Here is a 212,394-nt window from a genome sequence, read left to right as displayed (position 1 = left end):
GCCGGGTGGCGCTGCCTGTCCTGCTTAGCAGCCGACTTGTCCTGGGCCCGCAGTGCGCATAGGAATTTGTTCATAGTTTTTTTTTTAAACTATAGTCCGGCCCTACAATGGTCTGAGGGACAGTGAACTGGCCCCCTGTTTAAAAAGTTTGAGGACCCCTGGTAGAGTCATAAAAATCCTTGGGCAGACTTCCATGCACAATGCTGTTGGGAGATGTCGTCAGGACCCACAGAAGCCGTAGGTGCATGATATCAATATTGGCATGTGCCCTCCACCAGCCTGAGTTACACAGTGAACCCACGTCTGCACTTAGCCCCCCTGTCCTGCAGCCTCAGTGCCTTCTGGTGAGAGAAGCCTTCCATCTCTCCTCTTTCTTGGGCCCTGCAGGGGATGAGTAAGAGTCTCTCCAAGACCCCTTCTTTGAGGACAGGCCGCCTGGCCCACTGGAGTGGATTTTCCAGGTATACACTGCTCTTTGGAAAATTGAGCTGAGATTTCAGGACTGAGAAAGGGAAAATGCAAAATAAGCCAGGACCAGTTATGGTGCCAGAAAGAAAGGAAGTGCTCAAAAAATGTTGGGGACATGTCCCGAGATCACAGGAGCCAACTTGAAAGAGCTCTCAGCAGCCAAAAGAGGGGGCGGGATTTGAGCAACAACATAAATAACAATAACAGTGAATCATGACCCGTAGAGTAAAATGAATATTTTACTACGAAAGGAGCCAGATCCCCAAAGCTACATAGTGCATGAATGCACTTACTAGTATAGGACATGCTGGAGAAGGCAAAACTACAGGGATGGAAAGCAGATCAGTGGTTGTCAGAAGCAGGGGGTGTGGGGAGGGCTTGATCACAAAGGGGCAGCAGAGGGAATTGTGGGGGCCATGTGACTGTTCAGTTTCATGGCTGTGGTGGTAGATACATTTGTCAAACCCTTAGAATTACAGACTCTGAAGAGTGAATTGTACCATGTGTAAATTTAAAAAATTTAAGCAGGATATGTATTCCCCAAATAGAATACAAGTTTTTGCAAATGAACCCAATACAGATGAATAACATCACACTGAAGGGGTGGGGAAGAAAAGAATTAACCTAAGTATCTCTGGAAAATTGGGATTTTTCACTTGACACTGTAAGGCTAAAGGCAAAAAGAATGTACACCAATACTGTACTCCTGGTAAATTTGCTGCTCACAGGGGCATGGGTTAGCAGTTCTGAAATGACTTTATGTGTATATAGTACAAAGGCTGAACCAACAAGTAAATATATTCATTCCTGGCCTTGGGCAGGGAAAATACAAGAAGAGCATAGAGCATCCTGAGGTTCCAGAAAGTAAGGAAGTGCTCAAAACAGGTGGGAAGAGCTCTAGCCAGTTTGGCTCATTGGATAAAGTGTCAGCCTGCGGACCAAAGGGTTCGATTCTGGCCAAGGGCCCCTACCACTGGGCCCTGGTTGAGGTCAGGGCTCATGCAGGAGGCAACCAATCCTTGTGTTTCTCTCACATCAATGTTTCTCTCTGTCTTTCTCTCTCTTCTACTCTCTCTAAAAATTAATGGAAAAATATCCTTTTTTTTGTTGTTACTCCTGGGGTGAGGATTAATAACAACAAAAAAACAAAAACAAAAGCAAACGAACAAAGAAAAACAACAGGTGGGAACATGTTAAAAGGGCATGGGCACCAACCTGAAAGTGCTCCCAATGGCCAAAGCCGGAACAATTTGTGTAACAAAATAAATAATAAGCCCTAGCTGGATTGGCTCAGTGGATAGAGTGTGGGCCTGCAGACTGAAGGGTCCCCGGTTCGATTCCAGTCAAGGGCACATGCTTGGGTTCTGGGCTCGATCCCCAGTGGGAGTCGTGCAGGAGGCAGCCAATCAATGATTCTCTCTCATCATTGATGTTTCTCTCTCTCTCCCTCTCACTTCCTCTCTGAAATCAATAAAAATATATTTAAAATAAATAAATAATAATAGCATTGGATTATAATTCACAGAATAAAAAAGTATATATAAGTTCATACTCATATAAACAAACAAATGGGTAAATAACTCTTCTGTACAGAGAATTTAAATTACTTAATATATGAGGGATTTGCATAAAATTGATTAATTAATTAATGAGGGGAACAAAAAAAGTCACCGTTAGACAAACATCACAGTAAACGTTATTGCTGACACCATCCACTAATGGATGTTAAAATTAATGGGCAACATTTGAGGTAAAACAGGATATTTTTCTTTTTGTATTTAAATTTTTTTTATTTATTGGTTTATTAGAGAGAGAGAGAGATTTATTTGTTGCTCCGCTTATATATGTATTTATTGTATGTGCTCTGACCCGGGATTGGACTTGCACCCTTGGCATATCAGGACGATGTTCTAACCAACTCAGCAGCCCAGCCAGGGTGGAACAGGATATTTCCTATAGCTTCAAAGTAGCTCCCCCAAGATATTTATTAACTACAAAATGAAAAATAGTAACTTTGTAGTGGAGATATCCAGCAGACACCATTTAAGCACGTGATCAAGTTTAACATCATAATAAGACATTACAGCATAAAATTCCCCTGACCTGATGCACTGAGGGCTCTTTTCCTTTGTGCTATTCTTGGCAAAAATGCATCACCCAAAATGAGGATAGTCTACATAATAACTGACCAGTACTCTTCAAAAGTGTCAAAATCATGAAAGTTAGTTCTGGCGTAAGAGCGTCATCCCCGTATGCCAAAGTTGTGGGTTTGATCTCCAGTCAGGGCATATATAAGAAGCAACCAATGAATATATATATTGGAGAGAGAGAGAGCATGCACAACTTATTTATTCATTCATCCATTAGTGGACAATTAAGTTGTTTCCTTACCTTGGCTATTATAAATTACTAGAGGCCCGGTGCATGAAAATTCATGCACTGGAGGGGGGTACCTCAGCCCAGCCTGCCCCCTCTCACAGGCTGGGAGCCCTCAGGGATGGGAGGCAACCCTCTGATCAGGGGAAGGTGATGCCCCATCACACCTCTGCTGCTGCGACTGCTGGCAGCACAAGCCTCAGCCAGCCCTGGTTACCTGAGCCTCGGGCAGCCCTGGGTGGCTGGGCAGCTGCCATCCGAGGATTGCCTGTGCCTTGGGCCGGCCCTGGGCAGCTGGGGGGCTAAGGGGACTGAGGGACTCCTGAGGCAGGCACATGGAGCAACTGGGTCTGCCTGGGGACGGGCCTGGCCTTGCCGCGTGCCTGCTGCCCCAGCGGGGCTGAGGGGACTGGGCGCCACCATCTTGTGGCTGTGGGTGCTGCCATCTTTGAGGGTATGGCAGTCAATTAGCATATTCCCTCCTTATTGGCTGTGGGCACCGCCATCTTTGCAATGGTGTGAGGGTCAATTAGCATATTCCCTCTTTATTAGATAGGATGTTGCAATGAATGTGGGAATACAGCTATCTCTTTGAATCCTGATTTCATTTCCTTTAAATATATACCCATAAATGGGATTGCTAGAAAATAACGGTAGTTCTATTTTTAATTTTTTGAGGAATCTCCATACTGTTTTTCAGAATAACAGTGGCTGCACCAATTAACATTTCCACCAACAGTGCATTCTAAAGGTGTGAGGTGATAATTAACTCATTGTGGCTTTGATTTTTGTTTCCCTGATGACTACTGATGTTAAGCACCTTTTCATGTAACTGTTGGCCATCTGTATGTCTTCTTTGGAAAAATGTCCATTCAGGTCCTCTGTCCATTTTTAATTGGATTGTTACAATTTTTTTCCTTTTTTCTTTTTCCTTTTTCTTTTTTTGCTACTGAGTTGTATGAGTTCCTCATATATTTCGGATATTAACCCCTTATCAGATATATGGTCTGCAAATATTTCATCCCATTCTGTAGGCTGTCTTTTCATTTTGTTAATAGTTCCTTTTGTGTACAGAAGCTTTTTAGTTTGATGTAGCCCTACTATTGATTTTTGCTTTTATTGCTTGTGATGTTGGTGTCATATCCAAAAAATAATTGCCAAGACCAATGCCAAGGAGCGTTATCCATATGTTTTCTTCTAGGCACTTTATGATTTCAGATTTTACATTCAAGCCTTTAATCCATTTCAAATTAATTTTTGTGAGTGATGTGGAGTCCATTTTTATTCTTCTGCATGTGGTTATTCAATTTCCCGAAAACTGTCCTTTCCCAAGGAGTATTCTTCAATTCCTCATCAAATATTAGTTATGAATTAAGATATCAAATGTTGTCCTGTTCTTGTTTCATAGCTTACTCTTCTTGTGTTAGGACTACCACCCCTCATTTTCTACTGAGGGTTTTAAGAATACATAGTATATGCATTTTAATTCTTTCATAATGGTATCTACATTCCCACCAGCATGGTATCTACATTCCCACTCTCTCTCATAGCATAGGACTGAGTCATATGATGTCCTTTTGTCCGAGAGCTCTGTTTGCAGGAGAGTTTTCCTCTTCACTGGTGGGTGACTTCCTGTTTGCACATTCTTTAAGTCTGATCTTTGGTTAATGCCCAACGGTCCTGTCTGGTCAGAGACTAAGTTCTGGCTATTGGGTGTGAGTGAATCTCCAGTCGTGCAAATGCCCCTGTATCGTTCTCCTGGGGTTAGAACCAGGAGTATTTCTGGTTCTAACTCTAAGCAAGTTCTATGAGTCCCTGTTCCTGCACAGAGAGCATGGGCTCCAGCCCTGGTTCCATGCCCAGGGCTCCCAGTGTAAGCTGGCACCGCCCTGCGTGAGGTACACAGGCTCTAACTCTCAAGCAGTACAGGAGTCTCCCCCAGCTCATAGCGGACCTCAGCTCTCCGCGAGTTCTCAGCGGCAGCATCAGCGACAGGTTTCCATTCTATCTGGGCGCTTTTACTTTTCATTTATTTCTGTGTTTGTATCGGTTTCGGTCTGAGCTCACTCGGCCGCCTTCACTTAGCAGATCCGAGTTACTTTTATAATGAAAAACAAACCTGCTTTCTAAAATAAACACTATGTATGAAAGAGCGGGCTCCACAGGCATGGGCCGTATCACAGTGAGTGAACACACAGGTTCTGGAGTCGGACAGATCTGGGTTTGAATCCTGGCCCTGCCACTTGCTGGTTGTGCAACCTCAGGAAAATTATATAATCTCCGTATTCCACTTTCCGCCTCCCGCAGCGGGCACATCGCCTGGGCCAGCGTCGTGAGCAATGAGACAATAATGCGTAGCAAGCCCCAGCACAGTGTCTGGCACATAGAGGCTCCTCCCTCCTCCACTTCCCAGGTCTACACGGATTAAAACAGTTATCAGAACTGGGCAGAAGAGGTCACTCGGCATTTTTACTACTGGTGGAGTTGTTGGAGAACAATGGGAATATTTTGTAACGGGTGCCTTTCCAGAAAGTGATGCCTCACATCATCATTAATTGCACTTTCAACAAATTGTGTTATAATATCCAGGTCTATAGACAATAAATCCTCACTTATCATCGACAGGTTCTGTGGCTTTAATGGAAACAACATATAATGTAACCAAATTTACCATAGGCTAGTTTATATAAACAAAAGTTAAATTCCTACAGCACCTCATCAGTGTTATAACAAAACGACGTTATTCGAGCACCTGCTATAATTTTTTACCACATGCATTGTTGCTGCTTCCCCAATAATTCATTGAATTAGAAAAAATGTCATAATATGTTGGTAGCTTTTGGAAAATTTTGTAAGATGTGTTTGCTGTTTGCTTGTGTGGATTTTTTCTCCTGGCTGTGGGCCCTGTGAATGGGACCAGGTAAGACCAGGAAAATTTTGTAAGATGTGTTTGCTGTTTGCTTATGTGGATTTTTTCTCCTGGCTGTGGGCCCTGTGAATGGTAGGGACCAGGTAAGACTGGAGGAAAGCCTGTCTAGGGGGGACTTACACAAGATGTTAAGTGTTATGTGACTTTGTGAATTTCTTCTCCCTCCCCGCCTCCACGGGGCTGGACCACAGAAACAAACTTTTATTGCAAAACAGGGACCTTTGAGTCACCAGGCCAACAGGTCTGGTCTCTTCCCTGACACTGGGAGTTGGAATCTGGCCCCTACTTGGTCCTCTAGCCCCTCCCCCCATTTCCACCTGGGACTTTGAGTAGGGTCGGTGGGTCAGTGTGTGTTGAGGGGGCAGAAGAGGCTTTCAACATGGTTATATAACCTGGTCCAAGGGTCCCCATGTGTCCTAGTTTACTTGGTTCCCAGCTCTGTGTGCATAACTGCACAATGGGGGTATATCTGCATTTGGGAGAATTTGGGGATCAGGGTGCTTGGAAAGGGTCCTTGAAGGCTGAAGGTGCAAAGGCCAGGGTGTGACTGTCTCTGCAGGAAGATATCCGGGAGTCAGGACGAGCCACGTGTGCGCTGGCTGTGTGGTCCAGTGGTTGGGAGCGTGTGGCTGGTGAGTCACGTACTTGCATAAGGTGTGGTCCCTCGAGGGCTGAGGACAGTCTCTCTGCGAGGTGACATGATCCAGGAAGGTGCATGCTCCCTGCCCTAGGCTCCCAGAGACGGTGGTACTGTTAAGTGTGATGAGTGAAGAGGGCCTGTGGGCCGAGAATGCGGTGGCTGTTTTGGTGGCAGCTGAACTCCCACACATGGGTTGTGCGTCCAGGGGACTTATGTTGAATGCACGTTGGTGGGTTATCTGGGCATGTGGCTATGATCCCAGAAAGACTGAGTTTATGTCTATAGAAAGCTTGTGTGGCTGAGTTACCTTGTGGTTGTGTATGGGTGTGTGGTTCCGTGAGTGTGGCCCTGTGGACGAGTATCTGTGTGACTGACTCTCAAAAACAACTACATGTGTGTGAATGTGGTTTCCTGTGGTGTAGACTTATGGCTCTGGACACAGCCATGTCCAGGCCCACGGTCGAGGCTGCTACCTCCCAATACCCTATCCTTCATTTGTTCCACACGATGGGGTGGGTGGAGGTCAGCGGGGCCGAACTTGCAGCTGGAAGGTTGGGGGATGTTGAAAAGGCCACTGACAGCTGGCTGGAGACTCACGGCACCCCCTGGGCACAGCTCTTCAGGGAGAAGTTGTGAATTTCTTTTCTTAACACAGATAATTAACTTGTAATGTCTTATAAAGTAAGACCCAGACTCAAATTTTGTCCATTCCTTGGTGCCTGTATTAGCCACCGACTTAAACATGTACCGATGCTCATAGTTTAGATTTCCATCAGCCAGAACACAACCAGAAAACTCTTTTTAAATAAATAGAAATCATCTCCTCTTTTCTTTTTTGCCACACACACACAAACACACACACACACGATCAAAACCACAAACACATGGTTTTTGTGGTGCCCCCCCCCACCCCCCGCAGTGATCTGGACCCAGGGTCTCTTTATTCTGTTTAATTGTGGTAAAAGCTACAAACATACAATTTACCATTGTTCACTTTTTTTTTTTTTACCATTGTTCACTATTTTTAAGTGTACAGTTCAGAGGCATTAAGTACGTTCACATTGTTGTTCAACCATCGCCAACATCCAGCTCCAGAAAAATTTAACTAAACTACAGCTTTGGAAGCTATTAATTTTATTAAGGATCGCTCATTCAAATAGTAACAGTTGAAGAAAGAAATGTAGCCTGGGCTACATCTGCTGCTCTCAGCTGCTGTGTTTCAGAAGTAATAAAGTGTCCCCTTTTGAAAAATCTCTTCCTATTTTATCATTCCTTGCAAATCCCTAGTAATGTTGCTTTATGAAAACAAAATTTAAAACAGAAAACAAATACTTTGTCCCCTGCTGGTATAGAAGAACCAAAGTTTATAACAAGGTAACTATGTTATAGCCCTCCAAGCTCATTAAAACTACACACTTCCTGCTGTGTTCTATCTTTTGGACAGGTATGTAATGAAGATGGATGGTGTGTGATCCTAAGAGCTCCCTTACCAGAGAATATTCTGACCAAATTCTGTTTGTTACATTTTAATGTTATTTTATATGTTCCTTTGCATCATACTTCTCAGCTGTCTACATAACATCAAATGTAGGTCACCTTCCTTCCCCAAATGCTTTAACCATTGTTAGATCATTAAGGAAGTTATAATTATTCTGAGATGTCTGAATTTTATTGCTGACTGCATAGATCTCTTCCTGGTATTAAGTGTGAGTATTAAGGCCCTGAAACATAAATCAAACTATGTTGGTGGGAGTTCTTGTCCCATCTTCTATACTTTCTAAAAATTTGGTAATGCTACACAAGTATGCCTGGTCATGAGATCGAGGTGCCCAGAGCTCTGTTCTCCTTCTTGGGGCTTAAGAATATTGTTAAGTGGGAATGCATTGCCCAGGATCCGGAGAAAGGGCATTTGCAAAGTCTCTGGCAGGAATGGGCATCCCCCTCCGGGGTGGTCACCAGGCAAAAGGCTGACTTCAGAGGGAGGGAAGAGAGAGACCCCTGGCATGTTCGGGGCAGGCTGGCATGGAGCTGCCTCCCTCCGTGGTGCTCCCTTAAGTCCTCACAGTATTTTTTTTAAGTTCTTAGTTTATTTAGTTTATTAATCCCCTCATGAAAAACTTGCACACTCACCACAGATAAAATCACTGAAGGTCTTCACTCCTTTTTGCAACACCAACATTGGCCTTTGCATTCCGTCCGCCTTTCCTCATCCTGCTCTTGCTTTTCTTTTGTGGTTTCTTGAGGCCTTCTCAGACAGGCCATGTCCTACAGGTCTACGTTTAAGTTCGTTTTTCCTTGCGTAAGCCAAGGAATCATAAACCATGCGGGAGCCAGTGGTCTTGCCACCACCAAAACGGGTTCCGAATCCAAACACAAAGATGACATCTGCTGTGATCTCGTACTTTTTGGCTAGTTTCCCCCAAATTTGTGTCTTGGGTACCATTTCCATCCCAAGGTGAAGGACGTCAATGACCATTTGCTTCCGCTGGAGTAGCCTGTAGGTCATGAGCTTCCTGGTCCAGGGAGTTACAGTGGCGTTCATGATGGTGGCCATGCTTCAAGCAGCCGGGGAGGAAAAGCCTTTTCTAGTTCCCCAGAATAAATCCCACACTTTGCCCCACATTTCCCAAACGTTTGGGTCTAGGCCTAGAGACCCACCCCCAAGTCCAAGGCCTTTGATACAACCTGTCGGAGATTCCTTTCTTTTCTGCTGTCCACCCTGTCCCTCTTGCCTCAAGGTTACAAGCAAACAGCAGGGGCTTGAAAAGGAGCCGAGAGCAGGAAGGCGGCGAGGGGGGGGGGGGGGCAGGGACTTTTGGTTAATACTTTGAAACATTGTCCCTATGGGGATGGGAAGAGGGGATTTTCTCCAATAGGATACAGTCACCCTTGGAAAGCTGATCTGTAGAACAGTGGTCCCTTTCCAGGCTCAGGATAGTCTCCTTAAAAAAAATGCAGTAAGAGGATTTGCTATTGGAAAACTTAAGATCTTATGAGAAATATATTATTAGAGCAGATCACAATCTCAGCTGCACGTTAGAATCGCCTGGGAGAACTTCTAAAACACCAATCGCAGGACACCAGGGCCCACCTGTAGACACTATGATTTAATTGCCTGGAGGGGGATGACAAGCAGAGCTAGTTTTCAAAGTTTCCTAAGTATTCAGTGCAGGGCTGGAAGCCCTCAGCATATAAACAGGACTGACTCACCCATTAGAGTCCAGCCGTGGGCAAACTACGGCCCGCGGGCCGGATCCGGCTGTTCTATCCGGTTCTCTTGCTCTCCCCTCCGCTCCTTTACTTTGAATTTATATTAGTTCACACAAACACTCCATCCATGCTTTTGATCCGGCCCTCCGGTCCAGTTTAAGAACCCATTGTGGCCCTCGAGTCAAAAAGTTTGCCCACCCCTGCATTAGACTCAGCACAGAGCCTGCACCCACAATTCTTTCAGGGGCCCACAAAAATGTATAATTTATTTTAAAAGTAGAGGGGAAAATGAATACTTAGGTGGAAGAGCATGTTTTACTATATATTTACTCCACAAATATATATTTATGCTGATGTACTTGTAAAACATAATTTTTAATATATTTGTATGGAGGAAGGAACCCACCGCACAGAAGCGCTCGGGGGCCCACAGAAGTCACCATGCAGTGTGAGAGGGACCCGTGTAAGAGTGTCTCTGAATGTCGCCACTATAATGACTCTGTTCACTTTAAGAGAGCACACTGAGTTACATCAGCGATGTCTACACCTGCATCGGCAATCACGATGCCCACATTTACTTCCCCTTAGCGTGCCTGTTCATGTCAGGTGTTTTGGAGTGGTCTCTACTCCCTTTCAGTGAGCTGCCTGGAGGTTCTGCTGTGCTGCATGTGACGGCCTGAGAGGCATTTTGAGTGTTTGGTCTTCTAGTTAAAGATCCAGTGCCACCTTTGACTTGGAGCTGCTGATCCAGTTCCTGAGGTTTCAGAGACAGCGTGGATTGAAGGCCTCGGAGGAAAGCAGCGTTGGCCCTGAGCGAGAGGCCCCGCCAACGTGGGGTTGTCTGCCTGGCCATGCAGGCCTCTGACGCTCAGCTCGGCTCCTGCCGGCCCCTCCTGAGGGCAGAGATTCCTAAGGCTGAGTTACATAAACCTTTGCTTTCTTTCCTAACCCATATCCATAATTTAAAAGGCATTTTCCCCATGCTGGCACAGACTCTGGAATTCTCATGGTGAGGGAAAGGTCTAGGGGCAACCATCGCCGTGTCCTTGAATTTCGCTGAGGGCACTGGGGGCTGGGAGGGACTGACGTGAGGGAAGGGAAGTTAGGAAGAATCATCCCTGATGCCTTTCAGTTTGCCATCCTGTGCTTCCCCGGCAAAGCTCTGGCTCCCACAGACGCCGGAGCAGTGGAGACTGCTCCCACCTATCCATAAAGGATTGGGTCTTGGACAAGTTGTGTGGCTTTTCTGAGCCTCAACTCCCTTATATGTAAGATGGAGTTAAGAACATCAACCTCCTGGGTTGTTTTGAAAATTAAAGCATTGAATGTGGCTCAGTTGGTTGGAGTTTACACCAAAATGCTGCGGTTCGGTTCCTGGACAGGGCACCTACCTAGGTTGTGGGTTTGATCCAGTCGGGTGCTTACGTGAGGCAGCTGATCGATGTTTCTCTGTGTCTCTCTCCCCTCCTCTCTCTCTGAAAACTCAATAAAAACATATCCTTGGGTGAGGATTGAAAAAACTACAAACAAAGCATTGAATGTGAAGTTCCTCAAATTGCCCACGAAATCCACATTCCTGCTATAATCGCTGGCACCTTGACCCTAGGCCTGAAGGCAGAGGGAATCGCCAGTCTGAAGACCTCAACCTGCTCTTGAGTAGACCAGCTCCCAAGCCTTAAGTTTTAGGGATATAAATTGTATCCACTTCTACAAGATAAACTAAATTCTCATTCTCATTATTTCACCGAATAGTCCCAGTGTGCTACTTTTGCTTTAGACATATCCAAGAAAAATGTGTTCTGGAAGGAGAAAGCCCTCGTTAGAAGATTCTGGCAGTCCTAAATGAACAAAAATGCAGCATTTAAAACATTCGATCTGGGTGTCAGGTCTCATCCATGGCCCATTTGGTCTGAATACAGTCTGAGAATGTGGCCCTCAAGATAGCTTAGATCATCTATGAGCAAATAATCCAACCCCCAAAATGGTTAATTAATTTGCTACAGAGAAAATGTAGACCCCAGAGTCAAAATTTAAAAAATTTAAAAAAAGGTTTTGTTTTTAATCTTGGAATTTGAGCTATCCTGACTTTGGCCAAAGATGATAGAAAAGGCTTTTATATCCTGGAGTTGTTTCAACATAACTAGGGACACTTTGGGGATAATATTTAACAAATGCATCTTTGTTGAATTAGTATCAGTTGGAGGTTTGGGGATGACTGAGGAGACAGGGATTGTAAACTTGTGCTGTTTCTAGAAAATTCCTCCCTCGGCCGTTTGGCTGAGCATTGCCATTTCTCCTCTTGTTTTTCAGCCTCCAGACAGACAGGCCAAGCTTCCAGGAAGTCCAGCCCTGCTTGCATCCAACTGGCCCACAGAAGGTGCATAAAAGGCCTTTGACTCTGCTGGATCCCTCCAACGCTGCTCTTCACTCTTCCTGGTTTTTTAATCTAGTGTGCAGGTGAAACACTGGTGGGGAAGTCGGTGGGCCCTCATGCCTCACAGCAAATCCTGGGAGGGCAGCATGGAGTCAGTGTCAAGTTTTGATTGCTTTTTTTCCCCACTGAGAAACTTCACTCCTGTTTCAACATTCCCAACGACATGATAGGGATGCCCTATCTATCAAGCAAAGAGAAAATAAAGTAAGGGGCCCTGGCTGGGTAGCTCAGTTGGTTAGAGGATGCTCTACCAACGTGGCAGGTTCAATCCCTAATCAAGGCACATGCAAGAATCAACCAGTGGATGCGTGAATAAGTGGAACAACAAATGGGTGTGTCCTTCTCTCAAATCAACAAGTAGAACTTTAAAAAAATAATGAAGTGGTAGTGTCTCTAATTTCCTGTCTCCCACAGAATAAGAATGTTAATGGTACACTTGGCTTCATTACCTTCCTCCACACTAGACACAAGCACATTTGTTTTTCCAAAGGCTACTGAGGACCTTTACATAGTAATTAGGCTCCACCTCTTCCCTGTGGGATGCATGATTATCACCTCCCTTTCCAGACCCTGGGATCCAGGCCACGGGGAGCTTAGGTTACTAGTCCAAGGCCTTGGGCAAGTCTTTGGAATAGGTTGAGCCATTCCCTGCCCTGGACACAAGACTGGAGCTCAGAACCTGTTCTCAGTGGCATGTTCTGATAACGCCTGTGTGCACTGATGAGTATGTGTTTGTTCATTCATTCATCAAACATTTGCTGACCTCCGGCTCTGTGCTAGTGGCTAGAGGAGCTGCCAGCTGTCATATGCTGTAGAAGGCAGGGCCTCGGGGAGCCTTATGCACTGTGAGCCTGGGCAATGGACAAGTTGTAGCTGCCAGGACAGTTCCATGCAAACTCAGCATCGTTTGGTGCTGACAGCTTCCCAGCTCGGGGGAGCACTGTGGCCCCAGGGAGCTCTCTCCGCATGGAAGCTGGGGTGGGGAGTGTAACTGCAGGGGCCTCCATGCTGGATGGAGCCTTGGGGAAATCCTCCGGCCCTGTCCTGTATGTTGTCAGTCCTGGGGAGCGTCTGGCAGCTTCTCAAGAGGCCCCTGTGCACAGAGCGGCAATCTCAGTGACACACCCTAATCATGGCTTCCTTCTTCCCTGTCTCACGCTCCCTGTTCCCTCTCCTGCTTCCAGGGATTCCCCAGCTACATGCGCCACCTGCACCGAGTCCCCTCTCAGGCTCTACCGTCCGAGCAACCCCAACTAAGGCAGCCTCTTCCAAAGGCTCCAACCAACAGACCTCTTTCCAGGGGCCCTTCCCAACCCCATATTTCTCCCCAAGCCCACTTCTCCACTTCAACCAGGTAAAGCACAGTACTCTTTTTGGCTTTGTTCACTACCTCCTGGTTCCTGTCTTGTGTGTCTGACTACACCTTCCCTGAATGCCCTTCTGCTCCATCAGTTACCTGTGGTCACTGCAGCCTCACAGTGTGAGCCACAGGAAGTGCCCACGGCGCAGCTTCCCCTCTGTGGCCCCTGCTGTGTTCTGCACCCCGCGATGGCTTGTATGTCATGGACGCCACAGCATTTCTCTGAGTTTTTCTGCATCATGTATTCCATGCACACAAAATCTGGTGAAGAAAAGAGGTGATATATTTTTCTCTACTCTTCCTCCTGAAAATTTATCTTCTGGCAAGTTGTTGTAATTGACAAAAAAAGTAATAAGTAAAAAATCTTCCTACAGGCTCAGTAACAGCAGCCAAGAGAGAAAAACTGATATTGAATAAAAATAAAAAAGAAATGTGTTTCAAAATTTTAGAAGCTTTGCCTGGGGTGGGGGAATGTTTACTTTAGGTCCAGGCTGAAGCAGCTTGAGCATGCATTTTGATAATAACAGCATCAAAAGCAGTTTCGCTGATAAACCCTCTGCTCTCTTCTTGCCCCCAAAGACTCTCCTTATTTATTTTTAAAATATGTTTTTATTGATTTAAGGAAGAGGGATAGGGAGAGAGATATATATAGAGAAATATCGATCGGCTGCCTCCTGCACACCCCACACTGGGGATCAAGCCCTCAACCTGGCCATGCGCCCTGACCAGGAATCCAACTGGTGACCTCTTGGTTCATGGGTTGATGCTCAACCACTGAGCCACACCGGTCGGGCAAGACTTCCCTTATTTTTGTTATCAGCACAATATCTGCCTGGAAGTGGAGGCAATTGCTGATTAAATGCTTTTTAGACAGTTAACAAATATTTACCAAGTGAATACTTCCTTTTTTTAAAAAAATATTTTTATTGATTTCAGAGAGGAAGGGAGAGGGAGAGATAGAAACATCAATGATGAGAGAGAATCATTGATCAGCTGCCTCCTCTACGCCCCACAATGGGGATCGAGCCCACAACCTGGGCATGTGCCCTGACTGGGAATCCAACCGTGACCTTCAGGTTCATAGGTCAATGCTCAACCACTGAGCCACGTCAGCCAGGCCCAAGTGAATACTTTCTATAGCTCCTTGTGTGAGGGTCTAAGGGAGAAGTAGATTGGTGATGTTGGGCCTTCCTGGGCCTTCCTGCTGCCTCTCCCAGACCCTACTCCTCTCTCAGCTGGTGCCCTCTGCTTCCTCCGCCCAAAGTGCGCACACTTCCCTCTGCTCTGCTCTTCTGGCACCTGGTCCAGCCCTTGTGCTCCTTGGCCTAGGCCTGGATGCTGCCCACATCTGGCCCTCCACGGCCCTGTCCGCCTCCCCCTCCCCCCTGCATATCCACTGAAAATGCCATCATTACCTCACATTCCTTCAGCAGCTCTCATAACAAATCATCCCAGGCCATCTGCCTGGACACCTCAGCTGCGTCCTTACCCTCTCCAGTCCCTCACTGCACACATTGGGTCCTCAAGTCCTAGGGGAACTTTTTGGAAATTTCTTACTTCCCTGTCCTTCTCTGCTGCAATCTCCCTCATCAGTTTGCTGGCTCCTGGCGTAGGTTTCTGCTATTCCAGGTCTCCAGGGCCCTTAAGTGCCCTCTGTAAGATGCAGGTGCCATTCCGACCATTTTGAGGTGTCCAAGTGTTACTGTTTGGTTAATTTGAGCACCCTCACTTTAGTATTAGATTCCTTTTCCACCATCTGGTCCCATCCCCCTTTCTAGTATGCACCCCATGACCCCCTCCAGGCAGCCTCCATTCAGGAAAGACCATTCTTTCAACACTGTCTCTGTTAGGGTCACCTAAGGAGGAACACACAAGGCCAAAAGTGGTAAAGGTTTATAAATTTACTAGAGGCCCGGTGCACAAAATTCGTGCATTAACCAGGGGCGGGGGGGGGGGTGTCGCTCAGCCTGGCCTGCTACCTCTTGCAGTCTGGGAGCTGTCAGTCAGACATCCTTAGTGCTGCCATCAAGGCAGGAGAGGCTCCTGCCACCACCTCTGTGCTCACCAGCTGTGAGCCCAGCTTCTGGCTGAGTGGCGCTCCTCCTGTGGGAGTGCACGGATTACCAGGGGGCAGCTCCTGTGTTGAGCGTCTGCCCCCTGGTGGTCAGTGCACGTCATAGTGGCCAGTTGTTCCACAGTTCAGTTAATTTGCATATTAGCCTTTTATTATATAGGATTAGGTTATCTGCATACCAGATGGGTTGAGCCCCAAAATGGCACCAGCTCCCAGGGATGGGGAATCCGAGGTTTTAAAGGACTCTAGGTGGGCTTTTTCAGCGAGGAACTCTCTGGGTGGGTCTGGATCTTGGGAAGGTCCAGAGGGGAAATGGTCTTAGCAAGTGGAATGTGGTCTAAGCGAAAGGGAATGCAGGTTGTGAAGTGGTCTAAAGGTCAGTTCCCAGGGGAAGGGAGGTTATCAATTCAATTATTATTATTATTTTTAAATATATTTTTATTGATTTCACAGAGGAAGGGAGAGGGAGAGAGATAGAAGCATCAATGATGAGAGAGAATCATTGATTGGCTGCCTCCTGCACACCCCCTACTGGAGATTGAGTCGCATCCCGGGCATGTGCCCTTGACCGGAATAGAACCCGGGACCTTTCAGTCTGCAAGCCAAACCAGCTAGGGCTTGATTCAATTATTTAACAGACCTAATAGTCACCTTAAATGTCCCCCTGGACACACCAGCACCTACATCCAATATTTCTAGAATAGTTTGTCCACTTCCTCTAAAAAGACTCCTTTGACCATTACTGCCTCCCTTGGATTCTTAAGTAGTATCCTCCCCCCTCACCCCCATCACTATTCCTTTAAAAAATTTGCTTGTTTATTTATTTGTTTATTATTGAGGTATAATTGACATATAAGTTTCAGGTGTACAACATAATGATCCAATATTTGTATATATTGTAAAACGATCCCCACAGTTAGCATCCATTACAAAGATCTTTTGTTTCTTGTGATGAGAACTTTTCAGTTCTCTCTTAACAACTCTCAAATATGCAATAAAGCATTATTAACTATGGTCACCATGCTGTACATTACATTCTCATGACTTATTTATTTTAAAACTGGAAGTTTGTACTTTTTGACCTCCTTCACCCATTTCTCCTACCCCCATCCTTACCTCTGGCAGCTGCTAATCTGTTCTCTGTATTGATGAGCTTTTATCGTTTGTTTTTTAGATTCCACATATAAATGAGATCATATGGTATTTGTCTTTCTCTGTCTGACTTATTTCACTTATCATAATACTCTCAATGTCTATGCATGTCTCAAATGGCAAGATTTCCCTTTTTTTAAATGGCTGAATAATATTCCATTATACATATTCCATTTTTTATCCATTCATCCACTGGTGGACACTCAGGTTGCTTCCTTATCTTGGCTATTGTAAGTAATGCTGCAATGAACATGGGGGTGCACACATATTTTTGAGTTAGTGTTTTGCTTTCTTTGGATAAATATCCAGAAGTGGAATTGCTGGATCATACGATAGTTCTATTTTTAATGTTTTTAGGAAACTCCATACTGTTTTTCATAGTGACTGCACCAATTTACATTCCCACCAACAGTGCACAAGGGCTCCCTTTTCTTTGCAGCCTCCCTAACACTTGTTACTTTTCCGGTCTTTTGGTAATAGCCATTCTAATAGGTGTGAGGTGATATCTCACTGTGGTTTTCATTTGCACTTCCCTGATGATTAGTGATGTTTAGCACCTTTTCATGTACTTGTTGGCCATCTTTGGAAACTATCCATTCCAGTCCTATGCCCATTTTTAAGTTGGAGCATTTGTTTTTTTGACATTGAGTTGTATGAGTTCTTTATATAATTTGTATATTAATCCTTCTTCAGATATGTGATTTGCAAATATTTTCTCCCTTTCACTATTATGTTTTAAAGTCTTTACATTGTTATTTTAAATTATTGAATTTTCAAATGTCTATTTCATTCACTCATTTGGCAAACATTTACTTATTAAGTACAGGTTATGTGACTTTTTTTTTTTTTCCAGGCAATCTTCACAACATGGTGGGGTAGGTATCCTGCTCTCCATTTCACAAATGAAAAGAAAACGTTTTTTACTGCACCAGCTCTGACAGCGGGTCAGCGGTATCCCGCAGTTTCTATTGCAATGGGCCTAACCCAGATACCAGGAATCTGGCTTCTACTCCCAGCTCCCACTACCATCAGCGGTGTGGCCTTGGGCCCCTCACTCCCTGCCTTCCTAACAGGCACAGGCATTTATTACCATTAGATTGTAGGTGGCGACTATAATTTTGGAGCTCTCCACCAGTGTCTAGACATAGTAGGTGCTCAATAAATATTTGCAGATTTAATTGCGGTAGAAGAAAAGTTATACCTTAAGTTTCTCACTAGTTGGGGAGAAAAAGTCTGCACGGAAGGGTAAGGCAAAAATTGGGCTCAGAGGCTGTGGGGGTGGGGTGCGCAATAGGGAAGGCCTCCCGGAGATGGGGAATTTGGCAAGGCCGGCTTGGGGGAGAAAAACACCCGCTGATGGCGGGGAGGGGTCGGTGGAGGACATTCCGATCTGGGGAAGGGTGAGGACAAAGCGGTGCTGGAGAGGAGTGTGAGGCCTGAGTGTTGGGGGGGAGAGGTGCTGGCGAGGGGCGGAGGGAGGGCGCGCGCGGTCCAGCCCAGGAGGGTCGGTGGAAGGTGCCCGAGGGGCGCAGGGCGGGGGGTGGTGCGAGGGGAGCGGCGGCCAGGGGAGGGCCGGGCGGGCGGCAGGAAGGCGTGGGGCGGCCTGCCCGGGAAGGGGCGTCGGGCGCCTCACTACCCTGCTTGGGCCGCGAGGCCGGCGGCCGCTGGGGAGGGTCTGGCCCCGCCCGGCCCCCTGCCCCTCCTCCCCGGGGCGGGCGGCGGGGGCGTGGCCGGCTGCCCGGGCCTCCAGGCGGCGCGGCGGCCCCTGCACTCGGCCGGGCTGTGCTGGCTGCGGCGGGAGCGGGACCCGGTGGTGGAGGCGGCGGCGGCGGCGGTAAGTGAGCCAACGCGGGAGCCGGGCTGGGTGGGTGCGCCCACCGGGGCCCGAGGGGCGAGGTGTCTCCGAGGGCCGCGGCGCCTGGAGAGGCTCGGGCTGTGCCAGGTGCGCCGCACTCAGCCCGCGTCTCACCGAGCAGCGCCGCGCCCGCCGCAGGCGCGGGTCCCCGGCTGGAAGGTGCGCTCCTGGCGCCCGCCGCGCCCCGCCGGGAGGCGTGCGGAACACATGGCGGGGGTTCGGGGGGCACCGCGGTGGGGCTGGGGGTAGGAGGAGGCTCTCAGCACCTCTCTCCAGTGCAGAGGGATTGGCAGCCTTCGCACCCCTACCTGGACCCTCGGGCCCGAGTGACAGCTAAGAGGAAGCTGCGGTTCCTCAGGGATCCACACGGAGCGCCCAGTCCCTGTCGTGCCCTGTTTTATTTAATTTTCCGGGGTGCTCGTCCAGACCGTCCCTGAAAAAGAAAGGGGACCCCTTTCCCTGGCCTTCCCTGCCCCGGCAGGTAAACCCCGAGCGCCCCGCCTCACTTGCAGCAATATCCTAGCTTTCCAAGGGACTTTTCCAAGTTGCATCACTGTTTGGCCTGTAGACAGGTGCTTGGCTGTCATATTGGAGTTAGTTACACGGAATTTTAAAAACCTTTGTACATATGTGTGTACCTCCTCACCCCAAGGAAGCATCGCCTTTCCGACTCCGCTCAAACACGTTGTGGATTCCTTTGGGGCATCGGTTCTCAGACTTGGCTGCACATCTGGTGCGTTCTTACAGATACTGGTGTCTAGGTCCCACCTCTAGAAGTCGGACTCAGGTGGGCTGGGGTGCAGCCCGGGCAATGGAGTTCACTCAGCCAGGTGATTGTAAGGCGCCGCCACCTTTGAGCAGCTCTGCCCCGGGGCTTGCTCCCACAGCCACTTCCTGAACTGCTAGGTTAGTCCCAATGCAGGACTCATCACGGGCACTTCTCTCTTTTCCTTCCTTCAGACTTGCTCCCTGATCAGGCATCCTGGCTCTGTCAGGCACTGGACAGCCTGGTGGCTGGTGCCTTCCAACCTTAGACCGCAGACCCTGCTGGCCCCTGGAGTTCCCTTTGTTTCTACTCTCTGTTTACAGTAAACATACGCCTGGGCACTGTCTGCCCGGGAGGCAGGCGGGAGTGTGGGGATTGAAGCCATGAAGTCCTTGGGAGGGCCAAGGTTATCGCACGGGGTTGTCTTATTCAGAGAAAACCAAGAGTTTGACTTGTCCTATTTGGAAAGGATTTCAGATTAAAAAGGAGGAAATACACTTCAGGAATCCAGCTTTTGGAGACAGATAATGATTTTGCATAAATGTGGAGAATTTTCTTTCAAGAAAACAAGTTAACAAGGTTCATGAGGTTGATATTGTGTTAAGGTGTGTGCATTTGTGGCTAAGCTTTATTCCCAATGTGTGATCACACCCAGCAGATACAACACAGCGTGTGTTTCTTATTGATAGACTAACTTGAGCTTGGGACTTAGTGCCTCACAGTAAGTAGTATGGCACATCTGAGGTGAGACTTCAGCCACTTTTCAGATGATCTCAAAAATGGTGGTGAAATAAGATTAAGAAAAAATGGAGCACACACACACACGTATATAATTTGATTATATATTTTATTAAGAAACTGTGTTTTCAGTGTCAGTGTGATTATTGTGACAGTCTCTTGGGATTTTGGTTAGTTTACTGTTGTGCCCAAGTATGATGTTTGTATTAGATTCCCACCTGGGTGTTGCCACCTGGCCACAAATCGCTGGATTTAACTTTTTCTTCGGTGCTGGCCCTCCATTTTGCATTGTTATTAGTAAGTGCGATGAAATACTTTCAAAAGAACGCCCTCCAAAGGGGAGGAACATTTGTGTTCATTTCTAGTTCCTAACATGAGTCAAAAGAATATTTATTTTTTCTTGAAAAATAAAAATTGTGGAGTTGGTTTTTCTCTTTTCCCAGCTTCCGCTGCCGTGCCCTGCTCCTATGGCTGTATCCAGTTGCTGGGAGTGGGGCCACTGCAGGAGCCCTCTTAATTGTCTTGGCTTGAGAATGGAGGTTATGTGGAGTGCATGCTCTCACAGGGTGGCCCCTGACCTCAGCCCTCAACCTTTGGGGAACAAGACCATATGGAAAGTGTTTTCCTGCGTTCCCTCCTCCCCGCAAGGCCAACGAAATGAAACTGTTATTGAATAGTTTGTTAACTTGCTAATCTTGTCTCCTTTTGGAGGGGAAATGTTTATTTGAGGATGCTATTGAACTCTTCGGTGTCTGAAAAGCTGCACCCGAACAGCAATGGTCACACTATGAATATAATAGTACATTTTGTAAAGAAAGAAAGAAAAAGTGTAAGTAACTATGGACCTAAAAAGATTTGTTGGAACATTTCTCTCTTTGGGGTAGCAGCTCTACTAGTAAACTTCTAAAGTGATTAGACGAATGTAAGTGAAGAAAAAAAAAGTGAGGGTCTCTCCATAGAGGAAGGGAAGACAGCACTCAGAAGAGTGAGCTTTGATTCCTGTTAAGAATAGACTGTCCTATGGCTTCCTTTTTTTTCTTCCAGTAGACAGTTAATATGTTGTACCAATGGGCGGTTCAAGAAATTTAATGGCCTCCTTAACTCCTTCTCCCCTTGAAAACCATTTATTTAAGAGATGCTATTGACCTTTTAAAAACACACACACAACTGATATTGTGCTTTTTCTTTCTATTCCTCTTCTGACCCTGCCACTAAAGGGCATTGAAATGGCTGAGAGGTTGGCATCACAGGAGAAAAACAAAGTTCAAGGGCAATTGAAAATTGAGTAATTTTCCCTGAATGACCAAGCGCTTACTTTATTCTGTCATGTGACATTGCTCTTATCAAGAAACAAGTTGTGACATGAAAACCCTGAAAATGTGGGGTACGTGGGGGGGATGGGAATAGCACCAGGGTCGTTTTGCTTTCACGTAGGGTAAGCTCATTGGAGTTTTCAGTCCAACACCCAGGTTCCCCCTTACCATCTTTCTTAGCGCACTGTTATCCCCCAAACCGCTATCCCTGGGAGAGAGAGCTTCCTTTGAAATCCACACTAAAGTTTTTGTTGTTTCATTTTTTTATTCACTCGTTTAGCAAATTCTTACAAAGTCCCCACTCCTACCAGAGCTCTGTATTCCTCCAGGACTTCATGGAAAACAGGGTAACAGTCCCTGACCTCCTGAGCTTGCAGTTGGGTGGGTTACAGTACGTTGGGAACTCTTAGAATAAAGATGAACACAGAGAGCTGTGCGGGTAACCAGGTACCACCTGGCTAGCCTCCCCTGGATAGATACCTACTCAGTTCCTTGGTGCAAGAAAAACTTCACTCCAGTTTTAAGTTAGAATTTATTTTAAGTCCCACCAAGTTTTACATGACTGATTTCAGATACTTTTCTGACAGAGGAGAGGGGAGGGTGTGGGCACAGATCACTCCAAGAAGTGGGGAGTGAAGAAAGATTCAGGCAGATGCATTTTGCTCAAGGGGTATGTACTTAACCAAGTTGTGCAAGGGTATATTCCCCGGGGGTGGCCAACTGGTGGAGAATGTGGCTGGACCTATTTTTGGCAAATGGTAACTGGCAAAATAAGTTTATTAGTTAGCAGGGACGGACATTCGCTCTCTATCCTACTGTTGTCACTTCAGCTCAGGTTTCCTTGGAAAGACTGAAAACTGGACTTCACACTGTTTTTCCCTTGGGAAGGTGGTTTCCAAATAGCTAAGCCATAGGGCTAATAACCCCAGGGTTAGAAGAGTCGTTACCCTTTGTTCATTGACTGCCTTCCAAGTGCCAGGTAGTATGCTCAGCGCCTGTTTTCTGTTCTCTGAATCCGAGTGCTCCTGAGAGGCAGGTGGCAGTGGCCTCACTTTACAGATGAGGAAACTGAGGCTCAAAGACAAACTAGATCTTGTGGCAGCTCACAGCTCAGAAGTGGCAGGGTTGAGGGTCAAGAGAGCTTGGGTTGTCTGAATGAAAAGCTGAGTTCTCCCACTGCTCCTTATTCCTCTTCAGCAGAGTTGATTGAGAAATTGAATTTTCAGTGCCTTAGGTCTGGGTTCACTTACTGTTTTCCTCCACTTGAGGATGTGGGCTTGTCATCCCAAGGGAAATTTTATGAAATCCCACTTTTCTTTTTTTATTTAATTTATTTATTTTTCTTTATTTCAGAGAGGAAGGGAGAGGGAGATAGAAATACCAATGATGAAAGAGAATCATTGATCAGCTGCCTCCTGCTCGCCCCACACTGGGGATCTAGCCCATAGCCTGGGCATGTGCCCTTGACTGGAACTGAACCTGGACCCTTCAGTCTGCAGGCTGATGCTCTATTCACTAAGCCAAACAGGCTAGGGCTGTTTTTTTTTTTTTTTTTTTAATAGGTAGTAAGCTGTTCAGAAAGGCTCTGAATAGATCCCAAATCCTAGGTTAGAGAGACATTAGCCCCATATTTCTTCAAGCTCTGCAAACCTCTGAGTTTCTGTAGGTAATTGGTTGTTGGGTAAGTGATTAAAAACAGAATTCACTGTTGAGCATGGTGGAGCAAAACCACGCTGTGCACCTCCAGTTCCTATTTATGGGGTACCTGAGACAAAAACAAAACTGCGCTGCATAGTAATTACCTCAAGCTCTTAAAATTACAGGTGGGAAGGGCTCCCAGGCGGAGTGGAACTGTAATTAGCCAGGATGAGTCCAAGACAGGCTCACTGAGTGTGTGTTCCTTACTACGGTGGGCTCAGCTCACCTGAGGAGGATCAGTGCCAGGGAACGTTTCCACGGGACTCCGTGGAGGGTCGTCATGGAGTTGGAGTGTTTGGGATTAGAGCACCGGGCGTATGTCCTGAATGGGGACTGTCTGCCAGTTTCTTTGTTCATAGGGTGGTGTGTATTCCCAGCCACCCAATCACAGGGGTCCCTGCTTGCCTTAGGTAGAGTCCATAATGGTTAGGGCTGTGGATTTTTAGTTTAGTTTTTTTGTGTGTGTCTATAAAGGCCCTTTATTATTAACAATCTTTCACTGTTGCTTATCTCTTTGCTGGAGGATTGAGACAAGATGACCAAGACTTTCTGGTTTTGACTTCAATAATTTTCTTGGCTTTTACATCTAACTTCCCCTGACTCTCTCTCCTTGTATTTGATATCATTTGAAACAACATTCTCTTTTCCTTTGAAAATTTGTGGTCCATTCAGGGAAGAGGACCTACTGTGTCCATGACCCCTCCCGGGGATCCCGTGGCACGGCAGTGGTGTAAGTCTGGTTTTCCAGGTGGGGACCCTGGTGAGGTTTCAGCCCAGACTAAGTGGGAGTTTGGGAATTCCAGCTCAGAGTTTCAGACTCTAAATAGCTGCTGTCTTTTGATTTTATTACAAAGGAAAAAGAAATGACCTAGTTTTGAAGTCACAAAGAGGTTCTAGTATATCTTATGAGCTATCGTTGAGCTTCATTGTAGCTGAATTAATCGTTTAAAAAATAATATTTGATTCGTCACCATTTTTGCCTATGTGACTTTTATTCTCCTTATTAAAAACAGTGGCTTAATATAAGCCTAATCAATGGACACAGACCACAGGGGGGTGGGGGCATGAATGGGAGTGGAGGGTAATGGGGGAATAAGGACACATCTGTAATACCTTAATCAATAAAGAAATAAAAAACAAACAAACAGTGGCTTACTCAGCATTGCACAGCGGCAGCTGAAAAGTTGGTCAGCTTCTCTCCTGGCCCTAATCACATATCAAAAACCTGGAAACTTTGCTGAGAGTGGTGATTACAGTGAAAGCTTTAGGAGCTGGGGAGGAACTGATAGAGAAAGAATGAAGGGAGAGATAACAGAGAGAATAGTTTGCAAAGGGACTGCAGGGTGGAGTTTACCAAACTTAAGATTTCTTTGACTTGTGAGTTTCAGGTTTGGGGCTGGAGTACCTTTGTTCCAGTTGCAGCCAGTTCAGCTCAGCTCTGTCTGCACTGCCCTGGGCCACCTGCAAGGTTTTTAATTTTTTATTTATTTATTTTTTGGTGGAGGGTAGGGGGATGGGTGAGTGGGTGGTTGGTGGGGTGGGGTGTAGGGTGGGAGAGAGGAAATAGAGCGTGTGGGGGATTAGAGCTACTGCTTACCTGGTTCTTCATGTTCATTCTGCTCAGGGCATGGCCACCTGGCCTACAGGTCTGGGCACCTGCAATGAGTCCAGCTTTCTGGGGGTGAGGCAGCTGGGTGGCGTACAAAACACGAGAGCGAGGGTCACAAATCCTCTAGGGCAGTGGTTGGCAAACTCATTAGTCAACAGAGCGGCAAACCGTGGCTCTCGAGCCGCATGTGGCTCGTGAGCCTCAGTTTGCCGACCACTGCTCTAGGGCACTTACCTCCAGCCCTGCTGAGAGTGTTACCCTAGCAACTGTAAGTACCATCATGAACCCATAAGTACCATCATGAACCCATTTTACAGGCGTGGGAAACAAGGCCGTGAGAACATTGGGTAGCTTGTCAAAGTGGTGCAGCTACCAAGTGGTAGGATCCAGGGTTCAAACTTGTCTGGCCCGGAGCTGTGCTGGTAACGACTTAGCTGGCTCTCTGCACCTGGAGCTCTGGTGCTGCGCTGGCTCTTCCTTCATTCTCTCAGTTCACCCACTCATTCATTTCTTCCACAGATTATTGACTGCTTGTCAGTGCCTTTGTCTCAGCAATTAGAACCCCATGGGTGCCCTTTGGTACAGGCCTGGACTCCCCCACACCTACAAACCTAGCAAGGGGACCGAGCTCTCCACTGACCTTGCTTCCCTGGGTCTAGCAGAAAGGAGGTGCTCAGCAAAGCTTTGTGGAAGGAAGGATGGAAGTCAGCGGGCCTTTTGAAACTGGACATGCTTGTATTTCGTCTAGCTGTCTCTCTCTGGCTGCCACAGAGATTTCTAAACAGCAAAATGATGAGTGCTAGGAAGGCCGACGGTGGGGGGAATGTTTCACAAAAACAGAGAATTCTTGATAAAAGCATGTTTTCAAAAGTGTATTTCAAGTTCTCCTGGCCAGTGTGTGTTTGTGTTTAATGCGTTTATTATGTGAAGGGCTCGCAGACCCCCAGCCTGCAGATTATTGAGGAAAGGAGTCCTTTCAGACTTCCAAGCATTGTGGGGCCTGTTTTTGCCAGCAGAGCCAGCAGGGCATGCTTTCTTTGGAGTTAAGGACCACATGTCATCGGAAGGTTCAAGTACCTGCCATCCATTTTCCTAGGGCCAGGTGCCATGTAACTTTGAAATACACCAATTGGTGTCCTAACCAGTTTGGCTCAGTGGATAGAGCGTCGGCCTGCAGACTGAAGGGTCCCAGGTTTGATTCCGGTCAAGGGCATGTACCTTGGTTGTGGGCACATCCCCAGTAAGGGGGTGTGCAGGAGGCAGCTGATCGATGTTTCTCTCTCATCGATGTTTCTAGCTCTCTATCCCTCTCCCTTCCTCTCTGTGAAAAATCAATAAAATATATTAAATAAATAAATAAACTATTTAAAAAAAGAAATACACCAGTTGGTAGAAACTAGTAGTTCTCTCTTGTTCTCATTCTTTCTTCACGCCATGGGGTAAGAGTGTTGGGGTCTCAACTACTTGGATTGGAAGCCACATTTGCCCAGCACTAGAATGGGGTGATTTGGGCAGGTTCCTCTTCCATTTCGGGTTTGTTTCCTCATCTGTAAAATGGGGATTAGTGCTTATTATAGAGTATTGGGGCAACACCTCTGACATAGTATAGTGGCTCTCATTGGGGGACACATTCTTGGTTGTCATGACTGAGGGTGGTGGTGGCTACTGGCATCTCGTTGGTGGAGGCCAGGAAAGCTGCTTACCGTGTGCAGGGCAGCCCCACAGAAAACAGTCTAGCCCTAGATGCCAATAGTGCCAAGGCCAAGGGCCCCCGCAGTGGGACCTGGAACAGGGCTGGCTGTTTTATTTTTAAAATGTATTTTATTGATTTTTTACAGAGAGGAAGGGAGAGGGATAGAGAGTTAGAAACATCGATGAGAGAGAAACATCAATCAGTTGCCTCCTGCACACCCCCTATTGGGGATGTGCCCGCAATCAAGGTACATTCCCTTGACCGGAATTGAACCTGGGACCCTTCAGTCCTCAGGCCAACGCTCTAGCCCAGCCGTGGGCAAACTACGGCCCGCGGGCCAGATCTGGCCCGTTCGGCTGTTCTATCCGGCCTGCGGAGCCGAAAGAGCGGAGGGTTCTCTTGCTCTCCCCTCCGCTCCTTTACTTTGAATTTATATTAGTTCACACAAACACTCCATCCATGCTTTTGTTCCGGCCCTCCGGTCCAGTTTAAGAACCCATTGTGGCCCTCGAGTCAAAAAGTTTGCCCACCCCTGGTCTAGCCACTGAGCCAAACTGGTTAGGGCATTAGTGCTGGCTGTTTTTAACATCTTTCATCTAATGGAGCTGTTGGCCAGTGACAAAGGGCCCTCCTTTCTTAAGTAGGGTCTGTGTATGTGTGTGTGTGTGTGTGTGTGTGTGTGTGTGTGTGTGTGTGTGTGTAAGGAATTTAACTTTTTATTGATGCTTCTGGGTTACCCCACAGGTGTTCCTGCTGCTGCAGAGAAGAGCTACTTTCCTCTCTCCTCTCTGGGAAAGCTCCTTAACTTCATTTGTAATTGCTTGCATCTATTTACATATAACTAGCACATGTAATTTACATATAAATAACTTATATGCTAAACAAATCCCTTAACATCTCCTGGTATTCAAACCTGACTCCTCAGGCCGAAGGCGGAGTGGGGCCCTGGAGTAGAAGCCTGGGGCTGGTTACAGACTGTGAAGCTTGCTTCTCTCCTGGGTAAAAGGACAAGTAATCACATCACCCTCCTATCTGATCATGTTGTTCCCAGGACTAACTACAACAAAGCTGCCCACGCGAAATTAACTCTGTACGCATGAGGACAGCTCTACGCACGTGAAGGGGTAGTGTGATTCCTAAGGTGTGTCTTTTGAACGTGTGTTTTAGAGACGCCTGTTCATAAGTGGCCACATACTGAATGCCACTGAAGGAGGATCAGTGCTCAGCGACAAAGGGCATCCTCTTGTGGGCAGAGCAGTAAACTGGCCCAGAGGACACTCCTGCTGCAGCGTGTGCTTGGAGGCAGCGTGGGTGTAGCCACCGGGCCACCCTACCTCTGGCTGTCCCTTTGTGGGTGACCCTGGGCAGGCTCCTTGACCTCTCCGCACTTTTGCTTTCTCACCTGTGGAATGAGGCTAATGGTGACAGTACCGCCTCCCTGAGGACAGGTGTGGGGCAAGTGATGTGTCCTTGGGAAGCACACGGTGCCCATGGGAAACTCAGCTTAATCAAGGAGTTGTTATTAGTAAAATAATATTATTTACTGCTTTGGCCTACAGCATATATATTTTTACTCAGGTGAGGAAGGGATTGCCCCTGAGTTAGGGGCTGAGAAAGGATTTTTCTGGAGTTCCTGGTATCAGAAAAAATGTGTTTAAAATATAGATGACATAAAGTTGGCCAGTTTAACCAATTTGAAGTGTACAGTTCAGTGGTATTAAGTACATTCACTGCATTGTACAACCACCATCACTATCCAATTCCAGAACCCTTCATCATCCCAGAGGAAGCCTGCACCCATTCCACGGTCACTTCACATCCCTCCCTCTCCTGGGCCCTGGCACCCACGGGTCTCCTTTCTGTCTCTGGAATGGACGGATCTGGATATTTTACATAAAATGGAATCACACAGTATGTTCCCTTTTGTGTCTGGCTTCCTTCACAGGGTAATGTTTTCCAGATTCATCCCTGTGTTATAACAGGTACCAGCACCATTCACCCAAGCCTCAGCTTCCTCTGGCCTGTGGTCCCATGTTATGTCTTGTTTTCAGGTTTGAAAATGCCTTCATTTATTTTGGTCCTTTGTGGCTGGCCTTATTTTTTCCATTTTTCCCATCCAGTGATTCTACTGACCCTTGAGATAAATATTGGAATGAAGCTCTCACGCCAGGTTCTGGGTGCTGCTGGGGAGTGGGTCTTACTCAGTGTTTTATTTCTGCTGAAGAATTAGCGGCAGGATCACATGCAGGGGCCTTGAGTTGCGCTTCATTTCCCCGGGACAGTGTGGCAGGTTTTAAAAACAAGTGTCTGGAAAACACCCACAGGCCCCTCATTTCTCGGTTTAAAAGCTTTCCATGATGAGAAGTGGCCCTCAATTAAGTCGTTTAATAAAAACCTCCCTCTGTTTTAAAGCATTCTTGGGAAGTGTTTACATTTAATGCCACCGCGGGCTTCTAAATGAGGAGCTGTGGAGTGAGTGATCCTTAACCTGTGACTTTAATAAGATGCTTTGCTTTGGATTTCCAGGTGGAGGCCTGGGCCAGATTTGTAGCTTGTCATTGACCCAGACAATCTTGACTCTCCCCTCTCCCCTCCCCCAGCCACCCCTGGTAGAAGATTCAGAGAGGCCCAAAGCCCTTAGAGATGCAAAACTAACTAGCTGTGTGGGGAGAGACTACTGAAAGAGGTGATGCCTCCCTCCCTAGCAGCTCCCCCTCATTCTGGCCTTAGTAACAGGGTGGGGGCCTTGGTAAGAAGAGACTGAAGCATTTAGGAGAGCAGCGTGGGCTTCTGAGCTGCTGGGTCCTTCTGAAGGCCAGGCCTGAGCTTTCACCAGGGTTTGGAACTTGCTTATGCTCTGGAGGCCGAGGGCCCTGATAGGTGAGGAGGCTCTACTTTTGCTGTGATTTTGGAGGTGAGTAGGCCCCACAAGAGGAAGCAGGATGCTGGCAGCTTAACGGGGTTTGCTGAGGGAAACGGCAGGCTTTGTTGTAGAAAGGCTGAGTCTTGAAATAAAGGATGCGGCAGGACGGCCTTCCTTTGTGCCGCTTTCCTGGGGATCCTGAGCGAGGAACGGAGGGCGGGAAGGAAGCCCAGAGTCGCTGGCATGGTTGGGATTTACAGAGAGGCTGCAGGGCCTGGCTGTTCTGGGTCCAAGTCCTGGCTCCCTGAAGGGGCAGCAGTTACCCAGGGCATGTCCTCTAATGTTGTAGTTCATACTAGAGACCCAATGCATGAAATTCGTGCAAGAGTAGGCCTTCCTTCCCCCGGCTGCTAGCACCAGCTTCCCTCTGGCACCCGGGACCCGGGCTTCCCTTGCAGAGGGAGGCCCTGCCCACCTGCCACAGCCCACCGGTCTGTGGCCTGGGCCTCTCTCTGTGGGCCGATCCTGGGGCAATGGCCGGACCCCCGACCAATTACATCGCACCCGCCTTGACTGGCCTGGCGCCAGTGGGTGTCATAGCGTTGTCCTAGATAGTCATCCGGCTGATTGTCTGGATGGTTGTTCTGCTGTTTGGCTGTTCCGTCGATTTGTATATTACGCTTTTATCATATAGGATGTCTAAAGTGCTTACAACAATGTCTGCATGGGAAGGTGTATATGTGTGCCATCTTATTATTCTGACACTTCCCTTTTGTGAATTCCCAGCCGGAATCATTAGAACCGCTCCTTGTTTTCAGAGCTAATCCACATCTATACTCTGTAGGTTTGGGAAAGGCTGATATCACTGGACCCTTAAAAATACATGACACATAGATGGAGAAGTCATATTTGATGAGTCTATTAATGTTCTCTGAGGGAGAAGATAAATGTGGTAAGAAGGGCAAACCAGTGGATATAATTTGTTTAGACTTTTAAAAGACCTTTGCAAAGACTTTGTGCCAAAGGCCATTAAGTGTTTGAGCATCCAACAACTCTCTGTGTGGGGGTGAGCGTAAGAAGGAATATGGCCGAAATCCATCTTCTGAATTGTCTCAAAAGTTCTTTCTATCTTTTAAAAAATAACTTCTGGTTCCTAACTGTCTTTTAAGTAAATAGTGCATTTGTAGAAGGATGTAGATTCCACCACCAGTCAGTATAATTCCACCATCAGTCAATACCTGTAGAGATGCTGAATTTCATCCCTTTTGTGATTTGACCCAGGACAATAAATGAATGAATGAATGAATGAAACAAATGGAAGCTCTGTTGGCACAGCTCTCTCTCCCCCAGTAGGATTTAGGAAGCTTGGAGTTTTGCTGGAGTAAAAGACACATGCAGGAGTAGGCTGCCTTTGTAGCTTTCGTTTTGCTCAGCTCCCTGTGGACCTCGCATGGTGTCTCATGTAGGAGTGCTCTATGTGTATTTCTTTTTTTTTTTTTTTTCTATGTGTATTTCAACGATGAATGAATTATGAGCTCTTTAAAATAGGCATGAATATTTTATTATTGCATGTCTCTTATGTGCCAGGCAAACTTACCTTTATATTTGCTCTTACGACGTTTGCATTATTTTTTTGCTGTATAATATTACTGGGTAACAAATAATCCCAGATCTCATTGCTTAACAACTATTTATTTTCCCACTTGCTCATCTGTTGGTTGGGGATGGTTAGGTTGACTTAGGCTGGGCCAGGCTAGACTACAGGCTTCTGTTTGGCTTCCGGTCGGTCCCCCATGTGCTTATCCGGGGACCCAGGCTGAAGGGGCATCAGTTACCTAGGGCATGCTCATCTCCTGGCAGATCACAGTAGCATAGGAGGGCAAAACCTCGTAAGGCTTTAGCTCATAACTGCTGTATTGTCATTTCTGCAGACATTCCATCGGCCAACGGGCATCACATGGCCAACCTCTATCAGTGAGGTGGGGGAGTATAGTTGGGCCATTCTAGTGGGAGGGACTGTAAAGTCACATGGCAAAGAAGGTGGACATATAACCCCATTATAGGGGTCTGAGGCCCTGGGAACAGTGCTTCGATCCACCACAGTGGTAGAGAATGAATGAGAGAAAAGAGGGAAGTGTGGGCCAAACCAGCCTTTGGGAGCTTGCTAAACCTAGGCCATCTGGTAGGGCCTAGACTTGGGTAGGACTATAAATTAGCCTGGCATGTGCTGACCCTTGGCTGGCTGAATGTCCTGTGTATTTATTCACTGTGATGGTGTTCCTGGGGGGCCATTCATTGGCGAGAGGAGCAGAGTGATGGGTTGGGTTTTCTTCTGGTTAGCAGCTGTGACCTGACATGCTGCCCTCTGTGGTGGCAGGAGAGTGAGAGGCAGAGAGCAGAGAGGACAAAGTGTCCAGGGAGGCCAAGGGCTTGGCTAACTTTTCACATGGTCACCTCTTAGGATAGGTCTTTGGGAAGTCGGTCTCAATCTCACCTTTAATAGTCAGTGACAGTTTAATCGTCAGTCACAGCTTTATCTTTCAAAATCAAGATAATAGTCAGTGACAGTTTATCAGGACCATCACGCACCATGTCCCCATCTTTATAAGGACCCTGGGCCTGAGTTTCCAGAGCTCTGCTGTCATATCTGAAGAAACAGGCCTTGGGAAGGTCATGACTTCTCTTCAGCCACCCGTCTCAGATCCTAACTAGGTCGCCCAGTTCCCAGGGCTTGTTTTTCCACGCGTTCCTCCTCAGCCCAGGCAGCGTGTGACTGAAGGCATCCCAGGGTATCTCAGCCCTGTGAGGACGGGCCTCTCCCTGAAGGAGCCAAGTGAGCCTTGGGCCGCACTGTGGTGCCTCAGGGGAAGCAGAAGGTGCCTCTCTGCAATGTGCCCTTTTAGTGAAGGGCCGCTAGACTCCGAGGAAGAGAAGGCTCTGGCCCGTAAGGGAAAATGCACTGAAAATAGATGGAGACTAAGCCCCATGAAGCTGAGAGTGGGAGGGAGGAGCAGACACTCTCACATGCTGGGGAGGCAGGGGGGAGTGATTATACATCCCCTGGACTTCTTTTTGGAGAGCAGTTTGGCAGTGGGGATATTTCACCTGCAGATAACCAAAACCCAGTTAAAAGTGATTTAAGTAGCAAGGACATTTATTATCTCATGTAAACCAGAGTCCAGAGTTGGGGCAGTTTGGGGGTTAATGAATGGAATACTACATGCTTTTCCTCGTAGCTCTTCGCCAGGCTCAGTGTTTGATGTCAGTGCTCAAGCTCGTCTCATGGTGCTAAGGTGGTTGCAGCTTCTCCAACTCATATCCTCACTCCCAGTGATGACCAGAGGCAGGAAAAGAGGCAGGCAGAGAAACCTTGACTAGGAGTGCCTGGAGAACTTTCATGCCCTTTAGGCAAATATGGGTCTGATACCCACACCTAGACCAATGACTGGCATGGGGAGATGGGGCTTCTGTAGCTCACTTAGGTCAATCTTGGGCCTAGATAAGGGCCCAGCCTTCCCTGAAGCGCGTGGGCACTGGGAGGAGGGGCCAATCCTGGAGCTTTGCTGGCTGGGGAAACGGGCAGCTGCTATAGGTAGCCACTGGTGTGTCAGTCACAGCTTTATCTTTCAAAATCAAGAATGTACATAACTCAGCCCTTCCATAGTTAGGAAGTTATCTTACAAATACACCTGTACAAGTGTGCTGGCTCACACACGAAGGTGTTTATTGCAGCATTATAATAGCAAACTACTGGCAATAACCTAAATTTCTCTCAGCAGGGAGTAGTTAAGTAAATTAAGGTATAAGCATAATGTGGAATTGGGCAAATCTGTAAATATTGATAAAGAAAAAATTTAAAATTATAACATTGTTTTTTTTTAAAGCAAAGTACAAATCAGTACATATTCTGAGATCTCATTTTTATTCAAAAAAATGTTTTAATTCTTGATTGCAAATATAAATTTCTGGAAGATGTCCCAAGAAATGTGGTTATTTGGGCTATGGGGATTGGTGATGTGGTTGGAAGGGATGTTTCCTTTTTCACTTCATGCCCTTTTGACTGTTTACATTTTATATGAATCACGGTATGTATTACCTTTATGATAAAAAGAAAACAAAAGATATTTTATTAGTGTGTGTGCAGGGGCTTAAGGAGAGGGCACCGGGCCCTGTGTGTGCATTCTCAGAAACATGGTTGGAAGGGGATGGGAGTGCCATTGGCTGTGTGACGTCCACTTAGGGGAGGCTGTGGAAGGAAAAGCGTCCAGGAGTGAAATAAGGTCAAGGCCATTCTCTATCTCTTGGCACACGACACCGTGTCTTACACATAATGGAGTCAAATATACATTTGAGGAATGAATGGCTGGATCAATCAAGATCCAGAGGAACTTTATGAAGTGCGCAAACCAAACCAAGCAGCTCAAGTCTGCAAGAAAGTAGGTTCTGTTGGAAATTTATGCTGCAAATAAAATATGGCTGCTGTTTCCTACTTTTTCCTTGAGCTCCCAGAATCTCATTATTGCTAGGAATCAGTGCAGTATGCAATTTTCTATTCATCATCCATCTCACACCGAAGGCTACTGTGCCAGGTTCTGGATCATAAATCTGAACAAGGTTATACAACTCAGGGTAAGAGCAAAGACAGGAGCCACCATCATGTGTTAGCTGTTTTTGCATGTGACTTCAAGGGAGAGGTATCTAGAAGCCCAGAAGTCCTAAAGCTGTTAAGGATAGAATGAGCAAGTGTTTTTTTGTGTGTTTTTTTTTCTTAGCAAAATAAGGTTCTTTGATACCTGGACTAATCAGAAAATTGTTCTTAATTATGCCACTCTGATAATAGGGAAAAACCACGGTTAACAGTAGTGAGTAGGGATTTTTGGCCAGTGTTGGTAGAAGAGTATGAATCTGCAGATTGGCAAAAAGAATTTTATGTAGTAGTATTTTCAAACATAATTCTCTTCCACATAGAAAAGCAAAGGCATCTGAGTAGTAAAAAGCCTTTTTATTAGAGAGGGTGGGGAGGGACAGGAGGATGCTGCCCTTGTGCTGTACTGATATTCTTCATAATCCCTTTGCTTGAGGGCTCTCTCTCTCTGAGTTTGATTCTTGTAAATCAAAGAGAGAATGTTGTGACTGACATTTCCATTGAGTCGCTTTAACTTTCATACCCTTGGGTTTTAGCATTTAGCCCTTATGTAATGGCTACCGGATGCCCACTCTGTTCAGACGATGATATTGTTGAGCTAATGGTAAGATCATTTCCTTTGGAACAAAATGAAAAGCTTTTTGTGCCCACAATTGGAGGAAAATATAAAATTTTAGTAGGCCTCCTTTGCAGGTTGAAAAGAGTCCATGTTTGAACACCACCCACTTTGCGGCTCAATTGTGCCGGGGAAAGGCTCCAACGTGTTTTTGAAATACAAAAATCCAATGTACCTTTTCACTGTGTTTTCACAATGGGCCCTTAGGAATATTTTAAAGAAGAGTAATAGGTCATTGATACATTATGCTCTAGAGCAGGGGTGGGCGAACTTTTTGAATCGAGGGCCACAATGGGTTCTTAAACTGGACCGGAGGGCCGGAACAAAAGCATGGATGGAGTGTTTGTGTGAACTAATATAAATTCAAAGTAAAGGAGCGGAGGGGAGAGCAAGAGAACCGGATAGAACAGCCGGATCCGGCCCGCGGGCCGTAGTTTGCCCACGGCTGCTCTAGAGTGATTTAAATTATGAGAGAGAGAGAGAAAGAAGAAGGAGGAGGAGGAGGAGAGAGGGAGGGAAGGAAGGAGGGAGCGTTTGTGTGTGTGCATGTGTATACATACATACATAAAACTAAATATTCATGTTCATGTGACATAATCTTAGTACACATCCTCCTCTGGTTTTTAGGTACTCTCTCCTGTATCTGCAAAATATGTGATCAAATATTATAATTTTAGACATATTCTGCATCTACATCAGAAAATATAATAAAGATGGATAATAACACTAATATAGTACTCAATAGTGCTTAGTACTGTTTTAAGCACTTAATATTTATTAACTCATTAGTCCTTATAATACCCCTATTACTATCCCAATTATCAATTGAGGAAACCGAGACATAGAGAGATTAAGTAACTTGCCCAGGATGATATAGCTAGTAAGTGTTGGGTCTATGTTCAAGTCCAGGCAGTCTGTCTTTCTTTAGTTGAAAGCAAATTAAAATTTAATTGAAACAAAAATTTATGAGACATGCGTCATTCCTAAATCTGCAGTTTAATCTTGGAAATTGGGGATTATTCTATCAGTGTGTATAGTATGTCATGTAACTGAAATAATTTTATATAACCTGAATTCCTTATTTTGTGACCAATCTTCTAAATTGCTTTCCATAGCAAGCATATACATTAAAAATTATTTTAGATGTAAATCTGAAATACATTAAAGGGCAGTCAATTTAGCTAGCCCACATGAAAAACTTTTAACAGAGATTTTCTTGTCTCCTCTCTTTCCTTAGGGAAGAAAGATGAGCTCTTTCAGTTCCCAAATGACTCCTCAATTTAAAATGAATTATTCCACCAGAATAAAATATTCTTTCTTCTCTTGCAGCAAAAGCAGCTACTGCTTTCAAAAGCTAACATCATTTTTCTTTTCAATAGTCTGTGATTAATCCTGATGCCTGACTCTTGCCAGTTTCCTTTCTTTGAAAACTCAGCAGCAACAAAATAGTGATTCACCCTTCTCCTTGAAATAAGTGCTGTGGTTGGTGTTCTGCAGACTTCTGCGTGCCCAGGTCACAGCCAGCGCCCAGGTCACAGCCAGCGCTTCCGGCCTTGAGAGATAGATAACAGCAAGAACTGGGGGAGAAAGCTCAGAGTGAGTACTCACTGCCTGGCACCCAGGAAGACCTCAGGAGATGCCCGCCCCCCTCTGCTGCTGCTGTTATGCATTGTGCTTTTGCCTTGTGCTGGGTTTTGTGTTCAACACTGCCTGCATTGCCTGATTTAATTCTTATCACATTTCCATCAAGCCAGTGATGTTTTTGTTTTTATCCCCATTTACAGGTGTAGTAAAGGGAAGCTTAGAGAGGTTAAGAAATTTGCCCAAGGCCATATAGCTAGTAAGTTGTTAGAGCTATTGTGCAAACCCAGCTTTTTTTTTTAAAGTAGAAAGGTGAAGAAATTATAAGTGTGCAGAATCTTTCAGAAGTTTTTTGTGTTTCCTCTCAGCAAAGATAACCACCATCCTTTTTCTATCACCATAGGTGAATTTTGACTGTTCTCGAACTTCATTAAATAATCGAATCATATTCATATAGAACATACCCTTTAGCATCAGGTTTTTTTTTTTTCTTCCATTCAACGTTATGTCTGAAATTCATCTATTGATATGTGTGTAGCAGTAACTTGTTCTTTCTCATTGCTAAATATGTTGCTACATTTATTATTGTCTATTTTATAAGTATACCTTGCTAATAGAGTAACTACTATTGATGGACTTTTGGATTGTTTGTAGTTCTTGGCTGTTATTTATAGTGATACATTCTTGTATATGCATGTAAATTCTTTGGGTATATATCTAGGAGCAGAAGTGCCTGGGTATTTATATATGTGGAGTTGTGGTCAATACTGTGAAACAGTTTTCTAGAGTGGTGTGTGAGTTTCAGTGGTTCCAGTGTCAACATTTGGTATTGTGTGTCATCTTCATTTAGTTATTCTAGTGAGTGTATAGTGGAACTGTGTTGTATCAAACTTGATTTGACTCAACAGCTGTTTATTGTAAAACATTTGGAAAATACAGGAAGTGTAAAATGAAAATTAGAAACTGTTTTCAATTCTGTGATCAAGATATACAGTCATATGCCACATCATGTTTTGGTCAATGACGGACCACATATACAATGGTGATCCCATAAGATTATAATGGAACTGAAAAATTCCTGTAACCTAGTGACATCGTAGCCGTGGTAATATGGTAGTGCAATGCGTTACTCTGTGTTTGTAGTGATGCTGGTGTATACTGTGCAGCCAGCTGTACAAAAGTAGAGCATATGCAATTATACCTTCTATATATATAAAAGCCTAAGTGACCATTACAATGGAAGGACCGGAACGACTGGTTGCTGTGATGTACACTGACCACCAGAGGGCAGATGCTCAATGCAGAAGCTGTCCCCAGCCTGCAGGCCCCGATCGCCAATGAGGACTGCCAGCCAACCACCCAGTCCCTATCCGCGGCCAGGCCCCCGGGCTGGGACGGGGAGCCAGGGGTGGGTGGCGGTGGACGCAGGCAGTGAGGGAAGGATGCGGGGAACCACGTGGTGGTGGTGCGTGGGCGGTGAGGGAAGGCGGGGAACCTGATTGGCCCTGATCATGGTGGCAGTTGGCCCCTCCCCGCAGCCAGCAGGCCCCGATTGCTGGCCAGGCCTAGGGACCCCACCCGTGCACAGATTTTGTGCACTGGACCTCTAGTGTAGTACATAATACTTGATAATGATAATAACTGACTATGTTACTGGTTTATGTATTTACTATACTATGCCTGTTATTATTTAGAGTGTACTCTTTCTACTTATAAAAAAAGTTTGCTATAAACAGTATGCCATTTTATGCCAGCAGCAGCTTCATACATACATCTCATGTTTACTGCATCTCTTGATTGCATTATTTCTCTTGTGCTTGATTTAATCTCATGTTGTTTTGTACAGAAACATGCTGTACAGACACAGAGCCTAGGAGCAATGGGCCAAACCATATAGCCTAGGTGTGGAGCAGGCTATACTATCTAGGTTTGGGTTAGTACACACTGTGATGTTCACAGAACGACAAAATCGCCTATTGATGCATTTTTCTGAATGTATCCCTGTTGTTAAGTGGCTCATGACTTTATAGCTGTTAATATTTGGGTGTATTTCCTTTCCTCACAGCATGTATGTATGTATGTATATATATGCTAAATACAAAATTGGAGTTGTTTCATGCAAGAAAGATACTGTTAAAGGGGGTATTTTGGGTGCCCATATAATGACATAGGAAAGCAATGAGTGGAATGCCCAGGATTAGTCTTAGTGATACTATATGTGTGCATTATATTGCTATTTTCCTATTACATTTGGAGGAAGAAGGAAAGAGGAAAGGAAGCCAGCGTTTATGTGCTGCTGCCATGCCCGGGCACTGTGGTGCTGGGAAGTGATATACCCTTCCGGAGTAGACTGGAGCACTGTGTGAAAGTGTAGCCTACATGGCAGCCAGATATGTGCAGCATGTTTGAAAAATAACTCTGTTTCATACCTAGTGACCGAGCCTGTTGGAAAGCTGGGCTTGCATCATAGTGTAAATTGAGTTTCATTAAACTGGCAGTTGTTTGCCCAGGTATGAGGGCACACATTCCTCTATTGTTTCAACCCACTTGAACATTAACACTTTGAATGGAGAATACTTCATTACTTAGTGCACAAGCTTCACATTTTAAAACAATGCCCTGTTTCCTTCAAATGCATTCAATCCAATTGCTGGTTGTTCAACATTGATTTTAATCTCAAAATCCTAGGTATAGTCTATATTTGAGTACTTTGCATTATTGGCTGAATCTTCATGACAATCAGTAGAGATCTCTTGGTTTTCTCTTAAGAGCAGAGAGTATGGGATCTTTGTATTGAGGATTGTTGACCTAGGTAAAGTTCTCTCATGAATATAAGTTAATTTTGTGTGTGTGTGTGCATTACTTTTAAGAATAATGAATATTAAGTCTAATGGCTTTTAAAAAGAAAAACCAGAATTCATAAAACCTAATTCGGTAAACACAACCTAAGTAAAAACAATAGCTTAGTTATATAACATGTTGGGCAGTTGGATATTTCATATTAGTTCATTTTTTTCTGATTTCTGAAATTTCTTCAGGTGGTAAGATATATGTATGCATTCTACTTTTATATAACTGGCTATGCAGTGGGTAGGGACACATTTCCTAGACACTGAATAAAATTGACCATTTTCATTCTTACTGATCTTACTTGTCACGTGGAGATAGTATCTTTAGAGGCTCTAGGTGTGCACATCCCCTTGTTCCTCGTGAAGTAGTTGAGGAAATTGCTGTGCATCTTATTCTTGTGGCTGCTTTCTGTGGTTCTTCTGTCAGCGGCTCCCACAGCAGCTCTCACACTCTGTGTCATTGCTTCTACTTTGCTTTGGGTTAGGAATTGTGACTTCCGGCTGTGTGGGTTGTGGGTAAGAAGAAAAGGAAGAAGGAAGCTGATGTAGAATTGTGTTGGGTGCTGGGTTTGAGACAGCCTGCTGCCTAAAAAGGAAACCATGGGCTTCCCAGCATCGCTGTTTTACATGGTCAATGGCCATTTCAGCCTCCATTGATTTTTTTTCTATTATAATAATAACTTGTTTATAATCAAAATTGAAGCACTATGGAAATGTGTGCCGTAAGTTGAAAGCACCCTATTTTATCACCTCCAGTCATACTTACTCTTCAAGAATTTGGTAAATTTTTTTTTTTTTTAGATTTTTATAAGTAACTGTAGAAACGAGACTACACAATAACTACATACATTATTATGATACTTAAAAAAAAAGTATCTTGATACTTTCCATGGTCGTGTGTATATAAATCTTATTTTTTAAATGGCTTCCTGGTTTTCCACAACGTGGTTTTATCATAATTTAAATAGCCTCTTATTAATGGACATTCGAGTTATTATAAACTAGTGGCCCGGTGCATGAAATTTGTGCACATTAAAGGGGGATTAATTAGAGGAAATAATTTAATATTGCTATTTGCCCTTTCTCTATAGTAGAAGTGTCAGAGATGAAAGAAAATTAGTAAAATGTATATGAAAACCTTCCTCCTGTCAGAGTCTGGGGCACACCACGGGATCCAGTCAAGTCCCCGCCCACCCACATGCGCCTCAAAATCGCGCGAGACCCAGACCCGGCCACGCCCCCCCCCTCATTGGGATAGATCCAGACCTGGCTAGTCCCACCCTTGTCAAGCCACGCCCGGCAGGGAATGTAGCCTCAGGTCCCCTGGCCCGGCACCAGGATGGGGGATGTGGCCTGAGGTCCCCCAGCCCAGACCGGGGTTACGGGGGCATGCTTTGAGGTCCCCTGTCAAGCCCCACCAGGTGTGGGACACGGCCTGAGATCCCCTGTCAAGCCCCGGTGGGTGGGGGGCATGGCCTTAGGTCCCCCGTCAAGCCCCGCCAGGCGGGGAGGGGACCGCAGCCTCAGGTCCCCCAGCCCAGCACCGGGAGGGGGGAACAGCCTCAGGTCCCCTGTCAAGCCCCATTGGCAGGGGGGTGCAGCCTCAGGTCCCCCCAGGTGGGGGGCACGGCCTGAGTTCCCCCGACCCAGCACTGGGGGTGCACCTTGAGGTCCCCTGTCAAGCCCCACAGGGGCGGGGGAGGGCGTAGCCTCAGGTCCCTGCTGATTGCTTGTTAAGGCTCCTTATGGGAACTTGGTCTCAGCTGTGGGTGCAGCCATCTTTGTGATGGAGTGATGGTTAATTAGCATATTCCCTCTTTATTAGATAGGATACTTTGGATGTAGTATTTAATGCTCTTAGCAGTGTATTTGTATAATTCTTCTGTTTATGGTTAATTATTAGAATTAAACTGCTGGGTTAGATGGTGTGTACATTTAAAATTTTATATTGTCTGCAATAAACATGCCAAGTTCACTTTTGTTCTCCACCCTTATAAAGGCCATTTCTCCGTATTTCCTGGTGTTTTCAAAGCACAAACTGGGAGTCAGAAGTGTCAGATGAGGCATTTTGGAGCTTCAGTTTTTAGTCAAATAAGAGAATTTTATTTTCTGGGTGTAAGAGGCAAGAAAGAGGAGAAATGGGTTCATCTTTGTCAAGAAGAGAGACATTCAGGGCCCAGAGAAGAAGTAGAATGAATAGAAAGAAGAAGACAGCAGGGAAAATGCTGGTCTTCTACCAGAAGCCATCCCTCCGTGCCCTTTGGTCTGGGCATGAGGCAGGTTCTGGCCTGGTCCCGGAGTCTTCCTTAACTCTTGCCTTCCTTCTCACCATTTCAGGATAACCTGCATGAGTAACCCCGGGGAACAGGAACCCTCCTATTTCCATGGAGATATCAATCACTGTTCTTAATTTTTAGCAACAGAAACTAACCCTGGCAGATCTAAGTGGAGAGAATATACTGTGAAGACATTGTGAGGCTCACAGGATTTCTGGGAAGGTGGGAGCCAGGCTGTGGCAATGGGCCGGAACAGAGAGAAGTGGGGTAGTCCCACCTCAGGCATGCTCTGATTAGGCCATGCCACCAGGGGCCAGGCTGCAGCTGGCACTCGGGTCCACTCCCTGAGATCTTAAAGGAGGGGAGATAGATGTAGAGATACACCTACAGATCCATGCACACTTACACATTTGTTTTAAAATCACCCCTTAAGCACCCCACTTTAGGTGGCTTTGCAGCACCCAGAAGCACACTGTCTGAAGGTGTTGGGTCTAACTGCTGGGTTTGGGATTCTGCAGGCGGTGGTACCGTGTGTGCTGGTGGTGAGGTGAGTATAATTTACTTGGAGATTGGATCTAGCCTGGAGACTAAGACTCTTCTGCAGGAAGAACTGGGTAGGATGATTGGATGGTCTGATTATTTGTGTTTGGGAATCTGCAAGCCCAAATTCAGATTTCCCAGAGAGGTGATTTCAGGAAAGAGAGGCCTGGATTATGGGTGAAATGACCTGGGTTCTCGTTCTAGTTTCACCTAACCACGAATAGGGACCCTGGACAAGTCCCATGACTGTCACTGTTTCCCCATACTTTAAATGAGAGTTTGGGTGAAGTCACTGTTTTTGAACCAGGTCATCCATCAGAAGAATTACCTGGGTTGCGTGTGTGTGTGTGTGTGTGTGTGTGTGTGTGCGCGCGCGCGCGCGCGTGCGGAATTTTAGGCCTCACCCCTAAACCATCTATCAAATTTCCAAAGTGGGTCTTAGGGATTTGTATTTTTAAAAAACTCCCAGGTGATCCCAGCAGAGCCACAGTCCTAAGGAGGCCTAAGAAATGTTACCAGCTTTGTTTCATGAAATATGTTCAACTCAAAGGTGGATAGTTTGGGAAAATTGGTATTTTAACTTATTCAAAACACCTTCAACTTAATGAAGTTTTTAGTTGTCTCTGAAGAATACTGTCATTTGAGCCTTCATCCTCAATACTTCCCCCCCCCCCCCCCTACTAGCAGCTCTTCTGATCTTAGGGAGAGCTCCAAATTGGCTCATCCTCAAATTGTCCTTCATGCATTCTGTTGGCAAGATTGCTAATTTCATATTCCTTCCTATCTTCTCCGTCAGTAACCAAAAGCCTGATTTTTTTTTTTTTTTTTTTTTTTTGAGGCTGTAGCAATGGGCAAAGATAAGCAACTCTATATCTCAACCTCTCTTTCACCTGGATAGGGGCCAGTGACTTAAGCTCTAGTCAATGAAAGGTGAGTGTTTAGTGTGGGTTTATGGGAACATCCCAGGGACTGACTTGTATGGACAATGCACCCCTTTGCTTTTGCTCTGTCTCCTACCTACTGCTTGGAACATGGACATGATGGCTGAGACCCAGCAGCCATCTAGGTCATGAGGTAACCGTGAAGATGGAAGTCATGCTCTAAGCAAGTGGAGCACAAAGCAGGAGCCTGGATCCCCAGTGGCCATGGAGCCACGATACCAGCCCTCCACTGCTTACCTCCATACTTCCTTCTTATTGTTGGAGCCAGAGTTATTTTGTGTTTTCCAACATCTGCAGCTGAACTTAACCTAACCGATACCCTTACTGTGTTTTCCACCCCATCTTGAAGGTGGCTTGTCCATAGTAGGTGCTTGGTAAGTGTTTGACAAGTTCAATGCCCAAGGGCATTGAGGTGGGGTGTTTAAAGCCTCCAACTGCTCTGACCTCTGTCCTTCCTGCCTTAGATTACATTTCTCATAGGGACCTTTTGTCTTTCCTATTCCAACTGCCAGGAAGGTATTTCTTACTCCTTTGTTCGGGCTTGAAAGCTACAGGCGCAAATATTTTACAAGGCAAGTGGGCAGTAGGCCTTTAAGATTCCAGCTGCATGCACACACTATTTCAAATGAAAATCTAAGGGCAGGGCACTTTTTCTGAATCTTCTCAAGAAATTGGAGGTGGAGGTTCGAATGATGTCAGACAAGCCCACTATGGAATCCTTTGCTTTCATGTGGAGGCTGTACTTTCCACAGTACCTGCCAGCAACTTGATGTCAGGGGAGTCTTTGGAAAGTTAAGGAGCCTTGGTTGCCAGCTATTGACAAGGGGTCTGCCTTCTCAGTGGCAACCTCGGAGGTGGTCTTGGCCAGACCCGCCTGTCCCTGACTCATGCTGAGCCCAGTCGGCCAGGCTGACACGCCCCTCTTTGGGGCCCAGGACAACATGCTGGTTTCCTGGAAGCATTTAGGCTAAGATTCTGCCGCTAAGAAAATGATATTGTTTTTGCAAGTATGCACTAATGGGAGTGTGTTTAAAACTCTTTTTCTCCATTAAGAGTAAGCCCTTTTCAAGAGAAGACGGGGTTAAAGAAAAGCCACCCCAAACAAAAAGCAAAACCTGGGAGGTGAATTAACTCTTCACTGATGCCAAGGAGTTTATTTCAAAACGAGGCCTGGTGCACAAAAATTTGTGCACTCGGGGCGGAGGGGGGGGTGTTCCTCAGTCTGGCCTGCACCCTCTCACAATCTGGGATCCCTTGGATAGGGACCCTAGGCTTGGCCTGAGATCAGGGCCTATCGGGGCTTTCCTTCCCCCTGGCTGTAGGCAGCTGGCCCCACCCCTGCCACGGCCACTGCTTGCCTTCTGTGCAGCGCTGCCCCCGCCCCCCCCCCCACCCCCCCACCGGTGGCCTTCCACTGCAAACGACAGGTGTGTAGTGCAATGGCTTGCCTGGCCTGGGCCTCCCTCTGTGGGGCAATTACTGGCCGCGCACACCTGCCACAGAGTCACTGCTGGTGGCCTGGGCTTCCCTCTTTCTTTGCTGGGGGGCGGGGCCAGCCCTGTGAGGGCCATCTGCCTACGTGATCGCCCCTAACCACTCGCCTACCTACCTGATCGCCCCTAGCCACTTGCCTGCCTACCTGATCACCCTTAACTGCTTGCTGGGGGCCATCTGCCTACCTGATCGCCCCTAACCGCTGGCTTGCCTACCTGATTGCTCCTAACCACTCTGCCTGCCTGATCACCCCTAACCACTTGCTGGGGGTGGGGCCAGCCCTGCGAGGGGCCGTCTGCCTACCTGATCATCCCTAACTGCTGGCCTGCCTATCTGATTGCCCTTAACCACTTGCCTGCCTACCTGATCACCCCTAACCACTGGTCTGCCTACCTGATCATCCCTAACCACTCTGCCTGACTATCTGATCACCCCTATCCACTTGCCTGCCTATCTGATCACCCCTAATGGCTGGTCTGCCTACCTGATCACCCCTAACCACTGGTCTGCCTACCTGATCACACCTAACCACTCTGCATACCTGCCTGATTGCCCCTAACTGCTTTCTTGGGGGTGGGGCCAGCCCAGCGAGGGGCTGTCTGCCTACCTGATTGCCCCTACCAACTGGGCTGCCTACCTGATCACCCCTAACCACTTTCCTGCCTACCTGATCACCCCTAACGGCTGGTCTGCCTACCTGATCACCCCTAACCACTTGCCTGCCTGCCTGATTGCCCCTAACTGCTTGCTTGGGGGTGGGGCCAGCCATGCGAGGGGCTGCCTGCCTACCTGATTGCCCCTACCAACTGGCCTGCCTACCTGATCACCCCTAACCACTTTCCTGCCTACCTGATCACCCCTAACGGCTGGTCTGCCTACCTGATCACCCCTAACCACTTGCCTGCCTGCCTGATTGCCCCTAACTGCTTGCTTGGGGGTGGGGCCAGCCATGCGAGGGGCTGCCTGCCTACCTGATTGCCCCTACCAACTGGCCTGCCTACCTGATCACCCCTAACCACTTTCCTGCCTACCTGATCACCCCTAACGGCTGGTCTGCCTACCTGATCACCCCTAACCACTCTGCCTGACTATCTGATCACCCCTAACCACTTGCCTGCCTACCTGATCACCCCTAATGGCTATTCTGCCTACCTGATCACCCCTAACCACTCTGTCTGCCTGCCTGATCTCCCCTAACCGCTTGCTTGGGGGCAAGGCCAGCCAGGCGAGAGGCCGAGGTGGGGTCTCTGGTTGTTACGCTTATGGTGGCTGGCCTTTTATTATATAGGATAGGTTTCATTGACTGCAGGGCTTTGGATGGCCCACCCCTGTGTGCACTCTAAAAGCAGGGGGCAGCGGTGGACCCACACCCCATTGTGGGAAAAAATGAATTCCATAGAAAACCCCAGTGGCTCCAGAGCGTTTGCTTGTCCTGGAAATAATTACAGAAATACGCAATCCTTGAAAGGTAACATCTGGCTGCACGGAGACAAGCTGGCACATACTCAATCTAAATAGATGGAGGTGACGTTGTGCAGAAGGAAAGGAGAGGCCTGAGAAAAGGGCCAGTGAGTTTTAGTGCCCACGTCCAGAGAGACACCCCTGCCCTGTCCGGGGCTTGACTTTTCTCCTGCGGTTACTCTTGTCTTTGTACTGCACGGATGCCCAGCCCAGAGCCCAGTTACCTGCCGCCTCCCGTTCCGAGGCTTCCGTGGAGGAAACGGGACCTCCCACAGCACCGGTGGGAGCCCAGAGCCAGGCTGTGCTTGCTGTCCAAGGAGTGTCCTGGGCCAGTGCTGGGCGGTCAGCCTGGACTTGCCATCTGGTTTCAGTGCAGTTCCAGGTGTTGGTTTAGACCGGTGAAATGTCTCTGCCCCTCAGTGCCTGCTCAAGGCAGCCGTGTGCTTCTTACTCACCCCGCCCAGACCTGGTGCTCCCGGCACTGCCAGGCAGTAGCTTTTCTTTCCCTTCTCCCTGCCCAGGGAGGAGCGCCCAGCTTTGGGCCTCAAGACCCCAGGGCAAATCCCTTTTTCTCATCTGCAACTTTGCATCTGGTCACAAAAGCAGAACAGCATGCTCATGGATTTATGACTGTGGAGGTTTTGTTTTTTGTTTTTTCTTTTTTTCATAGCATGCGAGACATTTTCAAGCGGAGAATGCAGTTCTGATAAATCCAGTGAACCTGTCATGGGTTTTCGGAAATCCAGGTTCTATGAAAAGCTATGGCAATAACATTGTGAAGGAACTTACTGAACACATGGGCCTTTACAGCAAGTTTTCACAGAGGATGCATTTCATATGAAATGCTTTCCCAGGCAGTTCTGCTCAGGTATTTTGCAGCCTCTGGCTGTGCCTTTGCAGAGCCCCGAGGCAACATTTTTAAAGGCTGGAGTTTGGCTTCCCTTTGGTCTCCTCAGCGTGTGAGCACTCCAGGAAGACCAAATTTCTTCTCACGTCAAGAGGTCATAGGTAAATCCCTGGAGGGATTCAGGAGGAGCACCTGCTTTTGAATAAATAGTCGTTAGCACAACATGGACAAAGTCCTGTTAACCACACTGGGTGGGCACTCACGTTGGCGCTCCCTCGCTCCTTGGGATGTGAAGGGTTGGTTAAAAGAGCGAGAGCCCTTGGAGCCCTCGGTCCCCTGAAGTTCCACTTGCGTGCTGTGCAGTCTTGGACAAAAAAATGCCTTGACCTCTCTGAGCCTCAGTTTCCTTACCTGTAACATTATGCCGCCCACCGCAGTGACGTTTTATGTGAGTCAGTAAAGGCACGTGGTGTTGATGCTTTCTAACCAGCTGGCATGCCTCAGTGGTTGTGCTTGGACCTATGAACCAGGAGGTCACCGTTCGATTCCTGGTCAGGGCACATGCCCGGGTGGTGGGCTCAATCCCCAGTAGGGGGTGTGCAGGAGGCAGCAGATCAATGATTCTGTCTCATCATTGATGTTTCTATCCCTCTCTCCATTCCTCTCTGAAACCAATAAAAATATATTAAAAAAATAAAAAGGATTTTCTTTAAAAAAAGCTGTAAAGTGCTTTGAAATATTAGTTATCAAGACGATGGTCCTTTTTTCACTATCACATTCCACTGCCTCCATTGACAGAGGTGACATCACCATCACTGCTCCCCCATCCCTGGCGTGGACATCGTCTTTCTCACACGCGTGCGGTGTGTCTTGTCCTTCCTGTGCCGCTTTCTGTACTGGCCCTGATTTGGCAGCTGGGATCTTTACTCTTCCTGCTCTCGGGTCATTTTTCTCTTTCCATATCTTTCTATTCTGACTCTGTCTAGGCTCCTGTTTTCTGTAGCATTCTTTGACTTGTCATTTGCAATCTTCAGCTCTTTCCTATGTTTTAAGGGAGTGTGGGGGAGGGGGCGACTCTGTTCTGCTGATGAAGGGCTGGGAACCCCTGAGAAAGTGACCCATTAGCCTGACTTTTTCTGTGCTCCCTCCACGTTCCCCTCTCCCCCAGGGTTCTGAGAAGATAGGAAAGCTCTTAGAAGGTGTTGACCATTTTTAACACTGTGGGGCTACAATTCACATTTAATACAAATGCGTTTTATTCATAAATTCATTAAATACAGATCTTTACCAAGTGCCCACTCTGCCAGGCCCTACATTAACCCTAAGGATATGGCAGTATTCTTAGAGGAAGGATAGCAAAGCAAAGGTCCCACTCGTGGCAGCTTGCACTGCAGTGGGGAGACCTAGTGGAGGAGATGCCAGTAAACACACCAAGGCATGTCAGTGGGTGATAAGAGCTCAGGGTAGATAACGGTGGATTGTGAAGGTTGGTGAGGATGGTAGAGAATCCTGCTGTATGGGGAAGGTCTTTCCTATGAGATGGTCAACAAGTTGAGACCTGAAGGAAAGTTTGGAGTATGGCTCCCTGGGGGAAGGGCATTGGGGAAAAGGGCCCCGCCCCAAGGCACTAGGTATAAGGGCAGGAGGATGTTTTGGGGACAGCAACAAGGCCAGTGTAGCTGGAGGGGCGTTAAGGGAGAGGTCTAAGCGGGGGTGGTGGTGGTGGGGCAGAGCATGCTGGCTTTTGCAGGCCATCTTAAGGATTTTATTGTGGTGGGAGTGGGAGGCCAGTTAAGGGTGTTGAGAAGGGAGGAGGCAGGCAGCCCAGTTAGGAGCCTGGTGCAGTAGCCAGGCCTTTCAGTGCATTTGTGCTGCAGTCATTACAGGTGGCCCAGGCTCAGTGCTGTGGAAGAGCAGGGTCTGTGGAGGCCAGGCCCTGAGGGCGGGAGCGCAGAGCCGGAGCGAGCACCTCAGGAATCCAGACGCCTGCCTGGTCCAGATGGTCCTCATTTAAAAATGTCACTTATAAAGCTGATTTTGGCTCAGCTTCTATATGGAGTTTCTTTCTTTTTTTTAATTAAACTCACATGAAAATGCTTTGTAAATCCAAAACATTATTAGAATGCGTACTGACCTACTGGCCAGAGTCACCCATAGTTCTGGGCTCGAAACACATTCTGAAACAAATATTTTTTCTTGCATTCGTTTATTTATCAAAACATTAACTGAGTGCTTACCAAATAGTAACCTAATTCTTACTGTACTGGGTGATACTAGAATTTATGCCTGGTCAGTTCACAGGCCACTTGGGAGGTTGGGTCATCTGTCTCTTTGGAATGAGTTTTCCTGTTATCTGACGTGGGTAGAATTGGTAACTGTTGAATCACTTGGTTGTTGCTGGCAGAGCCCGGTCATTAGCCGCTGCTCTTGGGAGTGGACTTCCAAGTGGCTCTCTGTGTACGTGAGGAGTGTCAGGGCAGCTGCCATGGCCGCCAGCACTGCATTTTAGTGCTCACAGGAGGTCTTGAGTCACTTGCTGTAACTTTCCTGATGGGTGTGTCTATTCTTTTTTTCTTTGTTTTTTTTTGGAAAATATGATGAAAAACAAAAAGATTCTTCATCCCCTTTATTTACTGAATTGCTTCTAGTCTTACCATCCCCCCAAAATCTTTAAAGAAATAACTGAAAAGTAGGCCTAGTGTGGGTGAGATTTCTTATCAGAAGCTCATTAGGATAACGTGGGGTCTTTTTGCTCCTGAAAACAAAAGGTCTACTTTTGATGATATTTAAATTGAGTTCAGAAAAGGGGTTATGTCATTTTGTTCCATGCCTGAAAGTATTATCCTGTTTAGTATCTTCAAAGACATGGGGTGAGAGGGTGGGGTGGAAGTTAAGGGAGTTAGGTGACCTGGTGAAATTAAATTTCTGCATCCTGTTCTGTTGAAACCTTTCAGCATGGGGGATGCTCAGAAAGAAGAGAGTCCATCCCAAGAAGCGGCTCCCAAAAGCAACTGAGAACACACCCTCCTGCATGTTTATTTTGGTAAAGGGAAAATAGAGTTCAGTTTCCTGGGGCCGAGCATCAGGGCTGATGACCACAGACATTCATAAGGTGAAATCATTTCCTTTGATAGCGACCTTTGCCCAGCGTGCCTCCTCCGAGGCGAAGCTTTTCTCGAATGTGCATGGCCCAGTTGTTCCCTTTGGACTCACAGAACCGATTATTGAGACAAGGTTTGGGCAGTCTTCCCAAGCCAACCCTCTGGAGAATATGCACTTTTCCAGGCTCCGAGTCTCCTTTAGAATTTGAGCTTATCTTCTTTTTTTAAAAAAAACATATTTGTATTGATTTCAGAGAGGAGAGAGAGAGAGAAACATCAATGATGAGACAGAATCATCAATTGGCTGCCTCCTGCACATCTCCCACTGGGGATTGAGCTGCAACCTGGGCATGTGCCCTGACCAGAATCAAACCGTGACCTCCTGGTTCAAAGGTTGACGCTCAACCACTGAGCCACACCAGCCCAGCTGAGCTTATCTTCTCCCAGAACCAGGAGATGTGACTCGTCAAAGCTGCCAAGAGGCTGTCCTCAGCCTCAGACTCCCTCTCTGCTGGCTCTGCGTTCATTCATGCATTCTTTATTAGACCAGCGTGCTCTCACCAGAGAGCCAAGACGAGATCTGGGTGTCCTTGCCCTCAGGGACCTTACAGTTTAGCTATTCTGACCTTTCTGCCATGTACTGTTCAGCTCTCACTGCTTTTCTCCATTCTCTGATTTAACATGGATAATTTCATTGAGTTTTGACTCAGTTTCTAAATGGAGTTTCTTTTTAAAAATAATAATTTTGTTTCTTACTTATTGTTTTTAAAGAGAGAGAGGAAGGGAGAAAGAGAAGTATCAATTTATTGTTCCACTTATTGATGCATTCATTGGTTGATTCTTGTGTGTGCCCTGACCAGGGATTGAACCAGCAACCTTGGCATATTGGGACAATGCTCTCACCAACTGAGCTACCCAGGCAGGGCTATATGGCACTTCTTAAAATCTTGTAACACCTCCACCTCTTTCCTTGTCTTGAACTGTTATATATTTTAAACCATGAGTATCAAGTCCTCCTTGGAAAATTCCATCATGGCTCATACTTTCCGAGTTCACTGTCAGTTGCCCCACTAGTGTTCACAGCCTTTTCATTGCCATCCCCAGTTTCCTTTGGGAAGGGTTTGGGTTCACTTCCTTCCTCTGCCATGAGGGCAACCAGCCAATGGCGGTTTTGAGTTTATATTGGGATCAGCCTGATGGCAGGGATGTGCCTGAAGTACTTCTCCAGACTCTCATTCATTTCTGGTCCCCGCGGGAGTCCCATAGGCAGTGGATGTCAGCAGGTGGACCGGACATCCTCATGCCTGAGGCAGGTTAGAACTGCCTCGCTCAATGGAGAGACTTTAGTGTTCTGTACAGAGAAAAACGAAGGAGATGATCTGGAGAAACTTTGTCCTTTGGTTGTTCTTTATCCTTTTCCTTCCTAAAGACTCTTCCTGGTCCTTCTCACCTCCATGTGTCTTATCTTTGGTGTGGTTATCTTTATGTTTTTTCTCTGTATGTAAATGGATGATTGTTACCAAGTAAATATGAGATGGAATCTGATGCTCAGATTTGGAAGAACCTGCCTTTATTGAGGGGCTGACACTGGAGTTTCTTCTCAAACCTGCCCCCAAATGGGCAGCCCCTCTCACCCCAGTGTTCCTCCACTGATGGGGAACTCACTGTCTTATGAAACAACCCAGTTTATCTTCAGGTATCGCTAAGTGTTAGGACACCCTCGCGCCCGCCCCCCCCCCTCCCCCGCCAACCCAGTTTCCAGCCCTTATTGAACTGGAATTTGTCTCCCTGGCACATCTACTCATTGTTCCTTGTTCTAACCTTTGGAGCCACACAGAGCAAAATTGATCCCCTTTTCACATGACAGCCCTTCTGGTATTTATACTTGATGACAGTTCATCGTGTTCTTAGCCCCATTCCTCTCCTTCTGTACCCGCTGCCTTCTCTTAGCTTCTCAGGCCTCAAACCATCCTGGTCACTCTTTTCTTAAACCAGGCTCTTGCTGATCAGCCCCAGCAAAGGGGGTTCCCTAAACCACCAGGGAGGGAGCCTGAGAGCACCAAACAGCAGGACTTATTTGGTTAATGTGGCTGCTGGGCTGGTGGCCCCTTTGTTCTCAGGACTCCCAGTATGCTCCCCCGAGGCTGTGTGCTTAGGTAAAAAGACACACTTCTGAAATAGTTGGGGGAGTTGTTCTTGATTTCAGGGGAGTCTACAGTATGGCTCACTGCCCTGCCTGCTGACTGAATCTGGAGATATAATTTCCAGAAGTCACGGTGGTCTTAGACAAATATCTCATAGTGAACTTGTCATCAACAGTGATCCCCAAGCCTTAAAAAAAAAAAGAAAAAAGGGTTTACTTCTGTGCCTCACCCATCCTTCAGTCAAACAATGCATTCTCCAGGGCCTTTGTTTTCCCTATTAAACTTCATTTTGTTAGACTTGATCCATCGATCCAGTCTGCTGATCTGTTCGGCTCCTTAATTCTCCCACAATGCACTGTTTCCAGTTGGTTCAGGGCACCAGCATTAAGGTGAAAGAGACATGGGTATAAGTCCCACATGGGGAATAGTGAAGTGTCTTCTGGGACGGTTGACAGAGCAGAAGAGTGGTGTCTCAGGAGACCCCAGGGCAGGTGGCAGCAGCCTCAGGAAATCAGAATGGGGAAGCTGAAAAATGACGGCACCTCATCTCTGCTTCTCTGAACATTTAAAACTTCTTTCTTTTCTGTTGACTGACTTCCCCTGTCTCCTTATGGGGTAGGCAGAATAATGCCCTCCCCTCACTCCCCAAATTAGATGTCCATACTCTAGTTCTGCAGCTTGTGAGCACGTCACCTTACACGGCAAAAGGGATGTGATTAAATGAGGACCTCGCGATGAGCAGGTTCTCCTGGGTTACCAGGTGGGTCCAGTGTCATCAAGGTCCTTACAAGGGAGGAAGGAGGCAGGATTTGGAGTCAGGGAGGGAGCTTGAGGATGGAAACAAAAGCAAAGAAGGTGGTACACTGACTTTGGAAATCAGAGGCTTGGGCCAAGAGCTAAGAAATGCAGGCAGCCTTTGGGAGGGGGGGGGGGGGGGAAATGGCCCCTGAGGCCTCCAGAGGGAACTCAGTCTTGTCACCTCCTTGATTTTAGCCTACTGAGACTTGAGATTTCCATTACAGTAAAAATCAATGTGTTGCTTTAAGCCACTAAGTTGCGAATGCCTCTCGGCCTTAACCTTCTTCCACACGGCGACCCTTCTGCAGTAATGAGCTCCCAGCCTCCTGTCCTGCCCCACTCTGGAGGCCCTGTGGTTTGTCCCTGCTTTCCCACTCCCCTTAGCATCATGGTCTGCCTTGGGGCCTGACACAGGGTGGACACTTGGTAAATCTGTGGAGCCAAGGAGCCCAAAAGAAAGCTGATGATGCCTCTCGGAAACCCAGCTGTGCGATTGTGGTCCTTTGGCCCCCCAGCTCAGCAGCCCTGCCAGGAAAGGAAAAGGGCCAGTGCCTCAAGATTTCCTTTCCGTGCACAGGCCTGTTTTTTCACCACTTTCGGAATCACTGCTCTGTGGCCTCTGTGTGGTGAACCTACCCACTTTTGGGGACTGAAATATAGCCATTTTTATACTCTTCAAATATCAGAGGTTAAATTAACCCCCCCCCCCAAATGTTTTGATGCCTTCTATTTCTTTAATGACTATAGTTGATGAAAAAGTGCTTCCACCTTCACAATCTCATTTATTCCCCACAGTGGTCCCATGAAGTTTCCCTGCGAGGATGGGAGTGGTGATGTCCAAGCTCTTGACTTGTTGGGCTGGACACCGGCCATCCCTTTTCATGGGTCAGAGTTCAGGGTGGAGACTCGCCCAGTCTCGCTTGTGTAGCTAGAAGACAGTTCTGTTCTCAGGGCTGTTTGGAACCACAGCTCACCACTTCTTCAAAGTTGTCAAGAACATTCTCACGTTCCCTTTACAACTCCGGACAGCTTCTTGAGTTTTGTTCTCCTTCTCATTAAGATAGCATCCTCTCATGACCTCCTCTGTCCCCGCTCTTAACATCATCTCTTCACTGCCCAGGCCTGTAGCCATCTTCCTTCTGGTTTGAATTGGAGATACTCCAGAAAGGCCTCCCAGATCAGCACCTGCTCTCAGAGGCACCTGCTGTCAGGTGTTCTGGGGCCCCCATCTCATGTCTCCTGCTGGGGTGCACATTGAGGTGCTCAGTTACTGCTGGCTGGGTGCTGTCTTGGCAGTCATGTCCTCAGCCTTCTTTCTCCTCGTAATCCTCTGCAGGTGGGCTCCAAACTACAAACCAGATGAGTTCTAAAAGTTTATTTTGCAATTTGTTGATTGTTTGGAGGTAGTATATACCTTCCTGGGGATTCAGTGCGTAAATGGTGGTTATGCTCCAGGTCCCCAACTAACACCTGTTGCACTTGTTATGCAGCCAACTCTTGGGTCATGAAGAGCATGGGCTTGGAGTCAGATAGGCCTTGGTGACTTCTGGCTCTGCCACAGCTATGGGGTGACCTTGGGCAAGTGATTCAAACCCCCAAAGCCTCAGTCGCCTACAAAATGGTGGTAAGAAATACCTACCTGGTAGGATTGCTGAATAATATAAAAAAGTGCTTAGCTTTTTAAGTGATTGGTATTAGTTATTATTAATACTAACAGTGATTGGTATTTGTTATTACTATACTATTAATTATGTATCTAGTCTGTTTAATAGCACCAGATGCTTAATCATTATTTATACTGCCATTTCTGTGGCTAAACTGATTCCAAGGTCAAACTCTATTAGTCATTCATTCAAATGTCTTTTTTTTCCCTTCAGGTGTTCTCAGATTGCTGGGGGTTACAGGGGAGGAGTCTCTTTCCTTCCTTTATTCAGTTCATAAATAATTGCATTATTTCAGGCATTCTCTGGGGCACTGGGGGCAAAATGGTGAGAAGACCAATATTGTCTCTGTTCTCATGGATCTTATAATCTGGTGCGGAAGACAGACATTAATTAAAATAAAAAATCATGGAAATGTGAAAATACAGCTGCTTCGAGGAGTGGTACTGGTAGGGGGCGTAGGGAGGTGCTGCCCAGGATTTGATGGGCTTCTGGGTTGGATCTGTGCTGTTGGCGGCAGACACTGTCTTCAGCTGGGTGACTTAAGGCTTGGGCAGCAGTGGGTTCAGATCAGAGCAGGAGTGGTGGTAGCTTGGGCTTCCGCAGGGGACAGTCCAAGGTGTCTAAAGACATTGGAGACACGAGCATTTGTAAGAGAGGAGCAGCTGGGAAGAGCGCTGCCGGGGAAGAAAGGAGACTTTCTACTTTCTATTCAGTGAGCTGAATCTCAGGTGGTGCTTATTAAGGAATGTTTCAAGTGGGACGTTAACTTGGCCACTCCTTATATTCAACCCAAATAACAGGCCCCCCCCCCCCCCCCCCGCCCCACGCTTCCTAAGGCCAAGCAAGGTTAATTAATATCTTTCTCCCTCTAAATGCCTCCATCTCATATCTCGTTTTTCACTCCTTTCTTGCTCTCATCTCTTTGTATTTCTCTGTGTTTCTCCTGTTTGATCTCTCCCATTCTACTCTGCAACTAACTCAGTTCTTTTGTCTTTCATCCAGTTAATGTTTCTCTTTTGGAGAAGCATTTTCTGTGACTCTGAGATGGAGGAGGAAGGGGGCAGAGTTCTGTCTTACCTAAGCAACATTGGAGAATCGGTTTTGTTTTAAGTTCCCATTTAAATTGTGCTCCGATGTTACCTTCTCAGGCAAAGGTGTATCTTGTATTTTCCCTACTCTCTGCTTGCTCTGCTTCCACAAGGTGCTGTTTGCAAATGTTTTAGTCATTTAGTTCTACTCTTTGGCTCGCGGGGAAACTGTGCACAGCTCATAAATTGTCACCACGTGGATCATATTCACACCTTGTGCAGTACTTGGAGCTCGGGAACTGGCTGGACGTCTCCTTAGGTACCAGTGATGTGATGCTGTGCGGTCTTTGGTTCCAGGAAGACTGTTCACCCTGTTCTTCTTGGCAGAGGTATAATCCATGAAACCCAGGAAAAGTGCTTAGAGCTAATCTAACAGGACGGTTTGCCCTGTGATCTGTTGAAGAACATGAGGATCTCCATTCTGGCTGCCCAACAGAGGGGTAGGATGGGTCAGAAATGGCAAGTGTTGGCTCTTCAGTGACCACACTGACCACAGTAGTGGGTTTGACTGTCTGCTGGCCTTTTATAACAGTTACTTAAAAAGACTTTATTTTAGAATAGTTTTAGATTTATGAGAAAATTGTGAATAGTTCAGAGAGCTTCCATAAACCCGCACCTAGTTTCCTCTATTATTAACGTCATATGTTTGGTTTGTCAAGCTTATGGCACAGATGTGGCAAATTATTTTTAGCTGGAGTCCATACTTTCCTCAGGTTTGCTTCGTTGTTATCTAAGGCCCTTTGCCTGGTCCAGCCTTCTCTCCAGGAGACCCCCTCACCTTTAGGCGTTGTGTCAGCTTAGGCTCCTCGTGGCTGTGACAGTGTCTGAGACTTTTCTTATTTTTGATGATTTTGGCTCATCAGGTGTTTTACAGGATACCCCTCTTTTGGGATTTGTCTGATGTTTCTCTCATGATTAGGCTGGGGTTAGAGGGCTTGGGGAGGAAGATCACAGAGGTAAAGTGCCATTTCCACCACAGTATATACTATCAGTATGACTTCTCCCTGTTGATGTTGATCTTGGTAAAGTATGGCCTGGTCATGCTGTCAGGTGTCTTCACTGTAAGGTTCTTCTTTTCCCCCCTTTTGATACTGTCTTCCTGGGGAGGAAGTCACTGCACGCCGCCTACACTTAGGGGGTGAGGAGTTACGCTCCCTTCCCTTCCTTAAGGGCAGACTATCTGAACCCAGTATTTGGAATTCTTCTGTAAAGTAGGTTTGTGTGTTCTTCCCATTTGTGTATTTATTTAGTTATTTGCTCATATCGGTATGCACTCATGGATTTGTATTTTTATACTTTGGGTTCTAATCCAATGCTTCTTTACTTTGTTGCTCAGAGTATTCCAGCTTTGGTCATCAGGAGATCCGTGTCTCTGACATATCTCCATTACTGTGGGCCTTTCTTTCTCTCGCTCCCTTTCTTTCTTTCTTTTTCTTTCTTTCTTTCTTTCTTTCTTTCTTTCTTTCTTTCTTTCTTTCTTTCTTTCTTTCTTTCTTCCTTCCTTCCTTCCTTCCTTCCTTCCTTCCTTCCTTCCTTCCTTCCTTCCTTCCTTTCTTCCTTTCTCTCTTTCTCTCTTTCTCTCTTCCTCTCTTCCTCTCTTCTTTCTCTCTTTCTTCCTTTTTTTTTTTTTTTTCTTTCAGGCATTTCCTTACTTTCTAATACTACAAGATGCTCCAGGCTCATCTTGTATATTTCCTGCCCCAGTCTGAGAATCAACCATTTTTTTTCAAGTGGCCCTAGTTCCTTTAATTAGAGAATTTATTGGAATTAGGAACCAAGATCTGGGCACTAGGTGTGCTCATTGCTACTGGGGTATTGTTGCTACTAAGCTCTCTGGATGACAGAGCAAGGAAAAAAGTGTATACTGTATATGTATAAATATTTAATCATATGTATTTATATTAAGCTAAACATGAATTTATACTGATGTCTCCAACTCTAATCTATCATCATATGAATCATTCTAGCCTTCCTCGTTTGCATATCTATAACCTCCCACTCCAACAGACTCCTGCCATCCATTTACTTATTTAATTCCAGTGTACATATCTGGTGGTTTCAGAGTTGTTAACTGATCCCTATGAAAAGCATTTTTATCAACTACAGTAAAACACTTAGGTATAGTTCCTTTTGCTCTGTTCTTACAGACGCTACTGATTTCCAGCGTTACTTGATTATTACCTTTGTCTCTCACCCACTTCAGTTAGGTTGCTTCGTATATTTGTAATGCAGTTAGATTCTTTTGGTCTGGTGGCTCTTTAAAAGAGAGAAATGGGAAGACGAAGACTCAGCCATCAGGGGAATGAGTTAGAAAAGCTGCAAACAATTAATTTTCTTATATCTACCAAGTGTTGGTGGCTCTGTGCTGCTATATGACAGGATTCTTGTCATCGTTTCTTCCTCTGCTTACTTTTTTTATTTTTCTGAATACTTTTGTTCCTACCCATTTGCTATGGTCTGAATGTTTATGTCCCCCTCTCCCCCCGCAAATGCAAATGCTGAAGTCCCAACCCTCATGTGATGGTATTTGGAGATGGGGCCTTTGGGAGGTAAGTAGGATTAGATTAGGTCATGAGGGTGGTGTTTTCATGATGAGATTAGTGGCTTTAGAAGAAGGAGAGCTCCTACATGCACATGCACCGAGAAAAGGCCATGTGAGGACATAGTCAGAAGTCTGCCATCTGCAAACCAGGAAGAGAGCTCTCACCAGGCACTGAATCAGGCAGCCCCTTGTTCTTGGATGGCCCAGCCTCCCGAACTGTGAGGAATTCCTGTTGTTGAAGCCATCCAGTCCATGTGTTTTATTGTGGCCGCCTGAGCTGTCTCAGACACCATTATATGTGGAAACAGAATAGGTACCCTGAGCTGTTGAGGAGCCCTTTCTTAAACCAAATCCCTCAATTCCCTTTCTACCTTTAAACAACAAAGGAATCTCTCTTTCCTCCAAAGCAGCTGGGGTAGGAGATGGGTCCAGGCGATGTTCTTAGTGGTGCATTTAGATATGAGAGCTCCAGGGTAAGGCCTCTCCTGGAATTATCTGAAGGTATCTGATGGGACGCTTTGGGCAAAAATAAATGTTAGGATCGAGGAAACGTGTCTCAGTGGAAAGGTTATAATCACCTACTTGAAGAAAAACATAACCACTTTCCTCAAACATCCTGAGCCTCTGTGAGAGCAGGAGGGCCTGGTTTTGAAAGCAGGCAGCAAGCTGAGAAGGGTCACAGAGCACACTCATGGTTGGAGCTGGATTCGAGTCCTGGCCCTCAGTGCCGTTGGCTGGATAGCAGCGTGTGCTCTGTGTGGACCGGGGCCCATATTAGGATCCTGCCCGAGATCGTGGATGTGGAAGCATTTTATAAACCATAACCTCACACTGTAGAAGTGAGTGATGGTTCAAAGGCCAGTAAAAGGCAGTGGCTTTCTTGATGCAGGTTTTCTCTTAGATGCTGATTGTGAGTTTTTAATGTTTCTCTTGTCATTGTTTAGTGTTTTCAGTTTTCTTAAGTCATGGTGTCTTCACCCTACATCTGGCTGCTCACTTCCTGCAAGGAGAGAGATCCTAGGCACCATCACTGATGTAGGAAAAGAAGCCTGAAGTTTGAGAGAAATGTGTGGCCCTTGATTAAAAAAAAAAAAAAAAATCCCTTAACTTCCAGGGAGGGACTTCCTTTCATTGTCTCCCTTTTATGTTTCTTCCTTTTCCTTTTCAGTTTTTTCTCTTTTCTTTGTAGTGATTTTTTTTTCATGCTCAGGGTTGTTGTTTTTTTTTCTTTTTCTTTTTTAAGAAAATTATTTTATTGCCAATTTCATTTCACAACTGGGCACCTGCTTTGATAGGACTGTCTGCTTCCTGCCGCCTGGGGACAGTCAGAGAGTGCGGGGTAAATTTGTCCAGGGCTTCAACAGCGATTTCCATGGCTCTGACCAGAGGAGGCTCCCATTGGAAAGGCCTACCCAGGAAAACAAATTGCTCTTTGGTTTTTAATATAAGATCTTTTCAAATTGAGCCCCTGGGAGAAAACAAGATATTTAAGTATTCTGTCTTTTTTTGCAATTTTTTTCTATGTGGTCATCAGTTAACCATCCCACTTAAAGTGTATGTGTTAATGTTCAACATTAGGCTAATGTCCAGAGGTTAGGTTGAACATTACAGTTCAGAGTAGGTTAATATTCAATATACAAGCACTTAGAAGACTACTTGGTACATAGTACCTGTATTTAAGAGTTAATTACATTGCTATTATTATTGCAAATGAAAGAACTGCTCCATGTTGCTTGTTGTGGGATGGTAAGACAAAGATGTGGGGCCTAATGCCAGTTTTTGGTGTAGGTGCAGAAAAGTTAACTGGAATTGTTGTTTTGTTACTACTACAGGAGAAATAGTGATGGGGGTAGGAATGGATCCCAGAGCTGAGGTTTGGCTCTGAAAACTTGAAACTTAGAGAGCTCGAAAGTGGCTCATCTTACAGAAGTCAGGGATGGCTTAGAGGGTCTCTGAAAGCCTTTCTACCTTTAGAAGGTGATTCTCTGTAGGTTCCCTTCTACCTAGAGTAGGAGGGAACCTACAGAGTAGGGGTGAGCATGAATAGATCAAGGGGTTCTGTAGAGGAGAAGGAAAGGAGTGAGTTTTTTTTTTTTTTTTTTTTTTTTTTAAAGAAAATTGATTACTTGAGAGACAGGGAGAGAGGGAGAAAGGGAGGGAGGGCAGGAGGGAGGGAGCGAGAGACACACATACACACATCGGTTTGTTGTTCCACTCACTTATGCATTCATTGGTTACTTCTTGTATGTGCCCTGACCCGGGATCGAACCTACAACCTTGGCATATTGGGATGATGCTCTAACCAACTGAGCTACTTGGCCAGGGAGTTCTTTTTTTCTGACTTGGATTCTTTTGCCAGTGTCCTTTCTGTTTTTCACATAGAAAAAAAGGTATTTCCGTGTGCTTCTGCAAGTGGCCTTAATTAAACATAGGCCATACCTCTTCAGCTGCTCTTGGTACACCCTTAGAGGCTCAGGTGCAATTCAGGACAATAGGCAACTGCCAGAGAGAGAGAGAAAAGTAAGATTCCATAAAATTAGGTAGGGTCTGGCTCACAATGCTTTAAGCATGAATACCAGGTTATGCATTTTCATTTGTACCTTCCCTATCCCCACCCCCACCCCTGCAAACACATCCCTGGGAAGAGGAGAACATACAGCAGAGATTTAGGGTGCAGGTGGGATCTAAGTTCTCCATGACTGCCTTTATTTTAATGTTTTAATTTCTGTGATAATTAAAATTCCTTGAAAGTTGCTTTCCTTCCGTGTGTTTTTTTTAAAAATATTTTTTATTTATTTCAGAGAGGAAGGGCGAGAGATAGAGAGATAGGTGAGAATCATTGATTGGCTGCATCCTATATGCCCCCTACTGTGGGGGAGGGGATGGAGCCCTCAACCTGAGCATGTGCCCATGGCCGGAATTGAGCCTGGGACCCTCTAGTCCGCAGGCCGCTGCTCTATCCATTGAGCCAAACCGGCTAGGGCTCTTCTGTTCTTTGGTTAGCCCACTCTGGTTGGAATCCATGCCTTCCACTCCAGTGACAAAGTTCTTGTCAAGGTCACCTTTGATCACCGTCCTTCCTAATACAATGGTCTCTCCCTAGTCTTCATCTGCTTGGAAGCTGTGTTTGGCTTATTTGACCACTCTTTCCTTCCTTTTTAAAACACCAGCTTTTCTTGGCTTCTAGGCAACCACCACACTCCTGGTTCCTCCCATCCCACTAGCTGCTCCTTCCCAGTTGTCTCTGCCTGCTTCTTCTCTTGTTGACTTCTCAGTGTTAGAGTACTAGGTTTCAGACCCTCCTGGGGGCCTTGTGAATGCAAGTAATGATTCAGAGGGTCTGGGTGGGGCCTAAGGTTTTGCATTTCTATCAAGCTTCCAGGTGATGCTGTTTTGCTGGTCCATGGAGCACACTGCGCAGCAAGGCGCTGGAGCTCCGTCCTCAACTTCTCTATCTACATTACTTCCTGCTTTAAATAACCTCTTGACTTTTATTGGTGACTTCCCAGCCCACTTGGGATAAGACCCAGAGTCCTTATGTTACCGGAAAGGGGACCTGGCACTGAGTGGGTCTGCCTAGGGCTAGCTGGTAGTGTGGGGGTTCTTGACTTCATGTGGGGAAAGATTTCACAAGTCTAGGTAACTGAGAGTATGTTTATTAAAGCTGGGGACAGTGAAACAAGGAAGGGCTTAGGATAGAAGAAGCAACAGGAGAGGGACTAGGTGGGGAAATGAGCCTAGGCTGGGCTGCTTTGGCTCACTGGGAAGTCAGGGAAAAGGGGGTCTTGGGGACAGGTTCGGGGGTGTTAGGCCGGGATGAGCTAGCACTGCCCATTGCTCCCTGGTTGCAAGTCTCCTAAGGTCCCTTAGAGTTAGGGATGTGTGCCTGTCGGGGAAGGGAAGGGGGAAAGGAAAGGCAAAGCGTTCTCCTGGGAGGGAGAGTTCGCGCTGGGACCTTAATTTTGAGTTATATTTTTTAAGTTGGGAGTTTAGGGGAGGTTTAGGGAAGGATGGCAGCACAGTATTCATTAGTTTTATGCTGATGTACCAAAGTGAGATTTATTCCCTTAACTTCATTGCCCTGGGGTGTGGTTGGCACAAATGGCACTAATTGGATTTCTGCTATCTGTCTCCCTGAGTCGGGTGACTTGAAGCTATTTACCTTCTGGTTGGGGAGGAGAGGTGTAAACCATTCACTCTCAAGTGTCCTTGGCTTAGGGAAGATGGAATTTTTAGATGGCTGCAAACTGCTTGGCCATTTAACTCTCTGTCTCGGTTTCCCTCTTCCACTTGTCCTGGCTTTCTAGCCTGTCTCACTGAGGTCCACAGGCTCCATGCTTTGGTTCCTGCCCACGGCTCTGCCCTCCCGTCCTCCCCTGCTTCTCTCCCACTTGTTCTGGCCGAGTTGGGTTTCTCGCTGACTCTCCAACTTGCCTAGCACATTCCTTTCTCAGGAGCTCCAGACTTGCTGTTCTCTTTATCTGGTGCACAGCTTGCAATGATCTCATCATCTCTTTCACACCGAACGCTCCCTTCTCAGAGGCCTTCCTTGACCACCGTATCTAACACAGACCTCCACCACCACCTCCACCTGGTTCTCTCCTTACCCTGCTTCATTTTCTTTAGAGCAGTCGTCACTGTGGGGGTTACTTGTTTGTAATCTTTCTCTCCCTACTGGAGTGTCCGTTCCGTGGGAGCAGGCCTATGTAACTGCCGAAGAAGAGGGCCTGGAATGGCGGTAGGCTCTCAGTAAGAACTGGTTAAGTGGTTAAATAAAGCATTAGTATCAGCATATCCCGAGTGAGCCGGATGACCGCTAGTCACTGCCACTCATTTCCAATGGCACGTTTAAATGGTTTGGGTTTCAGGTTATATTGCAGTATTTTAATTTTCATGAACTATTGGAGAAGAACTGAGGTGGATTGGACACATAAGTGAGACCATCACACCATGTGAAGACCCAGCATTTTTAGGGCAGACTGCACGCATGAAGGTATTGTAGTTGATTGAATAAAAAAGGCTGCAGAAAATTGCACGAGGTATTTGGGCGCAATGAACTTAGGATCTGCACTGTTGCGGTAGGTGTCTTCCTGTTCACACCGTGTATGGTGACTTAATTCAGCAAACGTAACATCCTGCATGTTAACTTCGTGTTGTGAATTTGATTTGTATTGGATTTGTAATTGTATCTGCATTTAATGTGCAGATTTGTTTTGGCTTTATGGTACCATAAAACTATAATAGCTTTATATTTGTACATTAAGTGAACGCTAATGGTCTTTGAAAATTTTTTTCTTTAAAGGCACCTGTACATTATACAAACTTGTGTGAAAACTAAAATAGCAATTGAAGATACGGCTGAGGACAGGGACACCTAGGACTAGGTCTTAATTTCTCAAAGGGCTCGTGAAAAGCTATTTCTAACAAAATAAGAAGAGTATAGGCTCTGAGTGGGCTATTACATTTTAGTATGCTTTCAAGACACTAAAATTTTTAAATGTCTGTATTCATCTACATACTAAAAGGCTAATATGCTAAGTGTCCGACCATCCAACCGGTCACTATGACATGCACTGACCACCAGGGGGCAGACACTCAATGCAGGAGCTGCCATGATGCGCACTGGTCATTTACTAGTACAGAGAAACAGCACTGCTGACCTGGTGTCCACAAAGCAACACTCAGCTTCCCCCAAGTGAGACACAGGCCCCACCACCACCCTGGAGCAACAGCCCACCAAATCGCAGCCGACACTGCCGAGACCCCATGGTGCAAAATGCGGCCCACAGCCCAGCCCAGCCCGGAAATGGTGGCTCTGGGCGCTGGGTAATGATGTCACGTAGCAATGCCCGACTTCCTCTCCCTAGCGACAACTAGCCTCCTTGCAGTTTCTTCAGCCCAGGAACATGACTTGCTTTATAGACAGGTGCAAACATTTCACACTTTAACCAAATGTCTGTGAAGCGTTTTCCCGTGTCTCATCTCATTTTATCCTCACAGAAGTCCTAGAGTAGATAGATAGGAGACTCGATGGAATCCTATTTTCTTTTGATTAGCCAGAAAATGGAGATTTAGAAAGCTTAGAAACTTGACTCAACTGAAAAGAAGTAAGAAATGGTGGACCTTGAAAATGACTTCAGGTTTTCTCACTGCACAGAATATAGTCAAACACTGCTGCAGTTAAATATTTTACCCTTTGTTTTTTCTGCATGATCTACAATAATAATCTGCTTCATGTTTATATTTACTGCTGTGTTGCTGACAATTACCTGAAAGAGATGTTGGGGTGCTTCATTGGGCTGGAAAAATTTTAGCTAAATCAGAAAGCAGGTCTAATTAAGCAAGTTTACCTATATATATATAAAGCTCTTGCTGGCACCAATCACATGTGTGTGTTTCGATCTGTCATTGTAGATTGTGAATTTGGTTGACACTTCTGTTATAGAGAAAGGGCAAATAGGGATATTAAAATATTTCTTCTAATTAATTTCCTTTCAATGTGCACGAATCTGTGCACTGGGCCACTAGTTTGAATATAAAAGAATATATTGACAAACTCTAAAAAGCTGAAATACTTTTGTTTGTTTACATAACTGAAACTTTTTCTGATTACTGACTCAACTTCTGATTATTGAAAAACATCATGAATTGTGAAATTTTCTTTTTTTTTTTTTTAAATATATTTTATTGATTTTTTACAGAGAGGAAGAGAGAGGGATAGAAAGTTAGAAACATCGATGAGAGAGAGACATCGATCAGCTGCCTCCTGCACGCCCCCTACTGGGGATGTGCCCGCAACCCAGGTACATGCCCTTGACCGGAATCGAACCTGGGACCCTTTAGTCCGTAGGCCGACGCTCTATCCACTGAGCCAAACCAGTTAGGGCATTGTGAAACTTTCTTACTGGAGAAATCTGTGTAAAATAACGATATTTAAATATAAAATAAAGATAATGGAGTTGATGGTCTTTACCCATCACCAGGGCCAGGTTAGAGGGAGGTATGCAGGCGGAAGCTTCCAATCTGACTTTTGTCCCAGGCCCTTCTGCTGAACTCTGGCCCTTGGGGACCAACGGGGAAGGGATTCTGCTTTTGGGAAATGGGGCCTGAGATGGAGATAAGTTCTGGCTTTGAAGGAAGATTTGAATGGTTGTTCCTCACACTTTTCATTTGAACATATGTATTAGTTTACATCCTGTTCACTTCTGTCATAGTCTCTTTGGGCTTCTCTAACAAAATACCACGGACTGGGTGGCTTACAAACAACATAAGCTAATTTCTCACAGTTCCAGAGGCTGAAAGTTCAAGGTCAAGGCACCGGCATGTGGTGTCCTGGTGAGGCCCTTTTCCTGGTTCATAGTGGTGCCTTCTCAGTGTATCCTCACATTGCGGGAGAGACTAGGGATCCCTGTGCAGTCTCTTGTTTAAGAGCACTGATCCTATTCCTGAGGACTCCACCTTCATGACCTGCACAGCTCCCAAAGCCACCTCCTAATATTATTATCTTTGGGAGCTATGAATTTTGGGGAATCAAACATTCAGAAGGCTAGCAACTTCCAAGTATAATTTTAAGCTCTAATACTAATGAGCCCAACTATGTGGAAGTGTGAAACCAGGAAGACTGGGACTGAAGACAGGAGCAGCTGTGAAGGTAGGGTTGTGTTGTAGAGATTTAAGAAAGGAGAAAGGAACCCAGGGATATCAGGAATACTTAGATTATCTGGCCCTGGCCAGGTAGCTCAGTTCCTTAGAGGGTTGTCCTGATACATCAAGGTTGTGGGTTTGATCCCAAGTCAGGGCACATATAAGAATCAACCAATGAATGCATGAGGTAGGTGGAACAACAGATCTATGTTTTTCTCTCTCAAATCTTAGTAAGTAAAAATTAAAAAAAAAAAAAAAAAAGAAATGCTTGGATAATTTAAAAGTATGTGTAAGGTTCGAGGCGCAGGAAACGGGAGTCGGAGACCAAGGCATGTTAAAGAGGAGGTTTATTCCGCACTAACGAGCAAGATTCATTACGGAGGAGGGTAGAAAGACCAGGATTAGAGGAAGGGGAGGAGGATAAGGAGGGACCCAGCCGGGCTGACTCACAGACTGGGAGAGCAGCAACACGTGCAGCGGTGAACACGCCTTTTGAGGGGAGGAACAGGAAGGGGTTGGCCCCAGGGCGGAACAGGAAGGGGTGGGGCCCAGGGCACTCGGCATGCGCTGATTGGTGGTTCAATGTCTCGGGGATGTCCAGGTGGCAGACGCCGGTTATGTCGTATGTCATACTCTGCCCACCAGTTGGGGGAAGGGAGGATCTATCAGTATGATCCTTTCTTCAATTACCTGAGCTCCTGGCAACAACAAGATGCAACATGTTTGGTGTGACTTTGGGGTTGGGATTGTCCCCTTTCCTCTGCTGTCCACCCAGAATTCTGGGTTGGAAGATTGAAGTGGGGAATAAGGGCCCTGGTGTCATCCAACTTTGGGGATAACTGTCCTGAACATGAATTTACATATGTGGGAATCTGCTAGGTTTCTATTTTAGGATGTTAGATTAAAAATTTTTTTTGCGGGTGAGTGACACCGCAGCATTATTTTCTGCCCTTTTTTTTTTTTTTTTTAACAGTTACACTGTATGATTTCAGTAGGTTTCTGTGGATGGTTCCAGGTGCCTGTCATTTATAGCACAGTCTTTCTGGATGTCATGCAAAGAGCTGAGACATTTCTGAGAGTTGGTTGATTGTGAATTGATGTCTGCAGGGAGGTGGGTAGGCTGCACAGCAGCACAGAGCCTGCCCAACGGCTCTGGATTTGGCCAGCTTTGCTCATAACACTCACGCCTGCAGTCTTGTCCCTGATAAAGACAAAAACAGACAGGTTTCCCTGGTTTGATCTTGTTTTCAGTGACTAAGAAGAGATGTTTCACAGAAGGCATAACATATTCCAGAGGAGGATGTTTAGCTCTGGCGTTCACTTTGCAGAAATCCTCTTTGAGGAGGTGCTGGGAATGCACCACTGGCATTGTTGGGATTCCACAGTTTCCCTTTCCTCCCCTTAGGACTGATAACCTGGGGCCTGTTTTCTGCTTTTGGAACACACACATCTTGTGAACGTGGTGCTGGAGGTGGGAAGAAAAGCCACCATGGAAAAAATATCCTTGGGTGAGGATTAAAAGTAAATAAATAAATACATAAATAAATAAATAAACACATACACACACACACACACACACACACACACGCCACAATGATGCTGACGGTCAGGTTCCAGTGTCCTAACACTGATCCATATTTCTACTGGAGGGTGGGCAGAGATTTGTTATGAAAACGCTTGACTTTAAAACTTATGATTTTTACTTTCATTTAAGATAATGTATTTTTTTCTTATTTTGGGATTTCACAAACATAATTTTTTGCAGCTTCAGTTGTTTCAATGTGTAGATCTTAGACCTGCTTTTATGTTGAGCAGGAAACTCTTTGTTGCGTTCAAATTGTTAAAACCAAGGAGATCCCCTCACACCGCCATTCCTCTGATGTCACTCTTTTGAAAAAAAAAAAAATATATTGGTTTCAAAGAGGAAGGGAGAGGGAGAGAGAGATAGAAACATCAATGACGAGAGAGAATCATTGATCAGCCGCCTTCTGCATGGCCCACACTGGGGATCGAGCCCACAACCTGAACATATGCCCTGACTGGGAATTGAACAGTGACCTCCTGGTTCATAGGTCGACACTCAATCACTGAGCCACTTCGACTGGACTGACCTTTCTTTAATTCAAATTTTAAAAGGGGATTCAGAGAGCTATGTGCCTAGAACATAGTTTATGAGTTCATTCATTCACTCAGTCATTCACTCAGCGCCTGTGGGTGCAGGACACTTCTGGGTGGTGGAACATGATGAGGAGTGACAGTCCGCTGAGACCTGACAGAGCTGCTTTGCTGGCTAGCCAGTGCAGTGGGACACGGTGACGTGTTTTGGTCCCAGCTCTCCCAGTGAACATGCCAGGTTAACTGTACCGGATACTGTGAAAGCAGAAAAATGAAAACATGGTCCCTGCTCAAGAAGGAACTTGGGTCTTAGGGACAGAAAGTCTGCCTCTGACTCCTGGTGCCGCCCGAGCCTGCTGAGACCTTGGGGAAAACTGACACCACTCAGAGTTCACACATCTGTAAAGGGGAGCAAATAGGATCCCTCATGCAGGGGGCTGCGAGTATCCTACCAGCCCTGGGGATATAGAGAAAGCACCCCCTCGTTGCACTGTGGAGGGACAATGTACATGTCTGACTCAGGATCAGTTGAAAAAACTTAAAATGTGGCTATTGGGACAAAACTGGAAAGCTATGCTGTATAGAGCTAACTGTTTACTGGAATGCCAAAGCCAGAGACTGCTGGAGGAGGTGAGCCTGGAAGAAAGAACAGGATTTCTGCAACTGAAGGGAGATCGTTTTATTACTGGGGGAAAAAGTTGAAAGTAGGGGTCATAAAAACAGTGTGAAGACAGAAGCTTCTCTTACCAGTAAGCTGCAAAATGTTCTCATCCATGCCCTGGTGGATGTTGCTCAGGAATTAGAGCATCGACCTGTGCCCTGAAGGGTTGCAGGTTAGATTCCTGGTCAAGGGCAGGGACCTGGGTTGCAGGTTCAATTCCCAGCCGCTATTGGAACACATGCAGGAGGCAACCAATTGATGTGTCTCTCTCACATTGATATTTCTCTCTTGCCCCTCCTTCCTTCCCTTCCACTCTCTTTAAAAATCAATGGAAAAAATATCCTCGGGTGAGGATTAACAACAACAAAATATTCCCTTCCTCTTGGTGGCCTGATAGAATTGTGCTAATGTCAATAGTGAGAATGTGAGCATAAGATATGCCCTGAGTTTGAAGGGTTTTTCAGTGCTCAGAGTGGACTGTAACATAATGAATGACAAAACTCAGAGAAGACCCCACTGGTTTTAGGACGCAATTTACTTTCTTGGCCATTTTGGCTTCAGCACAGGTAGGGTTAGGTGAGTATCATGATGCATATCAGGGATGCAAGCAGGTTTCATTTTGTGTCTGATTGGGACTGAATGCAAAGGTGCCATGTTGACGATTCTGAAACTAGGTTGGGCTTAGGGAGAAAGTGCAGTGATAAAATAAGCCTGTGTTGATATGTTTAGGGCTTAGACTCCATAGAGGAAACTACAGCACAAATGCCATGAATCTGTTATGTCTGGTTAAGATATCTTTCTGGGTACCTGGCAACATAGACACTCATGTATTTGGTCAACAATTATTTATTAAATTTCCGCTGGACACAGCACTGTACTTTAACTTTAGACGCTTAGCCCTCTGGTTTCTTAATTAGTTAATAAGCTATTTCAGGATGTTGATAGTTAATGTAGTTTGGTTAACCACTGGGGTTTTTTGCCTCTGTCTCAGAAGTATTTGAAAACATTTTATGATCAAAGTCAGCTTTCTTGTGGCATTAAATAACACATTGAATCTTTTTCATTTATCATTTCCTGCTTTTTATTTAGCAGATGATATATACATGATTTAATTTTCCCAAGTACCTTTTGAAGTCATCATTAATAATCTGACTTTTGTGCTAGGAAAATACTGAGAAATTAAGGAACAATGTGCCTGATTAGACCCCAGTCGAATGGCAGGCGTGTTTCTCGTCCCTGCGCCTGGTTGTGTGCTCCATCACTTGTCTGCAGGACTGCAGACTTCTGTGTCTCAGCTCTGCAATAAGTTCTGGTGGGAGAACTTTCAGAAGTCATTGCAGGGGCAACAGGTGAAAAAGGATGGATCACATTTTCTAAACATTTTGTGGACCTGAATTCTGTACTTTTTCAGAGACCATGTGGAATATAAAATATCAGTCACTGAATTTTAAAATTAAAGTTGGGAATATAGTAACACCAGTAAAAAAATAAAAATAAAAAAGAGGAGTGGGATCAAAACCAGCAAAAGTGGAACAGAGACTGATGTGGTGAGAGACCCTCTATGGGGATCGGAGGGGGTGCACTTCCAGAGGTGAGGTGGTCGCTCCAGTATGCCTGACCCTGATCTTCACACCCTTGGTTGGTTCTCCATGGATTCCAACCACCGTGTGGAAGGAACCTTTCTGCACACCCTCCTTTTCTCTTTGCCATCCTCCTTTTTGTATGAGTGGGGTTGAGGGGGGAGTAGCACTCAATATTAACATTTTCCCCCCCAAATTGTGGTCATTATACTCATTTAAAGAGAGTCAAACCATACAGAACTGTGTAAAGGAGACAGCAACTTTGCCGTCATTTTCAAACCTCAATGTTTATTTTTGAAATTGTTTCCCAGGAAGTTGTGAAGGCTTGACTGTGTGTGACGATATTTCCTTTTAAAAGTTTGATCAGTTTCCTTTGTTTGCACTGTAGAGCTGATAGGTAGGTAGATAGGTAGATACTTAGGAAGAAAGGAAGGAGAAAGGAAGAAAAGGAAGGAAGGAAGAAAAGGAAGGAAGGAAGGAAGGAAGGAAGGAAGGAAGGAAGGAAGAAAGAAAGAAAGAAAGAAAGAAAGAAAGAAAGAGAGAAAGAGAAAAGGAGGAAGGAAGCAAGGAAGGAGGGAAATAAGGCTTCATTTAGGTAAGGCTGTGTCTTTCTGTATTTTAGGAATACATTAAAAAACCGGTAAGCATTTTGCTAACCTTTCCAGTCTGATTTTTCACTTTTATCTAGTTGAGGTTCTTTTTCTAAATTAAATTTACTGGGTGACATTGTTTGATAAGACAAGTTTCAAGAGTACAATTCTATAGTACATCATCTGTATATTCCATTGTGAGCTCACTACCCAAATTTTAGTTTCCTCCCATCACTGTGTATCAGACTGGTTGAGGCTCTAATGTGGATATTCCCATACAAAATTCATGTCTTTCTACCAGTCCTACAAGCAAGCCCTTTAGGAGTGAATGATTTGCTCACTCTAGAGGTGTTAACTTGTGTGTATCATCTGACCTGCAGTGACTCCTCTCTGACCAAGACAGTCAACGAATCCCACTCTGGGGAAATTAATTCTTGGTTGATGGCTCCCTTCTTATTTCCTGGAATTAAGCTCAAGGCTGTACTGAGGCTCATTAGCTCCCCATTTCTGCTTAGATGCTCTTTTAAACGACGTGTGTGATAAACTAGAACTATTCATTCCAAGCCGAGAACATGCATGGAGACCCTCCCCTGTGCCAGGTGCCTTGCTGGTGCCGGAGCCGGCCTGCCTGGCAGGTGGGACTGTTGTCCTCAGGAGGGAGAGCAAGCCATGGAGGAATGGTTTCCAATTGCCTGGGTGCGTATCCGTAGTAGCCATGAGGGCCTCTGGAATTGCTGGGGAACATGCTTCCAGGTCTTGGAGGTGCCACTGAGAACCAGAGTGGATGTGTAGCCCAATATTGTGACTAATCTCCCTGCTCCGCTGATAATGAGTGATGCCCAGAGAGAGGCTGTGTTTCTATCCAAGAGCTAAGCTCTTTGTTCTTTCTCACAAACACACTCATTGATCTCACTAACTAAAGCAATTATCTTCATTTAGTGGTCTTTTCCAAAAGCATTATTTCCACTCCAAAACACCACTTTTATTTGCCAAGTGCCACAGTGTTACATCCTGGCAATGGGTCAGCATGTAATGCCAAATTATGTAAGCCCTTGGTTGGGTTTCCAAGTGTGTCTGGGGAGTGTGAGCTGGTGAGGTGACCCTGTGTCTGAAAACAGAGAACAGCTGTCCTTACCTTCATTCATTAGCTCAGTGTTTACACTGTGATTGGGCAGGAAATCCACGTTTGCTTAAGACACCAGTCCCCAGCTGAGAAATGTCATACTGTGAAAATGTTGGATTGAGGTTTGTTGTCAAGGAAATGTAAACTGTGGACATTTCATGAAATTCAAACATGCGGATTAATTTGCTAATAGGGAGCTAAGATTGCAGTAAGCCACACTGGCCTTATTCAAAGATTGAAATGTAATTAGTGTTGACTGTAGTAGCAGCAGCTAATGAAAAGGACTATAAAACCCTAGAAAAGAATTTTATTAATAAATATTAGAAGAACTATTTTCATAGAAAAGTCAGCCCCACCATAAGAGGAGATTATTGGTAAAATGACCTCATTTAGTAAATATCATTAAAAAAAGACATCACAGGGAATACATTTGTTTGTATAGACGCTCTTCTGTTAAAGAACATTTTTTTGGTAAACTTTTATGAATGCAAACACTTCTGGAGACCCAGAATGAAACATGCCCACATGGCTGGGAAACGGGATCAGGACCCACCAGTCCCTTGTTTGGTCCGTCATGCATTGCTTCTTCGGTCCAAGGCACCCCCGCTGCTCTTGTTCTAGTATCGAAGTGTGTCATAAATATTATTAGCCTCGTCAAGCTAAATGTTAGCTCTCTCCTTTTCAAATATCCCACTCAAAAGATAGTAAAGGGATAAAAGCTAAACCTACAAAGACAAAGAATGGCGGTGGAGACTTAGCAGAGGAGAGCTCCGAGGCATATGGAGGAGTTGTGGGTTGATTAGCGGAGTGATAGATGCCTCAGCCTACAGGCCCGCAGTGGAGCGGTGAGGGAGTTGGCCTGCAGAACCGCTGAGAGGCTGCGAAGGGAAGGCACCGGCTGCTGTAGAAGGCAGGGGGAGGGGCCAACACTCAGGAACTTAAGAGACACAGAACTGGAGCAGTGCCTCCTCTCCACCCTAGATGTCTGGCTTCCACCTCCCCCACCCCCTCCCACCCCAGAGCAGACTGGAGGTGTGTTTTCTGGAGAAACTGAACTGGAATAATTTTGGAAGGGGGTGTGAATGACTGAAAACGGGAGGGAGAGCTGGAACCTCTATGCTTGTCTCCTGCCCTGTTCCATTATGCCAGCAGCCAGGCCTGTGTACCCCCAACAAGGGATGGGAACCCTCTTTTCTTGACAAATTGAACAATTCTGGAAATAAATGCCCCAGATAACTGAAATGTATGGGCCCCTCAGTGAACAGCTTGGCACCTTTTTCTTATATTACTTGAAGCTCACCATGCATAACTCCTCCATGCATATAGATGCAGGGGTCCTAAAACTTTTTAAACAGGGGGCCAGTTCACTGTCCCTCAGACAGTTGGAGGGCCGGACTATAGTTTAAAAAACAAACAAACTATGAACAAATTCCTATGCGCACTGCGGGCCCGGGACGAGTCGGCTGCTAAGCAGGACAGGCAGCGGCACCCGGCGGGCCGGATAAATGTCCTCGGGGGCCACAGTTTGAGGATGCCTGATATAGAGCCTCCAATTTGCTTTTAGTACTTGCTCTTAAATAGGACCAGCGGCTAAGGATCTGAATCATATTAGGGAGGCCTCAACATGAAAGACATAGACCAAAACAAACCAGAAAAGAGAAACTTTGTAGAAAATGGAGATGGTGCAGACAGCAGAGAAAATGTGTTTTGAAAAGAGTTATAGCAGAAAGAGAAAAGCGTTTTAATGTCTAACATGAGAATAGTACTTATGAAAGAGAATTAGTGATAGTGGAAGTAACATTAAATACTTGAATTAAAGAAAACACAGTTGAATATATATTTCTCCAAAAGGAGAACAAAAATTGGAGTTGAAAAGTAGATGAGATAGAAATGCAAAAAGTTGAAATTCAGTCTATTGACTAATACATTAGATGCAAAGATAAAAACAAAATAAATGGTTCTCTGAACATCATCATAGAAATAATACAAGAACATTTCATAAAACTAAAGACTAGTAAGTATCTAACAGTTGTGATGCAGCTGATGAAAGGATCTAAGGATGGATATACAGAAAATAAGACAAGTAAAAATAGCAATGACTTATTAAGTCTAGAAAAGTTAAAGTTTTATAAGAAAGAAAAGATGACCAGAGTCTACAATGTGGATCTCTGGTGATCAATATTTATGTAGTCATGATACTATAAAGAGTTGGCTCTTTGTTTTATTATTGGGAAGCTAGCAGAATGAGAAATTCATATGTATGTTGTATTATTTACCGCATGTAAAACTGGTAAATTAAGAAAGAGGCACAGTACCTAGCAACATGGATGTAAGTACTACAAGAAACAGCTGTAATTTGCAATTGGTTTCCTCTGGAGAATGTGGTTGGGATGGGGGGAAGTGGAGAGTAAAGGTTTTCATTATATTTCATTTTGCTGTGATTACAAAATAAAATTATTTTCAAATGTAACTGATAACGGATGAAAATGAAAGTAGACATAATGAAATAATTGGAATCTGTGAGATAATGATACATTTTACAGGTGAAGGTACCTCTCGAAGGCATTCCTATCTGTAAAATAGGTGATGATGTCTAATATGTTTTACATTTAAAAGGATAATCGCCAAGCAAAACGGGCAGCATCATACTAGTAGTAGGAGACACATGTAGCCAGGAGGACCCAAGACAAATCAGAAAGACAAAATAAGTAAGGATGTGCCGTAGCTAAATTAAATAATTGGTAAGGTTGTATTAATGGATATATTTTGAATGCCATGCCTTAAAAAAGAGACTATACCCAGCACCCATTTGACACTGATAAAAATTAGCCATATGTGTGCTTACAAAGGAAACTTTAATACATTTTTTTTTTTTTTTTGTTAATCCTCACCCGAGGATACTTTTTGTATTGATTTTAAAGAGAGTGGAAGGAAGGGAGGGAGGTGATGGGGGGGGGGGGGGGGAGGGAGAGAGAGAGAGAGAGAGAGAGAGAGAGAGAGAGAGAGAGAGAGAAACATTGATGTGAGAGACACATCCATTAGTTGCCTCCCACATGTGCCCCAACCAGGGCCGGGGGTCAACACTCTAACCACTGTGCCACGCCAGCCAGTGCAGTTTAATACATTTTAAAAGAAAGAAATAATGGACATTATTTTCTGACTACAGTGCAAGTGGAAATGCACAACATATAGAAATAAAGACCCTCCAAGCCAAAACAACACAACAAAGTGCTGGATATGAAAAAACTTTCTCAAAAACAACTATTGTGTCAAAGAAGAAATCAAAACCACAAATTGAAACCATCTAGAAAATAATAATAGAAACATTACTCTGGTGGAAAGCTGCTTTGCCAATGTCCATTCTTTTCTCTCTTCTTACTAACAGAATATTGATTTTGTTGAGAGTGTCACTGACCAGCTAAAAACCCTATTCACAGGCCTCCCTTTAGTCAGTGGAGCTTGGGGGGAGGAGGTGGCTATATGATTAAGTTCTCACCAATAAGATGCAAGGGATTACAGATGGGTGGGGCTTCTAGCAGAGCTTAAAATGAAGGTTGATGGAGCTGTCTAATAAGCCTTTGGCAAATGTGATACTGGATTAGTCATTTTATAATCAGAAGGTGTCCATGCATACTAAGGGTAGATGAGTGGAAAGATAAAAGTGTTCCTCCAAAATATCCAGGGATCCATTCATTCCAGCCCTGGACTTCCTACCTCTTGGGGAAAAAAATCCAAACTCTTAAGTCACTATTTTGGGTCTCTTTGTTAGTAAGAACCAACAATTTTCCTGACACACTCACATATCACAATTTATGGAATGTAATTAAAGAATGAAAAGAAACAAATGAAGCATGCAAATCTATAAATTGGGAACAAAAACAACAAAATAAAGCAGAAAGAAATGACGCTCAAGTGGAACTCGATAAATTAGAAAATGAAAAAAAAAAGGCTAAATATAAGTGCTAGTTCTTTAGGGAAAACAATAATTTAAAAGATGTAGACATATTATATTTACCTGCATAATCAAGAAATAGGTGAAGAAAGCACAAGTAAACAAAACTAGATCATGAGAAATAGATATGGAGATGAAATGATTTATACTTTGCAAAACTGTGCAAATAACTTTGAAAATGTGGATCAAATAGGCGATTTTCTTGGTAAACATGCTATGAGATTGACTCCACTATATAAAGAGACTTAAAGAGACTAGTAACATTGAAATGAGACAGCCTTGACCTGAGACCAGTTCTTACCGCTCTACTGGCATCTCCTTTGCTGTTGGATTTTTCAGTGCGAGGGAAGTGAATTTCATGTGAGAACCTCCGGGTATGGCATGCTGGTGATCGGGGTGCAGCCTCTGACAAGGGTGGCCACACACCAGATAGGTGAAGGCAGTGGTTCTTGGTATTAGGACCCATCCCAAAATAAAGAGCTCTTGAGTCTTCAGTTTTTTTATGACATTTTCCAGATCAATATGCTACTCGATCTTTCTTAGTAAGAAAAAAAGAATTGAAATTGTTTTTAATCATTTACTCTCACTGTTGGACTCACAAACAGCTGATTCCTTAAAGTTTCAAATGTTTCAAACAGTATATCCAAATAAATAGTGATAAAGATTTCAAAGCAGGATTATGCATTGAAAAGGTGGAAAGGGTTGTTTTGACAGAAAACTAACGGTATAGGAAGAAAGAAAAGCGGTGAGCATCAGAACACCCTTAATTAAGTTCATGGAAAAATACCTTGTTGTCATATGCTGGTGACTGGAATATCCCTACTGGTTAAAAATAAATAGCATGAAGTGTGAGGAAACCATTTAAGGGGGGAAAAATGAAGCAACCAGAACAGCCGGTCATCTAGAAACAGAATCACGAAGTTATGCCAAAGGCTTCAGATCATTACACCAAGTCATCCACCCGGCGGCCAGGGTTTAAGCCCTGTGTTGACAAACACCATGGTCATGTGACCCCAGGGGCATCCAGAAAGGCCTGCTTGGACAAGCATTTGGTTCTGAAAGTTTCCTTGCTGTTTAAAGTGTTCTGTTTTCTTTGAACTTTGAAGTTTCCCCACATAATCTTCACTAATTCTAACGTAATGTCCTCTTTTACCCCATCTTTCCCTGGTAGCGGGAACAGTGAACCATGGAGCTGTACTTTGGTGAATATCAACACGTGCAGCAGGAATACGGTGTCCACCTGAGACTCTCAAGTGATGAAACCAAAAAGTTGAGGAATTCCCAGCACCCTAAGGCAGGCTCCTACGGGGTCAGTATTCGGGTACAGGGAATCGATGGCCACCCCTACATAGTCCTGAATAACACAGAGCACTGTCTGCCAGGCACATCTTTTTCTGAAAACGGGCCATCATTTCCACCTCCAGTGATAAATGACCTGCCTGTGCATCCCAGCAACGGGGCTGGGCTAGAGGAGGACAGTGCCGACGACCTGCCGTTTCCAGAAAACCCGTATGCCCCACCCAGCTCAGGGAGAACCCCAAAGCAACCCTCTCTCTTTGAGGGCAAGCATGGAGCTCTAGAATGCAAAGAGGGCCCCGGGAAGCCATCCCAGGTGCTGAACTTTCAGAGGCATCCAGAGCTTTTGCAGCCTTACGACCCTGAGAAGAATGAGTTGAACTTACACCAGCACCAACCTCCTCAGGGTCACTGGCTAAAAACCCTCTCAGAAGAAGGAACCAACAGTAAGAAGGGTTGGACTTACTTTTCCAAACCTAGTCGTTCCCAGCCCGCCAGCCCTCCTCTGGAAGAGCCGGCCAAGTCCAACGTGACGGCCATTCGCTTGTGCAGCTCGGTGGTCATCGAGGACCCCAAGAAGCAGACCTCCGTGTGCGTGAATGTGCAGAGCTGCGCCAAGCAGGGGCCGGCGGAGGAGGCCCTCTCCCCGGGCGGGAGGCTCCTCCCTGCCCTCGGCCCGCACCCCCACTCCGAAGCCAAGAAAACCAGGCCGGACGTGCTCCCCTTCCGGCGCCAAGATTCAGCGGGTGCCGTCCTGGATGGAGCCCGCTCTCGGAGGTCCTCCTCCACGTCGACGACGCCCACCTCGGCCAGCTCCTTGTACCGCTTCTTACTTGACGACCAGGAATGTGCCCTCCACGCGGACAACGTGAATCGTCATGAAAACAGAAGGTATATCCCCTTCTTGCCAGGAACTGGGCGGGATATCGATACAGGATCGATGCCTGGCGTGGATCAGTTAATTGAAAAATTTGACCAAAAACCTGGGCTGCAGAGAAGGGGGAGGTCTGGGAGGCGAAACAGAATCAACCCAGAAGACAGGAAGAGGTCCCGCAGCGTGGACAGCGCCTTCCCCTTTGGTCTGCAGGGGAACTCGGAGTACCTCACCGAGTTCAGCAGGAACCTGGGCAAGTCCAGCGAGCACCTCCTGCGCCCCTCGCAGGTGTGTCCGCAGCGGCCGCAGGCCCTGGAGCACCGTGGGAAACAGAGCTCGGGGCACGCCTCCGCCAAGCTGCAGGGGGCCCACCCCAGGCCTCCCCAGCAGAGCAGAGATGGGAAAGTTCTAGAAAGCAAAGGTGGTCTGGAAAGTACAACGGCGCGTGCATCCTCCCTCCCAGCACAGAAGAAGGAGGAGGAAATCAAAACAGCCACTGCTACGCTGATGTTACAGAACCGCGGGCGAGCGGCTTCGCCCGACTCTGGTGCCAAGAAGATTTCTGTGAAGACATTTGCTTCCACCTCAAATACCCAGGTAATACTAGGGTGTCTTCCCCCCTGCTTTTCTAATTCCTGCAGCCTCATGCTACCGGAGGCTATAGCCATATATACCTGCATCTGGAGTGGGCGATTGCACATAGATTTTTTAAAAAAGATTTTGTATTGATTATTTTTTAGAGAGAGAAAGGGAGAGGGGGAGAGAGTGAGAGAAACATCGATGTGATAGGAAACCTGGCCATGTGCCCTGACCGGGAATGGATCAGGCAACCTTTCAGTGCATGGGTGGAGGACCAATCAGCGGAGCCACACGGGCCAGGGCACACATGGATTTTTATTTTTATTTTTATTTTTTTTCATAGAAACATAAGTTTATTTTGTTTTTTGTTTTTTGTTTTTTTTTTTAAATAAATCTTTATTCAGATTATTACAATTATTTCTCCTTTTTTCCCCCATAGCTCCCCTCCAGCCATTTCCCACCCCACCTTCTGCCCTTATCTACCCCCCACTGTCCTCATCCATAGGTGTATGATTTTTGTCCAGTCTCTTCATGAACCCCCCCATACCCCTTTCCCCCTGAGGATTGTCAGTCCACTCCCTTTCTATGCCCCTGATTCTATTATATTCACCAGATTATTCTGTTCCTCAGGTTTTTAATTCACTTGATTTTTAGGTTCACTTGTTGATAGATATGTATTTGTTGTTCACAATTTTTATCTTTACTTTTTTCTTCTTCCTCTTCTTTAAGAATACCTTTCAGCATTTCATATAGTACTGGTTTGGTGGTGATGAACTCCTTTAGCTTTTTCTTGTCTGTGAAACTCTTTATCTGCCCTTCAATTCTGAATGATAGCTTTGCTGGGTAGAGTAATCTTGGTTGTAGGTTCTTGCTATTCATCACATTGAAAATTTCTTGCCACTCCCGTCTGGCCTGCATAGTTTCTGTTGAAAAGTCAGCTGACAGTCGTATGGGTGCTCCCTTGTAGGTAACTAACTGTTTTTCTCTTGCTGCTTTTAATATTCTCTCTTTGTCTTTTGCTCTTGGCATTTTAATTATGATGTGTCTTGGTGTAGTCCTCTTTGGATTCCTTTTGTTTGGGGTTCTGTGGGCTTCCTGGACTTGTAAGTCCATTTCTTTCACCAGGTGGGGGAAGTTTTCGGTCATTATTTCTTCAAATAGGTTTTCAGTATTTTGCTCTCTCTCTTCTTCTGGCACCCCCATAATTCTGATGTTGGTACGCTTGAAGTTGTCCCAGAGTCTTCTTACATTATCTTCAACTTTTTGGATTTTTTTTTTTGCTTTTTGCTTTTTCGGTTGAGTGTTTTTTGCTTCTTTGTATTTCAATTCTTTGACTTGATTTTTGTGTTCTTCTTGTCTGTTTTTGGGTCTCTATAATATTTTTTATTTCAGTCAGTGTATGTTTAATTTCTAGTTGGTCCTTTTTCATCTCTTCGAGGGTCTCGTTATATTTATCGGCCTTTTCTAGGATATTCTTAAAAAGCCTTATAACCGTGGTTTTGAATTCTATATCCAGTCGTTTGTTTTCCTCCATTTCTTTCGTTTGTGATCTGATTCTTAGACGCCGCATTTTCACTGCTTCCCTGAGTTGGTAGATTTGTGTGCTAGGTTTCCAATTTGGCCCAGTGGTTCTGCCTCCCCAGTTAACCTGAGGTGGACACTCTTGGTTCACACCTTTGTGGACTGTGTGTACAGCCTTGTTGTAATTAAGTCTTTATTGTTGTTGGTATCACTGGGAAGAATTGACCTCCAGGCCAGTTGGCTGTAAGGATCAGCTGTGTCTATGCTGGGAGAAGTCCGGTGCTGGAGACAGCCTTATAGGATTAGACTTGCCAAATTGCAATAGCCTCTGTGCTCAGCTTGGATGGGGTGGAGTCTCAGTCTTGGCTTCCCATCAGCCTTGCCCTTGCTAGCACGTGTGTGCCTTCAGTCCTCTGCCTTCCCGGCTCCCGATTCTCCGCCCGAGAGTCCAGACTCCCCCCACAAGAGCGTGGGTCTCCGGGGGCTCGCCTGGAACTGGGGTTCACTGCAGTCAGAACTGGGGCTCACTTCAGTCAGAACTGGTGTTCAGTGCCGTCAGAAGCCTCTGACTCCCTTCTGTTAGGGAAAGCCTGTGGCAGCCCCCGCAGCCTTTGTGCGCACTGGCGCGAGCGGACTTTCAGTCTTCCGCCTTCCCCGGCTCCCGAGTCTCCGCCCGAGAGTCCAGACTCCCCCCACAAGAGCGTGGGTCCCCGGGGGCTCGCCTGGAACTGGGGTTCACTGCAGTCAGAACTGGGGCTCACTTCAGTCAGAACTGGGGTTTTGTGCCGTCAGAAGCCTCTCACTCCCTTCCGCTAGGGAAAGCCTGCGGCAGCCCCCGCAGCCTTTGTGCGCACTGGCGCGAGCGGACTTTCAGTCTTCCGCCTTCCCCGGCTCCCGAGTCTCCGCCCGAGAGTCCAGACTCCCCCCACAAGAGCGTGGGTCCCCGGGGGCTCGCCTGGAACTGGGGTTCACTGCAGTCAGAACTGGGGCTCACTTCAGTCAGAACTGGGGTTTTGTGCCATCAGGAGCCTCTCACTCCCTTCCGCTAGGGAAAGCCTGCGGCAGCCCCCGCAGCCTTTGTGCGCACTGGCGCGAGCGGACTTTCAGTCTTCCGCCTTCCCCGGCTCCCGAGTCTCCGCCCGAGAGTCCAGACTCCCCCCACAAGAGCGTGGGTCTCCAGGGGCTCGCCTGGAACTGGGGTTCACTGCAGTCAGAACTGGGGCTCACTTCAGTCAGAACTGGTGTTCGGTGCCGTCAGGAGCCTCTCACTCCCTTCTGCTAGGGAAAGCCTGTGGCAGCCCCCGCAGCCTTTGTGCGCACTGGCGCGAGCGGACTTTCAGTCTTCCGCCTTCCCCGGCTCCCGAGTCTCCGCCCGAGAGTCCAGACTCCCCCCACAAGAGCGTGGGTCCCCGGGGGCTCGCCTGGAACTGGGGTTCACTGCAGTCAGAACTGGGGTTCAATGCGGTCGGGGGCTCCCTTCCCCCTTCCGCCAGAGAAAGCCAGCCAGGCACTCCGCCGCCCTTCCTCTCTGCGCGCACAAAGACCCTTTGCCGTACCTCCAATTCTCTGTGAGCTTTTCTCTTTCCTTCTAGTTGTAGAATTTTCACTCAGTCAGCTTTCCTGCGGTTCTGGATGGTGTCCGTTCTGTCTTTTAGTTGTAGTTTTGAAATTGTTGTGCGAGGCAGCAGTTTAGGTGTTTACCTATGCCGCCATCTTGGTTTCTCCCACACATGGATTTTTAAAAAGTTTTTCCTAAATATATGTCCTACTGCTGATTGTATGGTTTTCTAAGTTAATTAAAGTACAGTTAGATTTCCACTGGGGTCTTGTCTATAAAGTAATGTGTCAAACACCATAGAGAGGTTCGACTTCACTTTTTGTATGGATGTGAGATCAGGAAGTACGTGGAATGTGTTTCCACACAGAGGGTGGGTGCTTAGGTTTGTGTAGATGTGTTAATTATCCTCATGAACTTGAGTGACTGGGCTAATTTCTGGCCTGAGAAAGTAGGTTAATCCTAATTTAAGCTTAACCCTAGTGATGGAATTTATTTAAGTGGTACATTTAGTGTTTTGCTAGACACAATAAAACATTAATGATAATGATAAAAATGACAATAAGGTTAGTAAGTGTCAGGCATTATTTGTTATATGTTATAGGATGGGCACCAACCCTGTGAAGGTAAGTCCTATTAACCTCAATTTACAGGTGAGAAAATTGAAGTGAGGAAGTTAAGTAACTTGCTCAAGGTTACAGAGCTACTAACCACGTGGTAGAGGCAGTTGTAATGAGGATCCTTATCGGAGGAATCACTTTTGGAAAGTAGGAATGTGTTTGGAAGCTCCTGCGTCCGGGTTTCGCCTCCTGCCTGGAAACACCGTCTCCAGTCCCCAGTGATCTAACCACGCCCTCTGTTCCAGGCCACGCCGGACCTGCTAAAAGGCCAGCAGCAGCTCACTCAGCAAACCAACGAGGAGACGGCCAAGCAGATCCTCTACAATTACCTCAGGGAAGGGTCAGTGCTTTTCCTTAAAGGAGCAAGATATTGTCATTTCTGTGGGCCTCTTCATTTCCTTTCCTGAGACCTTGTGCTTTGCCCTCCCTCGCCACCCGGTGTGAGCCACTGGAGGGTTAAGATTCAATGGCTGGAGTTTTCACAACAGCATTTAAATCTTGGGTGGTGGGGAGTGAAGAGCAGGAGAGGGGAGTATAGGGAATGATATTGTACTTTAAAAATTAAAAATGAATGTATTTTAAAAAATGACTTTTGTTGTTAAAAACAAAAGACAGGAAGGATGTCTGTTGTCCAGTCTTGAATGAAGTCTGCTGTCACCTTAGTTCCAATCACCCTTTATTAGAAGTTACAAATAAAAACACCTCCTTCCCTCCCCAGAGTTGACATTGGCCAGGAGCCCTGCTTCCAGTATTTTTAAAGCACGTATGAGTCACTTAAAAGCAGTGCTTGCCACACACTTATCTTGGAGGTTGAGTGTGCATAATCTGGTTTCAGTCCTTACTTAGATACTGATGGCGCTGGAATTCTAGGTCAGGAATTCGAGGTTCCTGTTTCAGTTCTCTCATCAGATGTGATTAAAAAGAGAAAAAGCGTTACACAGTCTGACATGACTGGAAGTCACGTGGCAAATACTCACTGGTATCAAAACACTGTGTGTTTTTTTGTATTGACCCTTACAATTATTTGTCAGTAATAGTAGACCTGACAAAGTGGTCAGGTTCAAACTATAAGATAAGGGCTCTTTTGGAAATAAAAAACAACAGTAACCAAAGAGATACTTTTATTCTTCTAGCTAAGAACTAGTTATTAGTGCCTCTCTGTGAAGGGTTTTACCGTGTTAAGGTTAAAGTAGAAGAACTTTTGATTTTTAAAATTCTCCTTTTTTTGGGGGGGGGGGGTTCATGAGTTGAGACAGACTTTAGTGGGAGGCACCTATTTAAGGAAACTTATTAAAAAACTATTTTTCCCCCCTAATTGTCAGGTATGTGTGATAGAAGATGTGGTTGAGGTTAATAAGACTTCAGCCAATCATTACCTGTCAAAGTCTAGACAGAGGGCTGCTGTGTTGACAGTCTTGGCTTGGGGATTTGTTTTTTTAGACATAGGCTGACCAAGTTCAGATCACTGCAAATCATTCTTAAGCATAAGATTTAAAAATAAAAATGTATGTGCATGTGAGACACACACAGAGGAGAAATCCCTTGTTGGAATGAATATAATTCATTTGAATCAAACAGCAAATTACTACATTTTCACTGGATGTGTTCTCCAAGCTCATTTAGAATCTTGCTGTGTCTCTTTCACGTTTGAAAGTGGGAACCCCTGTCTCAAATTGAGTGGTAACATAGGACAGTTTATTTGCTGAAAAAATACACCATCCACCCTGCTCTTTTAACACTGGTTTTGTAAAAAAAAAAAAAAATCATGCCTCTTGCAATTTGTCTTCTTAAAGGGCTTGTCTGTGTGTCAGGGCACATAAAATATTCTGGGGCCAGTGGTTTCCCCTCACTGTTGTTTTTCCTTTGCCTCTTTTCCAGAAGTACCGATAATGATGATGCCACTAAAAGGAAAGTCAATCTGGTCTTTGAGAAAATCCAGACTTTAAAGTCTCGAGCAGCAGGGAGTGCACAAGGGAATCACCAAGTAAGTTGAAGTTTTGTATCTTGCAGAGGGCATTTAACATGGGATGTGGCAGACAAATTGCTGTTTCTTCAGTCTGTACAATTGATTATGGCATCGAATGGGAAGTTTCCTGAGTAGTGAGCTAGACCTGAGATGGGAGGTCTCATTTTACATGTTATGAATTTATACTCTGCCTCTTTTTTTCAGAAAGGTTTTTAAGATATTTTATTAAAAAAACAACAACACACAAACATAATAGGAACAAATTCAGAAAGAGGAAATAAGAATAGAAAAAATTAAGCTAATGGATAGATTTCGTAGGCAGATTTGGAAGGTTGGTGTGAACTGGCTTGGCCCCAAACTTTGGAACTTCAGAGAGTAAGAAATAAGAGAATAAGAATAAGAAACTAGGGAATAGAGACAGGTGAAGCCAACCAGCATCGGTGGAAGGGAAAGGAAGGAGTGGAGGGGTGCCAAACTCTTTTAAAAAACTGTCTGTTTAACTGATTGTACTGAATTCGAGTTGGGACTTGGAGATTGCTTTTGTTAAAAAAAGGATCCGTCTTATAATTGATGAACATCTGCTATATGTCGCACACGCCTTGTACCCTGAAAAGAAGTAGCATTTAAGGGAGACGACTGAACACTTGTTCCTCCTTCCTATGCCACCATGCACTGGGACCCATTTCTTGCTTGTGCGTCTTTACTTTCTCCTGGAAGGGGAATTCTGCAAAGGCAGGAAAGAGAGGATACCCAGAGGCAGGTAACAGGAAGTTTGTCTATAGCTTCTTTTCAATGTTGGAAAAATGGGATAGAGGACATTTTTAGGCATCAACTACCACCTTTTCTCTACTGCTCAGTGTTCCCCTAGCACTCAGCTAACCCATGACTGCAGCTCTCCCTCCATCAAATAGAGATATGTATGTATATGTGTATGTATGTGTGTATTTATGTGTATGTATGTATGTGTGTGTGCATATATATACACATACATATACATGTGTATATATACACATATACACACACATACATACACACATACACACAGGGGTGGGCAAAAGTCAGTTTACAATTGTTTGTATGGAAAATACAATTAATAAAACAAATAATAATATAAGAATAAACTGTTGTATACTCACAACTATAAACCCACTTTTGCCCACCCCTGTATATAATATTTATTGTAGTACAAATATATTAACTGTTCCCACTGGAGAATTTTTAGATTATACACTTTGCTTCAAGAGTGCTACGTAGTTCTTAAAATTAGCTTAGGATTTTTTTTGCTAAAAGTCTTAAATCTAAATTATCACTCTGACTCTTGCTTTTCATTTACCTGAATATTCTTAAGGGGACTATATCCTTTGGTCTTTTTTTTTTTTTTACATGCTTTGGTCTTTTTTTTTTTTTTTTTTTAAATATATTTTATTTATTTCTTACAGAGAGGAAAGGGAGAGGATAGATAGTTAGAAACATCGATGAGAGAGAAACATCGATCAGCTGCCTCCTGCACACCTCCCATTGGGGATGTGCCTGCAACCCAGGTACATGCCCTTAACCGGAATCGAACCCGGGACCCTTCAGTCCGCAGGCCGACGCTCTATCCACTGAGCCAAACCGGTCAGGGCTTTACATGCTTTGGTCTTGATGTTAAGATTTTCATTGTGGTTCACAGACTAGTAGGGGTATCAGGGTAGCCCTTCTGGAGTCACTAACACTAATGGTGTCTCAAAAGATTATAGAATTCTCTGAAAGAAGGGAAGGCAGGGCGTTGTAGGTAGAGGGAATGACACAAGCAAATATAAAATGTAAAGAGGCATGTATTAGCTATGTGTAGGGGATGGAGGTAATGTTGTGTAGCTGGAGCAGAGAGCACGTGGGGACAAAGCACCAGGTAGGAAAGACCTCAGAAATTGCATGAGAAGTTTCCATTTCAGACTGAAGGTGATGGGCCACCACTGATGGGCTTTAAACAGGAACGAATAGCGCCATATTCCTAAGAATTCATTCCTGTTGTAGCTTTCTAAAGAGGTGAGGTTAGAGGAGGGGAGACCAGCTAAGAAGCACTGGGAATCAAGTGCGAGGTGGTGAGAAGGTGAACTAAGGCCCTTAGACTTCTGGCTCCGATCACAGTGCCCTGATGGCTTAATTGCCCATGTGTTCCTACTCCCTCTACCTCCCTCTTATTTTCTGAGTCTGATTATTTGCTGGCAAAGGCCAGTTAAGTGATTTTCTGCGAGGGAATGGAAGGACCCTCTCCCGTGTGGGACTGAGACCATATTGGGAAAGGGCAACAAAGCAGGCAGGGGCTTTGCTTGGGAAGGAGCGTGTGCAAGTTCCCTCGTGGCACGGGTTTAGATTTCTAAAATGGATTGTTCTCATTTTGTCTGAGAGAATTGGGAGTCCTGTGTTTTTGTTGACTGGGGGCTCTGGTTAACTTCACAGGGGTAAGTGAGGAAATGCCTCATTCCAGGCTCATCAGGCACAACTCACACCTGGATTCAGATGCACGAGGGCCAAGTCACTGCCTTTTCCAGCTTTGATTCCTGCTTTTATCCCCCGTCCCCGCCATGTAGTTTTCTAACCACTTTGCTCTAGCTTTTTAGCCAAATCCTTTTGAGAACATCATCCTATTATTACATCCATGGAAGAAAAAAAAATGATATCCATTAATATTCATACGCAATCAGAGATGCTTCCTAATAGACTCTCTTTAATCAGATCCCTCTTCATTCTATCTCTCTCTACTATGGAGATGTGACATCTAAAAGAAGACAGCCAATTTAGCCAGCTTACAGTTATTTACTGCTTGCATCCAGGCATATACAGAGTGAGGGATAAAAATATCATTGATGGTTATGGAGCAGTAATTCCCAATCTAATGAAAAGTTTGTAATAGATTTTTACACAGAGCGCCTTGGGAACATAGAGACATGGGCTTTGGGTATTACTTTATGCAATAGATGAATCTTCACAAATACTTATTTTTATCTTCTTACATTGTTTTATTGGGTATAACTTACAGTAAATTGCATAAATCTTAACTGCATGGTTCAAATGCAAGCACCACCCAGATCGAGATAAAGGGCACTCCCATCACCCCAGAAGGCTTTCTCGTGCCCCTTCTCTATAGGGATCTACATGGGAATCTTAAGGTTTTAGAGTTAATGCTCTGATTATATTTTGGGGGAAAGAGAATTAAAATAAAACATCACCTTGAACATTTCAATGCATATATCTTTGCAATTAACTGTAGGCTTCTAACTCTTCATCTGAAGTCAAAGATCTGTTGGAACAGAAAACCAAGTTGACCACAGAAGTGGCTGAACTTCAGAGACAGCTTCAACTGGAAGTCAAGGTATCTGATTTTTCCTCAGTTATTTTTTTTTTAATTTCCTTCTTGATTGGTAAAGAATATTTTAAGTACCTTGGGATGCCCAAGTGAATTGAAAGCCAATTTTCCCCCCTCAAAAAGAAACATTCCTCTCATCACAGAAGTAAATTCCTGTATATTTGGCTCCTACTGACCAAAGAACTTAAAAAACAACAACAACAACAAACAACCTAAAGCATATAGAGACTATTTGCTTTGAACAGAGTAAAAGAAACACTGTTGGATTCAGTCAGGCCAATAGGAAACTAAATGCTTATAAAATACTAGAGGCCCATTGCAGGAAGATTCCAGCAAGAATAGGGCTTCCTGCGGCGGTCTCTGCCGCCCTGCCTGCCTGCTTCCCTCCATTCTCCGCTGCCCCGCCTGCTTCCCTCCCTTTTCCCCCACCCCGCCTGCTTCTCTCCTATCTCCCCCACCCCGCCTGCTTCCCTCCCTTCTCCACCACCCCGCTTGCTTGCTTCTCCGCAGCTTTGCTCCCTTCTGCAGCGCTTGGCTTCCTTCTACATTGTCTTCAGTCTTCGCTCTGCGCCTGGGTATGCAAATTAACCGCCATCTTGGTTGGGTTAATTTGCATACTTGCTCCTGATTGGCTGGTGAGCATGGCTTGTGGGTGTAGCGGAGGTACGGTCAATTTGCATGTTTCTCTTTTATTAGATAGGATTGGCACTGAGTAATTAAAATAGTACAATGAGGTTTAGCTGTGTTTGTTTCTCTTTTAAAAGTATTACAATTCATTAAATATGTAATATTGTTTCTAGTTACACACAACTATGCCTTAATTAAGTAGTTTGATTAAAAATTAATGATATCACTAATAATTAATACTGTTAAGTGCAAAGACATGGAGTCCATCAGATTTTAGAAGGATGTCTTGTAAAGTTTCAGTGTAACATAAATGTACGGCGGAGGTACTCTAAAATCACATTTATTCCTATTAGAATCAACAGAACATCAAAGAAGAGAGAGAGAGAATGAAAGCAAACTTAGAAGAGCTCCAGAGCCAACATGACCACAAGGAGAAAGAGAACTCTGTGCTGCAGCGGCGGCTAGAAGAGAGTGAGGGGGAGCTCCGGAAAAGCCTGGAGGAGTAAGTCCAGGTGCACGAGCACCTGTCCTTCCTGGTTCTTCATCTGATGTGGCCAGAACCTTTTTGTCCATTTAGTACTACCTGGTCTTCCAAATATTTACAGCAGCTGCTCCCTTTTCCTTTTCTCCCTGGTAAACAGAAAGGTTAATGATTTTAAAATTGTTCGTACACCTTAAAGGATGTCTTGTACAGTTTCAGCCCTGAGAGTGGCTCTATAGTAGGTAAGTGAGAAGCAGGGAATGCAGAGTGGTGATATCTAACTGAGATTTCAAGGGTCCTGTGCCCAGCCTCCAAAAAGCACGTCACAAGACCTCCATAATCTCCTGGTTTGTGGATTCTATCCTGGATGGTGCTGGACTCTGTGACCTGTGCTTATATTTCTGTTGTATCTGCAGAGATGGAAAGTCAAGCCTGGTGGCCGTGTCATTGTGGCCGTGTCTTAAAATCTGTGCACAAGAGATCTGAAATTAAGGTCGGAAAGGGTGCAGTGCTAAGAAGCCCTGTGGACATAATGGAAACTTTAAGTGAAGGTTAGAGCAGGAGTGAAATCTGGAGGGAAATTCAAGGAAAATAGGACATTATGTAGTAAAAGCCTTTAATTGCCTTGGCAATTTTGATGGTGTAGTTGTTGCTTTTAAAACATTCTTAGAGGTTAATTTTAGAAAAGAAGTTGGTAAGAAAACAATCAGAAAGTTTAGGGGGTAGTAAAGACTTTACAGAATAACAAGGTAGAATAGTTGTGAATTTGATTTAGAGCAGAGGTTGGCAAACTTTTGTCAGATAGTAAATACTTTACAGTTTATGGGCCATATGGTCTTTGTTGGAACCACTCAATTCTGCCATTGTATTGTGCAAATGACTGTAAGCAATACATAAAAGAATGAGTATGGCTGTGTTCCAATAAAACTTTATTTACAAAAATGGGCAGTGGGCCAGATTGGCCCATAGGTCATAATTTGCGGACTCTTCTGGTCTACAGTCCTGGTTGGGGGGTGACGGGGGGAGAGGGAGTGTGGGAGGCTTCTTGGGGTTTTAGATGAGTCTGCTTGAGCATCTGGAGGTCTGCAGTCAGATGGGATGAGCATCAGCATAGCCCGAGGTCTGTCTGAGGGACTCCTTCCTGTCAGGCTGTTTCAGGTAAAGATGGAGCGGGAACAGCACCAGACGGAGATCAGGGATCTCCAGGACCAGCTCTCGGAAATGCATGATGAACTGGACAGCGCCAAACGATCCGAGGACAGGGAGAAGGGGGCTCTGATTGAGGTAAGGGGCCTGTGGGGTCAGGTGACAAGATAGGCCCCATCTGCCTGAAGAGGGTGAGATGGTGGAGGTGGGATGGGGGCTGAGTACCCTGAGCCATATTCTGTTTTGTGCATTTACTACACCTGTGCCTGTGGTTAGATTCTGTAAGAGCATCATATGTAATAGTTTTTTTTTTTTAATATTTATTGTTCAGATTATTACAGGTGTTCCTCTTTTTTCCCCCCCATAGCTCCCCTCCACCTGATTCCCCACCCCACCCCATGTCCTTACCCCCTGCCACTGTCTTCATCCATAGGTGTAAGATTTTTGTCCAATCTCTTCCCCCTGAGAATTGTCAGTCCACTCCCTTTCTATGTCCCTGATTCTATTATATTCACCAGTCCATTCTGTTCTTCAGATTTTTTATTCACTTGATTTTTAGATTCACTTGTTGGTAGGTATGTATTTGATGTCATTTTGTTGTTCATAATTTTTATCTTTACCTTTTTCTTCTTCTTCCCCTTCTTAAAGAATACCCTTCAGCATTTCATGTAATCCTGGTTTGGTGGTGATGAACTCCTTTAGCTTTTTCTTGTCTGTGAAGCTCTTTATCTGACCTTCAACACTGAATGATAGCTTTGCTGGGTAGAGTAATCTTGGTTGTAGATTCTTGCTGTTCATCACTTTGAGTATTTCTTGCCACTCCCTTCTGGCCTGCATAGTTTCTGCCGAGAAATCAGCTGACAGTCGTGTGGGTACTCCCTTGTAGGTAACTAACCGTTTTTCTCTTGCTGCTTTCAAGATTTTTCTCTTTGTCTTTTGCCCTTGGCATTTTAATTATGATGTATCTTGGTGTGGTCCTCTTTGGATTCCTCTTGTATAGGGTTCTGTGTGCTTCCTGAACTTGTAAGTCTATTTCTTTCACCAGGTAGGGAAAGTTTTCTGTCATTATTTCTTCTAATAGGTTTTCAATATTTTGCTCTCTTTCTTCTTCTGGCACCCCAAAAATTCGGATGTTGGTACGCTTAAAGTTGTCCCAGAAGCTCCTTACACTGTCTTCATATTTTTGGATCCTTTTTTCTTTTTGTTTTTCTGGTTGGGTGTTTTTTATTTCCTCATATTTCAGATCTTTGGTTTGATTCTTGGGGTACGTTGATCTACAGTTGAGTTTCTGTATATTCTTTATTTCAGACAGTGTATGCTTAATTTCTGACTGGTCCTTTTCCATTTTTTTGTCATTCTCATTAAGATCCTTAAAGGTCTCACTGAGTTCCTCAGAGGTTTTTAGAAGATTCTTGAGTAACCTTATAAATGTGGTTCTGAACTCTATGTCATCCAGTAGTTTGCTTTCCTCCATTTCTTTCATTCGTGACATGTTTCTTTGTCTCTGCATTTTGGCTGCTTCCCTGTGTTGATGGAGTGGCTTTGTGTGGTAGGTGACCTATAGGGGCCAGTAGCTCAGCCTCCCCAATCACCTGAGGTGGACGTTCTTGGTACACCCCTTTGTGGGCTGAGTGCAAAGTCTTGGTGTAGTTAAGCCTTGATTGCTGTTGGTACACTGGGAGGAATTGACCTCCAGGCCAATTGGCTGTGAGGACCCGCTGTGTCTATAATGGAAGAACTGCTGCGCTAGAGACACGCTTATGGTGCAGGACTTGTTTCAGTGGGGCTTTGGTGCTTACTGACTCTGCCTCTTGAATGTGTCACTTATGGATGTGAGGAGTTGAAATCTGGTGTCTCACACTGACCACTAGGTACACTGGCTTCTGGATCTCCAATGGGGTGCAGGTCAGCTACTGTCTGAGGCCACCCAGCAGGAGCTACAGCGAGAACTACAGTTTTGTCCTCTTTGCTTGGGGTTTGGAGGTTTTGGAGCTGTCTGACCTGGGCTGCAAGTTTGCTAGGTTAAGCTGTGATAGGGCAGGCCATTCATATGCTAAAGCCGCTGCTTGGAGCTTGGTGGGTTTGTAGGTTGTGCGGAGCGGGGTCTCAGGGCGTCACTAGGCTAGGGCGTGGCAAACAGCAATGGCTGCCAGTTAGCCGGCTCTGTGTCTCCGACCGTGTCCCCGTGTCCTGCGCCCCAGCGCAGTAAACAATTATTCCTGCGCGCAGCTCTGCAAGCAAGCCACCCTCACTTTCCGACCTGATGGCAGACAGTTCAGCTTCTCCCCGTAGGAGTTTGGGTCCCCCGTGTCTCCGCAGAAACTGGATTTCAGAGTAATCGGGGGCTTGTCTTCCTTCGGGTTGACAAAAGCAACACCTGCCGCCAGCCTGGATCGCGTGCCTCTGTACCTCAGCTTTTCAGCGCTTGTGCATGTCTCAATGCTCTTTTCTCTTTCCTTCTAGTTGTAGAACTTCCACTCAGCCAGCTTTCCCGTGGTTCTGGGTGATAGACATTTTGTCTTTTAGTTGTAGTTTTGAAATGGTTGTGCGAGGCAGCAGTTTAGGTGTTTACCTACGCCGCCATCTTGGATCCTCTGTAATCGTTTTTAAACATTGTCTTAGGAAAACTTCCAACATACAGAAAAGTAGACAGGGTACTGTAGTAACTTCCACAGAGCTCCAACCCAGATCCAATAGTTGTCAATATTTTGTGATATTAACTCCACTTATTCATCTGTCCATCTATTCATTCTTCTATTTTTTTCATGTGTCAATTTATCCATCTTTGCTGAACTATTTCAAAGCAAATTATAGATAACACCATGCCTCATGCCTAAATTCTCAAGCACACATCTTTGAAAATTAAGGAATTTTCTTACAAACACAGTACTATTATAATACCTAAAAATTTAATAATTCCTATAATATATATAATATAACAAGAATTCTAATACCTGGGCCCTCACTCGAAATTTTCCACTTGTCCTCCAGGTATATTTTATGGTTGTATTCCCCCCACCTCCCAGCCAGGATCCAATCAAGAACCCCACGTTGCTTTCACTGTTTTCATTTATCCCAGTATAGCACCCTTCCCCCTCATTCCCTACTGCCTGCTTTTCTCCTCCCATCCCATCCATCTTCTGACGAGATTAGTCCAATGCCCCTCTGATTTGTCTGATTATTTCCTTATGGTGTCCATTATGGTGTTCCACTATCCCCTGTATTCTAGTAAATTTGTATTTAGATCTCTACAGTAATAGATTTAGATTAAACTTTGGGCAAAAATACTTTGTAAGTAATGCTATTTATGGGAAAGCATTGAAAATACATTGATGCCCATACAACACTTAGCACAGGTTAAGTTTTTGTTTAAGGCCCCACAAGACTGTAAGCTCCAGGAGGGCAGGGTTGGTGATGGCTGGCTCAGCATTTTATCCCAGTGCTTGGGACATATAGCACTCAGTAAATATTTGGGGGTTGGTTGGATGGATCAGTTATGAGTTAGTAAGTGAATGACTGAATGAATCTGTTTGCTGTGACACAGGCTGCACATCTGGCCTCTGCCCATATTAGTATACCCCCTATTAAATATTTAGCTCTTATCAATCAGTGAGCAAGTGGATAAGATTTACTCTTTCCTCTGCTTAGTATTTGTTAATTATTATGGGATTTTACAAAGACAATTATTATTTTTCCCCCTGAATTAGATTACCATCTTGTTGAGGTGTTAGATACACATAAAAGTAATTAGAGAGCAAGAATAGGTTTTGAACATCTACATTTTTGGGGGGGAGTGGGTCTAATTGAGAGTCACAAAAATACACAAGTGCCCGTTTAGATATTTTGATATTTGCTATAACATTATCATCTGCATTTTTGGCATAGTTTTGAAATTTATTTCCATAATAATCTTTGTTTTGTAGGAACAGTTCAAAAAATAAATGACACAATTTAGAACAAAGGAAACAAAAAATGAAATAAGTAAGGTACCTTGTTGGTACTGAATTTTTATTTTCTATTGCTTTCCCCCTAAGGGCTGAGTCTTTGACCCTTTCTTGGGGTTAAAAGCTGCTGGCTCTTTAGTTCCTTGTTAAGTCTCCTCTGTCAATTGTTTTCTCACCCCTTCCTTGTTTGGTTTTGAAGTAATTCCCCCGGAAGGATTTTAGGTCCTGCCCTTTAGAAGTAAGCCTCCCTCTTCCCCATGACTTGGCAGAGCTGAGTGCCGTGACCACACAGCACAGGGGTTCTCGTGAATGCGTTTTTCACATGGTTACAGAGGGAAATAATTTCTCTTCTCCCCACACGACCATCTCCCTCTCTCTCTGTTCAGACCTTTTCTCCTGAGAAGGCGTTAGTCTTCTTTCCTACCACCTGGTATTTCTCTTTTCATCCAAGGATTTCTTAAAAACCACCATATTCATGGTATTATACTGCTAATCATGGCTCTGTCTTTTTCTCAGGGCTCAGAGTTACAAAGTCAAGGGTATTAGAATGCAGCTTTGAACAAGTGTGAATTTATCACTGAAATATTAAAACCACAAAATGAAATTTTAAAACGGGGGTGGGTGGGTTGGTGGAAAAACACTTATTTTCCTAACATCTTAACAACGATTTTTATTTCTACATTTTCTGTTTGCCTCCCTACCCATTGGTGGGTTTCATCTACCTGCCTATAATGTAGGGACAATTATAGTGGCCCTACAGTTTTGGTATCTGCTTTTAAAAGTTAATGTCAGAAACATTTTTCCTTGTTATACCTTAAAGTCTTTATATTTCATTTTAAAGGAGATAAACCACAATATATTTAAATATTATCCTATGCTTAAATTATTTTTTTTAAAAAAATTATGAGAAAATATGGTGAACACTTTTTACATGTATCCTTGTACTTTTTGGAAAAATATCCTAAGGATAATTTCCCAGAAATGATGTCATTGTACAGTTTCTGGCTTTCAATAAAAATGTAGCTTCATGCCCTAACCGGTTTGGCTCAGTGGATAGAGTGTTGGCCTGTGGACTCAAGGGTCCCAGGTTCGATTCCGGTCAAGGGCATGTACCTTGGTTGCAGGCACATACCCAGTAGGGAGTGTGCAGGAGGCAGCTGATCAATGTTTCTCTCTCATCGATGTTTCTAACTCTCTATCCCTCTCCCTTCCTCTCTGTAAAAAATCAATAAAATATATTTTAAAAAATGTAGCTTCTCAAACAAATTTAAATAGAAGGTAAGACTTTGCCTTATTTCATGATTCCTTGTGTGGACATTTGAGTGATTTGAAAAGGGAAAGATGTTATCTTAGCTATAGGGAAGTCCCTTAAGTTGCTGAATTTTCCCAGTAACTGAAACCTATAATTATTATTTTCCCTTTTTCATAATACCCTCTATCCTTTTAAATTCTTTATTTTAGCACATTTGACCTTGTCCTATTTTTGTATCTTTCTTCTAGACAGCTGAGTCAATACCATTTTGTCTTTGCATCTTCCCCCATTTCATGCCAAGCAACAGAGCAAATGAATAAAGTGATTTCAGTATCAAAATTATTTTTAAAATGTTACCATTTTAGCCTAGCCAGCGTGGTTCAGTGGTTGAACATTGATCAATGACCAGGTTCGGTTCCCGGTCGGGGCACATGCCCAGGTTGTGGGCTCAATCCTCAGTGTGGGGCGTACAGGAGGTAGCCAATCAATGATTCTTTCTCATCATTGATGTTTCTATTTCTCTCTCCCTCTCCCTTCCTCTCTGAAATCAATAAAAATATATTTTAAAAAATGTTACCATTTTAAAAAAGGAATATTTTTGAAATGAGCTATCTGCTTCCTTGCCTCTTCATCAAGGGATATGATTTAATTAATTACATAGTTTACTGGTGAATTTGCAGTGGTAACCAGGAGGAGGCTATGCACCTCAGTTTGGGTGATGTGTTTTCAGGCCGAGGCCGGTAATGAGAGAACGGGAAAAGGAAACAGAGCACATCTTCTCTTAAAAATGTTCCTGAGGTTGCTGGCTTTCTGGTTGCGCCTTTCCTGTAATAGGAGATATATCCTCTACTGCAACCCTTCTGCAAGATTAGTGATGGCACAGTTGGCTTCTGAACGCCAAAGTGGGGCTCTTTCCCTCTGGAAAACCATCCTCACTGTTTTAAATGAGTTTCCTTTGGGCTTGTCAGTGACGTTTAAAACATGATCATAAAATAGACTCTCCTTGTCACTTTCAATTTCTTCTTCATCTCTTAATCAGAAGTGGCCTGGGAAATCTGATAACAGATTACCGTTGGGGCCAAGTTTTCTATGGCATTTGGCTTAGAACAGACTCTTAAACACAATGAACATGAAACACATTGTGGTATTGAATGTTTGAAAGAGGCTGAGGGCCCTGTGTTTCGTGAGATGCCCAATGCACAAGAACTTACATGAAATCTCTTCTAATACGACTTGCCGTTTTGTTAAATAACATTGGGCCCCGATGTGGAACCAGTAAAGTAACATTAAGGAAGAATACAGTAGCTATTAGTTTTTTTAAAGGAAGAAAGAAAGAGAGGAAAATAATCCTGTTTTCTCTGGATAAGCCATACAGTTGACCAACAATAGGATGACTTTTTTTATTCTTAAACAACTGATGGTTTTGAAATTTGGTTTTTAACTCAAGTTACAAAAAATGATCATAGAACAAATTTTCAGCCGCTTCTTTGTCCAAAAATGTGTTTTCCTCTATTCCGGGGGAAATGGGTACACATGCGCTGTCTTTCTAAGCGCCAGGGCAGTGGAATTTTCTAATTACTGACCATCATCTTTGATGGGAGCCGGCGGTGCTGACAGCTGGGCCTCCCTCCAGCAGCCACGTGTTTCATCCCCGGCCTTTGCCAGCATGCAAGTCCTTTACGTACCAGTAAAATGTGCTGGCTATGAAATTGTATTGATCTGGGGATAGGCTGTTCTCAGAAATATTACTGAGCATTGTAGGAATTTTAATAAAACAACTAAAAAAAATTCATGTTTCTCACCAACCCTGTTACATTTTATAGGCCATCATTCTGGAAAAAATTGCGTAATTTTCTGTCAGCTACAGTCTTGATATAAAACCATTTACTCACCCTTTAATTGAACATGGGCCAGAGATAGGGATCTTATAGAACCTTTGGGAAGCATTTATGCAGAAGAGGGTTTAGGTCAGTATTTTTCTCATTTTGCCACAGAATCCCTATGAATATGGCGTGTGAGATAGAGCCTGCTGTGGGCAAGTAAGTTACTGCATTGGGCATTCTGGTGTGGGTGTCTTCCTGCACCTGTTGTCAGGACAGCCAGTCCAGGAGCGTTCTTCCTTTTTCTCTCAATTTTCCTTCCTTCTTGTCTTTTTGGAAGTGCATGTTTCTTTGCTTTAGTTTGGAAACGTTTAGCATAAGTCTTATTATGTAGTAAGTACTACACACAGCCAACTTTTATAGCCTATGGCACCTGCACACACACATATATACATGGTTTTCATCTCCTGGCTGCTTTACTGTGCGCACTTGGCCTAGGTTTAGAATGCACTGATGCTGAGTGGCCAGTGTCTTCCCTTGTTTTCTTTGATTGGAGTCTGTAGAGAGGCATGTTCAGTTCTAATGGGTGTTGACTTACATTTTGAAGTTTACATATTATCTCTCCATTCTTTGGCTTGATAGAATTGTCAGTCAAGCCACCGAGGCGATGAAGTGATGTTTTTGAAATCTCCTGTGCTCTTTGGTCTCTGCCCTGGAAAACGTCAAGTGCTCTAAGTGCTATGGTGAGGTGTAATCTGATTGGTTTCGTGCAGCACAGTCCACTTAAGCAGCAGCCAGGCGCAGATAGCAGCTTGTTGGTGTAGCATAGACCATGAAGCCGTGGTTCTTAGCCTGCATTGGCGGCAGTGCACAAAAGGCAACTCAGAAACACAGATACATCCCGGAAAAGATAAGTGTGGGAAGAGGAACTGCCTTATCTCGAAAACAATTGAGAAATGTGTGAGAGTAAGAGCAGGAAACAGGTTCGATTCACAGGAGCTAGGGTGAAGAGGCTGGTGGGAGGCCCCAGGAAGACCTGACGGGAGCCAACAGCAACAGTGATGATGGAGTCTCTGCTGCTCCCTGAGGAGGGGTGGGCGGTGGCAGCAGCAGGACTTGCCCTTTGATAAATATCAGGACCAGAACGGCTTATATTTTCATAAGATTTGCTTCTGCTCTGTGTTTGGTGCTTTAGAAGAGCCAGAGTTACCTTAGCTACCTGGATGAATCCCTTGATGTTTCATCTGAGCTTATCAATGCCTGTAGCTAGATTCCTGAAGGGCTACATCTTGCTCTGTGCAATGCAGTTCTACCCTGAGACTGCAGAGGTTCCCTTGGTTCAATGGAGGTGCATGTCCTAAAGAAAAGGAAAGAGATTCCATTGGCAGTTATACTTAAGTCAATAGGAGTACTTTTGCCCCCTCATCATTGACACTTATTGAATGGAAAGTAGCTTTTCTCTGAGGTCTCAGGTCCCCAGTACCAACCATTCTGGTATCTCTAGACTCCGGCTGTACTATACATGTTAATTTATTTATATCCAGAACAAACACATTCTCGATATCATTGATCCATGCGTCTAAGATATAGTAAATCAGATGCTGAATGTCTAACAGGAGATAAGAAAATAAATATGTGGACTGCAAAGTAAAAGTTTTAAGTGCTGTGGTAAGTACAGCCAAAGTGAGATGGATATTCAGGGAGGGCATTGAAGGAAGACTTCTTGGAAGAGATCAATATTGTATGAGTCTTCAGAGATTTTTCTGAAAGGCAGAGGGAGGTGGGACTGAGAAGGGCACTTCAGAAAGAGGAAGCCTTGTGGCTAATGTCATGGAGGCCACAGGTGAGAGACTGGATGTGGGGAGCAGTTGGTTGGCTATTGCAAACCACCTGGGTAGGAGGTAATGAGAGTCTAAATCAGGGAGGTGAGGGAAAGGATCAAAGATGTTACAGAACTAACTTTTTGTTTATGAGGGACAAGGATGAGGTTGGTCAGGTTGCTGCCAAGCTTCTGAGCAGGTGGTGCCTTCGCAAGAATAATGAGCAAAGAAAGTGGAAAGGAAGGAATATGATAAAAAAACACAAACCTATTGAATCTGAGGTGCTCTTGGGACAATCTAGCAGGTTATTGGAAGTACAGATCTTAATTCAGATTATGAATTGAAGGTAAAGCTTTGGGAGTTATTTACATAGACTTAATAGTTGGAGAAAAATAGATGAACTTGCCAAAAAAAAAAAAAAAAAAAAAGAATGCAAAGGTGCATTCTTAGGGATCATCTTAGCTTTGGGGAAGAGAGAGAGAATAGCCAGAAAAGACTGTCAAAAAAAAAAAAAAAAATGACCTGAGGGAAGAAAACGGAGAATATAGTGTCTTTGAACTGCAAGGCATACGAAATTTTAAGGAGACAGGTGGGGAGGATCAAAGAAGGTCAAGAAAAGTGAGGACTGAGAAGGAGCCATTGGATGTGGTGATTAAGAGGTCCCTAGGACCTTGGAGGGGGCAGTCTGAGTAGGGTAGGAACAAAAGCCATAGCAAGAGATTAAGGAGTGACTAGTAGTAGGTGGTCAAGAAGTAGAGGCAGTGAACAGAAATTATACTTTCAAAAAGTTTGGTGGTAGTCCTGGCTGGTGTGGCTCAGTTTGTTGGAGTGGTGTCCCATACCCTGAGAGGTCATGGTTCAATTCCCCATCAGGACACATACCCAGGTTGCTGGTTCAGTCTTTGTCAGGGTGCATGCAGGAGGCAACTGATCAGTTTCACTCTCACGTTGATGTTTCTCTCTCTCTCTCTCTTCCCCTCTCCCTTCTCTTTCTAAAATTAAAAGAAGAAAAAAAATATTTGGTGGTAAAACTTTCACATTTTTGTTTTTGTTTCTTTGCCCTTGACTCAGAAGATTCTTGTGCCCTGAGGGAAAGGACATAGATGCCCAGAAACAGAAAGGAACAAAATGATGGCGGGGTTGGGGTGGGGGAGAGGGGGTGGGAAAGATAGCTGATAAAGGACTTGGAGCTGGCTGGCAAGGGATAGCTCACTGCGAAGTGGCTTTGTGTTGGGGAGAAGCTTGAAGTTCAAGAACTGGGGAAGTGGAAGCTGAGGTGGTCATGCCCAAGTCCCGCTGTGGTTGAAGGAAGGGAGCCTGCAGGAGAGGGTGGGTTCTGAGCTTGAGGAGAGCCGAGCAGGTCTGGGGTGAAGATGGCAATGCAGAAGGAATGGCTGCTGAGCTTTTGGCAGAACACACTTGGGTGTAGGTAATGCGATTTGTAGTGGAACTTGTTGCCCCAGTTTTGTGACTCCTTAGGAACTCTGAGCAGCTTAGAGAAATGTGAGTCCTTTGCCCTGCTCAGGTGGAAGGAGACTGGGGCAGGACTGGGATCCTGGGTTAAAGGTTCCAGTGGGGTGTGGAGTCTGTGAGGGCAGCAAGCCATTAGCAAGGGCCACAGACCATGGCCCAGTCATGAAGTGAGATGGAAAAGTCAGACACGTCCCCTCAAAGCAATGACAGTTAAGTCTGCTTCCCTTTCTGCCTCAAATCTCAAGAAAGCTGAGCTTTCATCAAATTAAGGGGAAATGATGGCCTCTGAGGAGTGGAAGGGAGGGGGGAGAAGGTCCAGTTGGTGTGCGGTGTGAGGAAGGCGAGTGGGGAGGGACAGTGGGATGGTGGCTGCTCCTCTGAGTGGCCGAGCTAGAGGAGAGAAGCGGGGCCGCTGGACAGAATGGCTCATCTTCACCTCCTGTTCACGTTTCCTCTCTTTAGGAGCTCTTACAGGCAAAACAGGACCTTCAAGATCTGCTAATCGCCAAAGAGGAGCAGGAAGATCTCCTGAGGAAGCGGGAGCGGGAACTCACCGCCCTGAAGGGAGCCCTGAAAGAAGAGGTTTCCAGTCACGACCAGGAGATGGAGAAGCTGAAGGAGCAGTATGACGCCGAGCTGCAGGCCCTGAGGGAGAGCGTGGAGGAAGCCACCCAGGTGAGTCCGCCCCACTGGCAGGTCAGCCGTAGTGGGTGTCAAGATGGGCAAGAAAATGTGCCTTGGGAACAGATAACAGGGCACCAGTGCCAATGGTCTTGCCTCCTATTCGTTACAGAGTGAACTTTCATCATGGAAATAGAGCTTACTCCCAGAATAAGTTCAGCAGTGCTGCTGTTGACTACATTAAGGCTATAAACTTAAACATTGTTGAGGTCATTGTTTCAACGCTATTGTACCAGGTGAGACTTGCGTGGTACAGTTCTGGAGCCCCTTGCAGAGCAGAGATCTGCACCCTCTAACTGTGCCTGGCGGTCACAGCGTGAGGGTGGTTTTGCTAATGGCACAGCATGGCAGGAAGCACCCAGGTTTCTGGAATCCCTCACCCTGCCCTTGCCTGTGCCTTCTGACTGGGAAGCCTTTTGTTAGCCATTTCAGTTCTTTTCTCAGCCCAGTTATGAGAGGGTTAATTGACTGAATTGCCCAGACCCTGGCGAGATATTTTTTCTCCTAATTGAATTCTTGGCTCCTATAAATAGATTCTCCTAAATTATGTTGAAGTTTTCTGGTGGGGACCTCATGTTGGCTGTTGAAGAAGAGAAAAAGCAAAGTTTTGAAGGGGAAAATGCTCTGAAATAACATGCCATCTTTAGGGAAAGGGGAATTACAGAGTATGGTTTCGTTTAGAGTCTCTGCAACGTATAGGTCAGAGGTGATGAAGAAAGAACTCCCCATATGGTTTGTGCATTGTGTGATGATTACAGTGACAGCTCAGAGCTGGTAGGCCCTCCCTCACTAAGCTCCATAGTGATTCACTGATTTTCAATTATGGCATGGTAATCGCTAATGACAAGAAGTGAAAGATGGGTTTGTTTGTTATAACAATAAAAGTCTGGGAAATAGTCTGTTTGGGGTTATTATAACTGAGGCAGTTTCCAAAAAAAAGAAGCCTCTTGTTGATTTGCCTATCTTAGATTCTTTGGTGATACGGATTAGTTTGAGGGAGAAAAGCGAAACTGATTGAATTTTCATTGCTTTGAGGTATTTATGTTTTCCACCTCATTTTGCTTATGTGCAACAGCCTGGTGTCCTTGCTAGTGGCCTTCATGTGCTGCTTCCTGGGGGACAGGCCCATAGGCTACTGAGTAAAATGACTCTCCTTTGAGCCCATCTTGTCCGTATCATCTTCAGACATTACATCAAAGCTTGAGTTATCAAGGTGTGTTCATCACAGGGCAGGGAGCCGGCGTTTAGGCATGTTTGTAGTGATTTTACTACGAGGAAAATTAAACTGGCACCACACATGCGCCTCTCCCAGACATTATAAACGGGGACAGAAACATGGCAGGTGAAAGAGGATGTCCTTTTTGTACGGAGTTGAGATAATCTGTAGAGACTTAGGCTATCGCATTTTGACCTTTTTGAAGGTCAACATTGTTCATGGCACTTGCATTATGCCAGTTTAAGAGGGGTAACTGCACTGAACCACATCAGTCTGTGAAAGAAACAACAGGTGAGTTAGTCAAGGTGTATGCCATTGGCAGATAATGTAGGATTTCAGAGAAGCAGGAAGCAAACGCAAAGGGGTTCCCCTTAGCATCCAGTGGGGTGCGTGCCAGCAAGGCTCTTTGCCCCAGGTCATACTCTGCACTGCTGCCAGCATCCTTCCCTGAAAGAACAAATCCGGTCATGTCAGCCTCTGCTTTAAACTGCCTTGGCTCACATTGCCCCAGACTTAAGTTCAAACTTGTGAGCATGGTAGGCAAGAATAGAAGTCCCTTCTCTTCTTCGTCTCCAGAAAGTTCCATATCCTTCTAGTCCTCTCACCTTCCACTTTTCAACATGAGCAACCTCTCCTCATCCTTTCAAGACCCTCCCCAAATGTCCTCTCTTCTCTGAAGGTGCCCCAGATACCTCTGCTCCCTTTGGTGGAGTCAGGTACACCTTCCTTAGGATTTCTGTTGCATCCTGGCTATTCCTTTACCATGAATTATTAGTTTGTATCACACCATGTTGTAATTTATCATCTTGTCTGCTGCCTCTATGAGACTCTTAGTTTTTTAAGCACAGGGGGCTCTTTAAATTTACTTTTTAAATCCTCACTTGAGTATATTTTTCCCATTGTTTTTTTAGGGAGAGTAGAAGGGAGGAAGGGGGAGGGAGAGAGACTAAGAGAGAGAGAGTGAAACATCGATGTGAGAGAGACACATCGACTGATTGCCTCCCACACTCACCCCAACAACCCAGGTTCGTGCCCTTGACTGGGAATCGAACCTGTGACCCTGCAGTGCGAGGGACAACACTCTAGCCCAGCCGTGGGCAAACTACGGCCCTCGAGTCAAAAAGTTTGTCCACCCCTGCTCTAGCCACTGAGAACACCAGCCAGGGCACAGGGGCCATTTTTAATACACTTTATTTTTTTCTTAGACCAGAAGTGGCAAACTCAAGTACCTCAGCATCCAGAGAGGGACACAAATGAGTGAAGCTCTGGGATTGTTGTTGGGGTGACAGTAGGGCACCGTGGGGACTGTGGCAGGCTGGAAAGTGTGTCCTTTGCTGTGGGGTCAGTTACTTTTCTCCTACAGCTCAGAATTGCCAGTGAAGGAATGTGGGGCCCATGTTGCTAGATCTCACAATTTTTAAAGAGAAGCTGGATAGCTGGATATTGATGTGAGATCTCCTGACTTTTAAGCAGGGCTTCAAATTAAAAACAAACAAAAAAAAAGGTCACATAAAACACACACACACACACAAAAACACAACCCATCTGGCAGATCGACAGCATGTGCTCTTTGTCTCTGGAGCTTAGCACAGCGCCCGGCCTATGGTCACATCTGTGCAACGTCTGACGAGTGAAAGTAAGTGGAGGACCGATTCCCCTGTAACCGGGTGTCGGGCCTGGTTGTGGTTCCTGCTGAATCCTCTCTGATGATGATGTGGGAGGACTTCTAGGAAATCTGCTATTGCTCTGAGAATTTCTGTGCCTTGCTTTTGAGTTTCCCTGTAGTTTTTTTTAGAGAGGACTATGATTATGTTTTTATACTTTAGTTTTTGCTTCTGAAGGTGGTTGCTGAACAACTGTGCCCGAAGCATATTTAATGGAGAAAGTTATGTTAATTTAGTGGACAGATGCTGCCTTTTTGTTACATTATTGACATGCGAGTATTCTACAATAGAATTTTAAGATTATTCTATTAACTTCTTGGAGGAGAGTGAATTGAATATACTTTGTTAACTTGGTAAAGAGTTATTTCTTAAATCTGCACTAGCTTTACCCTTTTCCATCCCTGGGGAAGTACGTGCCCACTCACCACTGACTAAAAGCCGACATTGCATTGCAAAGTTTATTTCCTTGGTCGTCCATTTTTTTAATTTTGCAGCTGTTCCAGGCCTAAAAACCCTAAAGTGCTATTTTATTATCGTCAGATAACAAACATTTCATCCTGGCCTGAGCTTGAGCACTAAAAGTTTTAAATTACTACAACAGTTGGTGAAGACTGTCAAGGTCTATTAAGAACATTTTACAGGGATTCCGAGCAGGTCCTCTGTAAAAGTGGTTCTTGTAGACCCAAATGGCCTCACGGTTTTAAGAACAGACTGATGGCTCACCAGAGAAGTCCTGAGTGCCTGGGCTGTCGGCTTCCTGGTGTAGCAGAATGCGTGGAATCTCCGCAGGCGGGGTGGGGTGCTCATCAGGTGGCCACTTCCATCCCTTCCCAAGGAGATAAGGCAGCGGCTGGAGCCCATGTGCAGAAATGGACCGTCAGGAGGGATGTGAGTGACTGCGGTCTGTGAGTATAATGAAGACTGTCCACAGCTGTTGGCTTCTCTTTTTCACCCCCACCCCATCCAGTCTCAAACTCTTGTACAAAAGAGAAGCACATACTGCTTAGTGTTTTCAGGTTTCTCTGAGTAGGGTAAGTTCAAATTCCAGCTCCTCCAGGAACTTCCCTGGTTCCCTCTTGGGCCTTATAATTGCTGGATCTGGAATTGCTGGGAATTTTGTTCTTGGTTTTCCCTTCCCTGTCATATTAAGGACTGTCATCATTTTTTCCACCAGGCATCCCCAATGTGCTTGACACTGAATAGGTGCTCAGAAAATGTTTGTGGATTAGAGGAATGACGCCTTTGAGTCCCCACAATCCCAAGGCCAGGCATTAGACTGTTTTGGGGGTCTCATTTATGAGTTAAAATTGTTTCTCATGAAAATGAACAAATCTTGTCTATTGGGATCATAATGTTAATGTTGATCTTGGAAGGACTACTTTTGTGTCTAAAAGAAGCAGGTATTTTGAGGACGATAAATAAAAAAGCCACTCTATTTCTGTGTTGGGTAATATGACTTCTGGGCCATGAGGTACTTTCAGAGTGCCCGCCATATAGCAGTTAAGCAACAAATATCTCTTCAGCGAATGGATGAAGGGGAAGAGGAGGTAGGATGTGTGAGAGACAGCATTTACCAATTTACTTACTGAACAGTTGCCAAGTGCATAGTATTGTGCTAAGTCATGTGAGGGTCAGAAAGAGAAATCAGAATAATCTGCCTCCCAGGAGACAAGGGGAGATCGGCAACAGTCGAGCTGTTACAGAGGAGGAAAGAGCAACTGCCCCGAGTGCAGTGGGAGGGAGTGCGGAGGGGGTGGCTGTGCTCAGGAAGGAGGTGGTGGCAGTCAAGAAGGTTTCATGGAGGGGCAGGGCTGGGTTGGGCTGAGAAAGGTGAGTGGTATTTGGACCTGTGAACATGGACACTGAGGACATTTTGGGTGCGAGCAGCGCCCGGTAGTTGGGAAAGGGAGGTGTGTGTCTGGGCTGGAGCCTGGTGAAGCAACAGCAATTCAAGTGGTTCCACAGTCAGAGGCAGGGACCCAGATCCAAGGCATGGCCCGTGTTTGGATCCCAATTACACAAACCAGCTGTAAAAAACAAGACATACTTGAAATCATTGAGGTCCTTTAAATATTTTTATTGATTTGAGAGAGGAATGGAGAGGGAGAGAGAGATAGAAACATCAATGATGAGAGAGAATGCACGTCCCCTACTGGATCGAGCCCGCAACCCAGGCATGTGCCCTTGACTGGAATCAAACCTGGGACCCTTCAGTCCATAGGCCGACGCTCTATCCACTGAGCAAACTGGCTAGAGAAGAGCACTGTGCTCGCCTGAATTAATGAAATATTTGAGAAGCACCTAATAGCAGCCTGTGTTTACATTGTGTGTTTACATACTGAGTCTCTGTACTTGTATCTTGTTTTGCTTTTCATAGTGCACATTCTTTCTAGCACATGTTTTATGTGCTATTACCTTTGTAGGAATTTTATTCAAATTCAATAATGTTGAAACTCCCCCCCCCCCCTAGAACTATTCAAATTATGGCTGATTGTGTTTCACCCAGCAATTTGGAAATGTCCCTCAATCTTATAAGCATGGATATGTGCTTGGGTGTTCCTTTCCCATATCGCTTCTAGGTTTTTCCTTCCCTCTTTCCTGCCAACCTGTGAATGGCTTCTTCCAAAGCGTAAGGTCAGCAAAGGGTCAAGTGAAACCAGTGCTAATCTCAGGATCAATGGAATTGACTCCCTAACTACAAGGCTAATTCAGTGTAAAATCTCATTTCTGTCTTCTCTGAGGGAGCCAGGTTAGCGAGGGAACCTGTTTAAAAAAAAAAAAAATCCTAATTTCCTCAGCTTTCTATAGCTTCATATAATCGATTTACTGTGAATGACAACTGTTGCGAGCGGGCGGAGCGGCCGAGTGTGCAGTGCAGGGCCCAGGAAAGGAAAACCCCCTTCTCCGCAGACTCAGGTGTGCCGAGAGGGGCACAGCGTTTTCTGTTGGCAGAAGTAAAATGAGGAAGATTCCACTTAAAAAAGGTCCCCTTTTATTTTTTCTCTCTCACCCCCTCCCAATGGCTGTCTTAATAATTGCAGCTTTTAATGTATCTTTTAATAATTGTATCACTCTTCTGCATTTTGTATTGATTTCAAGTAGCAAAATAAGAGGCGTAGTGCGATGTCCTTGGGTGTTCCTTTTGAACCCTCCACCTAAGCCAGGGGTGGGGAACCTTTTTTCTGCCAAGGGCTATATGGATATTTATAACATAATTCATGGGCCATACAAAATTATCAAATTAAAAATTATCCTGCTTTGGAGAAACCAAGATGGCGGCATAGGTAAGCACCTAAACTGCTGCCTCGCACAACAATTTCAAAACTACAACTAAAAGACAGAACGGACACCATCCAGAACCACAGGAAAGCTGGCTGAGTGAAAATTCTACAACTAGAAGGAAAGAGAAAAGCTCACAGAGAATTGGAGGTACGGCAAAGGGTCTTTGTGCGCGCAGAGAGGAAGGGCGGCTGAGAGCCTGGCTGACTTTCTCTGGCGGAAGGGGGAAGGAAGCCCCCGACCGCACTGAACCCCAGTTCTGACTGCACTGAACCCCAGTTCCGGGCGAGCCCCTGGGGACCCACGCTATTACGGGGGGGTTTGGACTCTCGGGCGGAGACTCGGGAGCCAGGGAAGGCAGAGGTCTGAAGGAGCGCGCATGCCAGTGCGCACAAAGGCTGCGGAGGTTGCCATAGGCTTTCCCTAGTGGAAGGGAGTTGGAGGCTCCTGACTGCACTGGGCCCCAGTTCTGACTGCACTGAACCCCGGTTCCAGGCGAGCCCCTGGGGACCCACGCTCTTGTGGGGGGAGTCTGGACTCTCGGGCGGAGACTCAGTAGCCGGGGAAGGCAGAGGTCTGCGCGTGCGCGCAAGGGCAAGGCTGCCAAGAAGCCAAGACTGTCTGCTCCGCCCTGAGACTCCACCCCATCCAAGCCGAGCACAGAGGCTATTGCAATTTGGCAAGTCTAATCCTATAAGGCTGTCTCCAGCACCGCACTTCTCCCAGCATAGACGCAGCTGATCCTTACAGCCAACTGGCCTGGAGGTCAATTCCTCCCAGTGATACCAACAACAATCAAGACTTAATTAAAACAAGGCTGTACACACAGTCCACAAAGGGGTGCACCAAGAGTGTCCACCTCAGGTTAACTGGGGAGGCCGTCCCACTGGGCCATATAGGAAACCTAGCACACAAATCTACCCTACCAACTCAGGGAAGCAGTGAAAATGCGGCGTCAAAGAAACAGATCACAAACGAAAGAAATGGAGGAAAACAAACGACTGGATATAGAATTCAAAACCACGGTTATAAGGCTTTTCAAGAATATCCTAGAAAAGGCCGATAAATATAACGAGACCCTCGAAGATATGAAAAAGGACCAACTAGAAATTAAACATACACTGACTGAAATAAAAAATATTATACAGAGACCCAAAAACAGACTAGAGGAACACAAGAATCAAGTCAAAGAATTGAAATACAAAGAAGCAAAAAACACTCAACCAAAAAAGCAAAAAGCAAAAAAAAAAATCCAAAAAGTTGAAGGTAGTGTAAGAAGACTCTGGGACAACTTCAAGCGTACCAACATCAGAATTATGGGGGTGCCAGAAGAAGAGAGAGAGCAAGATACTGAAAACCTATTTGAAGAAATAATGACCGAAAACTTCCCCCACCTGGTGAAAGAAATAGACTTACAAGTCCAGGAAGCGCACAGAACCCCAAACAAAAGGAATCCAAAGAGGACCACACCAAGACACATCATAATTAAAATGCCAAGAGCAAAAGACAAAGAATATTAAAAGCAGCAAGAGAAAAACAGTTAATTACCTACAAGGGAGCACCCATACGATTATCAGCTGATTTCTCAACAGAAACTATGCAGGCCAGACGGGAGTGGCAAGAAATTTTCAATGTGATGAATAGCAAGAACCTACAACCAAGATTACTCTACCCAGCAAAGCTATCATTCAGAATTGAAGGGCAGATAAAGAGCTTCACAGATAAGAAAAAGCTGAAGGAGTTCATCACCACCAAACCAGTATTATATGAAATGCTGAAAGGTATTCTTAAAGAAGAGGAAGAAGAAAAAAGTAAAGATAAAAATTATGAACAACAAGTACATATCTATCAACAAGTGAACATAAAAATCAAGTGAATTAAAAACCTGAGGAACAGAATAATCTGGTGAATATAATAGAATCAGGGGCATAGAAAGGGAGTGGACTGATAACTCTCAGGGGTAAAGGGGTATGGGGGGTTCATGAAGAGACTGGACAAAAATCATACACCTATGGATGAGGACAGTGGGGGGAGGTAAGGGCAGAAGGTGGGGTGGGAACCGGGTGGAGGGGAGCTATGGGGGGAAAAAGGAGAAACAATTGTAATAATCTGAATAAAGATTTATTTTAAAAATTTATCCTGCTTTATTTGGTCAAGCATTTAATTAATTCACCCCTCATGCCTTGGCAGGGCCAGACTAAATGACTTCCTAGGCCTTATATGACCCTTGGGTCGGACCCACCCCGGATCTAAGCTCTCTATGTGCCCTAATCAGCCTCTTCAGGGGCCGGGTGAACACTAAACAGCACATGGGATTTCACCTGAGCTGCCAAAGTCACTTGCTGTGGGTTGTAGAAGACAGAGCAAGAGTCCCAGACATGCCCATTCATTTTTCATCAGGTGTTTGAGTGTGGACTCTAGCTTTGAGGCTCTTTTACGATCTTGTGGGGAGAAATGCGCAAATATCAGGACGATAAAGTTGAAGGCGCTGTGGTTCAGGCATGTTTGGGGTAGAAGACCAGAAAAGGCTGGCTGCTTCAGAAGACAACATTCAGGAGAGAAAGCACATCAGCTCTGTAACGACACCCGACGTGTCTTTTATGTGCCAAAATACTGAAGAATTAGAAATGTGAAAGATACTTACTTTTCCCAGAACCGCTTGAGAGTTTCTGGATTAGCAAACCTTGAACTTGCTGCCTTTGTATCCAACTCCTTTTAGTAAATTCAGAGTTAATTAGAATTGCTAGAAAGTTTATATAGTCTAAGAGGCAAGACAAAGAAAGAATGTTGGCTTGAGGGACGAGGTAAAATACATTTCATTTATTCAGAAAACCTATTGGATTCCAGTTACAGTTAGGGTTTCCGGTGGGTAGTACCTCATAAAATGAAATATTTACGAGGAGGGACTCTCCTTTCCCAATTACGACTTTGAAAGTGCTCTCCCTGGGTCTGCTCTTGTGACTTTAGGTGCATAGATTTAGCTGCAGCTCTTCTGGGGAGAGCATCACAGGGCAGGAGGAAGCGCTGATGACAAATTGCTTTAGGAAGATTCCTCACGTAGGGGTAGGCAGGTGGGACATTTGACAGTTTTTTTAAAAAAAGTTTTAATTGAATTTAGAGCAGTGATTGCCAGCCTTTCGGACCTCACAGGCCACCAGTGGTCCACAGACCACCCGTTGGTGACTGCTGATTTAGAGAGAGAGGAAGGGAGAGGGATAGATAGAAACATCGATGAGAGAGAAACATAAATCAGCTGCCTCCTGCACACCGCCTACTAGGGATTGAACCCACAACCCAGGCATGTGTCCTGACCAGGAATTGGACCATGACCTCCTGGTTCATGGGTCCATGCTCAACCACTGAGCCACACCAGGCACATTTGACAGTTTTGAGTGACAGTACCTTCAAGCCTCATGAGCATGGCTAAGCAGGAGGGCATTTTCCTGCAGGTCCAACAGGAGGGGTGATAGAGAGAGGGCTTTCAGGATACCCAGGCCACTCAGATGATGCAGAAGGTCACCACGAATTCACATGCAGTATGAAGAGGAAGTGGTGGAAGTTCACTGAGTGGAGAAGGAAATAAAAATCCTTGTCCTGGTGCCAGGAAGAGCAACAGAGCAGCCTGGTCTAAAAGTCACGTTTTCTGTGCCTCCCCTGACACAGGCTCTCCACCTGCTGGGAGGAGGGAGGACAGTGCTTGCCCGTTTCCCCCTGGAATGAGGAATGGCCAGGGGGCGAGGCTTAATAACTCAGGAGATTTGACGTTCACTAGTCGGCATCAACTCCTAGTTGCTAGGAATGGATTCTTGAGGCAGTTTTTGGAATCTCCATCCTTGACTAGGTCATTTATAGTCATTCATTAATTAGGCAAATATCAATTGAGCATTTAATCTATGCCAGGCACTGTGCTGGGTTGTTGGAATAAATGCATCAACGGGGTAAGACAGACATTATTCAGTTAATCACATGTATAGCTGTGTCAGTTGTGATAGGAGGGAGGGAAGCTAGTTGAGGAAAACGATGCTGGGAATCTGAAGGATGAATAGGAAATGACTAGATTTAAATGAAACCTCACAGAATGTTTCCTGCAGAAGCAACAGCATGTGCAAAGGGCTTGTGGCAGGAAGGATTCTGGTCTCTTCAAGATGTTGCATGGATGTCAATAAGGCTGGTCTGTGAAGGGCAATGGTGTGAGATGAAGTAGAGAGGAAAGCAGGGACCAGCTCATGCAGGCCTGTTTGTACATCTTAGGGATTTTGTTCTTTTTTCTAAGAGCAATGGAAGTCATGAAAGACTTTTAAATGGTGTGTGTGTGTGTGTGTGTGTGTGTGTGTGTGTGTGTGTGTGTGAGAGACACGAGCAGATTTCTTCTGTGGAAAGTAATCTGCTCGCAAGTAGGATGGAACGCCCTGGGATGGTTTGTTCATGTTGCCGGTTAGGATGGAGGCGCGGGTCCTCTGAGGTCTTTTCAGCAATCCAGTTTCCTTTTTAAAGGGGTTGTTACTTGCCCCTCTGTGGAAGGGCAGAGAGGGAAGAGAGGGTCATGGGAGGTCCCATTTTGTTCTTGAGGTTTTGCTCTTTGCTGAGGGCTGGAAACACCTTTAACAAATTTTGTAGAAGTTGAGAGAATAACCTAGTGGGGTACTTGCCTATCTCCCCAAATGGAATAAATGTTCTGAGATCTCACTGGATACCACTCAGAATCCAAGAGTGTGAGCAAGGCAGGAGCGATGGCATGCACTGAGGGCCAGTAACCTCATGCATGTCCAGGTGTGGGTATAGTCGACCCACAAAACTGGGCAGTGGAATAAGAATGAGAGGGATTATTTGAAATAGCTGAGGTCAATCGCGGTCACTATAACATTGTAAATGGTTGGATCCTTAACATACGGAAGGAAAATTTAATTTTATTATCAGACATCCTGTTCAATCTGTGTTATATTTTCTCTGACCCTCTATACTCTCTCTGACCCTCTAAACACTGCCTGGTGACTATTTTTCTAAAGACTTGCCAAGGTCGTTAAGTAGATTTCGACTTGGTGGGAAAAATCTGGCACTATTATGTGATCACTTAAAGCGGAAAATGGAACATGTCATAAGCTCTAAATCCATTAGATAAGAAGCAGTGTGGAAACAGAAGTATCTACAATGTCAAAGCAAAGTCAAGGTGGATATATAGGCATTTACGGGAGCCAGCCTCTGAGATGGCCCCAGTGACCCACTTCCTGGCACTCTTGCTCCTTTGTAGTTCCTTCCCACGTTGAATAGGGTTGATCTGTGTGACCAATAGGAACTGGAGTGTGACTTCCAAGCCTAGGTCATAAAAGACATGTGGCTTCCTCCTTGTTTCCCTGCTCAGAATTGTGTTCCCTGTCCCCCATGCTTGCCACCTCTGGACCTTTGCTGTATACCCCTCCAATCTGGAATCCGGTGTGGTGCTACAAAGCAGAGGCTTGCCCTCAGAAGATAGGGGACTGTTTCCATTGCTTACTAGCAGGGAGGACCTTTTGGGGGAGAACTGTATTTTATTTTTATTTATTTATATATCTGTTTATCCATCCATCGATTTTTAGAGAGAGTCAAAGGGAGGGAGGGGAGAAGGAGGGGAAGAGAGAGAGAAACATTGATGTGAAAGAGGCAACAATCGATTGTTTGCCTCTGCATGCAGGATTGAACCTGCAACCCAGGTACACACCCTTGACCGGGAATTGAACCTGAGACCCTTTGGTCTGTGGGCCGACTCTCTAACCATGGAGCCACATTGACCAGGGCTGGAACTGTATTTTATTTTATTTTGTGGAGTAATATTGCACATAATTTTTTAAAACTTTAATTCTGTGCATCAGTCACCAAAATACCCCCAATTCTCTCGCCTCTTTTCAATCCCAGCAACTCCCTTGTGTGTTTTTTGGCAGATCCTCTGTCGGTGATTCTCAGCTGGGAGTGATTCTGCCCACTCACTCTGGGAGACATTTGGCCATGTGTGGAGACATTTTACGTTGCCACAACTGGAGGAGAGGGATGGCATCTAGTGGGTGGAAGCCAAGGATGCTGCCAAACATCCTACAATGCACAGGACACCCCCCTCCCCCCGTTCTCCCCCAATGTTGCAAAACTGGGATCTATGTATACAACTGTGTGTGTGTGTGTGTGTATTCCTTCCTTTTTACACAAATGACTGCTATCTGACTTTAAACATAGTTGGTGAGCTGTAGATACAATGACTGAATAATTTTGGCAAACCACACCTGTGATTCCAGAATCCTCTTTTCTCAGTTGGGAAAATGACACCCATAGTACCTGTCTCCCAGGGTTGTATATACTCTGGCCTCATCTGTCTTTTCTGACTTGCTCTCCTGTGTCCTCTTCCTGGACTTCTCTCTTCGTGTGGTCCAGCAGTTGCTGTACTTTCTCCTTAAGATCCTCAGAGCCTTTTGCCCCTCCCATAGCATTTATTGTGTTTGGCTTTGCCTATAGGAGTTGTTTACGCAGCATATGAAACACTGTGTGAGCCTGAGGTGCAGAGACGGACAGGCTGGTCTCTGCTCTCCCACTGCCTCGTCCCGAGACAGGCAGGACAGTTGATGCTGCTGGTTGGCACGCTGAGTGATGGCATCCAGGCTTGGAGAGGCTATTATACGGCATGGGAAGCAGAAATGCAAAAAGGGATGCCTTTGTTCCATGTAGGCAGGTCAGGAAAAGTTCCTAAGAGGGGAGGAGGCTTGGATTGAGTCTTGGGAGCAGTGAGAGTTAGTGAGGTGACCTAGGGGTGGGAAAGGACATTCTAGATGAAGAACTTCAGAAGTCAGAGCATGAGACATTTTGGATTATTCTCTTCAGAGACTTTAGGGTGGCCATTTTCCTTATTCATTTTTGTATCCTTCATAGTCTTACTCTAGGCAGTGAATAGATTTGTATGTTCATGTCCTTATTCATTCAACAAATATTTTTTAGTGCTTTCCATATTTGTGGTACTGAAGTGATAATGTAAGTGGATTTAGGCACATTGTTGGTGGCATATGGATTGTAACCAAAACCTTGAGAGTAGCCCTGGCCGGTGTGGCTCAGCTGTTTGGAGTGTCGTCCTATACACTGAAAGGTGGCAGGCTTGATTCTCTCTGTCTCCCTTACTCTCTCTAAAAAAAAAAAAAAAATCAATTCAAAAAAGCATTAAAAAAACAACCTCCATTAGAATAGTAGGTGGCTTCCACAGTGATCAGGTGTGGTTTAGTGATGTTTGAGCTACAGATTAAGTCTTGTGAGTTGTGTGCACATGGAAGGGTTCTGGAAATGCGTGTAAGAAGAAGTCAGAAACTCTTCCTGCCTCAGTGACCACTAGGGAACGGAACTCGTTTGAGCCGACATTATTAGGTTGGTTTCGAGAAGGATAAAATAAAGGGCAAGAGGTTTGCTCTGCAGGCCGATTACAGCAGTGCTCACAACAATGAATACAATGATAGGAGTTGGGTGGGAGAGGTTTGTTCCTTTTCTAGGAAATTCCAGAGTCATGGATTGACCTTATCCTTGGGGACTTCCAGACGAAGAGGAGAATACGGCCAAGTGCACATATTTCTCCTTTTAACACTTCCCTTTTTGTTCTTTCTTTGTTTTATTTGTTAAATTTCTGCACATGTTTCTCAAGTGTGTGGTCCAGAGAGAAGAAATACTGGCTGAGTCTGAATTTAGGAAACTCTGAGTCCACTTTAGCAAAAAGGTCTGGACGGGCTTCAAAGCCCTTTTGGAACAAGACTGGGAGGTGGCATTCGCGATGGGTCCAAACATCTGAGCAGATGTGGCACCGGAGGCTGTGAAAACTCTGTCTTTTCCATCTCCGAATTGTCCAGGAGCCTGAAGACGTCTGTTCTGCACCAGGGGACATGTTGGCTCCGTGACAGCACAGGGAAGACTTAGGTGCCAATTTAGTTGGAAAACACAGAGTTCTTCGTGGCTTTGGAGCGAGAGCCAAGGCATTAAGAAGCCCTGGAAAATAGTCCGCGGGGCTGTCCTGTCAAGTCCATGTGGAGAGGTTTTTTGAGCCAGTTGGGTGTATAAATGTGACACTGCACTTGAGTTCAAGTTCAAGCCCACAGGGTTCTCCCCGCCTGGTCAGGCATTTGTCTTCTCAGTCTCCAAGCCCTTGTGTGACCTTGTGTGAGAAGATTCCACTGCTGCTTCGGTACTTGGTTTCTGAGACCTCAGGGCGCCAGGCACCTACCCTGCCTGTTGGGCTTCCTCCTACCCATCCTGCTGTGAACAGTGTCCGTGCAGCCACAGCCTCTGCCATTTCAGTGTCTGTCTTAGTGGCCCTTCAAGGCAGAAGCAGACGCTTGTGCTGTGTACCGTGAACTTCCCGCTGCTGAGCTGGGGAGCAAACGTGGCTGGCAGGCGGCGAACTCTGTGGCTGATTTGGGCCCAGCTGAGAACCAGGGTTAATAATTTACTGTACCTCTGGGCGCTCACCAGTGCTGACCTTGACAAAACTCTGGTAGAAATTAGTCAAGCCTGGCCTGGCATTTAGCTAACAGGATAATACGGCACAAAAATAACTTCTTGTTGAGAGGTTAATCTCGTCTCCGAGTTTACAGTTGACGTTTGGATACATTTGGTGCTATTCGCATCCAGTAGTGGGGACCTGTTAGCTTATCGTATTCACAGTGTTCCTGAGACCGCAATGTCACACAAGGTCAGGGGTCTGAGAACAAAAGCCACATTGATGGAGAAGCCTGTAGGGGAGGCAGGAGAACAGCCTTTGGGCTTGTGAGTGTGGCAGGTGCAGAGGCCTCCCCCAGGCTCTTTAATTTTAAATTCATAGCTCTTTTTCTTGAGCAGTTCTGAATCTTTTACCCCTGGTGCTTAAGAGAAGGTTAAACTGCTTAAACTTCCCAGTAAAGTCAACAGCACTGCTGCTTTAGAAGTCCCTTTCATATCGGAGAGGCCCACTCACTACAAAATGTGCTCTCTCTTTTCCCTGAAATGAAACCAGCCCCAGGGCAATGAAGAAATCCAGATTGGAGATCTGGTTAACTGTTGGATAAGCCTAGACTGCCCACAAGGGTGAGCCAAAGGTAGATGCTTACTTATGAGGGAGGATCTAGATGACTGTGTGTTAGGAACCAGTGCTCTCTGAAGTCGGAATGCAGTTACATCCCTGTCAGGAGCTGTGAAGCCTAGCAGCTCCCTCCCTCCCCCAGCCAGGTGCAGTGACTTGGCCAGAGATGGTTCTCACATAGAGATTTTGGGTTCCTGGTTAGTGCTTTTTCCAGTACACGGGCCATCACTGTGATCCAACCAACAAATACATGCTCTGTACATACAGGTGTGCTTTTGGGAAAGGCCACTGGCTCAAGATGGGAGGGTGTAGAGGATGGGACCATAACACAGAGTAAGCCAGAAAAAAAGAGAGGCAGAGAGGAAGGACAGGAGCTGGGAGGGAGAGGGCTGGGGACTGGAACCAGTGCTCTGACACAGAAAAACAACAGCATCCAAAACAGGCAAGAGGGACAGTGGCAGATGGAAGTGTGGTGGGCCTGGTGAGGTACACTGGAGGCAGGAGGAGAGGGTGGAAGGTGGTGTGGATAGGAAGCGGTGAAGCTGGAAGCATCAGATAAAATACAGAGAAGTCAGGAATTTGAGCCAAAGATCTAGAGGGTAGAGGAAGAAAAGATGGCCCTGAGGGGCAGCAGAGATGGGGAGTAAGCCGTGGGCTAGAAGTAATGCCAGGTGTGAGATCTGCTCCTGGCATATCGACCCACACTTATCCCAGATAAAGAGCAGCCAGTGTTGGTTTTATTGCAACATTAGAAATACATGGTTACTAAATAAATGACTTTTTAAATAAAATGTGAAGTGTGAGAAACTGAAAGAAAAGAGCATAAATGCACCTTTTATCACCTGATCTGGGTATTCTTTATACCTTCTATTCCTAGGAATTCTCTGTTAATAGCTTTCAGCATGGGTATGAAAATATGCATTGAATTCAATGCTTAAAACTGTTACCCACTTATTTGTCTGTGGGAAATAGGACCATCCTATCTAATAAAGAGGGAATATGCTAATTGACCATCATACCCTCACAAAGATGGCGGTGCCCATAGCCAATAAGGAGTGAATATGCTAATTGTCTGCCACGCCCTCAAAAATGGTGGGCCCAGCCACTCTGCGCACCTGCCTCAGCAGTCCCCCAGTCTCCTCAGCCCCCTAGCTTCCCAGGGCCAACCCGAGAAGCAGGCAAGCCTCGGATAGTGGCTGCCCAGTCACCCAGGGCTGGCCCGAGGCTCAAGTAACTAGGACGAGCCGAGGCTTGAGCTGCCAGCAGTGGTAGCAGCAGAGGTGTGATGGGGGCATCACCTTCCCCTGATCGCCGGGTCACCTCCTGCCCCTGAGGGCTCCCGAACTGTGAGAGGGGGCAGGCTGGGCTGAGGGAACCCCCCTCCAATGCATAAATTTTCATGCACTGGGCCTCTAGTAGTTCAATAAGACTCTTCTGGTCTTTGGGTAGGAGTTGGAAGAAACACCATTGGAAATAACATCAAAAGAATGATTTCAACTACCTTTCAGACCTCATGGACCACCAGTGGTCCACAGACCACCGGGTTGGTGACCGCTGATTTAAATAACTCGGGAATGAAACTAATATTCACTTAAAAAATGTATACTCTAGCCGAGAATTTGTGTAACCTTCTGAGAGGAGATGGACACACTCTTGGTTGCCAGTGATCCATCTGTGAGCTGTGGACTCTGTGGGTCCAGGACCTGGGATCTCCTACCCGCTGGCTTGGCGCCATCTCCCTTCCTCTTGAAACCAACTTTCTTTGATATGTCTTTGGAATTTTTCTATTACTCCCTCCAAATCATTACTTGATAAACAGTATCTAGACACCAGATAAGCCAATATAATACGTTATTAGTTCTAATTTTTAAAAATTTCTTGGAATTTTCTTCATAGTCAACCATGTCTTCTACAAATTGGGATAGTATTATTTTTTCCCTTTTTGATCTGTATGTCTTTTACTCTTTTTCCTACCTTTTGCTGGCTAGAACTCCCAGTACTTTATTGACTAAGAATGGTGAGAATTGACATCTTTGCCTTATTCCTGATACTTGGGGGAAAGCATTCAATTTTTCATCCTCAAATATACTGTTAGTTGTAAATCTTTTGTTGGCGCTCTTTATTCAATTGAAGATGTCTTCCTCTAATTATGGTTTACTGGGAGGTTTTGTGTGTGTTTTTTAAAAATCATGAACAAGTGTTGACTTTTGTCAAATGCTTTTTCTGTATCTATTGATATGATCATGTAATTTTTCTTCTAATTTTCAAATATTGAACCAGCCTCTTGCATCCATAAAATAAACTCTGCTTGCTCATAGTATATAATTCTTTTTACATATTGCTAAATTCTACTTACTAATATTTTGTTAAGAATTTTCATGCCTATATTTATGAGAGATATTGGTCTTTTTTTGGTATTGTGTTTGTCTGGTTTGGGTATCAGGGAAATATTGACCTCATTAAATGAATTGAGAAATATATCTTCCTCTTCTCTCTGGGAGAGATTGTGTAGGATTGATGTTTAGTCTTTAAACGCCTGGTAGAACTCTCCATCTAAGCCTGGAGATTTCATTTACAAAATTTAAAAATAGGAATTCAGTCTCCTTCATTGTTATGGGACTATTTAAATTATTTGTTTCATGTTGGTAAGTTGTGGAGGATTGTGCTTTTTGAAGAATTGGTTCGTGCCATTTTAGTTGTCAGATTTACATATGTAGAGTAGTTGGCAACATTCCCTCATTCTTTTGATGTTTGCAGGGCTTTTGGTGATATCCCTGTTTCATTCCTGATAGTGATAGTTTGAATTTTGTATTTTCTTTTTCTTCAGTTTTGTCAGAATTTTGTCAATCTTATTGATCTTTTAGACTAATCAGCTTTTGAAAAATTTAAAAAAACTTAAAGCAGTTTTTTGCTTCATCAATTTTTTTTTCTTTTCTTATGTTTTCAGTTTCATTGATTTCTGCTCTTTATTATTTCCTTCCTTCTGCTTGCTTTGAGTTTATAAGGTTCTTCCTTTCCCAGGTTATTAAGATGGCAGCTTAGATGATTGAACTCAGACTTTGCTCTTTTTAATGGAGATAGTGCTATAAATTTCCCTCAGCACTATTTAGCCATGTTTCACAAATTTTGATATGTGGTATTTTAAAATTGATTTTAGAGAGAGAAACATTGATGTGAGAAACATCCATTGGCTGCCTCCTGCATGCCCTTTACTGGGGATCGAGCCCGCAACCCAGGCATGTGCCCTTGACTGGAATCAACCGAGAACCTTCAGGCCAACACTCTATCTATCCACTGAACCAAACCAGCTAAGTCAAGTCTTTTTGGTGCATGGGACAATGCTCAACCAACTGAGACATATGTTGTATTTTCATTTTCATTTGGATAAATGTATTTTTTAAATATATTTTATTGATTTTTTATAGAGAGGAAGGGAGAGGGAGAGAGAGTTAGAAACATTGATGAGAGAGAAACATCAATCAGCTGCCTCCTGCACACCCCCTACTGGGGACGTGCCCGCAACCAAGGTACATGCCCTTGACCGGAATCGAACCCGGGACCCTTGAGTCCGCAGGCCGACTGAGCCAAACCGGTTAGGGTGGTAAATGTATTTTTTATTTTCCTTGAGGATTCCTTTTTTTGACCAATGGATTATTTAGAAGTGTATTGTTTCATTTTTAAAGGTTTGGAGATTTTAAAAATGTATTTCTAGTTTGATTCCATTGTGATCAGAGAGTACACTCTGTATGATTTCAATTCTTTTAAATTTATTGAGGTTTCTTTTATGGCCCAGGATTTGGTTTATCTTGGTATATATTCAGTGAGTTCTTGGAAATAATGTATATTTTACTAGAAAAGGGTTTTTAAATAGCAAATACCAAAAAAAGTTAATCTCAGAGGTAAAAGAAATATTTTTTTTTCCCTTGGGCAGTAGAAAGATTGTTACTAGTCATTTAACCACTCCCAGCCTTAGTTATACAAAATGAGCATGTATCCTTTTTTAATGCTTTACAAATCCGACTATATTTGCATGCTAAGAATGAGTGGTTGAGGATATGTGAAGTATCCTATTATTTGCCATTGAGAGTTTTTCTCCCATTCAAATTATGATTTCGTGGACGTTTACTGTTTAACTATAAGATAGGAAAAGAAATATATTGGATCATACTTTTGACAACACATTATGCCTCTCTCACAATATAGTTGGAAGACTATCTTTTTAGGTGAGTATGTATAGAATGTCCCCATATTCTTTAATGGCAGGAGCACAGCCCACTAGACAATGACTTAATAGTGTTTAGCTCCCTGCTATCTCTTCTGGTGCTTCCCTTGCTGAGCTCTCCTAATAGTTTGGCATTCTCCTTCTAGAGAAGGAAAGAGCCTGCCAAGGTAAGTCGGCAAACCAGGTCAGAGCCGGGAGGACCAGGAACTCAGAGTTCATGAGCAGCTGACTCAGGGGACTGGAATCAAAAGTGGGTGTGAGTCAGGACCAGGCAGGCCAGGGTGGTGACCTTGTTGAATCTGCTGCCTTCCTGATGCTCCTGGGCAGGGTTAGGCTCAACTGTGGTGAAACTTCATCTCCCGTAGACATGGCCAAGGAATGTGGCCCAGGCCAAGCTTCCCCACCTCTCCTGTATTAAGTTCCCTGCCAGAAAAATGTAAACCAAACTTTAGGGTCCCGTGACTCTGTTTCTGTCTGTGAAAATGGGAATAACATCATTGCAAAAACTCAGGGAAAAGGTAGTGAAGGGTAAGGAAGAAGGAGGTGCCTAACAGTGAAGAGGAGAGAAACATAGAGGATCAGAAAGCAAGTCAGACATTGGGCTCTTCTGCAAGTAAGCAAGTCTTGTCACGGTCTGATTGATTATACCTCTCAGGTAAGTCTGCCCACTCCTCTACCTCACTTCTACTATCTAAGTTCTTAAATGGGAGTGCCTGCTCATAGCCATGGTTTGATTGAATGGGTGAGAACAGGTTGTCAAGAGTGACCTTCTGATATTTACACTAAGTGACTGGATGTATTTGAGGCATTGAGAAATCCAGAGGAGGGCCACGTCTTGGTAGAGTGTTGGGTGGGTTGAGGACTTACATTTTTTTCATATTGTTTTGAGTGGGAGGGGCCTTTGGGACATCCAAGGAGAGGTGTTTGGCCCAACAGAGAGGCTGGGCCACAGCTACCAATTTTGGTTGGCTGCAGTGGGCGCCTACAATAATTAAGTGATCCTAAGGAAGAGGCTCTTTGAAATCTGCCCTAGTTTCATAGTATTCCCATTGGGAGGGTATGTTCTAGAACTTCCTACTGATGGCACAGCAATTGCAGGTCTGGCCTGGCCAGCCATACTTGAGATACTGGGGAGGTAATACACTTCTTTGTTTTTCCACCCCAGTTCAACTATTTGCTGATACAGGCCTAGATTTTAATGAAGGGAAGTTTTTCAGTGGACAAGCAGACTTAAAAGCCTTTCTACCAGCACAACCACACTAAACTCTAATTGCATAGCAGTTAGAAAAAAACCAAGATCAAACTCTATTGTATGTGTGTAATTTGGGGTTGAGTATTTGCAAATTCATATTTAGTATAAGATCAGGATGGCTTTTCTTTGGGGATGAGCTTCTCCAAGATGGTAAGTGGGTTTCAAAGAACAATGTTTTTTTCTTGAGTTTATTTGGCTTCTTTATTTTGCCTTAAGCCAACATTACTTATTTTCAGGTGAGCAGAGCCAAAAAAAAAGTTATTAAAGAGAAGTGTTGGTTTATTTTTGTTTTTCTGGACAGAAATGATACTTACTAGGAACATTTGGCCAGGACTGGCATACTGGGTTAGAATACATTATTTTTCCACAAGTGATTTCAGGAATTTTAAGGCGTTGGTGTTCTCTGATACTGGTAATAATATAAATGTCATTGGTTTTTGCCAAATAAATCTATATACTCAGATTTTCTTTTTGCTCAGGTTATTTTATGTTTTTTTAACAAGGCCCAAATTGAGGCAGGTATCTCCATGGGACTGGATGGTTAGAACTGTGTTTAGTTGCTAGTTTTGTAGATATTGCTGTTATTGAGAATCTTGCCTTTACTGGTTTCTTTATTTCTCATAACAAGCAGGTCTAGAAATAGAGCTCATGTATTCTGACTAGATGAAGTAGATTTGGGTGCAAGTTTAGATGCTGCCAGGTATGCTATGTAGAAAAAAAAAAGCTTTAAGATAGATTTTCTTGAAAAGAGTCTGCAGTATGCTAGTCTCTGGATATAGTTTCAGGGTATATGAAGTGTACACATTTCTGTGTGGACAGATGTTTTCACTTATTTAGGGTATGAATCTGGGAGTAGACTCTCTGAACCATTAGGTTACTCTGTGATGAACTATATGAAGAATTGCACAACTGAATTTCAAAGTGGCTGCACCATTTTACATTCCTATCAGGAATGTATGAGGGTTCCAGTTTCTTTACATTCTCCCCAACACTTGTTATTTCCTTTTTAATGACAGCCATCCTCTGGGTGTCAAATGGCATTTCATTGTGGTTTTGATTTGCATTTCCCTGACAGCTAATGATATTAAGCATCTTTTTATGTGCTTATTGGCTATTAGTATACTAGAGGCCCGGTGCACGACATTCGTGCACTGCGGCGGTGGTGGGGTGTCCCTCAGCCCGGCCTGTGCCCTCTCACAGTCCGGGACCCCTCAGGGTATGTCTGCCTGCAGGAGCAGGCCTAAGCTGGCAGGCGGACATGGCTCCCGCCACTGCTGCTGCTCTTGACAGCCGTGAGCCCGGCTTCTGGCTGAGCGGCGCACCCCCTATGGGAGCGCACTGACCACCAGGGGGCAGCTCCTGCGTTGAGCGTCTGCCCCCTGGTGGCCAGTGTGTGTCATAGCGACCGGTCATTCCTCCGTTCGGTCAATTTGCATATTAGCTTTTATTATATAGGATATTTGTTGGAGAAATGTCTGTTCGGATCCTTTGCCCATTTTTTAAATAGGGTTCTTATTATTATTGAGTTGTATTGGTTCTTCATATATACTAGAACTAGTGTCTTATCACACTTAATTTGCAAAAGATTTCTTCCCATTCTGTGGATTGTCTTTTTACTTTCTTTATGCTGTTCTTGGAAGCACAAATACTTTTTATTTCTATGATTTCCTGTTTATATATATACTAGTATTTACTTGTGTTGTATCTAAGAAACCATTGCCTAAACCAGCTTACTCTTCTTCTAAGAGTTTAAGTTTAGCTCTTACATTTAAGTCTAAGATCCATTCTGAGTCCATTTTTGAGTATGGTGTGAGGCTGGGGTCCATCTTTCTTTTGCATGTAGATGTCAGTTGTCCCAGGACCATTTCTTGAGACCATTCTTTCCCCATCGAATGGCCTTAGCACTGTTCTGGCCCTGTTAATGTGTTCTGTCCACATTACCATCCACACTGTTCCCCAGAGAGGATTGAAATAGTGCTAACTGCTAAATTCAAATTAGGGTTGCTGCCATCTCAGGCGAGTGAGGGATTGTGAGGAAAATTAGACGAGTTTTAGGAAAAAGAGTGCTATCTTCCCTGAATATCTGCAGGTAGCATAAGCACATTTTTTACCCTGTTCTGTATGCAACCTTACTGAGGTCACTTGGTCACTTGGAGAAATTTAGTGATGGACATAATTTCTCACTGGGCTTTCTTTCACAAAAGGGGAATAGTAGAAAGTTGCAATAGTGAAAAAAAGGAGATGAGCTTAAGCAGTGGAAAGCACGGGTTCCTGAGTGTAATGGCTCTATTATTAAAAAGCGGTGTGACCCCAGGTACACTGCTTCAGCTTCACTCTCAGTGTTCTCCCCTGTCAAAGGGGGACGCTGGGTTAACAACTCCGGCAGTCCTCTGTGTTAAAGCTCTTTGATGCTGGTGTGTTTGAAGAGGCTGTCAACATGTTCAGGCTTTGCTGTTTAGAAACCATGCTATAAAAACATACTTAATGCCAGAAAGTAAGGAAGCACTCAAAGGAAACACACACACACACACACACACACACACACACACACACACACTCAGTCACACACCTGATGCAGGTATAGTAAACTAACACAGGAGCCAACAGAAAGAGCTCCTGGCAGCCAAATCTGGAACAATTTGAACAATAAAAGTAGCATTGGGTTATAACCCAAAATATAAAATAAATACCCATGGATCCATACTGATATAAGCAAATTATTGAATACATAAATAAATGGGGTGGTATAGACAAATATCCCTTAAGAAGAATTCCAACAATTCCTATAGGCACTTTGTTTTCAAGGAGGTAGAGCTTAACTCTCCACTCCTTACCCATGTGCTGCACACAGTGACTTCATTCTACAGTACACAGTTTGGAAAGGGAATAAAGAGTGACTTTTTTTTTTTTTGTCAGTGGAGAAACCTGACAAACACTACCTTAGCCAGGTTATCAAGGTGAATATCAACAGTGATGAACCACATTGATAGCATATATCCTTAATACAATGTGGTGAGAATGACACTTTACCTCTAGGCCTTCTTCTCAAAGCCCTTGACTGCAGTTTAATCATGAGAAAAACATCAGATAAATCCCAATTGAGGGGAATTCTATAAAATATCTGACCAATATTCTTCAAATGATCATGGTCACCAAAACCAAGGAGAGTCTGAGGAGCTGTCACAGCCGAGAGGAGCTTGAGGAGGCAGGGTGACTAAATATCGTGTGGGATCCTAGATGGAATCCTGGAACAGAAAAAGGACTTTAGGTAAAAACTAAGGAAAGCTAGATGTAGTATGGACTTAAAAAAATAAGAATGGATCAGCATTGATTGATTAATTATGCCAAATGTACCAAACTAATGCAGGAAGAAAATAACAGAGGAGATTGAGTGTGGGGTATATAGGGATTTTATATTAGCTTAGTAATTTTTCTATGATCTAAAACTGTTCTAAAAAATACATTTTATTTAAACACCCCTTGTCCCTCCCAAGAAAAAAACACACCAAAGAACCCTGTGTGGTGAAATGAAACCTTCTGATAGCCAATTTGGTACCTCTTCTGTCAAGTCATCCCTGAGCAACCCGCCCCAATGGCACCGCGCTCCATGCACACCTCCTGCATCTGTTACATCACGTGCACACCGTATTGCAGTTAATTTCCTCTTCTGTCCTCCCTGCAACACGCTGAGCTCCTCGTTCATCTTTATGCACAGCCTCTGGCACACACTCACATGTTTGTTAACTGATAAAAGAATGAGCACAAGAACAAATATTTCATGAATCTACCGCGTGTCTGATCTTTCGCTGTCTTGGTTCCTGTGCTCCAAGATGCTCACATTATAACTAAGAAACAGCATAGTAATGGGATAATGATGCTGTGATGCAGCAAGAAAAGTAAGTGCCTGCTCTATCTGCTTTAGATTACAGCATAGGGTCTCAATGAGATGATGGCAGTAAAAATGCTCTAAAAATGCATTTATCCCATGTGGGATTCAAATGGCACTGGTGGGACCAACTTCCCAGGCCCCTTAGTTAGGGACTTTATTTCTTCACTTAAGACGTTTACTCTTTGAAATCCTCATGTATGCGGACTAATCTGGAGGAGCCCACTTTAGCAACAGTGCAGTGCCTAAGGGTTGCTAGGCTGTCAGTTGAAGGGGAATTTCTGTGAGCAATAGGTTTGCAACTTTGTTTATACCCTGGCATTTTTTTTAATAGGATGAATTTGTGGCTACTCACAAAAGCACCTACAGTAAAGTAAAAATATATAGCCCAGCCGAGTGTGGCTCAGCAATTGAACATCGACCCAAGAACCAAGAGATCACTGGTTTGATTCACAATCAGGGCATATGCCCGGATTGTGGGCTCAATCCCCAAGTAGGGGGCATGCAGTAGGCAGCCAATCGATGATTCTCTATCATCACTGATGTTTCTATCCCTTGCTCCCTTTCCCTTCCTCTCTGAAATCAATAAAAATATATTTAAAAAATAATAAAGTAAAAATATATATTTATAAAAGATCATGGGAAATATAAATCCAACTAATCAATACTGGGGGTAGTGGGAACAAAATAGAGGCCAACCATGGAGCCCAAAGATCCTGAAGGTGAATTAGAAACGTGGCCCTGAGACTCCTGGCAGTCAAAGGGAAGAAAGAAACATGTTCAACATCATAACATTTCCTGTCTATGAGGAAACTAAAAGCTATTTCCTCAGGGGAAGTAAAGCTTCTCTTCACATATAATTTTAAAAATTGTACTCAGGTTTCTTAACTAGTCTAGGAGTATGGGGACTCCATGGGCAGAGAGAGGAGGTAGATGTGAAGACCCAGACATTCCACTGTCACTGAGAGAGACAAGCCATTGGCCTGGAGTCCTCACCAGCCTCTTGGGTATGGGCGTTTTAGCTCCAGATTTTACTTCCTTATAGAGCAGTGGTTCTCAACCTTTCTAATGCTGCGACCCTTCAATACAGTTCCTCATGTTGTGGTGACCCCCAACCATAAAATTATTTTCGTTGCTACTTCATAACTGTAATTTTGCTACTGTGAATGAATCGTAATGTAAATATCTGTGTTTTCCGATGGTCTTAGGTGACCACAGGTTGAGAACTGCTGCTATAGAGCCTAAGACCATCGGAAAACACAGATATTTACATTATGATTCATTCACAGTAGCAAAATTACAGTTATGAAGTAGCAACGAAAATAATTTTATGGTTGGGGGTCACCACAACATGTGGAACTGTATTAAAGGGTCGCGGCATTAGAAAGATTGAGGACCATTGTTAGAGAGAATTGTGTGAGTGCAGCTGTCCTTTAGCCTCGGTGGGAAAAGGGACGACCCTGGCAGCTGTAGATAGGTATATGAGTAGTCATGATTCTGAGATCTGGTTTGACACCAGGAATAAACAAGGTGAGGAAAGTAAGTATATGAGACCAGGACTAATGCTTTTAATAGTGAGTTCATGATTTCAGATTTGCAGGAAAGTCAGTGACGGTAGTATCCAATCACACTGATTTCCTTGTTCTTCTTCTGAAAGTATTAAAAGTTCAAGTAAGAGCTGAAGAAAGGGATGATCCCAGGAAGTTAGCAAAAGCTCACTTAGAATCATTCAAACCAGGTTGTCTTTCTTTAGACAGGGTCATTAGGCAAGGAGATTGGGTGGCAGACAGATTTGGAAGGAGTGTTCTAGCAGCGGATGGCCCTGTCCTGTCAACTTGTTTTCCGTGACATCAAGACAGAGAAAACATACTTACTAAGTCTGTGGGTGACCCTCACCAGGCAGAGGGAATCCCCCTACTGTGTGATAGACACAAGATTCAAAGTGGTCTCTACAGGCAGAAGCAGTGGATTAAAAATCAACTTGATTCAACTGAAAAGAGATAAGTGACAGCTCTTGTTTCTTTCCCCCTCATTTTTAGGGGCTAAGAATAGAATGGAGGGTCCAAGGCTTAGTAGGACCAGAAACTCCATTGCATGAACCTCAACAGGCCCTCAGCTATGGTCACGTGCAAATGAACATGCGAACAAACTTTAGGATCCTCCGAAGAACCATCTCGTGGATTCAGTGAGATTGCAAACTCCTGAATTCTACTTTTTCCACCTGCTGTGGTTTTAATAAGCACTTGGTAACTTTCATCACTCAGGGCTATTAAGCAAGTAGCAAATTTTTATTGAGCTCCAATTATGTGTATGACCCTGGTCCAGGCACTGTAGCTAAGAAGTGAGACATGGTCTCCATTCCCAAGAAATTTAGGGTTCACTCTTTTTTAAAAAAAAAAATAAATATATATTTTATTGATTTTTACAGACAGGAAGGGAGAGGGATAGAAAGTTAGAAACATTGATGAGAGAGAAACATTGATCAGCTGCCTCCTGCACACCCCCTACTGGGGATGTGCCCCCAACCAAGGTACATGCCCTTGACCGGAATCGAACCTGGGGCCCTTCAGTCCGCAGGCCAACGCTCTATCCACTGAGCCAAACCAGCTAGAGTCAGGGTTCACTCTTAAATATGTGTGGCTGAGGGATAAAGCCAAATGCCACTGCTGTACCCCACAGTGCTCAGAAGAATCAGATAAGCAGTAGTCACTCAGAGGGAGATTCGAGAATACTGACTGGGGATATCAACCTGAATCTCATTTAAAAATTAAATCTCCCAAGCCAAGGAAGTGTAGGCTCCAAAGACCATCATTTTTATATCCTTTGCTCTTGCCGTTTAAAAATTTAACATTTATAGGCTCATTTAGTGACTTAGTGTTTTAAAGGCGTAGCCATCATATGAACATTTGTAACTGGATAGTGTATGAGTGAGAAGGAGGGGTTGAGAAGGATCTGTGTTCTGGAGGCCAAAAAGCTTTATTTATGATGGAAATACAAATGATTCTCTTTCTTCTTTATTTATCTTTAGGTCCCTGCTGTGGTTCTGTTGAAATCCAGGGTGTGAAAGAACCCACTTCTGCCACCGCCCTTCTCAGTCCTTTTTTCCCCACTGCACCTGGATTTAGCAGTTAACACCCTTCCCTTGTGAGCGGCTTATAATAAATTACTCATCTACGATTAGGCTTTTAAAAATAGAAATAGAAAATTAAAAAGCATTAGGAAGGATGGATTTTGTTTGGGGAATGGACCCAATGCCATGAACTTTCTGTTCTTTCTCTTTGGGGTTAAATGGTCCTGATTGTTCACGTTAGAGTAATTGCACACTGATGCCTATTACATTTTCCATCCCAGAACAACTGGATTATATCTTTCTCTGTTCATTCCTGAACCCCAGCCATTTGTGATGGTGCACAGCGTCCAGCTGGTATCCCGTCCAGCAGATTTGGCCAAGGGTGTTCCCTGGAAACTCGAGCGTCTAGGCATGAGCTCAGACACTGGCACGCTTGCTGTCCTCCAAATAGCTCCATGTGCTTCTTATAAAAAACCGACTGTAAGGCCAGAAGGTAGCTCCTCTCCTCCTCTGGATGCAATAGCTTTCCCTTCGCTTTTCTCTGAGGGATTTATCACCCCTTTTTGGTATGGCAGGAGCTGTGAAGATGGCTGTCATCACCTCGAAACTCTTCCAAGGCAGGGCCTTTATTTTTCTTTACATCTTTCTGGGGGCTTCCTAGGTTAGAGGATCAGTTCATGTAACTTGGTCATACCCTGTGGGTCTTTAAACCACCAACCTTCCCTATGGTTTCTATAGGAAGCCTTTCCTGCGAAGTCACTGAAATACTTGCATATGCAACCCAGAAACCAGCTGTCAGCAGCTCGTTTGCATTGTATCATCAGGACCCTTCTTGCTTTCTCAGTCAGCTCATCACCGCCAGGCCATCCTTGTGTTGGTCTCATTACCAGCCTCCTCGCCGACTGTGAGATGCAGGGGCTGTGAAACCTCTGCCAGTTCTCACACCTCGAGGATGCTCTGACCTGTCCTGGTAGAGGGCCTCCCTTCCATGTCAGGAATCCTCCTGTGTTACCTGCAGGTTTCTTTAAAAATCCAACGTAGGGTAAGACCTGCGATGCTCTCAGCAGCAGCCTCCTTTGCCTTTTGACCTAGGAACACCACTAAGGAGAGAAAGGAAGGATGATGATAAACATCAGCCTGAGGGACTGTCTGACTGCCTGGGATAATACAAAGGTGTGGCCACCCTCCTATTTTGGGTTTCTGTAGAGTGGAGCATTGATGAACAGTCTGGGGAGGTGCTGACAAACACCGAGAAAGAGTTAGCCGTCTTCGTGTGATTTGGATGAAGACCAGCATTATTTCCCTAATGTGGATCGACTTTAATAAAACACATGTTGGACCATGTCCGGGTAGCTCAGCTGGTGAGAGCATCACCCCACTAGGCCAAGGGTACAGGTTTGATCCCCAGTCAGGGTACATATAAGAAGCAACGAATGAATACGTAAATAAGTGAAATAACAAATCTATCTCCCTCTCTCTCCCTCTCTCTCCCTCTCTCTCCCTCCCTCCCTCTCTCTCTCTCTCTCTCTCCCTCCCTCTCTCCCTCTCTCTCCCTCTCTCTCCCTCTCTCTCCCTCTCTCTCCCTCTTTCCCTTACTCCTTTTTCTCCTTCCTCTCTCTCTCTCTCAAAATCAATAATAAATAAATAAATAAATAAATAAATAAATAAATAAATAAATAAAAAAAACATGTGTTGCAGTTCCACTGTAGCCTCGGTTAAAGCCAAGTGAAGGGTGAGGGAATTAGGAAGGCATCTATATTCATAAAAAAACATTACTTTGGAAGCATAGAAAGTGACTAATTTTCTAGAAGGCCAAGAATGTCTTAGCAATCCAGATACATGTTGCTCGTAAAAGCAAAAGTGATAACTAGGAGTGTCTGCGGAATGGAGCCTCAGAGCTCTGGGGAGTGGAGATAAGATAAACGAGTGAAAGACAAGAGGAGGGAAGTGTATTTTCAGGGGAAACATTCACAGGGTTGTTATGAAGTACAATTGGATGTGCTCACAAAGGCAGCTGATACCTTCAGAAGTCAAAACAAAACCCAAACTGCCTCGTGTCCTTCTTTGTTGGCTCTTAAAACCAAAATGTGACTGTTTCCAAGAAATCTGTTCTAATTATCAACAGACTTGTCTGCTGAACAGCTTGGGAGTCGCTGGACCTGGTATTTGGGTGGAGGACAGCCTTCCCCTCCTTACAAGTGTGCTTTGTAAGGGGATTTTCAAGGCCCTCAAGAGAGAGGTCCCAGGCTTGTGCTTGGGTCAAACAGTTCCATGTTGAAGCCTGGCCCTGTGATTTGGGGCATGTCATCTAACTAGTGGAGCCCCAGGTCCCCTTCAGTAAAATGAGTTTAATAACAGAGCCACGTTACTGTGAGGGTGAACCGAGCGTGTTGGCAGCACAGTCCCAGCACGCTGTGGCTGTGCCAGGCTATGCTCTCGGGCAGGGAGGAGAGGGGAGAGGGACTGGGCCTGACGACGCTCTCACATTCTGGAGGATGCACGTTTCGAGTGATCACAGAGAGGCAGACATCCTGGCCCCGCATCCTACTGAGTTGGGTGGTGTGAGGGTGGCAATGGAAATGAAGGCCAGGAGTGACAGTCCCAGCGGCTGCAGGTCCCTGGGGTGCCTGGCGCATCTGGTGACTTCTTACCAAGGGTCACGGTGACCTTGTCACCCAACAGGAAAGGAAAGTCCTGGGCAAGAAGGCCTCTTTGTTTGCTCCTGTGTGTGTGCACCTCGTCTCCCTGACAGGCGGAACTAGCTGTTTGTTTTGTGGGACAAAGAACAGGCTTGGTTAGGTTGGGGTGAGAACAGGGGTGGGAAGGGGCAGGGGTGGTTCCCGGCAGGATTCCTCTTGGTTAAAACAAACTCTAGGAGCAGCGTCTGGTCTGCGTCTCCCTGTCACAGACGGGGAATAAAATAAAGTGAGACGCGCACGCTTAAACTTTGATCCAGCGATGTCAAAGCACACAGAGAAGGGTCCTGAGTGACCTGACCCTCTTCATCTGGGCTTCTTACTCAGCATCAATAGGAGCATTACTGGGAATCGGTGCTAACCAGGGTGGGATTAAATAAAGAGGGGCCTAGAGTTAGAAACGGGGCCAGTTCCACAGGAGTGGAGGGTGAGGGTAGGCCAGGCACAAGGGCAGGCCCTGCAGAATCTGCAAGTAGCGGCTTTAACGTCAAGGCGATGGCGAGCCGAGCGTGTGTGCTGGGCGGCAAAGATGTGGGCCTGTGTACATGCACATGGGAGCCTGTCCATAGAGCTGGAGATGTTCACGTCTCATATCAGTGGATGCTCATGTGCTTCCAGTGCCCTTGGTTTCCTGCTGGAGAGGGGAGTGGAAAGAGCTCCCCTTCCCTTCCCTGGAGGATTCCAGATGGGGATGGTCCAGATGTAAAGCAGAATCAACCAGGAGGCGACTGGCCCAGGCAAGCTTCCGTACCTTGACATGTGCTGTTCTTCCGTATCGGCACTGCCTTGCCCTTCCCCTCTCTTTCGGCTCAGTGTTAGCCATCACTCCCCTCAGATAGGGTTAAGGCTCCGCTTATCTCCTCTCCCATGGTATTTGGTTTATATCTCCATTATGGAATATACTAGAGCAGTGGTCGGCAACCGGTGGTCTGTGAGGTCCAAAAGGTTGGCGGCCGCTATACTAGAGGCCTGGTGCACAAATTCGTGCATGGGTGGGGTCCGGCCAGCCTGCCCTGAAGGGGGCCCTTAGAGCTAGGCTGGTGGGGGGGAGGGGCTGCAGGCGGTTGGCCAGCTGGCCCCGCCCCCGACCAGGGTGTTGGAGGCTGGTCAGGGCCAGGCTGTCCGGGGTTGGGGGGCAATTGGGCCCCAGATCAGGCTGGTTGGCTGCCGCAGTGCACGTCATAGCCACTTGTCATTCTGGTCATTCCGCTGTTCTGGTCACTGGGCTTTTATATATAAATTGTAGTATACTTTCTTTTTTTATACTTTAGATTGGTTGGTTCAACAATTTGTGACTATTTTCTTTGGGTCAGGTACTGTATTAAACTTAGTGAGCAAGCTCAGCCTGCGTGGCTCAGTGGTTGAGTATTGACCTATGAACCAGGAGGTCACAGTTCAATTCCAGGTCAAGGGCACATGCCTGGGTTGCAGGCTCAATCCCCAGTTGGGTGCATGTAGGAGGCAGCTGATCAATGATTCTCTGTCATCATTGATATTTCTATCTCTCTCTTCCTCTCCCTTCCTCTCTGAAATCAATAAAACGATATTAAAACAAAACAAAAACCTAGTGAGCAACAATAGACACATGCTTCTTGTCCTCAGAAAGCTGACAATCTAGTGGGAGAGAGTACAGGGGAAAATCATACAGCAAAATCTAATTGCAGCTTTGACAAGGCTCATGGAAGAGAGGGGCTAGATTTGACCTCGTCTGGGAGGTCAGGGGCCATTTCCTTGAGGAGGTGATGATTGGGCTGAGCAGAAGCTAATGGTGTAGAGGCGCAGAGGAAGAGCCTTCCAGACAGATGTGCAAAGGCCCTGGAGTGGGAGGGAACATGGTACAGGAGGGAACGTAACAACAAAAGGCCAGTGAAAGGATGGGGTGGAGAGAGGCGTGTGGTATGTGATGGGGCCGGGAAGGTTAGGCAGACTGCGTAAGCCCTGTAGACCGAATTAAGAAGTTTTGTTGGTTTTTGCCTTTATCCTTAAGAGCACAGTTAGACCATAGAAACGTTTAAGCAGCGGGTGACGTGATCTGATTTGAGATCCAGAATCTTCTCTCCTGCCCCAGTATGTGGGGCATGGATTGGAGAAAGCATAAGAGGGGATGTGGGTAGACATGCTGGAGGCCCTTGCTGTTGTCCAGGAAGGAAATGATGGCAGCTTGGACTGGTGTGGTGTCAGGGAGAGGGAGAAAGGAAGGTAAATCTGAGATAAATTTAGGAACTCCTGTGATAAAATTAGATGGCTTTTCTTATTACAGGACTTCTCAGAGCCTTTAATCTGTAGGTTATGATTCTCTAAGAAAAGACTCAACTGTAAGGATTTCTCAGAAACATGTAACCTCAAAACTCTTTTTACATAATTTCTCTTTGGGGTTACTTTCCACAGAGACTTCTGGCAATTTTTGGGAATGAACCTGAAACACACAGAGAGGAATTAGTTTGACACAGTTTGAAGACGTGGGCAAGATCAGAGCGACTAGGTAGGCGAAGTCCATGTCGAAAGGTTGTGGAGGCCAGGCTGCGAGGAGTTTGGATTCAGTCTGTTTTGTGCCGGGAGTCATTCTGGACTCTGAGCAGAGCTGTGTCATGGTGAAGGTGTCATTTTGGCAAGACCATTCTGGGAGACACACTGTCCGTGAGCTGAGTGGTGAGGTGTGTATTAGAATTGGGGGTCCTCGCTTTCTAGAAGCGAGTAGACGAGAGCCTGGGTGTAGATGAGAAATGCATCTTTCAGGTTGAGAAAGAAATGTAAGACATTTCCCTTCCCAGCCTGTCCCCTTGGCAGGTGGCCACTGTCAGCCACAGGAGGCTAAACGACAGCTTCTTCCGTGTTTCTGAGGCCAGGTAAGTGCAGGACTTCCTCGGGGCCTTGGTTCCCGGCCGGCGTGAGAAGAGAAGATGCATGTTCAGAACAGCATTGTCATTGCTGGGGAGCAAGAGGGGGATTACTCAGTTTAACAGATAATGCGAAGGAGGGAGAGACATTGAAGTCCAGCAGGTTCCTACCACAGCTGCCATTTCACTGTGTGACTTTGAACACGTGGCCTCACCTCTCCAGGCCCCGGTTTGCTCATTCGGAAGATGAGTGGCGAGAACAGCTGTCAGGCTCCGCCCACGCTGAACATTCCAGCCCTATCTCAGGGAACTAAAATGTCATGAATTAGTGCAGTCATTTATCAGGTCAAGCAAGACCCCGTGCCTCTCAGAGAACCATAACTTTGTGAAAATTTGAGTTGAGAATGGGGCCTTTGTAAAAAATGTGAGGAGTGTCCAATTTCACACATTCCTTTGGAACTCAGACATCTGTTCTGAGGCAGAGCTGCGCAAAGTGAGGCAGATTCGGTCAGGACAGACTTCTTAGTGATGCAAAGCTTAACTGCACCCTAGTGAGGGCATCTGCTAGTTGGGGGACTCAGTGTAGGGAAGGAAGGTGCTAAGACTTATTTTCATGTCGGCTGTTTGGAAGTTGAAGGAATTTTCTCATGGAGACATTGTTATACATTGGGGTTAGGTTCTCAGGCTGGGTAGCAAAAGTTGATCTAGCTCATGACATAGCAGAAATAATGTGTTGACTGTGAAAAAGTAATAACCAACGTGCAATGTGGCAGTCTGTATGTGTGGGGATTGTCACTGGATATATTAATATATAGGCACTTAAAAACACATAGAGAGCCAGTTAGTTCACTGGACTCGGGTTGTGAGCACCCTGCGCGCCAGGCACTGGGCTGGGCCCGGAGTGAGAGGCAGGCCCTGCCTGTGAAGAGCTCACTGTCTAGTTTCCAGCCTGTCAGGTTCTCAAGTCAGGCCGCCTGGGGTCGTATCCTGGCTCTGCTGCTCACTAGCCTTGAGACCTTCAGCAGGTTACCCTCTCAGTGCCTCTGTTTCCTCACGGCAAAGGATAGAAATCTCCTCCCCGAGGCGGTAACTTAAGAATTAAGTGAGATGCCCACGGAAGTCAGCGCTATGTCCAGAGAGAGCGGGCTCTCTGACGCTGTTGTTATGCCTGCCTGGCTCAGAGACTTGTCCTTGGGGATGTGACCAGGAGCTTACCTGGGGCCAGAAGTGAATTGGGCCCCTGGCCCAGGTACCCAGGCGAAGCCCCTGAATGAGATGGAGTGGAGCTCATTGGCCATAGAGGGAGAGACGTGTGGGAGGGAAAGGAGGCTAAGGGAAAAGGATGCTGTCTCCTTTTCCCCAGAGGAGTTAAGGAATAACTTACCAGCAAAGAGAGTGGCGTTGGGGTGACAGGCTGAGCTCCCGGGAGCTGTCTGAGAAATGCATGCCAGCCAGAGTGATGTCAGAGTTACCTGGATTGGGAGGGAGGGAGGGGGAAGGAACTGGCAGCCGAAGGAGGGATGCGAGCAAGATTAGGACCCCGGCAGTGGTGCCCCATTGGTCCCTGCAGTATTGCTCTCAAAGAGGGTGAGGGTCTAGGAAGCACTAATGGATGTCTGTGAGTCTCTGGGTGGACTTGTCTGTGGCCTCTATGCAGGCACGTGACTCTGAGAGATCTATTTTAGTTACTGGGAGACTGTCTTGGGAGCCGGGGTGGTTGGGAATCAGGATGATGACAGACCAGATTCACATTTCATTGACCAAAGTTACTCATATGGCCACACCCAACTTCAAGGGTGTGTGTGTGGGGGCACGCAGGTACCATCCTACATGTGCTTGGAGGGGAAAAGACTGAAATAATGGGTGAGCAGCATTAGTGACCACCATGGGGGTTTGTGGGGACCTCTATGGTGGGTGCCCACATGGCCCCAAGCAGTTGTGGGGCAGGTCTTTGATTAGACATGGTTACTCCATCCCTCCCCCTCTGTCTCTCCCAGAAATTCCGAGGCGGAAGGTGGCATTTTGTCTTTCCTTCATTCAGGAACAGAGGGACTGTGTGAGACTTGTGCCAGCAGCCACGCTGGGAAACAGTTGGTCCACGGGGACTAAACCAGAAAGTTGCCGCGCCTCCTTCAAGCCCCTGTCTAGGAGGAACTCTGTGATTTATGTTCCGCAGCTTCTGGGTGGTTCATGCTAATTCCTTCCTGCATACTGTTTGCATAGTGACGAGTGTTTTGACACTTGGCACTATTATCTTTCATTTTTCTTGACCCGTGCAGTGAATGGATCCATAACATTGCCCGTTTTTAAGGAAACCAGACTGCGATTTAGAGAAATTGTTACTCTGAGGGCGCAGGTGACTACACCTGGGTTAGGACGTTCCTATTGCTGGCCTTGCGCCCTTGGCTCATCAGTGGGACCTGGCTGCTGGCCCTGCAGGCTGCCCCGCGAGGAGGAAGCCAGAGACCAGGGGCTTTGCAGGAGCCCGGTCTGCTCACCTCTGTCTCTGTCCCAGGGAACAGCCAACATTTTAAAAGAGGAAATACATAAAGGTCACCCTTGTATGTCTTAACTCTGGGGACTGTGGGAACCAGCTTCAAAGCAGGTGAGAGTATTTTCCCAGCCTTTTGCCGCCCAACCCTGTGATGTCAGTTCCACTTTTCTTTCTCCAGATCCTGTGGCCAGAGGAAGGGGAACAAAGGAAAGAGTTGACAATTTTCTGCATGGGAATTGGGTCTAGTTTAGAGGTGTGAAGAGGCCCAAATGGGAATGGGTATTGGAATGAGAGCTCTTGACCTGAGCATTTTCATTGGATTTTTAAATGGCATGGTTTCTACAGCGTAGGGTTGATTTCATCATTTACGGAAACAAGGGCAGCAAAATGGGAACGTTGAAAGGTTTACTTTCAACAATAACAAGCTTTCTGGGAAGGGAGCAATATGGCACTGTGGGCACGCTTAGGAGCTGCGGGCTTCCAGGTCCAGCCGTCGGTTTATCTTGGAGGGGTCCCCACAGCTAGGCAGTGCTTCGGGAACTGCTTGTTTATGGTCTGTCTTCAAAAATCCTGTCCAACCTGTTGGACACGTGTGTGCTGACAGCAGCCCATTTTAACCATTTGTAAAGCCGTCTGGTCTGTCAGTGACAAAGTGAGTCTAACTGGGTGTCTGACTCCTGCTTTCCTGCCACGCCCCCCCGCCCCCCCGACCCCGAGTTTTCCTGGTGACGCAGAGCTGGTCTCACGGCCGGCAGGGTGGGTCCCTTCCTCCAGCCAGCAGATGCTTGAAGGGCTAACTGCACCGAGGAAGATGTTGGGTCCTAGAAAGAGAACTTTTACTTGTTGGTCAGAAGATTAGCTTATTAGACTGTGGCCATGATGGTGAAGGAGGTGGTGCCTTACAAATACAAATGAGGCTCTTTTTATCTGCTGGGAACTGAGAGGATCCAGGGAAACTGGGAAAATTTTTGTGAGAATTTTTTTAAAGAGTGGTGTTAAAAAAAAAAAAAAAGGCAAAAACATAATTAAAAGCGTGTAACCCAGGGCTCTGTTTCAGAGAAGTTGCTGAAATGCTGTTTTTATGATATACTGCATATTCCCGCCCACCCCAAATCAGGGTGTGTGGATGTGGCTAACGGCCCTAGTTGGCAGGTGTGGCTCTTCATTTTTCCTTCTCTGGTGGGGATTTGTCCCTGAAGATGCTGTCCCACTTGGGAGAACATAGTAGCCAGTGGCAGAGGCACAGGCAGGGAGTCAGAAAGCTGGTGCAAGTCCTAGTTGTGCAGCTCTTGGCTACCTGTGTGACTGAAACATTGCTACACACTTATAGCATGTTTCTATTCATTTATGGATATGGAGTTCTTGACTGCGTGACTGAAACATTGCTACACACTTATAGCATGTTTCTATTCATTTATGGAGCTCTTGACTGCATGACTGAAACATTGCTACACACTTATAGCATGATTCCATTCATATATCAGAACAAGGGTAAAACCAAGGCTTAGCAAGAAACAAGTAGGCTGGGGGTTGAGGGCATGTGTGTGTGTGTGTGTGTGTGTGTGTGTGTGTGTGTTGGCGTTGGAGCGGGGGAGGTCAATGGGGAAAAAGGAGACATATGTAATACTAGTGTAATACTTTAAACAATAAAATAAAACCTAAGAAGAAATAAGTAGGGCCAGTCTGAGTTGGGTCACTCCAAGGCCTAGATTCTTTTTCTTTTCTTTTTTTTTAATTGGGATAATATTCACATAACATAAAATTCACCATTTTAAATATAATTTACTGGTTTGTATAATTCACAGTGTTGGGCAACCATTACCACTGTCCAAAATCCAAAAAATGCCATCACCCTCAAATGAAATCCCTTACATTTGATTCTCCCTCTTCCCCGACCCCTGGCATCTACTAGCCTTTTTTTCTTTTCCTTTCTCTATGGATCTACCTGCTGTGGACGTTTCAGGGCAATGGAATAATTCCATATGTCAAGGCCTAAACTGTTAAGCATGTTGCCTCTTGGGAAGAAACACTTGACCTATTTAGGTGCAGAGTATTTTTAAAATAGTTATTTTTATCCTCAGCGTGAGTATTTCTATACATTTGTGTGGCTTAAATGAGCACCTATGTCAAACGCATTCTGTGAGCAAGTGTGAGGCATTTTATTAGCATAACTTGTGTCTGAATTACAGGCCACTCAGAGAGCAAAGCTTGCTGGTTTTCAACTATTTAAAGGGATGTATAGCGACTTATTTCACGAGGAGGTTGTGAAGAAAGTCAATCACATTTTTAATCTATGTGATCACCGATTTATAAGTCTGAGTAAAAGGGAGCATCTTTTAGGTGGTTTTATAAGCAGGAAAATCACCACTTGGGCAATGAAAACAAAAAACAAAAAAACAAAACAGAATGTGAACAGAATCTTCATTAAGTGTGACACGTTTATACTTGGTGAGTTATGGCAAGTTATTGACGGTGGGGAAGAGAATGAGCTGAGCACACTCTGCTCCATGGCAGGAAGTGACTATCTTTAGACATGGTCCTCAGCTTGAGAGGCGGTGGCAGGGACATGGGTAAAAGTGATCTGAGTTGAGTTGACAGCATTTGAAGAGGAAATGGAAGCTTGCTGTTTGAGTAGAACTTTTGGAATTCTTAGTTTAATTCCATGATTGCCTAATATTGCCCCGTTTCTTCAAGTTCATCCTGGAATTCCGGACTTTAGATCTGGCAGAGACCTTGAAATTAGAAAGGCTGACCACTTCAAGTTCCAGAGGAGGAAACTGAAGGCAGATGGAGGTCAAATGACTTGCCTACAGTGCTCATGCCGTAAATTATTAGCAGAGTCTAGTCCAGAATCCACATCTTCTAACAAAAGGAAACGAATATTGACCTCTACTCTTCTTGGCTTTGGAATCACCTCTTCCTTGAAATGCTTGGGTGTTGGTCATGAGTATCACCTTCTTCTTTGCCACAGTGATTCCCATCTCTTTCATGCACGGCTCCTTTGTCTAAAACAAACACACAAACACAAACAGACAAATAGAAAGAGCGTATCCAGCTGTTGAACCAGTGCAGTTCTGAACTCAAATATGTGAGGAAGGAATGGTGTTGGCACCGGGGAAATGTAGTGAGGGAATTTTTGGAAACTGACGTCATTCTCAGAATAGGGGTTTGGAAATGATGTTTTTCAATGCTCGCTCCCCCTATTGGACCAGTCAGTAGGCAGAGTCAAAAAGGAGGAAGGAAACATCGCTGTTCATTCATGTAGTGAGTTCAGCTTTTCAAGTGTTTATGTCTCACCTTTCTTTTGGATTTTCTGGCCCATTTAGAGCAAGTATTACCCATTACACTTTCTTTAAGGATGTGAATTGAGCTCAGAGGGGTCAGGGGCTTACAGAGGTCACGGTGTGGGCTGCCTGGAAAGCCTGCAGTAGCACCTGCGTTGCCTGACTCCCAGTCCCCGGCACTGGAGTCATTCGGAGAAGCGGAAAGGACTCCGCCGTTGGCCCTGCGGTCTGAGCAGCCTCTCAGCCCAGACCTCACTCCTCAAAGTGGGAGCCACAGACCAGCATCGTTGACACCACCTGGGAACCCATTAGAACTACAGGGTCCGGGCCCTGCCCCATCCTTCCTGGGTCAGAATGAGAGTTTATTTAACGAGATCCCCAGGTGAGGCCTATGCTTATTAAAATGCGATAAGTCATGGCTTAGAGGCCTGAAGCTATGAAATTCACAGACAACCAGGGAAAGAGATGAAGTGAGTGACTTATGACTAAAATATATGTTGTTTCTATTCCACAATAGTTTACTGTTGCTCAGATGAGGGGGAAGTTGAAGACACAGTACAGGGGACCTGGTTCTTCACACTTCAGAGTGAGAAAGGGTCTCATTATGTTTGTGAGACGGGTCCTCATTGTGGGAATGAAAGCGGACGTCCGCAGTTGTGATGGTGACAAGGTGGTCACCCCCCAGCAGATGACCTGACCCAGCGTCCTCTGTGGGTACCCATCAGCTGAGCTCCTGCAGCCTTAATGCCGGAGTGTGGGGTGGCCAGTGACACGGAACCGACAAACCCACATTCCATTCCCTGGCCTCCATGCCTCAGATATTTTCACTCATTCAGCAAAAAAGGGAGACAGAAGGGAAACAAAAGCTGGCTGAGGCAGAGGCCTTGTTAATTAGTAAGACCTGATGTGTCTGTGTTGCGTCTGCATGAGGACAAGCCCGGGGCGCCTTGTCCCATGAGGTTACTTGTTATCCATCAGGAGCAAATCTGTGTGAGGTCAGGTCTGTGCTCCTGTAGGAAAAGCTACCAGACGCTCAGATGTGCCACGCATGGTGCCATGGGAGTTTCCTACTTGTCGTGGATAAGTTTCCCTTGGCCCCAAGGGATGCTGCGAGCATTTCTAAATGTGGGTCGTAACTCATGAACATGTGCCTGCTTGTAAGCAGGTCATTATTTGCAGTGAATGGTGGTACTTGGCAAAGACTGGGACTTTGGTTATTTGTGTGTGTGATATAATTATATGTTCTTTCCCCACCCCCCTTAAATCAGTAATTGGAGCACATGGTTAAAAAATCACCTATTTCCTAAGTTGCAGAAATTTAGCTATTCAGCACGTTGAAACATGCTGTTTGTCTGTTTTGGGGGAATATTTTTAGTTGCCATTAGTTTACCAGCCCATCCTTGACTAGGTTATGGGGCTACATTTTAAAAACATATATGTTTGTATTGGTGTTTTTAAAGAGAGAGGAAGGGAGAAGGAGAGAGAGAGGGAGAGGGGGGGGGGAGAGAGAGAGAGAGAGAGAGAGAGAGAGAGAGAGAGAGAGAGAGAGAACATTAACATTAATGTGTGAGAGAAACATTGATCAGTTGCCTCCTATATGCACCTTGACCAGGTAGCGAACCCACAACCTGGACATGTGCCCTGACCGGGAATCAAACCAGTGACCTTTCAGTGCATGGGACAATGCCCAACCAACTGAGCCACACCAGGCAGGGTGGAGCTACATTTTTAATGGATTAGCCAACGAAGAAACCTCACTTGCCCTTGAAATAAGAAGGGGTCATCTAATTTGTGTGGTACAATTGTCCTGGAGAGACCGTTCAAAGATTTCAGTCTCTTTTTGAGAAACCTAGGCTTGATGTTTACCTGGTAAAGATGTGCACTTTGCTATATGAGGCCAAGTTTGAGGATGCGGGTGAGCCGTGCAAAGCCCTGCCCTTTTGGGAAATGCATGTGGGTTTCATTGGCCTGGTGGTAAAACAGGGGCCACTGTATGAGCCACCACCTCATCTAACTAGATATTTCCAATAGCTTCAAGTCAGGTAGCTTCATCCCCCTTTTGCAAATGAGGAAACTAAGGCTCTGTGAGACCAGGCCGGCTGAGAGGCCCCAGAACCAGAATCGAGGCACAGCCTGAAGGAGAGACTGCTTTTCCTTCTACACTGTTAGATATGCATTTGTAGGATTAAAACTGAGAATCCCATTCTTGGGATGATTCATGTCTGTGTTACTAGGACTGGGAGGTGTGCATGTGTGCTGGGTGGCCAGGGAGGAGAGTGCTTGGCAATGCTCCAGAGTAGAAGTGGCACATTTTCCCGGAACACCAATGGCATGGTATCGTAATATAAAAAGAGACACGGAGTGGAATGAAAAATGGTATGGTGTCGAGCGCTACATGTACGTGTATTTTTTATGGAAAACCCAGGCCTTGAAGACAGCTCTCTGCAGTCCGTGGATGTCTCTCATCGCCCCACATTTACTTCTCTGCCTCAGGGTTGCTGGATGGAAGTTTGGAGCAGCACTCGCATAAGTGCAAGTCCGGGGCCATCTGGGCCTTTCCCCTCTCCCAGCTATATGTGGTGAAAAGGAATTTCTTAACTATGTCAGCCAGCGTGGGAGAGTTGGCGCCACGCTCTGTTTGTACAGCTGCTCCCTGGGCCCGGGGCTGCTATCTTTCAGGCCCCGCGTATCTGTGAATGTGCCGGGAAGGGCTTCTGGGGGCTGGAGGAGGTGAGCATGGGGCAGGGGAGGTGGTTGTCCTCCAAGTACATGCCTGTGGCCATGGATAGTCACATTTTTCAAAGAAAACAATATATTTTTTTTAAAAAATTGATATCTGTTGCATTTCCATAGTTCAAAATTTAAAAGTCATAAGAGGTTTTGCAATGGAATCCTTGCCTCTACTTCTTTCCATAACCTCAATCCCTCCCTCACACCAGTCAGTCAGTGTTACTTGTGAGCCAAGTACATACATCTTTATCCCCCTTACCTCCTTATACAAACAGGAGTATGCCGTGTGTCATAGTCCGTTTCTTGCATTTTCTTCACTTTCTTTTCCTTTTTCTTTAATCACAGTAATATAACATGTAACTAGTGCCTGATTAATTGGCATTTAGTTGTTTTCAATCTTTTGCTCTTTTAGTGCTGCAATTAATACCTTTTTTATATGTCCTTTTGCACACATGTGGATGAGTGCTAGAGGAAACGTTGCTGGGTCTGAGAGAATGCACATTGTCGTTTTGATGGATGCTAACAACTTGCCCTCTGGGAGCGCGTACGAGTTCCTGTCCCCATAGCAGGGCATGAGAGAACCTGCCTCCTTACACCACCCACACACTGTTACCCAGCCTTTGGTTTGGCTGTCGGGTGGCTGCAGAAATGATTTCAGTGCAGTTGTAGGGGATGGTCTGACCTTGAAAAACATCTGCCGCTTTTGCCTTCACGGTGCGGACCCAGGGAGGCACCTTCAGCCTTTTGGAATGAGTGGCATAGGCACTGAAGTTCCTGTTTCTTAACTACTTATGACTGCATAATAGTTAAAATGTTAAAAAGCAAATCAATGTAATCCTCTTGAAAATAGGTGTCACATAGGTCACATGACACGCGAAATGAGTCGTTAGAAACTGTGTGCTCCTCATGATGGAACCTCCTCTCTAGTCTCAGGACAGGCAGGACTGAAGATCAAAGACTCCCTGAAGTGCAGCGCCAGCAGCTTAAGTGAGGTCAGCGGTTGTCCCCAGTGACCTCCTGTCCGAGCGGACCTCCTGTCCTTGGTGGCCTTCCGCTGCCTTTGCCACATTCATGAGACACATTGTAAGCATTTGGAAGAGATGACACGTAGACCATAGTTCCAAGTTGCAAGGGCTTTTGGAGATCCTCTCAGCCAGTTTTCTTTTCATTGGGAAGTCATGGAGTAGAATTGCATGGTGGACTTGCCTTGAACAAAGGGGTATGGTTTTGAGGTTTTCAGATTCCAGGACTGCTGCAGGTGAGTCAGGTATGGTTTCAGAAAGAGGAAGTTTGTCCTCTGGGCTTTATATAAAATAGTGGATGGGGTGCATGTAGCAGGGTGGGGACAGGGAAGGGGTTCGGGAAAGGACTGTCAACAGAGGCTTAAGTTAATTTATTTGTAAACATAATGTGGTCTACCACACTATGAAGACACAAAGAAAAACGTGTTACAAACAGTCAAAACAGCATCTGAACACACACAGGCTCCTGCTTGCTCGCCCTGGGGAGCTGGGAGCTGGGAGCTGGGGCTGGAGCTGACCCCTGTTGGGCACACTGAGTGATCTGCTTGCCTGCTCAGTCCTCTCAGGATCAGAATGTGTCCCACAACTTTCAAACCGAAAATACCAAGTTCTAAACATCAAACCACAGCATGAACTCCTTTGTCTAGTGTGTCAGGGTGCCAGTTAGGCCCCAATCCAGATTAAACCAGATCCGGTTTTGTGTCCTTGTCCTGTTCTCTTAGTTTTAGATCTGTGTTCTTGTACATTTAGGTCTGTGGTCCATTTTGAGTTAGTTTTTGTGTATGGTGTAAGGAAGGGGTCTGATTTCTTTCTTTTGCACATGGATATATATATATCCATTTGTCCTAGCAGCATTTGTTGAAGAGTGAAGACTGTTTTTCCCCATTGAATTGTCTTAGCCCCTTTGTTGAAAATCAGTTGATGTGAGGATGAATTTTTGGGTTCCCAATTCTATCCCATTGATCTATATGTGTATCCTTTTGCCAGTACTACCCTGTCTTGATAACTGTAGCTTTGTAGTGTCTTATCTTCTAACTAGAGGGCGGTGCACAGATTCGTGCACTGGTGGGGTTCCTTGGCCTGGCCTGCACCCTCTCGCAATCCAGGACCCCTTGGGGGATGTCAGAGAGCCAGTTTTGGCCCGATTCCCGCAGGCCAGGCCAAGGGATTCTAGTCTGCATATAAGATCTTTTGTTAATCAGTTCCCGCCCTCCCCCCTCCCCTCTTCCCTCTGAGATTGTTTCATCAGTCTGTTCCATGTTCCCATGCCTGTAGTTTCTGCTCCTGCGTTGAGCCTCTGCCCCCTGGTGGTCACTCTGCATCATAGCTATTGGACAGTCAGATGGTCGCTTAGGCTTTTATATATATATAGATGGGAAAGTTAGGGCAGGAATGGGCAATCTGACTTTTTCTTTCCCTGGTCTGACCAGTTATTGGATTCTTTAGATCCCTCTTCAAGCTTTCAGCCACACGTTACTTCTCCTCGTTCATCTTGTTGGTTTAAGTAGGAGATGATATCCAAGAAGTGCTAAAAAATCTTAGCTGCTGGGCCCCTGAGTCTCCTCGCCATGTCAGCTAACTGTGTTCTGACTCAGTAGAATGTATAGAATTGAACATTTGGGTTGTGTAAAGATGCGCTGGTTTCTGAAACTCTCCACTTGGTTAAGTTCAGGATAATACAGCTTACTGTACTGCTACAAGATTTAAAGATCTTTCTGAATGGCTATGCAAGCAAGCAAACAATCTGGCAGCTAGCTCTCCCAGGTGGGCTGTGTCATAGCCTTTGAATTGAACCTCGCCCTCCCTGGGCCTTCCTTTCTTTGCGGGCATCTGCATCGCTGTTGCGTGAGCATTCGGTTTGCTAATCTGGGCATCATTGTCATAGTGGAGGAATGGAAGGTGAGAGATCTGCCGGGAGAGGTGGAATTCTGGACAAGGCCACTTATCATCACTTCAAGTTACTGAACCAAAAAAAGGATAAGTCCATGAGACATCTGGGACTAATAAGAACCATCCTGCTATTGCCGTTCCTTCTGTTAGGACTTGTGTGCAGCACAGGCTCATTTTCAGGTGATAGAGCTTGCACTAGGAGCTATATTGTAATTAAAGCACATTTTAATTTCTCAATTGGTGTTGGACATTAAAGAACATCTATACACAGAAACTATCCTTCATCAAGAGCTTCTATTAAGGGGCCCTGCATATGATGAGGGGTCAGGGAAGTGACCTCACCAGGAGGCAGTGGTCACAGGTTATGGAACAGTTTGCAGATTCACTCTGCCTGCATGCATTTCCTCCTGAGTGAATGTGGACAAGTCCCTTAATCCACCCAAGTCTCAGCATCTTGTCTTTAAAATGACGATAAGAACAGTGCTCACCTCCTAGAGCTGTTCAAGGTTGAAGACCTGTGTGAGCCCTCAGTGTTTACCTGAGCATCGCCTAGCTCACTCTCCGGGGCCCTTCTGGCTTCTTTTCCTTCCTTTCTCGTGCACAGGAGGGCCTCCTCTAGACATCAAGCACTTACACAGGCAAGGGTTAAAACTTTCTGTAAGGAGCCAAATTAGTAAGTTCGTTGGGCGTTGTGACACCACAGGCCTTGTGGTCTCGGCCACGACTCCTCACTCTGCTGTGGTAGCAGGAAGGCAGCCATCGGCAGTGTGTCTGTGTGTGGTGGGTTCCAGTAACACCGCATTTTCCTCAGCAGGTGGCGGGCTGGACTTGGCCAGCGGGCTGCAGTGTGCCAGCCCCTGGCTTATGGAATCGAACCCGTGACCCTTCAGTCCGAGGGCTGAAGCTCTAATAACTGAGGCAAACCGACCAGGGAACGTCATGGTTTTTTAATAAATGCCAGCTATCCTCCGAGCTGGGGACTACCCCTTGACACTGGTTTACGTGTTTTGCACAGAATGTTGAGGTCCTGGCCAGTCGGAGCACCTCACAGCAGACCCAGGTGGGGGCTGAGCTGCGCGTGCAGGCCCTGGAGGAGGAGAATGAGAGGCTGCGGGGCAGCCTGGGCGAACTGGAGCAGAGCGTGGCTCGACTTCAGAGGCAGGCTGCTGACCTTCAAGGCGACGAAGCCAAAGCCAAGGACACCCTCAGGAAGTACGAGGTGAGTGAGGCTCATGGCGCTGGGCAGCGGCGGATCAGCCTTCCTGTGTGAGCGGTTTCAGGAGCGGGAAGGGATGTATTGCCAGGATGTATTGACAGGAAAAGAGGGGACAAAGACATGTAAAGGGAGATGTGCTCCAACAGAGGTCCCCTAGAGTCAGAATCACCTGGAAGCCTTTTCCAAGACTCTGGGTACCGGAGTCGGTTCCCTCAGTACCTGCTCCAGGGGCGAGGCTGGATATTGGTGTTTTCCAAAATCCATCCCAGGTGATTCAGGTGTTCACGTCTGTCTGAGCACGGAACTGCAGACAGTCACACACATCCAGGAGCAAGGCTGTTGTGTGCCACCTTGGCCCAGGACACTCGGGCTGTGGCTGTGTCTCCTTCACTCCCCTCCTGCACCGAGCCAGCCGCATAGCCGCGGCACACATCTGAGCACACCTTGACCCCATGTTTTGTCGTAGGGGGAAATCCGACAGTTAGAGGAGGCCCTCGTGTGTGCAAGAAAGGAAGAAAAGGAAGCCACAGCAGCCAAAAGGGCCCTGCAGAGTGAGCTGGAAGATGCTCAGGTAAACACGGCGCCTGTCATCTTTATTCCTCACACAGGGAGCCCGGGAAGCAGTCGGAGGGATGTGGACAGATTGCCATTGGTCCTCGCCTCCCGGGTAGCTCCTTTGTAGTAACCGCTGACCTCAGAGTGTCCACCCAGACCAGTGGGTCTTCACTGGAGGACATTTGGCGGTGTCTGGAGAAAGTTTTGATTCTCACATTAGGTGAGATACTGCTGGCATCTAGTGGGTAAAGGCCAGGCATGCTGCTGCACATCTTATAGTGCACTTAGACAGCCCCCAGCAATGAAGTGTCTGGCCCCAAATGTCAGTAGTACTGGGGTTGAAAAATCCTGCCCAGCCGGCATGGCTCAACCTATGAACCAGGAGGTCCACCTATGAACCAGGAGATCATGGTTTGATGATTCCTGGTCGGAGTTGTAGGCTCCATCCCTGTGGGGCATGCAAGAGGCAGCCGATCAATGATTCTCTCTGATCTCCCTCTCCCTTCCTCTCTGAAAGCAATAAAAATATATTAAGCCAAAACCGGTTTGGCTCAGTGGATAGAGCGTCGGCCTGCGGACTGAAAGGTCCCAGGTTTGATTCCGGTCAAGGGCACGTAACTTGGTTGCGGGCACATCCCCAGTGGGAGGTATGCAGGAGGCAGCTGAATCGATGTTTCTCTCTCATCGATGTTTCTAACTCTCTATCCCTCTTCCTTCCTCTCTGTAAAAAATCAATAAAATATATTTAAAATATATATATATATTAAAAAAGAAAAACCCTGATCTCGACGTTAAAGAGCTTGACAGCTTTCCCGGTATAAATGTGACCTGTGTAAGAAGGCCGGCGGGGCTGTCCCCAAGACCCTGTGGCATTGGTTCTCTGGCAGAAGCCAAGTTTCTCTCTCCTCAGACTCCAGCGAGTGCAGACCCTGAAGATGGCTTTGACAGGAGCTGGAGGAAGTCATTTCCTTGACACTAGATAGCTATCTCCATCAAAATCAGTAGGTTCTTAGAAAATTAGCTTTTCCCACCGGAAGGATAGAAAGCTTGATTGAAGTGCATTCTAAAAAAAAAAGTCTGCCCTGAAGTTATAAGTTGACTTTGCACAGTGACCTCCATGTGACCCAGGTGTCTCTCTCCTCCCTGCTCTTGGTTTTAAAGAACCAACACCGAGCATCCCTCAGGTGAGTTCCTGAGAAGGTGAAAGCCCGGGGTTTTTGAGCAGTTAGTTGTCTGGGAGGAGGTTGTTAAGGTTTTCCATTAGGAGCTCGAGGGCAGGTGGGGGAGGGGCCCTGAGAAGTGGTGAGCGCTGCCCGCAGGCAGCGTCCAGATTTGTAGGCCTCATGGCAGCTTTCCTTTCCGCCCCAGCTTTATCCCTTTGGGGTGGAGGAGAGGAGCCAGGTACTAGGATTCTCTCAGGTCCCCGTAACTCAGGGCCCTCAGCCCGTCAGCAGTCTCCACCTTCTTTTTGGCTTTGACAGAGACCTTGACTTTATCTATAGTAAAACCCTGTTTGTTTTCTCCCCTGACTTTGGTCATCTGAATGTCCTTGCTTTGGATCTCTCTCTCTCTCTCTCTCTCTCTCTCTCTCTCTCTCTCTGTCCCTCCCTCCCTCCCTCTCTCCATCCCTCCCTGTGTGGATGGACATTTCCCTGTGCTCCTGTTTAAGCCTTGTGATGGCTGCAGCCCAGCTGCCAAAATGTGGGGTTTCAGTCTGTGAGCCAGTTGGGGACAGAAAGAGGAGAAATGTTTGTCCTCTACAGGGACAGAGATCTGCACCTCGTGTCACACCCACAGGAGCACTGGACGCAGCTGTTACAGGCCCTGGATCTCCATCGTCCTTTGGTGTTTCACACGAAAGGAAGTCATTCACCAGCAGTGAGTCCAGGCTCCTAGTCAATCCAGGGGAGAGGATAGACGGCCTCCAGGCCTCCAGATAATGCAGCCCCTTCTCCCCGCTCCTCTGGATCTCTGCCATGCCTGGGCAGTTATCGGAAGTTATCCCTCACCTGTTACTTTTGTTTGGGCCTTGCTTTCCCAGGCGGGGAGATGGTGCGGATGCTTCGTGCAGCGTGTGGCTATCCTCACACAATCCAGCAGGGATTTCAGAAGGGCCCAGCCGCCTTATCATTGTTAACCTGAATTATCTGGTCTCAAAAGTTAGTGCTGTGAGAAGGTAGTGCACCATCACCCTAAAACACTACGTTTTCTCTGAAATCTGGAAGCAGACAGGCAGTGCCTCTTTCTGCATGCCTCTTCCCAAGGCTGGCCACTGAAGGGGGCTTAGCCCTGGGGGAAGCGTTTTACATTTCAAAATCTCCTTGCCTTTAGCGATCTGTTGCCCCTTTATGAATGATAAGTTTATCAAGTTGATAAATTTCCCCCAAGTTTAGACCCTAGTATTAGTCAAGGGGCTTGTATTGCTGGTCTTAGAGATATAGTCACGGTAGCTACAGAGCATTGCACTCCTAACTGCTAAATGCAAAGTTGCCATTTGGGACATGTTTCATGTGAATTTGGGACATGTTTTCTCAGCAGTGATGTATCGGAACATTATTTCTTAAATAACCAAAGAGGAAAAGCTGGAGAGATGTGCTAAACAACATCTCTCCACTTCAGAGTATATTATAATTACCTGGGTCACTTTCAAGTGCAAATTTGTGGGCCCCACTCCAAGAAAAATTGTGGATGCCATCAGAAAGGGCCAGAATCTGCATTTTAAGGAAGGAGGACTGCACCCTTGCCTGATGACTCAGGTATAAGAAGTCTTTAGGTCATTTTTGGGAATAGATATTAATTTTCAACCAATGAGTTTTATTATGTGCCTAACAGTGAGTCTGGGTTATGAGATATACCCAGATAGAAAATTGATTCCTTGATTTTACAGATCTTAATACCCTGCAAGAAAGGCAAGCATACAAGAAATATTTTAAAAATAATTTAGCAAAAACTATTCTTCCAAGAAAATGTGTGTGTGTTGAGGGGGTGGGTGTTGGCCGGGTTCCAGCCCCACAGTGTGTGAGCCTTGGTCTCCAGTGGGGCAGGAGAGCAGAATTGGGTGGGTTGAGCCAGGGGTGGAGCCGAGATGCACCCATCACATGAAGTTGAATAGAGTGGGGCCTGGCTTGTCTGCTGACCTGGAGCCCTGGGATTGGGATCCAGGAGGAAGAAAAGGAGAGGCTGGGGGGACCTGTAGGTGCAGGGGTTGAGTTGGATCCTGAAGGTTCTATGGAAAGCCGTTGATTGCCCTCTGTATTGGTACTGTTATTTTTCAAGAATTTATATCTTGAGATACATGTTTCTGAGCGTTTTCTCCCACACAGTGGAACCATACACCGCTTACCTTACCCTGTATGCACCCCTTGGCCCTAACACCACTGACTCAGCCGCAGGCAGACCCAGGCACTGACCCCGTCTCTGGTGTGTGCCCAGCTGGGCTGTGGTGGGAAGCACTCCTGCTAATGGTCCCACACTGAACTTCTGATTACCTTTTCTTAGCACCTTCGTTGCCCCCACCCACTTTTGTTGACTTTGGATCCCCACAGCAATTAACTCAAGCAGCCATCTGGGTTGGCTGATTTTTTGCATGTAGCCAGAGGGGCAAGGACGCCTCCACAGGTGGCTGTTGGCCCCAGGGCAGGAGGTTGGCCAGCAGAGCTGTTCACATGGCCTGCAAGCCAGGAGTGCCTGAAGTGATTTGGGAGTGTTTTCAAGATGCCTTAGTTATTGCACGTGACAACAGCTTGTAAACTGTGAAGCACTGTAAACATATAAACCATTGGTGTGCAGCCTCTGCAGGGACACAGACTGAGCAGGTCCTCAGCGGTACCTGTACTAACCCACACTCAGCCCTCAGCACCTCCTGACATTCTCCGGATGATCCCGCCCATGTGTGGGTCCTGCTGCCCCATCCTGAGCTGTGTCTCTTCTTGACATCCTCACACCAGTGGTCTCAGCCCTCAGCCATTTACAGAAGCCACTGTGACCTTCCCAAGATACCTTAGGATTTTGTTTTAGAACTGCATGTTTTTTATATAAGGGCTTCAGTGTATGTGAGGTTGTGAGATGAGAGATCCAGGGAAACCTAGGGGAAATGTCGCCCCCAAGATGGTTGCATTTTAACTACTAGTATTTGGTGCTGAGTCACTAGGTAACCACGCGTGCACTTTTCCTGACTGGTGCCTCTCCCATGTAACACCTCCTACTTATCAAGTCATCACCCTGTGGATTGCCAAGTTCTTTTTCTGCTGGGGATGAGTCCAATCCTGGATTCTGATGATTACAGCTCCCTGTACCCAGGTGGACTCTTGGCCTATGGACAGTGTTCTCTGTCCTCATAGATTCATTGTTAGCTGCAACGGTCATCTGCACAGCAGAGCAAATTCAAGAATGTTAGGTGCAACGTTGTATATCGCAACATGTAAATTGCCACGTAGGTTTAGGTTGGCCTCATGTATAACCTTTTTTAAAAATATGTTTTTTTAATTGATTTTTAGAGAGAGAGGCAAGGAGAGGCAGAGGGAGAGAAACATCAATATGAGAGAGAAACATCTATCAGTTTCCTCCCATATGCACCCCGACTGGGGATTGAACCCGCAACCTGGGTATGTGCCCTATCCGAGAATCAAACCGGTGACCTTTTGGTGCACGGGCAACATTCAGCCAACTGAGCTGCACCAGCCAGAACTCATATATAACTTTACCTCACTTTTCAAGCGTGAGCAATCAAGTTTTCAGACACTACCCTGAATTGCCACCCGCAGCAGCCTCGGCCGTTTTGCATCCTTTGTCTGCCTCTACATGCTTTTGGCCAAGGCAGCTTGGCCCCTGAACTTCAGAAGCAGCAGTATCCGTGTGTCTCTCAGAGGGCTTTACTTTGATCCCTTTCCTTATCACCGATGTAACGGGTCTGATTGCTTTGTGGTGTGTGTGGTTCCTGTGCCTGACCTGGTGGGTTGATGACAACACTGCCCTTTCCCTGCCATCTATCTGCAGGGAAGTCTGAGTCGGGCCACCCAGGAGCAGAAGCAGTTGTCCGAGAAGCTAAGAGAAGAGGCTGAGCAGAAGGAGCAGTTAAGGAGAATGAAGAACGAAATGGAGAATGAGCGCTGGCACCTTGACAAGACCATTGAGAAACTGCAGAAGGAGGTGAGGGAGCAGGAAGAGGTGAGAGAGTGGAGAGAGGGAGCAGGGGGAGGAGAGGGTGTGGGATCCAGCCCCTCTGGGGGCCTGATGAAAGCTAAGGAACCTGCAGTTATGTGAAAGCACAAACGCAGATCCCCTGGAACAGTTCATTGGACTTGTTGAGAATCCCAGATACAGACAAATAGGTTTAGACCAGCCGTGGGCAAACTATGGCCCGCGGGCCGGATCCGGCCCATTCAGCTGTTCTATCCGGCCCGCGGAGCCGAAAGAGCGGAGGGTTCTCTTGCTCTCCCCTCCGCTCCTTCACCAGCAGCAGTGTTAACATGGTAATGTCGGGAAACACCGCCGCAGCTCCTTCTTCTGAGTGGGCGGATTTATATCCGCCCATTCAGTAGAAGGAACAACCTCTCAATCTTCCAGAGGCTCCTTGTAATGCCCGCGGACGAGTCCCCCGACATCACCCTGGGAATGCGTAGACACGTTATCGTGGTGATGTAGGGAGACACGCCCCTGGAGAGCACAGTATCAGAGCATTAGCTAAAAAGGAGACCAACAACACTGTTCCCACTGAAGTTGATGTTTTAAAGACCAAAAACCTTTCAACCCAGTCTACATTGCCATCTACATCTACGTCCCGGGCATAATTTGGAAGTTGCACTAAAGAAAATGTTTAATTTACTGTTTACACATTTTGTTCTTTTCTATTTGTTTTAGTTTTAAATTATTTTATTATATTTAAGTTTAATTTGAAAGGCTTTTGTACCTTTCCTTTGTTAGGCAATTTTATTTTGCCTTTGCCATCTTCAATATAAGGTATGTTATTGTGCTATGATTCCTCCATTTTTTGATGTTTCAAATTATAATAATTAGTGTTCACATTCTTCTTGTTAAAATGTTTGAAATGAATAAAACTATTGAAATAATAAAAAAAAAAGACCGTACCCTTTTATGTAATGATGTTTACTTTGAATTTATATTAGTTCACACAAACACTCCATCCATGCTTTTGTTCCGGCCCTCCGGTCCAGTTTAAGAACCCATTGTGGCCCTCGAGTCAAAAAGTTTGCCCACCCCTGGTTTAGACTGTGCCAGCCCCTCTGGATTCTGGGCCTAGCTGCTTCCCAGTGAGAGGTGGCTACACCTGGACAGCCCATACTAGGTGCTTTGCAAAGTCTTTGGAGAGGCTGTAGAGGAAAGAGGAGGAGATGCGACCTGTTCATGGGCCCCAAAGCTAGCTCCCTGGCCCCAGATGGAGCATGCAGGTGGGCTCACCCTGTGTCACTTCTTCCAGATGGCTGACATTGTCGAGGTGTCCCGCACATCAACGCTGGAGCTCCAGAACCAGCTGGATGACTACAAGGAGAAAAATCGCAGGGAGCTTGCAGAAATGCAAAGGCAGTTGAAGGAGAAAACCCTAGAGGCAGAAAAGTCCCGTCTGACTGCCTCAAAAATGCAGGAGGAGGTAACGCCAGGCCAGACCAGCTCCTGGTTCTACCTTTATTCAGAGTACCCTTCCAGGCTGCACTTCTTCTAGGAAGACTGGGGGTGGATTCTTAAGACAACATCCATGCTTGATTCCTCCGTCTTAAAGCTCTGGATGGCTACATGGGGTAAATGGCTTTCTAAGGCACAACGCACCCAGGGCCTCTGAGGTGAAATTGACAAGACTGTAACTTGACCATTTCCTTGATGACTCCAAGATTTTCTGCCTAAAAAGATCAGCTGCCATTTATGGAGCACCAGTGGTGTGCCCAGCGGTGTCCAAATCATTTATATGTATTAATGCCTTAATTTAGTCCTAGAACAGGGATTATAGTAACCATGGTGTTCTTTTTTCTGCCATTCTTAGAAAATACAGACTTTTATTGGAGTGGGAGTGGTAGACAAGAGTTTCAGAATAACAATAATGGAGACAAAAAGAAATCTTCAGGAGTTTATGAGTATTGGAATTATTAAAACATATTTTGGTTTTATAGTGAAGAATAATAGAACAAAGTAACCCAAATGTTAGTTCCCTTAAGTCTTGACTTCTAAAGGACTGAGAAACATAAAGGGAATGGTTCTGATTATTTCAATGGAAAGCTAAAGGCTCCGAAATGCACATACAGTGAATGCTGATTGCTATCTATGCTTCTCACCAGCTGCATGACCTTGAGCACATTACCCCAGTTTTCTGAGTTTCTGTTTGTTGTTCCCTCTTTAAAAATATACAAAATAGTAATGATTTAATAATTAACATGCAGGGCTATATAGCAAAAAGTCTGTATATCCTGAATACTAACATTATTTTTATTTATTTATTTTAAGTCTTACTTTTTTTCATAAGCAGTTCCAAGAGCACTAAGATTTCACAGGAAAACATGTTTTTCTTTAAAAAACAAACTTTTAACATCTTTGGTGATCAAAGAAAAGTTGCCCATGAGTCAGTGTTAAGTGTGTGGAAGAACAATGGATACTTATTACAGACTTCTAGAACACGCCTGAAAGGATCCTGGGAGCACGTCCCCCTGACGCAGGGTCATAGGATACAGGAATCCAAGGAAAAACTGAAATTAGCTTATTGACATCACAGTTCTCTTTGGCATTAAAAACTCATTCCATTCTATAGCAGGTGGGTGGAAGACTCGGATATTCACCAGGATAACAACAAACACCTGGTGTGCAGTTTTTTAAAAAATTAAATATATTTTATTGATTTTTTACAGAGAGGAAGGGAGAGGGAGAGAGAGTTAGAAACATTGATGAGAGAGAAACATCAATCAGCTGCCTCATGCACACCCTCTACTGGTACATGCCCTTGACTGGAATCGAACCTGGGACCCTTGAGTCCACAGGCCGACACTCTATCCACTGACCCAAACCGGTTAGGGCTGGTCTGCAGTTTTGATTTTAGAAAACCATAGTATCAGAGTGACCCTTGCAAACTGCTTCTGTTGCCCTTCCTTCCCTTCTTCCTTCCTCCTTTCCTTTCTTCCTTCCTCTCTTCCTTCCTTTCTTTAAAAAAAAAAATTTTTTTTTTATTGAAGAAGGGAGAGGGAGAGAGAAACAGAAACATCAATGATGAGAATCATTGATTGGCTGCCTCCTGCATGCCCTGCACTGGGGATCAAGCCCATACCCGGGCATGTACCCTGACCAGGAATTGAACTGTGACCTCCTGGTTCATGGATGGTGCTCAATCACTGGGCCACACTGGCCAGGCCCTTCTGTTGCCTTTTCTACGACAGTTCTTCTACTGGAATCTTCAGATTGGAAGGAGTCTTAGTGATCTCCTAGTTAGATAAGGAAACTGAGGTCCAGAGAGGGTAGTTAAGGTCAGATGGAGACCAATCCTAGCTAATAAAAGAGTAATATGCAAATCAACCATCACTCCGCTACACCCACAAGCCACGCCCACCAGCCAATCAGGAGCGAATATGCAAATAAACCCAACAAAGATGGCTATGGCCACAGAGAGCAGGAGGGAGGCTTGGGTTTCCCTGGCAATGGAGGAAGCCAAGCTTCTGCAGCCCTGGCCGGCCCAGGCCTCTGCTTAAGGCTACAAAGTTTCAATTATAGAAGATACATAAATCCCAACAGAAATGGCTGCCACCATGGAGCAAGCAGAAGGCTTGGCTCTGCTCCAGGCTACAAAGTTTCAATTGTAGAAGATAAATAAACCCCAGATACCAGGGCCTCCGCTTTGGTCGCCAGGGGGCATGGCCAGCCTGCAAACCACCACAGGCCCCTCACCCAGGCCGCCCCATGCCCCAAGGGAACCCCACACTGATCCGGGACACCCTTCAGGGCAAACCAGCTGGCCTCTTGCACCAGGCCTCTATACTATCTAATAAAAGAATAATATGCAGAATGACCATCACTCCAACACACCAGGCCTCTATCCTATCTAATAAAAGAGTAATATGCAGATTGACCATCACTCCAACTCACAAGATGGCTGCCCCCATGTGGTCAAAGATCCTGCCCCCATGTGGACACAAGATGGCCACCACAAGATGGCCAGCAAGGGGGTGATCAGACTGGCTGGCAGAAGCGGTTAGGGGCAATCAGGAAGGCAGGCAGGCGAGCAGTTGGGAGCCAGCGGTCCTGGATTGTGAGAGGGATGTCTGACTGCCCGTTTAGACATATAAACGGGCAGTCGGACATCCTTCGAGGGGTCCCAGATTGGAGAGGGTGCAGGCTGGGCTGAGGGACACCCCCCACCCCATGCACAAATTTTGTGCACCGGGCCTCTAGTGTTGTCTATAAAAGGGCCCTAATGAAAAAAGGGATTCCTCGTGATGAAAACAAGATGGTAGATTTTCTCAGGGGTGAAGCCCTGTGAGACTGTTTGCATTTGAATGGCAGAAACAGACATCTCATCCTTCTGGAAGGAAATGACAGATACCTCCTGGGTCAAGCTGCTGAGCTCATGGAGTTAAGACAAAAGTGAATTAACAAGTGAAGATCACTCTGGATCCTTAAAAACCCAAACTAAACTCTGTTCACTACCCCCCCCCCCCATCCTAAGTTAAACCCCACAAAAGCCACAGGGTTCACCCCAGATGCAGTCATACCGCCTTTGTTTTTAGGGAAAAAGACGTTTTACCAATTTTGCCTTAGGTCTGCAGCTAGGGAAGTTCTGATGCAGGTAATCTTTAGAGAATTAAGAGAGAATGTATTATTGTTCAGTTTATCTTCTAAATCTCACTGAACAAAAGGCAGTTTTAACTCTGTGAAGACAGCCGGAGTAGGTTCAACAGTCATTTGCTTACTTGTGATTCCAGAAGCTATACACATGCTCTTGTGCATGTGCTGATTAAGTGCTCTCAGTATGCCAGAGCCCTCTAGATGTCCCAGGCACATCCTGGTCGGGTGGAGGGATGTACTGGGTGGTGGGATGCAGGGCTGCGCTGGGCATCTCGAAGGATAGCAGCCAGGAAACACAGCCTGTCAGTCTTTCTGACTCTCAAACCTGTGTTTTTTTTTCTGGGATTATTTTATTTGATTCTCATAACAGCTCTAGGTTGGTTTTAAAATTGTTTCAGTGTTGCAAATTAGGACACTGAGGTATGGAGAGATTATATTTTTAAGCTGTTTTTGGAGAGATTTTGAATGTTCTGGAGTAACCCTGACCCTAACCCTAACTCTAACCCTAATCTTAACTCTAACCCTAACCCTGATCCATCATCCCTTTTTCATGGGACGATGTTCCCTTGTGTTTTCACTCACAGTTTCATTTCACAGTCGTCTTTTCACTCAGTTTCCACCAAAACCAGACCAGGGTTTTTACCAGGGGAGGTCTTCATAGAAATGCCCAGTGATCCATCAGCCACCAAGAGAGGAACACATATATGAAAGTTTTCCCACTGGCCTTCCTAAACTAGTCTAACCTATTGGGTCCCCTGACCCTCCCAAGACCATCGTTGGGGCTTTTCCAACTTTTCTGTGAAAATCTCCCCTGAGCAATAGTATTCTTTCATGGAGTTTGTCACTTACCCTCATATACTCCCTGAAGGAAATAGCCCCATGGTGTGTAGTCTTCCTAAGACTGCTTTCAACCTTCTCCAGAAGGGTAGGAAGTTGAGAACAAAATGGACAGCCTTGCGCTTCACCGAATCTGTCCACACAGATGTTTCAATAATACCTAGCGTGTGCGGAGGTGGCTGGTCCCTTCCGGGAGATTCGAGAGAAGTGGAAAACCAGGACCATCCCTGTGAATCAAACTCCCTTGTCTGTTGCAGCCTTCAAAGCTGTTAGCTCAGTGCCACCTTGTGGATGAAAGGAGCACTGTTAGTTATGACCACTGATTTTTCTTCCAGAGAACAATGATTTTCACCTCACTGGCATGTTTATATTATTAGATTTTGTGCATGCAGGTTGCTTTGCGGGGGTCATTATTTTTGTTTTTATTTCCCCCTAACTTTAAACCTCTATTGAAATGATGCTGACCCAGGTGGGCAATCAGTTATCCGCTGGAAGCCCTTACCTAGCTCAGTGGCTTTTAGAGTTTCTGATCATGACTGAAGGGGAAGAATACCTCTTGCATTGCAACCAGTAATACATTCCTACAGATATGTGAATATTTAATGTAAGAGTTTCACAAAACATTATTTGCTTGTACTCTACTCTGAGTATTCTTTTATATTTAATTTTAAAATCCTGGTCAACATCTACTATATTTATAACCCAATGGGTTGCTACCTGTAGCTGGAAAAGGTCCCCCCCTTTTATTATAGAAGAGGAAACTGAGGCCCCAAAGGCGGTGGCACTCACTAAGGCCTGCTGACCTCAGTAGTGGGGCCCACCTGCCTTCCTCAGGCTCCGCTTGCTCACTGTCAAGGACTCTGTGCCCCTGACATGCCCTAGCTGAGCAACCCCTTCTCATTCTAGATGCGCCTGATGGAGGAAGAGTTGCGGGACTACCAGAGAGCTCAGGATGAGGCGCTCACGAAGAAGCAGCTCCTGGAGCAGACGCTGAAGGACCTGGAGTACGAGCTGGAGGCCAAGAGTCACCTCAAAGATGACCGCGGCAGGCTTGTCAAGCAGATGGAGGTCTGTGGGCCACCTGGGCAGCCAGGGCCTGCGGAGAGCGGGAGGGGGACAAGAGGGAAGTAGCCTCCCTGCACAGACCTCGGCCTTTGAGGAGTCTGTGCTTTTTATTCTCTCAACCAGTCAGACATTAGGAAGGCTGTTTCTTACCTTTTGTATGTGCCCTGACCGGGAATTGAACCTGCAACCTTTTTGGTGACTGGGAGGATGCTCCAACAAACTGAGCCACCCGGCCAGGGAAGGAAGGTCATGTCTTGACCTGGGGAAGCATAGTTCATAGACTCATAGGGCATCAGAGCTGGAAAGAGTGATGGAAGTAATTTAGCCTGGTGTCCTCATTGCCTTGAAGGGGAAGCAAAACAGAACCCCCAAGAGGCTAGGTGCTTTCACACAAGGGCACATAGACAGTTTGTTTTCTGTGTGCTGCGTTGGGCTGTGCTGTTGACTACAAAGGAGATGAGACTGCTGCAGATCTGGGGAGGGGCTGAGCGGTGCCACGAGGCCAAACTTTCTCCGTCCTAGGGACACCCAGACCCCATGCTCTGTTCTTGTTTGCCGATTTTGGCCCATTTTTCCTTGCAGATGACCCAGCTTGGCCAAAGCTAGCAGCAACCTGGCTCAGTTCACTTTTGGATACACATTATAAACACAGTCCAAGGCAGTATATCAGAAAGTGCTCAGCGGAGTCACCAGCTGGGGGGGATCTGTTCACAAGATGAAAATGCAACACATTAGGAAAGTGAATCAAGTAATAGAATCTAAATACGAACAGCCCACCAAGAATGGCAGGAAGAAACTTAATATCAGGCCACCTGAATTTATGGAAAAGAATAATCCTCAAGAATAAAATCAGCCCCAAACCAGAAAAACCCTCCATTCCCCCTCTCCCCATACCACATCCCACATCCCAGTGAAATTTGTAGAGGGAGAAAGAGACTTAAACATCCGCCTTAGATCTATGGGAGAAGATAAAATTGTCAAGGTTTTGATGAAGGGCAGAGAGTGCTCACGGCCACAGAGAGATTTTAAATTTAAAATCAATGGAATTCCTGATTCAACTTTTCAAATAAATAGAAATAACTTCTAAAACCCTCAGGGGGCTCAGTAGCAGTTCATATCTAGGGAGTGATGTTTCAGCCATTGAAGGTTTTATTAGAAGGGCGCTTTTTAGAGGCTGGGAGAACCTGGTTAGTTTTCTAGGATTGCTCTGTGTTTTGCTGATGTCCTGGTTCTGATGTCATTAGGGGATGTCATTTTAAGGCAAGCTCCATGATCCCAGTTAACTAGGAAGTAGTAATTCTAGGGCCCAAACAATTTGGTTGAAAGCAAGCTAAAGCCTCGTCAGGCAGCAGACTAAGAGCCTTTGATGTAAGGACCCTGGGCCTGGCCCCTTGAGCGCCCCCGGCTGGGTTCTGTACGGAGAACAGTGCAAGGCAGGAAGAGAGCCCCGAGAAGAGGTGCTTTCAGCTAAACATTGGGTTGTCAGGTCATCCCCTCTAGAATACTCTGACTTAAAAAAAAAAAAAAAAAAGAGCATTGACTTTTGCTAACTCAAGGTGTGCAAGCAATGGCATAGCTAAGCTTTGTTTGCCCCTCTGTGATATTTTAGGTATTTCTCTGTTAATTACAAAATGAATGGCTCTCAAGGGCCTACCCTGAGAGGCACCCTGGAGGGGTATTTCCTCCCCTAAGAGCCAGCTGGCATGCTGTCTTGCGGTGATAATATCTTGCCTGTCCCTTCACTAGCATTTCAGTTAATCCTCAGGACTCAAGAGCTCTCTCAACAAGGAGCATTTTCGAGCTTTTCCGGTAAACTCGGAAACTCAGGTGGTAGGCAGTCTTATGTAAATGTGGCCCTTGTGGGTCTGTGGTTTCCCAACTTGAGGAAACTGGCCCTGGAGGAGTTGGCACCACTGAACAAATAGAAGGTTTGGTGCTGGAGTCGGCTGTGGTTCCTGAGTTGGGCTTTGGGACTCTTGGCTACAGGGAGAGAGCTGTCCAGGATCCCTATAGATTTCCGTCAGTAACAGGGAAGGCATGCATACACATGTAGTCATTCACACGGATTCTGTGACTTTTCTTTTTGGCACTTAGAGAGGCACCCATAGCTTGCCAGTCAACTTAGATGATGGCAGAGACAATATTTATGTGCAGATGCCTCAGACTCTCGTGTTTAAAAACTCTCAATGCTGGTTGTTGTTGTGTGTGTGTGTGTGTGTGTGTGTGTGTGTGTGTCTGTCTGAGTTAACCCAGACATATGACACATTTGTTGTTGGTAGTAGAAACACATGCATAAAGCCCACATCCCCAGTCTAGGTGAGGGGGTTTATGTTAAAAACCTTCTTTTTTGTACACAAAGATACTTTGCAATTCTTTTCTCTTAATGCTCAGTGATGTTCCATTAGGAGCCAGAAAAGAAGGCAGAAATTACCCTGCTTCTGTGATGGTTCATTTGGCAGAATGGGCCATTCTGTCTTTATGTTACTCTGGGACCGCAGAGCGCTACGTGAGGTTCCTTGGAAGCAAGAGACAGGTGCAGAAAGGCTGTTGCAGACTCGACTCCTGCAAGGCTCTTGGAAACCCTGAGCAGGAGGAAGGCAAAACGTCCTGAGCTTGGAGTGTTTAGAGGAATTTGCCTTGGATGATATCTCATTTCCCACACGTAACTTAGATGCCTTAGGTATGTGGTCGGCAAACTGCGGCTCGCGAGCCACATGCGGCTCTTTGGCCCCTTGAGTGTGGCTCTTCCACAAAATACTACGGCCTGGGCGAGTCTATTTTGAAGAAGTGGCGTTAGAAGAAGTTTAAGTTTAAAAAATTTGGCTCTCAAAAGAAATTTCAATCGTTGTACTGTTGATATTTGGCTCTGTTGACTAATGAGTTTGCCGACCACTGCCTTAGGCTAAGGTAGATCTTAGCGGTTATTGGTTCATAAGGAGAAAACAGACTTGAAAGAGATGTACTTAAATATCCTCAGTGCTTATGTCAGGGTCTGGGGTGATATTTTTCTCATTTAATGTGTTTCCTAACTGCACAATTACATTTTACAACATGAAAGCAATAAAACACAGATTTAAAATACCTGCTTGGGCAGTATGAGAAATAGACACATTTTTTCCCAAGCCCTAAGGCAGTGGTTCTCAACCTTTCTAATGCCACGACCCTTTAATACAGTTCCTCGAGACCCACAGGTTGAGAACCGCTAGCAGGGTCACCTAAGACCATCGGAAAACACAGATATTTACATTACGATTCATAACAGTAGCAAAATTACAGTTATGAAGTAGCAACGGAAATAATTTTATGGTTGGGGGTCACCACAACATGAGGAACTGTGTTAAAGGGTCACGGCATTAGAAAGGTTGAGAACCACTGCCCTAAGGACACCCAGCTCTGATGTGCCCCAGGGGGCTTCCTTCCACAGGGCATTCCTTGCTCCTGACCCAGGTCAGGGTAAGTCAGTGGGCTGTGTTTGTGTCTTCTTTCTTAGGACAAGGTGTCTCAACTGGAGCTGGAGCTGGAAGAAGAAAGAAATAACTCGGATTTGCTGTCTGAGAGGATCACTCGGAGCAGGGAGCAGGTACTGCACATAGTGGGATGATGAGGGGGTTGTCCCACATGGAAAAGGAAATGTGAGAGGTTGGACCTGAGGATTCAGCTGGAGGAGGGAAGAAAGCTCATGCCTATGGAAATGGTGGAAGAGTGCTTACTACTAGTCGTCACCATAGGAAGCTACGTGAAGGGAGGTGTCATATATAACGGAAGGCGTAAAGTGGAAGTTTCCCGAGTGGTTGTGGATAGCAGCCTCTTAGCCATCACAGGCAAAGTGCTTTCAGAGCCGAAGCTCTAAGAATCATTAGTTCAGCGAGCAATTGTGGGAGATTCGGTAGCTAGCACTACGTGAGTGCAATGGAAAATCAATGATATGATGTAGACTTTTACTTTAAGGACTTTGCACGCTAATTGGCAATATATAAACCTATGAGGCATTCACAGTACAATCACAGTACCTGCCAAGTGAATGCTTTCTGCAGTTTTGGGGGGCAGCTGGGCACAGTTCACCCTGTCCTCACCCTGTAGGTAATGGAGCTAATTTTCCATACTACACTTAATGTAATTGCAAGACTTTTAGATTGTGTTTCCATTTTTAATTAAGGCCAAGTTCAGAGTGGTTACGTCACATCCTGGAGACGCTGTATCGCCTCATTAGAACCTGGTGGCCACATCCCCACTGCCTACCCAGAGCACCGGGGAGAGAAAATGTGTAAACGTTATGATTTTCAGAACTTCTGTTCACTCACCTCAGCCTTTCATTGACATGATGCCTGAGGGTGCCTGGAGAGACCTCTCGTGGGACGTACTTTTAGTGACAACTGAGTAGTATGCCTTGCTCCTGAGGATGGTGCCGGGGAAACTGGATGCAGACATTTAGAAAACTCTCCACCTCTTGATTTGCTTTGGGCATGGTCTTAATTAAACAATGCAAACAACACCTAAAAGCCTTGGGTGATATTGAGTAAAATTTAGGAAATCATCTGTATAAAGGATTGACATAAAAAAAACCTGAAATACAAATTAATTTTTGCAAAATCTTCCTTCTCAAAGAAGCACTTTCCTCTGACCTCTCTTACACATTTCACGTTCACCACCTTCCCCCATCTCAGGCTGACCAAGAGCTTCGGGTTCCGATGCTGAGGGACAGTGCCATTCTGAGCTGGTAGCTTCTACTCAAGGCTGGAGGGGAAATCACTGGCTTCTTTTCCATCTGCCATTGTTTTCCTGTTGACAGGTTCTTTGCAATCTAACAAGGTGGTCACACTATGCTGCTCCTGAGCATGATGGGAGTTCCAACCGTAGGCTCCATCCCCCTCCCCACCCAGCTCAGCTTCTCTGGCATGTCCCAGTGCTGTGCTAGTGGCCTTCCCCTGGGGGTGGCCTCCCTCCAGCCTGAGCTGCAGCAGTTTAGAGAAAGACCTTCATGAAAACCTGAAGGCCAGATGGAGAGCCCAACCGTGACCTTTGCGACCTAATAGGCTCTTAGGAAAATTGTATAAATTTTCTCACTGGCAGAAAAGCTGTTGTGTTACCCAACCTGACTAAGTAGCCACATTACCACAGGGCATTTCGGGATCTGCCAAACGTTTATGATGAGAGAAGAAGTGGCCATAACTTTGTTTTGCAAATGCTTCTTTTGACCTGAGCAAGGAGGAATGGTAGGAAAGCATGCCATCCTGTCAGTAACCAGGCAGTTAAAACAGACTTCCAGACCCATGGCCTACACCCGAACAAAACACAAACTGACCCAGAAGGTGGCTGCCCCCCTTGGTCAGCTGATGGCCCCACACTCAGAAATCAACCCCGAGGAGCCGTTTGCTGTTGGCGCCTTGTCACTCCTCTCCGTGAGCTCTGGGGTCCTGGGAGCAGAACTGCTCTCCGTGACGTGGTCATGGTTGAAAATATTTTCACTGAGCCACGGACTTGAAGTAAGCGCAGGGAGGATGTTATGGGAACTAGCTTAGCCTACTGGGAAGAGCACTGGGCTGTGAGTCAGTATTTGTCCAGGAGATTTCTGAAGGTTGTTCTAATTTCTAACATTGAAATGCTGTGAGAAGGTTTTGTAAAACCCCAAGTGTCAGAGTGACCCCCCCCCCTCCGCTGCATTCCCTCCCTGTAGCTGAGTTATATGCCCGAAGAGATGAGTTTCACTGTCTCTAGCTGCTTTGCCCTATTAGCTCTCTTTCCTCTTCTATTTCTCTGTTCTTTTTGCACTCTCTGAGGTCGGGAGGGCAAAGCCTGGTGTCTGTTATAGGGGAAAATGGAGCATCATGTTCACGTTGAGGCCGGACTTGCTAAAACAACTAAGCAAACCCCTGAGATAGTGGTGTCTCCTGACTCGGTGCCCAGGGCCTCTCTTCCGGCCATTGTCCCTCGGGATTGTGAGGGAGGGCAGAAATCGATGGGCCAAGTACCTGCCTCACAGGAAAGTGTTTCATTCTTAGTCATAGTCAAAGTGAGACTTATGTCTTGCCCCTGGAAGTAAAAGCTCTGAGGAGAGGGGCCTGGGTGTAGGCAGTTCGGCCCTAATTTTGAAGCTGTTTCAATCCACTTAGGTTAACCTTTAGGGCCATGTACCTGAGCCTTCCTGCCAGAGTCAGAGAAACGGGAGACTTCCAAACCTAAGGCCCCTTCTCCTCAGAGGCTGACCTGTGACACCTCCTTAACAGGAGACGTGTTGTTATCTCCAACCTGATTTTTATCATCGACGCTGAACCCTCAGCAAACTCGAGGCACTGAAAAGGGAAGGCGTGGGGAATTTTATGTTTTTGGATGTTATTTCTGTAAATTTAAAAGTATGGCTCTTCTTAAACTCTACATTCTCACAAGCTCCTCTTCTGACTCTTTACTTCACCCAAATATCTCCCATTCCTTTTCCTAGTCTTAGTGATAGGGCTCAGGTGAAAAGGCTAGAAAGAAAGGACAAATGGCCAGCCTCTTTCACAGAATCTTAGATCTGGCAAGGTCTTTGGTGTTCATCTTGCCAAACTTCTTGTGCAATAGAGGAGAGATCTGAGGCCCCACGCCACCGTGATCTGGCCAGTTAGTTGCAGAGTGGTCAGTCTTAGGTCTCTGGATTCCCAAGACAGTGTTCCATCTAACCGTGCTTAAAATATGATAGACACCTACTGTGTGAATGGCATTGCAGTAAATGAGATAGACACCTACTATGTGCATGGCATTGCAGTAAGTTAGATGCCTGCTGTGTGCTTGGCATTGCAATAAATGTGATATAGATGCCTGCTGTGTATATAGCATTGCAGTAAATGTGATAAACACCTACTGTGTGCATGGCATTGCAGTGAAGTGTGAAATTATCAAAAGTGTGTCCTGTCCTTGAGGCACTGTGGTTTGTTTGAAGAGATGGTGCATGTCTGAAAAGTGGATCTAACAAGAAAAAGCAATAGATAACTAAATGCCAAGTGAAGGGTTCAGGCAGCTGATGAGGAAAAGACCATCATAACAAGACTGTGGAAGAGTTCTTAGAGGAAGGTGGACCTGGAGTTATCTTTGAAGAAAGGGTATGATCCAGACAAACTAAGAGGAGTGGGATAGGAATCCTAGAAAGAACGAATGGTGTGAACCAGGGTTGGGAGAGAGGGGCACTGAATAGACTACTATGACTTGATCAGGGTTGTGGTTTCCTCACAGGATTAATAGGACAGGTAGGTTGAGAGATTTGAATGGACTCTATCCTGACAGCACCGGGGAGCCACAGTAGGTTATTGGACAGAACAGTGAAGCATACACAGTGATCTGCAAGATTAATGTAGCCGGGGTGGGGGTAAGGACAGGAGAAGGGGAGACCAGGAGGAACCTCAACTGGGCTGTTCTTAGGGACAGAGGACAGGAAAGGCAGTGTGAGATCAAACATTCTATCCTTTTCCTGTTGTCCTCCTCTTTCTCCTGTATACTAGTATATCTGGTGCTCAATACATTCTGGCCACATTATTCTGAATTTCCAGCCTTCCTAAGGCCATTATTTCCCATATGTGCTTAGGATATTATTGTTCAAACTGATGGATTCAGGGAATCCTAACTGAGAGACAAGTTTTTCAAACTTTTGCACATTCGGGTTTTGTTTTCAAATCTGACTAGCATGAAGGAGAGGGATGGATTTGGATTTGGTGAAATGATTTCTTTTACAAAACAAAGATGTGTATTTGTTTTCTCACCCAAATACAGTTTCACCTTATACAGGGTGTGTGTGAGGAGGGGGCGGGGGAAGGGGTTCTGATTGACTTAACTTTGAAGGAAAATTCAATTAAATAGAGGTATTTTACTGGTTTTGCTCTGTTTATATCTAGAGAATCCTTTTTTCTCTTCTTCCTCCAAAGCCATTTTTGACAGTTACCACCTCACTGAGGATTCCTAGGTGCTGGGTGCTGTGCCCCGGCCTTGTGTTGGCTTTCAAAAGCCTGAGGGCCAAGGGACTGCCTGGGGTCACACAGCGTGACTCCAAAGCCGACTGCCTCCCACCTGTTCCCATCGTCCCAGCACCAGACTGTAAGAGTAACCTCCCCCAATACATGAGGGGTCTCTGTTCCCAAGTTAAAAACCATGTCTCTTAATATGGCTGAGGATTTACGTTCACCTGTTCCTCTCCTCTCTCCTCATGAGTCCAGGACTCAGATGGCAAAAAGAGGCCTTGCTTGGTGTGTTTTAAATGAGTTCGCTGTTCTAGCTCCTGGGCACTGCTGTATCATCGCTGGTGGCTGAGTGCACACAGGTAGCAGTGAGCTGGGCCTGAATGGAGAGGCGTTTGCTCGGCCGCAGAGCAAAGATGACCCAGCCCAGTGGGAAGACGATTCCTCCCACCCAGGCAGCTGGCAGGCAGGATGAAATATGCCAACTTGAGAGCTTCCAGGGGCTGCTGGAGGTTGCTCGGTTGCCTTGGCAAAGTCTCGGGCTTCTGCAGTCACCTTAAGGAACTGCTCCCCAGTGCCGGCCCCCACCTGCTCCTTAGTCTGCACCAGGGGGTGCAACCACCAGGGTAGGGGACTGGGAAATAGGGCTCCATCCAGGCAGTCACTGAGTAAGAGATCAAAACGGGGTTTCTTTCTTTCTTTTCATTAAAATAATCCTAGTCTCAGAACTGCCTCCCATGATATCAGCTGTTCAAAACCCCAATGTTTACAGCTGGTTTTGGGTTAGTGATAGTTTTCTTTTCTTGTGACTGAGTATCATTTTAATGCCAGCGAGAGTGCAGGCTCACCAGCCCCTCTCCGCCCAATGGTAAACACAGGTGATGGGGTTGAATATTGTTATTAGCAATCATAAATACCTCTGGCTGTTCATTAACCCAGAAGGCAGCTGCTTCTAATCCCGAGAGCTGGCTCAGGTCACCGGTACCTCCGACCTAAAGCCCATTGGCATGCAATGCTGTTATTCTGATCCCTGTGCTCAGGGTTCAGCATTCACTCAGCCCAGCTGTGATGAACGGCTGCCTCCAGCTCCTGTTCTGGTTTTAATTTGACGGGAAAGTTTTCATTTGGTCTATTTAATATAGCTGATGGGTAAACAGCACGTGAAGCGCTGAGCTTATGTAAAACTGTTTTCCCAGCCTCAGAGTCACTTCCCTGTTCCAAAGGAGGAAGCTGGCGCGGCCAGAGGCTGCTGTTGTCTTGCAGTGTGGGCTCAGGAGATTTGGAATATCCCCAGCTCCTCGGGCCACTCCTGGGGGCCCTGGGATCTGGCGTCCGCTCCAGCCCCTCCTCGGGAACATTACCCATAACATCACATGACAAGGCTCCACATGGCGGGTTTATTTTAGAATTTAGTGTCGGGCTGTCCTTGGTGAAGAGCTGCAGGAAACCTATCACGTTTGCCAAAAACCTGGGTTTCCAAAGGACTCAAGAGAAATGGGCCGCCTGGTTCTAGCAACTGTTAGGTTTTATGGCTACACATGTGTTCCTTCCTCTTCTACACTCTGATCTACTTGATACTTCCATTTTTATGGCCATCTTTGAGGGGCTGAGTGGAGAGAAATAGTTATTGTTTGGTTGTGTTTTTCTTTGGAGGGACACCCTCTGCGTGGGGCTCTCCAGGGGGGTCTGGAACCGGGGGAGGCCTCCCTGATGCTGCTCCCCAAGGCTCCTCTCCCCCGAAGGCCCGCTTCCCGGCAGGTCCAGAGCTTTCAGTTCAGGCCGCTGAGGGAGCAAGAACTGGCCAGTGGTTTGACCTCGCAGGGTTTTCCCTGAACCCCGCCTGGGCCCAGTGCTGCGTGCCTGCTCGGCGATCCTCGAGTCCCTCCTCATAGACACGACTTCCTCCTGGGCTCCGGGCTCCGAAGTCCTTGCCAGAGCTTCCCCTCTTGGTAGGGGCTGCTTTTCCTGAAAGCCCTGGGCCTACAGGTTTGCTGAGAGGAAGAAAAGGAACATAGGACTTTCAGCCAGAAAGCCTGGACTAGAATCCCAGATTAGAACTCCACCGATTCCGAGCCTTCCTCCTGGAAGTGGGGGTGACCACATCCGCCTCAGAGAGTGCGGGAGGATTAATGGGCTCCCAGCAGGCACTCCCAGTCGCTCAGCGCTGCCTGTCGCCAGGGTCTCTTCCTTTTTCCTCCTTCCCTCCTTGGTCCTGGCCCTCAGCTGGAGCACAGCTGCAGAAGTCACCCGACTCCCCAAAGCAGATGCTGTACAGCTGCAGTGAGACCCTTGCCTCTGTGCTGCCGGCCTTTTATGGTCTCTTGGCGTTTTGTGGCCTCACATCCCATAGCAATGAAATTTCTAAATTTTTTCTCTCTCTCCAGGCCTCCAGGTCTTCCTTATCCCTTCACTTTTGGGGAAATAATTTCCCTCTCCCTTCTTTCCTCCCTCTCCCCTCCCTCCTTCCCTCTCTCCCTCCCTCTGAGCCAGAGGACCCTGCCTCCCCCCCACCCCCAAGCCCTGGGTGCAGGGCATCTCCCCTGCCACCCCCTCTGTGCCCTCGTGGCCCTCTGGTTGAGGCTGTCATCTTGTCACCCCACAGGGGTTCCAGAGGGGAGGCGTCTCCCCACCTCTTCCTGCCCAGCGCCTCCCCAGCCTCTGCGCCTGGTTCCCTCTGTGCCCAGCCTCCCAGAGCGAACTTCTTGCCCAGCCAGGTGCTTTCCTGCTCCTTCTTTCTGACCTACCTCAGTCCTTGCCCCCTCCGCTTTAGGGACGGGTCAGTGTCCTGGTTTTCTCTGTCTCCCCTAATGGGGCGGAGTGGGGAGGACTCCCCAGGCATGGCTCTGGATCCCCCTCATTCTTCCTGTGTTCTCCTTGGTGAGTTCATCTGTCCTGTGGCTTCATCTGGCGCCACCCAGTCTCCACACCTACACCTGCAGCCGCTCCTGGACCCTCGGGGTGATGGGCACAGTAACTTACCTACTTCCTGGGAGCTGGGTTAAATGAGTAACAGTCACACTGCTCTAGACCTACTTTAGTAGGTGCAGTAGAGTTGTTCGCCGCTGCCACCTGTGTGTGGGCCCCGTGTGACTGCCCCGTCTGCCTCCCCCTGGTCTCTTAACCTGTGCCCTGATGCCGCCATGACAGCTCGGTCCTTCCAACTCTCCCAGCAGCCCCTCCTTTCTCTGACCTCCTGCTCCTTCTCATTGGGGGTCCCTGTTTGGAAAGCTGCAGTTCCTCTCCTGCCCCCTTCCCCACCCTGCCTGACACTGACACTCAGTTAGGTCCCAGTTAGGGTCCTTCTCTGGAGAATCCCTGCCTTCTATGTCTGGCTTGTGGCCACTGCTGTGCACCCTGCCCCAGCACCCTGCCCTTCCCATTGCAGTAACACTGACCAGGACGAGTCCGTTTGTCCCCCACGAGGCTGTAATACGGGTGGGTGCTCTGTCAGTCTTTTTTGTCACATTGTCTCAGGGCTGATAGTATAGTCTGAACAAACAGACGAACCCACCCATCCTTCCCGGCCACCCCGGTGCCAGCACACAAATGTGTGCTCACAAACACACTCACCTCTCACCTGGACAGAGCAGGTCTGTTCTAGGGACACTCCTGAATGTGTGGAGAGACTGCGGATGGAGGAGGGGGCCTCTGGCTTCCTCAGAAGGGGAGCTACCCAGCACCCCAAAAGGGAGGATGCTGACATGTGCTTCACTGTTGTCGGCCAGCTCCAAGGGCCTTATAGGCATCCCGTTCCGTTTGTTGTTTTGGGAGCTAGAAGTCTGCCTCCCAGAGGTGAGATGACCAAGGTCACAGCAAGGGAAGGGAAGCGAGGCCGCTGGTCTGGTCTGTTAATTACTTCCCATTGCAGTGAAAATGTAACTGTCCTCAGTGAGGCCCGGCCTGTGCCCAGGGTTGTGAACAGAACACTCTCCCCCGGGGGGCACGTCATGGTCCCGTGGCCCAGCCATGCGGACGCCCGCCCTGTGTGGTGTCATCGGCTGGCTCAGCCACGCTCAGAGTGGGGCTGTGAGCCCGCATTCGTTACCGGGACTTTGTGCTCATACAGCAGTTACAGGCATCCTCCGGCACCCCTTCCCACCATGTGATTCCGAGGGGCTCTGGGCCAGGAGGAGTGGGAATGGGACGCAGGTGAGTTTTACCTGCTCTGCCCGCTGACCCCTGGCATGGCTGGCATTGTTCCCTGGTGTGCACAGCCCGGAGGGGACTGCCTGCCTCCCCAGGTCTTGGGTTTTATGTGGCCGCTGTAGTTGAGCCCTACGTCTGTTTGAGGCCCTTTCACTGAGTTGGTCTAGAGAAAGCAGGTGGCCTGGTGGGCAGTGAGCAGCGGGTCCGGCCCAGGTCCTAGTTCTGTTTCCTCCAGCATGCGTATAACTGCCCTGGGCCTCTCTGTCCTCTGCTGGAATGTTCTAGAAGACCTAGAAGCCTGCCAGGCAGAAATGAAAAAATGTGAGCGTTATATTATTATTTTTACTTTTTGGACCATATGGGTACCCTGTCACTCGTGGGTAGAGTCCTAGCTTTCCCCCCTGTGCTATCAGAGGCTTTCATGTCCGGGCCCTGCCAATTGCCCATCTCATTCCTTATTGCTCCCTGTCGCCCCCTCTGGGCCAGCCATACCACGCTGGTCAGGACAGGGTAGATGGGAGCAGGTACAAACCAGGCCCAGTGTGGTGGTGTCTCCTTGAACTATTTCTGGGACCCCCAGGTGTCATCTCCAGGTGGGGACAGGGTGAGCTTATATTTTACTCACCAGGGAGCCTGTCCCGGTGGTGAAAATCCAACGGGAGGCCAGGCTGTTATAAATGCTCCCCAGGCCGCAGGGACTCCTGCATGTACACCTCTTATCCAGGCTGGACCCCAACCTTAAGAAGGAAGGCACAGTCTTATTTTCTGGCTCCTCTGGACAGCACTGGGAGCAGATCTGTGGCCCTGCCTCTGATGGACAGCCCTGGGAGCAGGTCTGGGGCCCCCTCAGATGGACAGCCATGGGAGCAGGTCTGGCCCCGCGCCCCTCTGATGGACAGCCCTGGGAGCAGGTCTGCCCCCCCCCCTCTGATGGACAGCCCTGGGAGCAGGTCTGGGCCCCCCCCTCTGATGGACAGCCCTGGGAGCAGGTCTGGGCCCCCCCCCTCTGATGGACAGCCCTGGGAGCAGGTCTGGGCCCCCCCCCACTGATGGACAGCCCTGGGAGCAGGTCTGGGCCCCCCCCCTCTGATGGACAGCCCTGGGAGCAGGTCTGGGCCCCCCCCCTCTGATGGACAGCCCTGGGAGCAGGTCTGGGGCCCCCGCTCTGATGGACAGCCCTGGGAGCAGGTCTGCCCCCCCCCCCTTCTGATGGACAGCCCTGGGAGCAGGTCTGGGGCCCCCTCTGATGGACAGCCCTGGGAGCAGGTCTGGGGCCCCCGCTCTGATGGACAGCCCTGGGAGCAGGTCTGCCCCCCCCTTCTGATGGACAGCCCTGGGAGCAGGTCTACCCCCCCTCTGATGGACAGCCCTGGGAGCAGGTCTGGGCCCCCCCCTCTGATGGACAGCCCTGGGAGCAGGTCTGGGCCCCCCCCTCTGATGGACAGCCCTGGGAGCAGGTCTGGGGCCCCCGCTCTGATGGACAGCCCTGGGAGCAGGTCTGCCCCCCCTTCTGATGGACAGCCCTGGGAGCAGATCTGGCCCCCCCCCCCCTCTGATGGACAGCCCTGGGAGCAGGTCTGGCCCCCCCTCTGATGGACAGCCCTGGGAGCAGGTCTGGCCCCCCCTCAGATGGACAGCCCTGGGAGCAGGTCTACCCCCCCTCGCATGGATAGCCCTAAGAGCAGGTCTGGGGCCCCCTCTGATGGACAGCCCTGGGAGCAGGTCTGGCCCCCCCTCTGATGGACAGCCCTGGGAGCAGGTCTGGGGCCCCCGCTCTGGTGGACAGCCCTGGGAGCAGGTCTGGGCCCCCCTCCCCCCCTCGCCCGCTGATGGACAGCCCTGGGAGCAGGGTCTGCAGCCGCTGCCTATGACACTCTCTGTATTGCGGCTAAAGCCCCCTGGGGAAGGGGAACAGAGGTGCGGAATGTCCAGGCAGGCGACTAGATTTCTTCCTTGACGCTGCCCAGTGAGGCTCCTTTCCTGTTAATATAGAAGAAATCCTAAGTAACGCGTGGCCTTTGCCAGCTCACCTGGAGCTGCCCTGTGTTCTTGCTGACTTCTGTTTCTGGCATCAGAAGAGGGAAATCTCGCAGTGTTTGAGTGTGCTAACTGTGGAAGCCTTTCTGTGGTTTGAACTTGTAAGATAACAGTCGGTGTGTGTGTGGGGGGGGGGGGGAGCCTCCGGGAACACCAGCTCCGCCTACTACCAGCTGTGTAGTTTTCAGGCAGGTTGGGTGACTGACTTGTCCCAGTTTGCCTGGGACTGTCCCAGCTTTAGCCTTGAAAGTCCTGTGTCCTGAGCACATCTTGTCCTGGGCAAGCCGGGATGGTTGGTCACAATACAACTTGAATGACCTTTCCAAGCACTAACGTCCTTGGCAGAGACAGTATTGCCTATTTCTTAGGCTTATCCCGGATGTAATAGGATAGTGCGTGTGGAGTGCTCGGCAAGTGTCTCCTGCTGTAATAAAGGGCCCAGAACCACAAAACTTTATTGTCTCAGTTCTGGAGGCCGAAGTCTGAAATCACTGTTCGTAGGGCCGTGCTCCCTCTGGACCCCTCCTGGCTGCTTCCTGGCTTCTGGGAGTTTGCTGGCAGTCTCTGTTGTTCCTGGACGTGTTGATGCCTCATTGTAATTCTCCGTCTTCACATGGCGCTCTTCCTGCACCTCTGTCTCTGCCTCCAAATTTCCCTTTCGTAAGGACCCGTCATTAGATTAGGGCCCACTTCATTTTTACTTGGTCACCTCTGTAAAGACCCTGTTTGAGAAGTCACATCTGAGGCACCGAGGGTGGGGATCAGGACTTTAATGTAACTTTTGGGGGACACAGTTTGACTCACAGCAGCAGGGTTAGCGATGGACTATCATAGCTATTTGTATCATTATCTTCACAATCATCGAGAAACAAGAACATGGAAGAAACAGCTCCTACACCCAGGAAGGGAAAAGGCAGGAGCCCCGTCATACCACAAAGAGGAGCTGGCTGGCGATTGCAATTCCATGTCTGAGCCATTTCAGTGCCAAGGCTCTGGGCACAACCCCTCTAACCCCCGGCTTTTGCTGTTTGGTGCAGATGGAGCAGATGAGGAACGAGCTACTTCAGGAGAGAGCTGTGAGGCAAGACTTGGAGTGTGACAAGATTTCCCTGGAGAGACAGGTGAGGGCAGCTGGCCCCATGAGTCCTCCCCCCATCCCTCCTTTGCACAGCATGCAGAGATATCGGGGGCCAACCTTGCCCAAGAGAGGTATTTCTAAAACCATTTCCAGCGAGAATTTTCTCAGTAATGTTAAAGGGAAAAATAAAGAACTTGTGTTATCAAACACACGAGTTGCTAACCAAGCTTACTTACTCATTATTTCTTTCACATGCTGTTCATGTAAGTTCTTCACTGAATATGATGTGTGATATTGGGGAAGGGGCCTATTTCTCCTGCCAATAGGTTTATGAGAGGCCAAGGTCATTTGATAAGAGTCCTAGGCCATAGGAAAGATTTCACTCAGGCTTTTAAGCGAATGTGACAGAATCTCTCCTTTTGGCCTGCCAGGACTGGGGTGCAAAGCCAATCCCTGGAAACATCCCTGGCTCCCCAGGTCTCCCGGGCCACCCATCCTGGTGGGGGAAGCGGGCTCATCGAAGTCACTGACCGAATGCTGGCTCCACCTGTGATCTGCTCTGCAGAGTGTGAGGTGGACACACAGCCCCTCACTGTCTCCCTGTCTGATTCCAGAACAAAGACTTAAAGAGCCGGATTACGCACCTGGAAGGTTCCTACCGGTCCAGCAAAGAGGGGCTGGTGGTGCAGTTGGAGGCCAGGATCGCAGAGCTGGAGGACCGTCTGGAGAGCGAGGAGAGGTGAGCCTGCCCAGCTGTGGTGCGAGGCCGGGCAGGCAGTGGCCATCACATTGCAGAGTGCTTTATATTTGCATCTTCCCAGAGGCCTTCGTGTGAGGAAGGCAGAGCAAGTACAGCCTTGCTGTTGTTATTCCCACTTGACAGATGAGAAAACTGAGACGCATCCAAGGAAGTACTTGAGAAAGGTAGCCTGAATATTGGTCTAAAACTCAGGACTCCTGCTCTTAGTCCATAGCATTTTCACTGTTCCTTGCTGCTTATTTCCCTTCCCTCCGTGGGACAGGCTGCCTCATAAACTACAGAGTTTGAGCCAGATTAGAGGCAAGGCGGCTGGCTCTGCCCTGAGGGCCAGTGTATTCACTCCGCTTAGCAAAGGCCGAGCGGCCATCTGTCAGAGATGGCAGGTCGCCCCACAGTGGGTGGGAGGAACATGGGATCAGGCGACCACACCTTTCCAATACCACAATTCTTTGCAGCTAGTTCTCCCTTTGCAGCCCGAGGACCAGCGCCAGGTTGAACTTGACCAGCCTCAGTTCTTACTTGCGGCCCCTCTCCTTCTGGGAGGGGTGTGGGTGTGCAAACGTGTGGGTATGATATTTCACATTCCCTATTAGCAATAGGGCTTCTGGAGTCTGGGCCGGAGCAGCCTATAGTCGTAGCCTGGCAGTGACCTCTGTCTTACAAAGTAAAGCTCAGGACAGGAGGAACCCAGGGCAGGTCTAGTCCCAGCTCAGCCCCTCGCTGGCTCTGCAGCCTGAGGCAGGCCACTCCCCTTCTTAGAGGCCCTGTTTCCTCATTGTCCGATGACCAGCCCTTTCCTCCTGCAGTCGAGTGTCTCTCTGATCCTGAGCCCTGAGTGGACCAGGCAGCTCTGGCTGGGGCTCGCCCTCCTGCACAGCCTGGGCCGGGCCTCCTGTGGGGCTGGGCTGAGAGAGCCCTCAGTTTTGCTTCCTCCATCCTTCCAGGGACCGGAACAGCCTCCAGCTCAGCAACCGCCGGCTGGAGCGGAAGGTGAAGGAGCTGGTGATGCAGGTGGACGATGAGCACCTGTCACTAACTGATCAGAAGGACCAGGTGAGGGACCCTCTGCAAGTTCATTTCAGATGAGCCTGTATGTCTCAGGCTGGGAAGCAAGAGGGCAGTGAGGACTCTGTGGATGGGTGAGGGAACTATGGTGGACTGATCCCTGTCTTTCCACTCCAACCCGTTCCCCATAGAATGGGGCCTCTCTGGGCTGCTTTAGTGAAGGTCTCCGCCAACTTCAAACCCTGAGCTTGACTTGTAGAAAGCGGATTGGTCTGTCACAGAGGTTATCCCCACTTTCCCATGAGACTGGTTGGACCCCCCCGCCCCGCCCCTCATGTCGTGGTTGCCTAGAGAGGTGGCTGGACTGCTGGCCTGTCCACGCTGGGCTCTTCTCCATCCAGCCGGGCTGGTGAGCAGCAGCACTAATCTGCCCTCTCTCCCTACGCAGCTGAGCTTGCGCTTGAAAGCAATGAAGCGCCAGGTAGAGGAGGCCGAGGAGGAAATCGACAGGCTCGAAAGCTCTAAGAAGAAGCTGCAGAGGGAGCTGGAGGAGCAGATGGATGTGAATGAGCAGCTGCAGGGGCAGCTCAACAATTTGAAGAAGAACATAAGGTGGGCAAGTGCAGTGACCCCACAGGGACATTTGAAGAGAACTCAATGCTTTTAGGGCATCCTCACTCCTATTGCTTCAAGCCAGTTTCTTGTCGCCTTTTCGGGGTCATCCATCCTACAGACTAGAATGTCTGTGCCCACTTCAGTTTCCCCACGTGCTCAGTAGGGTCTCACATGTGTCATCCCCAGACCAATGCCCCAATGCCAGCCAGGCAGATACTGTCCCTGTTGTCCATACGGGGAAACAGGCTCCGAGCAGGTAACACTAGCTCCCACCACCACGGAGGGGGCAGCTCCTCGATCAGCCCTTAGCACTCCTATTTACACGTAACTTTGGGGAGAAATAAGTAAGGTTTTGGTGTGCATCCTCATGAGGACTAGGATATCCCTGGCTGCAGGAGAGAATTGCTTCTGCAGCCCCACTTCCGTGGTCTGAAGGGGATTGGGTCAGGGGGGGTGGGGGTCGCTTTCCCTGCAGGGTCACTGCCTTGGGCATTGGGGTTGGGGGTGGGTTAGGTTCATGCCCCTCCATGGAGTTGAGCCTTTCTCAGAGGCTGAATGTGCTGGCGGCACAGGTAGTTCTTTGATAATGGACAGAAGATTCCAGCCCCTGGAGAATCCTATCAACAGGGCTTGTCCAGCGAGAACTCGGCCCCAGGGCCGGCATTGTAGTACAGCATTTAAGGGGACACCAAAAATCTCAGTAATCAAGAGAGATAATATTAAATGCAATATTTTTTAAAAAATGCAAAAAGACCTCCGATGGACAAGATTTCAAAAATTTAAATTAAGGTGGGATCAGTAACAGCACCTGATGAGCCATATTGGAGCTTGAGACAAAAGGGAAACTCAGCACTACTGACCTTGTCCCTGCCCTGCCCGGCCCCGCCCGGCCCCGCCCAGCCTAGCCCAGCCCACCCAGCCATTGGCTTCCATGCTGAGAGCTGGGCATTGGCTCTCTGTTGGTCAAGGCAAATTCACGTGCTCCCTGCCACTCAGTGGGGTGGAGAGGCAGGTACCCAGCCCCTTCCTCCGTCTCCAGATCAGGGTGGGCCCCAGGGCGGGGACTCATGACCCACTGTCCCCGCAGACTGAAGAAGCTGCCCAGTAAAGTGCTGGATGACATGGATGACGACGACGACGACCTCAGCACCGACGGGGGGAGCCTCTACGAGGCGCCACTGAGCTACACCTTCCCCAAGGATGCCACCAGCCAGCTCTGAGCCCACTTCCCTGGCTGTGGAGGGGCCTCAAGTGGCCGTCCTTCCTCCCAGGGACCCTCAGCCGCCGCAGCAGGAGGCAGGGGAGGCAGCACGCGTCCTCTGGCGCGGAGACCTTCGCTGCCTCTTCCCATAACCTGCGATTCCTCCGCGTTCCGCTCAGTTCAGACCTAGGGTGTGTGAGCGAACTTGGCTCTCCTGTCTTAGGGAGCTATTGCAGGGTAAAGGCTGAGACGCCCGAGGCCCGGCAGCCACCGCCCGCTGGGGTGCTCTGGAAATATAATTTGTCAGCCCAAGTCCTCTCTGTACCGCTGTCTGCATTGCTGCTCCTGCCCCCTGCCCTACCCCCACCAGGAGAAAGGGTCCAAATGCTAGTTACTGTTTAATAGCCGCTGTGCACGGTGGGAAGTGATGCGCAGGCTGTACATATTTTAAAGCAACTTCTCATGACCGCTGCTGTGCCGTTCCAGAATGACAGAGGCTTTCCGGGGCGGGGCTTGTCTGTCAGGTTCACACGTCTGTATTGAGTATTATTTTTTTAAATGTGAAGCTACTAGATTTTAAGTATTGAGGAGCAGAGGCAAGAGAGAGCAGAGAGAATAAAGACCATGTGAACATCAGAGCTGGAGAAAAAGAATCGGCCTGGTCTTAAGGGACAGTGAACCCTGAGAAGAGAAACTCAGGTGGTCTTGGTACACAACTTGCTGATGGAGGAGCGAGTAGGAGGGTCACTTGTATCCGTGGCCTTGGTGGTTCATTTTGTCTGGAATCTTGTAATTTCTGAACTGTGCAGAGACCAGTTCCCAGGCACCACTTGCAACTTCCTGGGGAGACTTGCCAGTAGGGCTTTTGACAGGTGATGTGGTTTCTGGAACTTGGAGCCGTCCTGTCATTTCTTATTGGTCCTCTCCTCCCTCCTCCAACAGCAGGCCTCTGAGTTGGGCTCTCCGGTCCTTGGGCAGGGTGGTTGCTGGATGGGGAAGAGGAGGATATGGGTCAAGGCTCATGGACTTAAGGGCAAGGAAGAGGCAGGAGGTATCCGGTAAGGTCACAAGGAAAGGGAGAAGGGAGGAGAGATAAGCAGGTGTGTGTGGGTTTGGGTGGGAAGGAAGAAGTCCTTGAAAGCTGGGGGATGTGTAGACAGGAGGTGGATTGAGCAGGATCTCAGGTTTATGTCAGGAAAGGGAGGAAAGAAGCTGAAATCAGAGGTGTGTCTGTGCAAACGGGGAGGCTCTTTCCAACTTCCTGGAGCAGGGGGACATCGGCCAGCACCAGGCACGGAGTGACTGCGATTGGGTGCCACATTGCAGGGACAGAATTACAGGGAGCGAGTGTGGCACTGGGAGGGTGCAGAGTATCCCGTCCTTCCTCCTGGCCATCCTGGTGTCTCCTCCCCCTGTGCTAGTCGCCAGGCACACCCAGAGGCCAGGGCCATCACAGCTGGGCTCCCATCAGTCAGTGCCAGGGAGAGGACCCTGCGAGTCGTGGCCATGGGTGGGGCAGAGATGGCAGTGTTAATCTGCTTCAGCAGAGGCCCACGCATCCTAGAGATGGGAGGCCTGTGCACCAGAGAGCTGCCATGGGGGAGCAGCCTGGTTTAAAGGCATGTGTTAATGTTACACACACACACGCGCGCGCGCACACACACACACACACACACACACGGCCCCTGGAGCAGGAGAGCCAAGCCTTCCACCACCTCTGGTTTGGGGTGTAGAGATATTCCGCCCTTTAGTGATTGATTCATTTACAAATATTTATTGGGCGTCTACGATGTGTCAGGCATGGTCCTCGGCACTAGGAATAAAACAGTAAGTAAAATGGATCACAATTCCACTGTTCCTGGGGCACAGTCAGGGGAACGGGGGTGATAGACAACAGTCACACAAACGGACCCAGGGGCCGAGCCCTCCGTACCCAGCCTGGATCCCGCTGTCCTCGCGGGGATGCAACAAGCCTGCAGGTGGTCGACTGGCTCGAAGGTACTCCAGGGTTCCTTCCACCCTCAGCAGGTCCCTGATTCCCCCGCTGCTCCCACCATGTTGAGGTATTTGCCAAGAGGCTGCCTAGTAATGCCTCAGCCCACACGTAGCTGAGGCTGGGAGGTGAGAAAGCTCTGAGGCCCAGGAGCTGAGGGAGCCAGTGAGTGTCGGTCTTGGTTGGTGAGGAAGTCCCTGCCCCTCACTTTGGCCACTTCCTCCTGGTTCCCAAGAGCTGGCTAAGAGAATGAAGACCAGAGCTCACCATTCAGAAGACTTGCATCCTTATCTAAAAAATGGGCTGTTTTACATGCTACATGTGCCCTTCTACATGGTATTGGAGCCGGCAGTGAGCTGGGTGCACGCAGGGAGATTGAGGTGGGGGGAGTACTGGCCTGGACGTTGAAAGGGGTGTTTCCAAGTCCCAGTTTATCTTGCCCTGGTGATCCCGATGGGGCATATGCCCGCAGAGCCTCAGATTCCCAGAATAAATGAGGACCAGGACCCAGACCTTTCCAGCTCTGGCATGCTCTCATACTTTAATTTTATTATATACACATGGTTTTTGTTTGTTGCTTTAAGGACTAACCCTACTCAAGAATATTTTCTTTAGCTAGCTTGAAAACAAAACATATTTTATGTAATAAACAAATACGTGGCCAAATGCAATGCCGAGGAGACAATCATCCTATATCTTTATAATTGTTTTCCTGCTTCTGAGAGTCATTTGACAACGCCAGTCGGCTCATTCCGTTGTGATTCTGCATTCTTTGGTTTGCTTAGATGTGTCATGGGGAAGAGACATTCTTATGCAGCTGCCCTCATGTAAGTGAACTCCTGGATCAAGCAAGATTGCCTTTCAATAAACGGTATCACCCGACGGGAATCTCAACTCTCCCATTATTTGGACTTCCTTGTTTTCTCCAGAGCGTGGCTCCATGTCTGCCAAGAAACAGCCTAAGTGAATGGCTGGAAGCTGCTCCAGGAAGTGAAATACGGTGGCATTCCGGCCTGAGAGCAGTTTCTGAAGCAGAAGGGTGGGCGTGGGTCAGGGCGACACTGAGAGAACGAGTGTACCTGGGTGCCTGTGATGTGCTGAGAAGTCCAAACTGCCCATTTTCAGCAAACGGAGATGTGTGTTAATAACTGAGAATAAAGAGGCGGCTCCTGTTGATTCCTTGTTCCTAAACTAAACTTGTTCTCTTGTCATCAGTTTGCACATATAATCTCTCTCTTTTTGTTTTTGTTTGTTTTTCTGTTAATCCTCACCTGAGGATATTTTTTTCCCATTGATTTTTAGAGAGAGGGAGAGGGAGAAAGAGAAAAACATCAATTTGAGAGAGACAGATTGATCGGTTGCCTCCCACATGCGTGAACCTGCAAACCTTCAGTGCGGGCCAATGCTCTAACCACTGAGAACCACTGGCCAGAGCTGCACATTCTCTCTCTTGATTTATAGCAGGCTGACAGTAGGTACCATGGTCTCCATTTTATAGGAAACGAAAGTTACTTCTCCATGGAAAGGACCTACACTCGTTTTCTGTCCTCAGACCCATTATCTGCCCTGTCCTCTCGCGGTGACCGCTGACCGCTGTCCGCTGTGGTTGGGGTCAGCTGATGGGAGCAGGGGAGATGGGGCATTTCTCGGCTGTCACTCCCTGCTCTGTGCAGCATTTCAGGCTGTGGCTCAGTCTGCGGGTTCCCTGATGCCCGCAGCTTCCGCCGACGTGGGTGACCACACCTGCTCCTCATGCCTCTGGTTCTCAGGGTGATCCTGGCTCCCTCCTGCTGCTCCTCTGGTCCCTCAGCAGCCCTGGTGGGTTCTTGAAACTCTGCCTGCCCTGCAGGGCAGCTCTTTAAATATATATATATATATATATATATATATATATATATATATATATATACACACACACACACACACACACGTTTTTATTGATTTGAGAGAGAGAAACACTAATGTGAGAAACACTGCTCGGCTACCTCCTGCATGCCCCCTACTGGAGACAAAGCTGGCAATCTGGGCATGTGCCCTGACCGGGAATCGAACCAGCGACCTTCTGGTGCAGGGGATGATGTTCAACCAACTGAGCCACACCAGTCAGGGCTGCAGGGCAGCTCTTCATTCACCATTCAGGCTGCTGCAGGCGACTTGATGCCCCCAGTCATGTAAGCATCCTGTCCATCCCACTATCCTATAGACCTTGACTCCCCTAATTCTGACCAGAGCATCTCAAATATAAGTGAGATTCTCTACTTTTAATATCCTCCAAGCCTTTGCATAATTTTTCAAAAGTCACGGTTTTTGAGGTATTTTATCCTTTGTAATAATAGGTGCTCTTTCTGGCATTATGTACTTTTGAAGCTGTATGTAGGCCTCTTTCTTTGGCCCCTCTGCCAGGGTCCTGTGGGAGGAGAATTCTGTGAGGCCACCTCTTCTCAGGAGCCACAGTCGAAGGGAAGTCCTTCCAGGTCTGCAGCGCCTTCCTCCACGCTTTTGGCATTCTTTCTTTGACCTTGAGGACAGTTACAGTGATCCAGTCTTTGTTGGAGACAGTCGTTAGCCAGAAAGTTTTGTGTTTTAAGTTTTCAAGTGGTAGGGGAAAATGACCAGACCACAAGGACCTATGGGGGGCTGAACACCCCCAAGTCCAGAAGTTCCAGGCCTTGCCGAGGCATCGGCCTGACGCAGTCCTGCTCTCAGACCTGACAAACACAGCGCTGGAAATCATCGCAGGGATCCAAGCGCATGGCCCGAGACCCAGCCTGTCTCCATCAGCAAAGCACGGTTTGAGTGTGTGCCCCACGCTGGGTTTATGAAGGCTGAAAAGTGTGCAGTGCGGGTCCAAATGACACTCGCAACAGCACCTATTCTGTGGGGGGACGTTTGCCAGTTTCTCAGCGTGCGGAGCCTCACTCGGTCTCTCAGCAGATTGTCAACAACTCCCCCGTGACTCCAGAGGTTTACTGGTTAAACCAAATTAAACAGTTTTATGAGAGGCAGAAACTGGCAGATTGGGAACCTGAGGCTTGGGGGAGTTGGGAGTTTTCTGTAGGCCACATCTGGAGTAAATGGCCAGCCCGTGAGTTGAACCTGCCACCGTGGGCCAGGTGCTGGGGCAGATCGAAAGTTGAAGCCACAGTCTAGGACCTTCAGAAGCTTCCAGTGTGATTATAAAAATGATTATTAGCCGAAACCGGTTTGGCTCAGTGGATAGAGCGTCGGCCTGCGGACTGAAGGGTCCCGGTTTCGATTCCGGTCAAGGGCATGTACCCTGGTTGCGGGCACATCCCCAGTGGGAGGTGTGCAGGAGGCAGCTGATCGATGTTTCTCTCTCATCGATGTTTCTAGCTCTCTATCCCTCTCTTTTCCTCTCTGTAAAATATCAATAAAATATATATTTAAAAAATGATTATTAAGCCAACTGGAAATCAGATAGAAATACTAAGTCCTTCATGTGTTTATGGCATACCAAATTTGTCTATTTTTCCTTGTGCTTGGCTAGCTCACATTATTTATAGTCAGTACCACTTTTTCCCTGAGATCATATGCAACTCAGTGGCTAACATACGTTGAGCACTTACCTGCCATGTGTCAGGCATTGTTCTAAGCCCTTTGCCTGTGTCGAGTCATGTGATCCTGCCAGCCACCCCCTGAGCAGGTACTGCTGTGACAAATGAGGCAGCCCAGGCAGAGGGAGTTACTACCTGCCCCAGGGCATACATACGGTAGTAGGTGCAAGAGCCAGATTGGAGTCAGGGTCTGGTTCTGGGGTTCACACTGTACACCAGGAAGCTGTGCTGCCTCTTGCCCACACTCACCGCCCGGGAGCACAAGGGTCTCTCATCGGATCTTGTATTAGGGACCCCTGAGGGCTCTGATCCTTCCTCTTTCAGGTCACTCCTGCAATTGTGGGGTTCTGTCCAACCCAAGAGCTTGCTGCCTACCTCTACTCTGAGCATTGCAATCAAAGGCACAAGGAAATCAAGGTCAACCTTTGAAGCAACACACCAGATGGACGTGGCTACCATAGATTTTTAGCTGCTCTTCTAACCGAGCTGTCTTAGGTGCCATTTGGCTGCTGTGATCTTTGGGTCTCTCATTTCACTTCAGACGCCTCTCTGGTGTTGTGCTGACTGACCCGTCTGGGCCCAGGCTGGGTGGGAGGGCTGCAGTGGGTGCTCACCAGGCCTCCCACTGTCTCATGCAAGGAAGGTGGGCAACATCAGCAAGTCCCTGAGTTGGGTGGGACATTTAACTTCCCAATCCCCAGACTGCTTTGTGATGAGAACCTTCTAGAACAGTGGAAAGGGATTGTGTGTGCAGGTTGGGGATGTGATAGGCATCTGCCTCCCATCCACCCAACAGACGGAGGGCATCCCTTCTGAACCCCCCACCCGGGGACTCTACAGAGACAAACCAATGTCGCCCTGTGATGGACCTGCTGGTCTTTTGGGGCAGGGGAAATGATTCTTTTTAAATGTCTAAAATCCCGTAACAGGGTAGAAACTGCAATTGGGCAAAGTCCTGTGGACCAGGAGTCCTTATGCTTTATGAGATTTAATCTGCATCCTGCGGGGTGGGTGGTGGTGGGCAACATGTGCAGAAAGAGAAATAACTTGTCTAAAGTCAGCAGTTAGTAAAGAGTGGGGCTGGGGTCGAATCCCGGTCTGCTGCTGTCACCACCCAGAGATGCCCTGTGCCAGGGCCATGCTCCCTGCTGCCCCATCAGCATAGCCACCACCGACCTCCCCAGCTGGGGACAGTAGGCTCAATGGCGGTGGTTTGTTTGAGGTCAGCAGCAGCCTCTGGGTGGAAAGTCAGCTTTTGGAGCGTGAGGCCTGCACGAAAGGAGGGCAGACAGCCTGCCCCTCCCGTCTGCAAGCCCCTCCTGCCTGCCTGCCTCGCCTCCTTCCACCCGCCTTGGCCCTTCTGGTCTTCCAGGACAGGCTTGCTTTCCAGGAAAGGACTTGGAGCTTGAGGGAGAGCAGGTGTCTCTGCTCAAATGCCCTCCTGCCTTTGAAAGGACCAACCTGGTAAGCCGGCCAGTCCAGCCCCTTGGTTCACTGGGTTTCATCTCTGGGCTGGGGCTGCCTGGACTTTCATCAGGTGCGATGGTCCCTGACCTATCGCTGAGCACGAATATGGGGGCTCTTTTGAGATAGACACAGAGTCCCTGCAGAGCTGGGTAAGGGAAATGAGATCTAGAAAAGACAGGGACAAACTCCTCCTGGGGCTCCCAGCTGCTCCAGAAGGAGGCAGTCCAAGCCTCTGTCCGCCCCTTCTGGGCCGACTGCTCCTGGCATTCAGATAACGAAGAACTAGAAAATAGTTGGCCTGCAGTCAACTGCCTGTGGCCTCCTCATCTGGCCTCGCTCTAATCCGGCGCTGGCCCTCCCGGGGAGTGTTTATTCCCTATTCACACATGGCTTCCCAAACCAGCTTCATTTTCTGACACGAATAACTTATTCTACCTCCTCCCCTTCATGGCAATGTAAAGAATGATGTCTGTGTGTTTCATTGTTGCTGGACTCTAAAACCAAGTACAAAATGCTGGTGGGCTTACTAAGGCCGTGTGGCCTTCCCGGGCCTGTGGAAAGGTTAGGTGTGCCCAGGATAACTTGGTCAACCCCTGCGTGGTGAGAGATGTACAGGCAGGAAGCATGGCACGGCCCCGCTAGTGGTTGCATGGCGGGTGGGCTCTCTGAGGACTGTCCGTTTATCCAGCATTGGCTTCCAGCTGTTAAGAGGCCAGCTGCAGAGTTAGTCCCTGTGACTTTGCTACTAACATTAGCAACAGAGACAATTAGGGAGCACCACAGATGGGAAGACGGAACTGGGCAAGTAACACAGCATGGCACTGGGTCTCTGAGAATTGCCAGGGAAGAACTTTTGGTTTGTTCTGTTGAGGAATTTGTGCTCCCACCACCAAGCATTAGCAGTGATTAACGTTTGGTCTTGTCTGCTTCACCTTCTTAAATAAAAAAAATACAACGTTGGGGCTAGGGTTGAAGACTCTCCCTTTGTCCTTCATTCCCTGCCTCATTTGTTTATTTTTCCATATAAAATAGGGCAACTATATTAACCCAAAATCTGGAAAGTAATCCCACCAGCCTAATGCAGCTGTCACGAGCGTGTTAGTGCATTTCCTTCCAGTCTTTTTTTCTATGCACCTTTTAAAGATAACTACAATCACGGTGTTTGTGATTAAGTATGCTTTGTTGCCACTTAACATTAGAATAAGTATGTTTCCTGATATTAATCTTTATTATGTTTTAAATGCTGCTTAACATCCCATTGAGTGAATTCCATTTGGTTAATTGCCATCCCTATATTATTGTATGTCTAGAATTCTAAATATTGACTTCCTAACCCAGTAATTCATCACTAGGAGTGGAATTACTGGGTTATCAAGTGAAAACACACACACACAACTTTAAGTCTCTGTAATTGTTGCCAAATTGCTTTTCTAAAGGCTATACCAATATGCAGACACCAACAATATAAAAATGTGGCAGTTCCTCCAGCTGCCCCTCTCATTAACCTCTTCTTGAATAACAGACTGACCTCTTTCATCAAGTTAACCTCCTTTGTATTGTTAGTGGGGTTTATAAGTATTTTATAAGATGTCCTTTTGTGACTTGTCTATTTTTGTCCTTTTAATTATTATCTGTAAGGCTAGTGTGTTTTTTAATTATCATAAAGAATACAAATAGGATAATTGAGTAAAACAGTGAAAAGTAACTCTTTCATCTTTGACCCAATTTCTCCAGTCCCTATGCAGACTCAACCACTCTTTCTGGTTTCTCTTATTTCTTCCAAATCTGCTTCTCAATGTTGCCTCTGGGTCCCAGAATTTATGTGTCCCACAAGATATGTTCATGGAGAAGCAAATGAAAGCCACTTGAGAGGATTTATAAAAGACTAGAGGTCTGGTGCATGAAAATTCATGCACTGGAGCAGGGTCCCTCAGCCTGGCCTGCCCACTCTCATGGTCTGGGAGCCCTCAGGGGTGAGAGGCGATCCGGCGATCAGGGGAAGGCAACACCCCCATCACACCTCTGCTGCTGCCACTGCTGGCAGCGCAAGCCTCGGCCAGCCCTTGTTACCTGAGCCTCGGGCAGCCCTGGGTGGCTGGGCAGCTGCCATCTGAGGCTTGCCTGCACCTCGGGCCGGCCCTGGGCAGCTGGGCAGCCACCATCTGAGGCTTGCCTGTGCCTCGGGCATCAGCTGGGCAGCCAACATCCAAGGCTTGCCTGTGCCTTGGGCCGGCCCTGGGCGGCTGGGGGGCTGAGGGGACTGGGGGACTCCGGAGGCAGGCGCCACAGCGGGGCTGAGGGGACTGGGCACCACCATCTTGTGGCTGTTGGCGCCACCATCTTTGAGGGCATGGCAGTCAATTAGCATATTCCCTCTTTATTAGATAGGATGGTAAGGTGAGTGGGGCCCTGAACACCCCATCCCCCAGGCCACCCCCCTGGAGCTTGGGACTGACTGCATACCAGGAGGGTTGCATCTAGGGCTGGGACTCAGGGAGGCAATCCTGAAGGCAGGCTGGGCCACAAAGTTTTGATTTATTTTCGGGGACTGTGGTGCCACATACATGAGGGAGCTTTAAGTTAAAAGGCCAGGGTCTGTCTGAAGAGGCCTCGGCCTAAAGGGATACAGGCACTCAAACCCCTGTGCCTGGACATCCCTAGGACTGTAGGTGCTGGAGCCCCAGGCCGTGGCCATGTCAACCTCAGACTGCTGGGTGGACTGTCCTTTCCCATTCGCCCACTCAGGTTTCCCTCTCTCTTGCTCCCTATTTTGGTGATCATTTTCTGATTCTCATACGTTTATCTCTGGTGGATCCTAGATTCTTTACTCTGACTTCCCACTGGCTTTCAGGTTCTCTTTGCAGGGTATCCCCTACCCCAGTGTCAGGGTCAGGCCTGGTGGGTCTCTCTCCCCAGCAGGTCCACATAGTCAAAACCATAAATATAGGGACACTTCTTGGGGACCACTGGGCAAGTGGCCTGGGGGAGAGAAATTACAGGTCCACCCCATCTTCCTGAGATGGCAACAGAAGATTTGGACCACAGGCTCAGGTCTATGGGAGGCAGCATTCCCCACAAGGTGTTAATAGTGGCTGCAAAGGTGGAGTTTTCCAAGGGCTCCTGCGTTCTCAGGTGCCCTTCTGATGGAGCTAAGAGGCTGCTGGGATGGAAGGCTTCACAGGGCTGCATGCCGTGAGTCCTGGCGCAATAGCTGTGGTGGCCAGCAAGGGGAGGTGGTGGCCACTTCTGGCCCTGATGTGGCATGGTAGGTTAGTGGAGGCCCAAAGAGGACTTTGGACAATACCATCCTTTGTCTTCCCAGCCTGGCCCAGGTCATCTGGGGCTCCTAAGTTATCCTCATGTTGCACTGTTTGTGTTGCACTGATTTTAATGACAACATTCCTTGTTGAGCTGCTATTTTGTGAGAGACCCAAAGCTATTCATTTACACCTTTCAAAGAGCATTCACTGTGCCCCAACTCAGCACTAGCCTGCGCTGCTGAGATGAGTAGGACTCAGCCCCTGGACTCAAAGGAATAAGCAATGTCCACTAAGGACTAAAAATCAAGGGGCAGAGTCAAAAGCTCTAAAAGAGAGGTATAGATGAACTGTGGTGGTGGTTCATGACAGGAAAGATCGTCATTGGCTGGGCAATTGGGGAAGGGTTCATTGGAAACAGTGTTTAAAAGGGTCTTAAAAGTGGGTGCAATGTTTTAGACCCTTTGACTGAAAATTTAATCTTACAGATGGGTGCATCTGTGGCTGATGGAAGGTTCAGAGTGAGCACATGGACGCAGGCTGGATTCAGAGAATCAGCCAGTTGCATGAGTTTGGGAATACTTGGAGTTGAGGCTGTAAACTAGGTTTGGGACTATATTTTTGGAAGATCTTGAATATCACTCCCAGAAACAGGGAAGCAGTGGATGTCTATAAACAGAAGATTCTGTATAAAAACAGAGGAGTTGAGTTGTGTGCCTTCTTGTCCTTTTTGAGGAGATAAATAATATTCTTTTAAAATGGCTATTGAAACAAAGCTCTTATAAAAGGCATGATCCTTGATCATCAATAAGAAGAATCAGCTTCTCCAATTGAGAATTCTCTGATAATCCATTATAAACATCCCAGGGTGCAAATCACTATTTAGTCTAGACAAGATATTTAAAAATTATAAGCCAGAACCAGCTGGGAAGCATGTTACAATGTAGACTGCTGGCCTCACTTCCAGAATTTCCAGGACAGCCAAAAATTTTATGCTGATGCTACTGGTCTGGGGACCACCACACAGAACCTCTGGATTAAACTTCCTACCTGATTTTTCTCAATAAATCCACTGGGTGGCAGCAGAGAGCACTGCAGGCACAACACTGAGTGAGCCTGGAGTCCTCAGGTAGAGGCAGTGGGGGGCTGTTTCTGTGAGCCTTGAATGTAGGTCTTTGCTTCCAAATAACCTTGCAAGCCAACCACAGCAGCAAGCTCTCCAACATGCAAGAATGCATTATAGGAGTGAGTGCTTGGTGACTTAGATCTTGTTCTTTCTCCCGGATGTCCCCAGTCCCAGCTCTACCTCAAACACCCTCTGCTAGGTCCTCAGAACCCTCCTCAACTAGAAGCGAAATATATTTGATAACTTTCAAGGTCACTTCCAACTAGGTTTCTGTCTGAGTGTAAGGTTACCTAGAGCTTGGAAAGGGAACTGACTCATCCAGAATGGACAGGTTAGGCTGTGGATGTGGGGGCCTCCTGAGGTCCTCAAACCATACCTCACGGGCACTGCCCACTCTGCTCAGCAGAGACCCACCCTGACCAAGACACACAGCTGGAATTAGCAAGGTGTCATCCTGAGTGAGATGGCATCCTGCTACTCCCCACCGCCCCCCTGCCCCACCAAATGTCTGCAATGCCTGCTCCTTCATATAAGGGTTGTCCCTGTATGCAACTCCAATGGCCATTTGTTGACATGAACCCTTTCAGGAACCAACACAGAGCTCTAAAAGTAATCAGCTACACATACTGCCTATTAGTTGTTGCATGAAGGACATCATCCCTGCTTGGGATCTGACTATTTAGTCCACCAGTAGCCAAAATGGTTGGTACCCATGCCTCAAGACTCAGCGCCAATATGAACCCATACGAAGCCTTCCCTGGTCCTTCATATCCAAACTGTCCCTCCTCTGGGCTCACACCCTTTGTCCTATTGTAGCCCTTCCCAGACTGTGGCGAGTTGATTACAGTTGTTTTTCTCTGCACGGTAGGTGGTGAGCTCTTCCAGGGCAAAGCCTGCCTCTCATTACTCATCTTTGTGGGAGGCACCTCATAAAGTGGATGGAATTGAGATGGCTTGTGTTTGTCTCACATTTTGACAAGTGATCAGGGTTATATTTACCTAAACTTTATGACTTAGTAAACCGAAAGCATATTTCTCTGGGCCTTTCTCCTCCTAGACTTAATAGATTTAATGGTTTTACTTTTACATTGTAGGGCAACCCTCCACCCAAGGAAGAATAAGTCTAATAAGTCTAGAGGTTTCTAAGTTAATTTGTGAATCATTGAAAAAGAATCCACCCTGTACTGATCAAAAGGTGACAAACGAAGTTAAATTCAATCAACAAAGGACAGAATCAGACATGCCTTCTGCTAATGACTCCTTATTTTCCCTGTGAATGTTTTTCTCTAGTTCTTTCTAGTCTGTTCTGTTTATGATATTATTTAGTTCTGTTATATGCTTGAGATCAGATACCTGTTATTTTTATCCTAGTTAATTATGGATAGCATTTTCTGATATTTTAAAGCACGTTCTTAATGTCTTTAAACATTTTTTAAAAATTGGTTATTCTATAATGTACAGAAAATACACTTTGCCTAAATCTATAGGCAATATTTTCTTTGGTATTTGGGGTTATTTTCTTAGAATAGATGGAATTGTGTCAAATGCTTTTTTGTGTGTTCAAGTGAAATCTTTATTAACTCTTTCATTTAAATAATGTATGCTCATTGTTAAAAAATACAGATGGGTAAAGAGCAATAATAATAATATGAATGAGAAGGAGAAGGGGAAGAAGTGGAGGAGAAAAGTCACCCTTGGTTTTAATATCTGGAAATAAATGTTTTATGTATACTGTGTTGGCTTTTGTTTCTCTCTATGTATGTTTATTTTATAAAATTTGTAATCATACTGTTTATGCTATTACATAACCTGCTTTTCAAATTATCTTGACTTTTTCCATGTATATAAACATATTTCCTTAACACGGTTTTAACAGCTGCACAACATTCTCTGGAATAATAGTTAACATTTATTTGGTGCTTAGTATATGCCATACCTAAGCTCATTTAAATCCTCACAACAATCCTCTAGGATAGGTACCATTATTCTCTGCATTTTAGCAAAAAATATATAAATAAATAAAATTCAGGCATAGAAAGATTAAGTAACTGGCCTAATTATAGGAATATCATAAATGTACTGGTATATGAACCAACAGTCTGTTGTAAGACATTTGTTCCTTTTTGATTGCTGTCTGAGTGATGTTGCTATTAATTCATTAAACAAATATTCATTCAGCTCCCACTTATGCTGGGTGTTTTGCTAGATGCTGTGTATACAGGGGTGAAATGGTCAGCAGAAGGTAGGATTGGTCGGGAGAGACCCTCTGAAAGGCTTCTGGCATCAGAGTGGGTTTTCTCCAGTCTGTTTCCACATCTGGCTGAGGGGAACCCAGTGCTGTGACAGCAGCATCTAGCTGGGTGTGGTTCTGTCTCTTCCTTTACCATCAATATTTCCCCGTTTCTCTTCCTGCTCCATACACCTGCCAGGCAGGGCCTCGTGAGGGTTGGCCTTCTTCCTTCCTGAAACAGGCAACCAAAGCCACAGGTGTAACCTGGGGGGCTGGTTCTGCACCTCTGATTCTGCTCTTTTGTGTGTAATGAAAATGCCTAGACATGCTCATGATCAGTTATTAAAGAAAATTGGCATTGGCTGTTTCACAATGGAGTAGGTTACTCCACCCTGCTACATCTCCACCTTTCTGTAGGCTATTTGCTGATGCATAGTTAGTACACTGGGAGGGAGGCTAAGACCTTTCTAGGAGGCAGATAAGAAAAAACAAGCAGTCTTTGGGTTTTCATGTATTTTCTTTTAGTAACAGTTTTATTGAGCTATAATTTCCATACCATACAATTCACCCATTTAAAATACTCAATTCATTGGTTTTTAGTACATTTCTAGAGCAACCATCACTACTATCTAATTCCAGAGCACTTTTATTACAAGAAACCCATACCCATTAGTAGTCACTCCTCATTTCCCCGCCCCCCCCGCCCCGCAGCACCCCTCCCTCCCCCCCCCCCACCCCCCCGCTCCCTCCTGAGCCCTGGTGACCACTAATGAGCTTTCTGTCTCTATGGATTTGCCTGTTCTGGAAATTTTATATAAATGGAATCTACAGTCGTTACAGAATCAGTATTTGAGTCCGATTCTGTCTGAAGCCAAATCTCCTTCTATTATCTCCACTTTTGCCTCTCAAAATGAATACTTAATGTTGACTTACCTTTAGACTCTGGTTTTCTTCAGAGTCTGACTTCAACTGAGCACAATGTTTTCAAGGTTCATCCATGTGGTACCATGTGTTGGTACTTCATTCATTTTTATGGCTAAAAGTATTCCATTATGTGAACATACCACAGTTCTTCCACGAGGGCCATTCCTGTTTGTGAGCCCTCCTTCCTCCTTGTCCCTGAGCCGGTTCTCTTTGCCTGAGAGAGCATTCCTCCCACCCATGGCTTCTTTAAAAGGATAGCCTGTGCAAAAGACTCCTGTAAAATTGACACCAAGTGTCAATTCAGTGGGCCAGAGAATGGTGTCACCTACATTGACAGTGAAAAAAGCTTGAAATATGCAGAATCTTCTGCAAAAGGGGGCTAAAAATAGGATTTGTTGAAAGTTCGTATATGAAATAGTTAGATGCCCTTGATCCTCTCCGTCATCCTAGAAGAGACTAGACATTGATTCCCTGGGGTTGCCGGCTTTGAGCAATGACATAGCTAAGGACAGGGGCACTCTGCTCTCACTGAATGGTGAGTGCACCTACCCCTCCTCCACAGGCTCCAGGAGTGCTGGCACCACAGGTTGCTATCTCCCAGGCAGGAGCCTGAAGGATTCCTTTCTGGAGAAGATGGCTGGCTCAGGGACCTGACTGCCACACAGAGGGCTGCCCATAGATACTTAGCGCTCCACTCTTAAACGGGAGCGGACCATGAAGGGTCATCATGAAGGACCATGAAGGGTCTTGGTTTGAGAGAAACCAAGAGAGAGACAAAAACAAAGAAAAAGAAAAGGCCAAGGGGAACTTGGAAATCAGTAGGTTAGGCAGCAGAAGGAAACAACCACCGTAGCAACAACAAGGTCCTGTGATTGGCCAGTCCCCAGAGAATACATACAACCCCAGGAATCATCTGTGAAACTTCAAATTGAGAGCAGAAAGAAAATGAAATAAAAGAGTTAGAAATGAAGCTAAGGAAATCACATAGAAAGCAGAACAATAATATAAAGTAGATGGAAAATAGGAGAGAAAACATAATAAAATTACAAGATCCATCCAGGCAGTCTAACATCCAAATAACAGGAGTTCTACAGATGGGAAACAGAGACTATTGAGGGGAGAAAAGTGTCAAAGACATAATTCAAGAAATTTCCTTATGTCTGAAAGACATGAATGTATAGATGGAACAGGTCCACAGAGTGCCAAGCACAATCCATGAAAATCTATGCATTACAAGGCAGGCAATCGTGAAATTTCAGACCATGAGGGACAATGAGAAGACCCTGATAACTTCTCGGGGGTGGGGGTGGAGTAGGGAGAACAGGACATCAGGAATTAGAATGGTATCAGCCTTTTCAAACAAAGCAACACTGGATACTAGAAAACCATGGGGAAAGCCTTCAAAATTCAGAGAGAGAGTGATTTTTTTTTAATACCTAGAATTCTATAATCAAACCATTAATCAAGACAGTTTCAGAAATGCAAAATTTTAAAAACTTTAATTTCTGTTTAGCCTTGGGTATGTTCCTCCTAAATTCAGAGATTATCCAAGGAAGAGGAAGACATAAGATAAAGGAAGCAGGTGAAACATGCAGAGAAATCCCAGGAGTTAGTCAGGGCAGTCGCTGCAGGGCACTGTGTGGCTGGCCAAGAATGAGCAGTCCTGGCTGCCCCATGAGTGTGAAGGGCCCTACAGGAAGTGGGTGGGCGCTGTCTCCAGAAAGATGGGCTGGCACAGGACCCAATGAGTGTTGTCGCCCTGAGAGACTGCTACTTTGGAAGGAAAGTTAGTGATGAGTTAGTAATAAATACATAGAAAATTAAATAATGAAGAAAAAAATGATAATTGTTAACTCCAGGAAAAACAAAAAGGTGTGTAAGAAAGAAAATATCTATAATAATAAAAACATAATATGCTAATTAGACCAGATGTCCTTCTGGACAAAGCCAGGGCTGCGAGGGAAGCCAGGTCCCTGGTGCCAGAGGAAAGCCGGTGCTGGCAGCCAGGGTGAAGGAAGGCCTACTCTTGCATGAATTTTGTGCATTGGGCCTCTAGTTACTATACAATGCACTTCATGGCCTAATGATCATACAGAAATAGGGGATAAGCACTGAATGCCGATTTAACCAAAGTTTTGATGTAGCTCTATTTGCAGAATGGAGGAGGGGAAGTGGGCAGGGAGATTTAAGAGACCAAAATGTCAGCTTCCATATGGAAAGTTGATAGATACAATCTAAAATAAAACAAAATCTAGATAAAGCCATATAAGTGTGTTGTTTGAGTATACAGTAGTTCACCTCTATCTGTGGTTTCTTTTTCCATGGTTTTAGTTACCCTTGGTCAACCGTGGTCTGAAAATATTAAAAGGAAATTTCCAAAAATAAACAATTCATAAATTATAAATTACATGCTGAGTAGTGTGATGGAATCTTTTGCCACCCTGCTCTGTTCTGCCTGGGACATGATTCATTCCTTTGTTCAGCATATCTGTGCTGTATATTTCCTGTTAGTCACTTAATAGCTGTCTTGGTTATCGGATTGGTTAAGAGAAAGATAGAGAGAAAGAGAGAGAGACCACATTCACATACATTTATTACAGTATATTGTTATAATTGTTCTATTTTATTATTATTGTTCTTACTCTCTTATTGTGTCTAATTTGTAAGTTAAACTTTATCATAGATATGTATAGGAAAACATATAGATATAGATATAGATATAGATATAGATGATTCAGTACTATCAGTCAGGCATCCCCTGGAAGTCTTGGAAAGTATTCCCTGCGGATAACGGGGGCCTACTCTACAGAGATAAATAAGAGAAGAATAGCTAAAAGAATTCAGTGGCAATCAGGGTGTAGAGGATGGAGCTGGAAAATGCTAATTTTCATTACAAAGCTTGTGGAACTGTTGGACTTTTAAAATCATGTATATAACTGTGATTTCTTTTTAATAAGGTCAACAGCTAGTAGTTGCGGAATCGGTGTTTGAATTCAATGTGATTTGATGATATCTTGTACTTTAATGATTGGCCTAAGGATCCTTCTTTTCTGTCCTCCCTTCCTACCTTTCTCCTTCTGTCCTGTCCTTCTTCCCCTCAGAACACCTACTATTCAGCGAGGGAGGTGGATGGGAGACACTGGAGGGAAAAAGGTGATTAATGTCATCCTTGCCATCAAGGAACTCACAACCAAGTAAAGGAGTTGGGCACGCAGTCAACTTCCCAATTAGAGCGAGGCAGCAGGAGGAAGAGCTAAACATGGGACAGGAGAGGGTGTGGGAATGCAGAGTGAGGAGCATAGCATTCCAACTGGGGAGCAGGGAAATCTTGGTGGGCAGCTTGGGGCTCACAGGTGAGACAGAGCTCTGGTGTGAGGTGGACAGGACAGGGGCACCCAGAGGCCGGAGTCCTAGATGCCAGTGCAGGGGAGATAGCTGGAGCTTGGAGCCCAGTGCCTTCTGCAGAGCATCCAGAGGGGAATTGCATGTCCTTTTCTGCCCTTCTCCCTGAAATGGGCTTGGAATGAGACTACAAAATCCCCGGGAATGCTGAGGAGATGTGGGGAGAATCTGGGGTGACCCCACTGCCATCTGGAGAGGAATCAGAGCAAAGGTCGCAGGTTCCCAGAGCCAGTGGCTCCTGCCAGACAGGAATGTGCTCCGTGGCCTCTGGATGAAGCTGAGCTGGTAGCTGCAAGCACTCAAGACCCACAGGGATTACTGTAAGTGACCAGGAGAATTTGTTCTGGGGTTGGAGGGACGTCTCACAGAGCCCACGGGACAGGAACTTGAACCAGGGACTGGGGCACTGTAGGGAACCCAGGAAGTTCTTTCTCTCCATTGCTTCTCTATGCTTCCCTCTGTCTGTACCCACTTTGTTTGTTTGATTCCCAGACAAAGTAAAAAATAGCCACTGAGTTTGCACCTGACAGAGCAGCTAGACAGACACTTGGGAGGATGAGATAAACCCAACAGGAGAGCCAAGTTCTGCAAAGTCGTAAGGGAGGTCTCGTGGGAAGCACATGCTCTTTGTGGAGCTCAAAGGGGCTCGTGTGGTAAGTGGGGTTGAGGTCCGTGGGAGCTGGCTTCTCCGTGGCTTTGCTTGTGCTGGGATGTCCCTGCAAACCCCAGGCTGCATCAACAGGCAGCCACACCCTGGATGGGGGGCCCCACTGGGTGATCTTTAAGGGAATCTTCAGAGAAGTCATTCACTTGTCTTGGAACAAGCATAGGACTTGTGCCGTAGCAGGGATGGCACTGGGGTCTGAGGAAGACATCCCAATCCTGGTCCCCTTATTAGCTGGGCTGTTGAACATTTGAAATGGAGCCAGTCCAGGTTGAAATGTGTGGTGACTGTAAAATACGCACTGGATTTTGAAGATTTAATACCCCCCAAATAGAAAATATCTCATTACTATTTTACTATTAGCAATAGTAACACTAATATTAATGTTGAAATGATTATATTTTGGATATTTGGCTTAAATAAAAAATATTATGATAATTAATTTCATTGGTTTCTTTATGCTTTTAAAAATATGGCTCTTAGAAAAATTAAAAATTACAAAAAATAGCTTTCATTTATTTTGATTGGACACCACCAATTGAGACTCTAGACCTAATGCATTCATTGCCTTTATTGAAAATAACTAAATCACACAGACTTGGCACTATCCTAGAAAGGTGGGGAGAGGTGTTAATGCAATCTCAATGCCTTAGCCTCCATTTAGTAAATTAATTTAGCAGCACCTTGTCCCCCAGGGTCCCAAACCTTGGCTCAGTCCATGGCTGCCCCAACTCTCTGCAATAAGCCAGCCCTAACCAGAGGGGACAAGATGAGGACAATGCTCCTGACATAAGGTGCATGTACCCTGAGGGGCCTGCAGGTGTACTCAGGGGACGGGCAGGCTATTCCACAACTCTGCAGAGCTTGACAGAAAGACATTCTACAGCTTCCCCAAAACTGCTGCTTTGGCCGATGAGATCAGAGTTTCTAGACTTGGGGCTTCTAGCAACCCAGCCACGCAAAGTGGGTGGTCTCAGCTGATCAGAAGTTCTGATGTGCTATTGTAGATCTATCTCATTAATGCAAATGTTGAAGACAATTTAATTACTCATTAAGATGTAATTGATGATGGAGTGTTTGGGAACCACTGACAGAAGTAGTTATATTCTTCAGGGTCTGGTTCTTGCATGTTTTGTCCTCACATTTGGTTGGTGACAGAGTTCACCTTAATGTTGCCCCAGGAATAGGCCCATGGCATGTACATCCCTCCAAATTCATAGAATTTTGAGATTTGGAAGATGTCAGTTGTTTCACCCTCTGGGACGATGAGCAACTGTCACCACTGTCCAGGCCCCATTAACAATCCCCATGCACTTTGTTCACCCCACTTACTCACACCCTGGAATGTACCAAGCTTTACACTGTCCCAGGAGTCATAACCACAAATTCCCTCATTAATGTTGCAGCTCTGCATGCCACTGTCATACTCACAGAACCAGTTCTTCACCCACAATGAGACCACAGGTGCCTGGGCCCTCCCAGTGCGCTCACCTCCCACTCTCCTTGACCTTCACCGGTGTCTCCAGCCCCTACTTGCAGGGAAGGCAGCACTGACCAGGAGTTAAGGCATGTGCTCAGGGGCAGGCTGCCTGGCTGTGTCCCCACACCTTCTTTATAGCCTGTAAGACTGTGAGCAAGTTATTTAATCCCTCCAGAACTCAATTTCCTTAACTGTAAACTGGGATTTATGATAGCATCTACCTCATTGAGAAGGATGCGCTATGTAACTATATCTGTGTATATATACATAATAAGATAATGGGGGTAGAGCTTTCTATAGTGCCTAGTTCACAGATGCTCTCAGCAACCATTAGCTATCAAATCAGTCATTATTGGTTCTGTCTTTTCACCTGCCCATTAGGGCTGCTCAAAGAAAGCTCAAGAATCAGACTTCTTGTCTGTGCCTCAGAGTCACCATACTCCCCACTGGACCTCCCATGGCCCGGCCCTCAGTGTGTGTGTGTGTGTGTGTGTGTGTGTAAAAGTTTTATCCACAAATGTGTGTCAGTATGTTTTTTTTTTTGGTAACAGCTTTATCAAGATACTAGAGGCGCAGTGCACGAAATTCATGCATGGGGAAGGGAGGTGTCCCTCAGCCAGCCTGCACCCTCTCCAATCTGGGACCCCTCGAGGGATGTCCGACTGCCCGTTTAGGCCTGATCCTGGTAGAATCGGGCCTAAACGGGCAGTCGGACATCCCTCTCATAACCCAGGACTGCTAGCTCCCAACTGCTCGCCTGCCTGCCTTCCTGGTTGCCCCTAACCCCTTCTGCCGGCCAGCCTGATCACCCTCTAACCACTCCCCTGCCAGCCTGATTGATGCCTAACTGCTCCCCTGCCAGCCTGTTTTCTCCTAACTGCCCTCCCCTGCAGGCCTGGTCACCCCTAACTGCCCTCCCCTGCAGGCCTGGTCCCCTCCAACTGCTCTCCCCTGCAGGCCTGGGTCCCCCCCAACTGTCCTCCCCTGCAGGCCTGGTCACCCCTAACTGCCCTCCCCTGCAGGCCTGGTCCCCCCAACTGCTCTCCCCTGCAGGCCTGGGTCCCTCCCAACTGCCTTTCCCTGCAGGCCTGGTCACCCCCAACTTCCCTCCTCTGCCGGCTTGGTCGCCCCTAACTGCCCTCCCCTGCAGGCTTGATCGCCCCCAACTGCCCTTCCTTGCAGGCCTGGTCCCTCCCAACTGCCCTCACCTGCTGGCCTGATTGCCCACAACTGCCCTCCCTTGCAGGCCTGGTCGCTCCCAACTGCCCTACCCTGCTGGCCATCTTGTGGTGGCCATCTTGTGCCCACATGGGGGCAGGATCTTTGACCACATGGGGGCAGCTATCTTGTGTGTTGAAGTGATGGTCAATCTGCATATTACTCTTTTATTAGATAGGATAGTTCACATGCCATACAATCCACCCACTTAAAGTGTACAAATATATAGCCTTTAGTTATATTCATAGAGTGGCACAACTATCCACATAAGCAATTTAAGAACATTTTCATGACTTTCTAAAGAAACCTGATACCCTTTGCAGTCAATCTCTATCCTCCAGGATCCTCAGCCCCAGGCAACCACAAATCTACATTTTTTTCTCTATAGATCTGCCTATTCTAGACATCTAATATAAATGAGACCATACCATATATGGTCTTTTGTGACTTTTTTCCCCCCACTTAACTTATTTCCAAAGTTCATGTGTGTTGTAGTATATATTAACATGTTGTTCCTTTTTTATGATAAAAATAATATTCCATGGTATGAATACACCACATTTTGTTTATTCATTTATCAGCTGGTGGATGGTTTCCACTTTTTGGCTTATATGAAAAATATTGCTATGAGCTTTTGTGTACAAATTTGTGAATGGCCATATATTTTCATTTTTCTTGAGTATATAAGTAGTAGTAGAATTGCTGAATCCTATGTTAAGTCTATGTTGAACTTTTTTTTTATTTTTAAAAATATATTTTATTGAGTTTTTACAGAGAGGAAGGAAGAGTGATAGATAGTCAGAAACATCGATGAGAGAGAAACATCGATCAGCTGCCTCCTGCACACCTCCACTGGGGATGTGCCCGCAACCAAGCTACATGCCCTTGACCGGAATCGAACCTGGGACCCTTCAGTCCGCAGGCTGACGCTCTATCCACTGAGCCAAACCGGTTTTGGCTATGTTGAACTTTTGAGGAACTGCCAAACTATTTTTCAGAGTGGTTGCATTCTTTTACATTCCCACCAGCAGTGTAGGAGCCTTCTGATTTCTCCATATCCTTGCCAATACTTGTTATTATGTGTCTTTTTTATTATGGCCATTCTAGTGTATGTGAAGTGGTACAGTATCATATTATGGTTTTTATTTGCATTTCCCTAATGGCTAGTGATGTTGAGTAGCCTGGCAATCATTTCATCCATCATTTGCTTTTTATCTCTTGGATTCCTATTGTAGGTATTCAAAACATTTTCCAAGCATTGTCACGAGGTCCAAATTCCTCTCATCTCCAGAGATTCCCATCTCCTCTGCTACTCCGAAACATCTCCATGCTCCCATTCATTCTTCAACAAATATTTATTGGGCTCATTTGTGCAGTGTGGGCTAATGGCTGGGGACTCACAACGGAGTGAACCATGCTCTTTGCCCTTATCTCTCACTTGTTCATAGTGTCCGGGTACCATTTACAGTCTGCAACTCCTCATTGTGGGACTGCTCTGCTTACTATGTATGCTTTAGTGGCATTTTAGAATTTGGGATAAAATTTAATGACGAAATTTATGGCAACCAAGGTTCTGTGTATAGCTGAGTGTTAGGCCAGCCCAACCACCTTCCTCACCATTCTCCCTGCCTCCCATCTTCTACTGCCATGATTCTTTCATGCAGCCTTATCCCTGTTCTCCACACCCCTCCTAGACTCTAGCTTCTCCAAAGGAAGGGATAATTCCCACACCCCCTTGCATTTCCCACGGACCAAAGATAATACTTGGCACATTAAAAGTATGCAATACAGTATACCATACAATGTTCTTGACTCATTTATCATTGAATTAGTAAATGACTAGATGGCAAAATAAGTGAATGGATGAAGGTATTCCGTTCTGCTAAGTATGATTTATTTCAGTTTTTAGTTGGCTGAACTGCGGCTCTATTCTGATCCTTATTTTGAACTGGCCTGAATGATATGCCAGGCCAGGTGAACTGACGAGGCTTTATTTTAGTTAAGGATTTATAACAAATAGTGCTGTGTTGCGGGGGTTTTTTGTTTTGTTTTGTTTTTTAGTGGTTTTTTGGGGAATGGGAGGAGGTTCACATTTTCTTAGGAATTGAATTTGTTCATTGCATTTTTGTCACACTGGGTATTAAGTTTCTTCAGGTTCTATTATATTAATTTGTAAAAAGTTATCATTCATTGATTTGAGAGAGAGAGAGAGAGAGAGAGAGAGAAACATTGTTCTGTTGTTCCATTTATTTATGCATTCATTGGTTGATTCCTGTATGTGCCATGACTAGGGATCTAACCCTCAGCCTTGGTGTATTGGTGACACTCTAACCAACTGAGCTACCAGGCCAGGGCCTTCCTATGGAGTTCTAACTCCTGGCACATTTGGATTTGTTTGCATCTGTAGGGTTTCAAGCACAATGAAATAAAACGACATAGCATAAAATAAAATATCCAAAATCCAATATAAACATGTTGAACAGAGTCGTGTTAGAGGAGGCTGCGTCGAACTCTGCAAGGAAGCCTGGATTTAAAAGTGTCCGGTCATGGTGTACCTTCCCTTTCGCCCTCACAGAGGCAGGACAAAGGTCTCTCTCCCTCCAGGACAGGAAATGTTTCTCTCCTGAATGGTTTTGTTGAGGGAGGGAATGGAGAGGGCGGAAGTGGCTTCCGGTGGGGTATCCGCCAGGCCCCTGGAGACAGGATGCAGGGACCCGGGCCCTCCAGCCCCTGTACTCGGGCTGTTTCCTATTTCCAGAGGTATAGGTGGTGGCCCCTGTGATGCAACGGTGATAAATGCATTGTCCTGAGATCTAAACGGGGGAGGGAGGAAACGCCTGGCATTTATGATTATCTGTCTGCTTATTCTCTGATGTGTTGTCTGGGGCAGATAATAGCCACAGTGGAGAGAGTGTTTCCAGAGGCCTTTGTGAGTGTAATGTCCCGATAAAGGGCTAAGACATGGGAGACCTGAAGCAGGTCTCACAGCCAGGCTAAGCTTGCCCCTCGTCTTCCCCTCAACTTCCCTCCCTCCACTTTGGGGTCTTCCCAGTTGTCCATACGCCGACTGCCCCATCCCCAGCTACTGGCCTCGTTCCCCTCCCACACACGCTCAGGGCCATGGCTCCCCACAAGTGCCTCCATGGCCACAGCTCCCCGAGGCCTCCTCTTTCCTGACTCCTCGCCTCCCACCCACTCCTGAAACTGGAAAAGCCCATCTTTGCTAGTAGGTCAGGGAGGAAAGGCTACACGAGAGCCCGCCCTGCTCCTTTGCTTTTAGTCAGTACCTGCCGTGTGCACGTGTTTTACTCATCCCCTTCATTTAATACCAACAATCTAAAAGGCAGTGATAATAACCATGTCCCCCATTTTACAGATTGAGAAGCAGAGGCTCAGGGAGGGAAATGGACTTCCCTCATAATGGGAATCCCAGGGATGGGAAGCAGTTTGATGCAGAGACCTCCCTCTTACTCAGTACATTCTATTTCCTTCTTGCTACTTCCGGGCACCATGTGAATGTCTGGGCCAATGAAGTGCATAAGGCAGCCCTATCCTTGGGATTTCCTGGTTACACAAAAGCTGGGGAAACACTGGAAGAAGCACAGACCGGCAGGGGCAGGAGGGAGTCACACATGGGGAGAAAGGGACGGTGAGGGAGGAGGCAGAGGCTCTGTGGTGGATGCTGCCCACAGCCCTCTCATTGCCCCAGCTGCACGGAGGGGTGGATGCTGATGGTGTCCAGGAATTGCCCAATGTTAGGCCCCCTTCGCAGAGGAAGCTGGATGCAAAGGCCCAGCCTCCTTGCCTCAGATGAACACAGCTCTGGAGGGCCACCAGCTCCAGAGCACCCATGGGACTGGCCGAGGCCTCGGGTCTGACTGCCCCTCAGGCCAGCCTCCCTCTCCCGGCCCTGCTTCCCTCACTCCGAGCCCTTCTGCACACAGGCCAACCTCAGATGTGTGTCCCAAGGAAGCCGAGATGCATAGAAGCATGAGGTGTAAGGGTACATAGCATGCTCCAGAGAGTAAAAATAGGCCAAGGATGTCAGGCTGTAGGGTGTGGGGGGTAGAGCAGGCGGCTCCTGCTGAACAGCCAGTGCAGGACCCAGCCTGCAGCTCTGTGCAGGGCCCTGAGGCCTGACCCATCCTACGAGTAAACTGCTTACAATGTAGGGGAAGTGCAGTTTATGGCCTGAGTAAAGAACAACGAAGACATGTTTGGGAATCACTTTTGTTTGTCGATGCTTTTGGAATGTCAAAGCTGAAAAGCAGCCTCAGACACATCCAGTCCAAGGCCCTCCGCTGTCACCGGGAAGTGTGAAGCCCTGGAGAGGTGACAACGCAGATGGTGTCAGAGCCACCAAGGAACCCCAGTTCCCTGGCCTCCAGCACACTGGTCTTTGCACCACTCCTCTGCAGGGCTAGTCCTCATTCCTAGGAAGAACTTAAACATGAGCCCGTGAAGGTCCACTCGTCTTGGTGCGCCGACAGTGACTTGTCCAGAGAGTGCAAATCCCTTGAAGAAGACTGCCACCCGCCAGCTTCCCCCCAGGACTCTGGCAGCTCTCCACAGGGCTCCACACAGTGAGCCCGCATTGCTGGTGCCAGGCGCATTAAGGCTCAGTGTTGTTCTAGAACCTTCTGTGCCTCCCCTACTCCCTATCACATCAAATTCAACTGTGGTTAAGACAAATGTGGAAGCCATGGACATCATAATGGTGGCCACTCTACCCACCTGCACACCTGTTCAGTGTTTAGTCTGAGCTCCGGACCTGAGTGAGCTGGGCCCTCCCTTCTCTGGGGAAAGTGTGATCAGGTAAGCTGACCGCCAGCCGGGGCACTTACTGTGATCAATAGCAGTCCTTAGCTCCAGCACATTAACCTCTGATCAATGGATGGCCCCAGACCCATCGCTGTGCTGCAGACAGTGGTGCTCTGTCTTGGCTATAACTGAGACTGTCCTTCTGTCTGGCTTCCGGGCTTGGCAATTATTAACCCACATCATCAGACTCCATGTGAACTTCTCTTCCCAGATTAGGCACATTCCCGAAAAGCCGCCTAAAGCAGTGTCTCCTGCTGGGATCTGCGTGATGCTAGCTTCCAATGAGCTTGATATATTAGTTACTCCATGTGCTGGGGAGGGTCCTGTGGTCATTAAAGTTGGAGAAACAGTTATTTATCTTTGGAAGATCCTACATCTACTTTAGGGCACTAAGTCCTATCTTAAACCTGCATACTTTTGTTTGACTTAGATTTTCCCCATTTTATTTGACTACAAAAACTTTTTTTGCAGGAACATCTTTTAACCTCCTTGAAGGGATCAACCTCACCTGTTTCTGAGCCCGGTTTCTCTCCTCTGTCCTGGTTCTTACAACTGGGCTTTCTCTCTGGGCCACACGGTTCTGTGTCTCCCCACAGTCCCTTCTGCACACGGGGGTCTGGGTTTGTTCCTGTGGCTTTACTTTCTGCTTCAAGACTCTGGTTTACCTGGGACTAATGGAGTTTCCTGGGACATGGGACCTCCAGTGCTGAGGCTGAGGACATCCCAGGCCCCCCGGGGCATATTGGTCATCTATCCTGAGCCCTGCTCTGCGCCTGCAGCCCCTCCACTCCCTGTAGCCACTCTGCAGCTTGCAAGGCCTCTCCTGGGATTCCTGCCAGTGGGCTCAGCGTACCTGGTGGAACACATAGCTATTTTGCTTTAACTCTCTGCTCCTGGTGAATGGTCTGGGACTGTGATCACAAGTTGCTTAAATGCCCACTCCCTCCCTAACTTTTCAACTATGCAATCACCTATCACCCACAGCAAGGGGCAGATCCTGACATTCCCTTGCTACCTCTCTGGGCAGAGCCTGACCCCACCCTACCATCCCATCCCATGCCCCCAGCACACTCAAGTAATCATAGCACCAGGGTGCCCTGCACCTCTTAGAGCCACTCAGCCACCAGGGGAGGGACCTCAGTGGAGAGGAAGCTGATGGGCCAGGGCTGCCCTGGCATGTTTGTGTGGAAGGGAGAGAGAGTCCCAAGGAACATAAGCTGCAACCTCCCAGCCCATCCCCCACCTCTGCCCTGTCACTACATTAAGCAGGGTTTGGGGGATTGGCATCTGGATCGATGGCCAAGTCTCTGGGTGAGCTGATCACACAGATGTTTGCTCTGATGAATGAGCAGTCTCTGACGTCAAGGGCTCACTCACAGCAGTGGAGGGTGATAGGGCATGGGAACAAATGAGTGCAATTAGTGTTAAGACTTGTCAGAGCACAATTGGTAGGGTGATTAATTGGTCCCTGTTTTAACTGCTGTAAATAATTTTCCTTATTCGCTGGCCCTTGCTCGAGCCTTTCTGTTCCCTTGTTCCAGGACCCTTCTGTAGGTACAATCAGGAGTTCCTTTCATTCATTAAAGCCCTAACTAATTGAGAGACTGGTGACATTTATTTTGGAAGGGGAGGGGTTAAGGTGACCTGTTGCAGTGGGGAGCCACATCAGAGGGAGGTCTGGATCAGAACTAGATGTTTTTCTAGGTTCAGTGAGCAATGGTGCTGAGATCTTGGATGGACTGATTTGAGCATACTGTCACCCTGGGGGCCATGGCAAAGGACCGCTCATTCATTCATTCATTCATTTAAGAATGAGCTACTGGATGTCTATTCTGTGCCAGGCACTGTTGTAGACTCTGGGGTTAGAGGAATAAACAAAATAGACGAACACTCCTGCCCTCGTAGATCTTGGATCTTGGTGAAGAGAGATGAGCATAAACTAAATGCAATAGACTTGGGCTTTGATCTGAAAAGCTATGAAGCCATTGGAAGGAATGGGTTTAAAAGGATCACGGTAGCCTCTGTATTATGATTGGACTCTCATGGGGCAAGGGCAGGGACAGCATGACCAGTTAGGAGGCCATTTCTAGGGTCCAGGGGAGAGGTAATAATGACTTAAATGTTGGTTATGAAAGTGTTTAGATTTGGGACATGTTTTGAGGTGAAGCCAGAGTATGAGGTTAAAAAAAAGGAATCAAGAATGATTCCAGGGCCCAGTCGGTGTTGCTCAGTGGTTGAGTGTTGATCTATGCACCACGAGGTCGCTGGTTTAATTCCCGGTCAGGGTACATACTGGGTTGTGGGCTTGATCCCCAGTAGGGGGCGTGCAGGAGGCTGCCTGATCAATGATGTTTCATATCAATGTTTCTATCTCTCTCCCTCTCCCTTCCTCTCTCTCTAAAAGCAATAAAAATCAATTAAAAATATATTTTAAAAAGAATTATTCCAGGGATTTGGTCTGAACTACTAGAATGGAGTGACCATTAACCAGAGAAGGCTGTGGTAGAAAGTGTTTTGGGGGACGTGGGGAGAGGGGATCTTGCACAGAAACATCAGAGTTCCCATGCCCCCCTTCCAGGCAGGGCCACACCAGCCTATGTGGTTGTGTGTAGATTAGAAATGGCATCCCTTTCTCTAGTAGAAGCAGCCCCGTGCTGGGGGCACAGTTGAAAAGGGTAACATGAGCTCTTCTAGCGGAAGCCCTGGTGCTGTGAACAACTTTTACAACCCCATGGAGAGGCCCTGCCTGAAGGGATCAGCATATCAGAAAGACCCCTGCAGGCAGGATGGGGCCAGATGCATACTTGGGGCAGAACAAACTGAACTTAGAGCAATAATTGTTCCTATCCCTAGGTCATGTTTAATATGAAACTTTATACTTGCTCAGCAGCTATAAAGGAAGCCTGTTTGCATGAGTTCATTAGAGGTATAAAGGCGGAAACATAATGTTAGGAAGTATTGTTGGTCTTCTTAGGATTAAAAAAAGTGAATGCTGTTTTGTTTTGAAGTTATATGATCCTCTTCCATTACATGATAATGGCAGATTAGTTCTTTATATTAATCTCTTAATAAAACAAATCAAATACAGGAAAATAATGGCTTTTGTTCTTTTCTGAATGTCTTACATTGGCACTGGTATAGAACACAATATATTTGCTTTGAAGACACTGTCCTAAATCTAAAGAAGTGTTCCATCCTCTTTCACACTCATATTACCCCAAAAATGACCAGACAAATCATGGTTTTCTTCAGAAGGTTCCTTACAACATACTATAGTCATATAGTTTATACATTCATAAAGCCTCACAATGACCCTGAGAGGTGGGGTCAATTACCTCCCATTTTACAGGTGAGAGGATTAGGGTTGGAGAGTGAAATGACCTTCCCAGGACCCTCCAGCTAATATGTGGAAGAGCCTCAATATAGACTCAGGTTAGTTTGGCTCCAAAGCCTAATATCTCTATCAAACAGTGTTCTCCAGACTGCCCGCTCTGATGCGAAACCTAGCATTTCCCAGTCCCAGGGCCCCTGATTCTGGAATTCGTAGGTAATAAATGCATCTACTCTATGCTCCCTCCTCCATCTGATACCTGAGATCTCTCTAGTCATCCTTGATGAGATGTCTTCACCAGAGGTCCCAGAACCTGGTCAGAGTGCGAAGGCTGGATGGTGCATAAGGAAGTATTGGGGAGCCTATTAGAATATAGATTTCTGGGTGTTATTCCAGGTCCACTAAATGAGAATATCTGTGGTTCAGAGCCCAGAAGTGTATTGTTAGCAAGTCCCCAGGTGGCTTTGGTGTGGAGTTGGGCATGGGGACCATTGATAGAGCCTCGTTCCAGTGATGGGGAATGCCCTGCCTGCCTCTGTGTTAGCCCTGCCCATCATTTCCACCCTCCTCACTTTCTTTTCTTTACCCCCTCTCCTTGGTTAGCTCTGATGATGAAAGTATTGCTTAGATTGCACTGCATTCCATCTCCTTGTGGCTTTTACTTACTGGGCCCCATTCTACACTTTGGGTTACACAGAACAAGTCTAACCCCTCTGTCATGGTGACAGTCCTTCAAGAATTAAAGTCACCTAACATGTTACCCAGTCTTTTCTTCTCTAAAACAATATTCCCAGCTCTGTCACTTACATCTCCCGTTGTTTAGTGTCAAGTTTTTATGCCACATGTGTCATATTCTTCTGAAATCATTTGGGCAACCCATACCCTTTTAAACCAGGGCATCCAGAACTGAAGGCCACATTCCAGGCATGTTGGGACCTGTACCACATAGTAGGGAGTTTTCCCTTTCTGGTTCCAGACCCTGCTTCTCTCTAAATGCAGCTTGAATAGGATGAGATGTTCTGGGTCACTGAAGGGTGGGCTTCTGTGGAGCGACTGGCCAGGCTGAGATCCACAGGTGTCCATGGTACATGTCGCTCCTGAGCCAGATCTCCTGTGTCCTCCACTGGTGCCCTTATTGACTGTGGCCCCAGGGTGAAGACCACAGATTTATTCCTGATGACTCCATCTTGTCAGATTCTGATTCTTGCTCCAGACTCTTGATTTTTTTGGACGCTGTCTCTTCCATCAGTAGGTTGAATGTTCCTCCCTCTGATTCTTTTGGACTGTCTATATTCACACTGTTTTGTACCAGACTCTCTGGGCCACACAGTGGTCTATGGTCATTCTTGTTCCAGCCATCATTACTCTGAAAATGACATATTACATACTCCTTGGTATCTGTATGCATATCCAGATTTTATACAGATATAATACAGAGATGTAGTGGACACAGTTGGTGCCCACCCAAAGCTTCTCAGTCCTCTTCTACCAGTTCTCTCTGTGTGTTTCCCAGCTTTTGTGTGATTTGATGCTAATAGTCTGTTCCTGTGACCTTCAGAGGATGTTCCATGGGCATAGAGATCCCTTGCCCTCACCCCACCCAGGGAGTGACTGAAATCAGGAGTGCAGACACGCAGCGTAGTGTCTGGAGGCTGCACTCAGGTGCAGCTCATACCCGGGAACTGCCAGGGAGAGCAAGCTGGTTGAGAACTTTGCCTCAGATGGTGCCCTGGCCCACTTCTTCCCTTTCCTGCATCTCCACTCCCTTCCTGCTTTCTCCTGGGAGCACCTTCTCAATAATCCCCTACACACAAGTTTTTGGCTCAGAGTCTGCTCTGGGAGCTGATGTAAGATGGTAGTCATAGCATGAAAAGGTGTGTCGAGTGTTCTACGTGAATATCTACACTAATAAAAGAGAAACATGCAAATTGACCATACCTCCACTATGCCCACAAGCCATGCCCACCAGCCAATCAGGAGTGAGTATGCAAATTAACCCAACCAAGATGGCAGCAGCCACGGAGCTGGAGTGAGCAGGAGGCTGGGGTTGCCTCGGCAATGGAGGAAGCCAAGCTTCCCACCCACCCTGGCCGGCCATGGCCTCTGCTCAAGGCTACAAAGTTTCAATTATAGAAGATAAATAAATCTCAACAAAAATGGCTATGGCCATGGAGCTGGAGTGAGCAGGAGGCTTGGGTTGCCCCAGGTGATGGAGGAAGACAAGCTTCCCACCCACCCTGGCAGGCCATGGCCTCCACTCAAGGCTACAAAGTTTCAATTATAGAAGATAAATAATCCCAGATACTTGCTTCTAGCCGGCCCTGGCCTCTGCTCAAGGAGGCACTGAAAAAAAGAAAAGAAAAGAAAAAACGGAGGGGCTGGGAGCTTGGGTCACTGGGGGATGATCAGGCCAGGATGGGATGGCAGTTGTGGGTGATCAGGCTGGTGGGGGGCGAGGCTGTTGGGGGTAAGCAGAGCAGCAGGGGGGCCAGTTGGGGGTGAGCAGGACAGTGGGGGGTGCAGTTTGGAGTGAGCAGGCCAGCAGGGGGGGCAGTTGGGGGTGAGCAGGCTGGTGGGGGGAGGCATTTGGGACCGAGCAGGCCTGCAGTGGGGGGCAGTTGGGGGCGAGCAGGCCAGCAGGCAGAGTGGTTAGGGGCAATCAGGCAGGCAGGCAGGCAGGTGAGCGGTTAGGAGCCAGCAGTCCTGGATTGTGAGAGGGATGTCCGACTGCCAGTTTAGGCCCGATCCCTGTAAACCGGCAGTAGGACATCCTTTGAGGGGCCCCAGATTGGAGAGGATGCAGACCAGGCTGAGGAACACCACCCCCCACCCCCATGCACGAATTTCGTGCACTGGGCCACTAGTACATATATAAACGTTTCAGGACTTTTTGTTTTTAAAAATAAAAAAAAAGTCCCCTTTATAGATTAGCCATTCCATTTTCGGTATAAACTCAAGTACAGGTATTACTTATATGTTCAGTGGTCCAAATGGGACTTACTGACCAGTCTCCAATTCAGATGTTTCAGAAGGAATCTTCTAAATTACTGAAGGAAGCACCTGGGTGCCAAACGGAGGTGTTCTTGGTAGCATACTGCTCAGGAAGGCCCCTCATTCCTTTAACATTTCTCATCTGACTTACTCCTTCCCATCTGTGATTATTATTATTATTTTTTACATTAGGTGGAGCCTACTTCCTCTTAAAGACAGTCATCAGGATGTCTTCCTGGAAAAATAATTACGTAATAGAACGCCTTTGCACCTGCACCTTTTTTACTACAAGCCCATTTAGCTACTTGGAAAGTCAGAAAGATGCCTTCCTCCAGGTGGATGTCCGGATTTGCCCCTGTGTGCTTAACGCACGACCAAGGCCCAGGGCTGAGGAAGGGTCACTCGTCCTTTACTCCACACATTTCCTTTTTTTTTTTTTTAAAAAAAAAATATGGTTTTATTGCTTTTAGAGAAAGAAGAAGGGAGAGGGAGAGAGAGAAACAAATCTATGAGAGAGAGAAACATTGATTGGCTGCCTCCTGCACGCCCCCTCCTGGGGATCGAAGCAACAACTGGGGCTTGTGCCCTGACAGGGAATGTAACTGGTGACCTTTCGGAGGATGGGACTGCCTTAGTTCAGAGCCTCTTTATCTCATATCAATACTATTTTAGTAGAAGCCAAAGTACTTTTGACCCTTGGGCAACATGGGTTTGAACTTCAAAGGTCCACTTACGCTGGAATTTTTTTTCAAAAACGACGCTAAATGTCTTTTCTCTTCCTTATCATATTCTTAATATTTTTACTTTAGCTTACTATATTGTAAGAATACGGTGTATAATACATATAACATACAAAATATGTGTTAATGGACTGTTTATGTTATCAGTAAGGCTTCTGGTCAACAGTAGTAGTTAAAATTTACAATATATTTTTATTGATTTCAGAGAGGAAGGGAGAGGGAGAGAGATAGAAACATCAATGATGAGAGAGAATCATTGATTGGCTGCCTCCTGCACACCCCCAAATGGGGACTGAGCCTGCAACATGGGCATGTGCCCTTGACCGGAATCAAACTAAGGACCTTTCAGTCCGCACGCCGACGTTCTGTCCATTAGGGCTAGTAGTTAAGTTTCAGGGAATTCAAAACGTATACACAGATTTTCAATTATGCCGGGGGGAGGGGATAGGCACCTCTCACCCTGCATTGTTCAAGGGTCAGCTGTACTTGGCCTGCAGTCTCTGCCTTCCATCTGTACTCCTCTCTGCAGCCTGATCTTGTCACTGCCCTGGTTGCAGACCTTCAAGAGGTATCCATCACTTGCAGATCGATTCTCAACTTTATTCAAGGCCTTTTGCAACCTTATTTCATACCACTTTGTCTCTAGCCATTCCCTCCTTCCCTGAAGTTCAAGCTAAATGGCTAACACACATTTCCCAGACACTCTAAAATCACGGTTACCTGTGGCCCCTCACCCCCTAATGCCCCAACTTTTCCTCCTCATTTTCCCAGGGAGTCTTTCCTGTCCTCTGCTGCAGCACAGCTTGGACTCCCTCCTCCGGTGTCCATCACGGTGCTCTGGATACCTCAGAGGTGAACAGTCAAGTCCACAGACTCTGGAGCCTTCTGTCCTGGAGCTGACACTTAGCGTCACCACTTACAAGTATTGGAACTGCAGGCAAGTCACTTCACCTCCCTGGGACGTGATTTCCTCATCTGCAAAACAGGGGACATGGTGGCCTCTTCCTTACTGAGTTGCTGGGAAGATTAAATTGATGTCTTTTCAGCCTTTTGCACAAAGTAAGTGTTGTATAAGTGTTAGCTATGATTTTACTAAGTACACGTCTCTCTTCCCAAATTGATTGTGAACTCCCAGAAAGCAGGGGCTGTCTTACTCACCTCTGTGTCCCCAGCACCTGGCACACAGTAGGCCCCTCGTATATATTTGTTCAATGAATTGGCTTATTATTAGTCTGCCAGTAGTTCATTTGTTCAAGGGTTAACCGGTAAGCGCAGCGTTATTTTCAGTGAGCTTGTATTCCCCAGAGTGGTTCCAGCCCCTGTGTCTAGACAGGTTTGTAATGCCGAGTATCTGGGTGGCTTGGCCAGGGGATAGGGTTCCTCTCAGTCTGCTTTCCTTATCTCTAGGCCCTGTTCTCTGCTTCTCAGACACCCCGTGAATATGGGGTGTTTCTTGTTCTACTTTATCCAAAGAAGCTTTGTAATTCAACACCCTTGTCCTTGGGTTGGAAATGTGTCCCTTTTTCACTGTGAAAATCTGGTCTCTGTTTGACATTCAGAACAGGAGAATATGCCAGGACTTTGCAATGCTGTGACAGCTGAATGAAGAAGAAGAAAAGGGAAGCTTCAGAAATGTAAGAGCGAAGAGGGCACGAGTAACAGGAAGGCTGGCATTGCTTGGGCTCACCTACTCTGGGTCCTTGTCCAGCAACTCAATTCCTGATTGTTTCTGCCAAGAAATAACGATAGTCTTTGCCGGTTAGGACTTTGCTGGAGAAATGGGTCCCATCATAAGACTGTCAACTAAAGATGCCAATGGAGAACTCAGAGGGGCCTCAGCAGAGAGCAACAATTCTGCAGGCAGAGGGTGGGAGGATATGAGAGTGAAATCTAGGATTGGGTGAGAGGAGGTGTAACGGTGATTGAATTCAAGAAAAAG

General features: G+C 46.4%; 2 protein-coding genes and 1 long non-coding RNA gene across 4 annotated transcripts; 1 reads left to right on the top strand and 2 right to left on the bottom strand.

The window, feature by feature from the left end:
- Positions 1-8,619: 8,619 nt before the first annotated feature.
- Positions 8,620-8,967, bottom strand: LOC308234167 (small ribosomal subunit protein eS24-like; the record flags this gene model as incomplete). Its single annotated transcript, XM_080641536.1, has 1 exon — positions 8,620-8,967. The coding sequence occupies one exon, from the start codon at positions 8,965-8,967 to the stop codon at positions 8,620-8,622; it is 348 nt and encodes a 115-aa protein (XP_080497662.1).
- Positions 8,968-17,868: 8,901 nt separating this feature from the next.
- On the top strand, positions 17,869-180,422 carry CGNL1 (cingulin like 1). 2 transcript variants are annotated; one of them, XM_080675417.1, is made up of 19 exons: positions 17,869-17,888; positions 76,602-78,197; positions 82,121-82,215; positions 83,754-83,859; positions 87,095-87,196; positions 88,171-88,319; positions 89,447-89,582; positions 100,216-100,428; positions 146,041-146,244; positions 146,708-146,812; positions 151,792-151,944; positions 153,233-153,403; positions 158,314-158,475; positions 161,963-162,052; positions 173,615-173,698; positions 174,270-174,394; positions 175,360-175,468; positions 175,869-176,032; positions 177,123-180,422. In XM_080675417.1, the coding sequence occupies exons 2-19, from the start codon at positions 76,617-76,619 to the stop codon at positions 177,253-177,255; spliced, it is 3,882 nt and encodes a 1,293-aa protein (XP_080531543.1). In that variant the 5' UTR covers positions 17,869-17,888; positions 76,602-76,616; the 3' UTR covers positions 177,256-180,422. The 2 variants fall into 2 exon arrangements, with proteins under 2 accessions (XP_080531543.1, XP_080531542.1); XM_080675416.1 differs by lacking the exon at positions 17,869-17,888 and adding an exon at positions 18,351-18,477.
- Positions 167,771-172,667, bottom strand: LOC308251713. The gene is made up of 4 exons (XR_013960954.1): positions 172,571-172,667; positions 171,166-171,277; positions 169,965-170,838; positions 167,771-168,385 (listed from the first exon to the last, which is right to left on the bottom strand). It is a non-coding gene; the product is annotated as an uncharacterized lncRNA (long non-coding RNA).
- Positions 180,423-212,394: the final 31,972 nt, after the last annotated feature.

This window comes from Plecotus auritus, assembly GCF_963455305.1.
Source record: "Plecotus auritus genome assembly, chromosome: 1".
Classification (NCBI taxonomy): Eukaryota; Metazoa; Chordata; class Mammalia; order Chiroptera; family Vespertilionidae; genus Plecotus; species Plecotus auritus.
This window is presented reverse-complemented; position numbering and strand designations above follow the sequence as displayed.

Excerpts from the sequence above, each read along its gene's own strand:
- CGNL1 (XM_080675417.1), top strand. The coding sequence starts at position 76,617 with ATGGAGCTGTACTTTGGTGAATATCAACACGTGCAGCAGGAATACGGT. Across the intron at positions 78,198-82,120 it reads CTTCCACCTCAAATACCCAG|GCCACGCCGGACCTGCTAAA; the intron begins GTAATACTAGGG and ends CCTCTGTTCCAG. Across the intron at positions 153,404-158,313 it reads CCTCAAAAATGCAGGAGGAG|ATGCGCCTGATGGAGGAAGA; the intron begins GTAACGCCAGGC and ends TTCTCATTCTAG.